Source organism: Harpia harpyja, chromosome 22, assembly GCF_026419915.1.
Source record: "Harpia harpyja isolate bHarHar1 chromosome 22, bHarHar1 primary haplotype, whole genome shotgun sequence".
NCBI classification, from domain to species: domain Eukaryota; kingdom Metazoa; phylum Chordata; class Aves; order Accipitriformes; family Accipitridae; genus Harpia; species Harpia harpyja.
The window spans coordinates 20,717,664-20,937,783 of record NC_068961.1 but is presented as its reverse complement, the minus strand read 5'-3'; the positions used below and the strand labels follow the sequence as shown (position 1 = coordinate 20,937,783).

Here is a 220,120-nt window from a genome sequence, read left to right as displayed (position 1 = left end):
AGAGATTGTGAGTATAATAGCAGCCTGAGATTCATTCACAGTCGAATAAAGTTCATGACAGTAATTTAAGTATAGATTTGGAAAGCAATATTTGTAATATACTTGCTATAGAATATTCAGGTTAGTACACACACATGCATAAAGACACTAAGAGATACACATACACAAGTAAAAGAGGTATACATGTTAAAAATTCCCTTTGAGTTCAGTGACAATATTAATGTCAAATGCTTCAGCATCCTTCTCAATGGGCAAAGAGTGGAGCCTCAAGGAGCAGAGCATCAGCCCAGGTTGTGTCGGCTTTCAGCAATGGACCTCTGGTCTTGGCAAACAGAAAAGTTTGCGAGCTCTGAGAGGCATCCCACTCAGAGGGAGATGCTGGTCACAGCCTGCTGTGGTCCGGGAGAGCTCAAAGGGTCTCACTTAGTACTGCTCTTTATAGATTTGGGAGATGATTTGCTTTAGTCATCAGCAAATTACTGGAATTCTAGCTGCCCTGGTACCACTTCACAAGTTACGATTCAGATAAGGAAGGCTCCAAGGCTGTCTGAGAGTGACTTAAGATTCAGATACAGGATGCTTCAAGGCTGCAAGGAGAGGACTGAGATATGTCCCAAGGTTGTCAGGAGAGAATTAATTATCTCTACTCCTGTCCCCCGCCTCCTCCAGGCAGCAGGAGTCCTTGGGACGGTCAGCGCAGATCCCTGTCTTGGCCATGCAAGAGCTCCTGGTACGGTCAAGGAACGCTTAACCACCCAACTCATTACACTTATGCTAAGGCCTAGTGAGACTTCCCGAGTTCGTGGATCAGCCCAGAGAGGGAATAAATGCACCACCACAAACAGTCAGAGACAGCAAAGGCAAAGGAGTACTTTTGCACATGGTGTATATTGAATTTGCAGAGCTCATTGGCAAAGCACGTTGTAGAAGTTGAAATTCTAAACAGGTTCAAAAATAATGAAACAAACTAACGGAGGGGATGCAGTCAAAGGCTATGGAGAGCTAGTGTGCAGATACGTGCTCTGGCTGGGGCAGTGAGCTGGGCAGGAGCCAGCAGCGAGCCCCAGCAGCAGAGATGGCCAGCAGCATCCAGGCCCTGCTTGGAGCAGGGGTGTGCGAGGGACCTCCTGAGGTCCCTTCCAACACGAACCACCCAGTGATCCCACCCTCTGATCCTAATTCCTTTAGGGAGAAATTGTCAGAGGGCAGAAAGCTCTATTAGGGAAAATATGATATTGGATAAGATTGTCCCTGAGTCAGACTCAATGCATCTATTCATTTTTTTCTGTACTCTTACAAAGAAATAAATGTAGGCATTAAAAAAAAGTAAATTTAATGAAAAATTGGATTCCGGAGCACAATTCCATAAGAAGCCCCGAAGCCTGAGAGTGACCTGAGCTTTATGACGAAACGAAACTGTAACTGCACTTGACTCACGGCTACACTACAGAGCTATTGCAAGGAAGAAAAAGTGGTTGAAGGCATCCACTCTCTTGTGCATTCTCAGCTGGTTCCTTTTGCAAGTTCCTATTACGCGGCCAGTCAATCACCTGCCCCTGGCTGCAGAGGTGTCAGTGAAAGCCCTCAGCACCCTGCACGGTCCTGAATGCACTCGGTGATGTGTGAGGCAGGAAAACACCAAGCTCTGACCTATGCTCGTAGGCTGAGTTCGTAGGGTTTGCAGCTGAGAAGACCTAGCACAGACATTTTCCAGAGTGACCTGAGCTACTGGATCTGTAGCGCAGCAAGCACAGATCTGGCAAGGCCATTTTTCAGCCTAGAACCATGTTTTGTTGCTGAGTGAATTCCCAAAAGAGGCTGCAAGTGGCAGCAAGAGCTGTTGGTCATGTTGAAGTCCCATGGTGACGTCTCATAAAGGTCCACGGCACCGGGAGCGGGCTGGTGGCTCCCAGCCCCGCGGCAGGCTGCAGCACACGTTCTGGTGCAGAGCAGTCGCTGTTTGGACTGCATCTGGGGAAGGCTGTGAGAGACATTCCCAACTCTTGATCATGGAGAAGCCTCTGTGGTGCTCAGCATCACCCCTCCTTTGATCTTCTTCTGGTATAAGAAGGACAAACCATCTCATCCATCAAGTACTAGCCAGAAGCTGGTGAACAGTGTTGTTTTGCTCATGTAATAGGGCTCCCTGAGATATTTCTGTTTTCATGAGCCATTTCAGGATGATGCATATTCAGTTTTACCCCAAGCTAGATTTTAGGCACAACTGGGCTTTCACATGCAGAGAAGAAAACCTTGGTGACGTTGCACCTGAAATCTAGACCTAGCACTGCCTTCAGTTATATCTTAGTCAATGCCTTGTTCCACTTTGTGTAAGAGCTGAGGAACAAGCTTAAAGCATCTTATTTTTCTATCCCTACATGGTGATGCCTGACTCCCTAGGGCAAAACATTACACTTTCAAGTTAATTGGTATAGATGTTTCCAAAGTTTGGTACCACAAATCAAGCAAGAAATTCATTTCAGAGCACGGGAGCCCCGTATTTTCTCTCCCTCTCAAGTCAATTCCAAATGCTCCGCTCTACAAGTTTCTCTTCTTTTCAATTACAGTTCTCCCATGGTAGTAAATAAATTTGTTTCAAGCACACACGTTTCTCTTCTTTTCAATTACAGTACCCTCTCAAGTAATTTAATTTCTTTCTAGTCTTCAATTCACATCCAACTTTCTCTCCAACAAATGTATATATCAGGTAGCAGAAATACATCCCAAGCTCTATCTTTATATTGAGGTTTTAGAAGGTGGGTTTTGTGTCCATTACCTCTGAATTGACTAAAACCTCTTTACAGGTTAAGCAAGAGGTACGCAGACCAAATAACACATGTGAAAGCTGCTCAAGTGGGCTTTTGTTTGGGCCATCTCCTTTAGTTCCAGCAGCTGCCCTAATCCAGCTGCAGGAGTGATGGGAGCGCCGAGTGTCTGAGCTCCAGCCCTATTTAGATAGAAATGTATTCATATTAATTTGCAGCAATAGCTGATGTGATAGTAAAACCCTATGAAGGCTCCATCATTAGCTGTTGCAAGCTGATATTCATCTCCCTCTTGTCTTCACAGAGTATTAGAAGACGTGCAAAAGGATGGGGCTTTAGATGCACGTGAGGGATGGATTCGGGGCTGAAGGAACTGGAGGTCAAGGACTGCCTCGGGGTTGAGGCTGGGACACTCTGTATAGCCTCTGGTTGCTCTAGGACCCACCAGAGGCGTATCAGGAAAGATACGCCTGGTGACCATTTGGATACCTTCCACATGTGCAATACTAAATATTCAAAAAGTGAAATGTGGGGAAAAATGCACAGAAATTTATTACAATAGGAGCTGACCTAACCTGCCCACATAACAATAAGGGCTTCAGACAGTGAGGCGATGCGTGGTCCTCACTCAGCATAGCAAAGAGATACATGGTTGGACTCTGGCAGATGTGTAAATTCAGCCAGTTGAGTTAGTAGCGGCTGAACAGGCAAAAATATTTCTCTGATGCTTTACTACAGCCACCTGTCAGAGGATGGGTAGAGCAGTCAGTAATCCATGAGATCCCCAAGGAGCTTTCTTCTGCCTTTGCTCCTTTAATCACGGCAGCGAGACAAGATGATTCAGCCTTTCACAAGAGCTGTATAAGGGTTATAAAAGTGAGAGAGGCTTCTTCAGCCAGCTGTCCGGAGCTGGTATGATCTGATCGCTACGGCTCGCACCCGGGGACCGAGTGCCGCGGTGTGTTGGCCGTTCCTGCCCAGCCCCGAGCCCCTGGCAGACCGCTGAGTGCGCAGGCTCTCTCCCCTCGCACGGCGCTAGGCAGATTGACTCCTGCGCCCGTGATGGAGAGCCGTTTCCCATTCCCGATGGCTGTGGGAAATATATGTTCACACTTGCTCTCATTTTGGACATTAAAATAGAAAGCACATTTCTATCTTCAGTCTTCTCAGCTAATTGCGGTTCGTTTCTCTCTGGATTTGGCTTTTATGTGCACCCCAACTGACACCCGCTGTTTTTATTTATTGAGTCTGTATTTGATGAGATTCTGCCTTTCTCTCTTTTTTTTCTTGCCATTTTACTGTAGTTGCAGTTCATTCAGTAGCTCCCTAATTCAATAGCTCTGTTCCGGGATCTGGCACAGTACTCGGTCTGTCTCTTTGCTGATACAATACTATCTCCTTCCTTACAAAGACTTGTTTTCCTAACATCCAAATTGTGGAGAGGGGCCCATATGTTCCCATAGTCCATGTGCTCTAAAGCATAGCGAATTACTATTTAGAAAAAGCACTCTGTAGTCCCCTGTGCCAGCCAAAACACACTCCTTGGCATGATGCCATTCCTATTTACCGTACAAAGTAGTCTCAGGGAGAAGGTTCTCAAGAGGACACCAGAGCTGATGTGCACAGTGGAAACGTAGGTGCAACCAGAGACCAACTCAACCAGTATGCTCAACATGTAGTATTCTGCAAGACAAAAACCTCCCACATTTTAAATGCTACACAAGGCACATGCTGAGCTCCCCTTCCCGCGATCTGTGATGATTAAAATCCTTCAAAGATTCCTAAGTGCACCAAAACCCACCTCTAGCCATTTGGAGCAGGCAAGGTGTTGTGTGGCAGTGCACAGACCTTTCTGCTCAAGGAAAGTGTTTGCGGGGGCCTCATTAAATGCCTTCCCCACTTTGTTTTTGTCATTTCCCATTTTTCTTGTGTCTCAAACATCCATTCTTGCAATCCTCTCCCAATTTACTCCCCTCACCATTTGAGGAGGCACTTCGATTTCACCAGCCCAGCTCCCTGGAAGCCTCAGTAGTGGAAATCACGGGAGTGACTGGAGCTCACTTCTGACCTGCTACAAAAAAATCCCACCTACTCTTTCCTAGCAGCCCCTGGCTTCTGCCGAGCCGGGAACTGTACCTTGTTAGCAGCCCGAGGAAGGGCTGGGGAGCATCGCCTGCTTGCCACAGGCAGCTGCGAAGAAGCAGCTGTGGGGCATCGTGCTGGGAAGAGCCGCACGGCTCTGCTCGCCTTCGGGCTCGGACACTGCGAAGGGACACGGGGACAAAGCAGCTGCTGAGAGGGGTCTTTTGATGTCTTAGCTGGCTGTCCTCTGTTTCAGTCCTGTTAACCCTTTTCGCGTGGGAAATTGGATACGGAGTCTGCTTCTCGCTCCGGAGTCTTCCTGCGGGGTTTAGGCTCCCACAAAGAAGTGAACGTCCAGCCCTCGCCGGGACTGCGACCTCCTTCCCATCAGCTGCCCTCCTGCGAGCCCTGCACCTCCATAGCTGCACAGTTTGGGTTTTATTTCCTAACTATAGTTTTTCTTTGTTGCTTTGGGGTGTTGGTTTTTTTCTGTTTGTTCCCCCCGCCCCGTTTTTTTTTGTTTTGTTTTGTTTCCATTTTTTTTTCCCCCCAGTGGATTTGGAATAATCTGCTTTGGTTTCTATCTCTCTCTTTGCCAGTGCCTCTTCACCTTCAGTTTTAGGGTATCACACATGCTCTGCATATCCTCACGGAGCAGCAGAATAGAGTCTGGAGGAGGGTGAGAGCAGAGCTGGACTCCTGGCTGCAGACAAGAAATACTGCAACGATGGATGAGGAACTGTACACATTTGTGTTGACTGGGAAGCTGGAGGGGGGTCTGAAAATGAGACTTGAGATAAAGGAAGGAGATTTTTCAGCCTGACATACAACAGAAGCAGGATGTGGAGGAAGGCTGTTCTTAAGTGTATAATAAATCAACCTTTTCTTGCAAATAAACACAACGGGACATAATCCACAACATTCATATTAATTGATATTTTCAAATATGTTTCTATGGAGAGCATGTGAAAGAGTAGGAGAAAAGACTACGTTGCAGTGTTGCTGCCGCTAGAAGTTGGAGCTGCTCCTGTGTGCTGTGGCTTTTGGTCCCATCGTACTGTGGAGTACGAGTCCCAGGTTACATTCTTAATTTATTAGTGTTGTTGCTGCTGTTGTCATTATTACTATCATTCCTGGAAGACCAGAATTTCACTGTGCTAGAGTCCATGTAAACACACAACTAAAAAAAAAAAATCAGTTTTTGTCCCAAGGTATACATAAACCCCATCTAGGACAAGAGATGACTGGCTGATACAGCCAGGTAGTACAAGAAATCAGGGGGCAATGCTGTCAACATGATAGGTTTTATATCAATCCACCAGTGGCCCAAAAGTAGGGAAAGGTGGGTTTTTTTAGGTTTTAAAGACAGTTTTTCAAGGGAGCATCTCAAGGAGCACAGTGAAGTGTATGAGTGGACCTGAAAGGAGAATTTCTCCAAGCATGGGAGCTTGCACAAGAAAAGCACGAAGATGTTTGCTTAAAAATACAGCAAGCGGGTGATGGAGCTGGCAGGGTGGCCCACGCAGAGCCAGCAAGGTCAGACTGTACTGAGTGACGGGTGGCAGGAGCTGGTAATGAAAGAAAGGCCTTGAAAATGATAGGAAATTGCATGTATTGGACACGTAGTGAAGGAGCCCAAGTTGGAGACAGGGAAAGGGGTGATACAATCAAACTGATAAGGTAGGAAATGGCCTTTCAGCAGCAATTCGTAGGGAGCGCAGCTGGCTTAGGTTTCATTTATCACCATCACTGATACCAAAGCGAGTGAAAAATAAGTGAATAATGAGGCAATGAGAGAACCTTTTGAGTCGCGCGGGTTGGTCGGAGCGGTGTTTCCAGAGGAGCGCATCCAGCTGTGTAACGCGGCGAGCATCCTCCTCGCGCTGCTGGCCGGGGCACACCGGGTAGGACGCGTACACGAACGAAGAGGTGGGCACGCAGGACCTTTTTGCTTTGGCAAAAAGGGAAACCAAACACCTGTATCAGGTAAAATGGGCACCGTGTGCCGTTTGCACCAGGTGCGGACTTTGGCCTTTTGAAAGCAAATGGCTGTGAATTACGTAACTCTGCTCTAATTCTGGAAAGGTTGTATCTTGCTGGTCATAGCAGACTTCGGTCTTTGCATTTGCCTTTTCCTTCCCGCCCCCCCTTGCTACTCCTTCTACTGCTCCCAGAAGTAATATGCCTGAAGATACAGGTTTAAGAGCATGTGCATAAACTGGTGTCAAGCATTGTCCTGGAATGCCTTTAAATTAAATACCATTTCTGGGAGCATTTCTCTTTATTCAAAAATAGTTTTGCTTTATGCATATTTCAGCCTTTGTGATTTTAAGTGGTTTTCCTGTCAGAACCAGGGTGATGATATAACGTGTCTGAATTTATCCAGTGTCTGGATAAATTGCTCAAATTCAGTATAAATGAATTTTGAGTCCAGCAAGTGAATTTACACAGCTTGGGAGCACATCTGTGCTGAAATCTTTCAGTGCTTTGCATAGTAAGGTCTCTACAGAAGACAGAGGACAGCTATAGGATGGCTCACTTTATTAATGATAATTGAAAAGCTCACTAACAATAATAAAATTGTTGGTGCCATCTGTGGCAGAGAGGTTACTACTTCGTTCTCAGGCTGAGTATTTTCATCACCTCATTTTGCTGCTTGGCCTGTGTTCCTTTTCTGGCTCCTGAAATCTCTGGATTTCTCATTGCTGGATCTCATCTCATCACTGGATTTTTGGATGTATCTTTCCTTGAGAATCTCTGTCTCGAAGAGCCGCCCGTACCGAGGATGGCACCTTTCTGCTCCTTCTGCCTCACTGCGTGGCTGGTTCCTTGGTCGTTTTCTGAACTTCTTTCAGGATGAGGCAATCATGTTTGTGTTTGTTGTCTTTAGTCTCGCATGACCCAGCTGTCCTGTGCAAGAGGTCACCTGCGCATATCTCAGCTCCTTCACTCTGCAAACTGAGTCCGAGGGATGATCTTATTCTCCTGCCTTTGGGTTCAGCAGGATTATTCCCTCAGCTGTTCTGCCTTTTACTATCGAGGTCACGGCAGGCTTAACCTCAGGCAGAGTGCTGAAGACCTAATAAACAGGGCTTATTATTTTGGGCTTGGTGCCACGCTAACCTGGTTAGAGAGCTTCCAGCCGGCGCTACGCCTGGCTGGGAGCTGTGCAGCGCTGGTCCGAGCGGCATATCAACACCTCGGGAACTACAACGCGCAGCCAACGTGCCCACCACGACCGCATCGTCCCCAGCCAGCGAGGCATGGCACCAGGGACTGGGAGAGCCTGCTGGTCCCGGGGCAGAGAGGGGTCTGCCAGGGGTGAGGGTCATTCTGCCACTGCCCCTTTCCTTGCATCCGATACTGAACAGCGCAGGAGGTGACCTCTCGTTCGAAACCAGTCTTTCAGAGCAAAACCCATCCTGCCCAGCGGTTTCCAGGAGCGTTTCTCAGCTCCTCGGTCCCGGCACGTGGCGCGGCGGTGTCCCGGCTGCCGCTGGCGGCGGGCAGTGCCCGGGCGCCCGTCGGTTCCCCGCGGCCCTCGCTGCCTGGGGAAGGCGGCACAGCGCCGGTGCGCGGGCTGGACCAGAGCCACAACGTGCTCCAGCAAGGCGCTCGCTAACAGACCGGGAAACCAGGACCGCAGGATGAAACAGAGAGCATGCGTTGAGCACGAAGTGAAAAGACCGACTCCTACCTAATGCTGGAGTAGCCGTCTTTGGCTGCAGGTATAGAGAATCAGGAGCAGTACCTGAAGCAACGTAAGAAGCTCCAGCAGGGCATGCTGCACACCCAAACGAGCACGGAGGTCGCCCGTCCTGCCCTGCCGCTGCGGCGATCGCGAGTAGGACTGTTCGACATATCGTTTTGACGGATCACCGCTATTAGTTTCCCTCAGCTCACATCCCAAAGGTTGTTTTCCAGCAAGGGTAACAAGATTTGTTTTCTTCCTAAAGTTCTGAAAATATTTAGCAGATAAAGCCCTTTATCAATGATTACACAAACTCCTCTACCCCATTCCTCCTGCAGACTGCGCGGCAGGTCTGGCATACTAAGTGTGCCCTGCTGACAGGCAGGTGTTGCCTGCATTAGGAAAAGGCAGCTTTGCAGACCCCTTGAAAATATTAAGGTGGGTGCTGCCACTGTAGTTCAGATCCTTGGTTTTTTTCTTATCAGCGTGGATGATGGCGATTCTTTAGCTCCAATACAGCAGCTGGAGTATTCCTGCCTCCCGTGAAACTGCCACCCACCAGAGGCCACAGGACAGCTACCCCTTTTGATGGACAGCACTGCTCAGGTCCACCACAAAAGAACTGTTACGCATCTGCCGTGGTTCAACCCCCCAGACAGCAGCTAAGCACCGCACAGCCGCTCGCTCACTCCTCCCCTTCCCCGGTGGGATGGGGAGGAGAATCGAAAACAAGTAAAACTCGTGGGATGAGATAAGAACAGTTTAAGAATTGAAACAAACAATAATAATAATAATAATGGTGATGATAATAATAATAATAATAATAGTAATGAAAAGGAAGATAACAAAAAGAGGGTGAAATATAACCCAAGAAAGACAAGTGATGCACAATGCAATTGCTCACCACTCACTGACCGATGCCCAGTTAGTTCCCGAGCAGCGATCCCCCCGCAGGCCCACCCCACCCCCAGTTTATATACTGGGCATGACATCACATGGTATGGAATAGCCCTTTGGCCAGTTTGGGTCAGCTGTCCTGGCTGTGTCCCCTCCAAACTCCCTGTGCCCCTCCAGCCTTGTTGCTGGCTGGGCAGGAGAAGCTGAAAAATCCTTGACTTGGTCTAAACCCTACTGAGCAACAACTGAAAACATCGGTGTGTTATCAACATTCTTCTCATACTGAACCCAAAACACAGCACTGTACCAGCTACTAGGAAGACAATTAACTCTACCTATATAAAAAAAATCCTGAAGGTTTTATACTTCCTAGAATTTACAGAATTTTCTGGTCGGACATCTGATTGTTGAGAGAGTTGCTTGATCCCAGGAGCTACCATTTAAGTAAGTGCTTCTCTGCATCATGCATATACTTTTTGCTTGGTTCTTCTTACATTGTGTACCTACCTGATTTTTATAACTTGTCTTTTTGGTACTGACATTTATAAAATATGCTGTATTATACAACGTGTCAAATATAGATTAAACTGAGATTCCAAGCTATGTGCCTAATGTTATTGAGACTTGATCTAACTCACAACACCTCTTAGAAACAGTGAGAATAAAACAAAAGCAAACAAACCCCAACTTCTCCTCCCCCAGACAAAACCTGGCAAAAACCGCAGACACTGTTAAGTTTGCGGTCGTCACAGGAAAGCATACGTGTCTTTGGTGAGATTGAGCTGCCAGCTAGCACGAACAAACAATGCTTGACCTTTCGGTAACATCAAGAGAAGAGCTCTATTAATACGTGGTGTTTCCTCTGTAGTAAGATTACATCCTGCCTTTGCAGGAAGAGAAACTCAGACTAACTTATTTTTCTTCTTTAACTTACAATGCTAGCCCGGCAAGAAGAAATATAATTAATACTATGCAGCCTGGTATCGTGTTCAGCTTTAGGTATTCGGACATTTTCCTTGTGGAACACTGCTCACATTAGCTATTGAGCCAGGGGACTTGTCTTCAGTGACAAACGCGTGTCTCCCCTGTTTGCATTTCAGCCAGTTGAGGCTGATTCCTACTGATTTGGAAACGGTTATCAAGTCCTATACGTGCAAGTCCTATACATTCTGAGTCACACAGAAGCAAAGAGAAGTTACTCATTAAAACTTGTGCTTTTTGGAGGGAAAGAGGATGCCTAACTTTTATTCTCATACCACAGGTAACATTCACTATGCTTTTTTGGGGGGGGGTACGATTTTGAGCGTGGCAAAGCTTTTAATTTGGATACATACTCCAAGCATATGGTACTGTTATGAACTATTGTAGTGTATTAAAAAAAAAAAAATTACAGCCAGATATGCTTTTAAAATAAACCATCTGCTTTAAACCAGAGTTCTTTTGATCCTTGCCTGTGAACAGCCAGTCACCACTTTGAGACAGGAAACTCCGGAACGGAAGGAGAGGTGTGAAATATCTGGGAGTCATTAAGCAGTGCAGCAGAAATGTAGTTACCAGTTGCCAGGAATAGTAAACCCTGCTTATGCAAGACTTTTTTTTTTTTTTTTTTTTTTTTCCTTTTCTTGGTTCAGCTGGCTCTCAAGGATTTCCCGCCCTGGGGCCCTGTCCCCCCCGGGGCAGTGGCAGCAGTGAAGCGGGGTGCTCCCCGGCTGCCCTCTCCCACCATCGCCTCTTTGCTGCACCAGCATTGCTGCAGCTCTCCGTGCCGCCCAGCACGGGAAGTTTCCTCTCTGCCCTTCCTCTCTTCCCAGTCCTGTAGGAAATCTGCAACACCGCTCCATCCCCAGCTCACCCGTCCCCGATCCGAGGCATCCCGGACTTCCTCCCCGGAGCATCGAGAAACTCATTTTAGCTGGAGCTTTACATAAGCCGTACTTGAGAGTTGGAGGCAAGTAACAAGAAAACGCACTTCTTAGAATGCCAGAGAAGGTGGGGGTTTTGTCACAAAGAACCCTAGAAAGCACAATTTAAAAAAAGAATTTCATCAGGGTAGTAACCACCCTGAAGAAAACCTCTCAGGATCTGGAGGTGCCAGTGGGACGCTGCGGCGTGTGTCACATCCAGTGGCACCAGTAAGGCAGGAGTGCTCCAGTCCCCTCACCCTCCGCTGCCAAAGCCCCACGTGCCCGGAGGTGCAGGGACATGCGGGACGTCCGCACGGAACGGCGAGGCAGGCAGTACTGCGCTGGTGAAAGGGTGCTTTCGGGGTTTGGGTTGGGTTTTTGGTTTTTGGGGGGTTTGGGGTTTGTTTGTTTTTGTTTGGGTTGGTTTGGTTTTGTCTGGTTTTGTTTGTTTGGCATTTTTGTGCCCCCCCCCCCCCCCCCGCCCTCCCCGCTGAAGCGTGTGGTTTTTCACTGGCTGGAAGAAACTGGCCGGACACAAAATAAGTGGAGAAGCGTGCATGGCCGTACTTCAGAAAATGTGCGTTACTGATAAAAGCTTGTACCGTAGGTTGGTTCTAGTGTACAGGACAGCAAGGATTCCTTTTTCATTCCAGGTTTGTTTCGTGCTCAGGACTGACTTTGACGTTTTGTGAGGCAGCTCTTTTGGATGTATTACATTTGTAACCGGAACGGCAGAAGCTCCTTAGTGATTCATAACTTGGCCATAAATATTAAGCTGGGGTTCAGTTTCAGACTGAAGAATGATGACAGTTTGTTGAAGAAGTTCAGTAAAATAGACTTACAGTCTTTTGCTAGCTTATGGAATGCGAGTCTGAACAAGGATCAGGATTTGATCACAGTCAGGTGCAAGACCAATGTTCAGCAAAGTTCACAGGGTCTGAAAGCATTTGCAATGGGTCTTGAAGCCAAGCAGCACCTCATCTTAATCCAATATATATCTCAAATGACAGCCTGCTTTCAAAACTGTTAGAAGTTTAGACTAATATTTTATCTGGAATCAGGATCAATTGTTAAAAATATTAAAGACCATAACCATGTGTGAAGTTGTGTAACACTTCCCTTTTCCCTCTTCCAACATTGCCAAACTTCAACTACTTGGTCAGAAATATTCCATATCAAAATACTGCCTGAATCTGTACTTATTTATATTTCTGCCAAAACTTTGCAGATGGTTTTGAAAAACAAAATAGGAAAGAAGCTACATTTGGGGGGAATTAGGGCAAAACCATCTACATAAGCCAGAAAGAAATCAACTGAAATTTCACACAAAATTGAGCCTCAGCCAAAGAGGTATCCAGGAGGGTGATGAGCAATAACCAGTTAGTGTATTCCATATAACATTCACGGTGGTGCTATTGAGTTAAATCTAGGCAGATGAAAAGTAAACTTTAGTTTTGGAGAACCACTCCTAGAACCACGATAATGGTAAGACAAAGCATCACTTAAAATAATGTTTGGTTGATAAAAGCCTTGAAAATTCTAGACTTGGACAAAAGGCCCGAGTACAAACAATACTACTGCCCTTGAGAACCAAAAAACTTGTGAGAATTTAACTCCAGGTGTTTAAAACCCAGCAATCTTTTCAGGAACGGCAGAGCACAGCATCATTAAAAAGGCTCGGTGCTGTTGTCTGTTTGCAGCATCTGAAACTCCCAAACTGAGGCCTGAAGAGGGCTTGTGAGCCCTGCCAGTCTTCTGAAACGACAGCAAACCCAGGAAAGTCCTCTGTATTTTAACAGCGAGGTATTCAAAAACAAGGCCTCTGTGTCATCAGTAGTTACGTACGGACAGGCACGGCTACACCTGGTAGAACTCATTCCACGCTTGACAGTTTGAGTTCTTCACATACTAACTCAGCACCTTCCCCACCAGAAGTGCGGTTGGATCTGTTAGGTTCATTACTTTTATAGTTTTATTGTCCACATGTATCTGAAATTACAATACAAACTGAAAACCAGGAAATTCCAATTAAACACAAGGAAACTGTCTTCCTGTGCGGGTGGTAGGGGTTCCTAACAGTACCATACACTTGGGTGTGTATCCACCAACCTCAACCACGCTGTGATTCTCTGACTCCCTATTTCATGTTCTGTTGAAGATTTATGGAATAATTTAAAAACAAGATTTTAGATGGCCTGTGCTGTAAGTACATGTATTGTCTCAAAAAGCACCTGTAAAAAGGAAGTCTCAGAATTCTTATAGAATAATTGTTTGATAATTCAAAAATTATCCATCTCGGCTCTTGGCTGAGACATACTCTGTCACAGACTTCTATCTTTTGCAACATCAGCCATAAAGCAAGCTACCCAGCAAACCCATGCAGCATGTCTACATTATATGGCCTTCACTGGTCTTCTACATTTAATTAGAACGTAATAATTAGCTTCCATGGGGCCAGACAACAGATACAGACCTTGAAATGTCCCTGTTACCATGTGGCTGAACACACACGCGTAGAAGTGCTTTTTAAAATACAGCAGTCAGTTGTCTCTTTGACTTTGAAACACAGTATCTTCCAAGGTATTTTTAGATGAAAAGATGTGAAAGCAAGTGAATGAAAACCAAAGGCACACAAATTTTAAAAACCTTGCCTTATGAACACAGTATAACTTTTGTCATGCTAAAATGATGTACCTAAAATTTTACCATCGGAACAGACACATGCAAACTCAGTTGTTACCCAAAGAAAATCCTTTAGGAATCAGTTTATAGCCATGTAGGTAAGATGGCAGTGCTTATTAGAGCTACGAGTTGCTTTATTTGAAGAAGCACAAGAAAGCATATGCAGCAAGCTCAGCAAATATGAAAAAGCTTCCCAAACCAAATGCTACAGCAAATTTAGGTTAATATCTCTTGCAAGTATGATGGCAATAGCACATGTGCCTCTGGGCACTACATCAGCAAATTAAATCGTCCAGGAACAGGGCCCAGATACAGCTGTTGGAGCACAAGCAAGTGGTTACGTGCATGCCAGGAACAGCTCGCCTCAGGTGAGATTCAGCTCTCATTAATGGTCTTCGTCTCCAGAAGGCACTGAGGAGTTTTGCTGGTCTGGCCAACTATTTGCAAAAGGACCGGTCAATTTTCCTATCAGTGCTACTCTCAATTTGAATACACTGCCTTCTGTAGTCTGCAGCATTTTGCCTAAAAATGTTTGAAGGAGACTATGATTTTCATGAAAATCAGACAGCCGGTATTTGAACCCATTTTTGGAGTTCAGGGCTGATACAACCTTCATACGCAGAATATCCAGTATGTGTTTCTGTAATTCAATCAAGGACAATTTATTGGACTGTTCCCATTTGCTTCCATATACTGACAAAATCAAGAAATGCCACAGTTGCACTGAGAAAGATTATGGAGAAATGTGATTTAAAAACTGTTAAAGACTTGCTCAAATTGCCAAAAAATAATAATAATGTCTAAACAAAATATTCAGATACAATGTAATATGTTTATTTTTTAAAATCCAATTTGTAAAGGTCCCTTTTTAAACAAAACAAGAACAAAAAAATCAACACAATTCAGAAGGCTTATCTCATTTACCATATTCTTCCCCACTCTTCACTTATCATAACACAAAGCAGCAACTTGTTAGTGCTCATATAGTGCACTTACATGAATTTTGATTTGTGTATTAAGCTTTAAATACAATGTATTTTCCGTGAGCATAGCCCAAAGAGTACACAACATTACATTTTCAAAGCATATGTTAAAAAAAAGGACAATAAATGTATATCCAAGACAGTCAAACTCAAATATTTTGACTTGGCAAATTCTATAACAATTAACAGCAATTTTAAAGTGTGTACAAAGCAGAACAGTGCCAACATGCCTCCGGTCTGTGAGCTATGGTAAAATATCAAGCGTACATATAAAGGAGAGAAGCCAAAGAAAACTGCCACAAATTCAGAGCTAACCTGAGGCACACCCCACCGCGACCAACAAAGGCAGCCCACTTTCCCACTCTATAATGCAAAGAGCTCAACAACAACGAAAAGCACTTCTACGCTACAGAAAGTGAAATGTAACTTCTTCCAATTTTGTCTCTGCATTTTTAAACAACTTGTTCGAAAAATTTAAAGATGAACATCTAGTTATACCAAACAAATGTACAAACTATAAAGTCAGAGAAGCTCCAGAAGATTGCCACTTTCAACCTTGCATAGTGATAGCTGGCATTGATATTGCTACCATAGCTTCAGCAGAAGATATGGAAAAGAAAAATCTTTACTTCTAAGTGATGCACATACGTAACATTTTCTTCACAAAATTCAGTTAAACATTGTTTTAATAAAAGGGAAAACAGCTCTAAAAAGGGAAAGATAGTGTTCACAAGCTTAGAAATAAAAAAATACAAAACCAGAACATTCCATAATAAAAAAAAGAAAATAATAAACATTCCATCATAACAGCACCTATTTTATCACTAAATAAGCCCCATACATGCAACAAACTACAACTATTGTATAAGGCTGTCAAATTAAAGGTTTACTTTTCATATAAACAAAGTGTAAAAATAGCAATAAGTTGCAATCTTCAAATTTAATGCTATGTGAGGATTTTGTCCCCCCAGTTTCATTTGGTAGCAATTTCAATATGTGTTTGATATAAAGGTCATTCATCTAGGAACCGTGATACAAATACATTGTGCCTAGGACAGTATTGTCGTATCTCTGTTCAACCTTGACAGAATTGGAATGCTCAACAACACTACTAAGTTCGGGGATGCTTTCAGCAGTATCCCCAAAACCATGATAGTGTCCATAGTGCAAAGTATCTCCAGGGTCTTCCACCCACGAGGGCCGGTTAGAAACACAGCTACTGGGGCTTCCGTTCAGATGTAGAGATCCACACATATCAGTGGCATTATTCATGGTTTTTTCTGGTTCCTCGGTGCCGTTGCTGGTATGAATTCGATGCCTGCTGGGAGAAGTTATTCCAGGAATGATTCCGTTAGGTGTTAATGTTAAACACTCCTCACGCCTGGCATCCATCCCACTGAGCTGTTGTGCGGCGCTGAAATCCAAATGTCCATTGATGGCACATCCATTTGTCAGTGCATTCAATATGGAGCTACTGCTATTCATATCTGCATTAAGAAATACACCTGTCACCAACAATTAAGAATAAATCGAAATACATCACAATGTCTCCACTATAACTCCACTTATTTAAAAAATGCTTCCGTACACAGCTTTGAAAATAAATCCACCCTTTCTTCATTTATAACAATATAGGTAGTTCAAAGTAATGAGAGCTGACCAGTAAGCTTGTAGCATGGATTCTTACGTTGAAAATGCAACTATCTATCTACAATCAATGTGTACATATGCCTATATTAATCTTTGTAAAGACAATGTGAACTTCTCAGAATTGTTTTCATTTAACTGTATGAAATAGTATAGCAGACAACATTCAGGGCAGTGTTTTGAAAGGTGGAATAAAAGGCATCTTTCCACCTTAACTGTAATGCCCTCTTGGGATGAAAGATTATGTACATGCAAGAACTGAGTATCTGGTGCGAGGGTCAAGGGTTGTTTTTTTTATTTTTCAGCTGTAATTTATCCGTGGCTCTTTTTTTTTTTTAGTGGTAACTCTCACAGTACAGTATACACTGAAATAGGTCAAATAAAGAAATGTTATGTTGGGGTGCTAATATAAAATGTTTCAAAGTTCCTTTATTCAGAAAGTACTTCCATTTATCTAGCAGCTTGCTAGATAACATACTAGGCAGGTTTGTATTTAATGGTAAGTTTATAATAACATCTGTACAATCCACATGCAAAATGCCATACAATAGCAACAGCAGAGTGCACAGAAGACTAAAAAACGTTAGTAGTAGGAAACAAAATTCTAAAGATGTGCATGCAAAAACCACTGACAACTGTTTTAAAGCAATTTATCCTTTGAATTTAGTAATTAGTACAGTAGTTTTTATTTCCATAAACAGATTTCATCAGTATGTCTGAAATGTAAGTTTTTGCAGTGGTACTCAAAGTACTAGCACAAAAAATGGGTGATACGTTCTGTTTTAAAAATGCCTACTGGTAAAGGACATCTAAAATTTACATCTATATTGGTAAAGATGAGCAAGGCAAACGTAGAAACTACAGACCTATATGGTGACATTTAAAGATTTTTACATTCTGTTATTATCCTTGGATACACGCACATATGTTTATGTATACATGAATGCATAAACCTATGTGCAAAATAGGATTGCATTTACTGCGTGTTTCCAGTTCAAGCCAGTAAGTCTGTTGGTAACTTCCCACATTTGTAAAACATTGGGTTCCTGTTTAAGTGACACATAATGAGTACCACTGTTTGACAAGGTAGAATCTAAAGTTTTGGTTCTCTATTAGTCCTTTGCATGGATATTATTTGAAATATGGATTACGATACTGATAGTTCACATACAGTAATACATAATGCCAAGAAATGTGTTCAATTTGTAACTCACTGGATGTACTAACTGGAGTTTCCTCTTTAGTCCCTATAAAATTAAAATAACCACATCAGCTGAACTCACTAACCACAAATTCTTATTGAAAGTGGAAAAAAACCCCCACCCAATCCCATCAAGACATCAAAGCTAATATTTCAGTGATGAAAACGCAGAGAAGGAATTTCATATAGTGTTTATTAACTGAAAAGTGCAAAATTGTAACTGTTTAAAAATAAATCCTTATAGGCTGGCTTTGCCAAATCAAATTTAATAGAAATGGCACTACTGTTAGTTAATATGCAAAAGTAGGTAATGAATAGTTCTAGTGATAATTATAGAATGTTATGATTTGTTAAAAATTAGCACCTATAGTAATAGAGCATATTTATGAAAGACAATCATTTTTCCATAAATAAGAACACTTAGTAATTATCACTGGAAAATATCATAGTCTACTTTTTAAGTACCGATTATATATATGTATATATATTTATTCCTAATATATTAAAATATCTATTAATTATCATTCCCTTTGGTGAATCTGATCTGTGGTACAAAGCATAAACATATTTATCGCAGAACAGATTAAAGTAAGAAGTTAATTTCTGAATGTAATAATAGTAACTCCATGCCTGTACCTATGAAGTGCATGGAAAAAGCTGACCCAAGACAGTTTTAATAGAAACTCTATACACATCCTGGGGTTACCAAAAGCATCTTGATTAACCAACCCTTAAAAAACTTAGAGCATTAATATACACTAATACTAGTAACATTTCGACTGTTTCATGAAGATTGGTACAAAACACAAAAACTGTTTTCCAAGGTATGTTAGTTCCAAATACTAGTTTAAGACCTGTGAAGTCCAGTCTTTTATTTACATAAAAAAACTCCATAGCAGGATCCTGCACTTATATCATTGTGTCTGAACAAATTCTGAACACATGGTATATGTCCAGACTATTCTTTATAGTATTTCTTGAACTATTTTGAATATAGCTTAGTTGTAACATATGCTATACTCAAAGCTATACAAGCACTTTGATATGTCTCCCTATCAAGTCTTCTTATTAGCAATTAAATCTATTTAATGGAAACGAAACCAATAATTTAAAGTATTTCTGAATTTCCTTTAACCTGAAATTACAGCAATTAAAAGCAAGGCACAACATAATACAAGCCTCAGGTTAAAAGTGAAACAGCCATTGTGGATTTCTGTTTATCTGAAATAATAATAAACTAATAATAAACCTTCTCTTTCACCATTACAATATATTGCATGAAACAGCTAATTTTAGATACCTGCTAAACCCCCAATATAATGGGTGTTACAGCAATACAATAGTTTTCAAGACTGTAGACAACAATGTGCAAAAATAAAGGACTAAGTTTATACTTAAATTAAAAATAAAATGCATATTGATTCTTGCAACGACAAGGAGTTTGCATTGCAGAAACAGTGTATATTTCAATTTCTTTTGGTCCAACAGAAGTACTCTCCTGTTGTTTCGTGTCTTCAACCATTTGAATGTTGTTGTAGTTAACAGGAAACTGTCCACTCCCACCTGATACAACAGCAAACTCTCTATCAACGTGCATATTGTCAGCATCGTCCTCAACTCCTCCATTCATCATTGGTATTAAGCCATCAAAGCTGTAAGCTGATAAAAAAAAAGTCATGTTTAGTCACTGGTGCACACTTGGAAACTCAGCTAAGAAACAGATGAATACTTTGATTATTAAAGCAAAAGCTTTTTACAAAGAAATGTAAATTTTTCATGTCTGAAAGCTTCTGACATGTTTGAGATTCCAAATGCAGAATAAGTAAATGCTAAGTACTTGCACATTCATTTTAAACCCTTAAAATGGAGAATTACCAGTGTACCTATCAGAGTTTGCACCTACACATCAGATCAGTCTGATATACTAATAAATTGAATAAAGAGCAATTTAATTTACTGATATTTAGGCTTTACAGCTAGTGTGCCCGACAGATAAAGCAGTCTGTACCTCACATTTGTCTGGTGCCAGTCTGGACTGCTTCCTCTTTCACTCCCAAGGGCCATCTCCCAGTAATCCACCCCCCACTCCTATCAGACTGCTCCAGGGATCCCTTCAAGAGCTGAACAAACAGCTCTGCTTTCCAAGAAAAGCTGGCAAGTGGTTAGACTGCTGTGGGAAACGCTTTAATTAGCAAGATGGGCTTGACTTCGCTACCTCTCGCACCTACCACCCAACGCACTGCTCCCAGTACTACCCCAGCAGACCCTGCACTGCTCTCACGCTCACATGAACGAACTTCTCTGTATACACTGCAGACGCTCTTAACAATATGTTGTAAAGGGCTACTTCAGTAGACTGCAAGTCAGCTCTCATTACCTTGGGCACAACAGAAATTTTTGTAAACTACTTGTTTTTAAAGACCCTTAAGCAACAGCTAAAGTGTTTCAGGGCCAGAAATCGCACAGGGCTTAAAGGAGCCCAGGGCCCTTGGATCAGCGGGCTTCAAATGACCCTCAACCAGGAAAGGCAAGGCATTTTTTCTGGTTACCTAGAGGAATAGGGAAGGGCACGCTGGCCAATTCAGGGGTACACCTGGCAATGCCCTCCGAACCCACCTCACAAAGAACACCTAAAAGCAGCCGTGCTGAGGCTCGTGACACCGACACAGTCAGTCACCGGCTGCGTACAGCAAGTCAGCACTGTGCGCAGCACGTACGGCACAGCGCACAAGCCAACCTGCCCAGGGCCACGAGCCGGGGGGCTGGGGCTAGGGCTGCTGCGAACACAGCCGCGTGAGCCCTTGGTCTGGCGTGCACCATCGTCATCGTAGTTGACCCTGTGCACTACCCTCCACCAACCAGCCTGGGAAGCAGGGTGAAACTTCTGGAATTGATTTCAGGAAAATGGACATAAAAGCCAGCTAACGTTTCCAAGTCAAAAGTCAAAACTATTTGGTGTACATTCTGAAAGTGGCCAATACTTTACTTTTGTTAAGTTCAGCTTCAGCCTTTGGAACTCTTTTGTATTACATCTGAAGAGAGTAATTGGTATGTATCACTCTGTATCAGTGTTGCTTAATTTTGAGGCAGGTTTTTTTTTTTATACTATGCACCGGACAGCAGATACATGTGTGTGTGTATAAACAAAATTACATGTAAGTAACCCCCACCTGCTGCCCAGTTTAGCCATTCCAGAACAAAAGGCAAAGCACAGCTTAAGTGTTTCTCTTCTTCCAACTCTACTGCTTACAGGTTCTTGTAAGGCCCATATACTGCGCCTGGTCACGAGTGGGTTTTTTCAAAGCACTGAGTGTTCTAATTTGCGATATGGCCATCAAAACCTGACTCTCCCCTGCAAATACAAATTGCCTGCACTCTCTCTGAACATCCGGAATCTCCTGCGCAAATAGTCTTTAAAGGACAACAGACCAGTGTGGTTTTGCTAAGTACAAAACTACTGCAAAATTGGGCTTGTTTTGTAAAACAGCTAGCTAAGCACAAAGACATACTGATGACTTGTCGTTACTCGGCTCTGTAGTCTACAAAGTGCCTCAAGAGCAGTGATTCATTCCCACTCCAACAGACTTTTTACATTGATATGATAAATATTACTGATGCTTGTATCTTTGAGGGCAGACACATCAGATTAGAAACTTCAGCTTCTACAGTTGGGATGCATCTCCTAATTACTCTAAAAACCTTCAAGCAAATACAGTAAAGCTTTTGGTTTTGTTTGCAAAGGTCTTAGAAAGCCATACTGGCAAAAATGCTCAAAAATTACCTACTCTGCTTCTCTAACATCTCTGTAATGGCTTAGGAGATCTTGTTCACTTAAACATACTGTCTACTTGTTTGCTTGCTCCAACTTATCCACTGGACAAACTGTTTTATGCTGAAAGGTAATGCACATACTGCTATTTCTTGACAACATATAGAATAAAAATAGCTAGCCCAGTGCCACTCCCACACATCATGGGGAAATGCTACCTATTGACTAGATTTTCTGAAACCAAAAGAGATTGCTGGTTATGAACATTCAGAAGGAACAGCTCTTGAAAACAGAAGATACGTATCTTTGGCTTCATGCAGCACCTCCTGGTCACAGAACATGAATGCATCGAAGACATTTTTCCATAGCCGTTACGGGCGTCTATACACTGCATAAGTTTTCCCATTCTATGTAGCTACTTAAGGACGTTACTCCTGAAAAGCAGTCTTGCATTTAATTGCATAGGCACTCTTCTCCATCATGAATTATTTATAGTTTAGACCAACCACACAAAGTAACACATTCCGTTTATGACTGGCTGTGGAGTAACCCATTGAGGCCTCTGATGCTGGTATGGATGAAATAGTGGCTGGACAGCAAGTACTAAAGCAAATACTACAGAGAGCCAATATTGATGTAATTTATGGTGTCCACGTCATATTTAGAAACATTGTTTTGGTCTCAAGTCCGCTCTTGTTACCTAGAATTAAGCACTGTTTGAGCCCATTTTATTTGGTTCACTGAAAGTCACGTTAGAACATAAACTTCAACTGAATAAAGTGTCTTCAGTGAAGACCTACAAAATCCCTTTCCTGATGCTAGACACAGGAAAAAGAAACAGTTTGTGTGCAGAATGCTGCATTCTTTTTAATAAGAATTTAATGGGATGTCCAACAGAAAGGAAGCAGAGGGTATTCTCTATTGTGTTATTCAAGGTGTTTGTAAGATGTAAAAAAAAAAAATTTCTTCATATAGCCACCAAAAAGTAGCTTTGAGGTTGTACTATTGCATCATTGCTGGCCGAGGAAGAAGTGGTATCCTCAATGCACAAAGCTGAATAGGAATCCTTAAGGTTCATTCTAGTCTTGCATCCTCCTGTAAGCTATCAGTTCCCCTTGGAACATGATCCTGGTAACTTAAGGTATGTTAACTTAATGTCACAGACATAATCCCTCTTGATTTGAGAAACCTTTTTGCATTAAATTTCCTTCATCCATCTCATCTAGCAAACAGTTTTTTAATTGGGAATTAATCCTGAGGTGGAAAATTACGATCAGAACACCCGGGCATCTGTGAATTAAAATTATTTGGCTCTCCTGAAGGAGAAGAAATTGAGGAAGGAGTAGAAGCTAATTTCAGCTCCTACTCCTCCACGTATTATTCTTGGCATCACGTAACTTTAGCACTATCTGGAAATAGAAATTGCTGAACACACCATGATGATAACAGGGTGAACTGGGATCCTGAGGCACAGAATAATTGTATTCATCTGCTTCTTGTATTAATAGCTAACTTAGATAAGTACGTGAGTTTGTCAATAATACTCAACATCCACTCTGAAAGGCTTTAAAATGTTTATTTTCCTTTCTCAGCAACAGTATCATCCCATCCCTTTTACCTCTCGGGTCTCACCTTCCGTTCTAGCCTTCTTTACTCCAGCAGACTCCGTATCTTCAAAGGATCTCTTTCGACTTGTCCCACCACTGAATGGATTGGGACCTGCATTCTGATGAACCCCATTTAAGGTGCCATTGCTATAGAAACGATTCAGGTGACAGTTCTGGAGGTTCAAGAGAAACTGGGCACATTCTTGGAAGCCCTGGGTATGTGCAAGGTCTGCTGCTGTCAGGCCACTGGCATTTCTCAAGCTGTACAATACAAAGAAACTGAATTACACTCATTCATCAAGCTAGCTTGCTGCTGCTGCTGCCCTTACTGACTATCTATCTGTTGGTGATGAGAGAAAACATACACTTAGCAAATTTCCATTAAGAAATTAGTTATCAATCTTAGTTTTATAACTAACTTAACTTTTCGCACATATATCTGGCTTCTAAGCAAAATTTGGGAGACAATACACTTTTAAATAAAATCAATATACTATGTGCCTTAAAAAAAACATCTTCCTATTTAAACTTCTCAAAATGCTTTATTCTAAAATAGTCTGAAGTATCTGATCTTTACATAAACTTCAGACTGATTTAAACCTTAAATTTTACCATCTTCTGCAGTTTATTCTGCAATCTATTGCTTTAACTTGAGCAAAAGATCAAATACTCAAAACAAACTTAACATGACTTGGCAATTGTCCATGGCATTCTGGTTTCTATGGTAACAACATCATCACTATTCTTCCTAACAATAAAATATATACATATAGAGAAAAAGATAGATAGATAGATAAAGATGCTATACTTAGTTATGCTTTGCTTATACTTTTTTTTCTGGTTTGTTTCTCATTTCAAAGTGTGTGACATCATAAGTGCTGGGACTTGCTTTGTTATTTGAACCTAGACCTTCCCATGCATGAGAGAATGGCACTGGATTTTGACTATTCTAATGCATCAAGGAGATTATAAATGAAATCAGGTAGAACATGTTGAGATGTAGAGGTTTAATTTGAGAGAGTGCTGTATCACATGCCTTTACACAAACATACAGTATGTCTGTGCTTAGAAATATAAGCTAACTTCATAAGGAAATGCATAGAAGTGGAGACAAGAGGGCCAGAAATGACAAAACTAGGTTGTGAAGCAAAAAATGCCAATAAATCTTTCCAAAGTTTTTTCCACCTTTCCAGACAGATCTAACTAATCAGAAAATTGAATTTTTGTTTCCTGGCTTCAATAGTTTAGAAAAGTCCATTACTTAAAAATCCAGAAACAGACCAGCCAACAGAGTAAGAATTCAGAAGATTAATAGACCTGATTCTGTTGAAACTCATACAAAGCAGAAAACAACTCACTCCAGCTCATGCAAAGAAAACAAAGAACAAAGTCCAGATTTGTTTCCTAGATCATTACAACTTATTTGCTATAAAAATGACACTTAAAAATCTTTAGAAACTATTACGGCAAGACTAATTCCATAAATGGATACTGCTGGATTACACAGAATTTGGAAGATTAAGTCAAAATACTACAGAATCAGAAAAAACATTACTCTGGATCAGGGTTAATTTCATTCCATACTACAATATTCTGAGTCACCGTTTACTTGGACTACTAGTAAAAATCCAGAGAACAGCAGCCAAGAGTGGCCTAGAAACTAAGACGTTAGAAGACTGAAAAACCTAGTTAGTCAAAAGAAATGAAACCTCAAGGTAGAGGTATTAGTTTTGAATACCTAAAAGATAGCTGCAAAGACAACAATCCATTCTGTGCATCCAGTGCAGGCAGCATATGAATGGGATTAATAGAAACAAAGGATATTTGAAGTTAGGCATTAGGAGAAATTTTCAGAGTATAAAGGTTGCTGAATCTCTAGAGTGTTCTCTTCCCAGCCCCTCACCCCATGCCCCGTTTCAAGAGCAGAGTATGATTTCAGAAGTGCTGCAAAATACAGTCAATCCTTTCCCATGCTGAACTAAATGGCCTGTTGAGGTCCCTGCTAACCAACATTCAATGTTCTTTTAGTAGTTCTAATTTACTTGTGTAGCATACAGATGTAACACAATGCAACTACAACTTAAGAAACACAGATTTCAACATATCCGTTTTGATCAGAAATAATAGCTCAGTTTTCTGAAATCTGTTTTAAATTTGTGAGCCCCAAAAGGACAGTAAAGGAAATCTAAACAAGAACAAATTAAAGTTACGCAAAGATAAAAATGACCAAAACAATATGGTGTTGAGCGACCACCTAATTTAATAAAACTTCAAGGAGTAAGCAATTCTATTACTTAGCAAAATGTTATTGAACAACTCTGCTTTGAAAAATGGACTGTAAGACAGACTACAGTTAAGTCACCATTTCCCAAAGGAATGTCAATGTAAGTTTCCAGAGGCATCTGGACAAGTACAAACTAAGATTCAAGTGTGTAACGCTTCGTGACCAAACTCTGGGAAAGAAAAGTTTCCCAGAAACAAAATAAATGAACTTTTAAGTTAGTGTTTGTCAGATTTTAAAGTGTAATGACCTTTGATATTTTTAGATCTGTCTCCTTCCCACCTCTTCCTGAACAGCTTACTCTTAACAGGTAGACAAAGAGGTACTTATTCTACAGGAGTATTTTGGAAGCACTGCATAGGTTTTCAAGGGACTCAAGCACATTGGATGTAACATTCTTGCTTCTGAGAGTTTAGAAGTGTCTCACTTAAAAATCTGAGTCTGAATTTAGCCTATTAATTCAAGAGAACTTCCTGTGTTCAGAAGTTAGTAATGAAAAAGAGAGAAAAAAAAAGTCCAATCAAATAAATGGAGATTACAGGATCTAGATGGCTCTAGAAACTGGTTGGCCAACTGCTACGAAAGAAAATACAACTGTTCTCTCTGCTCCCTCTCAGTGGGAATACTAATTTGAGTATCTCTTCCATATCCAGTTGTCAATTTCCATTAATTTAATCGAGGCTTGATTATTCTGGGACTTCCAAATCCTTTCAAGTTTCAGTTAAACTGGCTTGCATTCCAATATTAACGGGAAGGAGAAAAGGAGAAGTTGACAAAATTGGCAGAAACTCTTAAGTCTCACTTTCTCAAAAACAGGCTAGAATGATAAAAGAGACCTACTTCTTTAGCAGATTTTTCTAGCCTTCTCTACAAGGAAAAATCTGTCAGTGGGAACACAAAAAGGCAGCAAGAGGTAGCTGTGCTATACTAGCTCATCATAGCAAAATACAAGTAATTGAAGAAAAAAATGGTTAACTCAATTAGCCACATGCACAAAGTAGGAAAGAAAATGCTCTTAACAGGTGACTGGAATAGTTTTATGTATTTCCAAAATGTGTAGAAATACTGCCATCACTGTGAGGATTCTGAGTGCATAACAGAAAAATACAGTCTTATACAGTCCTCCTACAAACCCTGAAGTGGAATACTTGGATGAATTAAAAAGCTAGGACATCTACTAGACCATTCTTTAAAAGCGCCAATCTGGACTTGAGAGCGGAACTACCCTGTTACAGCAGTAGTTACAAGGAACTGGGAACACATGTATTACTAGATCTGCTGTGTATTGTCTATCTCAAATGCTGCCCATGTCTGAAAAATGAAGCAGCTACCTCAGCTTAGTCCATGAGCTAAGAGTATAAAAGCCATTACTGTAAACAGACTCCACTACAGGAATGAAAATAGAAATGGTTCAGTGCCCCAACTGCACATAAGAGGAGTTAAATCTCTTACGTGTCAGTCCTTGGTTATGAACTGCAATTATACATAAACTGATGTATCAAGTGAAAAGAAGGAGGAGTATAACTGAAGATCCATTTGGCTATTAAGTAGACTACACATGACACAGACTGCATGGTTAAAAAAAAAAATGAAGCAGGACACTCAGAGAGGTTATCCCTATATTTAAGCAAATTTTCAACTACTTCAGTTATTAGAGATGTCCCTTGAAAGGTACTTCTCTTCATTTCTCATAGCTGCTTAGATAAAGAAGGATTTGACTAGGTAAATGATACTGTAACTGAAAGTAACTTCAAGACCTGGGCTGTGAAAGAAAAGCCGTGAAAAAAACCATGCAAACCATTGGACAAACTGGACAGAAATACCTCAAAATTTCATGTCTCTTGAAAAAAATCTGCTTTTCCACCCATCCTCCATTTTTTAAAATAAGTTAAAAATCCCTTCAGTACTAGTTTTGATCTTTTATCTAAACACCTTGAAATAGTGGAAGCTCCAAAGAAGCTCAGAACACACTGTTTGATATTAAATCTTCAGGCAAGCTGTCCTTTTGTTACTGCTAATCACACAGCAAATATGACAGCTCTATTTCTGTAACTGCATTACTCAGAATTTAAAAATGAGTAAGGAAATTACCTGCAGGTTTTGTGTTGTGGGGGTTTTTTTTGTTTGTCTCTTTGGGGTTTGGGGTTTTTCCCCTCCCTGACAAAGATGCCAAACTTCAGGACAAGCTTTTGTTTCTTTTCAGGGTTTTTCTCTAAGCTAGGCTACCTAGCTGAAACAAGACTAGGCAAGTAACAAGCTACATAAACCGTATTTTTCAAAGATGACCTTATGAAGAAAGAAGCTACCTGTAAGGAAGGTGTGGAAGGATGGAAGAAAGTCATATTAAGTCATATTAAAGAAAAGAAAATCAGACTAAGCCTTGCAAAGTTACATGTACTTTATGATTAAGCGGTCTTTATTAAATAGTACTCTTTGACTTGGTGCAGTATTTTCTACAGGTTGGCCTAGTTACTGTCAAAACAAACAGCTGTGCTCCAAAAACTTAATTCCCTCTCTCTCCAGAAAAAAAAAAAAAAAAAAGAAAAAAAGGAAAAGAAAAAAAAAAAGAAAGAAGAAGTAAAAAAACCAAAGACATCTCTGAAGGAGGTCAGTCCAGCTACAGGGACAGGTGGAAAAACCAAAGAAAGAACATGGAAAACTAAAGCTCTGAAAATGTAATTCCCCTTTTAGCACCTACTCCAGACAGTAACATACATAAAGGCTTGAACTGACAAATGGGAGAAAAATTCCTTACTTAACATTACCCAGGACTAAATGCAGTTTTGCTAAGTGGTCAGAAAGTCAATTCACTCTACGCTTAGAAAACTGTGCATCATTCGCAAAGCAATTCAAGTACTTGAAGAATGAGTGAGTCCTGTTAAGATTCTTTCACTTGGCAGTATTTTTTTGCTTTATAGTTTATTATTTCCATGTAATTCTTGTTACTAGAAACAAATTAGTATCATGAAGCATGATATTATTTGCCCTCGGCTTTCTTGTAGGCTAAAATCCAGCAGCTGGGCATGATAAAGACATATTGTTTTCCTCAAAGTACAGAAGTATGAGATGCTAACTCCCAAGCAAAAGAAGAAAGCCAAATGTAATCAGAAAGATACATTTTCATATTATAAAGTTATTCTAAATAAAAAAAAACAAACATGAGAAAAGTTGAGGAAAGTCTGGATATGGATGAGTAGAAGTAGGTGATCTTGAAGTTCCTTGACAGATTACATTTAACACTTGAATTGTTCTGTAGTGACAGCTGTTTTATAAATAAACTCAAAACGTGTACTGTTATATTAATAGAGTTAAATCACTGACTTTTGTATATACATTTATTGACATATCTTCTACAGTGCTTAAAACACGGTCATAACACATTTTTCTTCTTCCATCAAGTGATGTCCACAGGCAGTCTTCAAAACTGACTGATCTTGGCATGAAGAGGACTTTTTTTTTTTTTTAAATCTGTTTTTCTCCCTTTGGTTGACATCATCAGAACTCCCATTTTAAAGGCCCAGTTCATCTGAGAGTCCTGGTATAGATTTAAAGCAGCTATAAAGAGGACACTGATGAAGCATATGTTTATACTTCCTTCTTCTGAAATGCTTTTTAAAATGCTGGCTATGAGTGTAATTAAATTGTTGTTCAAAAACAAGAGAGATAAATATGTTATCTGGCCAAACAGGATTGGTGTACAGAAACATGAAGTTAACTTTCAGTTTAGCTTTAGTTTAGGAGGATGTTTTTATTATTTCAGTCTAACCACAATTTGTTGTTTTGAGAAGTTCACTAAAGGAAGGAAACAACCCGAGGCAAGCTCTCAAAAAATATGCAAGATACTGCCACACTATGATTAGGTTACAGAAAGTAAAAAATAACAAAACAATACAAATAAAACAAAGCTTAGAATTGTTTAAATGTAACTACCTTGATGTAAGAAAGATTTACTTCAAGATAACTTACAAAATTTACTCTTAGAAGGATCTGTAGAAAGAAAAGAAAGACTTTTGCTTCTCACATTGAATTATAAATTATACTGAATTTACTTAGAACTTCATTCTAAGTTGTTTCAATAATTCATATTTTTATACTTATTGGAAGAAAAAAGCAAGTACATTTCGATGTGTCTTTTAAACATAGATATACAATTGAAATATACTATCTTCCACTTATAATGTCACATACCTTGAAAAACAAAACTCTTGCTACAAAAAGTTAACAGTAAATCTTTTTGAAAAAAACATTCATATATGTAAAAAAAATCCCCTAAATGTTTAATTTTAAATAGTGATTACATCACCTACAGCTTACTGTGTTTTTGTTAATGCCATGCGACAATCTAAGAAAATAAACCACAGTTTTCGTATATCAATGTAATATCTGTTAAAAAATACTGATCTCAACTTATCTATTGTTAGTTTACAAATAAAAATGTAGATAATTGTAAATTAGGGTAAGCAAAGCATGCAAATCTATAGATTCTATATCTGAATTCCTAGATTAGCATTAAAACCAATCACCGCAACAAATACCTCAACAGTATGCCTTGTGTGCAGAAAGGAAGCGATACTGAACATTCAATGCCACAACTGTAAGGTTTTCGGAGAAGCACCTGTGGCAGTTTCAGCAGTTTCTATATGGAATGCTCCCCCTTTCTAGGATTACTTGAAAAAATCAAGTCAATTCGAATTACGTAGCTGTAAAACATTGACATGTGTAGTTTTTACAGTTTCAGAATCTTCTGTTTGATTTAAACGGGCAATGGTGCATAAACAGGAAACTTATATCATAAGGGATCACATATTTGCAGGCAACATTAAGATTAAAAGTTACATTAACATACATAAAGTGCTGTAGCACATTATTCAATATGTAAGCCATTATCATGTGACCACCTTAACAACAAGATACTAAGCCTTTTATGCCTTTAAAGCATTATTACTCTCATCCTGAAACCAAATTGTCAGTTCTTCACTGCAATTTATATAGAATGGATTAAAATTACCGGTCAACTCATGGCTTCAATTACTTTAAATTTAGTAGGCTGTATCTCAAAAGAATTAGTAACTATTCCTATATAAAAATTAGCAGATACAAGGATTAAAACAAAACAAAAGAAGAAAGAGAAATAAAAGATCAGAACACTAAAACGCCCACAGTGAGAAAAAAAAACGTTTCCTATATAAACATCAGTATACTAGTCTAAAATTTCTAAAGCAAATTATTTAAAAATACTAAACTTTAAGTGTTTTAACCCTTTGGTGTCCAAATACAAAAGTTGTGAAATAGTTTCAACTTTTTTTTTTTCCAGATACCAAGAGAAAAATATTCTTAACTAAACAGACGTGTGTCACTGCTGAAGACAGCTATAAAAATTCATGCTAGAATTACATACTGGGCATCTACAAAAGCACAAGTTGGTGCCAAGTTTTTATTTCACAACAAAACATGTGGCAGCTGAAATTATTTTAGACTTTTAAAAACAATGGTAGAGTTTCTCAGAACATCCTCCAAAATCATAAGAAGGTGAATACACTGGAAAGAAGGAAGCTCTTTGTGAAGCTACTTTTTTCACATCAAGGTTCACTACAAATTATGCAGCTGTAATCAGCTCCTAGATACTTCAACTCACGACTGAGCAAATGCTGGCAGAAGAAAGAATTCATTAACCATACTAGGCAACATTTAGAATTACTACAAGCATCACCATCAGGCAGTGATTTATTCCTGTATCTGTATTCCAATTTATATGCTTTAAGACAGACCTCAAACAGTGGACTTCAACTTTTTTTCAGTCTCTCTTGTAAAAATTATTCACATTTCCAAGTTTGCCTGAACAATACAGGCCTATCTGACGTTGCCTGGTATCAGCAACCAACAGTATTTTAAAATTCATATTCAATTATGTACAAAGTGATTCCTAAACACAATTCACAAAAGGAACGTATGAAAGACTATGGTAACTTAAAACAACAGTCTGATTGCAATACAGCATAACAGAAGAGACCTTCCCTATTAAAGTAAAAATAAATATTTCCTAGATCACTAGCAAAAATGAATTCCAAATAAGCATCTTTTTAGTACTGCAGCCACTTTAAGTCCAAAGACAATACAAGAGTTACTTAGCCAGCCAACTTTATGGAAATTGGAACTATCATTGCTGCTGCTATCATCTTTCTAGAAACGGACCAGGAATTGCAGAAAGTTGCTTACAATGAGGAAAGCATTATGGAAGACTATTAAGGAAAGGTTCAATGCAAACTCTGACTTGAAAAGATAAACAGCCTTGCAATGCAGATTCTGCCAAGAAGCCTCTAGCAGCAAATAAGATCGCATTATTTCTCCTCAACATACCAACTGAAAAACGATGATAGCCTAGAAATAGAAAAATTAATAAAGCAAGCTTCTCTCAAATGTGCCAAACATAGAAGAAAGTTCAAGAGATTCAGTACAAAAAGCATGGACAGTAAGACCTCGGGAATAAAACTAAAGAAAAGATGTAAATGAATTTTGAAGTATTTTTGTGCCAAAAGGGGCAGGGAGGGGGAAGTCATGAAGAAAAGGACTAAAGGTATTAGATGGATTGATTATTTTCCCATAGCAGGCATGGAGAAGGAGACTATGAAACCACACAAAATTTTATTTTTTGTGACAAAAATAACTTGATGCTCTTACTCAAGCAGACAGAAGACCTTTCAGACCAAGAAACTGCTGAAATGCACAAAACCACTTCAAATAAGCTTCTCAAAATACTTCTTTCAACTTAGATTTTCCTCCATTTAAAAGAAAAAAAATTATCTACCATGTATGAGCAACATGAAGCAAAATACAAAGAAGAAAACAGAAGCTGAAACAGAAGTATAATGTTTTCCTGAAGTCATAGCTGCCAAAGCTCTTCCAGGGTTTGTTAAGCCTCCATGTAATGAAATACATCTTGTAACCTGTAGCACATGACACACATTAGAAAACTTTTCTGACCAATGTGAACGTGTTCTGGGCCATGCCACAACTGCTTAATGTTTTTTGTCCAAGTTCAAAGGTACTAGTTGAACTATGATCAACTTCACTGAGAAGACACAAACTAGAATAGCAAATGAAATCCAAATCAACACAGCAGAAGTTAGAGCAAATGCATTACAATTAACAATTCTCTCATCTCATATCCAGTCCAAAAGTATTAGCAGATCAAGCACAGCACCTGTACAGACCATCGCCACCATCAATGTCTAGATTAGCCATCAGAACTAATCAGGCTATTTTATTTGGGAATACACTGCACCCTTGTTTCTTTCGCTGTATCTAACTTGTGCTCTGGCCAAGTTCCACTTCATAACACTTTGGTTTCTCCACCTGACTTATCTGCAACAGGTTTCTGTTGCCAGTAATAGCTTATCTTACAGAAAAAAATAACCCGAAGGGAAGCTGCACAGTGGACATTAGCACAGTATCATATGTGAAGGCAGATCACTCCCAACAAAAAATCCTAACATTCCTGTCAGAAATCTGAGCTATCCTCATTTAAATAAGTCTTGGTAACACTTCAGTGTTCTTTATCCATCTCTTTTGGATTGAAGAAAAGCTGAGAAACCAGTGCTATAAATCACAAAGGCTCATCACTAATGAATAAGCTCCCCTATCAAGCTGACCCATACACTGTGAACTTCCTTTATGTTCCAGAAAGGTCACAAAATATCATTGCTTTAATGAAGGATTTAACTTTATTAAAAAAAAGTACAACCTCTCACATTCTTCTCTATTTCTGAACTGATGTCAAGTAACTATTGTTGTTATTCCATCCGCACTAAGAATAATCCACTCTCAAACTGAACAGGAACTCAGCTGTAAGCATTTGCTTCAGTTTCCTGCCATTATTTGTAACAGCTGTAACTGAAAACTACCCTTTTCCATCCTGATTTACTGTAAGACTGAGCCTCTCTCTTCCACTTTTTGATTTATCAGTTATCCATACATGTATGTTCTGCTTCACTATTTCCAAATCTTTTCCTTGAGACCAAATCCAAAGTACCGCCTTACTTCACGGTCACAACCTCCTATAAACCACGTTAAGTTCTTCTACAAGAATGGCAATCAAGCATGAAACCAAACATGGAAGAAATTAGCAAGCTTTTCTTTTAATTATTTTGCGGAGAATTAGTGTCACCACTGAAATGTACAAACCATTTTTGACTTTGCCTTTCCATAAGAATTTACATAAGGCAGGAAAGGAAGAATGAATTCCAATACCTGTAGCCTCCATACTGCAGAATGGTCACTACATGAATACTACAGTGACAGCCCTTAAAGTACTTGTTATACACAATGACAGAATGCTTGTTATATACAATGAAAGAAGAACAGCCACATTTTTTCCTCACCTATACTGCACAGTCTAATAACGCAACAACAGTAGTTAATCTGGCAGTGTAACTGGTATCTGGAGAGCAGACAATCAGGTTTGAAAAAAGAATCGTATACAAGTGGTCTGAGTTTGAAAAGTACCAAACAGATTATAGAAATACTAATATACTAACTAACAGATAAGAACCACTCTGTTGAAAAAGCACCTAAATCCTATTCTTAAACAAATAACCAGTAAGAACCTGAAGTATTATTTTCAGTGAAATTAATGACCGTAAGAAAGTAGGATGTTGATTCACCTAGATTGAATCAATGTAGCAGTTCAGCTTCTCAAGTAAAAAGGTGAAGTGCCATTACTATGTCACAAGTACATTAACACCAGAAATGGACTGCAGTTCAGTATTAAAAGTTTGGTAGTTAAGTTAGCTAGGTACGAAAAACAACCAAATGTTAAAAATCCACTAAGATTTTAAGAAATCAGGAAGAAATCCAGAAGCTAATGGAGAAGATATCTGAACCCTAAGACCCTTCAAGAGAACAGGCCATATAAGTTTCCCATCCAGACTGAAAAGAAACCAAGAGTTTACAACACAAAGGAATGGCTGATTTCTGCATTATCATCATGAAATCTACACATCACTCTTCTTCGGTCTCTTCACTAAAGGTGACTGAATTTCAGAAAGTCAAGATGTCTCAAAGGTATAAATGAGAAGAAAAAAGCTGAGAATCACAGGAGTGGTCATAATTAAAATGTGAAACACACTTCAAACAGAAATGTATTACAAGAATTTCACAAAGGGCTAATCCAGCAGCACTAACAAAATACACATTGGGCAGATTTCTGTTATGGAGGATGGAAAGGAGTTGTGAAGAAGAAATGAATGCTGCTTTTTTTTTTTTAAGCAACACAAAGCAGTTTGACACATGAATTTGCAAAGAATTAAAATTAAGCCACTGTTAAAGAATGAGAATAAAGTTTTTGCTGAAAAACTAAATACCAGAGATAGGACATTTCTGGCATTATAGAAGTGGAAGTGAAGGAGTGAATTTACACATTCAAATGAATGCAAGACAGCTTTAATGAGAAAGTGGCTGAAGTGTCTGCCTAAACTAGATCCACATCACGATATGAATCTGTCATCTGGTAGAAACAGAAGTACTGGTGTATTTATCCCAGCATGTCAGTTATTCTCCCCAAACCTGGAGACCAGAGCGTAAGAAACCAGAAAGGAAAGTTATCTCTTTGGGGTCTTGTAGCATCCCACCATGGTATACAAACCGATTTTTCCAAAACCTGCAAGACTTCTGGCAGGGAAATAAAAAGCTTTCCTATGCTACTATTCAAGCATCTTGATCAACAAAACTCTGAAGGAAGCAAGTACTTGTGTTCAACTGGACAGGTGCACACCAAGCCACATCCTGTCCCACAAGTTACACCTCTCTTTACTCCAAGATAATATAGTGTTTGAAACTTCTCTCCTAGCTGTTAATCAAGTCACTAAGGAATACACAACTGTTCACATGACAGCTGCAGAAGAATTTTTATTCAGAAATAAGTGGACACAATGCACAAGTGAACTGCATGAGAACAGACATGAAACAGAAGTGAGTTCAAATCAGTATAATTAACAGCTGCATCTGCTTATTATTTTTTTGATTCAACAGTGTCCTGTGTTTGTAACCGAATTTTATATTTTTATATATGCTGTGATGCAATCAATGTAACTATACTAATACCCAGCATTTAAAAAAAATAGTGTAAAAGAGCAAAACAAAACATGGCACCAAGAAGGCTTTTCCTCCATTAAGAGCTGTGGACACTTGTTTTGTCACCATGATAAATAATACACAATTAACCATACATAAATCGCATAATTATGCTTTTTAGTGAAAATCCAGCAGTTATTATGGATACTTTAAAAGGTACTATCCACATTAAAAAGTCAGTTACACAGCAAACCTTTTCACTCATATGAGGACATTGTGACCACCTGCTTCCCCCTCTTCAAGGGTCCATGAATACCATAGTTAGTGGAGCAACCATTTTTATGGCTGTAGGACATACTGTGCACAGAATATGCTTCAGCTAAAATGAGAAGGTAAATACCACAAAAAAATCAAAATATTTTCACTAGGGTACAATTATTATTTTTTAATATTATTAAAAATTTACACAGGAATAGAGACCCAAATTCTCTCTCATCAATTAGGAAAACAATGCAACAATTTCATGAAATTTAGAGACTGCAACATACTGTATTTCTCTGTAAAAGCAATACACTAACAAGCCTGAAATAAAGTAAACTACAACAATTCAAGTGAGGCAATTTTATTCAAACTAAAATTCTTCCTTTTATCCTTACTGGACTACTGTCAATATTCTTTGGCTTCCGATATAACCAAAGGAATGAATAAAGTAGAAATACAGTAAGCACTAATATCAAAGATTACACTAGTCCAAGTTACTTCATTTTAACAGCAGTATTTCAATAATCACTCATTAATAAAAATACATTTCTTGCAATATTACACTACTGATTACTAGTGTTCGTGTAATAATGAAATCTTAACATCCCTGTTCTACCTTCTGTAAAAAACTGGGATGGTGCAATACTTGATGTATACTATAAATATCAGGTATAAGCAGTATATTTGACTATTTGCAGCCACAAGGGATATTCTCTGCATCTTCACATAACTAGATTTTGATACCATAACTGCATGAAGAAATAAAGAAAAAAATTGGATTAGAAGGTCTAATCCCCATAAAAAGGCCATATTCACCATCAGTACAGATCAGCACTTTAGTTCTAGTTAGTGCTTAGTTCTATATTTAATAGAATTCTTGCCTTGGTCCTATATAGTCAATTATCATTTCAGTTAATATATACACATTAGAACACAAATATATGCATAAAATCCCTCTCCTTTTCTTCTGACTGAAGCCATAAAATAAAGGAGTCAAAACTTTCAGAGCATCTACATTTTCAAGATGTTACAAAAACCAGGAAATCAACATAACCATTAGAGATATGGGGCCAGTTTTCAAACCCAGATAACCCCAAATTAATCAACATCAAAAGCATATACATGGATTTGGCCTAACTTAACATACTGAGCCTCAAAACTAGATTCTATGGAAAAAAATCCTCACCTCAACCACTCAACAGCTAGCTCTCTCAGGTAACAGGGCCAAGTCCTGATCCTCTAAATGACTAAACATGGATTGCTCCACTAGCCTATTGCATTTGCATCCCTGATTTTACCATTTCCGGGATAGGATCTAATATTTAATTACCTACAGAACTTGTGACTAGTCTATCCTACTGAAACACAGATGGAATTCAAAGTTAGAAAACTGAGAATTCAAATTGTTTCCTGTTCACTAAAACTGCTATAAACCTACGCTACTTCTGCTGCAAATAGCTTTGGTCAAAGGCAGATATCACTCTCCAAGTTTTACAGAAATATTTTGCCTATGGCTTGCAGATACTATTTTTAAAAAGCAAAATTTTAGTTCTGCAAGTTAAAGTTGCAGCCACATCTCCAACCTCTACTACTCAGCTACTTATTTTGAAAGTCCTATGGATGTAACACGTCCTCTTCTTTCCATCAGACTCTTAACTCACTCATTTCACATTGTTTATGCAGTTCCACAACTTCTCTTTTGATTGGATACTTTATAAAAATCACAAGATTACATACTAATTGATGATGATAATTAAGGTTTGCTCAATTCCACAGTAAATTTAAATCCAAGTTTATCTTAATATATCTGAAAGTGAGTGTGAAATGGGAATTTATAAATTTAAGACTGATTTAATGAACTTGTCAATAACCAAGACAGCTGCGTAAGTTATTTCAGTGTCATTTTTCTATGAAGCAATCTCTTCATATAAAGCAATTTGTTCATTACTATTAACTTAAAAGGTACTACATTTCCTGAATACTCTATGATACCATAGAAAGATTTAGATTTTATGGTAGATTTATCGGGGCAGCATTACAAAAACAGTAAGATGGAAACCAAAGGGTAAAACAAGAAATTAACTACATGATTCTTATTTCACTTACAACTTAGAAGTTTCATATTGCAGGTTAAAATACAGTAACTAGTTACCATTTAAGATAAAATGGCTAGTTCTAATTAAAACAAATTGCTAAAGTATTTACATTATTATAAGCCATAGAGCTTATACTCAACATTTCTAGGTGAAAACTGCATCCATTTTGTCCATGCTGTAAGTTGCAAAAGTTTGTGAGATTTTCTGAATGTTTTTGCAGTACATAAACCTTTAAAGAAAAAAGTTAACAGGGCAAATACACAATATACTAACAAACAGTATTAAACTAACTGCGAAGAGTGTGTGAGATGCTATTTTGCACATAATGTTGCTTTTGCATTGTTTTCTATATTTATTCACCAGTGCAAGGTGTAAATCTCTTGTAAAATATAACTACACACTAGATAAAGTGTATGATTTGGGGTCATCTGACAGAAGTGTGATAAATATTTTAATATATCAGATATAAATGCAGTACTAATGTAGCACACTCGTATAACTTAAGTAAAATAAACTTTACTACTAGACATGCAAAACATCTTGGGCTTCATTACAGTCAAACATGTCTAGTTGTCTTTTAATCAGGTGTCTGCTGTTTTGACTTTTTTTTCTGACATTAGTATCTATGTTTACTGGTCTAAGTTAGTTAGCTAAACACACAACATTCAACAACAAAAAAAAAATACCTCACTTACTCTATTTGTGCACCATGAGCCACAAGGGCACTTATGGAATCCATACTACCAGACCTTGCTGCTTTATGAATAGGAGTTTCACCAACATAATCCTGTAAAGACAAACTACATTTTGTCAAGCATAATCTTTCTAAAAATTAAAATCTTATTCTTACAATACTTACTTTATTAAAGCAGATATATAAAAGCAGCATTTATTAGCTAGCAAATGCATCAGGTACTTTAAAGTTTGCAGTGGGCTGTCATGTACATTAGACATTTAGCAAGAAATAACGCTAAGGGCATCTAACTCAGAGGATAAGCCTTATCCAATAACAAGGCAATCAGCAGTCATATTCAGCAAAACTTGCTAAAAAACCCCACAACATACACCACCGTAACAAATTACTCTAACACCTTTATTTCCTAGCACTTTTGTTTCCCAGTATGTTGGGCTGAGCAAGCCATCTTGAATTCAGAAGCGGCATGGCCAAGTTTGTGGGACTATATTGCTTTCAGATCTTGCTGACACACTTAGGCAGTACTGTATTGCACCACAAATACTCACCAGGTGAGGAGTATGTATGCGTAAATCTACTGTAGTAGAAGTATGCCCAGAGTTCACAGGCCAGGCCAGATCTCTCCTGAGACATACACATTGACTCATGTCCTATACGCTTTTCTTTTCTATCTTTATCCATTTACATTCCATTATTGTTAACCAGCACAGCCAATCATTTAATCTTTTCGTATTATGTGCAAATGTACCGGGAGTTGTGTATTGCTTTTCAAGCAACTCCTCTCTACAAAATATCTTCACAGATAACAGAGAATCTACAGCAGTTTTACAAATGCAATTGGCAAGCAGCCGCTAAATTCCGTGCATTATGATCTACAGGCTGCAAATGAAATTCAGTACTTGCAATTAACCATCAGTATGAAGAACCACAGAGAAGGGTCTGTAATGAAACAGGGCCTTGAAGTAGCAAGAAAATGTTCAGTTACTGGTTTGTTATGTGATTTCATTACCACAGTCCTCAACACTTCCAATGGATACATAGCTTTTTTTTCTTTTTTTCCTTTATTTCCCATCCTCTTTCTTTCTCTCCAAATTTTTGACAGACTTCACTTGTCTGCTGGACTGATATTAAACATGTTCTAACTGTATGTACCTCATTTTTGCCTCCCCATTCCTTTTATTAAAATATCAACACTAGCTATTAAAAGTAACACAGCACCTTTACTGACTCGCCAGTCTTTGTACACAAGAGTCTTCACATCTAACTCTACAGTACTGGTTACACTTTAGCTCCAGTCGAAATGTGAATATATTCAGAATATGATCATAGTACCATCTCAATAGATAGAACGTAACAAGTGTTTTAAATTGTCTGCCAAGATTCTGAGAAATTAAATCACATCTTTTAGACCATGTAAATATGACTTGAAAATGAATTTTGGATTATGTGTTATATACTCTCAATTTTCTACTTGCCAATTTTATTTCATGGTAAAATATTTTTATAGCAAGTTACAAATTCCTTGAGGGTAAGCTAGTTTACCACTGCTTAAGACATATATTCAGCCAACAGCGAACCACCTAGCACCCCCAGCAGGGAACAATAATGTTACCAGACAAAGTTTACCTTCTTATAAACTAAGGAAAATTGCTGAGGCTGACAAAGTTTGGAGACAGAAAAGAGCAGGAAACTCCTCAGAGTCCTTAGTGATTAGAAAAGAGCCATACAACCCTTCTTCCAAAATGGCTGTCTGTAGCTGATGAATAGAAGACTGCCTTCCAATTAAGTTTATATAATTTCTCCTATTTATAACTTTTCTTGAAGTTACAGAAAGATAGAGATGTTTAACAGAGGACGTAATTTTATTAACTATCATAAATGGAAATTCATTTGGCACTAATTTATCCAGGAATATTTTCTTCATAGTGTAATACATCTTCCCATCATGGAAGCTGTCTTCGATTCACCATTTTGTTACAGTTTCCTTTCCCGCCCACCTTTTGTTAAAGAGGTAGAAGTGTAGAAGTGAATTGCCTCTTTTGTTCAGCATTAGTATTTACAACCCCAACCCTAACTTAAAAGACAATTATTCAATATAAAGTTCAGTTTAGGGAAAGTTAGCTCAGCTAGCCATGCATATGAGAGAGATATAAAAAAAAAATATCTACTAGCCCCATAAACCTAGCATGTTGCCCACAATTAAGATCTAGAGAACTGAATTATGAAGTATTGCTGTGGGGAAACACTAGAAGAATGAGAAAAGACATTTGCAAAAGGACTCATCACCACTGCATTAAAAGAATAAGCTAAGCTTATAGCAGCTAACAATCCTGTCACCAACAACCAGAAAAGGTTAGTATCTCAGAAGAGAATGTGTCTTGAGAAGGGCTTCTTTCAGTCACTGGCCCAGAAAACCATGTGTCTCTTCTCTAAAGCTAAGGAATTGAGAACATACTTAGAAAAACACAGAATATACAGATTTAGATTTTTATAGCATTCATTTTAATTACGGCACCTAAATTTCGGTCATTACTAATGTTATCTTCTTTTGAAGTTCTCCTATGCGACTGAATCTATTTGCACTGAAATAGTTTCCAAAACAGTCTCCTAGCTCTGCAAAGAAGAAATTCTCTCTGGGTTATAAGCTTGACTGAAAAGGGGAAAAAAAAAAAATTACCTCCCACTGAAAAATGGCTTTAAAAGTTTACTTAATTTTCAACACATCAAAAATCATGCATACAGAGGAAAATAAAGTACTCTATGAGCCTCAGAACAATTCTGCTTTGATTCAACAATTAGAATGGATAGCACCAAACAGAAAAAGCAATGTAACAGAGGTTTTTCGAAGAAACTTCCGAGAACAGTTCAGGGTCTAGATTGCTAGCACATTTTCATGCATAGGACACCTCTTCCCTATCTCTCTTTTGGCTATATGGAACAAAGTTATTTTATTTTGAGGGGCTCTACAAATTCCTAATTATCCTTAACAATACCTCATAATCCTTCTAATTGTCCACAGTTCCCATGCGTGCTTCAGTTTGATATAATCCCTTCCGTAAGAATATTCCAGGAAGGGAAACATCAATAACTTGTACTGGCCTTTCATATCTAGAGCAGAACTTTTCATGGTCCCATTTACCCTGCTGATATAACACTGCACCAACAGCCCCAACTTGGCTCACAATCCAGAAGTCACATTGTAAATAAATGAGCAGAAAGACCAATTAAGTTATATTAATTTAGCATTCAAGATAACACAAGTTTGTTTGCTTCGACTAAGTATTTTGTGTACAGTGCTCCTGAAAAAATGACAGAGAGAGTAATGAGGCATCATAGGCACATGTATTTTTGCAACTCATTGCCACTGTCAAACGCCGTCCTGCTTTCCCCTGGAGGAGCATGACTATCCTTTTGCAAAGACAAGGACAGTCTTCTCTAGCTTGGGGTCATGACTAGATTACCTTTGACTTCTGTGTCATTTTACTAAGTAAGTATCTAGCCTCCTTCCTTATTTTTTTTTTTTTTTTATGGGGCTAAAGAGTCTTTTGCTTTTTCGGCTTAAATTTTCCCTGTAAATCTCTCAGCTTGATTTATCAGTTTGCATTCCCTCACTATGCTGCTTAACCTCAAAAGACATTTCCTCTACTGATTAAGTATTTTTCTCAAACTCTCTGCCTATTCCCAGGCCTCTTTTAGATGTGGTTATTTTTTCAGTTCAGTCTAAAGCCATTTTTACTCTATTTTCCCCTCTTTCAGTCTTTGTGGGATCCAAATTTCTGTTGGCTTTAGGATCTTTCAGTTGAACTTAGAGCAAATTTCCCATTTTGTTCTCCAAGTTGCAAGTCCCTGGCTATGATTCAGTTAATTTCACTTACTGGTACCTTTATAGCCCTTTCATTAAAAAAAAAAAAAAAAAAAAAAAGAAAATTTACTTACCTGTAAATATTTATTTTTAAAACAAAAAGCCCCCATGCACATTTACACTGAAAGCTTTCAACTAAGTGTACTGGTTTTGACTGGGATAGAGCTAACTTTCTTCATAGCAGCTGGTTTGGTGCTATGTTTTGGATTTGTGACCAAAGCAGTGTTGATAATACACCAATGTTTTAGCTAGGAGTGGGGTGGGGGTGCACAAGAACCTAGGAGGTGACACAGCTAGGACCACTGACCCAAACTGACCAGAGGAATATCCCATACTGTATGACATCATGCTCAGCAAGAAAAGCTGCAGAGGGGGGCAGGTGTGTGGTTTGCCAGGGCTGTCATTGCTTGGGGACTGGCTAGGCACCCATCAGCTACTGGTGAGCAACTGGAGGATTTTTTGGTCATGGTGTGGGATTTTTAAAAATTTATCATCACTTGATTTTCTTGGTTTTGTTTTTCCTTGTTTCCTTTTTTACCTGTTAAACTGTCTTCATCTCAACCCATGAATTTTCTCACTTCTCCCTTCCAATTCTCTCCCTCAACCCACTGCGGGCAGGGGGGGAACGAGCAAGTGGCTGTGCAGTGCTTAGGTGCCTACTGGGTTTAAACCACAACACCGTGCAAGCACTTGTAAAATACTTCTATTATAGATACCTAAGACACAGAAGCACTATTTTACCTGACAAGAAATACAAACTAACACCATTCCTTAACTCAACTGACTGAGTTTCAAGTTCTATCAGTTGATCCCGTTTCCAAAAGCTGTACAGATTTCTTAGACACAGCACCCTACCCTTTCTGAAGCCAAGAAGTAAAAGCTGGAGAATGCCGAGTATTTTTCCTCTCATTGTTTGCTAAAAACACTTTGAATTCATGATGGTTTCTCCTGAATTTTGAGTACAGATGAGAAATGAGAATATTTTTATCTGGCTTTAGTCCAAACTGTTGTTTAAAATACAAAACTATAACATACTAGAGCAATGAGTGTTTTCTTCCTCCCCACCAAGGATATCACTGTGTTTACAGTTCTTGCTAGCATGGGTAGTCTAACCCTCCTAAATCTATCTGCCATCACTGCCACATGATGGTAACCAGCTGGATGAAAAGTTAGCATCACCTGTAAGGATGCAGTATTTCTTACCCCTTCTCTTTAAGACAGGCCACATAAAACTGGTATTTTTGGCCAATCAACACAGGCAACACACAACAGAAATGTTCAATAGGCTAAGGCTAGAGGGAAAGTATATTTAAATGAAGTAACAGGCTTTTTAATCAAAAGTACTCATGATTATCTGATCTTAATACATACAACAGCACAGAATGAATCTGTGTTGTGACAAGGATAAACATCAGAGAAAAAAAAAAATCTCAGGGGAAGTAGCAGTGTAATTGCTTTGCACTGTTACAGTGAACTAGAGCAGGCAGGAAGCCAAATGCAGGTCTTGAGTCACCTTATTAAGAAGTATTAGCAGGCACTGCCCACTGAAGAAAAAAAAAATAGTAGGACTGTCTCAAGTCCACTGCTGGGTAGAAACAGGCAGATCATTCCGTGGCACTTCAGCTTTCTCCTGTGAATTCTTACAGTGATCCTGGTGGGGAAGAACTGCCCACTGATCATAACGAGAGAGAGATGATTCTAGCCAGCACATACAGTTATATAAGAGGGCTGGGCATCACAGGATATACTCACAGAACTTATCTGGGGAGCAAGGTACAGTTGGGACAAGCAGTTCTAAGCATTTGTCCTTCATTGCTGCTGCCTGAGAAATGTCCTGAGCACCTGTCACCAGCACCAAGATACACATTTTCAAGTTTTCCTAAACTTCAGGGCAGGCAGCACGGGCTACAATACAATACCTCAGGGCAAGATATGAGAAAGCGTGCATGCAAATTCTACTGAGTACCGGAGGTTTACGTTAAGACTGAGAGACTCGAGTGGATTCCTTTTCAGAAGCTATCCTTTTCTTTTTCCAGAGGTGATGGGTTAGTCTGTAGCCAATGACCAGGAGTCAGTTTGGAAGGAAAGTTTTACTAGTTTAAAATATCAAGTATTCCCAGATCTTTCTCAGCATGTGTTTTGTATCCAGTGTCCATGGAACACTTGTCCTCACACAAGCATTAGCCAGTGACTATGTCTGTTTGAAGTACAGCATCAGTCAGCGAGCTGGAAGGAATAAACAAAATACACATCAGGAAATAGTGCTCCAAAAGCTCAAAAGTGTGGGTGGAAGCCCTAGATGATCACCTGAAAGTGCTTGGAAGTTAAATAAGGAACCAAGATCATTTATTAAGCAGTTCAAATCAAACAAGAATAGTAGAATTTGACTGCAATTCAATAAGCAGTTGGAAGGAACTGGGGAGAGCAAAGCATGCACTATGCTTTCCATAGCCGTGTATGAAACATTCCAAATATCCGTGGGATGAGTTTGCTGCTACAGGTATCACCAAGGTACACTGTCTAGCTTTCAGTGCACGTGCATGTGAAACCAGTGTGACTGACCATTTGCATCCTAACAAAGAACTTGGGACTTTTTTGTTTCTACTACCATTTTAATTAACCAGAGCTATCTTCTTACTTTATCATCTAACTGAATTTAAAATACCTCTTCTTATATGTTCAATTAATATTTTGTGGGGGCAAAAAAAAGTTATTACATACAAGTGTAACTTGAGCCTACCATTAACAACACACACTGCTTCCACAGTGTCAACTCTCAGTACCATCTATATTAGTGTCCTTTGCCTGTCAATACCTAAACCTGCCCTTAGAAGTCTGTAGGATACTATCACCACTATCTGAAAGCCTGAGAACCACAGTACTCTTCTTCCTGTGGAGGACCACAGATCTATTATTGGTATTTTCTCTGGTGACAGGCCATCAATTCATAAAGACTCCTGAGTCACTGGCTAGTCTTGGTCACTTCTTTAAGCTGCAATGCGTTTCCTGCCTACTTTTAACTGTGTATTATACTGCCTTCTGCTTTCCTTTACAGTCATCTGCATGTTGCCCTCAGCCCATGGAGAGATCTGTCTGCACTCTTCTCCTCTTCTTTTGGGGGCTAGCTGCTACTTTCTTCTTTGCTATAACCTCACTCACTAGATGTGATTTTTTTTTTTTCCCCCATCACGTTCCAGGACAGCAAGCTTGTTCTTCAACTCCATTTCAACCTCACTGGTCAGTTCTTCTCTTTATTCTCATAGCTGGAAACTTTCATTCTTCTCATTCATTCATTTTCATTCATTCTTCTCTTCTCACTTAGCAGATATTGTACATCTTTATTCTGTGCATGCCATGTTTCCTCTCTAATCACCATTTCTTTACATTCTTACCTGGTCTCCAGATGCATTTATAGTTCTTGGTATTTTCTCTTCTGAAGATTCTACCACTATGCAGCAATAACTTATTGCATAAGTTACTTTTGTCAGGTATCAAGGAGAAGATGCGATCTATAGCCTCTGCATCCAGTCACCTTCATTGTTTCTACAATTCTCCTGGTGTCTCACAGCTGTTCTCAATGCACCAGCCTTCTTTTCTGAAAACTCAACACAAACTTCCCCATTTCTTATTTTTGCATAGCTTAAAAAAAAACAACCAAACTCTAGAAATGCAAATGTTCAAGTTCTTCAGCAGACTTAGCTTAACTCTACTGCATATAAAACACAGTCTGGCCATTAAATATTTTAAGGGAAGTATGATGCAAGATTTAACAGACCAGACATTTTATAGATGCTGTGCTATACTACAGCTTTTAGTAAAGGCATATGCTGTAGTATTAATTACTCTCATAGAATGTTATAATAATTTTGAGTACTGTTATAAAGGCACACATTATGTATGCCCAGCATACATAATAGATCCATTCAGTACTGCAAACATTTTCTCCAAAAGCATGATAGTTTTAAGCACTCAATTCTGTTACTGTACCAGACTACAACAGTCCTTTACAGGAATTTTGCTATATTAATGCACTCTCTGCTACCAAATAAATCATTATCCATACTCACAGTAAAATTAATGGAAATTTATTAAAAAATAATAATAAAAAACCCCACCCGTTCATTCTTTGTTAGTAAAGTACATGTTTCTGATCTATTTGCAGGAAGTTACTAGAAAAGCTTTGGAAACAATCTTAGAAGGAAAAAAGTATGAAACCAGATGCACCTTAAAATAAACCATGGCAGACCTTACTAGCTAGATGTATGACTAAGTCATGAAGTACCACACAGGTCTCATGGTTCTGTAGGTAATGGTGAATTTTTCAATTCTTAGCATATTTAATAAGTAGTGTGTTCCTCGCTAGTCTTTTTTCTTTCCCCTAAAGAGGCATTACAATATCAGAGTATTTGCTAATGCTGCCAACACCAGAGCAGCATACTATTTTGTTCAATAAGTAGCAAGACATCAATTCCTAAAATAAATGTTCTCCAAACCTTTAGTGGCTTAAAGGACAGTTATTAGTCCTATCTCTAATGAAAAAGGTCTATAACTGATAATTAAGTCACTTGACTTCAGCTGATATTAAAAATGTATCTGTATCTGAATGTAAGGATCATACGTGTAGCAAAAAGGGACCAAGACACTCCTTCCAGAACTATATGCAGACATGGAATACACGTGAACCCATACCTGTTTGTTTATGTTGGCCCCCACTTGAATCAACCAATTCAGGCACTGTGGATGTCCTCCAAAAGCAGCAATGTGGGCTGGTGTTTGAGCAAAACGTGTTGTACTGGCATTTACAGAAGCTCCAGCTCTTACTAACTGCATTAGGCACTCCAGCTTTAAAGACATGAGGAAATAAAACAAAAAGTGTTACACATACGTGCTATAACAATTAGCACATGAGAAATAAATAAATACATAAAACCTAGAAAAGATAAACTTACTAGTGAGACTACATGGATGCAAAACAAGAGAGAATACAAACATTAGGATTTCCCCCCTCCTCCTTATACTCTTCCCTCCCTTGGCCATAGGCCATACCTGAAAAATACTTAATTCTTACCGCCAAAACTGAATTCCAACATTTATTTTTGGGATGGGGAAAAGAGGGCATAAATACCTCAGATCTGACTACAAGAGCTATTTGGTTCACTTTTGTAAAGGAGGGGGGGAAAGGAAAAAAGAGTTCTGATCCAGCAAAGCTGCAAACATGATACTAAACAGACATTATTAGACAATGTTTGCCAAAAGAAGAGTGGTGTTAGGGGATACATAGATGTACTCTCAGGAGAGTTGAGAGGAAGGTAAACCAGAAAAACACAAGAAATATTTAAAATTTCTTTAATGTCTTCCTAGAGTGACAGAAGCAGATTACTAATGAAAACTAATACTGTTAATACTCTGCTAAATCTATAAAAGAAATAAATTCTTTCCACCATTTTCTTGTTATTACAGCTGAAGAGCTGTTAAAAACAAAATAGGTTGCATGTTTGTGGCAATGCCAAAAAAAGAAAAGCTCTCTTTGTTTTAAAATATTGCTGTATTTTGTCATGCTATATTCTGACTTTTCTTTTCCCATCATACTAACCAGAAGTGTCAGATATCCAGCTACTATTTTTAAATGTTCATAACATCACATTTGTAGAAGCTAGGCAAACCACAGCCACGATGACCTCAACTTTCAAAAATAGTAAAAAAAAAAGCTCCTTTCCTGTCCCACAGTAACATTCTCTTTTTGCTGATAGGAAAAGGAATGCACTATGCTAAAATAAACAGTTTAGTCTAGGCTTCCATTTATTGTGGTTAGAAAACAAACACCACTGTGCACACATGCAACAGCAAAACAAAAAACCACCACACTGACTCAGGGCATTGGTTCATATGAAACAAAACTACGGGTCAGTCTCTCGCAGTTAAAGAAAATGTTTGTTAGCCATGGATAACAGCTATGGAATAGTCTGTTCATAAAGGAGCAGTTAAAAAGCATCAGAAACTCAGCTGGCAGCTTGGTTCAGATAGAAGCATAAACATCACGATTCCAACATTCTTCTCTACTGCTGTATGTCAGTCTCTCTTTTTCTCTTTTTTTTTTTTTAATCTGCAAATTCCTGATCTTGATGAATTACATACATGAGATCAAAGTACCAACCACTGTAGCAAAGTATTTTATTAGTTTTGCAAGTGTATTGTGAACTTCAATTGCTTCCTCCCCCCACGTAGTTCAAACACACACATATGAACCCTATCCTTTAGGATATACAAAAGTACTTTTTTGGACTGTAATGGACTTTGACACTAGACATAGATGTACCGTTAACTCACTAATTACATGAAGTAAACACGCAAGGATGAGGGTAACTGAAATACTGCAGAATTAATGAATCTAGCTCCATAAACCTCAACATTACCAAAGACAAAGTACCTTTTCAAAAGCAAACAAGTACTTTTACTGCAAGAAAATGTACATCAAAACACTAGTGTAAGAAAACTTGCAATTCTAATGCCAGACTACCCAAACACATTTTGTACTTGCTCACCTTAGACTTTCCTTGGTGTTCGCATGCTAATGCCCCTAATATTGCTCTTAACCCTTAATAATTATTAATAATTGTAACACTGTAATTATTAATAAACCATGTGATGGAAAAAAAAAATTCAGCTACACCAAGAGGTTCCTGTTCCTCTACTAAAACTGCAAACAAAAATAAAGTTCAGCCAGTTTTTAAAACAATAGACTTTTAACAGAATTAATTTGAAAACACTTTCAGACAAGCATTATAACTTCAGGAAAGAATAATGTTTCCTGCACAGAAACTGGGCTGAAAGAATTTCTATAATTAGACAGGTATTATAGCCCATCAATTCAAAGGGGAAAAACATTGCAACTGGTTCACCAGTGTCATCTTGCACTGTTTAAATCTGCCTTACAAGACAGCTACATGTCATGATTACCTATACAACTTCATGTTTAAATCATCTTTTTTTCTTGTGTGCCACTCCCCCCCCCCCCATCTCTTACAGGTTTTTAACAATGTAGATAACATTTCATCCCATTAAAAACTGAAGTATAGGTCTTCTGCGTGACGGCTGTCAGAAAAACCTGCTTCTTCCAACATTATGAAGGAATGAGGTAAATTACTTCTGTGGAGAGGAAAAGTCAACATAACAAAAACCACTATCTCACTTGATTATTTATGCTTGAGATCAGGACACACAAGTCCACTTTCATTAAATAACCTTTTAGAAGATTTTTCCACTGTATTGTTGTATTTAAAGCAGAGGTTACACTGATTTAATGAAGACAGGGCTCCATATAGGCCACAATGCTGGCAAAATACCAATGAAGAGACAGGCATTTTTATCTGTACTACTTTTGTTCCAAAAGAAACAGAATGTACTTACTACTATTTTGCTTCCTATAATGTAAACAGTCAAATGGCAAAAAAAAAAGTAGAAGAGTACAAGCAAATAGATGTGGTCGGAGAAAATAAAAATACACGTGCAAGTTGTTAAAAAGAAAAATGAAATTAAGGTTAGCGTAAGACAAAGTGAATTAACAATGGTTTTTATGCAAGCCCTTCATTTTCTACCTCTCTGCTAGCTTTTTAGATTGTTAACAATTTTATATTCTGACCCACCTTCTCAGAAATCTACAGAATGCCAGAGTAATTTAGGGCACTATATAATTAACTCCAATTGGAATACAGCAACTCTAACGGGAATTAATTTACCTCTCAGGATATGAGCACTTCTCCTGAAAATGCAAACTCCACCACAGATACTCAACACAGCAAGCAAATTTGGACTTGCTATCTCTAAAAGGATGTCCATGCTGTCATTAAAACTCCAGATATTACAGCCAGAAACATTGGTTGTAATACCTATCACTTTCAATTGACTTTGCTGGTATTTTATTTACTGCTTGCAAGCTGTACAAGTATGGTTCAGAGTAAGCTATTCAAAAATACTGCATTTTCATTTTTAGTCTTAAGATACTCTGTTTTTATTGGTACTAATATTACATCAGTATTCCCCCCCCCCCCAAAAGCTATCTTTCCTCTTTCACATATTCATTTCTAACAGAACTTGACTACTGCTGCTGCTACCTCCTTACTGCAGCACATCTACAACTGCATGCAAGAATGTAGTCCTATATAGCTTTATTCCAAAATGATTTTGTACTGTCCTTTGATACAATAAGGGCCTTCTTCTATGTTCAAATTGTGCAACAGGTAAAGAAACATCTCTATGCTGCTGAAGTTGACCAGCCCTAGACTGATGCTGTGTGTGCATGCACATGCGTGTGTACGTGTATGAATTGTTTTAGATTTCACTGCTTACAACGAGTTGTTCCACAAGGACTTCTTCCAGAAAGGAACTAATCATTTTTGTCATTTCAACCTCCTACAGAGCTGCAGTTAGAACCAATACACGTCTGGTGGACCATGCTGCTAAATGGCTCTATATCAGGACAGCCATGAAGTTCTGTCACCATTTAATTTCTTTCAAGAAAAGAAAAAAAACCGAGTGAAAATCCCACAAAATCTAGAAAAACAAAGAAGTGAAGAGGAAAAGAATCTTGTTCAGTAACTACTAATGAACATTTCAGAAATTAATGTTTTAGAACTCTGATACTTTGAGAAATATAGCTCTCCATTTGAAGTTTTGATGAATCTGAATTTGGCAAAAAAAATAAGTAAGAACCTAAGACATGCATATGAATGTCCACTAAGAGCAGCTATTGTTTCACTCCTGGCAACCATCTATTAACTGGTGAAAGTACCTGCCACAGAAACAGAAAGTCAGTCGAGTTTGGGATCCAGTTACATTAGTGTAACTTTTTCAAGTGTGTTGTATAGTTTCTGTGTCAGAGAAAGGAACGCTACCTAACAAGACTATAAAACATGCAGATAACTTCCATAAGTTGAAACTGCCTACACCTTGTCACAAGGTTTCTAATAAAGTACATACACGCAAAGTTGTATAAAACCCATTTATAACCTATGTCATCTTTGCAAGTCTCATTTCACAGATCTTCCCCCCTTTATATGCAGCAACAAAAACACGTATCAGATTTTGCTGATACCTAAGAACGAAGGTGGCAAATAGAAACACAGTATCTTGCAGACTGACTTGTTCCCTTTGTTAGCTGTTTCTGCAAGAGTCTCTCGAATAGAACATACACACAAAGTCACATAACCTAGCATGGTTAGTAGAAAGCTGAAGATGCTTAAAGGAAAAAACAAAACACCACACACTTCCAAGACAAAAGCAAGATTGCCACAAGCACATACCAAAGATAAATTCTTATGAGATGGATAAAGGAAATGGAAGACTGTAATGCCAAATTAGTGTCTTCGCATTTTCTCTGTGTATTTCATGATAAAATTTAAGGCACTACACTTGTAGGAGTGTAGAAGATTATTAGCTTCTTTCTGAATGAAGAAAAGGCTGCTTTAGGTTTTGTTTTGGTGGGGTTTTTTTAGGGACTACTTTGCTATGTTTCTAAAATGCTTCTCAAGCACTGCAGATAACATATATAAACCATCTCTTAATGTACTTTCATAAGCCATGACAACTGCTTAAGTACATTCTTTTTCCTTCTCCAGCACACAGTCAATAAACAAATAGAAACATATTGGAAACGGGAAGGAGAACAAGAACAAAAGCCCCTCAAGATCCAAACCCAGACAAATCAATGAGGGAAAAAAAAAAAACAAACCCCAACCCTCTAGGCTGGAATTCTGCACAGGCTGGAACACTCACCACGTTAGAAACGGGGGAGGCCTACATAAAATCAAGAAATTAAGATACGACTCATCTTAAGACTTGAAGTTAGCGCAGCTACTTCTTATGTTTTGATCTTTCCTGCATTACAACGCAATGTCAACGCAGATAATCCCGCGCGTGTATAAACCACCATTGATTTTCCACGCTTTAGGCGCCAGAGGGGTTGCTTTACAACCGCAACCACCTCCTTCCCGAACTCCTCACGGGTCGGCAGTCATAACACAAGGCACCACAACGAAACAGCCTCCGGGCGCCGAGTCCGACGTGACCAGGCTCTGCAGACCCACGCAGGACCGTGCCTAGGCTCTGCAGACAAAAGCACGCAGCCTGACCGGAGGGCGGGTTACCGGGGGGAAAAGGGCTCGCCGCCTCGGTCCTCCGGCCGGCGCCGGCCTGGGAGGAGCCCCGGGTGCCTCCTCCGCCCCCTCAGCTGCCGCCGCCCTGTGCCGGTGACCCGGGCGCCTTTTGAAAGGCCCGGCTGTGAGACCGAGGGGCCGCCTCAGTCAGCCCGCTTGACGGGAAGGCAGCGAAAAAAAAAAAAAAACAAAACCCAAAAACCCAAGGGACCGCTCCCAGCGGGGAGGGGGATGAACGACTGGGTAGGGAGGACGGGCGGCAGGTGCCACCCGCCCCGTGATGCCTCCCACCGCCGCCCCGGCGAGAGGAAGGAGGCCGAGCGCCGCGGCTCTGCCCTCCCGCCCCGTCCCCTGAGGAGCGGCGGGCGGCGGGAACGGCGCGGCGGGCGCCTGCCGGCAGAGCGCGCGCAAGGGGCAAAGATGGCGCCGCGTTGCGCTCCAGCGGGACTCGCGCCCTCCTTCCCCTTCTTCACCGCCCGCCCCCCCCCACACACACAACCCTCCCCGCCACCGGCTCCCGCTCCGCCGGGCCGGGCCCCACCTTGCCGAAGTGCGCGGCCCAGTGGATGGGCGTCCAACCGTAGAAGGAATCCTCGGCCGCCAAGTCGGAGCGGGGCGAGCTCTGGAGCAGCGCGCACAAGGCGGGCAGGTCCCCATCGCGACAGGCGCGGTGCAGGGGGAAGCGGAGGGTCAGCAGCTCCTCGCTGGAGAAACCCGCCTCGGGGCCGGCTCCCAGCGACATGGCGAGGAGGGCAGGGGGGGATAGAGCGGGGAGGGGGAAGAGGAGGAGGAGGAAGAGGAGGGGAGGAAAGGGGGGGAAGAGAAGAAGCAGGCGGGCAGGGCGCGCTGCCCAGGCTGGAAGCGGCGGCGGCGACTGCGGCTGCCGCGGGCTGCCCGAGCACAAAGGAAGCGGGGCGGGGCGGGGCGCGCCTTTGCTCCGCCCCTCAAGGGCGGGGACGGGAATGGGGCGGGGGGAGAAGCGTCGGCGGAGCGGGCGCGGCGGGAAGCGCGCGGCCGCGCCCCCCCCCCCCTTCGCCGCCGTCCGTTTTTGCCGTTGCCTGAGGCGGGAGAGCCGTTCCCGCCGTTCCCGCCGTTCCCGCCGCCGCCGCCTGAGGAGGCTGGTTTGGCAGGGCGGCCTCTTTCAGCCCGGCGCGCCCGTAGAGAGGGACGGCACCTCTGGGCCGGCCGGGGAACGGTCGGTGTGTTTCGGTTTCTCTCGCCGCGCAGGTGAAACTGCCGGTGGAGGGGGCTCTGCCGCGGGGCACGGAGCGTTCCCCAGCCTCTGCTGGGGACGGAGGGGGGAGTCGGTGTCCCTCGGGGGTGCGCTGTGGAGAGGGGCTGTGGGCTCCCCAGAGCCGGGGCTGCTGCGCGGGTAGTTGGGAGACGAGGGCGGTTTGTGGGGGTGAGAGCAGGCGCGGAAGCAGCTCTGATGGTCCCAAGCCCTCCCTCATCAAGGCCTCTTCCAGTCAGCAAGTAATCTTCCTTACCGGAGCAGACCCCCCCCCTCAACTCGAAGGGACCGGTGGTGTGTGTAGTACCTCTCCTTGCCTGGGGCCCTGGCCTGGAATCCGGAAAGGCGTTGTGGTGTTCGCGTACACCGTGGAAGTGCCTTCGAGCTAACTTCAGCACTCGGAGATGGCTGTGGGTTTGTGCTGCATAATGGCTTGCAAACCAAAGGATAACCACGTTCGTGTCTGATTAAAATGATAATGCCACATGTTTAATTGCAGTTAGAAACCGGTCCGTGAGTAATGACTCCACAGAAACTTTAGGAAACTCTTGCTGGTTATCCCTAATTATTTTCTGTCAAAAGCATTTGTGAACTACTTTTCTGATAGCAGTAAAATTAAATTGATGCTAATGTGTTTGCGTAGATCTAAGTGCATTCATTTGCCCCCCAAAATCGAGGGCTGTTCCTTTTTCGGTATACGCTATTAAGCGATGCAAGCCAGGAATTATGTTGGGCATAATTAGTCCATAACGCTGTCCATAACGCAGAAGGTACAAAGTAATTTCTGTTAAAAGCACTAAGAGGCCTAGGCAGTTCAAAGGCTTTTCTTCAACATCAGGTTAAATTGATCATTAAGGTATCTTGAAATACCTTTTAGTTAATATAGGAGTTCTGATTTCTCAGTATGTTGGGTTTTTTTCTTACGGAAGCAAAATACAGTAATTAGTAAAGATAAAGCATTTGTAACTTTTTTTGGATTGGATTTTGTGCCTGAGAAATGTGTGTTTTGTATTGTGGGTAGAAACTAGTATCTGAAATAATTTATTTTGTTTAAATTGATGTTTTAATTACTTTTCTGATTGAACTAATAGTTAAATGTATAAAGATGATAGTTTTGTTTGTTTTGGGTTGTTTGTTTGTTTTTTAAAGTAGCTTTTTTTTATTCTTTGGGGGGGGGATGACACTCTGAACTCGGGCTAACGTATCAATGTTTTCAGCTTTTGCTGAAATTGTCCCTGATCATGGTTTTATATACTACTTGCAGCAAGTATGTATTTTGGTTCATAGGCGTTCCTCACATTTGGCTTCTTTGGATTTTGGCATAGCTAAAACTGTGTATGTACGATATCCAATCCTCAGAGATAAGATTGCAACACAAAGAAAAACACCTACCTGCAAGCAGAAGGAACTGCACCCTGGAATACGGCCCATCATAAAACGCCCTCTTGACAAATGCTTCCCACAGCAAATAGTCTTTTTGTGCATATGTAAAATCTTAGAAAAGGAATTAGAAATATGGCGTATGGGATAGTTTTTTAGTCTTCAGAGAGGTGATTATGGAATTCATTCGCTGTGGAAAGGTGCTGATACTGAGTGGGTGCTTGTTTGGATGTGGGTGCTGCTCTCATGCAGAGAAGGTGCTTTCCAGAATGCTGTTGCAACAGCAAACGGGAGATTTGGCTTAAGATTTTCCTTAAAATATCACAGTGATGGCCTGAGCTAGAAACATTGGATTTAGACTGTAAAAATAATAGCAAAACAGAACACCTTTCTTGTGTTCTCAAAGTTTTGTTTTGATCTGGGCAGTTAAGTAATAACATTGGGTTTTTTATATGCAAAATGGGAATAATAAAATCATGCCTTACCACTCAGGTGGCAAGAAGCTCAATTAATCAAAGTGCTTTGAGGTCAAAGTATAACACTATGATACAAATATACAGATGAGGAATTTCAACACTAGGAGTTACTGCAACTAATATTTGTATCCTCTAGGTATTATTTTATCTTCACCGAAATAAAGTAATACTTGGGTTTCTACAGGGCTGCCAAGTTATAGATCTCAGAGTAATGTGTAAAGGAAGATGAATTACAAATAAGCCCTTTTATAGATGGTGACACTGAAGCACGGGAAAGCTAAATGCTTTGGCCAGGGGAGGGAGTACTTTCAGCTACAGCAACTTTCAGTTCAGTACTTTATTCTTTGCCTTACAAAAACGTTCATCTTATGTTGGATCTGGCCTTTGTTTTCACAAGCTCTAGAAGTTTATCATCCTATAGGCACTTCTGTTTCTGGGTTATGTGGATTTTTTTTCCCCATATATAGCTAGGCAGTTGCTATCACTTTACATCAATATGCCTCGTTTTGGGATTAAATAATGAAGGTCCCATATGATAGAACAGTTGAAAGAAAAAAGGAAAAAAAAAAAACCCAGAACAAACAAAAAAAAACCCAAACCGCATTTTATGTTATAAAAATGGTCATTACCAGAATGCCTGGTATTAAGGAATACAGTTTCTTAGGCTGGAAACAGGCAAACTGTTTCTTATGGTGGTGTGCATAAGCATTGACGTAGTCGCTCACATATTGTTTACAACTGTCATAAAAAGTAGTAAATATCAAAAACATGGGTTATAGTGAAGATGAACAAGAATTAAATATTCCTGAACTTGAGAAGATTCATATTCAGATTTGCCTGTGTTTTTTATCTCTTACTGAGATACAGAAACTGCCATACCAAGTAAAGGCAGTAGTCTCTCTCGTTTCTTCATAGACACCGCCTTCATTTACCTTCTAGCACTCCCTGCAAGATAGACAAGTGCTGTTATTCCTTTTAGAAAAGGGGAAGCAGAATGCAGAGAAGGGAAGAGGCTTTAACAATGCCGTGCAGGAATTCTACATGTGGAACTGAACCCTGGTATCTTAAGTTTCGTGACTAGATTCCTCGTTACGAGGTCAACCTTTTTTATTTCCTTGCTGGTGATCTACACCAAAAGTTCCAAAATAGGCAAGCACAGTGGTCTCCATATGAGACTGATTCCATCATCAGTCTGTAGCTGGCATATGACTTGGAGAGTCACATCAGTGTCTCTCTAGTTTTTAAAATTGTGACTCATTATCCAGATAAATATAAAAATATGTATGTTTTAATATTCTGCTTTTCCATTTACTTCCTTAATATATTTGGGCAATGGGCTGTATAGCTTCATCAATTTTAACAGAAATTAAATTTTAATTTAAAATGTTTTCTTTAACTGCTGTCATGTGAAACTGGGGACATGGGAGTTCTGGTTTTAACTTTTTTTAACATTTCATTACAATTGCATTATAATTCATTCTTTTGTACTTCTCTATCATTATCGTGGTTAGCTTCTATACAGAACAATACAAATCTTAAAGATATTTTCAACAGTGTTTCTGCCCAAAAGATCAGATACTTATAATATAAATCTGTTATGTGGTTCTGACTTCTTTCTAGATGATAGGTTTGTTTTCCCTGACAAACATAGTGGCTGTTATGGTCTGTCTGCACATAGTGTAAGTCAGGAAATTAACAGTCATGGGTTAAACTGTAATTTACAACCTTTTATGAAAAAAAGGAAGCAGTAAGGTGTAACATCTCAGGTTCTTTGCATTTTCTGGTTTGTATGAAGACAGATTTTATCATTTCATACGTTTTATAAACTGAAAATCTTTAATGGAATGCAATAAATAGTATGCTTACAGTATTGTTTACACAAAAAATGTATTCCTGATTTTTTTATGACTCAGAAAAGTTCACCTACTGAATATAATAGCCCATATTTTTGTATATTTGAAAAAAATAGTTATTTGCAGGCCTATTTGCATTAATTTCATCCTCAGTTCTATTCCTGGTCTTTTAAGGGAAGTGAGAGGCTTTGTTTCTGTTTCTGTCAGATCAAGGAGGTAGACTTCATGTTTTGTTGGGGCTTTAAACAGAACTAAACTTCCCCCAAGAAAGAAACAGAAAAAGACACAGAAGAGTTTATAGGCAAAGCGGGGTGGAAGAAGAGATTGGTTTTATTTTAGCTAAGTTTGCTTTTATGTTCTCTTTTTGCTAAAGGCTGAAAAAGAAAATGATCTGTAAATGAGGACTTCTTGAATATTCAGTAGAGTCTAACAAGTATAAATTTAGAAAGTAAATACATTATTTTAAAATTGTGTTTTGTGAAAAAGAATTTGCTGGCTTACATAACTGTAATGTACTCAGCTTCTTCTCTTTGCCACTCTGGTACAAATAAATTATATTTGCCCATTTTTTCTTTCAGACAGGTTGAATATGGAGCATTTTATAATAACTTGTACAGAACAAAGTCAGGTTTGGGGGTTTTTTTTGTGAAAAAAATGCTGTAGAGTTTCATCAAATACATAATTCATTCAAATCCTTCCATTCTTGCTGTAGCAAGCTTGCATTGGTTAACACTTAGGGCTTTATGTAGTTGTCCACACATACATGTCTAATGCCGTTTGAGATGCCCAAGAGTATTCTTCTTCCCTTTTGCCAGCTGCTGCTGCAGAAGGGTATCGGTTTACGCAGGTCCTGCACCGTGCCTGCACAGGGCCAACGGGTATCTTGGGAGTCCAAAGGCTTCTTAGCCTGCATTGGGCATCTATGTTCTGACACATGAATCTTACATAAATGTAATTTGCATTGATGTGCCCAGTCAGATAAGGAGTTCCTCACATTTTGTCTGGTTCTGAATCCCTGAAAACCTCCTGTCTTTGGAGGAGGTTGTCACAGAATTGCCGGCTGCCTCCTGTATTATGTCTGAATCTAGTTCTGGGTCTCTAGGGTGTTATACTAGCTATTTGTGTCTCATTTTGTTTTCCTGCCTAGAATCTTTGAGGGGGATTTTGCAAAAGGACAAACTTATTCAAACATTATTCATCTTTTTTTCTTTTTCCCTGAAACTCTCAGTGAACTGTGATGAAAATATAACATTTTTTAGATGCCATGAATTTATTTTAGCAATGGTGGGAACTTTCCATCATTTGCCTAGTCTAAATAGACACTGACTCATCATTTTCAGGGACTAGTTCAAAGATTAGGTGTACTTCCTATTTTTGGTTAAATTAAATCACAACTGAGTGGTGTACCACTTGAAGTATGCTGCTCTTATCTGGATTTTTTGCTATATTCACCTTTCTTCAGTGAATACCAAGTGTGTTGTGATCACTCCTAAAGCAGAATAGGAAATAAACATTATTCTTTCAGATGGAAGTTACTGGGAGAAACAGCTGAAATGTTTTGTAAAAATTAATTTAATAAACTTGAAAGCATTAGTGCTCAAGTGCTAAAACTAAGTTTGCGTAGTATGCTGAGGCCTCTGAAGGCACAAAGATCAGAAAATTAATAGCAGCAGTAGCTGCTAACATGGAAAAAAAAGCCATGAGTGGAAAAACAGTAAACTGAAAGTCCTTTATCCTCTTTTCCAGTCCTCAGTTCTCAGAGTTTTGTCTGGCAAGGAAAGCAGGGAATCTGTCTGACTTTCAAATAATTACTGATGTATTACTCCATTGCAGGCTAGTAGCAAAGCGCAGCTGCGCCCTGTAGCCAGAGCCAACTTCTCCCTTCCCCTTCCCCCATTTCTGACTGCCTTCCCTGGAGAAAGCTATCTCACTATTAAATAAACTAGGGTTGGGTTGCAAGACAAACCAAGATTTCACTAGAAAAATATTTACTCATGCATAAGGAAGCCCTTTTTAAAAACTTCACTGCTTAGGAAACGATGCGATTTTGTGGGTAATAAATAAAAACAGATTTGTTACACTACACTTGTAAAGCTGCCATCTCTTATGAGCCTGGGAAGAGTGACCTTATTCATCATAAGGCTTTGTCAGTTCTGCCTCCGTGCAACCATTCTCTTCTTGATACATGTGAGTCATCTGGGCCATGCTTAACAGAGAGGTCTACTGCCTGAAGAGTAAGGGAGTTAATTATAGTTGTTGGCTTTTTGACAAACTACCCTTCTTTTTCCCACATTCCTTACCAGTTTTAACTGAAAATTAACATTACTTGAGAGGCAAAATACCAGCATTGTGGTAAAAAACAGTTCTGTAAGAAATCAATACCAAACCATTTCCATTTTCCATTTATATTGAGCCTGAACCACAGCAATAAAAAGGTCCTTCAATGTCCTCATCTTCAAATTGTGTTCTGACTGTAAAAAAACAAAAAGAAAAGTAGGAGTTCTCGGCAGAGTTGCAGGACTGCCAGAAGTTCATGATATCTCCACTTTGCTTTACATTTAAGATGAATGTAAATCTGACTTCCTGACTACTTGCATTCAGCAAATAACTTTTATCTGAAAAATCGCACGAATGTGCGGAGGAGTCTTGCTCAAGTTCGTGTTTAAATAATTCACATGGTGACTCCTCGAATTCCTCCTGATATTTCATTAGAGATGCTGTCTCCCTCCACTGTCATGCAGTGGTAAGTAGTTGCCGTGCTGTAGACCGCTGTTCAGCGATGGGGGAAGTGACACGTTCATGTCATTTGTGTTGTGCTCTGAGGTATTTTGAGATGTAAGGAATGCAAAGGATGCCATGAAAATGTCAGCGCGCTCGCACCCAGAGGAAGTCTACCATGGGGCACTGCGCATTGCGACTGGGAATTCATGGCTGCTGGTGTGGAATCTACGTTAACTGAGCATAACAAACCTTCCACACCAAACCAGACTTTATTATGTTAAGAACTGGATTACCCAGAATTACTCTGGACTATTTTGTTTTGCGCTTGAATGGAAGCTTGAAGCAGTACATTTATGTAATATTTATTCAAATGTTAAATGAAACAACAACCAAACCCGTAGCTTGATTGCATCTACATGGATGTGGAGTTAATGAATCGTAATAATTTTACAGTTCAATAATCTGGAAATCTTTCCATGGAAAAATATTTAATAAAGGGGAAAATGCTATATCCTCTTACAAAGAGAACAAACAAAAATCTTGAGAAAGGTGAAGAGTGTGACGTGTCTGTGTCTGAGCCTGGCAAGTGTTCTTGAAACCTGCACCCTGTTCAGTGAGATTAGATGCTTGTATTTGAAGGGGTTCAGTCCTTATTCGTTTAAGAAAGAGCATGCTCTTCCCCAAACCGTGATTTAATAAAGCAATTGTAGCACCATCTTTCTGTCAAAGAGGATGGTGCCTGGTGTTTCAGTTGTTTGTGAAAGGGAGTGAAAAGACTAAGCAGCCTCCGTTATCAGAATTAGGTTTCTATTTTAGCTAGCATCATATGAAAGGAGCCATCTTGTGGTTGTCTCTTTTGCAAATAAAATGTTGCTGTAACATTACCTTGAAAAGCTGAAGTTAAAGACACGTCTATACTTCTGTAATAATTTTTCTTCTACTTTAGAAATGTTACCTTTTGTGTAAAACTTGACCTTATACAGGTTTTCACTCAGAGAAATTTTTTCATTCTATCAGATTTCTGATTCTACCAAATCTTCAGAATTAAAATACCACATCTGTCTATTCATACAGGATTAAACTTGATATGTTCAGTCTGTGTCCCCTACTAGTCAGTCCACCCCAATATTTGCTAGTCCTCTGAGTTCTTGCTCAGAACTCTCATCTGCACCTAACTTTTGCTTTAAACTGCAATCAGCAGCATATCCTCTGAAGTGTGACTCTTAGTAGAACTGCTTTCTAAATGAATGCTAAGTGATTTTTTGTTTTTATAATTTTCATTAAAATGTGATCCCTGGGGACTGTGTGCATTCCAGGCACAGAACTGAAGCATCCCCATCCTTTGCTCCTGGAAGTTCAAACTTGACTTGGAGAGACAACTTTTACATGATACATCAGTCTGATTTCTTCATCTCCTTGCTGATACACAATGGTACTTACCAGTTTTAGAGTTTGTTTAATCCACAAAATCCTGAGGAGGTGTCAGCAAATTTATTTTACATAGATTAGCTCACTGATGCTTGTATAAATTTAATTAAGTATATGTAAAAAAAATAACCTTGTTAAACCAAAAGTTATGTACAAACACAAGCCTTCGTCATAATTTGTAAACTTCTTTTTCCTTAATAATACTGAATAAGGTTATGTATGATTCAACTTGGATAGCCATCTATCTACTGCAGTTGTTAATAACTAAATGTAACATCAAGGCCAAGGATCGCCATCATTTGCTGAAATTATAGAAAAATGTTACAAATTTGATTTGATTGCTGTTTGTCTAGAATATTGATTGAAGACAAAAATGTATGAAACCAATACTTTCTGGTAAATTCGTTCACATATTACAACTAACAGAGAAGCAAAGTCTTAATTTAGAATGTGCCATTTGAGGTTTATTGTATTCCTTGGAGTCAAAGAAAAGACTGTTCTAGGAAAATGCAAATCTGGAATTGGGGTTTGAAGTGAGACTAATACTTATTCCTGCTAGAATAGGAGGCAGACTTTGAGAAAAGGAGAGACAGGATTAGTAATTCTTTTTACTGCAGCTGTTTTAGGAAGACAGTGTAAAAATTTATTTTGGGAAAGTATTTGAGCCATTGGACTAAAATTAGACTTGATAGAATTTTCAATCAGAGAATGCCAATTAACTGGGGGAAAATCCAGCTTTTTGACTGAAAATGGGTGTGTGGGTTCATTCAGAATACGCTTTCTTTGCTTTAAAACTGGAATGGAATTTTTGGATGAAAATCTGATTTCTTTAAAATTATTAAAATAGTTCAAGACATCAAATTCAAAATGAAATGTTTTTAAATTGTTAATTAAGATGCTTAAGTTGCTTTTCATTTTTTAAGCTTTTACTGATATTTTTACTTTTTCCCCCCAATTAAAGAGAAGACTTTAAAAAATTAAATTTTTCTTGAGATGGAAAAATTATTTCCAGTTCCACTCTAAGTAAGATCAAAAAATCAGATGGCATCTCACTATTTGAGAAGATTACTTCATTGAACAAAGCACCATGGTTGTAGAGAACATAAGTAGGGAAATCAAAGGTATCATACCATGTAAGATTTTGACATATAATCTTTCCGTAAGATTGTGTTTGAACTGATGTAAGCAACAATAATTCTCAGGCATAATCATAGATCTTTACTTTCTATTTTAAGTACTGTTCTCTATTTTGTGTCTAGTAAAGGAGAGACAGTCTCTGTAATGAAAGAAATAGGAGAGGATTCTTCCTTAGGAGATCAGTTAAAAGCAAGTGAATGAAAATGTCTTCCCTCCAAAACTGGTGCTAGTATGACAGTGACGATTATTCTGAGCACTGGAATAAGAGAGAAAAAATATATATATGGGATTATTTGCAACACCAATAATCTGCTGCTATATAGGAAAGTAAGTCTTTAAATGTACAGGATTCTGAAAGATAATGGATTAAATATAACAAAATAATAGCAGTTGCATAGTTAACCTGCCTCATTTCCTTACCTGTTAGGATGCAAAAAGTCTCCTTTAAAACACTGAGTCTCTGTGCATCTCTGAAGACAACCACCCCAGTTACCAAGAACCACAACCTGACCTCTGTCTCTACATATTTGAGTGGGACTTGAAGCAAAAGCTTATTTTTTATACGTTTCCGCAAAAACATGGATTTACTTTGGTGAAACTGAAATCAGACATAGATCCCAGACTGATGTAATTGTGGATTTTTTTGATGTTAAGAAGTGTAGAAGTCAAGAATTTTGGCAGTTGTAGTATATTCTGAGGAGAAAATACATGTGTCATGGTTTAGCCCCAGCCAGCAGCTAAGCACCACACAGCTGCTCACTCACGTGCCCCCCACCCAGTGGGATGGGGGAGAGAATCAGAAGGAAAAAGGTAAAACTTGTGGGTTGAGAGAAGAACAGTTTAATAGAACAGAAAGGAAGAAAATAATAATGATAATAATAACAATAATAAAATGACAATACTAATAAAAGGATTGGAATATACAAAACAAGTGATGCACAATGCAATTGCTCACCACTCACTGACCGATGCCCAGTTAGTTCCTGAGCAGTGATCCCTCTCCAGACCAACTCCCCCCAGTTTATATACTGGGCATGACGTCACATGGTATGGAATACCCCTTTGGCCAGTTTGGGTCAGCTGTCCTGGCTGTGTCCCCTCCCAACTCCCTGTGCCCCTCCAGCCTTGTTGCTGGCTGGGCAGGAGAAGCTGAAAAATCCTTGACTTGGTCTAAACCCTACTGAGCAACAACTGAAAACATCAGTGTGTTATCAACATTCTTCTCATACTGAACCCAAAACACAGCACTGTACCAGCTACTAGGAAGAAAATTAACTCTATCCCAGCCGACACTAGGACAATATGCATTCTAAGAAATGTGGAATGTAATGAAGTTAAAAGGGGGTCAAACGTGAGGATGTACTGCTTGGAAGAGTACATTTTTAAAGTATTACATTCCCTCTAATGTCTAAACTCTACGAAAACTGCTGAAAAGTACCACTGTATCTTCACTTAACAGAACTGAACTGAGTTTATTAGAATTACCTGGATTCAGCTTCCAGAAATTTCTTGTTGCTAGGTGAATTTGTAGTCATAGATACATTTTTTTACCTAGGTCAGCACTTCCATATTAATAAACAAGAAGTAGGGTAAGATTTTCCCTGGGTATAAATCACTGCCACCCACTGTTTATGGAAGCTTATGGCAGATCAGCCTTAAAGGCACCTTTGTACTTCATATAGATTTTTTTTGTTCCTATTAACTAGGATTACACTGAGTTTGCAATCAGAAATTGTTTTATTCAAAACAGTAAGGAAAGCATTTTTAAACTGAATTATGAAATAGTTAAATGGCAGAATCTGGAAGAGAATGTTGTAATGCCATCATCTGGAAATTCATCCAAACAAGAAACTTTTTGTCTCCCTGCTTCTTTTTCCACTTTGGCATATTGAATGAATGTCTAATTTGCTTGATTGAAACCTTTTGCTTCAATAGTAAACTACTCGTTTGCTAAAAATAAAATCCTTTTGGTACAGAGAGACTTTTCATACATCTATGCAGGAATAGCTCCATTTGTACCCTGAAAAGCTTTCAGATGTCATATGCATGGTACTGAATATAAAGTGTGAGAGTCTGGTATAATCAGTGGTATTTCCTCTGAATTCACCTCCAGCTGAGTGTTGTCTCTTTTTATCTTTTACTTTGGTATTATAACAAGTTGTCCTGGTTAATTAGCTTGGTAATTTTACTAGATAAGTCTGTGCCAGTGATAACTAGTTGGCTGGACTGAAGAAATGGTTACAGCCCAAATTCAGCTATGTAGTCTGTTACTGTGAAGACCTTGCCTTATGTGCAACTTCAGTACATTTTCCTCTGTCTGCTAGGCATATTAGAATACTTTCTGAAATAACACAGTTCTGAGCAGAACATACTGAAAGTAAACGCCTGCCTGAAAGCAAAAACTTTAGGCAGTGCAAACTAGCATGTTAACCTGGAAGCATCTCCAGTAGTTTTTATTCTAGCAGATGCTCTCACTCCAGCTGTAGTAGCAACATCGTTGTATCAAAATCTAGTATCCTAACATGCAGTATTCTTTTTATTGACCAGACTTTCTCTGACAGATACATGGACATTTTTTAGGGAGAAAAGAAGATGTGTTTTATTTAGTTTTGGTGCTGCCATTATGAAGAAGTTTGTGAAGTTAGACCTAGGAAGCTTTATGGAGCATCTTACAAGGAAGCTTAAACCACGGCCATTATTTATATCAACATAAAGTAATTGTGTAACCCCAAAGGAATGGCAATGTGTTATTTTAAGCAATCAGACAGGACATGAGAGACTGTCTGATATCACATGTTGGCACGCAAGTTAATGCTGAAATCTTTAGCCATGCCAGGTTTTAAAATGACGGATAGTACCGTGTCTACAATGTGTTATCTTTTTTGAAACACACGTAATTTTCTCCCTGCGTGGGGAATAATTGTCTGCTTATCACAGTAATGAAATGGATGACCAAACTTGCAAATCAGCCTTGACTTGGAAGCATTTGAGAAGCTGAGGAATATCCAAGTAGTTAGGATACCAGCCTGCATTATGGTAGAACAGGTTTGGTTCATCCGCTGTTACAGATTTCTTATGTTATCCTGGGTAAGACACACTGGTCTGGATCCACAAAGGCTTCTTGCTCTTATTGATAGCAGCTGAAACCCACTTCAAATAGCAGTTACTTTCTTAAAAACTTTTGTGGGTCTGCACCTATGTCCATATTTGTTGGGAAAATAAAGTCTAGGAGAACTGCTGAGGCTAAGTATAATTTATGTGAAGTGCTCAACTACTACAAAAGCTGGGGGCATAGAAATACATCAACAAAAGCTTACAAGTTTCTCTAATATATCAACCATGAAAAATCTTTGATACTAAAGCTCTAATACATTCATATCATAAGGCATATTAGCAGTGCAAAAAAAGAACAAACAAACAAGAGTACAAGCTATAAATCTGTTGTATGTTTGGGAAATGCTTGGGGTTTTTTCTCAATGAAATGCTAGGAAAATAAAGCCCTGTGTGTGGATAAGAGCCATTTGGCTCAAATAACCCCAAAATTTGGTGCTATAAGCAAATTGGTATTGAAAGAATTCCAGGCAGTTGTGATACATACAGTTATACAAAACAATAGTTCTTTGCTCTCCACAAGTGTAACATTATGTGAAATTTTGGCAATATGAAGTAACATTTATTAACATGTTTTCTTAGCTTAATGCAATTTATGATTTGTATTCAAGTTTCGGAAATCATAACCTAAACAATTACTTGTTCACCTGTAGGTTAGAATCAAGCAGGAATATTTTTCACTTTTAAAAATCAAATTTCTGATTATTCTTTTTAAGTGTGACCTTGAACTTGTGGATTCCTGCTCTCTCGCCAGGTGAGAGCTATTTTCCAAAGGAAAACCAGCACTGTCACGTTTTTTCCTCTTCTAAAAGTATTTCTGCTGCCTTTTGAAGGGAACAATGTAGGTGAGTAATTACTAGCACTCACCTCACTGTAGCTCAGATTAAGGCCCATCAATTTCAGAGGTTCGTATGGCGTAAGATGTATGGGACACTCTTTCCTCCAGCATCACTACTGGCTAGTTCAGGCAGTCCAAATTCAGCATACTGTCTGTTTTGAATTCCAGTCTAAACAGACTTACGCTGTGTCACTCTTCTGGTCTACATGCAGCTTGCTCTTGTCCAGCTGCCACTACCACGGATCAGGTGGATCCATATCCACTCCTGGGGGAGGGCAAGGAGAAAATTTGCTGGTTTAAACTGCTCACTCTGACTTGGGTTTCCCTTCCACTCCAAGCTGCACTATATAGGAGCTAAGGCACCTGTTTGGGTTTAAAAACATCCAAGGTTAGATGTTGTAGTGCTCCACCTAAATCAGTTTGTAGAACTAGCATATAAGGTTTTTGAAGGTACCAGACTGAGGAATCAAGTTCATCCCTTTTATAACAACAGAAATGGCAAAGACAGCAGCAGGAATACAGTGTTGAGAATCACTGCCCTGCCAGCCTGTCTCAGCCTTGACCAAAGACTAAAATCTTTATAGTTCATTGTCAATGTCTGTTCAACCTTCAGTTTTCACTAAAAATCCTAGGGAGAAAAAGGATGCATGCTGCTGTTGATGTTTTTAAAGATCCTAGACTAAATATGTTGAGGTGTGTGACCTCAGAAGTTAAAGTTAATGCCTGTACCATGCATATTTGGAACCTTATCTGGGAACCTGCATGCTTTCCAAAATGTGTAGGGCTTGGGATGAAAAGAGAGTATATTTAAACTTTTCAGTTTGGGGAGAAGGCTTAACTAAAACAGGAATATGAATTCAGAAATTCACTGGGGAATTGTAAGGATAATCAGGGACCAGGGCTATAGTGAATTTAGGAGCAGAGCTTCAGAAGGGAGATGTAGCTAGCAGACAGTTTGGGAATGGGAACAGTGCTAGAGTCTCAAATGAATGGGGTGTCTCCTGGAAATGAGAATCGGGAAGGAAAAGGCTAATGATTGAGCCTAACTTTATGTTTCTCACCTCTAGCCACCTATTTGGACTGTTCTGACCAAATGCTGAAGAGCTCTGCCAGGGCAGGTCTTGTGTAATAAGTTCCATTATTCAAGTTTAATTCAGCAGTTTAGATTTGGGACATACTTAGCTATTTCCTAGAACTGTTAGCTCAGTTTTATTCAGGATTTCCATGGTTTTACTGCCAGGCAGTTTAACTGAGAGTAACTCAGTTTTCCCCTGTGTCTTATATTATGGGAAAGAACCCATAACTGTTAAGAGTTTGTATGATGCTTTATGATTTTTTCTTGCAATACCAATGTCATTCTTGCACAATATATGTGTTAGTGTTACCTAGACTTTACAGTTACTATTAGACAGATGACATACTGCTGGAAATGTAAATGGGAAACCCTATCGCTCAGAACTACGTATTTATAAGAACAGTATGTCAAGAATAGGAGCAGAGAGGGTGCTGACTCACAAGCGGTGATGCTCAGCTAGTGATGGCTGTGACACTTCCTGCTCCCAGCTGTCCTTTCCATCCCATGACATGCAGTTTTCCACCCTTGTGCAGAGATGGCTCAGCTGCTCATGTACCAGCTGCTGAACTTCTATAATTTGCAGCCAAGCATATTACAGTAACCCCAAATAATTTTTGGCTTACCAAAAAACATTGTTCCGCCAACTGTAGAACTTCAGCAGTGGTTCTCCAACCGAGACATGGTTGCAACAGAACGAAAAATCTCTGGGGAAAGGGAGGCAGGACTTTTATCAATGGCCCAAGAAAGTCAAGATGTTGGATGGGAAAAAAGTTATATTGTATTCTGTGCTGAGAAGCTCAGGAGCATTTCCAGGCTCTTTGGTGTGAGTACATGCTCTAGCCTTAACCCAGCTACAGATTCAGATGAAACACACATCCAGGACAAGTCACCTCTGATCATGAATCAGAACTCTTAAAGTGGGAGTCAGCTCCAGATTCAGAGCTAAGTTTAGATGTCTACAGTGTAGATTTCTACATGTGAGGTAGGTGCTTAATGCACAAAAGATTCAGCGAATACAGTCAATGGTGCTTTGAGACCAATTTTGAATCTTGTTGGATTATATCCTCTCCTTTCATTGACCGTTCCAGGAATAACAGTCAATGAATCATACTCATCTCTATTTCTGTAAGTACTAATGACTCCTCAATGGTCTCTGCCTCCTTCTTACTTTGTTGTTGTTTCTCTTTCCTATTTGTTGGTATACTTAAGTCTATTTGGGACGTAACTGTCAGAGACTTCGTGTTCTCTTGCAGGAATCTCATGAATGTTAGTGGATTAAATAGTTTTTGCTCTACGTTATCGACTCAACTTCTAGATGTGCTGGTTTAGCTCAACACGCTAAGGCTACGAGCAGAAGACAGGCAACCTGCATCATTTGGTGTCCCTCCTCCCACACACAAACTGTAAAGTGTCTCACTGAATCAATAAGATTTTTTTAAGAGTACATAATGGCTTGCTCTTTTTTCTATCCTTCATCCACGTGAAAAGGCATTATCTTATTAATCATTCAGTTGTGCCTTTCCCTCCAGTGTTCTCTTTAAGACCCCAGCTGTTGTCTTGGGCTAAGTTATAGTGAGTCCTTTGTGGTTCATTTTATCCCTTGGTGACTTCATCTGCCATGAGATTGCCTGTATAGCCAGAGCACCTACAATTTTCTTCCAATATTCCTGTCATTTTAATACTAAAAGAATTCTCTGTAGGTCTGTGAAATGTACCCTTATTCTGACCATCATTACGTTTCCCTTCCCTTCCAATACTTTCCGGGGTTTTTCATTAGTTTGTCTTTTAAACGCTGCTCTTAAGAAGTGTGCCTGAGATTAAACAGAAACATTGTTCAGAGAAAAAAGGGCTTCTGGTGAAACAGATGTCACTTGCAGGACTATATATCCCCTTCCTTTGGCAACTGACACAGATTCTGGCTAACTTATCAGTGGGCATCCTGCCCTCTCAACAGATGGTCAGAAGTGTGGAGAGCCAAAAGCCCATCTATGGACGCGGAATATATTGAAGAGTGTATGTCTAGACACAAATGTTGAACGAGCTTTTTAGGCTGAACTTCTGTGCCTGCAGTCAATCTAGAGGAGAGGACAGCTTTTTAATAAAGGAACATTCTGCGTCAACATATGGCTGCTTTGGTGTTTAGAGCGGCTGATAGTTATGGGAGGGTTGGGGAGAGGGAGATCATGAAGTAATCAGCATATTAGAAGAGTCACTCAATTTTTAGGTTTCTTTCTATTGGGAGTATCTAGTAGGAGACCAAAACGCCATTCCTCTGATTGAGCTGAGTTCCACAAAATTACTTCAGGAAGTTGGAGAAATCTGCAGTACAATTGCTCAGATAAACTTATGTAGTCTTAGAACAGAATTTCACATGTGTTTTAGTAGAAAATTGAACTTACTTTCTTATGGCTTTGTCATATTTGCCGACAACTGTAAGAATCAGAGATGTTTTTATTGTCTCAAAACCATCTCACAAAATACGTAAGTTATCACACGGATGAGTGAGGACAGTTTGTGTGGCTTCCTACAGCCATGCTTAGGAACCTGACTAGTTCTTAGTAGGTTTTTAGGGGAAAGGCAGCGACCTATATGCTACTGTAGTTGGGCAAGGAAATGTGTATTGCAACAAGGATATATATATAATTAGGTCAAGACTTTTGCCCTACATTTTCCTACAGCTAGAAATGCTTGCTAATATACAGTCTGTATTTTACACATGATCTGCCATTGCTCATCTCTGTTGAACTCTTACCCATCTGAACTTATGAATCAAGCAGGTTTAAATCAGTTGCCTGGCATGTTAGATAAAGGCGTAGCAAACTGTGATAAACACAAGAAATTTAGTGGATAATATTAAGTAATTGATGGAGATTTATATGAGTCAAGGCAACTCAGCTGCAGAATTTGTATGGTTTTTGCATGAGTGTAAGGAAGGAGTTGACTTCAGCTTTGAAGGAAAACAGAGGCAGGGATTAATGAACTGAGAGAAGGATGGAGTATTTTCGTGTGAGATGAGAAGCTGGAGGAACTGGCTTGTTGGTTGCCGTGCCCCCGAGAAGAATGTTACAGGTGCAGAGGCACCAGTCAGTCTTCGCTCCGCGTCGTCGGTGTGTTCAGACAGCTGCTGAAGATCGCCTTTTTTGCAGCAGAAGGGAAAGTTCATCTTTAGGTAGTTCATGCTCTGGCAGAAACACTACCAAATGCAACAATAATTTAGTAGTGTATGCACTAAAACTGTTAGGGTGTTTCACTTACAAGTCATAATAAACAGCTACCAGGTAATAATTATTTTCATTCACTACCAAGACTATTTTGGTGACCGAGGGCTGACAAGTCATATATCACATTGTCATTCACCTATACTTTTTGGATCCAATTCCATCCTGCTTCACACTGATTCCTCCCTATGCTTTTCACTATAATTCCTGAGTATTTTAAGTCGTGGCATTTTTTTAGAGCAACCAAAATCATATGCCCTGGGTTTTTTTGTAACTTGATTCTCTATGGATGTGTTATTTGACTGCATACACGTGTTTCTACAGTTGATGATGATTATAAGGTCAATCATTGAGTGAGCTCGCTAGCTGTGTGCATTCAGTAGCACTCCTCATTAGCTGGTTCATAAAAGCACAGTTTTTTCAGTTCTTTGTACCTTGTACTGATGTGAAGTGCCCCATGAACTCAATACCAGCTTTCTGGTATTTACCAGCCTGTTTTCTATTGTCTTTTAGCCCAGCTAAAAATTACTTTGACTAAATACTAGCTGACGCACAGTCTCATGAGCAACAGGAGATTTGCTTATTAATAGTATTTTATTTAAATAATGACATTCGCAACGGTGTTGAATTATGGTGCTTGCTTCAGAAGTGTTTTCAGGCTCCTTGTCTTTCTAATATTTAAAGCACATGCCGCGGGTGTAAGGAAGGGGAGGACATAGCCTAACTTGCTGGGTAGAAAAGTAAGTCTTTGTGTTAGGACTGTGAAAAAGGCCTAATCAGGGACCTAATCAAGAGACTGCAGAAGCTAAAGGCTCTCCAAGATCGACATGCCTGGTATGGGGCTATTGTGTACTGTTTTAGAGCTGAGGCATTGTGTTTGCTATTCAGATGGAGCCCTGCACGGGGTATGAATGGGAAAATGGAAGCCAATGCCAGTTCCTGTTAATTTTTTTCTGTACGAGAGTCTGTTAGCGATTTGCCACGCACCCTGGAGTCCTGCGGTCACGTGGGCTTCTTTCCTGCCCGTGTCTCTGCCACGGTATTTTCGCCATCTCTTGTTCATCATTCTCGCCTGGCCCCTCGGCCGCACCTGTGTGCTTTTGAATGGCTTTTTGCATCTGGAACAGAGTTTGTCAGACTCTGGGCAGTAGTTTTTCTCCCTCGGGAAACCTGTGTTTCCATACTGCGTGAAGAAACCTGGCTGCATTCCAGCCTGCTTGAAATCGCGGCTTTGCACAGTGAAGTGTGTACACACGAATACCAAAGTGAGTGCTTAAGTAAATCTCCAGAACAAATCTATGGGAATGTTACCTGGGTGAGGGCTGGGTGACCTATGATTGGGGAGTTATATTTCACAATTCAACCATTATCTGCTGCCAGATCTGAATCTATCTGGTTTTTAAGGGGTGGTTGTGTTTTTACTCTTTCGTGTTATGCAAGAAAGGAAGAGTTTTCATCCTCATTAACTGACCTAAGTTAAATACTACCTTCATTAATAGGTAAATCCATAGGTTTAAGTTACAGAAAAATTAATCTAATAGCTATTTGTACTATTGCCAGGTCATTAGAAGGAATCTCACTGCATTGATTTTGGGAAGTTACAGCACACACATCACCAGCGGCAGATGCAGGTGCATGCTGAGAAGTCAGACATACATCTACCGCCTCTGGGAGTGTTTTAGACACTGGGCTATAGACCAAGCTGAGGGCAAAACTATTCATCATTCTTGCTGAAGCTTAGCCACTGTGTGACATGGGAAGCTTGTGGAGAATCTGAAGTGCTATACCTTCAACTTGGGGCCAGCAGAAAGAATGACCATTTTTAAAATGTGTGGGTTCAGATTTATATGAATTCTGCATAGAAAATAAACCAGCCATCTTTGAATACGTAAGAGCAGTATGCACAGGACCCTGCCTGTTTTCCTCACTTAGACGCTTCTAGCTTATCGAATTATCATATAGTCATTCAGGTAGCAAATGCATCACATCAATGAACAAGTATTAGTTGAATATACTTATGCATGTTACCATGGTTAATTCTACATACTTACCGCAGAACTGCTGGGTAAATTAGGAGATTATTGGCATGGTTAATTTGTATCCCACATCTAATGCATAATAATACAGAATTTTGCTTTCTTATTTGTAAATGGAACAGTTGGGACTCAGGGTGGACTTGAGAGAGCCAACAGGCCCTGGCTGTCTCATGTCAGTTTGGTCTCGAGTTAATGCTGAGGTTAGAAGATGCAGGGTTGCTAACCTTCTATTCTATTGCAATGTGTGGCGTTTTCCGTAAAGCTTCAACCTGCTGTTGGACTTCAGCAAAGCATTCAACACTGTTTCCCTTAGCCTTCTCCTGCACAAAGTGGCAAGATACAGATTGGATGGGTGCTCTGTGAGGTGGGTAGGAAATTGGCTTACAGGTCATACTCAGAGGGTGGTGATCAATGGTTTTTACTCAGGCTGGCAGCCTGTCACAGGTGGGGTCCCCCAGGGATTGATACGGGGCCCCACGCTGTCCAACATCTTCATAAATGATCTGGATGACGGGGCTGACAGCACCCTCACCAGATTTGCTGATGACACCAAACGGGGCGGTGAGGTGGACACGTCGGAAGGGAGAGCCATCTTACAGAGAGATCTGGGCAGGCTGGGAGAGTGGGCCAGCGAGAACAGTTTGAAGTTTAACGAAGAAAAGTGCAAAGTCCTGCACCGGGGACAGAATAACCCAAGAGCCCAGTACAGGATTGGATCTGTGTGGCTGGGGAGCAGCCTTGCTGAGAGGGACCTGGGGTGCTGGACATGAGTCCGCACCGCGCTGCTGCGGCAACCAAGGCAAATGGGATCCTGGGCTGCATCCGCAGGGGCATAACTAGCAGAGATAGAGACGGGACCATCCCACTCTACTGACCGCTTGTCCAGCCACACCTGGAGTACCGTGTCCAGTTCTGGTCCCCACAGCTCAAGAAAGACACGGACAGACTGGAGAGGGTCCAAAGGAGGACCACAAAGACGACCAAAGGGCTGGAGAACCTGCTCAGTGAGGAAAGACTGAAGGAGTTAGGTCTCTTCTCCATGGGGAAGAGAAGGCTCGGGGACACCTCAGCACAGTATTCCAGCTGCCACTTAAAGGGTGGCTGCAAAGAGGACAGAGATTCTCCCTTCACAAGTTGCCGTGTGGAGAGGACAACGGGCAACGGCTACAAGTCACACTGGGAAAGTTTTCATCTTGATAGAAGAAATAAATTTTTTTACAGTGAGAACAATCATTCACTGGAACAACCTCCCCAGGGACGTGGTAGAGTCCCCATCACTGGAGGCTTTCAAGATGACATTGGACAGGGTGCTAGATAATCTCATCAAGGCACCCTTTCCTCACGAAAGGTTGGGACAGATGATTTTTCAAGGTGCCTTCCAACCTGGGCTGTTCTGTGATTCTATGATTGCTTAAAAACCTGTTTTCTTTTGAATAAAAGTAAAGTCTTTAGCCCTAGATATTGGTGGGAAGTGCCTGGAAATGTTAAAAAGAATGTGGGATGAGCCTTGGAGGGCAAATAAAAGTTGCTGAGAATGAATTATTGGAAAGCTAATCCAAAACTTTTTGCAAGCCATTCCGCTTTATGTTTGAGGAACCAGTTCAGAACTTGTAAAGGCGTAGAGTGTTCAAAATCATAAAAAGTCTCTTTTTGCTCCAATTGGTTGTTATTAATGCTCATTGGGAGGATAACTGAATGGGTACACTAAATGCCCAGCTGAGCTACCCCCTAAATTTTGGCATTTAAGTTGCTTGGCACCACAAGAAATTTTTCTAATCTTTTCAGAAATGCTTATGCATTTCCAGGCCTTCTGCTGTCAGTTTGGTTCTTTTCTCCTCTATTACATTTCTAATATTCTACTGTATTGCTAATCGTGTGATTTTGGGAATTTTTTTTAAAACTCCACATTTCTCTGATGGCCTCAACTTCTGAATTTTAGCTTTATAAATGCATCTCAGCCTTCATTGGAAATAACGTATCTACACATTTCAGTTTCTAAGGAAACACTTGAAAATATGACTGGAGCACACTCTAGAGGCTCAAAATCTCAACGGCAGATAAATAACTCCAAATTTATTCATATTTCAAATCTCATGATTTTAAAGCCAATCTCATGATTTTTTTAAGTGTTTCCTTTCTGATGAAGATTTGAATATTTGTGAATAACATGGATTTTCTTATCTGCCATTCCTACAGAGAACTATCTTTTATTACTCTTAATCTGCTGACAGGGAGCTGGGTTTTATCCTGCTAAGTCTTAAATCTAGGTCAAAGATGGATGAAACTCTGCCAGTTCATAGAGATGCTGATATTATTTCTGGAGTGTTTTGCAAACTAGCAAAATTTATCTTGGTAGGTTTTGTAAAAGGATTGTGTCCTGAAAAGGACAAATGCTGCACTTCATAAATTTGTTTGGAGCACCAAGACACACGTATACGTAAATTAAAAAAATCTAAACAGGTCTGTGGATGTCATAAGGTTGTATAAAATATAGTGTGCCACTTAAAAGGGTCACTACCCTATACAGGGGCTCTGTGCTCGTGTCATGTCGTGTCATATGACTGGGAAACTTGCATGGAGAAGAGGAAGGGCAAACTTGATAAAAATCCTGATTTATCTGTTGCTTTGAATCATCCAAGTTTGACCATGTGTCTGTCCATCTCCACTTTGCAGATATTTTTTATCTGTATAATATTTCCAATAAAATGTGAAGCCCTTGAAGTGTAGCAAAAGGATTACTGCATTTTTTTGGACTGCTGACACTTTAGGATCACGTTTAGTAATGGGTTCACATTACTCTCTTGAAGGATGGTGCAGATAGGGCTAGATGTCCAACTGAGTGACCTAGACAGCTGAATGTTGTCACTGTATCTGAGCAGCAATTTGTAAAACCATTCATGCTTTTTCTAAGCTGCCAAATAGGCAGTTATCAACACTGTCAAATCTTTGTTATTATTTTCAGCTATTTATTAAACATACAAGTTGCCTGCTTGGGCTTTGTTGATCATGTATTATTTTATGCTGACACTCTAGAGCCTCGAAGATGAATCAAACTCAGGCATGCCTGTCTGGGTGTGGAGTAATCACAAGACCTTTCTTTTTTTAAACTGCAGTTGCTGTCTGTGTTGCCACTTCTCTGGCTGGTCACCGCTTCGCTGCACAGAAAATCTGCCCTCCAGTCCCATCCCACATTGGCTACGCTGCCTGTTTGAAGACTTTGGGGCAGAATTAGGGATACCCGGTAGCAGCCCCCTGCCCCAGGTACAGCTTCCAGGGAGGTGCAGCCCGTCTGCAGAGTTGCTGGCCTGGCGCGAAGCTGCTTGGCACGCTCTTGCTATCGGGACCCGGCGTGTGCTCAAGACCTGGAGATGTGGCCAAGGCAGCCGAGGGATGTGCTGATTCACTGTGTCCGTGCTGGGGCAGGGATTTCCAACCCATAAACTGTGAGCTAACATTTACATTCGGAACAGGTGGGGGTTTTTTTCTTCTTTAGCTGGTCGAGAGCCTTTACGTTTTGGAAATTGTTTGAATGGCTGTTTAGGCCTGCGAACTGCTGTGATTGTAGTTACCAATCCCTGGCAGAAACCACACAGCTGGAAGTCGGGGATAAAAGGACAGAAAAAATTCGAGGATAAGAAATACCAAACTGGAGCAAAACCAGAAGCATTTACTCCCCTTACACAAGGTACAGCTGAGGATGTGCCTGAGCCACTACATCATAATAAAACCTCTGTTAATTACTAGGGGAAGGAAAGGCCATGGCAACAAAAACCAGTGGGAACAAAAAGCCTGAGTTTCTCTTCCAAAGAAATGTTCCATGTATCTCTAGGGTAAACTGGACAATGCATCCATGTAGATTTCTCTTCCCTAAAAGGTATGGACCACTACATAAAAGTAAAACTTTTGATTGAAAAATGCCCCTGGATTCTGGCTTGAAAGTTGAGAAAGCCAAATCATTTTCATTTTAAAAAACAAGGAAAAATTTAAAAACTTTTAGTATTGTTTGTAAAAAAGGAGATTTCAAGGGAAATTTGTACTGGGTCAATGTCACACTTTCCCATCAGAAGATAGTTTTACCGGTATTACTGGTTAGATCTCAAGAGCAAACCGACTACCAAGTTTTACTCCCAACCAAAACATCCAATTTCTAGTAAACATCTTTTTAAAAAGTGGCCAAGGTGTTCATTGGCATTTGATCCTTGCCAGTGTTCCGTATCCCTTAAAATCCTGAGCTTGGCCAAACTCTGGTTACAGAAATGGTTTTGGCAGTACTGACTACTGATTCGTGCATGTAGTGAAAGCCCTCTGGGAAGAAAAACGTATGTTTTAGCAGTAACTACCAGTAATGACAAAAGAAAAAGAGGAAAAAAACCACAGGGGATAAGTGAAGTAAATAAGAAAGTGAGAGAGAGCATCAAGCAAGAGAGAAGGAAATAACATGCCCCGTGACTGGAGTCAAGGAAGGAAAGATCATACTCGGGGGTTTCATCCCGAGCCTTGGGGTTTGATCCTGAGCCTTCTCTGCATTTACTGATTTTGGTGCCTAGCACTGATGCTGGGTAAGACACCTAAGATGGTTTATATATACCACGTTACCTTCCAACTAAATAGAAGTAATTAATAGCTATACATAAGACAGGATATTCTTAGGGAAGGCATCATTCGTATTTGCTTCTTTCAGATAGTTTGCTACAACTCTGTTGCTTTTATATTTTCAAAAATTGTTGCTGGTTGTGCAAATGCAAATAAAGGCATGGAGTAATTTCTGCTTGCGCTATAGCCTTTATGTGTGCAAACAGTACTGCCATATGTATAGCTCAAGGCTAGGGAAAAGTCAACGTGAAATGGGCTTGTTTCATATCTGGAATATTTTAAATAATACTTGTTCAAATACCCCTGACTGTAAGTCTTGAGAAAGATTACTCATTACAAAACTAACAGGTTTATTTAATTGTTAGTTAAGTTTGAATATTTTTTAAGAGCTTTATACAAACATTTTTTTATTTCTTTCTATTTATTTACTCCAGGTGAGCCTTCAAATATACTTGTTTTTAACTGCTTGCACAGGTGTGTTTGTCCATTGCTAATATTCAGAAGGACAATCACACTACCACAGAATTAAGAAAATCATGCGGTGGCTATCTAGTTTTGAGCTACTGTTACACACATGTACGTGCAAAATCAGTCCATGTGGACTGATAAAAATCATGCTGCCTGAACAAAACTTGTATGTACACAGGGGTCTGAACTCTGCAGTTAAAGCTGGGGAGAGCCCTTCACCGCCGGGAACGTGACAGGGAGCAGAAGCCGCTTCTGGCAAAGACACATAATGAAGTTAACTCCCATTCATCCAGCTCATCTCCCGGCTAAGGGGAGGAACGGTAAAAGTCATTATTAAGAGACAGAGCTAAGAACATCAGTGAGCTCAGCGTACCATGCTTTTCAGCTTTTGTGATTTTATTAGATATATGGGTGAAGTCACCTCTTGAAATAGCTGAGAGGAAGAGAAAGAAGAAAAGCTGTTGGTTGCCTAACATCATGCGGCTAAAGAAATCAGGGACCCTCTCTTGCTAACACCCAGAGATTCATTTTGGGCTGCTGTTTTCTGTATCTTGAAGGGTATGCTAACAAATTGGGATTCTTCTGTTGTGTTTTGTTGCCCTGAAAATTCTTGAAGAGTAAATCAGAGCCATTCTTGTGAATGCAACCTTTCATCTTGGAAAATCGTAAGCAATTGCTGTAAGACTGTTTCAGTCTTTCTAGTCTTGGGTGACCAAAGAGAAATCCTGTTTTATGCCTGCACTTTAAGACCAGAAGTGAGAGTGATGGTTATTTAGTCTGACATTCTCCATAATACAAGTCACATCTTAAGTCATAGTCATGGAGGCTCCATTTGATAACTGGCTGCTGTCTCATCTGCTTATTTAGTACTGAGTAATAAAATAGCTTGAGCTTATTCCTATATAGCTTTTTTAATGTCGAGATGATTACTCTGAATTTCTGTTAGCAAATACCATCGCAAGAAAAGGTTAGCTATTTTTCTTTAAAACTCATTGATTACTGATCTTTCATTTACAGCTGTAATTCTAGTTCGGATTGTATTTTAGACTCTGATTTAGACTTAGTGGTATTTTTTTATTCCTATGTTTGACATATAGAAGCTTCTGTATGAAATCATTGGGCTTGAAAGGACATCAAAGTTCATCTAGTGCATCTTCCTGTTGCCAGGCAGGAACATGTGTAGATATATCACTTCTGACAGATACTTGTCTCATGTTTTCTTAAAGGTTGCTAACAATGCTAAGGTTACAGCATGTCCCCAGAAAAGCTGTACAGACATTTCCCAGTGTCCGATCTGAATTTGCCTTGCTGCAGTTTAAACCAGTTCTTTCTCATTTCATGCACCACAGACCTGGAAAACATGTTATTTCCATATGGTTTGCAATAGCCTTTCTGTGTATTTGAAGATTTGCTCCATCTTTTCGCACAGGTCATATATATTGTGTACTGTGCTGTTGTTTCTACCTTGCATTCTCACTTTCCCCTTGCTATTATTGGTAGCTTCATTAGCACATGTACCTGTTGTTATTCTCATCGTTCCTTCATTTTTGCTTCAAGTACTTAAAGTTAGAATCTTCACAGTGAATAACTTCTTGATAGTGAATCATCAAAACTCACTTTTATATTTTAGCTGGATTATTTTATTCATACTGGTAAAGACACAAGATTTCTAAAGTCAGTACATCAAGAATTTTTGCTAAGTCATTGGAATTTAAATACTTTATTTCAGTATTTTTTTTAATACTGATTTCCATTTTCACCTCTCCAGTATAAAAATGCTCTCTAGCTGAAAAGCAGGTAGGTATCCCTCGCGTTTGCCTCCAGTTTTGGGATGTCAGACCAGACGATTTTGTGCAGGTGCCATTCCTTCCAGGGAAACAGCTTTGGGCAGCAGGGCTGTATATCTTGTCCCTCAGAAAGACTGAGCTTCAAGTTAGCTAGACGGCCGGTGCTAGCGGCTGGCGGAGAGTTTGGCTGGTCTGCCCCTAGAAGGTAGTCGTGCTCTTGTCATGCAACGGTGCTCTCCTTCCATGCTCAGCTTCCAACGGTGAAACCTCTGCACTCCCTGCAAGGCGGACCTGGATCAGTTCACCTCACACAATCCCAGAGCAGAATCACGGAATAACTTGGGCCAGAAGGGACCTCTGGAGGTCTTTCACCCAGCCCCCTGCTCAAACCAAGGCTTACGCAGGGCTTTCTCTAGTTAGGTTTTGAATAACTACAAGCGTCTGGTCTGGTCTCCTCTACGTGAGATATGCGGAGCCAGCTCTTTCCCAGATTTCTCAGCCTCTGCTTTTGTGTCATGGCCTTCGTTCAGCCCCTGGCCCGTCTTTGTGGCCCTGCGCTGGACTGGCTCCAGGCTGTCAGCGAGTCTCTAGTGCTGGGCAGCCTGGGATGGGATGAGCCATGCCAGACGTAGCCCCTCAAGTAGGAAGAACGAACTTACAAGAAAGAGAGGAAAAATCACTTGCCTTGGCTGGCTGGCTATGCTCTGACATCGAGTACGCGAGGCAGCAGGGCGTTAATGTAGCTGAAAGTTTCTGTATGGGTTTAAAAGTTTTATTCTTTTTTTCCCTTTTGCTTCAGGCTGCTTATAGTTTTCTTCAGAACGAGTAGTATTTTTGCTTAGTAACTTTGCATGTAACTTTTCTGTAGAGTTCAGCATCAATCTGAATGTCTCTCTCAAACAGTCTTTTTCACTCCTTTGTGCTACCAGTGCCACACTCTCCCTGCATCTTTAAACAGATCACGGTAACTAATGACCATGCTGGACATCGATCCATTTGCAGGCTTGCATCGTCTAAAGCCTTTAAAGGAATAGCTTTATGCAGATCTCATTTTCTTCTAGAATATGTTTCAATATTATTACCTGAATATTCCAATTATTTGTAGCATTCCTGCTGCCAGTGGATTAATACCTCCCTGCCTGAGTAGAAAGCTGAGGCTTAATCACGCTGTGGTCGGCAAATTCATCTATATTTTGGGAGCTCAACTGGCTGTTATGGAGGGGGCAGTTTCCGTTTCATCTGAGCACATCCTGTGCTAGTGAAAGACCTCAATCATGAACATATGTTACAGGAAATACAGTTGTAGCACATAGGGGTTTTTTAATTTATTCTTAGACTTATGACTAAAGGGCAGTGTCAAAGTTCATGGTCTAAAGAGAGTATTTCTTGACAGTCATCTTATTTTTGGGTCCTTTAACTTGAAACAAGATTTTTCTTGGCTTGAAGTGGTGATCAAAATACATACAGCTGTGATTTACAGTAAGCAATTAAATGCCTTTGTTGAAGCTAAATTTGCTTATGTGAGATACTAGTGTTTACAAACTTAGTAAAAGGACAATATTTGACTAAAAAAAGTGGAACTCTTTCAAAGTTTGTTGGCTCGGTTTTTGTGAGTTTTTCTTTTCCTTTTGGAAGAGGAAGCTAAATTATATCCAGCTTTGCAGTCCTGCAGGCATGATGAGTCATCATTTCTCTTTCTCATTTCATTAGGTTATTTTGCTGCACATTATATATACATATAGTTCAGATAGAACAATACTGTTTAATAAATACTAAAATGTACTTTAAAATAAAGCAGATAATCTGTCTTGTGCTTTGCAAGTCAAAAGGTACAAACAGAGTCTTAAATAAAAATGTCTTGGGCTCAAATTTTGGTCTCCTTATTGTATGGAATAGTAGCTGCTCCTCAAACAGTCCTGCTGTGTCTTTTTGAGGAGTAAAGCACTTTTCCATGTGAATAAGACCATCCAACTCTGTCACCCAATATTTAATGATGTTTCATTACTACTACAGAAGATCTGCTCTTATAGTTGTTCAGGGAAAGATCTCAGTGTATTTATCAGTGACTGAATAAAAATTGTGGGGTCACTCTGTAGCTGCTCTTGTTTAAGTCAAACGCATTGTGGATGGTTTTTGTGTAATGCTTAAATAAGTATATGGTATCGGACTACTTGGTTCGTAATTCTTACCAGTTGGAGTCTTCAAAAGCTTAAGCCTTTGAAGAAACTCGGATACTAGCTGAAGGAGCATAGATAAAGAACTCAAGTAATTGCAGAATTCATTACTTTATTATTTTTGCTGCTTATTTTTTATGTATGCAAAATTTTTGGCTCTGGTCCAAACACAATGTTGCATTTATTAAATTAATAATTTGTTGCAACTTCTGTATAAAGACCAACCTTTATTTACATCAATATTCAAAATCCAGAGAGATTCAGAAAAATTTTCCCTGAGCAGGAATTGTTTCCTAATGCATTAAAATCAAGAGGAGAGAGTGAGGAAGGAAAATCCCAATAAAGTTCCCCTTGGAGTTCTCTCCATCAACTTTTAATCTGGAAAAAAAATGAAACTGGTATTCAACAGCATGAGGTCAGGAGCCTGGAAAACATACAGTCTTCCTGTACCAGTGTTTCTCTCATCATTTTGCGCTTCCTCCGTGCCCAGCTGAGTCCCTGGATCCAGTCTGTACATGGCAGGAAAGTGCAATGGTGTATGATGGTGTGTGGTCAGTCTTCTACAGCCACAGAGAGAACATCCCTCTGGGAAAGAAGCTAAGTGCAGATTCTGAGGGCTGCTCTCTTACTGGAGCTGGTCAATTGTCCAGTTTCACTTTTAGAGAAATATCAACAGTAATGGTGTCTCTGACTTTTCACTGGCCCTTTCAAAACATTATGAATGGCAGGAAACAGCAATGTCTGCCTTTTCTCTTCAAATATTTCATGTCGTTATGGAAGATGTTCAAAAGACTTGTTTGTATGTGGGCTTGAGCAGAGGGAGTGCAGCCGTACAGGCATGACAGTGGCTGATTGCATTTTTCTCCCAGCTGGTTTAGAGAACAACCCAAGCTTGAGGTTAACTTCTGAACAGCTTTAGTACCAAGAACAACAAGTTGAAACTGGCACAGGGGAGCCCATTTGTGAAAGATCTGCCTTCTGGTGGCTCAGCCTCATCTGTGCCATATCGGTTGAGTTGTCTGAGCTTGAAATCAAAGACGGAGTAGTCCTGCTGAAAGTCTGTGTCCTGTGTCTGTACTCATTCTATACAGATTTCTATGATCAACTCCACAGCCTGAGAAACTGCTCCCAAGAAAATTCGGTGTTACCCTTTAAATGTTATTCAGCTACAAGTTTGATAGAAGGGTTTGTTCTTGTCAGCAGAAGTTGCAGGCAGAAGTTGCCACAGGTGAAATTCATCTGCTTCAATGATGTCTTTTGAATATAAGATAATATGAGATTTCATACTTTATGTTTAAAATAGTACTTTTCCTTTGTTTTGTACTGAAATTTAGGATAGGAAGAAGAGCCAGAAGTGGGCTTTGAATTTTTTCATCACTCCTTTCTCATGTAAAACTCGTAGTTACTTTGTGAGAATTTCCTTGAGCATGAACTTTGGTGTTTGACTTCTGTATCAACTAATTAAATAATCCTATTTTCAAGAAGCACTTGACCAGTAGACACAAATGTATGTACTGGAATGGAATGATGTTAAACTAATCATTACTGGTCCAGACAGTCCTGTGAGTTTGAATGGGACAAAACAATGAGAAAACAATGTGGGTTTGAATCGCAAGGGCTACACTCAATTCCAGACTTTCTGTTTTTTGACCACCACCCCACTATTTTTTTTTTTTTTGCATGCTTTGTCTCATTTCCCAGTATATATTTGGAAGGTTAAATAGCTAGATCAAGTTACTTTGGTGGTGCTATTTCTTCCCACTGGCATCACGCCGTGACATTCAATCCACAGCAGCACAGCCAAGCATTTGAGGGTCTCTGTGTACATCAGTTATGCTAAACGTCAATGTGGGAGGCTCATCTTTAGGTCTGACCCCACCCATATGATTAAATTTAAAGATGATGTCAATACTGTTGTGGGTTACACATCACTACAAATTGGTTACAAAACATATCTGAATGTTAAACTACCTCGGATTGCCTCAGTTGGTGTGATTAGACACCGAATGTAATTTACATGTTGAGCAGTGGAAAAACTCTTCCTTGTACTAACAAGGATATGTTAAACAATGTCTCCAGCCAGTTTCCTTCCCTTAACGTCCTTTGCTTCTTAAGTTATTGTTTAATACACTTCCTAATCCTAAATTAGTGCAGGTAGTACTGATTTAGTACTATTTGGCATTGATGTAGCGATTGCACGTGTTTTTTTTATGACCGACATACATAATAAGAAGCTTTTCATTTCTGAACTGAACAATTATAGACTTGTTTTGCTGTTGAACTGAATATGCAAATAATTATGAGGAAAATAGGCAATGCTCCCAGGAAAGCCTCTGGTTTCCAAGTCTAGTCCAATTAGTAAAGAAGGAAGCTTTCTTACACAGCTTTTATCACGGTCTGTTTCACTGATCAGATGGAGATTATTAATAGAGATGGGACTGAACACTCTCCAGATTGAAAAGTAACTAGGTATAGAGTCAATCCATTATATCAATTACCGATTAATGTAATACAGGCTTATAAATATCATCACATCAAGTCATCACATGCAACATGCTGAAAATACATAAACATCTGCAGTGCTTTGAAGGTGCCCTAGATAATCCAAGGTAAACACTGAGAAACTTATTTTACTTAATTTAAAAGGAGATTTTATCTTACCTACGCAATGTCTTTCCTTTTTGTAGCTATATCTGATAAGGAGCTGGAATACACCTTCTGGAAACTGGCTGAAAGATGCGGCAGCAACGACTGCAGAGCTGTCTTCAAAATGTACTTTACATGAGTGCAGGAACTCTCCATCGGGAGCATAGCGAACATGGCCAAAGAAAAAGGAGACAAAACTTTCAGACAGTCTTCAGCCCAGGGTTCTTACAATGTTTTATAGTCCAGTTCCTGTGATTAAAAGCAGGAACATCCCATTACTTTGTTGGAAACACGAGGTTTAATACAAGGCCACTGTGTAATGAAAGCCTGACACTCTCCTTACAAGGGGCAATAACTGCAGTGGGATTACGCCTGAAATATGCCGGGAGAATATGGCATGGGAGAATATGACATATGGCATATGAAGGCAGACCTTATAGACGGTTTGTTTGCCAAATGATGATGTCAGCTAAGCTTGAGAACTCTGTGAAATCCAGCGTGTCAGTGACTCCCTTATTTCTCCTTTCTAATCAGCTCTGGTGTGACTCTGTGTGTGCACCTCAGCTTTCATGAAGTTGTAGATCTTCAGCATTCAAGGCCTCTGGAAGACCTTTTTTGTTAAGCTGCTTGTCAAATGACTACTAATTTATCAGAGCATACTTTGTAGTTTTATTTGGCCAAAATTAAAAGCACTGAAAGTGATGATCGCTGCAAACAGGACTATAAAAGCCAAGGAAAAACACATGAGCCTGTGGTTCTTAAACACTGGGACCTTAAAGAGAAAAAAGCAGAGGGCTGAGCCAAATAATTGCTACCGTAATCCGTCTCTGTTGGTTGGCTGCAGTTTTCATCAGCAAAAAAAGAGAGCAGCCAGAGGTGCATGGAGATTCCGGGGCAAAGTACAAGATTTCAGCTGGTGCCATCTCTGTGTGTCCTCCCTGATGGGGCAGGGAGCAGCTTCCCCAGCTGGCCCTCTGCCCTCCTCTTGGTACCCAGTAACAGCACCCGGGCAAACCCTTCTGTCTAGGGAGGTAAAGCTCCCATAAGCTAGGTAAGCCTTCAGCAGGGCTTGTGCCGGAAGAGTTTATTTAGTATTTGGTTTCTTTCAAAGGGAGCGCTAGGAGAACATCTTGGTGCTGACTGGGAGTGTCAGAAGTAAATCTGAAGTGAACCGGTGATGCTACAAAGGTCTACAACTTGAATGGATATAATATAAATAGGGGATCATGAGCACTGGACAGGTGCAGATGCTAACAGTAAGGCAGATGGTGACATTTATTCACTGTAACATTTATTGACTGTAACGTTTATTGACGGATCATTAAAAGGCTCCTATCGCCTTGGCACTTCAGTACCTACTGCATAGGAAACAGACAGAGTCAACAAATTGTACTGTAGGGCTAAAAATAAAAGCTCCATCAACTCATGTGGTCTGCTGCAAAAATAGTCCAGAGAGCACTTGAGAGCTTGACGGAGCCGACAGACATTACGCTGAGCTTTGCTGCGCGCCGGGCTGGGGCTCCGGCCGGCTGCCAAAGGGAGCAAGTTCCCGAAACCCTCCCCTGAGCATGCCCTGCTGTCAGTACCAGCGAGTGCAACCCCCGCACCCCAAAAATAGCGAGGGTGACCCAGCAGATGGTAACACTTGCTGTGCCATGGGGAGGTGGCGATTCCCCGTGTGAATGGGGACTGATCCAGTTTTACGGTTTTATCAAACATACCTGGTACGTTGACCACTCGTACAACGCTGAATAAGAATCCTCCTGCAAATGTCACCATCTAACCAATCCTATCAAATTACCTGTTCGGTCCTCTTCCTCTTTACCTGAGCAACGTGCGGAAATGTTGTCACAAATATGCTGATGGGAGAGTTCTACATTTCGTTGCTCCTGCTGAATGCATTGACCAAGAGCCTCTAGCATCTCTGTGTTCTCCTCCTCTCTGTCATCCCATGTGCTGCCCTTCCACCCTCCGGTACTTCAGAAACAGCTTGAAAACTGTCTGTCTACTGCCAAGGACTTTGGAGTAAAAAGTGGAGGACAGGCTATTCACACCAGTAGCAGGACGCTACTTCACCCTGGTAATGGCTGCATGTTTAAAAACAAAAGAGGCATAGATCTGTAGCAAACTTTTATAGGATTGAAAAATATGAATAGAAAAGGACTCTACAAAATACATCCAAGGGCCGCTATGTGTAGCTTCCAACCCAATGGGCCTATATCTCAGAGAAGAGGATTTTCTTCCATTAACCTAGTTTACTAAGTGAATTTTCCATGCGGCAATGAACGAGTGTCATTAGCATTCACTCCGAGTGAGGGAATGGCTTTGACTGTGGTTCTGCTTGTTTGACTTCTCTCACTAAACCTTATCCATCATGATGAATGCTTGGCCCACTTTGATTCTGGTAGGCATAACGCAAATTCTGCTGAGGAATGGAGCCTGGGCGAAGTCCAGTCCCTTGCCACTGCAGTCAAGTCATACAATCGCTTTAACCCACTCATTATACTCCCCTCTAAAATCAGTCGGCTTATTTGCCCCACTATTTCTTATCAGCAGTGAAGATTGTTATGGCTAGAAGAATCAAATATCTTGTTCTCATTTCCAGCGTAAATTTATTCAGGACCTGTTTATATCCATTTGTTTCTGTGCTAGCATTGTCCTTCAGCTTAAATAGCTTCTTGCCTCTCTATCTGTGATATTTAACCACCAATGTATTTATAGACAGCCCTCCTGTACCCTTTCTCAGGCTTTGTTTCGCCAAGGCAAACAAGCCAAGCTCCCATAAGATCACTGTCAGTCTTCTAATGGCTCTGTTTCAGTGTGATTTAATTTTTCCGGAACATGAGTGTCCCAGTCTCTGTGCTATACTCCAAATGAGGTTTTACTAATGACTCTGTAACACTCTGCCCCAAATTCTTCATCAGATACATCCTAGAATCCAATTTGCCCTTTTTATGGATGGTCATGTCGGTCCTCTGTAATCAGAGCTCTTTGCAAAAGTTTTAGAGCTCGCTGTTTAAAAAATGTCACAGATTCATCAACTTCAAGGGAGCTGTGATGGCTTCCACCAGCTGGGGTTCTGCATCTGATATTTCAGCTTGCAGGACACAGCTTTCTCTGCGGCTGGCCCGAAACGGTGGGGCTCGCTGCCAACTCCCCTCCCCCAAGACCTTCCCCAGGGCAACCACTGATTTGCTTCCGCCCGGCCTGCAATGTAAAAAAAAGCGCTTACTCCATCTCATGCTAACAAAATACGGGGCAAAATCTGGCAAATACTGTTCATTCGGCATGCACGTGTTAAAAAAAACCCTGAAAATCTCAGCTCCTTTTTTTTTTGTTTGTTTATATTCAAAACATTTTCAATCATTTTAGCCATTCTGATTTCTAGCCATTCAATTCTTGTCCTTCGTTTCTTTCTCAGTCCTCATTAAGTGTGAATAAAACTTTCAGAATGGCAATTAAAATAGATTTCTTTCCGTGGAGAGAGCCTATGTGTGACTGCACTGCTGCCTATTGTCCTTCTTCATTGCTTCCTTTCTCAGGTCTATCCTTCGTCTTCTATCATCAGTGATTTAGACTAAGCCCTTCGTGGCAAGGACCTTCATTTTGTATTCGCCTCTGCCTAAAGCAGAGACACTTATTATTGGTTTTTGAATATATAAAGAATGTAGCGGATCAATGCTATTATCCTGAACTGCACTTAGAAGACAAAGGCAGCGTAGCTGTTGAATTGATGCTCTGGGGAGGACGGAAGCAGAGCCACATTTTGGGCTATCGCAGACTTGCCAGAGGACTCTGCGGATATTTCCATCTAAAGATCATAACCAGGGTAAAAGCTCCAAAAGCACCAATGACTGCCATAAAGCTTATAACACAGAGAATTGTCTTACCTGCCCCATCAAATGAAGCAGACGTTAACAACAATTTTGACTACTAAGATAGCTAAGGCTCTGGCAGCAGCCTGGACCCTGAGCTCAATCAGAGCATGGTGTCAATAGCCTACACTGACCTAAAATAAAGACATGGTGGCAGTATTTCTGCTTTTGAATAGACCCTAAAGGCGCTTGCCCAGGAAATAGCAGAGCAGGTGGGCTAGAGGCTTGAGAGATTTGAAATCCACGTCCAGGGGAAACAAAGCAGGGAGCTGAGCTCTGGGGCATCTCTCTCCCAGCTAAAAGCCCTAACCGTGCTCAGCATCCCTCTTTTCCCTCAGACCGTGCGACAGGGGCCTGCAGCCCCCATGAAAGAAAGAAGTTTAGAAGCACCTTTTCCTTTGCTCTTTTTTCTTTCTGGGAAGAGGTGCTTGGACATTTCTGCATCCAGCACATTGCGTACTGTGAAGCCTGTTGAGAGGCCCAAGTCTGCCTGGCTGCCCCGGAGCTGAGCACTGCAGCCCCCAGCACCACGCTGCTGTTGCCCTGTGTCAGCCACCTGCTCGGAGGGTCCCAGAGTTGGGTTTCTGCACTTTAGCTGCACTCTGTACGGTACTCATTCATTTATGCTTCTTCACTTATGCCTGGCAGGCTTCTCAGGACCAGAAATTTTGCATATGCCAATTAAAATACTTTGCAGCTTGGAAGATAATGAAATAATTGGTCCTCCGCTGGGTTTTCTTCTCCATTGTCACCTGTGCGAGTACCACGCAGCTCATGGATCTGCCTTCCCGAGTTCACCAACACCGTCTTTGGCGTATCGATTTTAACTGACACCTTCAGCTGACAGGTAGTCATTCCACAGCAAAGAGAGCTGGCGATGCTGAACTTGTGATACCTGGTTTCGGTAACTGCAAAAGACTCACTCCCCTACAAGCCTCGAGATACTTTTGAGAAGTAGGTTTAACTAGACATGGAAATATATCTCTGAGTTTAATACAGAAGTGTTGCTTTGTTGGGGTGAGGTTTTTACTCAGAGGGATGGAAACCTCCCTAGGCTAAAATGACAGAGAGAATTACGTATAGCACGGGAATCCCAGCACAGTGATTGATCCAGTATGACTCCTGTATAGCTAATTACAGACTGTCAAGGCAATTTCTGTTCAAGCTGGACCGATATTTAATTAGTCTCCTCCCCACTGCAATCCTGACCTTGGTTTGGCACGGGGAAAGCAGGGAGTCGTGTATCCGGCCAAAGCATCTCATTGCTGCTCCGGGGGCAGGCAGACGAGGTATTAACAGCTGGAAATGAAAAACGGCAAATGAGAGTCCACAACGAAGCAGCAGCTTTCTTTACCTGCTATTTCCTTCCTCTCCCGCTCTCCCTCCTCTAAAACCTGTTGCTCAGGCTAGACGACTAAATAAAACCCGCACAAGTACAATTGCCTTTTGGTGACTTCCAGTTAATTTGTAGTGCAGAACAGAGGAGGTGTCTCCGCTGGTAACTTTTTGGTGAAAGTGAGAACTGGCAATTTATTCCTGCTGCTTTGTCTTTCAACCAGTTGCTAATCCATGGCAGAAATTTACCTTCTGCCTCGCGCCTACCTGGTTTCCTTAGTAACTCCTCGTAAGAATATGACAAAAGCTTGGAAAAGGCCAAATAAATTGTCAACTGCTTAATCTTTATTTAGGGAAAATGATGTGCTGTTATATCTACTAGATCTCTGCCAAAGCTGGCCGACGTATTTCATAGAGTAATTCTTTCTCTCTTGTTCAAAAAAGGGCCCAGATATTATTAAACCAAAAAAAATTGTCAAAATATAAAAATCTCTTTGCTTGCGTAACAAGATTTAAGACCTGGAAGTTACCTGAACCTACATACGTGCTCCGTATCTATCCTTTATTTATGAGTGTCAGTACCAAGATGACTTTTTCAGCTTTGCATACATTTAAAATGTTTTGCAGAAAAAGGTGGTTAAAATCATGCCTCTCGATGACTTCAGAAAGAGGTTAGATTGCCTAAACATTATCGAAATGGGTGCTTAAATAAAGATATCATCACTTTATGATTTAGAAGCAAAAGTGGGACCAAAGTCAAGACAGAAGAGAATCAGAACAGCTTTAATTGTGAAGCAGAGGAGGAGTGAAGGTTGGCAGTAATTATACGTTTCCTTGTTTGTGTCACTTCAAACCCCCCACCATGGCACGGGTTCCACTTGCCGGGTGGTGCAGATGCAAAACATCTGTCCGTCCCACACGCTTGCAGTACAGACAGACAGGACTGGGGGCACGCAGGAGGAAAGGGTCAAACAAGGGAGCAGTGCAGAGGGTTTGGGAGGTTTGCAGGGGAAAGCCTGACAAGGAAGGAAGCCAGGAAGGGATTGGCATGCTCCTAAATCTTTCGGGCACTTCCACTTTTTTCCTCTGAAGATTTGGAAATGGTTCCCCCGCCTGTGGCAAGCTTCTTTCAAAGGTCTCCAGGTAGGCCATCCGCACAGCAAAATCCCGATGGCAAAAATCAGCCACGGTTGTCTTCCTCATAGCGAACCAGCTGTCGGGTGGGAAGCTGTTGCTCAAAACACATGGAAGTGGTGAGAGACAAAGTTCCAATGGTTGATGCTAACAAATTTTGGAAGAGGCATCACACCTCAGGTGTCAGAGTTTAAGAAAACCTGTTTCTATTACAGATCAGAAGGATTCTGAACGTTGGAGTTGGACGCTCTCCTCTCAAACCCAAAGGCGTTCCTCAGGAGCGCATGGGCTGGCCCGCGGTCCGGCGGGGGGGAACTCAGGACCAGGAGAAGAACCCACCAGAGCTGCTGCTCGGGCTGCGGTGCCGGCGGACGCGGTGAGCCGGGCTGGGAGCAGAACCACGGAGGCGAGTTCAGGGGTTGGCAACGTCCCCTCGGACACCGCCTTGGCGGCAGAGGGGCCCCGCCAGGTCTGAAGGAAATACGGTGATGGCGGTAGGGTCCTGGCTGAGCCGGCTGTGAGGAATGGGCTCGGCCGTGAGGCAACAGGCCCGGCCGTGAGGGATGGGCCCGGCCGTGAGGAACCGGGCCCGGTTGTGAGGGACCGGGCCCGGCCGTGAGGAACCGGGCCCGGCCGTGAGGGATGGGCCCGGCCGTGAGGAACCGGGCCCGGTTGTGAGGGACCGGGCCCGGCCGTGAGGAACCGGGCCCGGCCGTGAGGGACGGGCCTTGCCAGAGTGACAAGCAGAGGGCCGCGTCCGCCGCCCTGCTCCTCCGGGGTCATCCCTCCCAGCCCTCCGAGGCACCGACACCGCCTTCCCCCCTCACAGCCGCGGCCCGCCGGGGCGGGAGCCGACGCCGGGAGGGAGCCGCGCCGGGGATGGCCGGCGGCGAGCCGCGGGCGCGGTGGCGAGGAAGGAGCGGGCCGGGGCTTCCCCAGCGGGGCTTCCTCGCCCACGGGAAGGCAAAACCCGCGCGGAGGGCGGGAATCAGTGGGGCCGGGCGCCGGAGGTGAACGGAGTGACACGCGTAGCCTCGCACTGGCGGCCCGCGGGGGGCCGGTTCCTCCCGCCGCGGGGGAAGGCCGCCGCTGCCCGCCCCGCTGCGCGCCCGCGGAGGCGCCGTCCGCCCGCGAGGGGGCACCCTCCGCCCGCCCCTCCGGCGCGGAGCGGCGCGGGGGGCTCTCCGCGGGCGCGCTGCCGCCAGTGATGTCATGGGGCGGCGGCGGCGGCGGGGGGGGGGGGGGCGTGTGTGAGTGTGTGTGAGTGTGAGTGAGTGGGGGGGGGGGGCGGGGAGCAGGCGGCACTGCAGCTGCATGTGTCTGTGGCGGCGGCGGCGGCGGGGCCGGGGCGTCGTCATCTGCATTCACATGGGGGCGGCGCCGGCCTCCGCCTGAAACCCCCGCCCCGGGGAGACACAAAACCCACGCGAGGCGCGGGGTGCCGCGACCCCCGCCCCGCCGCCGCTGCCGCCGCCATGAATTCGGCGGAGCAGACCGTTACGTGGCTGATCGCCCTGGGCGTGCTGGAGTCGCCCAAAAAGACCATCTCCGACCCCGAGGGCTTCCTCCAGTCCTCCCTGAAGGACGGGGTGGTTCTCTGCCGCCTGCTCGACCGCCTGCTCCCGGGCACCATAGACAAAGTAAGTGCCCGGTCCCCCCCCACCAGCACCCCCCCTCCTCCCGGCCCCGCCGCCCTTTGTGCAGCCGGGCCCGCCGCCCCCGGACCCGGCCTCGCCCGCCGCCGGGCCCCCCCCGGGCCGCCTCCGCCTGGGCGGGAGGGATGGGGGGGTCGTGTCGTGTGTGTCCCCCCCCCTCACACACACACGCACCCCGGGCCCGAGGTTGGGGGGTGGGGGTGGTCGGGGTGCGCCCAGGGAGGTGGGGGGGGCAGCCTGGCTGAAGAGGGCTTCTCCCTTGAGGGCCACGGTTTTCCAAGTGTTTTCCGTAAAAAAACGCTTCGCTCTCCACGTCGGAGTCCTGGCTGTGCATGGGAGAAGCATTTTTTTGAGGGGGGGGAGTTACGGATCTTTTCTGGCGTGCCACGAACCGGCTGCAAACTTGTCTACGCAACTGCTGGAACAGTCGTTGCCTCACCTCGCTCGGGAGGTGATTCAGCTCATCCCTGCCAGCCCCTGAAGGACATCTTAGTGTTTGATGCTTCGTTTTCCTGAAGGCTGTTTTAGTGTTATTTGGGTCTTCTGCTGCTTGGTAGCCTGTGGAAAAACATCTCGTTCTTTTCGGGGTGAAAAAACGCGTCGCAGCTCTCTCCTGCGTTGCGTTTGAAGAAAATGTACGCTGTCAGGTAACTTTTATGTGTTATGTGTGCGTACGTAATTCCCGTCGTAGCTCAACTAGAGGGGAGGGGTTTTATTTTTGGTACTGTGCCCCGAGACTTGGGACAATGCAGTTGTCTCACCTGGCGTTCCACAGCGTAGCGACCCGCGTGTTGGCAAAACTTCCCTTAGGAACCGATACAAGGTAGTGAGGAGAAGATTGATGAAGGTCATCAGCTATGCTGTTGGGAAAACTTGCATTTTTCACCTTTTGCAGTTGGCGGACCACTCCATGCATTGGAGCCTGCTGACAATGGGCTGCTTCTTACCTTTCGTGGCTCTTCTTCAAGTAGTCCGCCGACCCACAAAGTTGAAAACCAGTGCTTTGAGCTCGGTAGGGCACTGGACTGGGCTGTCTGTCTCCCTTTGGTTCTTCAGTCTGCCGCCAACTGGGGTTGTTACTGGTTTGTGTTGTACTGTAGTGTGGAGGTGCTGGCTCTGGACTGGAGTCCCACTCTGCTGGCTGTAGTAGGTTGTTCTTGCCCCCCTAAAGTCACAAGCAAATTAGGAGGCGGCATGGGGATACGGAAACCCTGCAGGAGCCCGCGGTGCTACCGACGGGCAATGGAAGCAATGAGAGCGAGGGCAGCGTGTTGGCGGCGGTGTGAGCCTGGCTACCTCGGGGTCCACCACGGTGACCGGCGGAGCTAGCTGGGACAGCCGAAGCCACCGCTTTCCCAAAAGTGGCTGTTTGTGTGATAGAGCCGAAGAGGACGTGTCTCCCCTCCTGAGGCTCTGCGGCTTTGCGGCCGTGGTACGCGAGGTGCGAGTGAGGTGCGAGCTGCTGTCCGGTACGCTGGGCTGTAAACTGCAGCTCGGGAGCCGAGGTGACACGTGTGATGTGGGGCCGAGGGCAGGGACCCCCTTGGTGTGGGGATCCCCCCGCCTGGCCGCCCACCCGCTCGGGCAGGCTCTGCCCGTGCCTCCTCACCCCCAGGTTCTCTTGTCTGGTGGCACCAAGTCCGAGGAGGGTCTGGGCAGCCCGTCCGGCCGTGTCGCTCAAGGCGTTCTCTGAGAGCATCTCTCCAAAATCCTGTGGCTTTGGGTCCTGAGCTTCGGGGCAGAAAAAAGTTTTCCCCCTTGTGCAGATGTCAAGCCTAGTAAAATGGGGTCCTGAACTCAATTTGGGAAATGGGTGCTACTGAACAGTGAAATAAATAAAAGAGCACAACAGGAATAAGTGTTAGAACAGTGTTTCCCAACTTAATGTGTTTTTCCATGTATGGTATAACTAGGGACAGCTCTGTTAGTGTGAATGAGAGGCTCTCTTCTCTCTTCATGTCAGAGGAGCGAACACCTCTGATGCTCGGGCAGGGGGTCCCTCCACGGCACCCACACCCAGAGGAGGGTTTGCAGGGGGGCACAGCTCCCCACAGCCTACCCTGCCACCGGCCTGGCCTGCCAGGGGCCGTCGGGGGCTTCTCATGGACCTCGTGGCGTGGGGTCTGCGGTGGGTGGTGCACGGGCTGGGACGGGAGCCAGGGCAGGAGGAATGCTGGCGCGTCGCAGCCTCCCACCTCCCCGAGCTCGCCCCGCGTCGAGCAGGGCGCTGGGACGGGCGGCTGCCGGAGGTGCCTGCCGACCTAGTGTGTCTCCTCCGGCTTTGGCTTAGTTAAAGTCTGGCTGGGGAGAAATCATCCTTTTTTAATTTTTTTTTTTTTTAGGTGCTTTTTATTTTTTTTGCGAGGGGAACTGTACTTATTTTTGTGGGCCCTTCACGTTGCGCTTTCTAATTCATAGGTGCGTCTGAGAGACTCATGAACTCATTTTCCCATCCAGCTTTGTGAATATTCTTTTTCTGTAGACTCAGAGTATATACCATATACTTCTTTCATGCTCTCAGCTGCTGTTATAAGTCTGAACTATTTCCGTGATACTTACTTTTTTTTTTTGTTTGCTAATAAAAAAAATATAAAATTTACATCCTTCCCTGTATTATGTTATTTTTTCAATGTCTTTTTTGCTGCTACTGTTCATTAGGTATTTTTTTTTTTTATATTGAGTGCATTTTAAATATGAGCTCTTTCATTCCTTATTTGTCCTGAAAGCCCCCGGTTCAAACTGGACATTTTTGAAGTCTAAAAGATAAAAGGTTTGTCCCACAGATGTAGACTCATTCAGTTCTTAAAATCACTTGAGATCATAACTTTCTGTAAATATCTGACATCAGCAGACACTTTGCAGACTCACAGAGCTTGTTTTTCTGTAAATACAAAGTAGTAACTAAAACCAAAGAGAACATTAAAAAAAAAAAAGTTATAAATAAGAAGGAATGTTTATCAGTTGGGTTTTTTTTAAGACTTTTCTAGAAAATGCTATAAATGCATTTCTTTCAAAAACTGTTTAGAAAGAGGATTCAATATGTGCAGGAATGCAATAATACATTTTTTGATATTTTGTGCTTTTTTAAAGCCTCCGGGTACCCTGAGAGTAATTAGTAGAAGATTTTTAATAAATAAAGGTTGTGTGACCATAAAAGGAATAAAGCGCTTGAAGGTCAAAGAACAGATTTTTCTCAAGTCGATAAAACAAATTAGTGGGTTTCAAGGCTAGTTAGTATGTTCTTCCTCTAGATTGCTGTGTATTTGTATACCATCCTCGCACAGAATAATGTAGAGAGCTTCTTGTCAGGAAGTTTTGGCTACATTTGTTTACGTTACAGTCATCTTCTATCTTGAACAACAGCTAAGGACAGATATTAAATTCACCAGATCCCAAGAACTCTTGAATGAAAATACTTTGGAAAGCAATGTTACTACAGACTGCTTCTTTCATGTTGGGGCTCCCATTTAACATCGTTGCGATTCCTTTGCATTTTGAGAGAGACCATGACAGGGTAAAACAAAATAGTTGGGTTAGGCAGTGTGATGGTACTGCTCAATAACCTTATCCCGAACACAGAAAAGGAACAAAAGGGAGACCAGTTACTTGAAAAAAAACCCCAAACCACAAAACGAACAAAAACCACAACAGCTTCGCCCACCCTGACCAAACCCAGCCATGTCTTAGTTTTTTAAAGCGCAGAGATGCGTGCTGAAACACAGTGGTCAGTTGATCTGCTCTAAAAGGTAGGGAATTGCTGAATTCAAGTCCTTTGAATGAAAAGCCGTGGTTTCAAGTTACAGGATTTCAACCCTGCACTGTAAAATTGAGTTACTTTGATGGCAGGGGAGAGGATCCCCGTGGAAGCATTGCAGTGCAGTCGTCTGCCGCTTAGATGCTTTTCCTCGCAGAGACTGTCTTCCAAACAGATTCCTCCATCGCAGACCACTTTGACCCACTTTTGACGTTGTAAACAGAGATCAGAACTGGAGCGGGAATTTTCCTTGTCGTATGAGGCTTCGCGCTCCATTAAGTTTTGTTTGTACTTTCATTTTTGGTCAGCTGTTGGACAGAAAGCATCATTTGGAGGACAGCTTTGTTCCGTTCGGGGAAAATGGGGAAGACTCATGGGGGGATGCCGTGCAGCAGCCATTTGGCACCTCGTGGACCCCCCCCTGCTCCTGCTAGGGGCTCCTGGAGGGGATGAGAGCAGCTGGTTCAGCGCTTTGAAGCCAGGGGATGGGGAAGCGTGCCGGGTCTCGCACGCCTTGGCCCCCCCTCCGTCAAACAGACCATCCCCAGCCCTTGCGCCGAGCGTAGAATTAAACAACCCCAAAGCTGCTCGTGTGGGAGGCAGATCCAAAACACAGCCGCTTCCTTTCGCCGCTCCCCCACGGCCGAGGGGCGAGAGGAGCGGTGCGGGGCTGGCCCCGGGAAAATAAATACAGCGCTCTCTTGCTGGCTGAGACTTGGTGTGTGGCTGGAAGAAAACTTCGTTCTCCCTGTGGAGGATTGGGCACCGGCGTCGATATTAATTTGGTTGTTAATTGGGATAGTATCAGGACTGATGGCAGCAAAGATTAGGATCTTTTTATAAATACCTCGTGTATTAGTATGATTCTCTTTTTAACGACGGAGGTCTTTGACTAGATGAGGTGTTCTGAATTGTGATTTAGGAAGAAATTAACTCTTGGCGACTCACAAGGCAAATGAATTGCTGTGTATGAACGCAAGCACTGAAAGAGGGTCGGAGTCCCCAAAAGGAGGGTTTGGGCTGCCCCGTGCGGCAGCTGTCTCGCCAGCCTTGTCCTCCCGATGGGTGTGTGCACCTATGGCTCCGGCAAAGGGAGATGTATGTTCACTTATCTCTGATTTCACACGGATGTATTGGGGCCAAGTACTTCTGCCCTGTTGTGACAAGGTGTGACCTGAATGTGGTATTTCAAGCATTGCAAAGGAAGAAGAAAGGGAAGTTGTTTGGGAGCCAGGTTAATAACAAGTGGTGGTTTTTATAGCCCAGTACCTTTGCGGAGGGTGCAACGCCGGCTGTGAGCTGACTGTGGAGCCCAGGCAGAGCTCAGGAACTGAGGTGAGCATCCCACCAGTGGTGCAGAGGTTACTACTCCTAAGGTAGCAGTTGCCAGCTGCTGGTTGCCCCCAAGCAATCTGAATTTGGGAAATTTTTCTGGCAGGTTGGCTCTGCCCTGGCAGCCCCGGTGAGGCTATTGGGGTCTGCCTGGCTGAACTGAAGGACTGTCCTGCTTTCTCTCACTGAAATCTGTTGGGAAGGTATTGCAGACGCTGGTATCGCAGCAGCAGCAGAAGGTCATCGTAGGACTAGACCTGGGAGGCAGGAAGCCAAATCTGCATTTTAATGTGCATATGCGCTTTCCCCCCGGCAACAGTCCTTACGTAGAGCCTCCCAAGGAGATTATTGTGCTTCTGGCAAGAATAATCCGTGGCAGGCAGCTGTGCCTGCCGTGGCTGCGTGCTTGGGGAGCACCGGCGTGCTTGCGGATGCTGTTGCTCCAGGGTGGAAGCACTGCGAGGGCAAGCAAAGCGCAGGGGGAAAGCTATCCCAAGAGAAGTTGTAAGAGTGCCTTTTTCCTGAATACATGCTGTTCTCATACGTGTTACTGTGAGCTTCTTAGGGGATCGTTCAGCCCTGTTACGGAGTTGTCATTTACCACGTTACTCCTGTTGCTTTGCGAGAGCAGGCGTGCACGGATGCACCGAAGGAGGATGCCCTTGCATTTCCCATCTATGCACTGGCTCTGTAATTCTGGTGACTGGGATGTTATCCAGAGAAACACAGTCTGCCTGTGTGCGCTGAGGAAGCAGAGGACGTGCATCTGTGTTTGCTGTCTTTTTCCTCGAAAATCAGACCCTTTTAATGCATAAGGATCTAGACTGAATTAAATAAGGGCATGCCAGACCCTGAGAAGAGGGGGCGATTAAGGAAACTGTTGGGGACTAAATTGTTTTTGTGAGTAAATACAGAAAGATAATGTAGTTTTGCTGGTTTTACTCTCGTTAATGTCCTTTCCACAGTTTCTTGATGCATTCTTTCTATGTCTGTGCATAATATGGACAACAGACAAGGCAATTCCTTAGCCCTCAGGTGCCCTACTGCTACCCAGGCCATCCACTGAACACTGCGTCTCTGTGGGGAAGAGGAAGAGCTGGGGAGATGCCACCAGCATGCTCCCTCTGGTTACTGCTGCATGCTAGTGGCCAAGGGCACCATGTCGTTCAGCTGAAAATGTTTAAGATTGTAATTCAAGCCTTAGAAAAACTGGAAGTCTGGCTTTGAAATTGAAGTTGACAAATTATATATGTATGTAAATGTATTTCTACATATATATACACACATATAGGTACTTAAAATCCGGCTTTGAACCGCTGAAGGGAATTCAATATACATCCTTCTTAAATAACAGTTTTATTTAGTTGTTACTCAGTGGCTGTGATTTGAAGAGCTGGAACCTTAAAACATTTCAAGCATGACGGGGTTTGCAAAAATACTGTGAGCTGGCAGCACGGAAGCGGCGTCAGTCTTACACCTTGGCTGGCTGAGCTTTACTCCCTGATCCTCAGGCAGTGTGACACTCCCGCGCTCTCCCCGACTTCTCTGTGTGGAGCAAAGCCACCTTCTCTCCGCATCTCTCGGTACGACGTGGTTGCTGCCATCACCCGCCACTGGCACCACGGAGTCGAGGAGGGGTGGCCGGCCTCGTCTGCAAGAAGTTCCTGTCGTGCCGCTTCTCGCCATGGACCTTTGGCACCTGGTGGGCAGAGTCCCCTCTTGGCCCGTGAAATGCTGCTGGGGTCTAAGAGCATTTCGTTCAGGTCTCCATTTTCCTGCTCTGCAGTGAGCACCGTTGGATGATGCTGGCAGCTTGCCCAGGAGAGGGTCTCCACTGCAGGGCTTTGGTGGTCCTATGGAATATTTGCACACAGAGAAAGGGGGGAAAAAGCAGTAAAAATCATACACACGCACCCCTGCCGGTGCAGCTGTGCCGACAGAGAAGTGCTTTTGTTGGCTTCGTTAATGTCATTGGGGGAAGCGGTACCGTTAGACTGGCAGAGGAATTCCCTCTCTGGCATATGTTACATCCACACCAAGGAGCGATGCCAGCATATCTAGCAGCAGAGCTCTCCCAGTGTAAACAAACCCTGAGTGATTGGACTCCTGAAGCCTGAGCTTGTGCTGCACCAAAACAGCGACGCTGCGTGGGAGATGCTGCAGGGTTTATCTGAGAAGGGGTGCAAAATCCCTACCCGCCAGCCTCCCTTTGCAGGGGAACCTCTTTAGGTAGGTTCTTGCCAAGCCCTGCCCGAGCGCTGCCCACACCTGGAGCAGCACTTCATCGGGCTTTTTCCACTCGCTGAGTTCAGGGAAACACACGTCTTCCTGCAGGCACCTAATGCTGGCACTTCTGGAGCTCCGCAGCGTGAGGCTGATGATACTGCACAGGGTTGGTGACAGTTGCACGCTAGCCAATTTCCTCTTTTTCTTTAAAACAGCAAGAAAATAAGCAGAACCACAGGAATTAGGAGTATTAGGTCTCAGCATTTAGGAAACACTGGAAAGATTACTCCTGCAGCTGCAACTAGACCCTCTTACGTGTATACATAAAATTTTTCAGGCACGCTCCCATGCATGTGTTCCGGTAAGACTCCTGCCTGATTCAGTTCACAAGCTGGCCTGCAAGTGGATCGTAATTGCAGTTGCAAAGGCAGCTGTCAGTCTTGTATTTGCTAAGTTTTACGCGCTTGGCATTCTCAGTTTCTTAATGGTGTCTTATTGTAGTTTTTTGTGTGAAATATAAAAATATAATGGAAACTTCAGAAAACAAAAATACCATCTGGAATATGCCGGCACCCTTAACTTAGCTGTGTTTGTAACTTAAGGCTTGGTCAAATACCCGCCTCCTGGGAGTCAGTTCATAGACTTTGATGGGAATTTGATCAGGGTCCAAGGGAACTGACAAAAGTACAGTACTTCCACTGCAAAGAACATACTGTTTTCCCGAACGTTGTTTAATACAGTTGCAAATCTGAAAGGACGAGCTCAAACAGCTATATCAGTTTTACGGTATCATTTTCGCAGGGCAGATTATAGAAAAAAAGTAGCTCTGGTTGTTGTGTAAGAATCAAAGAGCCAGTTTATCAAGGCTGGCATTTTAACCAAACTGTAAATTTCCTTTGCAAACTTGGCTGAACTTAGTTTTTGAGGGCTATTCCCAATAAGGGACTGAAGCGGCTAAAGCAGAACATTGGTGTGTTTGAATGTAGGTCACTGTTAATGAAGGCTGGTCAAGCAGACGAGCATTTCTGAACATGTGCAGGGGAAGGACTCAAAGAGCTGAAGGAGTTTTCAGTCAACCAAAATGCTCCTGGTTCCAGGTGCCATAGCAGGGTGGGAGTTGAGGGAGCATGGAGCTGTGGCTGATGAGTTGGTATGGCTCATTGGACAGTAAAGGAAGGGTGCTGGGATAAGGTTGTATGGTGGAAGAGTAAGGCGAAATGTGGGATTGGAGTTGGTGTTTTGGAAGGTGGTGGTGTGTGGTCTGTGGTGGGACAGATGGAAGGATGGAGCACAGGGACTGGCGTGGTGATGGTGTAGGATGTGTGGCAGAGGAGTGTCAGATGTGGGGTTAGCTGTGGTGATGGCTATGGACCAAGGCAGTGGGACCTAAGAGCTGCTGCTGCGGCTGTCACTAATAGTGGTGTCCAAGGGCAAGAGGCTTGGGAACCTCCATCCTAAATTATTTCATAAAAAGTGGGCACCTGTCCCTTCTCAGAGAGGATGCACTGTTGAGTTCTTCCAAAGGACACTCAAAGGACTCTTGTAAGTCCAGGAGATGACTGGAGTTTGGGCCGCTAAGCATATGAAGGCTCCCTGTGTTAAAGTCCCGGATGGGGTCAAGAACATAGGTGCACTCTTGCTTTTGCCTTCTGCTGTGTCTTAGCTCTTTATTAACTTCAAGGCCGGGTAACCTTCTCGGCATGTAAGAACTTTGGGGCATATTTTAAGGCACCTGCCTTCCCCTTTGTGCTGTGTGCAGAGCCTAGGTGAATTCTTGCGTGAACCCTGGAAATTTAAAATTTGGGCACCTTAGTGCATGGCTTGTAGGAGCTTCAGTCTTTTACTGGATCTAGCTCTTATGATCTATGCTGACTGACTGCTGCTGCGTTTTCAGAGGTGGGTTTCCTCATGCCAAAATACAGGTGTCTAGCACACGGTAACTGCTGCATGGATTATTATTGAAAAGTTTGTGGGCAGCAGGTTTTCTAAGTTGGGAAAAGTCAGTACTAAAGAGCTACAGTACCGCAGAAGCAGTATCGTGTTAAGATCTGGTGCTCTATCAAGACACCTAATTTTAAAAGAAAAACTGCGCCTTGCTGAGAATGCTGATCTGTGGTTTTAGTTTAATTATAGCATCCTGCTAATGTCACCTAACGCCACCAGCAAGACGTGCGATCCATGAAGTGGTTGGGCTCAACTGCGGAGTGCTCCTCACTTAGAGATGTGGAAGATGCAACCCTTTAAAACCCAGCTGTGACTCCTGCTGTCCTGGGAGGAGCGTGGGGCTCCATCCGCAGTCCTCTGAGGCCAGCTCTGTTCACCGACTACGGAGGGAGCGCCATACCTGCCATCGGTCCCTAGTAATGGATGCTTCCTCAAGAAGCCACTCGTTCTTTTCCATCCCTGCTGGGGGCAATTTGTGAGGGCGGGTGCTCTGGGGCAGAGGACGGAGCAGGAAACCCGAACGCCCCAAGGGATGGACCCTGCTGGGCATGGGAGCAGGAACGGACAGGAGGTAGCACGGCTGGGAGCGGTGGGGAGGGAAGGAACCTGCAGGAGTTGCTGGACAGTGAATCAGCCTGCAGCTTCACAGCCCAGGTTAGTGTGAGAGTGGCCTGGTTTCCTCATCATCATTTTTTTAAATCTCATTTTTATCCGTGAATGCCAGCCCTGGTGACAAAGCCCAGCCTGCGGCACTTGCACAGAAGATGTTCGCCTCTGTGCCCCATTGGAAGACCAGTTGCCCTTGATGTTGTGCCTTAGCCACTGAAAGGGGCTGGACACAAAACACGGCTGCTGTGGGACCGAATGTGATCCACAGGACCCTTTCATGAGCTTTGTTGCGTGGTTCATTTATAGTGTTTTTACAGATTAGGTTGCGGTAATGCTCTGTATGTACAAGGTGTTCTGAAACCTGGAGAGAAATCAGTTTCCTGCTGCAAGGCAGATACGGTGTAAAAGGCTCCAGGCGGGATGAACAGGGTGCAGGAAAAATGGTCCGGCACATTGTGACAGAGGACAGCACCCTCATCCACCCTGTCCCTACAACACCTCCTTTTGGGATTGCATTCTTCTGTGATGCTCTTCACAGTGCAGGGCTGCCTCTTCACGGGGTTTTCCCCTAGTACCCCTGCTTGAGGGCCAAGTCTTCAAACTTCAGACTCAGGCAGTCGTACTCCTGAACAGGACATTTTTAAGTGTCTGCTGGACGTGCCTACTAGTTTGCAGCTACCTGTTATGTTCTCTGTTAGTTTCTGCTTTCTCCTAACTGAGATAATCTTACATAGTAAACCATGTTGTACATATTTTATGTCATGCTAGGTAAATGATTGATTTTTTTTTTTTCTATTTACATGTAGTAACTCTGCTGTCATTCAATCTCTTCCTATTGCCCTCATGGCAGATTGCAGTTTATGTTTGAAGACCTCATACACCTCTCTTCTTTGACTCATTTTGTCAACTTGTTTGTTAGATAAATGCAAGTATACAGCTAGTTTTCCATACATGTAGCTCAAGATGTCTCCTACTTCTTATTAATTTCTCGTGTTTACTTATTGCCATCAAAGGACTTTGTTTTTCCTTTTAAACTCAGTATTTCATACATTCCTTGCTTATTTTCTTTATATACTTTCCCTGTTCAAATGAACTAATGGTAGCCTTTTTCATTTTTTCTAAGACCACCCCTGTCATACCTTTCCTTGATACTGCCCGTCTCTACAATGCCCTTTTTAATGCATTTGTCATTGATGATTAAAATGATAGATTTAAACTGATCAAAAGGGATGTAACATTTAGCTAGGTACCATCTGTTTGTATTGCACGTTGTTCTCCATCTTTTCTGGATGGCGGAAGATGTGCTCCGCTCCTTGATAGCTGCAGTGTATCACATAAGTGTCCTCACTGAACTATCCGTGATTTCCAGAACTACTCCCTGAGAGATTAAATCTTAATGAGAACCTGTCCTTGAACCACGAAGAAGTGGTTTAAACTGTTGCTGCTCTGTGTATTGCCTTCCACTTGTCTCTTTGGATTCCACTGTGGAGCCCCAGTCCCTAATTAAGAATCTGTCAGGTCCCGCTGGAATTCCTGTCTTTTCTAATTACTATTAGTCTTTTTTATTTGTATTACTAGAGCACATAGAGGTTCCAGTTGGACACTGAGGCGTCTTTGTACTGGGACTTGTATAGACATATAAGAAGACAGCCCCTATTAATGAACTAAGGGTGTTGGTCTGTGAAAGCAAGAGGATGAAGCAAATACTGGAGAGGAAAATATGTAACCTCTTTATTTCCTTGGCTTTATGTGCATGCAATCTACTTTTTATTAAGCTAAGTAATTTTGGAGTATGACTCTAATTTTATTTTATTTTGTTTATTCTTTCTCTCTGAGTGTATTTGCCATCTTTCAGGCAGACTAGAACTTACCTGCCTGTGGTCTGCTTGCAGTTATGTTCTGTTACGTTTTGAATAGTCTGCGAGGCTATAAATGTGATCTGTGAGAGAGAGGTCACCCTCCTGACCTGCCTATAACTATATGTGAAGGATGTCATATACCGTAAGTGTGATTTTTAACACGGACTTGGCCCACATAATTGCACTTTGAGATTCTGTCAGAGGGGCTGAGTTTGTTGCTCAGATCCCTCACCGCGTTTCTCAGCCATCTGTAGGAGAAGGTTGCCAGAATCACATTAAGATTTCCCAGGTAAATAACTTAACGGGTTTGCTTCTTTTCATGGGATCATTAACACTTTAAATTTGTAGCGGGATACAAATGCTAAGGTATTTTTAGATTCGTTACCCATACGCTTCTCTCTCCTCTTGGATAAAAATGCCGCTGTAGCCACAGAGCTGAGAAAATGTAGCCTGCTTCTCGCATCACCCCTGAAGTCTTTCCCCTTGTTTTGTGAGAGAAGAAATGGCATTTCTAAACATTTACTGTAACTTACTTCATTCTTTTGAAGGAAGATGATTTTTAACATGCATTAGAGTACTGGTAGGGCTGAAGTCTCGCAGACGTGTATTTGGCATTATTTTAAACTTCCAGACCTGACAGAGGACAATTTGCAGGGTTTGGGTTTTCTTTGCTCGTTGTTTATTTAATCTTTAATTGGAAGTTTTTGCCCTCCTCTAATCAGATGTCCCTCCTTATCCCTTCACCACCCCCACCCCCCCTTTTTTGGCCTATTTCCAGGTATTGTGCAGTCTTTTATAAATTATGTGCAGTCTCTTATGAGGTGGTAGTACATATATCTGGCTTTCTTACAATTACAGAGCTCTGCGCTTAACATGTTGGGGACTTTGGGAATAATGTGTTAATGTGGATTATGTTATGAGACAAGACATTTGTTTCTTTTAAGAGAAATCTAGGTTTACTCTGATTTCTTCTTAGAGGTTATTGTTTGGAGAGTAGAAGTAATTTTAAGGTTTCTCAGAATGAAAGGAGGCCTTGATGAATGAAGTATAAGCAGCCAAGAAAATGGTGGGTGCAAAATAAGAGATGAGGAAGTATGACCTATAAAGGGAGATAAAACCCAGTTATTATGCAAATAGTTTAAGAAAAAAAAGAGTTATAAATTGCAACTATATAATTGTTAGGAACATGGAGGAGACTAACAGGATTCTCAGGAACCTATTCCAACAAGGGATGTTGGCATGATTGACTAAGGTTGAGATTTCTTACTAGAATTAAGAAATAAAGTAATAGAGTAATCAAAAAGTATAACAAGCAAGAGGGATGAAGCTCATGACGTTTCCAAGAGGGTTCTCTCACCACTTACATCCTTTCTAAACTTACTGAACTTATCTGTCGGGCTGTTGTACTCCCATGGGACTTCTTTGGCTTTCCCTTTACATTTTAGTGTAGTAAAAGGGTTATTCTTAACCCACAGCAGTTTATCATAGTACCCAACAATTTGAGGAGTTTGATGTGTGTGTGCTTGCTTAAGGAAAGGAAAATTATTCAACTCGTATCGCTACCAAATTCCTTGTATTACAAAATAGTGGCTTTCATTTAAAACTCATCTGAATTTTGTGTTTAGGAAATGATAGTGACTTGTGTTTTAAGTTTCTTCGTACCAGGTTCACCCTGTCGTGCTGTTGCATTTGTTAATTTTTGTGGCATCACGGGGTCAGAGATATCTTTGATACCGTATAAATGTATGGGAAGGCACTGCCTTGGTTTCAGGTTGGTGCAATGTTTGGAGTCAACCTTACGCCAAGTTCCCAGTGCTATGGAGGTGGATTATGCTTGTGAGTTTATGTAGCCTTGACGTACGGGTGCAGTTAACAAATCTTCCTTCCGAGTGTAATGCATAATCGAAGGACACGCCGCCCGCTGCACGTTGCCTCCTTAGCTTCCAGCGACTTGCAGTGCACGTCTGTGCTAGGCTTTCCCCTTCCAACGGAACGAGGTGTCCAGGGCTGCAGGTCTGCTTACCTCTCTCAGTTTGGGCAACGCTTTGTTTGCTAAACTACTTCATAGAAATCAATGAATTTATTGTGAAATGATGCTTACGTGCACGCAGAATTTGAGTTGAGCTGTGGTAGGTTAAGCTACGTCCCCGAAGCCCATGGGGCTGGCTGCTTTTCCGTGGAAGGTCTACGCTTGGCTTTCAGGGTAGAGGTTGAACCGAAGGCAGCACGAAGGCGGCTGCGGAGAGGACACGGCTGCGTTGCCAAAGGCTCTTTTCTCTTAAGTTCGGTCAAGGTTTTCCTCTTTGTGAAGTTGCTTTTCTTCTGGCGCAGGAAGAAGTTTAATAAACTGCAGGTAAACAGAGCTCGTTAACATCGGCCCCTGGAATTGGTCGATCATTAACTCCGGGTACTGCTCTTTTCCCACTGAGGTGTTTGGGGCATTTCTGATACAATTCCCCGTTAGAAAACCGATAGTTAAGGGCGAACCGAAGTCACAACACCGGGTGGGGGGGGGGGGGCACCGGCAGCCTGCAACAACCGACACGACCCACCCGCGACGTGGGCGCTTTACCCCGTGCGCGATCGTTTCTCGCTGCGGCCCGGGGCGGGAGGGGCTGTGTCCCGGCTGCCCCTCAGCCCCGGGCCCGCAAAAAAAATTAATAAAAGGCTAAGGCGGGGAGGCCTGGGGGCGCTCCCAGCCGGGCTCCCGGCCTTCCCTCCGCCGGCCGGGCCTGCGGCCGCAGCCGGGGCGGGGCGGGGCGGGGGAGGGCCGGGCCGGGCCGCGCCTCCTTCCCTCCCTCCTTCCCTCCCTCTTTCCGTCCCTCCTTCCCTCTTTCCGTCCCTCCTTCCCTCCCTCCTTCCTTCCCTTCTTCCTTCCCCTCGCCGCCCGGGGCCGCGCCCGGCCGGGGCACCCCTGCCCGCCGCCCCCTGCCCTCGCACGCCATTTCCTGTCCTCCGTGTTTACTTCCCGGTTCAACCCCTTCAGTGGGAGCGATCGGCGCCGCCGCCGCCGCCTGCGGAGGGAGCGGGAGGTGAGGGGAGCCGGGGGGACGCCGCGCCGGGCCGGTCCCCGCGCTGAGCCGTCCGCCTCTTCTCTTGCAGGTGTACCCGGAGCCGCGGACGGAGGGCGAGTGCCTGAGCAACATCCGCGAGTTCCTGCGGGGCTGCGGTGCCTCCCTCCGCCTGGAGGTGAGTCGGGGCGGGGGCGGGCAGCGCCGGGCGGGGGGGTGCCCGGCTCCATCCCCGCGGGTCGAGGAGGAGGAGGAGGAGGGGGTGTGGGTCTGGGGGGGTTTCTCTGCCCGCCCGGCGCCGCGGGAGGCGGCCCTGCCCTCCCTTTGTGCCCGGGGAGGCGGGGGCGGCTGACAAGATGGTGGCGGCGGCCGCCCCTCCCCTGGCTGCGGGCCCGGGGCGGGGGGGAAACCGCCCGGGGCTGCGCTCGGCGGCCTCTGTCCCCCTGACCGCCGGGGTCTCGGTGGCGGCTCCGCCGCGGCGGGATGGCTTGGCTGGCCGACTGACCGGGAGGGTGGAACGTTTCACGGGGATTCGTTCCCCCCCGCCCCCGGTACCGCGGGGAAGGGGCTCGCTCCTCCTTACCGAGGGCTGGGGAAGGGTGACCCCCCCCCCCCCCCCCGGCTCTGTCCGTGCGAAGCCGGGGGGCGGGGGGTTTGTCCGGCTTCGTTGCGGATAAAACCTTTGCTTTTCTGTTCAAGTGGGTTCTTGGTGATAAGTGTATAAACGGCATCCGATTTATTTGTGAAGCTGCTTCTCGTGTGCCGGAGTTGGCTTACGGAAATTAAGTTGATAACGGCCAAATGAAACACTAATTAAAGAAAATGGTAGGTGCTGTTCCTTCCGTTTAAATTTACGTTACGTAAAAGCCCAGCAAACTGCCATCTTCTCCAAACGTGCGTTTGCAGGGTTGCAAATTAGGTAGTCATATATTACCAGTATATTTAGCTATAGCGAGTACATGCTGCCATCGAGTTTACTTGATGTGTGTGCGTGGGAAGGAACTGATGCGATTAAAAACAGGTTGCAACTTCTGTGCATTGGAAAGTGAGAGGTATCACAATTCCAGTTCTTAGAGGCATTTTTTGCATGGAAGAAATGGTTTCTAGTGCTTTTTTTGGGGTGGAAGAAATGGTTTCTAGTGCTTTTTTTTGGGTGGAAAAAATGGCTTCTCAGGCTTCTGAACTTAAATTAGCAAAGTGTTGCCTTATTTAGTTCTCGGGCTCTTGGAGTACCTCTGGTCCTGCCTGTGATTTTGCCAGGCAGTAACAGAATATCATTAAAAAGACCCTGATTGTTTTATTGAGGCCTCTAAACCATGAAGTATCGTTAGTGAAATTAATGATACTTACAGGACTTGCATTTAATCTTAGGTTCCATCGTGGGGAAAGATGGAAATTACGACAGCTTTTAGCGCCGTTCCTTGTGAAATAAGACCTTACACTCTTACCTGCCTTTCTCTTCCCCTCACCAAATAAATAGAGAATCTTCTAGGATTTGTTGGGAGAGAAAAACCAAATTAAGTTCTAAAATGTTCAGAAACCAGGTTCTGGGGTGAACTTTGCATTCTCTCAAGCATTCTGTTTTGCCTTAAAGCAGCTGTCTCTCCATTAGTCTTTTCTAGGGCTACATTAAGTTTTTCATGTTTTGAACATTCATGTGTGAGAGCCGATTGAAAAGTCAACTAGTAGACATGCATGAGCTAGGGAGAGTTGGGGAGGCAGGCACTCCAAATCTCACTTCAGGAATAAATTGAGTATTGCGAATGTTAAAGCAAAAGGGGGAAAAAATACCATTAATATCCCTCTGCCTCCCTTACTCACTTCCTACCACAGGTCTGTCACTAAGCTTGAGGTTTTTTTCAATTGTGACAGGCTGGAAATAGTCACAGTGTTGCAGTTTGGTCTCTTTTGTAGTTGCAGAAAGCTTTTGTCAGCTCTTTTCCTCAGAGTGACAAGAAAGTGAAGAAATATGATTAAAAGAAAAAAGAGAATTTTGGTCTTACTCTGAGCCTGAGTATCTTTGGACATAGTCAGATTGTTAACCTGGCCTCAGGGGCTTCTCAGCGAGATTGCCGGAAACTCCTTTCTTACGTGGAGGTAGCTGGCTGCAGTAGCTTCCAGCTCGGCATGTTGGAACAGGAATTACTCCCAAGCTACCAGAAGAGTTGAGAGGCTGGCAGGAAGGAGCACAAATGCTTGGGCTTATGGAGCCTGTTGTGTGTGTATTTACGGCTTGTACGTTGGCCGTTCCCTGTTGTTTTCTCATTAATTTTTCCAACCCCCTAGCTGTGGCCAAAGATGAGAGGAATGGCAACCCGGATTCAACCAGTGAGTAGCTGGCAGGGGCCTCTCGGCCGTCCACTAATCCTGGGCTCTTTCTCCTGTCTCCTTGAACAAGGTGTGAGTCAGCCCTTGTGGATCTCTGCCTTCCTCGCTGTGGGAACTGGGGAGATGCCATAGCTCCTCTGTGCAGGCAGCGTCTATGTAATGCTTCCTTAGTTGCGATCAGCTTTAAAGATTGCGTTGAGCGAAGAGTGTGAAGAGCGTCTCTGGAAGTGGTGAAGGGGATATTTTCGGAGAGGGCAGATTAGCTAATAAAGAGTTAATGGTGAGTATAAATATTTGACAAAGTGGTGGATGTGTATGTGATACCTTAAATAGTAGAAACATCTGGATGATACAGGTATCGGAGGAAGCTCTAGAGTGGTGTGGGGAGATGTGACCTTGTTCTGTGCACTAATGCGGTGCTTTTCCTAGCAAGTATTCTGCAATGTGGAGTTCTGCATGGCTCTGCAAAGGGTGCAGTTGAGCCTGATGTTGAACCTGAGTTATATGTAGTTGGATCAGGTGATTTCTCTGTCTGTAATTTTGTGAGTGTGGTAAAAACACAGTACTGGTTTGCTTAGCCTAGGTTCGGCATTACACAAGCACTTTTTGCTCCCAGATCTGAACTCATCTTGGAAGTAGTAGAATTGTATTTTAACAAAACCATGTCAGAGCTCCTTGCCTTGCTCTAGAGCTCTGTACAGTTCCAGCTTTGGAGACTTCGTTATGGAACGTTTGAGGACTTGATAAACTGCTGTGGTTAATGGAAAGTTGCACAGCAATAGATGGCTTCTTTGGGACGCTCTCCTCCGTGGTGTCCTTTTATTAGAGGACATGATGGCTATTGCTTTCCTACCCTAAAAATAAGGGGTGGAGGTGAGAACTTTGTTGGTCTGGAAACGTTCTGGTGTCTGAAAGCTGTCATTCTTATCTTCTTCCTCTTACTGCCCAGTAATTTGGGGCTATTAGAAAGATAATAGGATATTCAGAAAGGATATTTCAAATTCTAATGAGAAAGATTGCTATTCCTCAAAGGAAACCAGTGGCTCCCTTCCCACACCCCTCAGTGGTTTTTGATGTTTAAGTGTTCCAGAGCAAAAAGTGTACTTAATCTGGAGCTTGCAGCAATCCTTTGTAAAATGAAATCTGGGTTGGTGAAGCAGAGCAAGTTTCAAGAAATAACCAGAAGAATGTTCTGCAAGTATTGTTTTTTAAATTATTTTTTTAATACAGGTTTTTTGTATGCAGATACAAAGAGCTGAGACGTATTAATGAATTTGCAACTCCATATCGTTTTTCCCTTCTGGGAACTCTTAGTGTTTGCTTAGAATAATTCTAGTGTCGAGTAGTTTATTCTACTTTGAAGCTTCACTGCCTATGATGAATGTCTGCGTAGATGGAAGGGACTGTAGAATAGCTGCCTACATTGTCGCTTCACAACTTACTCTGTGCTTTTTGCTTAGGCAGAGCATATTTACTATATACTGCTCATGCCATTTTTGCTTTAAAAGCTATTTTCCCCCACAGTTTTGTCTTTCGGTAGGAAGACATTTAGCTGTACTTCTTTCTGAGAAGTATGACCTGGTTTTCGAAGCAGGGTCCTAGACAGTTGTTGTACGTGATGGACTCTGTTCTAGAAGAATATGGGTGGATATGTATAGTTGAGATGGAACTCACTGCAGGTATACAGTACCTTCCACAGAAGTCTGGTGAAAAAGACAAAAATGAAAAGGTGATGGTCACAGAGCATTTGTTCCTGTCTGAGCCCTAATAAGTTTTGCCGTAATGATTACCTTGTACCTGTGTCGTGTTACTCCAGTTTTGTTCTCTTTCAAAGTAGTTTCAGCTTCCTGAATATAATGCAGTCTTTCCTCTTTCTTTGACCAGAGCTGCTTGACAGCTTGCAGGGCCAAAAAAAGGCCCTGGAGAAATCACTGTATAGTTCAACAGCAGAGAAGATTGTTTGGGGAGCAGTTGAATGTGGAATAATAAGCAAAAACAGGTTAATAGAAAACCATGTTAGTGTCTGTTGTTTAAAGGGCAGAGTGCTTGATACATCCTGTGAACAATACCAAGCTCTATGTGATCAAATTCCATGAGTAGTGTCTTGCAGCATTTTTTTGCTGGCTTTCATCACATAAAAGATCAATGCCTGCTTATCTGCAAGTATCTAATGTTAACAGGTTTCTTGAGCTCAAAAATGTTTCGTATTTCTGACTTCTATACTGATGTGAAAGATGGCAGCTGGCTAATGGAAGAAGATAGACAAGCCATGGATCTGAGAACCTTCTCTGTACCTGCCAAGAGACCTGCTTGCCTGTGGGATTCAGGATGGTCATTTTATTACAGACACAGCAATGCTGAAACCAGGATTTTATTTCTACAGTAAACTAACCAAAGAAGAAATAAAGCAAACCTGGCAGTCTTATGCAATCTAAGAAGATCCTGTGTTTTGTTTATTATTAAATCTCTCTTGTACAAGAAGGATTTGCCCTTAAGATTCAGAACACTGCATGCAAATTTGGGAAATATAATTCATAGCTCTTGAGATTTAATCAAGATATACAAATGTCCATAAATGTCTATAATACAGCTCTAGCCTTGAGGAAAAGTTTGTAAGGGGTGCCAGTGTCATTCTGTTTGACCAGCTTATCTTTTGGGAGCAAGCCTGCATGTCTGTCGTCTTCCCTCACACCCACCCCTACCATAGCAGTTCATCTATTAGGTGATGCTCCTCTGAGCCTTGCATACTTCTTTAGATCATTATGGCTACAATCCTACTACCATTGTGGCCTTGGAAAGGTATTCTGCAAGTTGGCCTTCGAAGACCTATTCGTATAAGGAACGCACAGAGCTAAGCTGCTAGCATGGATGGACTTAGGTGACATCTGTTAGTGAATTAGGAATGAGTAGGATTCTAGTACTGAAGAGCTTTAGGCCAATCTTATGATGATACAGAAATTCAATCACCCAGCTACTCCTTTCAGCCCTTGTTCAGACTGTAATCTTTATTTTGTCAAGAACAATATTTTCTTTAGATTTGCTCTTGGCTTTATTCCAGCAGAATGCCTTTCTAACCCAGAAGGTGTGTTGCCGAATGCTGTGGCCGAAGGCCTTCGTGATTTTTTTGTGATAAACGTTTCCCAGAATTGTTATGTTTTAAAGTTACCATTCTTTGCTTACAGACCACACGTTGGAAAGTTTTATTTGGAGGCTGAGATCTTACGGGTAGATTTTTCAAAAGGAAAAAGCTGTACAAAGAGGTTGCATCTTTTGTTAAAGATATGGCTACTGTATTTCTTTCCCCCACCCCTGATTTCTAATTGTTCGCAAAACTACTCTAACAGATCTATACTAGATAATATTTACAGTAAAGTGTGGTGTGTCACTGCAACTTGCCTTGTACATACTGACCTCTAAGAAATGACTGTGTCGTGTCCGTTCCCCCCCCGCCCCGATTTCTGTCCTTTTTGTCATGTGTTAATATGACAGTTCTGAAAATCATTGTTTCATGCAGTTTGTTCTCGGGTCTTGTCTTTTTGGTCTGTTTTGCCCATCACATATAACAGAGAAGTACAGCCTGACTTGCATGATTAGAAGGCCATGTTAGCACATCTTGGAACCTTTCTAAGACAGGAAGATGCTGTTACTTGACTATTTATGTTACTTTTATAGAATGGCTACTTTTTATGATACGAAGGATTCTTATGATGCACAAAGTAGTAGTCTAGGACTGTGATGATGTTTTGTGTGTTTACCAGTTTTTTGTATTTGAAGCCTTTGAATACTACTTTAAGGGTGTCTTACAAATAGAATGGTGGAAAAATAGTCTTTTTTTTTTTTTTTTTTTGTAAGGTCAAACCAGTTCCTCATCTCGTATACCATTCGTGCATGGTGTCATGGTAGCTGAGGAGGTGACAGAGAGGCAGGAACGTATGGGGTTGGACAGGGAGGAATGGTAGTATCGGAAGCTGTTACAGTTTTATCCGGTAAAACATGGTCTAAAACACGAATGTGCATGGTAGCATTTCAGATCCTCACACTGTTCCCTGCTCACTTAAACCTTCCTTCTCTTCCCATGAGAATTTATTTCTTGTGGTTCTGCCAAGCTTGTTGCATCACCAGTTGTGGTATTGTGCTATCGCTTCTGGACTAAAGCAACTCCAGTGGCTTTCATTAAATAGGAAGAGTGCTTCTCTTTGTTGGGGTAAGTGTTCAAAAGCACCTGATACTGAAAAATTTTAAGATGACTTTAAAAAAAGAACCCTAGCAAATAACAAAAGTAGATTAAAAGCATGTGCCTTTGTAAGAAGTACTGTAACAAACATGGTTGGGGAATGTGCTGGTAGTTTTTTGGCTACGTAAGGGATATATTCAATACTTCTCAAGTAAAAAATTTTTCAGAAATTTTGAATTTGAACCATAAGTATTTTCATTCCTGCCAATTCTTTTGTATTGCACGCTGGCATGATACTTTGAACGCAAAATATATAAGTGAGTGTGCGTGTACAGAGTCTGTCTGGCATGATGGATCTGACACGGGCACAGATCTGTTTGTCTTCACTGCATGGACCATACATGAGGGTGAGTCTGGCATGTCAAAATACATCCAAAACGTTTCAGTCATGTTTTGGAGGTCAGTACGTACAAGGCAACTTTCAGTGACACACTGCACTTTGCTGTAAATATTATCTAGTATAGATCTGTTCAGAGTAGTTTTGCGAACAAGTCGCTCTGTGGTTTGGGAGAGGCTTCTGTAACTGCTTCATTTGTGGCGTTCATTTGGATCTTAAGAATAAAATGAACCTTCATCTAGCAATTAAAATATATTGCACTATTAATCTAGAATTCACATAAGATTTCAGCATTGTACTCTTATGCTCAAATATAGCAAGCTGTTTTCACAGAAGGGTTTCAGTGCCTCTTCGATAGAAGAGGAGTTAATCATGTGAGGGAAAGCCTGGAAACTAGGAAAATTTGGAGGAAAGGGTGGGTAGAGAGGGCTGGAGGGGAGGAGGCTTTTGGGCAGAGCTTCGAGTCCCTGAGGGGAAAAAAGGGAGAAGAGGCTGCTTGCTGACTTACGCTGTTCTCCTGACTTGTCAAAGGAGTTCTTGCTCTCTAATTTCTTTACCCCTCTCCTGCCCTCCAGCTCTTTGGTGTGAAGCGCAGTGAGGAAGGGCTCATCTGCTGGCTTTCTGAAGGGCGAGAGCTGCTGGAGGAGGGACTTCTGATTAGCCTGGAGGAAGGAGCAAGCTGTGCAGGGGTGGTGGGGATGCCAGGTGTGAAGACGGTTCTTGGGAGGAGAGCAGGTGAGCTGCCCCATCCTTCCCAGCAAGAGAGCGACAGCAGGTACAGCAGGTTGGGTGGTGAGAGGGGGGAACGGAGATGGCATCGGCACGGTGTCGCACCTGCTGTTAGCGAGCGCGGAGCAGTGAAGCGTGTTTCAGGAGACTGGTCTGTGTACACGTCAGGGCCTGCCTGCCCGTTTCCTTCGCAGAGGATGGCTATGGTCTTGTTAGCTGCTGTTGTGGTTTTTATGAATGACTTGTGAAGTTGGGCTTCAGAAGTCTCGGGCTCCCTCCCCACACACATTTCTCTTGAATAGTTTTGAAGACACGTAAGAGATTCTTTAGCTGGCAAACATACTGAAAATAGAAATGTAGATAAAGCTTGCCCTCTACAACTGGGCTTGTGTACATTGAACATAGTTCCCTTGTTATTAGGTGTCAGCTGAATTTCCCAAGCCTGTGTGTGACAGAGGGAGAACAAAAGATTTACCTCTATACAGAATGTGTTACCTCTATACAGAATGTGGTATTCTGTGTGAAGAAAACTTGAGTACCTGCAGATCTAATGATGCAGCATTGTATGTTTTTAACACAGGCTTTTGGACTAATAAGGTCCTCATAGCCGAAGTGCCTCCTGCAATATAGGAGATGGCAGTGCTCGGCCTCCGCAGGAACTTGGAAAACTTTCTCCTCTTGTGACAATGACTATGTTGGATCCCTTTGGCAAGGGAGGAATTCTAGCAGAACGGTTGCTTTTAAGATTACCTGAGATGAGGACTACGCAGAAGAGAGTCCAAGTCCGTAAAACAGTCTGCTGCTTTTGTTTACAGTGACCTCAGCAGAATCTTCTCTTGATTTTTACTTGGGACTTAAGAGTCAACATAAATCACTTCAATTGTGTGAAAATGATGCAATGTCAAATCTAGGTCTTCTGTGACTTGCTCTGATTTCTTAAATGCTTCCAGCTTTGCAACTGTTCCTGACTTCTGCTCGCATGTAAATATCTTGGCAGGTGTGGGAAAGGTGATACGCACTCTGCTGTGGAGAGGAGGTTTCACAGGCTTGATTTTGCAAGATTGTGTTGATGAGAGAAGTGCCTTGCTCACTTCCTCTAATTGAAAGGAAAAGGCATATTAGAATATGGTGATTTTTCCTTTTCCTTAAGGGGAGTTAATCTTATCTTACTATGTTCAGCTGAATATCCAGATAGCTCTAGCTCTCACATGTTTCAGCTTGCACCCTCTGTTTTGCTGTAGTTAACTGTGTTTAGATGTTTCATCAGGTGCTGGGCTGGTCCTGTCAATATTATTGAGAGCTGGAGTCTGCCTGTGCGGGAAGCATCATGGCTTTTTGACACGACTAGCTTTTTCCAGGTCTTTACGTTTTTCAGGAAATACTGAAAAATCCTAGGTAACAGAAAACTGTAGTGCTGACAACCTCAGGCTCCTGTTGCTGAAAATAAGCTGTCCTCAGCTGCGTTGCCTCCGTCCATCGCCCACCTGTCTGGCGAAGCCAGCGGGGTCCAGCTGGTGGGTTGACTGGAGGGCAGGTGGGAAGGGGACCTCAGCTGCGTGGGCAGACGGTGTGGTGTTTCAGTAGGTGGCAGTCCTCCTCTGAGTCAGTCCAGGGCCAGCCGTGGGAGGCAGGGAGAGAGGGAAAAAGAGGCAGCAAAGTCTTTCCCTCAGTGCCATCTTGTGGGCCAAGCGCAGATACGCGGGCCCGAGCGCTGGTGGCTGGGGAAGAAGAGGGGGGTCCCCCTGCTCTGGTGCGGGGTGGTCCGCCGGCCTGCTGTGCCGAGGTGGCTCTGCCCCGCTTCGCCTTTGGGGCCAGCGGGGAGGGCGTGAGGGGCTCTCCGAGTACCCCGTGCTTCCTCAAGGGATGGGGCTAGAGGCTCGTATTTAGCAGATGAAATCCCGGCTGATCCTTCTCCCCCCCTAAACTTCAGCTGAAGTCAGAAGACTCCTTCCAGTTTTTTGACTGTCGCGTATTTTGCGCAGCGTAGAGCGTTGCTCTGTTTCATCACCCGGTTGGCTGTGCTTCTTTGAGTGAAGTGTTTAGAAACTATTAAGTAGCGGTTGCTTTTGAATCTGATTTAGAAACAAAACATTAAAACTGAGCCAAGCCCCTGCTGCAATACAAACCCTCGATGCTACTTGCTTCACCAGCCCTATGAAGGGTAGAGTGTAGTAGTGCAACTACCCTAGGTGGTGAAATAATAAAGGAAAAAAATAGAGGGGGGGAAAAAACCCCAACAACAAATATGTGCCATTACTAGCTGGTGTACTTCCTGTTTGTGAAGGACACCTTCACAGATCCTCTCCTGGTAGTGCTGAGTGATTTTTAATATATATTTATATTTGTAAAATTTTTATTCCCGTGCCCCCCACTGTCTTATTTTCTACCCTCTACCCCTGACTTGTTTTCCTTAAGGAGGAGGGCATGCGAGTGGTTATCAGAGAGGAATAGTGGTGGTTAGTGAGAATGTGGTGATGACATGCTTAATAGTTTTTTCCAGATATATACTTGTTAAATATCTTGTGAAATTCCCGCCTGATCAAGTCTTCTCCCTGTGATGTCCACTCTTGCTTCACAAGAACCCCTAGGCTGTTTTGCATGTTGATTTTAGGGGATTATTAGCTGGAAGTGCCAGCAAAAGCAGTAGCTCTTGTCCTCTGAGGCTGGTAGTGCTGAAGAACAAACAATTGCCCTAGCTTTAATTAAATTATCCCTCCCTTTTTTCCCCATTTCTCCAAAAAAGGGCCTTAACTGGTTTGATTCCTTCATGCAGATCACTCAGCAGATGAATGGAAGGTGGGTGTGCGAGGAGCATTTTTCTTTTAATGGCATTTGCAGCATTGGAACAAATAAATAGTCCTCAATTTTTAGGGTGACTTAAGTGTGCTGAGATTTGTCTGAATAGGACTCTGGTCTCTGTGCTGAAAGCTGTAACACTCCTTTTTCCTTTTTTTGTGGTTTTTTTGGGTTTTGGTTGGTTGTTTTTTTTTGCATCAAGTTCCCCTCTGAAAAATCTTAAGAACGGGGACTCTGGGTGTCCCAGGGCAGGGTTTGAGTGCTGGTTAAAATGCTTTCCCCTCGCCCACCTGCCTGGCAGCGACTGAGCGTGGTGGAGCAGAGCTTCCAGGGGTGCTGAGTGGCTTCACACGTAGCTGTGCACTAGGCAGCTTCCTCTGAAGCCAGGAAAATAGAAGTTGAATTGAAATAGTACAAAAATATTTGATGGTGGGATTATTGGTGGTTCAGCATAACGGTAACCAGTGGTGAATTTACGTGTAACAAAGGGAGCCACTTTAATTGGTCGCTGCTGCCGAAAGAGGTCTGCTCCCCCCTTTGCTCCCCCCTGCCCTCCCTGCCATGGCCATTTCATCTTGTGCTGGTTCTCAAGTGTGCCAGCTAGCTGAGTAAATGCACAAAAATCCAAACTGTTCCCTCCCTACCCTCCCTCTCTCTCAAAAAAACCCCCAAAACCCAACCAAAAAAAACCCAACAAGAAGGAAGAGGGAAGGGAGGAAAACCCACTCCACCTTCAACAACAGAAAATTGTGCTTCCCCCCAGCCCACTGCTGATGGGATGGTGATCCAGGTTGCCTCAGTGCAGGGTCGGAGTGCTGGGATTCGTGCAAGGGAGGAGTTAGGAGCACCTCTTAGAGCAGGACTGTGTATTTTAGCAGATACCTGGATGGAATTTGAAATCCTGCTCTAATTTTCAAACAGAAGAAATTATTTTTGAGAATCCTATTGATGGGCAGTTGCTCAAGCGTCTGTCTGTGTAAGGGGTTGGTTTGGTTGGTCAGGGAGCAGGAGGCAGTGTTAGGCTGTGCAGGACCCTGGTTAGATCAGTGGGAGCTGCCGTGGAAACACTCCTAGCCAGGCATGCACCAAGTCAATGCTCACTGCCAGGGTTGTAAGGAAAGTCAAACATGTACTGCCCAAGTATTATTTTTACTTCATCTAGATAAGTTTATGCTGTGTTTCATGTTTATTTCTAATGAAATATGAGCAGAAACACCGCTTGCTTTATTTTTAGATGAATTGCCAAGCTCCCAGTTAACTGTTTGTTGCTTCCCTGCCAGTCTCTGGTGGGTTAGATTTTTTTTTTTTTTCCAGTGTAACTGACCCCCTGAACTGGATCAGAGTGGATCACTTGAGTGACTGTGGCACTAAGGACACAGGGGAGAAGGGAGGGGACTGGGACCTCCTCTTTTGGCAGCAGCAACCCAACCTAAAATAAATAGACCTTTACTTACTTTTCAGCTGGATCAGTCTATTCTTCAAATATTTTGAGTTCATTCAGTCAGGACAAAGCAAAGAGACTGGGAGAGGGGGTGGAATTTATCACACCCCTCACCTCCCCACTTGTTCACTTAATGAACAAAAATGAGGTTTAAGAAAAAGACAGTTCCTAATTCTGATCTCTGTTAGCAGAAAGTGCCTAGAAGCAGTTTGTTTTAAATCAGCAGGCGCAAATACTTCTTCCTATTTGTTAAATTAACTGGTTTTCCATGCAAAACATGTTGAAGCATTTTTTCTTGCATGTTTTCTTTGTGTGTTTATTAGCTACATAGAGTACCTTCAAAATTAGTGAAGTATACTTCAACTGATTACCATGTTTTGTCTAAAAGCAGCCTCAGTGCAGAAATTATGACATAGTTCATAATTTTCTGTCACTTGATCAAATTCTTTGTTCTCATGTATGTTAAAGCATTTAAGTATGCGGAGATAGGGTAGTCTCCCACTTTTTCTTCCTAAAGATTGATATCCAGTGTCTAGGAAAGTGCTTGAATTACAAATATGGAACAGGATGTTAATGTATACTAATCTAATCATTATTTGAGTAGGCCATTTAAATCCATGCACTCCACAGGTCTGTGAGCAGCATAAAGTAAATTACAAGAAAATGCATTTTCACACCCTTTGCCTTAGGCTAGTTCTTCACCCTGGTGTCACATGAACATTTTGCAAAAGATAACTTCCATGTATAAATACAGCTAAAGTATTTTCTGTACTTGGCAGTTAAACTGAAAGAGCAATTCTTCATTGTTAAGATACAAAGTTGTTGTAATTGGCTGACTTTGATATTGTAAACTGCTGATAGTTAAATTGACCGCATCTAGGTATTATTTATGGCCTAAGTTAATTAGTTGGCTTGGAGGGCTCTGCAGTTTTGAAGATGCCTGTCAGCTTGTTGATTTCTTTCCTGCCTGTACTTGCTTATTAAGATGGCTTATCTCTTAATTTTTGTTAATATTCCTTGTAGAAGTATCTCATTTTCAAATGTCTGTATATAACTCAAAATTAAGTGAATGATTGTAATTTTATTTATAGCTGCTGTCGGCAAATGCGGAAGAAAATGTAGATGTGCTTTTAGAGCAGTCCAAAAATCTCGGATCTCAGGGAAGTACTCTTTGAGGTAGAAATGACAGAATATTGTAGCTTAAAATGCTGCAGTTTGTTTTTCCTAGTTGACATATTCAAGAATGTGTAATTTGGGCTTGTTTTGCCCAGGTGTAAATAAACCATTTTTTCTGTTAGTTTAGCTGATAAGTAGGTAAGTGGGGTACTTATCTTTTGTATTGTAAAAGCATTTCAGGACCAGAACAACTGTAGACGAACTTTTGCGCACCACACTTGCCTCAAATCTGTTTTTGTTGTGGATGCTACTAAGGCTTTGACCAAAGAAAAATTGTTATGCTGAAACCAAAAAGTTCTATTGGGCCCCCTCTGTATGCGTATTGTGATAACAGGTAGTTGTTTGGTTTTCTGTAGGAACCTTGCCTCTTTTCAGCTGGAAGGCTCTTCAGTGCTCTTCCTTTGTTCATTGGATGGTCTCAGACTTTTACTGGGTATGTTTTAAGTCTTCGTTCGGAGGCAGAATTAGTAGCTTCTGCATGGATATTCTGTGGTGCTTTCCACAATAGTGTCAGATACTTACAACCTTTTTTTGGTTTGGTTTGTAAGACTGTTTATGAAGGAGTGGTATTATCCTGATTTCACAGTGCTTGAGCTGCAGGCTAAAGCATCTGTAGTTTGACACAGCTCCGGTGGACCTCAGTTGCAGCTGTGAGTGCTAAAGATGCTGCGGAGCGGACTGAAGCCAGGCTGTGGTCCTGGGGTAGCTTAAACCCATTGCAGCAGTGCAGCAGCAGCGTCTCATGCTATTGCTCGCGTACTTCTTGCCCTTCCCTCTTCTCTAGCATGGCTGCTTGGCAGACCCCGAGGTGAGGTGGTACAGGGAGATGGGCTGGTAGAAGTAACCCTACTAACCTGCTCTCTTTCCCTCTGAATCAGTTCACTGTGGGGATCAGGGGGAGCTGGGGCTAGCACAAAGTGGGGGGATATTTGCAGTGCTGCCTCAAATTCATTTAAACTCTTATTTAACTCAAAGCCTTGGCTTCTGGGCAGCTGAGGAGACAAGCAACAGATAACTCAAATGAAATGAGATTACTTTTTTTGTAGTGATGCAGCAATGTTGTGGCCGATAGAGGGAATTAATTTCTCTGATGTAGCTGTCACCTGGCTTCACCGTGAGACACACAGTTTGCTGGCTTCTTACCATGCCTTCTGATTTCTGCAGTAAATGGCATGGGCATCTAAAGGAGTAGGTTTTGTGAGCTTCTGGCTCAGTGGCAATACTAGTTTAGCACTGCCCACCACCTCACCAGCCTCCTTGTTTTGCAAACTCAATTCATTTTGGAGATAAGTTGCAAACCAGGACCCATTTTCTGAAGTTGCTTTTTTTCCAGGTAGGTGAAGTGATTTGCCTGAGTAATGTACAGAGTGTGGTGGGTAGGATGATGTCCTATATGGGAGAGATTTGGGGCCTGGGAAAATGCCCTTACAGGCAAATCCTTTTTTAAGGCTTCCTGATTCATCCTTTGACCAGCCTTGCCCGAAGTACTGAATGGGGACAGAGATGTTGAGGGAAATGGTAATAGTTGATTATTGTACATTGAATATGCAGATCATCTTTAGGCGATCCTAGATTTAAAGAAGTGGGGGGGGAAGCTCCCTGTGGGAGCAGAACTGCCATCTCTCCTGCTCAGCCTCTGCGCCTGAACTGTCAGTGTATCTGCTAGCGGCAGTAAGCCATGTTTCTTCTTTATGCTGAGCCGGGAAGAGATGGGCACGTTCTCAATTGCTGCATTTTCTGAGTATTTGTTGATAGCAGAGGGATGACATAACTTGGCTTCTACACCAAACTCTTGACAACTGTTTTTGTTGCTCCTCTCCCATTCTCCCTTTCTTGTTGGCTTTGTTTTCCCACTTGGGTTTTGAGTCCCGATCTTCCTTTCTGCATGTTCTCAAGTGATTTGCCTTGCTGTTTCCTCTCTCCTGTCATTCCTAGCCTAGCATCAGCTGACTAGCCCTGATTTCTGAGGTCTCTAAGACAAATAAGTCAGTGCAATTTCTGCTCAAAGAGAAAGGTGTTTTTCTGTCTGTTTCTGCTACTTAACTGTAGACCAGCTCTGGTGCTGGTGAGGCTTCTGAAGTGGCAGAGACCTACCTGAGCAAAAAAATGGATTGCCTTAGTCTTTAGCAGATTCAGTTTGTTACAGTGAAGGTGGTGATGGGCTCAAAAACTGTTGGGCAAGGGAGAGTGCAACACTGAGCTGAGAGTGTGGTTAAGGAGGATTGGGATTTCCAAGGGCTGCAGTTCTCTGTGACACTATCCTTCCCTTGCTTTCAGTTCTGTCTTCTAGACCCCAGCTAAAGTTAGTTATGGAGGCTTCCTTTTACAGTCAACAACAGAAGCCTCTCCAGAGGATGACCTGTGGTGGATGGGATGCATGGCCCTCTGGGGATACAAAAGGAGACAGTGGTTTCCTAAAATAAGGTGAAACTTAGCCTTGACGGTGTCATTCTTCCACCCCCAGCTCCTCGGTTCTGGATCTAGCTTTTGTTTCACGGCATTTGAATTGGGCAGTTGCTTTCTCTTGGAGGTTCCCTCTTTTGGTGTTAGCATCCAAACTGTGTTGAGACCTCCAGGAAAGTGTTCTGCTCTATGCTTTGCAAGTGGACTCCTCTGTGAATCTGTGACATGCTCTCTCTGTCCTAAGCATGTGTATAGACTAGTTTAAAGAAGAAATGAACAAAACAAAGCCAAAGGGTCTTAAGCTGGTCAAAATTGGGTGTTTTTTTTTTTTTTCTAGGGGACAATTTCTGGTACATTTTGGAAGGAAATTTGATAGTGTAGAGCGCCTTTAGAAATTCTGCTCCAAAGCAAAGGGAACTAATTGTTTCAAGGTTTGGATTTCCCAAACTTGAGTTCTGGCAAACATTGTTTTCTTGGTGTCATTTCTGGTAACAACAGGATAAGGAAGTTGTGTACAAAATATTGATAATGATAAAGTGAGGCATGAGGCACACGCACAACATGAAAAATACTAGTCCAAATGTTTGAAGTTTAGGAAAGCTTAAGAAAAAATAAAAGATCTGATAATGGAAAGTGTTAGCATTGACAGGACTACCAGGTCCTGATCCTGCAGACTGCTGATCTGTAGTAAAGCCTGTCAGACATCTACTGGTGTCTCTTGAAGAGACTTGAACTGTTGGGGTGATGTTGTACTGCAGTGCTCAGCCCTTCAAATAGGGTCTTGGTGATCTTGTTTTGCTACTGAGAGTCCTGAAGCTGGATTGAATTCCACCTAATTGCTGCCTGTAATTGCTCTGAAGTCTGAGTCTGTTCTTGGTAGTAGTTAAGGCAGGTCTCATCAAGGAGTGTCCTCACTGCCTACTGAATACTGTAGTTTCATTAGATAAACTACCCAAGTGAAATAATTATATTTTCATGGCAGTGTCTACCCTCAGGTAACTGTGGCGATGCTTGAAATGAGGTACGTTGAGGCTTGTTTGAAATAATCCTGATTTTAATATTAAGACAACTTTTTCATCATTGTATGTTTCTTTTGCTTCTGTAGAATATGGAGGCTTTGTAGTCCTGAAGAGGAAGCCTCAGGTGCCCTTCCCCCGAGTTAATGAAGGACATGAAATTCCCCTCACAATAGGAAACTCTCTCTTCCTTTGTTTTCCTGCCTTTTTAAAACAGTCTCTCCAAGGGAATTTATGCAAGCAGACGCAGCCTGCCTTTTGAGGCAGTGAGCTGTGGCTTGTTTGACAGTCAGAGAACTTCTTGCTCGAGCAGCTTGTAGAGAGCACAGCTGCTCTCCTGCTCTCTTGGCTTGAAAGAGATTTGGATAGAATACCTTGGCCCATAGTTGGGGTGGCAGGGTGGCACTGGGAAGGAGACAATCTTGTGTTGGAAGCCACAATGGCTTCACATAGGACTGTGTAGGTTAAATTGTTCAGAAAGTACTAGGATCATGGAGTTCAGGGTGGTGAGCTGCCATGAAGCAGAACTTGCATTGCTTTGGTATGATCAAGGTGTTACGTTATGGCTTTATTTGAAGCATGTCGTAGTAACTTCATTTTAAAAGATGATGTGAAGTTAGAGATAATGGTATGAATGTCTGTCTGGAAGGAGCTGCTTTTAGAGCTGGTAAAAGGTATTGTGGAAGCTACTGCTGCATGGTTTAAGAGCAATCTTCATAGCTGGATTTATTGTCTGCGTACCCTAAAACTAATTAGGTCGCAGGGCACGAAATACAAGGAGTATGTACTGTACATGTATTGCTTTTTCAGGTGTGTGTTATTGGGCAACATGCCAAGCTTTGTACAAAATAAGGCAGGCTATTCTAGAAGCCTTGCAAAGGCTTGTGTAAAACAAATTTGGCTTGACAGACTGAATGTACAAAATAAGTATATTCAGTCCGTTGTTAAAAACAAATGAGGAGTGCTGTTTAATAGTTATTTTATGGGCCAGATGTGTCTAAAAACTGTGTGTTTGCTTTCAGAGCTATTGTTATTTCTCAGAGGTTAAAAATTTTATTCACTTGGAATTTTTTGCTAGGAGCTGTGACCTGTTGGAAAACTCCAATGTTGTCCTAACTTGTTTGTTAGCATTGCATTATGTTTCTTGCAATGTATCTGAAAGGGTTTCTCACCTCTAGAAGAACTTCAATTTCTTTTTTTTTTTTTTTTTTTGAACACCAGTCACCTTTATGTTGTCTTCCATAAAGATAACATGCTTGTGGCACCAGCCCTTTGACAGAATGTTGCTGGAGACTTTTAAGCAATTCCTCTTCGTTGGAACCACATCTTTTGTTTTCTAAATGCTTCTGGAGCATCCTATTGGAAAGTCTTGCTTACCTTTTCAACCTGCTTCTAGAACGGCACATTTTACTCCATTATATTTTCTTTTAATTTCACTTCCTTCCTGCTTGCAGCATCTGGTATCACTTGTTTTTCATATGAGAGGAAACAGCGGGACTTTGGAAAGCAGTCAGAGTTTGCAAACGTGTGTTGATTGGTAAAGAGGAAGATACACCTTCCAGGAGAGATTTGGATCAGCCAGAGATGCATAAGATACAGTACAGAAAATAAGCGTTACCATCACTGTTCCAGCTACAGGGAACAAACCCGGTATTGCTCGTGGAAGCTCTTGTGCTCCTGAACAGGTATCGATAGCTTTTTAGCTATGGTATTCCCTAAGAACAAAGTCTTGCTGTAATTGCTTTCTGCGTCACGTTGCTCTGCATTGTTGCAGTCCTAATCTGGGTTAAAAACTGCGGCAGTTGACCCCTGCTCCAAGAGCAATCCCACAGTGCAGGAACAGCTCGAGTGGCAGCCTGGTGGCTTCAGAGCGCTTTCACTGTTTCCTATTCACATGCAAGGGAGAAGCCCTTGCTTTATTTGATCAGTTTAAGGCACTATCTGCACTAGGTTTTTGAATGGGTGGTACAGCAGGGTACCTGGTAACCTCTTATCTTTAGGTCATAGGCTGTATTTTTGGGTGTGGTTAGACACACAGGAAAGCTCTCGCCTCTTTTGCAGCTCAGTTGGGTATAAGTAGCCGTTATGTGCCTTTGCTTTAAGAAGCAAGGGAAATGAGAGGGCATCGCCTCGAGCATTGCTTGATGTGATGCCTGCTTTTGCCATGTGCAGAGCACCTTGGTGGGTGTTTTGGTGTGTATTGAACTCCTCTGAGGTTGGATCGCTGCCCTAGTTACTGCTTTTAATGCCTGACCTCATATTTTTCTATTTCTTTTATTCAGTTGGGAACTTTACGCTGCATTGGCATTTTCTATGTTAATATAGCAGTATATTTTGCAGACTTTACCTCCTGTAGAAGTTAGTTTCCAGTGCAGTATGACTCTGGTAATAACAGGATATCTACTCTGATCTCACAGCTAAAAGGTTGAGGTCTTCAGACTGGTGTCAGTCACAGTGACCTCAGCAGGAGTTTCACATGTGGTTTTGGGGGGGGGTGTTGTAATGGAGATCACAGTCTGAAAAGGGTTTATACGTGCTCTGACAGGCTCGTTCTGAGACTGGCGCTGAATGCCAGAGTGTTGTAGCTGTTTATGCCTTTACAGTGATGTCTATGATGAATTGTGTTTCTGAGGATGCTGTAGCACCGTGTGATTTGGTTGGTATCTTTCTCCTTTAAAGTGTTATGTAAGTGACAGTTTCAGTTTTAAGTGCTTCCCTGTAGGGGTTTCAGTTACGCTTGAAACTTCATCCTTAACTCTGCATACTTAACTTTGATGTGTCTGAGAAAATCATGAGCCTCCAGCAGAAGTCTCATTAGTATCAACTGTGAAGATGGGTCAGTATAATAATCCATAACTTGTTCTTCTAGACTGAGGCTGATTTTTGTGGTATTTAAATAGCAAAGATTAAATGGGGGTGGGGGGAACCCATGTGTTAATATACCACATGAAATTTTTATAGCAAAATGTTATTGCTGTTCTGTGCCATAACTTTAACATACTGGTATAGTGATATATGGAGCTGTTTCTTCTTGCTTGTCTCCTTGCTGTTATTTAAACCTAGACATAATTACTAGCTAATTTTGAAGTGGTGCAAAGTTCATGTCAGTGTTAAGTGGTGCATTTGGTGATATTCGCATTACAGTGTTTGCATCTTTTAATGGTGAATACAGTTTGTTGCCCATCTTCTGCTGTAGCTGTGGGCTGCCCTTGCGAAGGGAAATCCTGATAGTCCACAGTCTTAGACAGAGTTCTGCCACTTCCCCGGTGTCAGACATACAGACTGTGCAGTTGCAGAGTGAGTTGTTTCAGTGAGCTGATATTAGGGAAAACTAAGGTTGATTAGCTTTCTGTAGCTGAACTGACTCACCCCTTGATTACCCTGTAGCCAGATCCCACACTGGGGAGGTGTATGGGGTACATCTGTGGGAGGCATTGCGTCAGCATTGCCTCTCTGGGTAACAGGGTGCAGTTGCAATGACTGAGGTAAACTGTTTTCTTAAATTTCTGGCAGGTAATTTCTGTCATGATAGTATTTCTGTATCTTCCAATATGACTATTCAATTGCTTAACTCGGCTTTTAAATCCTGTATTAGTTGTAAAACGAAGTCTGGTGCATGGTTTTGAGAATTTGGGGAATAAAGGCTAATTATTGTTGCTCAAGCAGTGTTTTACCGAGGGGCTTTCTGTAGTGACTAAGTTAGCATAACAAACTTTTTTTGCTTAACTTGGCTTTGGAGGTTAAAAATGCAGGACTAGTTTTATGGTCTTTAATGACCTAAGGATGACTATACAAGTTCAGATGAAAGGTCTGTTTACTTTGTTACCCTGTGAGATAAGGGTCTGTAATAGATGCCTGGGAGAAAAGGTGTTAAAAAAAAAAAAAAAGGTGAAAATACAGCATGACACCTTCTGTTATATCTTCCCAGCTTCTGATGGTCCATAGCTGAGGAGCTTCTTGAGGACTTGGGGATGGTATCTGTATCGCTGTGTATTTAACAGCTCAATGGACCCCCTTCTATGGCTTTTTTTTTTTTTTTAAATAGCTTTCCAAAGCTATTTTGAGCTTTTTTTACCTTCACAGCATCCTGTGGCAATAAGTTCCAGAGTTAAATTATGCATTTTATAAAAACTTCCTTTTGTTTGTTCAGCTGCTGCAGCTGGTGGCAATGGGTGACTTTGTTCTTATGTTATGGATCTTCTCTGTGCTATACATGACTTCATAGAGGACTAGTGTACTTTGCTACATCCCATATTCTCTTTCCAAGGTGAACACTTTCAGTTTATTTAGTCTTTTCCTTTTATGAAATCCGTTGCATTAATTTAGTTGGTTTAAACAGCATACATCTCTGTACCCTTTGTTGTTTTATGGTATCATGGTGGACCAGAGCTGTATTGAAGTTACAGAGATACTATGGAAATAATAAAAGCCATATGTTTGTTGCCTCTGTCTTTTCTAATTTTCCAGTATTGTTTCTCTTGGACTTCACAACTTGGCTGATCCTTGATCTGAAGTTGTTAGCTGACTGTCATCTTTTACTTGTCAGTGGGAGTAGGTAATTTAGAACTAATTTTTGTGCAAGTATAATGACGAGGTTTGGTTTTTTTATTATTTTGACTGAGGGTAGTTTTTGCATTTGTTAGGCCTGGATTTCATCTGCCACTTTTAACATTTGGTCATCCCCAAGCTGGTATGGTAGCTGTTTGCTAAGAGTTCAAGTTTTGACTACCTTGAGTAATTTTGTATCCTTAACAAAGTTCATTCTTCATGCCTTTTGTGAAACCACATGTACGTTGTATGGAGTAGTGTGGGCCCTAAGTCAGATCCCTATGGGACACTTCTGGTACTCCCTTCACAGTGAAAACCAATCGTTTGTATACAGCTATTGTTTCTTACTTCTTGAGCACTTCTGAATCTTCAAGAGGAGTCTCCTAGCTCGTATTACTTTTGTTTAAAACAAAACCAACCCTTGATAGGTGTCTTTTCAAAGGATATTTAGATATGGTGCGTTAACTGGACTACCCTACGTTTATGACTAATTGCTTCAAGGATCATAGATGCATTTTGGAAAGATTACTTCCTTCTGCCAAAGCAATGTTAATTATTTCTATTTCCACATTTATGCAAACCCCACCAATTCTGTTCTTTATTACAGATTTTATCAATTTACCACGCTTAGGCATTGCTTTACTGGTCTGTGATTCTCTGGATCTCTTCCCTTCTTTCCTTCCTTGATTTTTAAAGGCTTAGTTCGTGTTTGCTGCCTTCCATTCCTCCGCTACTGAGTCCAGTGTTGCACACTATAGTTAAAATTTCAGTTTAGTATCAGAATTCTTCAAACTGACAGGTATCATGTAGTCCTGGCAAATCACAAAGGTATTGTGCTTGGTTGCTCTCTCTGACTATTCTGTGAGTTGTAGCATTGAGATGAATTATATTTATAGCAATGCCCAGGAGAAATGCTGTATTTAAAGGAAATGAAATAGCCTGCCATTTCAAGACTTAACAGAAGTTGTTACAAGAGCAGGAAGGAATGGAGTCCATGTGAGTTGCAGATAAATGTATTGACTCCTCTGTTGACAGAAGAGATGAGTATCTGAGGTTGATAGGGTCTCAGTAATGGGTGGCATGGAGAAGGTGGGAAGGTTGTTTTCTGTTTCTCTTCGCGCAGAAGCTAAGGGCTACTCAGAAAAAGCAAGCAATTGGCAAGATCATATATGAAAGGAAGTGATTCTTCACAGTGTAACTGAGATATGCAAATAATTTCTGTGGGTTTTTATAGAAGTTGAAATTATGTGGATTACAGAAGTGACTAGAGAAGTCTAAAAAAATCCATTTAAGGCTTTTAAATGCAGGTAGTCCCTGAGACACAAACTGTTGGAAGAATGTCTTGGTTAAGTATTACTATGTAATATTTGCCTTTCTATATTCTTCCTTATTGGCAACTCTTAGATGCAGGTTTTGGGCCTGGGTGGGCTGTGATCGAATTTTCTTAAGCGCTTGTCCTGATTCCACAGATGGCATCCCTGGATGCTGCTTGGAGGAGTGTATGGCTCTTTGCGAGAAATTCTTATTGTCAGGAGGAGCAGCTTTAACTCCTGGGTTCCACTGCATGAGCAGCAGTTACATTAGCAAAAGATCTCACACTGAAACAATCTTTGCCAGTCACTGAACTGTTATAACTCGTAAAAGCACACGGTAGCATACCCGAGCCTTCGTCAGAAGGTCCCAAGCTCTGGTGCCTGCAGACAGACACATTCCTGACCTTACAGGGCATCACCTACCACAGGCATGGACTCCTTGGCATTGGCTGGCCGTATGGAGGTGCTAGGAATAGGATATCTCTGTATGGGTACCATTGATCAGGTGGTGGCTGAAGCTTGCTCTATTCAATGTCTGCTGTGGAAACCCAGGACCTGCCTTCTGGATCAGGGTGCCAGATCAAGGCCCAGACAGTGCTGGTGAGGTAGGATGTGTTGCAAGTGAGAGGCTGGATTTAGGACTCTGTGTCGGGAAGGTTGGAATGTGAGCGGTTGTGTTTTGGAGAGAGCATTGAAGTCAGGGCATTGCAATGGGGAAGGTGATGGCATGAGGCTAGAAGAATCCTGGACCACGGAGATGAGAATGTTTAGGAGAAAAGGAGGAGTTGAGATAAACTGTTGGGCCTGGCTGCTCATAGTAACACCTCTAGCTGCCCTTGCCAGCTTGGCTACCCAAGCCCATCATATGGCCTATCAGCTGATGAATGAGAACTATAAAATTCTTGCAATAGCTAGTTTCTTGGAAAACTTATCTTTATTTCTTTCAGATTGTGTCCCCAGGCATTACTATGAATAAGCAGAATTGGTGTGGATTTCATTTTTGTTGTTGCTTGTAACCTGCTAGAGCCCATCTTTTATTAATATTTGGAATGTGGAAATTTTAATAGGTATTCCCATAAACTGTAAGTTTTAATTTCTTACAGAAACTTATTACTGAACATCAGCACGATACTGGATGATTGGGGTGGGGGTGGATTGCAGCTAAGTTGTGGGTTTTGGTTGTGGGTTTGTTTTTTTGGTGGTTTTTTTTTTTTCCTTTTTCTTTTCCCTATTAGAAAATACCTGAACAACTGTGGCGTTTCCCAGCACCTCACGTGAATCTTTTTCTCTTGACAGACAGGGTGTTTCTTTCCCACACATTGGCTCAGGTGCTGATCTCGTCCAGTACTGAGCTGGTTTAGCTCCTGAAACTTGCAGCAAATTTCCTGCTTCTTGCTGGATTAATTTTCTGCCAGTTCAGCTGCTGGAACTGAATTGCTGTGGGGGTTTAATGACCCCCTGAGTGAAAGAAGTGTGAGGTGGTGTGGGGGAAGGGAGTGTGGGAGATTTCCCTCCTGAAAGCTTGCCTTGATTTGTGGGCTTGTGAATCCTGAGCAGCAAGGTTTACCTAGACCTGTGCTGCGTGTCGTGCCCCTCGGTGTCTGCCTCCCCCTTCGTAGGGATGACTCGGCTGCTGGCCTGGCAGCTGCTGAATGCCCTTAAGTTACAGGCTGTTGCATTAAATTGGCTTCAGTTTTCTGTCTTCCTCGCCTGAAGATGCTGGGACCTCTGGCTGCCCGGCTGCTCTCAGGCAGCTCCGCCAGCCCCACAACAGGAGTGGTGGGTCACGGAGCAGGCGGTGGTGAGGCTGGTCCCTGCTTCCTGGATCAAGTCCTGTGCCTGCCCTTCCAAAATGGGTTTTATAAATGGTGGAGGATCCTGGATCACATTACTGCAGGTGCCTGGGAGAGAGGGAGAGGTCCAGTCCTACGCTCCTTTTTTAACAGTATTTGTACTGGCTGAAGTCAAAATGGTAAGCTATGAATCAAAAAGGGTTTGCTTGGGAGGAGCTGTAGCTCAGCGGGGCGTGCATGCAGTTTTGTGCTCTTCAGTGAATTTTTAAAATGGAAGTGTTGGAATGAATTCACTCTGATCTAACTGAAACCTGAAATCTTGGTTTTGGGGGGCTTGTTAATTTCTGCTAACTATTTTGCAATTACTTTTTTCCCATTGGTGATTCGAAATGAAAGCTTCAACAGGCTATATGGAAATTCAGTAAGCCTTTATTCTTAATTTTTGGCACTTTGCACAGTACATTCAGGAAGCAGTTGAGATTTCTGATTAAATCCCTTCTTACCAGAAGGGTGTAACACTCCTTTTTTTTTTTTTTTTTTCTTTCTTGCATTTCTAATTTTCTTTTTCCCTTTCCCACTTTTTTTGCATTAGTCTGATCATGCTTAGTCAAATTCTGACCCATGCCAGAAATCTCAAAATATCAATTCCCCTTCAGTCTTTCTCTTCCAGCTACTAATACATATTTAATGCCACAAGCATTTTCCTGTTTCTTCTGTTAATAAGTTTATTTTAAAAAGTGTGTGTGCAGACAACAAAATGAGACTCCTAAGGGTGCTGATAAGCAGTAGGTGAAATAGTGTTTGAGGTCAGTGGGGCTGTTTTTGTGGCTCGTGCTTTGTCTGTAGTTGGTTCTCCATTGATGCTGAATTTGTGCATCATCTGATTACTTGGCTGTATGCATTTGTTCCAGATGAAACGTGAGCATGTGATAGCGTTTAAGTTGTGGTTAGAGCACGTGGTAGTGTAGTAAAACAGCCAGCAGGCTATTTTAAGAGGGCAGATAACCTCATGTAGTACAAAATCTTTTGCAGTAAGACAACTCCTTCCCGCCCCCAGCTCTTACTCTCTGGCATGCGCTGGGTGTGTCTCTGTCTATGAACACTGCTGTTTTAAAACAAAAAATCTGTCTCCGCGATCTTACTACGTGTCTGTGATACTTCGATTTTATGGTAGTGACTTAAACTGGTATTTAGCCACTATTTTCCCTGTTTTGCAAATGGAGAGCTGGGTTGCAGGTAACACTACCTATGTTGGATGCAGAGAAGTTGGTTTTTCTACCTTTTTTTTTTTTCTTTTTTCCATTATATAAATTAAGCTTTTTTGCTTCATTATATAGGCCTCTTCTCACTCCATACAGCATGGCTTTTGAAACTAAGCTGATACTTCAGGAATTAGTTGAGAAATGTTGGCAGAACATGTATCTAGACAGAAGGCATCTGAAATAGTTATGGCAAGTCATCCTTCTTGTGTTTTTAGGTAAGAGTATGGAAATGTTCACAGTTCAGCTGATGTGTACTTCTCTATTTTAGAAAATAAATCTAAAATTCAAGTACTCCAAAAGCAGGCATCTCCCTTCTTAATGTTTGAAACCTAGCTGCAAGTTTCCTGGATGTATCGACTCCCTCTTCCTTAGGAACTGGTTTATTCTGAGCCTTACAAAATTCAGCGTGTCACTGCTGAGTTCAGCCATTGGCAAACAGCAGTTTGAAAAACATTACACAGAGATGACTTGGTTCTGAATGTTTGTGTTCAAGATCTGCTTTCAGGCCCTGGCCAGGCCACTTGGGCAGCCTGTTTTGGTAGTCTTAAGCGACTGTCATTGTTGCTGTCCTGTCGTTTTGATTTCTTCTGTGACTGAGTGATCTTCTTGAGGCCAGTCTTCGTTTTCAGCGCTCTCGATAATTTCAGTTAGCAGTTGGTCTGGTGTTTGTGCAGAGCCATTTTTTGCGTTGTTCTTTCATTAAGGCTTTTTCTGAACTTGTTTCTTTATAACTTATTATTGCAGAAAAAAGAAAAGTCAGGAAGAAACTGTAGATGTGTGAAAATGATGGAGCCATAATGTATGTTTATACTTTAAGATGGGAAACAGTTTGCGGATTCCATTACAATAGCTTTGCTCGCAAGTACAACGTTTATCTATAAATTATGGAGGAGGAGGTGGATATCTGCCTGTGGACTTTACCTAGTAGTTCAGGGCAAGATAGCCATCCTCCCAACTGGAACTCAAGAAGGCTTGTGTTCTCCCTGCTGTTCCGTTGTGGCGGTGTTGAATGGGGTTGGTGGAAGGACAGGTGCCCAAGAGGGTCTGAAGTAGCAGAAGCTGTGGGATGAAGGAGTGGCTTCCCAAAACTGTGATCTACTACTGTGACTTAAAAAAAAAGAAAAAAAAAGTGTGGCCACTCAAGTGACCAACCACTCCCATGACTTGCAGTTGTTCACATCTAATGGGGACTGTAGTCTTGCAAATGTGACCAGTTGATACTCTTACAGACATCACATGAATTTGGAAGACCAAAATCTGCCTTTTTTGTGTGTGTGTGTAATTGCAAGTTATTGACAAACTAATTCAAACTAATTGCCGGCATCTGTCTCATAGAAAGGCCTAAAAACTGACTTCACAGGCTTTCTCCTGCTACATTGATCTTTAATGTAAACTATTCATACAAGAAGAAACTGGTTTCATTAAGTGTAAGCGTCTGCTCTCAGAGTCAGAGGCACAATCCTGGAGTTGGTGTTAGCATTGTTCTTGGAGGGGGGAAAGCGGGACCTAGAAGCTGCTTTCCTTCTCTGCAGTCTATTTCTTTTGGGAAAATCTCCTGTTAGTTCTGTGGGTTTTGCTGTTTTTTGCTTTTGTTTCTGAAATTTGGGCCAGCCTTTTTATTAGCGGTGGCACTGTATCCAATCCCCATGGCAGTTTTGGCTTCTAGTCCACTCACGCCCTTTAGTGCTGAGTAAGTTTGTCATCTGTGGTGTCCAAAAGAAATGCTATGAAAGCAGGAGCCTTCTTTTTAGCAAAAGGTTACTGACAAATCACAATTTTTCTGAATATCTATGCTGATAAGCACTGCAGAAGTATATGTGTTTTTTCATTGCAGGGTCAGATGACACCGTCACTTTCAGGAAGAAAAAATACTGTGACATTCTTGAGACACTTCTTGCTGGTTTCTTGTGAGGCAGTTCTGTCAGTGCAGAGGCTTGAGCTTTGACCTCTGGAGCATTGCTAGGGTACACGGCTGGCTTAGTGGAGCACAGAAGATTAAGTAGAACCCATCAGCAAATTTAGGAAATTAATGTAACTTGTAGTTAACTGAGCACCTAGTCATCGTCCTCTGAATGTATCATTGTTATTCTGTACAGCGGGCCTTCATCTAAGCAGGTGGACATTGTCCTTCAAGCCAAGTAAAGTGTTTGGGTATAGTTTTTTTACTTGTCATTCAGTTGCCTTTGGTTCTTTCATTCTTCGGAATTGCGCCATTGGGAGAAGGATAAGGTGGAGTTTTCAGCTCTTACTTTTAGAGAGAAAAGCTAGTTCAGTAGGATATCCTTCACCTTTCTCTTGTGGTTTTCCCCAGAACATATGACTATTTAACCATGTCCTTGTTTATCAGATGCACTGTCAGTCTGTGATGGCTTGTGCACTTATTAGCCCAAAATTCATTTTTACCATTTTTATCACTGAGCGCTTACTCTGCTTCATAGTAGAGCTGTCTGTATTTGTTTCCAAGCGTGTACTTTGTGGTTTTTTTCCTCAGTCCTCTGTGTCTTCTTACTTACACATAGTATTACCCGTGCATTTTGGCTGTGTTGTTTTCCCACAGCTGTGTTTCCTGATTTATTTTGGGAGAGTAGTTTACATAGGTCTTGTCTGTGTATATCAGAAAGAGAGGTGACTTTTACTGGGCTGAATCTTCCTTGGGGTACGTTTGTGGCCAAGTTTCCCTGTTGAGGTGCCTCTCTTCATTGGCACCCAAAGGTCCTTATGCAATTGCTTTCTTTCAGCTAAGCAAGTAGGTGCACCCTTTGCGTGAGCAAGTACCGAGGCATCTCAACTTCAGTGTACCGATTAAATTTTATCATGAGTAATTTCATTGCAACAACTTTTATTTTTGCCTGTAGTTCCAGGACTGTGAGCTTCCTTAAGCTTTAGTGCTCAATCATGTATTAATACTGTATGCCACTGAATGTCTCTTTCGCTGGCAGCTGAGATTATCACTGTGTGGTATCATCTGTAAGGTTCAAAACCTACAAAGCAATTTGAAAGTGATTTAGGATGAAGGTGTGATAGATGTAGTTCTTGTTTTGCTGAGCAGGTAGAAATTTGGACCAGGCTGATGTTTTCTTACATGCTTATACAAACGTAGGCAGTGCTAACCTGTTCTTTAAATTACATCTTGGTGTGCTACTACTAGAAGTTTATGGTTAAAAGTGCCAAATTCTATGACTTTCTTACTAAAAAATTCATTTGAGGATACTAACTTGCTGTGTCAGATTCTAAACACAGACAGATGTGGAAAGCTTCAGAAATTGTACAGTCCATCTCCAAAAAAGCACTTCGTGTTTCTTTGTGTAGATTTTTTTTTTTGGTGCCATTTTTGCTGGGGTTGGTGAAAAATAAGTTCTATATGTTTAGTTTTGGCAATGTTTAGATGTTTACTTTGAAGCAGTGGCTTAGGTAAAATGTTATGTAGCATTTTAAATTAATGATCTGCAGAATCATTAATGCTTTGATGCAGTTGGTTTGGGCAAAAAATTCTTGGAGCTGGAAAGGTTTAGTACATCTTAAGGGACTCTAAAACAAGTTTGGTTTTTTTTGTTTAACCTTTGTCCTCTTTGTGTTGTATATTTGAATACATGCATATGCACACAGATGTGCACACAGACACTACAAACTTCCATGTACATTTTTATTGCTGGTTTTGCCTGATTTTGTAGATAACAAGTTAGGCCTTAAAAGTATTACTAGTTGTAGGAATTAAAGCTTTCTAGGTGATGTGGTGGTTTTAGTACAACTAAGTTTTTACTTTTGAGGAACAGGTTTATATGAGCAGTAAAACTTATTCCAGATCTCCTCTTAAGTTTTGTATATTCTTTTCCACTGAGTTTTAATTTCTCTTGTGAACTGTTACCAAATCACACAGAAATCCTGCACTGCGGGTCTGTTCTCCCAGTTATTTTCAAACTTTTCCTCTTGTCATACTCTTAATTTTTGAAACAGAACTTATTCTTTTTTTTTTTAGCTCTCCCTTGTGCTGTGCATTACTACATTTGGGCAACAGTATGCTTCATAGAGATTTCCAGAAGACTTGTAATCATCTCTTCTTCTCCCCCCCTTCCCTTCCTCTCTCAGTTGTCATAGTTCCCTGCTTTTCTTATCTCTCCTTTTACTGCCGCAGCTTTCAGATGATAATGCATGGCTCGAGGAACAGCTGCTGCATAATAGCTGAATGAGACTCAGCACCACTTCCAGCTGACCTAATGTGAGAATAAAGGAAGAAATTTGTGCTTTGCACATAGGCTTACCTACAGGATCTTTTGTCCAGCTTGGGAATATTAGGTGTCATCACGGGAAGGGGGAGCCTGGATGGCCTCCATGGCTTCCCCTTGCCAGCTGCTCCAGGGGTAGAAATACACCAGGGGCGGTGGCACAACAAAGCAAGGTGTTGGAGATCTTAGTGTTTTTCAGGAAGGTCACCTGTTTCTGACCACGAGTTGCCTTTTTTTCCTACCACTTGTTCATTCATGCTCCGGTGGCCAAAACCGCCGCAGCCTGTGCACTAGGAGCAGGTGGAGCGACGCGGTGTCCGCGGTCGTGCTGTGCTTTGCCACGCTGCCCTGCTCGTTTCCCTTCCTTTCCTCCGGCCGAGCGAGCCAATGTTCGCGTAATCTTTTGCGCCGGGGGCCCGAGGCCACCAAACGGAGCTGGAAAGTGTCCTGCCAGTTTGGTACACACAGCCTAGGGGTTACAGCTTATTTTGGGGCCGGCTGGCGAGGTTAGCAGCGGCAGCCCTATCTGTGCTGCACAGATGTCTGGGCTGCTCGTAAGTCAGCTCCTCAGCTGCTGCAGTTTATGGTGCAGTGCTGTAAAGAAAGCTGTCATCTATTTTTGTCAGACAGATGCTTAAAATGTTGACGTTAACTGGGAATACTGTACCTGTGTATATTCAAGGCACTAATCTAGCAAGGATATACTTATTAAGAAAAACCTTTCTATTTTATGCTTAACCAGTATAGGAACTTTTCTTACTATGACTGTTAGATACAGCCTTACTGATGCTCTGGTGGTTTAAGGATACAAGCAAGTTAAGATTGGTAGAAGACACACTTGAGGAAAAAGCATGTGTTTGGAAGCTTGGCTGAACCACCCCAGATTTTTTTCCTGTCTCCAGTTGTAGACCTTGCCTTAACAGGAGAAGTACCTTAATTTAAAAATATTTCCTCTGTAACTGGCTTCTGACTTAATGGGCTAGAAGGGGGGAATAAAATAGTGTAAAGGGTACCTGAGGGCTTGAAACTGACTGAGCTGAAGAAAAGAATGCTGCTGCAGGCTTACTGTATACTTTAGTCTGCTCTCATCAGGTATATTCTCAACCTTATTTTCTAACTTACTTTTTCTTTCACTAATTCCTCAATTAATGTTTTTCCAATTTCAGTAGGTACTGATGCTGCAGGGATATGAAGGACGAGCATTGTTATGTTAGTTTTATTTCCTTATTGCTATTAGATCATAAACACCATTTGAATGGAAGTCTCTATTCACTGAGGGTTAGTGGTTGAGATGACTTAAAATTACCTGAGTTTATTACCATGGCCATTTTGCATGTGATGGAGTTCAAACAGATGGATGCAGAGGTCAGTCTTACTTTAAAATGTGAGGATGGATTTGGTAGTTGAACAACCGGCATGTGGATGAAATGGATCTCTAAGGCATTTAGTTTTGTGTTTAAGAAATGTCAGTGATGGAAAAATCAATATGGCTCACGTGAAATGAATTTAAAAACTGGCTTATTAATAGGCTTTAATACAATTACAAATGTAGAATGGCCATCCAATGTACACCTTGCTATAGGGGATTTGCTGCCATTGGTACTCAACCATGTTATTTAACATTTCATTAATGACCTGGAAGTAGTCATAAAATTGTTATTAATAAGTCTGCAGCCAATTGAAATCCTAGGGGCAAAAAATGCAGGCATAGTTATGGAAAGCCAGGCTTGTATATTTGGAATTGGTGGGCGGTGTGGAAATGGAAGCCAGAATCTGTGGGTCAAGGTAGGCAATCAGCAGGCTTTGGCCGTCAGTGTCCTGTGACCGAAAGGGCCAGCATGTTCTTAAGAGTATGCGTAGTGTCACGTAAGATCACGCAAGACCCCTTGTTATTAGGCAGTTTGATCTGGTCTGCTTCTAGAGTACAGTATCTGCCTGGGATATTGATGTGTCAAATGTTGAAATCCAGGAGAGAACAGAAGAATGTGAGAAAGATGTTAAAAACCAGGAAAACAGGCAGATAATAACAGGCATACAGGGATGAGTCTGCTAAGCTTGAAGTTTATTGGTTCCCAGCTAACTATTTATAAATTGCAAAGTGTTTCTAGTGTAAGGCTCCTAATACAGTCCTGGTCTGTCTTTATTTAATAGGTGTGCTTCGTGTTAATGCTTATATAAGGCATATCTGCATGTGGTCAATTCTATGGAATTTAAAAACGAAGGTATGTTATTTAAATAGTTTGTTCAAAAGATTTTGCTTGGCTGGGTCCTCATCCAGTGTGACTTATGACTGTTTTATACCTGCATCCTGACTATTGTTTTATCTGTCTTGGTGGAAGATAAGGATTGGATGAACAAGGGGGTAAATGTCATCACAGGAGGGGTCTCTGCAGAGTTAAAGATGTTGTTTGCCTGGAAAGCAAGGGCATATTGGCAATATTTTTCCATAAAGCCTTATTTAATGTCTATATATGCCTGTTGCATAATGTTTAAAAGACAAATCTCAGTATCTCCAAGGTAATACCTTTCTAAGTGTTTGCATTTTTAGGCTTTGAAGAGCTGTAAGCATGTGCAAGTTTGAATTCACGTGCTTCTGACATGATTTGAAAAGTGGGTTATGCTAGAAGGTAATTTAGCATGCAGACCTTGTTATTTGGTGATAGTTTGCAATGTAAAAATAACTTTGCTTGATACTTGGATCTCAAAATTCAGCTTTGATTCTTGCAGATGCAGAATTGAGGGTGTTGTATGGGGGGGATGTTTGTCATCCAGTGACACTGAATAGGGAAGTCACTGAATGACTTTCTCGCATCAAGGTATCATGCTTTAAAGAGTCAGTTCTCACAGCTGATCTGTCCGTAAATACCAGAATGAAGATTGTAGTCCACATGCAGGTCGGACTTCTCTTGAAAACCTGGAGCAGACTGTTTTCTCTGGCAATCCTATGGAAGATCCTCTTAAAGCATTTTGATGCTTTTACTCATGTCAGAGTTTTCAAATATGTTGTGAAATGAGCAAACCTCCACTAAGATAGAAGGGTGTGAGCATTTGGTGGGGTTTTTTGTTGTGTGGGTTTGGGGGGTTTTTTGTTCTAGTTTAGTTTTTTGAAACAATGTTTTTATAATCAAGTAGTTGAGTTCATAACGAATGAGCCTCAAAACTTTAGAGCACCTAAGCTTTTTTCCTCACTTTTTATCTCTCTAGGTTAGTTTATTCTTAAACATTTGTTATGTTAGAAGACAAATCTCTCTGGAGGGTGTCATGTCCCCCTCCCCCTTCATCAAATGCTACTATTGAACATGCCGGCCGTGAGCGTGCTGAGGGTGGCTTCCGTCAGAATTGCTTTATGCAAAATCGTGAGGAAGCAAATGTTTCTCGCATCCTCCCATTGTGTTGTTTCCTGTGAAGTAGCAGACTGGATGCGTGTCCTGGATACAGGCTTTTTTTATGGCACTATACGTGTTGCGACCATCCAATCAAATCGTTCTTGGTATCCCCTATAGTCTCCGCATAGCAGGAAACGAGGCTTCATCGCATCCTGTTGTTCTCCAGTTAGCCTGACTTTGGAGAGCTCTTGGCTCTATCAGAATCCAGAATGAAGGTGAGCTTAAAATGGATTTAGGATCTTTTTTCTTTTTTTTTTTTTTTTTAAGTTTTTGTAAGTTTAAGCTATAGTTTATAACCTTTTTCTTAAACATTCTTTTTTCTTTAATAGCTCGCTCTCTCACCTGTAGTACCTTTCTGATCCAGTACTGGTATCCACACAAGCATATGTGTCTCATGTATTTCCTTTTTTTAGGATCGGGACCATCGTTTTGTGATTCGGTTTGTACTTTTAGTTTGCTTGTTTAAAAACTACCACAACACACATGTAGCTAGCAATGAAAATTTTACACTCCTGATGGTTTCTTGTTCCATAACAGCTTGAATTTTTTTCCCCAATTTGAGCAGTGGTTAGGCTGATCTCCAGTCTGGTTTTGCGTTTAAGGCAGGTTTTATATATTCTGCTACCACCTTATTGGTGTCGTTTCTCATCTCTATTTATAATAAATTATGCTATTAGTAAAACTTAACATACCTTTTATTCTTTTTGTAAAATCAGATTATTTCTTATTTGCATAATGCCTTTTTTGTGTATATAGTCTTTAAATACTTCCTCATCTTTCAGGAAAAACCCTACAAAATTCACATCTAGGCAATTTCCTGATCCCTCTCCTTACTCCTTACAGCTTCAAATAAATAAGAGTAGTCTTTAAATTATCTGTAGCCCAGTGAAACTCGATGAAATACTTGACTTATTTTATGTGAGTGGTAACTGCTTGGTGTATATTAGTGTTTGCCTCTGCTTGATTCTGCATCTGCTTTGTGGCATTGCTCTTCTGAGCTGTATATACACTACCTGAGCTTGAGAGATGTCGGCAACTGAACAGCCGAGGTAGAACTGCTGCTCGCTGGGACCAGAGATGATCCTCAGTCTGAGGGGCAAAAATGTGCATGTTAAAATATGCAAGTACCTTAAATACTGTAAATGCTTTAGGAGATTTTTTTCCTTGCTGAATAATACTGTCATTAAATGTTTTCTAAATGTGCTCTACCTTTGTCAGTATATCACATAACCAGTCACAACTGATCTGGCAGCCCCTTCTGTGGTTACTTTAGATAGCTTTCATGAAAATTTTCACTTCTCTTGGGTTCAGCTAGCCTTCCTTTGTCCCTTTCTCTCTTCTCCCCTGGGAATATGGGTTTTTCCTCTCCTGCCTCTGAAGGCTGCTTTCTGAGGTCCAGACTTTCTGATAGTGCCTGTGGGATGGGTCTGTTATCAGGAAAATAAACAGGTTTTTGTTGACTTTTTAGATGAAAACTGCTACTACTCTGTGGGAAACTAAGTCTCTTTCTGTTTCTTAAATCAGTTGGAACAACTGTGATAGCTGTCTTTTATTGTCCTCTTTCTAGTCTTGTACAAGGGAGTACTGTGACTGCTTTTGACCTATGCGGAATCTATTGTGAGCGCTATTTTCATGAGACTTTGGATGAGTGTTTCCATTACCTCAGGCAAATATTATGGGTCTCTCTCTCTCTCTTTTTTTTTTTTTTTTTTTTTAATCTCCTCTTTCCCCCCTGAAAATCCAGATGTTTAATATCATCACCCAGTGCTTGAAAGTTGCTGGAGTGTTTTCTACAAGATAGTTTGAGGTTTGGATCTCTTTCCCACAGTTAAAAAATAAAAATAAAATAACCCTCAGCTTTCATCCCTCCCCTTTCCAAACCTCATTTTCCATCTAACCTATCCAGAAACTTCACTCTTTGTAAAATTCATTAATTTTCAGGAGTGCTGCTTTCCTGTGTGTCTTGTAGAATAAAGAGATAGCATGTACATTGTTGTGCTTCTTTAAAGTACTTGTAGTAATTTTAAAAGTACTTTATAAATAATAAGGTACAGTGCCTGTGAGCTGCTACAGAAAAAGAAGAGTATGCCAAGAGTAATGGTACCCAGTAACTTCTTTGGCCAAAATGTCTGAGGAAAGCTTCTCTCTTCTGATAATTATGTTTTATTCAACTTCCCTGTAATTTAAATGACACTTGGTATTTTTAGCTTATGTTCTTCAGTTTTTCCCAAATGCAGCTGTTCCTATATTCTCTTTCTATTTAAAAATGAATTGATTTTTTTTTTTAATTAAAAAAAAAAAAGGTGGGGTGGGGGAACCCCCAGAGTTTTACTGGTCCATAACAGCCACTGAAAGACTGATACCTTTATCAGGCAATAGCTTCTACAGTCATGGTTTGCACAGTAGCATAGAAATGCTTAGTTTAAAGGCTTGTTTCTACGACTTACTGCTTGTTCTTTTGTTTTCAGACTTTTGATGCAAATGACCTGTATCAGGGACAGAATTTCAGCAAAGTTCTCAGCTCTCTCGTGGCTTTAAATAAGGTGACTGCAGGTGAGTAGACTCTGCTCTGTCTTGGTGCTTGCTTACAATTACCTTCAACTCGCATCAGTGTATATTTATACCTGTTCCTATGCTCATGATAAAATGAAGATGCACAGTGTTTTAGAAGAGTTTTTGTGGCAGTTCATGTTGTTAAGACTTTGGCAGTGGCCTCTCTGGGTTCTCTAGTCTCCTCTTCTGTAGAAGGAAGCTTTGCAGTAGAGCTAAAACTGAGCCTTTTAGCTGGCAAGAATTCTTAGAAAAGAGCCTGGGGTTTTTTGGTTGTTTTTTTGGTTTGGGTTTTTTTTTCTCCCCCGTTTGAAATACTAAAGTTGACTTTTGCTTCACTCTGTCATTCCCATGTTTGAACAATTTTGTCAAAGTTTTTTGTCGTTCCCTCCCCACTCTCCATTCCCCAGCACCATCCTTTCTTGACAATAACAAAAGGATAGCCAACGTCTTCGATACCTGAAGCCACACATGTTTCATTTAGGTAGCAGCTAGAAGTCTCAAACCACCCACCTCAAGTTCTTTAGTGGGAGGGAGAGAGCTGTAGAAATAGCACACAGGTGATAGGTGTCCGTGCTTCATTGTAGGGTGAGACTGTGCTAAACGATGCCAAGTGGACCCAAGGACAATGAAAAAATGTTAACATTGGTGGCCCTTTTTGGCTTCTTTCTGCTCCATGCTGGGGCTTTACACTGTCAGCAGCAAGTTCCAGTAATGGCCATCAGGTTAGAGTCTGGTGAGAGAAAGAACGTATTTAAAAATGAACCATACTTGTCAGTTTTTATGTGAGGAGGAAGAGGAAGCTGATAGAAAAGTCAGTGGTGGATCAGTGTTCTTTCGTTTAATAGCAATATGGTAAGTATCTTGTCACTTCTATAACACTCCTCTGGTCCATTACAACAGAGGGGGGGTTTTTGTGGCTTTTTTTTTTCTTGTATCAGAAAACACCCCGTAGGAGTGAGTTTTACAACCAAATTCTTAGTTCTAATGAATGGGCATGGAGTTATACCATTGACTTCTTTGAAGCTACTTAGACCAGTTGAAGATACTGCTTTTCATCTTAACTGCAAGTGCAAATGTAGACCATTTCAGTACATCTTTAAAGCTGCTGTACACAGACCATAGCTGTATTGAAAGCAGAGAAAAAGTGCAGCTGTTTGGTCCAGACATCGATAGATTAATACCCACATAAAAAAGCCACAATTGCAGCTGGCTTAGAAAGGACCCAGGCTGATCCCTTTCTTTGGGGGGTGGTAGTGGTATGGAAACCAAAAATCAAACCCACGTGCAAACTGTGGTGTTGCCTCATTCCTAGGAGCAAGCAGAGCTGCATAAGTCTTCCTGACCAACTGTTCTTCCAATGTTCTTGAATTGGGTGACTGTGTAGAAGGCGTTGTAGACTCTATCTCCCTACTCTAGTATTGGAAGATGGCTTTCAGATCCCCATCTGGGTCTGCAAGAATTTCAGGTATACACAGGTTCTTCCAAGATGGGCTTTTCTGCAATGGAAGGAGTGTGAGTAATGAGCATGAAGACTGATGAAAGGCTGCTATGGATATACGCTCCATTAAATTCTTAATTTCAGGAGGGGTGGGATCAAGTTGCTGTTTGTAGACAGATGAGGGGAGAGGAACTGGTATAGGGAAGTTGAGGTGGTGGTAGAGAAGAAGAAAGGGTGTTACAAACCCTGGAAATCTTTGGATGGATGGAAAAGTGAAGCTTCAGAGAAAATTACCAAATTAATATTTGTCAAACGTGCATTCTGTTGCCACTCAAGATTCTTGAGTTTTTAGCAGCAGGGTTGAATTTTTCCTGACAATTATCCCATTGAGAAATTCATTGAACATGTTTATTTGGTATTGTAATGGAAACTTTAATGGATACATGGTGTCTGCAAGCCTTTTAAATATATCAAAAGTTCAAATTGATTTAAAAGTATTCACATATTATTGGTAAAAATACTTGCAATTTGCATGTGGTTTGTTTGTAATAATTTTCCTTCTTTTCAGCTCAAACACATGCAGTTTCTAATTCGAGCCTCAAAAGGTGCTCTTGTGTTGGTGTATTAGCTCTGCTGTTGTACGATAGAAAATTTCAGGAATCAGGCCACACTTAAACAAATTCTAGGTAGTGTGTTTTAGGGTTGCCCAGAGGCTGGAACACGGTGCCATAAGTCAACCTGATCCTGTTTTCCTGGGTGAACTGTGTCAAGGTATAATGCTGGATTTGGTGGCGTGTCTGTTCTTCTACTTGACTGCAGTTAGGAAACATAGCAAATTGGACATGGAGATGTTTCAGGTTAATTTTAATCCTTAAATTCTATTAGTTACTGATGGTTATGGCAACTTCAAAGTTTTGGGGAGCATTAGAGTTAGCCATGAAGTTATGATTTACAAATGAGGCCCATGATATAGTACCATTTCTCTCCTGGCAGTCTGTGAAAACAAAGACTCATGTCCTTTCTCTAATGGACTATAATCATCAGTGTTTATATTAATACAGTGGCCTTTAAATGTGTTTAGGAAAGCAGTTTCACAAAGGTGACATCTTTTATGACTTCAATGTGTAATGATACTGTCCGTACAAAATATGCAACTTAGTGCAATATTAGAACTATTCATATTGTTTGGCTAGGGAGTGTATATTTATAGGTTGGGTTTTTTTGAAGGATAATGATTTTCAAAGGATAACAATGACTCACTTAAAAAGATGCACCTGAGGAGGGTGTTTTCCGCTCAGTCACTGCGGACTTGGAGCATCCTTTGTCAACACTTTTGTGCTTGCTGTCAATCTCAAACCCTTTCCCTCCTCCTGCATCTTGGCTGCTGTTGGATGCTGAAGTTGAAAGGCTTTCCAGTTATGATGAATCGAGTTGTCCATTCAGGTTTGACGTGGAACGGCAGATATGCCTTGTTCACCAGTCTCCTCATGGAACTGAGCCTGTACGTGTCATTTCCCTTGGACCAAAAATAACTTGGATTTGCATAGTCATGGCCTGCATTAGTCTGGAAGTAGCTAATAGGAGACTGTAGTTGTATGCATGTATCCCTGATATGGAGGTCAAGGGTTGGAAGCAAAGCAAACTACTAGGAAAGAGAGTAACAGAGGCATAAAACCCAGGAGAGCAGTTGGGAGGCTTGCGTAGTCTAGTGAAAAGACCGAAGTTTGGGACACAAAATACCGCATTGCTTTCAGGGCTCCTTGAAGCTCAAACGCTCACCGAATGGTTTCCTTGTACGTGGGAAGACATGAGGAAAAGGAATGAGTTGCCGTACTCGTGCGAGGGAGCAACATTTGCCTGCTGTGCCATGTCCCCTGCACAAGGGCCCTGGGAGCGTGCCCCTCCTGGGGGTCCGGCTGCGAGGACCGGGGAGCTGGCGCAGCCAGGAGCAACCCCGTCCCGCTGTAACGCTGCGGGGAGGCTGCGGCCAGCACTGACCCCGGCCCTTGGGAGCCGCTTTCGGTGCAGCCGGGCCCCTGCCTGGCCGTGGCCTGCTAATCCCCATGAGGACACCCCGCGTCCCGTCCGCAGGGAGGTGTCCGGGGCTGGGGCGGTGGGATGAGCCCTGCCCTGCCGCTCCCTGGATGCTCCCTAGCCCGCAGGGACCCCAGCGGCACCCTGACGGCCGCCCTTGGGATGAAGAGCTCAAACGGGTGTGCTTCTTGGAGTAGAGACATATGAAAGAGGGGAGAGGTTTTGGGAGGGTGGTGGTTTGTTTTTTTTTTTGAACAAGCAGCTTTCTTCCTTTCTACTCCTCCTATCCCTCCCCCTCCCTCCAAAGAAGAAGAAATAGCTTAGTTGGCAAAAAAGGGATGAGACAAAGGAACGCAGGAAAAAAGACAGTGGAAGGAATGTTTTAATTGAGAAGGAGATGGTGGAGGGAAGAGCTAAGAAACAGATGTGGCTGGCTTTACTTCAAGCAAGTTCTATGCATTCGAAATTCTTGGCCACTAGCTAAAATGATGCTGGTTAATTACCTTTAAATAGACTGGTAGTGAGTAGGAATGGAGAAATACTACCCTAACCCTCCTCTTCCTAAACAGCTCAAACTGTTTTCCTGTCTGTGTGGAGAAGAAACTGCCAGTGTCTCAGGATTTCAGATTATTTATTGCTATAATTTTTTTTTTAATGTTTAATTAAGCAACTGCAGATACATCGAATCTGCTTTAAGCATGTGAGTTTTACAGAGGTAAGCAGAAGTTATATGCAGATTTCTCAAATTCTAATATATACTTTTTTCCCCCCCCTCCTATAGACATAGGGCTGGGCAGTGACTCTGTATGCGCACGTCCCTCATCTCATCGGATAAAATCTTTTGATTCTCTGGGATCCCAGTCTTTACACAGTAGAACTTCAAAACTCTTTCAGGGACAGTATCGGAGTTTGGTAAGTTCTAGAAGAAATGAAACATGCTGTGGTGTGATTTTTTTTTTTTTAACGTATTTTTTTTCTTTTGACGAGATTTATAAGTAAACAATAGTGTAGCAAAGTAACTGCTCTTTTTCACCTCTGTATTTGAAGCCTGTGACATTCTATTTTTGCAGCTTATCTTACGATGCTCCAAAATACATGCAGCTTTCTGTGAACTTCTAAGTATTTTTTTCCTCACTTACCACTCCATGTTGTCTGCATACGCAGTATGTTCCTGGGTTTATTTAATTCTATTAGGTATAAGGACTTGCTTTTCCAAAGGCAAAAATCTCATTTTCTCCATGTCTTGAGTTTAGGGACAATGATTGAAAGATACTCAAACCTCAGCAAAGGTGGTACTTTTAATGTTGGCAGTATTGGTAGTTATTCCTGTTTTCTGTTATGTTTCAAGGTGAATCCTTCAACTAGCCTTCAGGTAACTGAGTGGTATGGGCAGTTATTTTACAGTACAACCCAAATCAGGATGGAGTACTGTATTGAAACTAACTGTGATGAAAGGTGCTTTTGGTGACTAAAAGGTTTGCAAGGAGGGTTCAGATCCCTGCTGTAAACTGCTTTTTCCATGCTTGAAGGAGGCTGTTTTGAACTATGTGATGATTGCTATGTAAAACTTGAAACAGTGCTCTGCTTAAGCTTTCTTAGGTGTGGTTTGATGTGTTTTCTCTGGTAGCAGAGCCTGTGCAAGTTCTTGCCCTAGGCCACTAATTCCAGCTCCCACTCTGCTGTTCACAACCCACTCAGTTTTGCTGATGCAACTGTTTGTGGGACTAGCTGCTAGCTGGATCACTGAAGTAATCAGAGTTTTAAGTATTTCTCACTTCAGTGATCTGAGCAGCTCTGCAGAAAGCTGCAAAGGGGCAGAGAAGTACAAGAAGCAGAGAAAGAGAGCTAGTGGCCAAACCTGGGAAGTTTTTAGTTTAGTTTTACTGCTGTAGATGATCAGTTTGGAACTGTTCTCACCAAATTTGTACTCGGTTTCCTCTACTCAAGAGACATCCTGGCAGAGTAAAGGGACTGTAGTTGATGTCAGTTTGCAATGTCGCTGTTTATTTTGTGGCTTTTTACCATTTAGTAAGGCAAAACTTTTGTTGAGCAGTCATAGCAGATGAAAGCACATGATGTACAAGCAGAGGACTAAGGCAGAGGCACTTGTTGGAAAATGTGCCGATCTAATTGTCAAACAGTGTGACTTACAGTATCTTGGGGCTTTCTGCATGTTTTCAAAGTTGCATTTGCCCTCATTTTCCTACAGTTTCTCAGCCACTAAAAGTCTGATTATCAAATTCACAATAACATGATTGCTGTGGATACGAATTAAGCTGACGTGTTACAGGATCCTAGTGACATTATGCAGTATATCTTTTAATCATCTCAACTATATAGACAACATGTAGGTGAAATTCTGCTACCTGGATAGTTGACTAGGATTGCTTACACAGTCATTTCCTTACTAAGTTACTTTTAGTTATACAGGTATTGATCCGTACTTATGATAGAGACAGACATGATTTATAGTCCTCTCAGTTCCAGTGCAATGGATTGTATTTGGATTATTTAAAGCTGTCCAAGCATCTAGCTTTTTTTAGCATAAAAGTTTGTCCTAACACTCATGAAATGCTTGAATGGTGCAGATAGTCAAAACTGACATCCAAGAACAAAATGCTGAATTTGAACATCACTAATTTGAAAGACTTCTTAGAAGTAGCTACTAACATTTAGGTGTTATGATAGAGCGATAGATAATCTGCCTTCACATCTGTGGTAGGGGATGAGCGCATATATATATATATATGTGTGTGTATATATATGTGTGTGTGCATATATATATATGGGCAGCTGCAAGTCTGACATGCTGCAGACTTGCAGCTTTGCTAATCTTGAGGCAAATGATTTGTGAGTACTTATTCAAGGTAAATTGCATAACTGTTTTGTAGGTTTTGTGGAAGAACACTGTACTTCTCCATTGGCAGGTCATGGAGACTTGCACATTCAGGTGTGGAACCTTCCAACCTGATCTGTTACGGGGTGGTGGTGGTGGGCGAAGCTGCGAACTCTATTTATATCCAGAATTACATTAAACCCAACTCAGTTTTGCCCTCCTCCCAGCCCAGAAGGTTTTAGAAAAAAACCTCCCTAATGTAAAGCTGTTGTTTCTTTGTAGTTGCCAAAGGCAGTTTCAATTTATACTATATATAGAAGATAGAATTTGATTTCCTGGGGAAATAAGAATTACTTTTATTTTAGCTCTGTTACCACCTTCTGATTTGAAGGGTCTGTGATAAGACGATATAGTCCCTGGACTGATACAAATTCATAGATTAAAAGTGTCAGAAATATTGGAAATGGCAAATCCTACCTTACAAATGCTTAGAGTAAAAACGTGTGGGGAGTGTTGTGTGTGGAGAGGCCATTTCCATTTTATGGATACTTCTGTTTTGTTCATGGAATAATTGTTTAAATCTCTAACGTGATCTTTTTGTTGTTTGTATTCTCACTTACTAGGACATGACAGATAACAGCAACCATCAGTTGGTGGTGAGAGCAAAATTTAATTTTCAACAGACAAATGAAGATGAACTTTCTTTTTCAAAAGGAGATATTATTCATGTTACAAGAGTGGAAGAAGGAGGCTGGTGGGAAGGAACTCTAAATGGCAAAACAGGGTGGTTTCCAAGTAACTACGTACGAGAAATAAAATCAAATGGTGAGTTTTGAAGGAGAGCATATTTGCACAAATTCTTGCTTTGGGTGGAGGTTGATAGTTGGTTGATTCATTAAAAATTGTAATGCTTTTTGTTTGACTGTATTTACTGAACTTCATTCACAGCAATCATTAATGTTCAGGAACTCATACTCCCCCACCCTGGCTCTCTATACAGAGTGCTGTAGCACTTTTGAATTAATAGTAAGCGTGCAGAAAAATCCCCCATTCTGTTTGCTTGTCTGTCTGTCTCTGTCACAGTTAGGCAGCTCTGAATTCCTAGAATGCTGGATTTTGGCTCTGATGCTGACATACTTTGAGTTGGTGCTTTGGGTTTAAATAGTGAGAGATTTCCTGCAAATCTCTTTTAAAAACAACAAAACTAAAAACCAAACCAAAACAAATCCCCCCAAACCAACCAAAAACTACACAAAAAAAAAAATCTCTAAACATGTCCGATTACTTAGAAACAAAGAACCACAGGAAAAATCACTAATTCTACCGAAATCTACTAAAAGTTAGAGACAGTTTTTGAAAGATAATGTGTTTGTGATTTTTCTTTTTCTTATTTCTTCATGTGCCTTCAACTTTTCTTTATAGAAGCTTTACTCTTCCGCTGAAGTTTTATTTTGAACTTCATACAGTGAACATGCCTTCTGTAAATGTCATCTTCATGACTGAATATCAGAACTAACACTGCTTTGTAATCCACTAGGACCTTGACATGGGTGACATCGTCTGCCCCCCCCCCTTTTTGGGTCTCTTTCCAGTCTATACTTACTTTCAGAGATCAGGGATAAACCCGGTAGGATAAAACTACCTAGGGACTTTCTGAGAGGCTTTAGAACTCTTTCCCTTGTCACAGCTCCAGTGAAAACACACATCTTTGGGCCATGCTAAAATAATTGAAATCATTGGCATGACCTTTTTTTTTTTTTTTTTTTTTTTAGGCAGCCATAAAAATGTGTTACTGCAAAGTGAAGTTGTGAGGGTAAAACTCCATTTTTAAACTTAATCTTTCTCCTCCAGTTGCATCCTCTTATTTTCTTCCTTTATTGGCTATCTACAGTCTGTTTTTGCAGAATGCTAAGAGTCTTAGATCTGTAACTTAGTTGTCATTTTTAACTAGATCCCCTTAGGCATAGTCACGATGTGAGACTTAGCTTTAATGTTCTTCAGAGATCTCTCAGATGTGGCTTATCCCGAAAAACAATTCCTGAAGCCTGTTTTTTTTCTTGTTTGTAGTGTTGTAGCAGTCTCTTTCAGCCATGATGACTCTTGTCCCATCGTTATTCATTTAAAACATTGCTGCAGAGGTCTTTTTTGGATTTCATCAGTTTTGATCTCTTCTGACTCCTGAGAGTGGAACCTGGGTCAGCAGTTAGGCTCCAGAATGGAAGTAGCTTTTAACAGTCAACATATGAGAACCAAAAGTTGCCAGCAACCAAAATTGGGGTTGTTCTTGTTTTTTTTAAGAATACTTCACTTGGGTAAAGTAACTCTCCTAAATAGGAAAGCCAACAAGCTGTGGGGCTGAGGTTAGTACCAAGTGCGGTTTGATTCTTGCCAGTTCTTGCAACCCTGTCCGATTCCTGGGGGGGCTGATGTGAACTGCTTCCAGTCCCTGGTTTAACTTTCACTTCTCACCATCAGAAAAGTTTTCTGCTAAACTCTTCTTTTCCCTCTGCTGTATAGGCATGTTTCCTGTGCTACAAGGGCTTGCTCCTTCTGGCTTCTGTGAGACTTCTTGCATTCTTGGAGTGTGCTCTCATACGCTCACTTGCTTCTATGGAAGGGAATATGTGCCCGTGCTTTTCTTTCTCTGGAAGTTGAGTTCATTACTTTGTTTTCTGTGCATTTACTGATGATTGCAAAGTTAAAATGACTGATCTGTAGCTCTCTAGCTTTCTCTATTCTCCTCCCCTGTAAAGACAATTACTATCTTTGGCCTTTTCCAGTACTTTATGGAACTTCACTTGTCCTCTGCGGTTTCAAACATGGATATAGCTAGTTCTCTTACTGCCAAATCAGCACAGCAGGTACTGTTTAATTTATCAAAGTACTAGTTTTAACCTGGTTTTATGCCTTTGTAGGTATGTGTTCGAATTGTCTGAAGCTGACCTTTTTATAATGAGGATGGGGGGGTGGTAGAAGGAAGCATGACATACTGAAAGCTTCTTGATGCCGGTTAATAACTCTTCTTCTTTATTGAGTTGCAAATCAGCTTTCCCCCTTGATGTTATATATGCTATGGAATGTTTTGTTGCTACTACTCCTATGTCCATGTTTTATTTCAACTGGTGACCTGACTTCTTCTGGTTACTTTTGTTTCTTTTTGTGTGTTTGAGGTCACTGTAGTATTTGTGATATTTGATCATGTCAATTTGCATCTACTTTTCCTGTTCTTCCTTTGAGACACTCCTAATTTTTAAAGGACTTGTCATTCTTGTGAGCCATTTCCCCTTACATTGTTGCTAGTGGGAATCCTTTTTTTATCCGTATTTTTAAGTTTACTGAATTTTTCTTACTTGAAGTTCATTGTTCTCGTTTTGCTGCTTCCCCCACCCCCCCGCCCCCGCTTTCCCCTCTTCTTGGTTGTTTCCATGAAATTGCTATTATCAACTGATTTCTGCTTTGTGGTGTTCTTGAAGGTGCTAAAGAGAGGACTTTTCCGTAATTCTCCTCCCTTCTGCATCAAAGTGTGTTGCCACTGTGTCCTGAGGTTGGACTTCCTTTGTTTCTGGTGTCCTTATTGAAACAAGAATGTAGTGCTGTTTACCACAAAGCTCTGAAGTTACATGAATGGCTCTGTTGGGTGTTCATGAGAAGTTTCATCTAGGTTAGATGTATGGGTTGACAGTCTCTATTGCACTCCTGTGCCCCTGCTCTTTTTTGCTAGTCTTCATTAGACTGGTTGATGTTTCTTGAGTTGATAGTCTTTTACTGTGCATTTTTCTTGACTTCCTGGCAACTATATATACCTCACTTGAAGATTTTCCTGATACAGAAATATTTTAAGTGCCTTCATGCTTTAAGCATGAGGATGAAACACAAAAGTGCTTTTTTTCCCCTGATGTATTTTAAAATGAGTTAGTAGAACTTGCTGTCTTGCAAGCTCAAATTCAAAATGTGTTTTCTGTCAGCATTACAATGAATTGATTTAAAAAAGATCAGGATAGGGTTGTTGAAATACTTGCGCTTGATTAGGGTCTCTTTATGAACAAAATGTTCATCCTGGACATCTAATCAGTTTTCAAAATATTCTGTAAAATGTTCTGGCATCAATAGTATGACTCCACCCTTCTTTCTTCTCTCAAACCTGGCTGAAAACATTGCAACTAGTTAGAAATTCTGTACAGGCAACACTGTTCGTTATAATTTTTGATGGTGCATTATTTGGAGAGCTCCTGGGAAATAGTGGGTTTGATTAAATAAATCCCTTCAGTCTGCTGGAACCTGACTTCGGCAAACTGGGTAACAGAAGAAAGGAAAGAAGTTCCTTATGCATGTGTGGTTTTGTTTTAATTCCCACAAAATTCATGGGCATTAGATGTTTAGATAAATGGATTTTTGTTCTAAATTAAAATCCTCTAATGTCAGATAACTGTATATTTGTAGTCTTAGCTTGTACGGTTGCTCCGAAGTTAGATATTCAAGGAAAGGAAGGAAGAGCTGCTTAGTGATGGGAACTGCCTTTACCCACATTGCTTTCTTAAAGATTTTAGGAGAAAAGTAAACTATGTTACATATATTCGTATCACATAACATGCTCTGCTTGTATCTTAGAGTAGCTAAAACATCACAAAGCTGTGCCCATGTTTACTACGCTGTAACTTGTTTGCGTAGCTGTGCCAGAATGATTAGTGTTAGCACAGAATGCTAATACATGAATGAGGTGAGCTGTGAATGGTTGTAGGACAGATACTGGGATTATTGAGCAAACCACAGCATTTAGTTTTCTTAGGTTGGACAATGACTGTTTTTCGGGAAATAAATTTGGTTGAGATGGAAAATGGTTTCTATTTTGCTTTTGAGTGTGTGTTTATTCTTTCCTCCCCCACCCCCCTGACCCAAGGGGAAAAGGAGGATTTGTTTGAAATTTTGGTACTTATGATCAAAGCTATAAATAGAATTTAAAAATGAAGTAGTAGTTTCTTTTCAGGTATGCGCCTACACTGTAAGGATCAAAAAGATGGTCCATTTCTCTCTCCTTCCCTCCTTGTGCACATGTTTTCATTTCCCTTTTTAAACCCTGTAACATCTTGCCTTTTTTTAATGTTCTTTGATCACTAGTCAGGAAGTACTTTGAAATGAGAGGACTTTATTTTTATCCTGCCGTACTGTTACACATGACAGAGGGTAAAAGATTTATACTGTGTAAGCTTGTTAGATATTTGACAGTGTGGCCTTATTGAGGTTTGGGGTTTTTTTTTCTTACATAAAACGGAGCAGGGAGGGGTGAAGGTGTAGGTGGAGTCTTGTCTCTAACACTGCTGCTTCTGTCTCACACAGTAGAGAGATCTGAAGACAGTTTTGCGAGTTCTCTTGCAGTGAAAAGAATAGCGGTTAGCTGGAATGGGATGCGCTTGCTTAGCTACTGTAAGATGTTGATCAGATTTTTTTAAAAAATCACATGGTCACTTGCTGGGTTTTATCAAAACGTAATCCATTTAAATGGCATGAGATTAGCAGAAGGGAATATAGCTTTGAAACATTACATTTGATACGTCACAAACTTTTTTCTAATTCTTCACAGAAATTAATGTGTCATTACTGTCCTAGCCTCTTTTCTGTTGCTTTCTTGACCGTTAGGTTAGTATCAGGCCCAGTGCAAATTACAGTGTTAGTGGTTCTCCTGGTTGGATGTTTAAAAAAAAAAAAAAAAAAAAAAAAAATCAGTGTGGGAAAAGCCCAGAGTGTAGTGAAAGAGTTCTGTTGTTGTTCCCATCCTGTGGTGCATGAGGGAAGGACACTTGTAGCTTTGCAAAAAAAAAAAAGAAGAAAAAGAAAAAAGAAAAAAAAAAAAGAAAAACCCATCAAGAATACTAGTTTTCCTCTCCCCAACCACATATGCTTGGAGGAGTATTTTGTTCTCTTGTCAAGTGTTATTCTACAGGCATGAATAGAATAGAGGTTGGGGCCAGTGAGTACTACTAGGTAAGAGGCGCTGGTAGTGTCCACATTGCAGGGTGGAGCATGTTGCAGCGATGCCTGAGCCAGCTTGGAAACTGGGAACGAATTTAGGTCTGCCCTCGTGGTGTTGGACTTGAACTGATTAGTCTAGAGAGACAGAGCTTGCTTGTAGCACTTCACTGATAGGGACCACACAGCTTTTGGTGTCTCAGTTGGCACAACTTTCCTCCTATATTGTAGGATGAAATAGCCCAAAATCGGATCTTTGCATCTAGGTTACTCACCATAGCCAAGTAATGGCAGAAACACACAGTGATGTTTGTGCAGCAGTAGGGTTGAAATGCTTTAGTAAAGTATGTCCTGAAGGACTGCTTTGTGGAGTAGTGTGAAGTGGACTGTTAAATGAAAATGAGTATGACATAAACTGGAGCCATGGCAGAAGAGAGATAGGAGAGAATATGAGAATGACAAGTAATTTGAAGGCAAGTAAAAGAAATACTTACATGTAAATGAAAATAGAATGAAACAAACCATTGGGAAAGATTGGGTAAATTGTCTTTTTACAGTCACTTAGGTAGATGTTTGTAAAGGATAAGATAAGTTCATTTCAGAGAGTTCATGGCATCTTATGTACTACTTAGGGAAAGGTTAAAGAAGCAGCTGCTCTAAGTTGTTTTTGTTCTACTGAGAATAATTATTTGCTGGAAGAATAATGTTAAGCCTGTGCCAACCTCACTTTCCACCCAAAGATGATCTGTTAAGTGAATTCTATCTGGTTTTATCACTAGCCACTAGCTACTTCAAAGCATTATCAAGTGTAGCTGAGTGCAGTTGAATGTAATGCTTTAATCAGGAAAGAAACTGATAGTGGTAACTTACCTCTTGGTTTCAGTCATCAGCTAGATAGGGTCTCTTGCAGTACTTGAGCAGATGCGTGTTTGCTTTGGATTTGATTGTATGCTGTGCATGTTTTTGTTGTGTTTTCAGTGTTAGTGTAATGGATTCACATTGTGAGTGGGAGAAAAGTACAGAGAAGGGAAGAATCTTCTATATGGGAAAACTTGGTGTCTGGCTCAGGTCGCTCCCTTCCAGTGCTTTGAGAAGGAGCTTATATGTTGGAGTGGGCAAGGTGCCAGGGTTTTGGTAATGTTTCAGAAACCTATGGACTTCATAGACCCATGGACCTATAAAACCTGTATGTGTTCCCAGTATGCTGAATGGATGTGACACCTGCTTGAAATGTTTAATGAAGTATGCTATATGTTTGCAAAAGTACTCTAATGTTCTGTCATGAAGGACGATAAGTAACGCTTACCTTTGTTTATGCTAAGAAAGTTATTTCTTATGTGCAAGATCAGGATTTTCTTCTGTGTAATGCATTGTGCAATAAACTCATTGCAATGAGACTGTTTCTTATTCCTCCTTATGAAGCAAGGCAGTGCTTGGAGGCAGAATACCAGACGTGATAGACAGCTGGACTGATTCGCTCTGTCTAATTCTGTGTTTCTACAATAGAAATGGCCTTTGTATTTTAAAAGCTGACTGTTGATTATGGCTGTTCAGGCAAAATGATCTAAATGTGTGATTCTTTTTTGTGTCCTCTTTTTAAATCTGAATTTGATCATGTCTCTCTGATGGATAACTGAATCAACTGAACAGTTGGGGATACAAATGACTCCATGTATTTCAGCAAAAAATCTCCCACTTTCTTCAGCAGCTTAGAAGAAGAAAAAGTTAGGGCAAGAGATGTATTTTTACACACTTTAAGATAACAAAGTAGCTGGAAGAAGAGCCAGATTTCTATGACCAGCCAACTTTCTCCAGATTAACAAGGGTCAGACTTCTGTATTATGATAAAATTCAGTGACAAGCATTTACCTTTTTCCTTAAAAAACTCTGGCTTCTCCTTTCATGCTTTTTTGGCACATGATTAAAAAACCTTTAGGTATTTAGTAAACCTGAAAGTCACTGTAAATTGTAGGGTAAGTCAGGAGCTTCCACAGAGAATGAAAGCAAACTACCAAGTTTGTGTAAACTACATCATTTTCATCACTCAGTACAAAGAAACAAATTGTAATTGTCTCGTAAATGTGTAGCATTATATACGAATATATAAATGAGTAGCTATGCATATGACATGGCTTTAGGTGCTTCTTTCACACTGAGTGTTTGATGACAAATCTGCTTGGGTTTATGGTTTTGTTCTAAGGGGACGGGAGGAGTCCTGTCACTTGGAATTACTTGGCTGTACAGCAAAGCACGTACATACTGCAGGGCTGTTGGCTGAGAGCATCGCAGTTCCCAGCTGAAGAACTGCTCGGGCTAACGGTTTTTGTGCTGTCTGTCGGCTTATAGCTGACTTGGGGTGGGGGGTGGGGAGATATTAACCAAAAGGATTTTTACTGTTATCTCTGAACATGGTAAGGAGAAACATTTTTGCCCATGTTTGGCAGTTTTAAGACCGTATTTTATTTTTAGAGTAGCTTCTTTGAGGGGAGTTGCAGTGCAATACAGAGAAAATCCCCTTAAAGATAATACTACTTGTGTGCTCTCGGGGCTTGCTCCTTACGGGCTGTTAGCTAAAGCCTCGGGTCCTGCCGGTCGCTCCTGGCACTGGAGATGAAAAGGTGGCCGGCATCTGTAGTCCGCAACATCCGTGGGGCTGCAGTGGGCAGCCTGAAGAAGCAGATTACCCAGGACCCAGTCCAGCACGGGCTGTTCTGCTTATGGTGGTGTTTCCCTGGTCAGCCGTGGTGTCCGTGGGAATTTCCCATAGCTGGCCCTCCCCTTGGCTGACTGGGCTTCTCCTGGAAAGGCAGGCCTGTATTTGAGACTTGCATAATTTATTCTTAGTGGCCTGAGGTATCAGGTAAACTAGAGTTGAATTATTCATATATCTTTATTAAAATGTGTTTGAAACGGGAGCTTGCTTTTAAAATAAAAGTAAAACTTTCAATAGGTATGTTTTGATGATACCATGCTTTTTTGGGTTGGTTTGGTGGAGGTTTTTTTGTTGGTGGTTTGTTTTTTTTTTTTTCTTACAATTTGCCACTTTATTGTTTGGATACAAATTACTCGAATGCTTATTCGAAATTTGCATACTAGACAAGGCTGCTTATTTAAAAAACCAAACCAAACCACCATAATGTTCTGATAAATGCAGTCTCACAAGTTTTTTCAGTTGGTTGTGTATAAAGTCAGGTGTGAGAGATCAAAAAGAGATGCTGTAAATCTTACTTGCTGTTTCTCCAGCATGCAGCATGATGGTTTTCATTGTGTCTCCCCTCATCTTTGTTCCTCTGGGTCTGATTTAGAGGAATGGTAGAGGTGGGAGGGAAGGCTTTAGGAGTGTGTTTTCTGTGCCTCTGCAATCTGGGAGTCAGCACTTGGATAACTCTCGGGACTGTTGTTTTGGTCTTGCAGATTTATGTTGTCCTTCCATGAAGAGCGTGCATTACTGAGGGGTCCGCTCACTATGGGATTATAGGAAGGATTGCATTTATTGTTGTGATGGACTCTGTTCTCAAGTGCATAAGCATTTTTATTTTTTCCTTCATTAACAGTAAAAGATAATTTATTTTAAAAAGATGATTTTCTGTGATAGGCATCTGGTAAGTCACTCCGCTACTTACATAGCGTTTTGATTCTCTGTTTCAACCAGACTGAGTGTAATGTCCCACCTCTGGTACGTTCAGCCTTTGACTGGTGACTTGCTTTTACCAAGTTCAATAAATTGATATTAAAACTTAATACTACTTCTGTTTGAAAGTGTGTGTAGTGTTTAGAAATGCCTGTTAGTTGTTTTTTTTTGTTTGTTTGTTTGTTTTAATTGGGGTTTGTGATAATGTTTTGTTTTTAAAAAACAATTTTGGAAAAGCTAATTTTATTAACTGACTTTCTGGTTCCAGGAAAAAAAATGGGAGTTTTTCTACTTGCCTTCATTAAGGCTACAGTTTTATTCATTGTGAACATGTGAACCGTTTTGATTCTTTACCAATAATTTCAAGCACAAGTATGTATGTTTCTCAGTGAAGCACTATTTTGACTGTACTTATAAATATTTTAAAGCGGTTTGTTTGACCTCTAGTGTTGAGCTATGAAATTGCATGCCATTGACCCCAAAATATCTTACGTTACAGAAAAACCCGTCTCCCCCAAATCAGGTACGTTGAAGAGTCCACCTAAAGGCTTTGATACGTCTGCAATTAACAAAAGCTATTACAATGTGGTAAGTAATCCTTTTTCCTCTATGTGAGCTGTTACATACCGTAGAACACCATTTAACTAAATGCTCTTATCTGCACAAAAAAATTTGGCAGTCTTGTCAGAGCCTTAGTGCCAAAACTAGATAGGGGTTTTAGTGAATTCTCATATAAACAAGATCATTACTAGTTTAATAGAATATCACACATACGGATTCTTAAGCATGATGCAAAATTATAGTCTAAAGTAAGTGAATAATAGGCATTTATGTAATAAATTATGCTCGTTTTTATTTGCTTTGCTAGTTGTTAATTGCCCTTTTCTCCCCATCCCCCAAATATGCAATCAGTCTTCCCCTATCTCTATGAATTAATTAAATTCTGCTGTGTTAAAATGATTAAGAATATTTTTGTCTTTTTTGGTGAACAAGAGATTGAACATTTTGAAAGAATTTGCCTCTGTATTTATGCTTATAAATCAACTCAGTTACTAACTTTGGGAGCCTCTCCCTTACAATGATTGATGGATTTCACAGCAAAAGCAGTATAGCCAGAGCCAGCCTTTAGCGCACCCCCAGGAATTCTTAACCTAGTACTCAGACCTCTTTAGTAGATGCATGTAAGAAACATACCAAACTCTGTCTTTAAATGTGGTGTTGTAACCATTTTGAGAATCCTTTATTTACTAATAGGAGATACATCGGGAAGCAAAAAGCATCTTACTGTTTTTGTTAACCACTGCTCCCTGCTGGTCTAAAAGCAAAACACAGGGTTTCTTTCCCTTTTCTTTGAAGCAGCTGTCACCTGGTTTTCATTTTATTTGTCGGTTTTTAGCAGGGATCATAAAGCATCATTTTATGCTTTCATCTTTTGCGGTTGTGGCATGAATTGACACCAACCACCTGGAGGAACAGAGCAGTTTTGCATATAGTCCCCTAAATAAAAACAATGAAGCAACCTCCAGCTCCTGCCTCTGGCTTGCGTGGTGCCTGTCAGTAGCTGTAATTCCATGGTAAAGGGAGGGCTGCAATTCTTTGGCCATTGTATCCCACGCCTCCTAGTCACAGTGGAAAGTACCTGTGCAGGCACACCTTCCTTTAAACTGCAGGAAGTAATGATCTTACTGTGGTACCTCCAGCAACAAAATATCAGATAGTTTTCGTGGGTTGTTTTTGTTTTTCACTGTATCTCTTTATAGTAATTTTTTTCAAAGTTGCTGTAGTGTGTTCTAGCAAATATGTCTTCTCAACAGTTGTTTGCATGTTAAAACCTGTGTTTTTCAATACAAGTAAACTGAAGTGAATGCAGCAAAGAGAGGATTTAGTTCCTTCACTAGGCAGAAGACTGCTCTTAAGTTTAATCTATATCTGTGTTGAATTTTTAATCAAAATAAATTGGCAGCTCTCTTGAACATCAGTCCTTTAGATTTGGGTTGGTTTGGGTTTTGTTTGGTTTGGTTTTTTTTTAATCAGTAGTAAATACATGCCTCATATTTAATCTTATATTATTATTTCCCTAATAGATCTTAATATGATGAAAAGTAAGAGTTGCAGCTGTTTAATTTGGACTTAACTAAAACTTTAGTGTGTCCAAAATTAATTGAATCTTGTGGTTGCATATTTTACTTTGTAAGAGTAATGCAGACCATTTTGGGGGGCAACAGTGTACTTCAGAGTGAAAATAATATGAAATAAATGTTTGATGTTGCCTAAAACCATAGTTAAGTTATAAAAGGCCATACAGTTTGGAAATAGCACCTTTGGCTTGTGTGTTTTTTATAATTGTTCCCTGGATAACCTATTGACATAATCATGGAGACTCAAGCTAATACATACTTTGGAAGACAAGATAGCCATAGTTGGCTTTTAAAGTAGTTTAAGTGAAAAAAAAAAAAGTGAAACTGGTGACCATCATACCTACTCTTGGAATTAGGTTTTTTTCCATCTTGCTTAGGTGCAACTTTCTTGGTGCACTAAACTGATGTAATAAGATTCCCAGTGTTTTCGCTGCTAGCTGTTTATTAATAAACTTGATAATATATTACATTGGGGGGGGTATTGGAAATGACCAACTTGTAATAATATATATATTTATATAGTAAATTAAAGCACTGGCCCTAGAGTGCTGTTCTTAATTCTGTCTGCAGTGATTTGGATAATTGTTTTGTTTTCATGTTTTTCCACAGTGTGGCAAATACCTCTACTTTTTTTTTTTTTTTAAGCTGCTCATTTTATTCTTTTTGTTTAAAGAATGAGAGGCTGTGCTGTAGGGTGCACTTTGTTTCAGAGAAGTAAGACTTTACTGCTGTGCTTAAAACCTAAATTAGACTAGCTGGCATCTGGATTTTCTTGAAAACCACTAAGTGCTTCTGATAGCAATATAACTGTAAAATAATTATTTTTAATAATTATTAAATATGTAATGATTTTTACATGTATATAAGACAAACAGCAAACCCATTCACTGAAGTGAAAGCAGTTTAACCTGCGAGTTGAATTTTTGTTCTGTCTTGATACGTAAGCTGCAGACATGGGACTTCCCTGTGCTAGAAGTCTTACCATCAGTCTGCGCTGACAGCAAAATTGAGCCCATACTAAGGTAAAAACAGAACAGCTCCAAATAAAGCTTTGGCAACTGGTCGCTAAAAGGATGTAGCATGAGTTAAAGAGTAAGCATCAAAATCTGTGTTAAAGGCTCTCTTGACAACCAAGCATGATTTGAGGCTGGCGCTCTGGGACTGCTTGCTATTTTTATGTTGTGGCTATCTTCCACCATACGGGTATGTGCTGAGGCCCTGTAAGCCTCATGATTATTTATTGCTGTTTTTCCTAGGGAAGGATTTGTGCAGGTGCAGGCAGCACCTGTGGGTACATTCGTGGGACTGAGGACAAAAATCAAAGGGCAGTTCAGAGGAAGTTCAGAAAGTGGTAGGAGAGGCTCTGCTAATCTCCCTTTCTGGGAGAAGGGCTGGGATAGGCTAAGGGAAGGGTGCTTCATGTAAAGAGGAGACTGCTTTCACTGCTTTCCTCTGTTCTTCACTCCCTTGTAAATGTGTTCTTTATTTTTACGGATTCACAGAGCTCCATCTGAAGTTCATAACACAAGTCACATACCTTCTAGTCTCAGTGTGCTTTATTAGCTGCACCTTGCACTAGGTGTTGCTGAGAAGACAGAGCACATTTGGTTTATGCTTACGTTTTGCCTGGCTCGGGAATGCAGGTTAGTAGAGAATGACTAGTGCTACAAGGTCTTGTCCTCCATAAAATGGTGCAAGTCTACAGCAGTGTGTAATGTGAACCAGACTCGTGATCAAGCACAAAGCGTTTTTCATGTAGAAGTAATTTAGTAACCTGTTACTGAAAAAGTGGGCATATTATTGCAGGTTGTTCCCTGAAGACAGAGCAGGCGTAACTTTTGAGTTTTATTTTTACTTGAAATCCCCTGAGAATTTAATACTTTGTGTCCAAAATAAAATTAGGTTATCTCCACTGACAGGACAACTTCCTTGAGATTAAGCAGCTGTTCTAAAAGCAGGTAAAGAAATGAGCAAATTTCTCCATAGTATGAGTATTTGGATGACCTCATTTTTCATTTAAGTGTTTGAGAAGTGATGGAAAATAAGCACTCCTTTTGAGGCCACACTTTTGAAGTTGGGTCAAGAGTTTGTGTTTACTGTAGTTCATAAAAGTTTTTGAGGACCCTTGAGAATATGGTATACTTGTGTAGTGCTTTACATTGCCCCTCTCAAGGGCCTGTTTTAAGGGGTTCGTCTCTCAGATTCTCCTGATCCAGGAAAATTAGACATTGATCACCGTTTTGCTGAAGTACGTGATACTTCAGCTGAGTGCCACACTACTGCCATAAAATGGGACTGTGCTACAGGATCATGCCCAAGCATAGCTGTGAAATCTGCCTTTTCTCCCTCTGATTTAGAAGGTTATCAGCTTCATGTACGTCATTTTAAATCCATTTTTGGGTGGTAGTTTTTGCCTTAGGGACATGGCTGGGGTTTTCTGTGACAGAATTGTTAACCATGCTTGAATTTTCCATGCCGTGTGATTGAGAGAGCTTGTGCTGTATGAGCTCAGTTGTCTGTGCCTGCCATTCATCAGTGTTACGGATTGCAAAAGCTGCCACTTCAATGCTGCTCTTTTGGTACCCGGTCTTATCTGTGCAAATGTTGTGGTGGAGTTGTGGAAACAAGGTCTTCGAGGTCTCATGGGGTCTTGCAGCAGCCAGAACGCGCAGAAAGCAGGAAAGGGAAGAAAGGTGATTATTAGAGCATGCGGGCGAGATGTGGATGTGAGAAATATAAGGGTGCTCTGGTGCCAAAAAACTGAGTTGCAATACTGACTGCTTATCTCTTCAAAGCACAGTCCAAGCATTTAATCCTCATAGCTTCTCGGTGAGGTAGGTAAGTCAAGCTGGAAGGATGCGAGATTTCACATAACTGATGTTTTAGAGCTATGTAAGCAAGATTATTCTTTTTAAAAGATAATAAACATAAAAGAATGTTATATGCAGTAGAAACTGTACTTGTAAAAAAAAAAAGGAAATAGATTTAATGTGTTTTGGGAAGTGTTTAAAGCTGTGTATATCTAAAGTATTGTGTAACACTGAACTACTGCAATAACATAATGCAGTGTAAGTGTGTTTAGTACTTTGCATAGGTTTTGTAGCATAGTTTTATTTACAGTTGCATTTTATTTTCTTTTTTTCCAGTAATTTATCAGGTTGCTAATTCTAGTTTTTAAGCTTTCCTATTTTTTTTTCTCCTTTCAGTCTTTTTCCTCCAATCCTATATTCTCCATATTGCAAAGAAAATCCTCAAATAAAAATCCAAATGAGCACAGGAAAATAATGGAGTTGTGTCCAACATGAAAGTAGTTTTATTTCAAGCTTTTCAGACAGCTCTTTATAGAAAAGAATGGAAATACTCTTTGAGAAAGTGGAGCAGTGGTGCAGCTTTTCAAGATCTCTAGTGATTTTGTTGATTTTTATCTTTTAGTGCTGTTCAGTGCTTCATCAGGACATCGTGTTTTTGTCCTTGGCTTTCAGTCTCCTTTTCCCTACTAATGGCTGTGTAATGACTTTGGGCTGGGAGATTTTTGTAGGAAAAGCCATATTGGAAAAGATTGGTCTTGCATTTAGTTTTGAACGTCATGGATGCCAAGTACTTTTATATTTTCATTTTAACAATTGACTTTGTTTTATATATGTGTAAGAGAATATGGGGTTTAATTAGTGCTATGATCAATGGAAATTTTTTTCTTTTTTTTTTTCCCTGTTCTAAGTGGTTGAGAAAACCTTAGCTTTTTTAAAATGTGTGCCCATATTGTACTTTATGCTGTAGTTTCCTAGTTAGTAGCCATAACTTTCCCTGTGACATTCTTCTGTCATAGTGTTTAGCAGAGAATGGAGACATTTTAATCTTCAGTTCAGGATTCAGATTTCCAACAAAAGAATGAACTCAAAAGTGGTCTCTCTCCCTCTCTCCACATGAATAGAAGCATTCAAGGAATAAGCAGAATCAATGACACCAATGAAAGGAACAGTGAATTCTTCATTGACATACTGAACTATTTAAAGTTATTTCATCAGGTTTGCATTTAGGAATGAATGGCTTTTTTTATTTCCTAAGAAAGAGTATTGACTACAACAGTGAATAATGCACTCAATTACAGTCATTACTATAAATGCTGAAATGAGATATTACTGTAGGCTTGACAAATATGGCATGTAGCAAAATGAGAAGGTTTGTGGTGTGGCTTATGACCAGTGAATAGCAAAAAGTTTTCAAAGCTCTGCTGTGTTCATTGAACTACATTTAATTCTGATAATTCTCTTACTAAATCATTAACTTTTTTGGAGGCAAAAAGTAATTCGCTGGCTAGAATCACAGTAGAACTTGATGGGAATATATTGGAGGATATCCTAAAGCAGTGTCCCGGGAGATGGCCCAGTAAAATGTTTTCTTGTACATATTTGGGGGCATTCCAGTTGTTTGATTTATATTCAGCCAAAAGACAAGTGTGTGCTGCATTTCATAAACTCTTGGCTTTGCATCAGAATCTGTTGTAATTTTCTCATGGTAGTGTATATTATTGCACTCCCAGTGGAAGGTTAGGCAGCCTCATTTACAAATAATGCAATAATGCTAATCATATTGCTAAGTAAAGTTGGCAATTACTTGATGTTTATAAATTGTTAATATTCAGACCTTCTAGATAGAACAGCACATCTGAATTAAGTAAACGCTAGCAAAATTAGTTGTAACGTGTTGTAATGGAGACTGAGAAAACGTCACTAATTGTTCATTTCTCTTACAAATTCTATTGTGCTTTACCAACCTCCAATGATCTTTGGCTGTTCTGAAGTACATAGGAAGAATAATTACCCCTAGCTTTGGAAAAACACTGTATAGCTCTCAAATTTTACAGTAAAAGTTTTAAGTGTAGTGAAATTCCTGTTAGCTTACAAAAACAGTGGTATATGGCTAAAGGATGGCTCATAGTGTGTGGGTGTGGTGTTTTTTTTCCTGTGAATTTCATAGATTTATAGTATTCAATGCTTTCTTGCTGATATTTTTCATGTAGGAACACTGATTTTAGTTTTCCTAGTGCTAAGTAAATTTTAGTACAGTTTAAAAGTGGTATTTATTTGAAGATTTTGAAGTATCTCTTGAAAAATACCAATTAGCAACTGTCATTTATTGCAGGTGCTACAAAATATATTAGAAACAGAAAATGAATATGCTAAGGAGCTACAAACAATGCTTTCAAACTACCTGCGACCATTACAAGCCAGTGAAAAGTATGTGAGTTTGTTTTTGTTGTTGGGTGTGTGGGGTTTTTTTTGGTTTGTTTTTTGTTTTTTTTAAATCAAGCTTGAGATCTCTTGTGTATTGGGGATGGTTTACATGGTCAAAATTTCAATGTCAATATGCATTTTCTTGTGTGGACTGTGAGATTTTTGGGGCAGGGCTTGCTTTTATTCAGTTTGCTTGCTGACTAAAACAGCCTGGTCCTTGATCTAACAACCAGTAAAGATTTTGTTTTAAGGCTGTAGGTTTTATTAAAGCACAATTAGTCAATAACTGCAAACGTAAACACCCTTTATTTACTTTGGCTCCAGGTTAAACTCGGCAAATACTTCATACTTAATGGGAAACCTGGAAGAAATAAGTTCTTTCCAGCAAATGCTTGTACAGTCTTTAGAAGAATGCACCAAGTAAGTACTATGCATACTAGATACTGTGAAATTCTAACAAGCAAATATTTTTTATTATTCTACTTGCGTGTGTTGTTTGACATTTTTGTTCCTCTCACTTGAAGCATAGTTGCTACAGCAGTACAGTAATGTTTGGATAATGCATTGATTGCTTGTGCAGATAGATATTGGCCCTAGGAGGCAATTGCAGAGGTAGGAATTTTAATGTAGTTTGAAAACAATTTATGAATTTCCATGATGCAGTTGCATACCAGTGGGGAAGTGGTAGAGGAAGTGGTGTGTTTTGTTTTGGAGGCATTAATTTTAAGTCTCTTCTTAAAGTAAGAGAAATAATGAAGGGAGCTTACATTGTGATGGAACAGTGGAGGGGGGGGTAAGTGACTTGGATGAAGGACACTGTATGAGAATGCTTGTGCTTAGTATTCTTCTGTCCTGAACAATGGTGGTCATCAAAATGTGCTGGGAGAGGCACGCAGGGCAGGCAGAAAGAACAATCTGAATTTAAAAAAATAGCCTTAATGCCTGTACTGTACCACATAGGAAGCGTAAAGCCCAGAAGGAAGGGGATGAAGATACCTGTCTTCCTTCCATAGGTTAGGCTGAAGTGGTAGCTGGATATTTTTCAGCTTGTACCTCAGCACTTGGGGGTGTAAGGAAGAAGGTGACCATATCACGTTTAAATTGTCCTAACGATTTTCTAGTGTTGAAACTCCACTGAAAGCGTAGTTCCTGTTCGTAACCTCAGTTGTGCCCTCTTCCTTGTCTGTGTTCTGGTTTTGTCTGACTACATGGTTTTGTCTGACCACTTGCTAATCCAAATTTGCTTGTTTTCTGCCAAGTTAGTAATTTGAATTGGTACTGAGGGCTTAGGCAAGTTTCAGTCTGCTGGGAGTACTTGGCTGTGAGAAGGAATGAATGTCTTGGGTGGAGGAGAAAATACCTCTTTTTGGCAGCAGTGATCTTCAGATCAGCTCAGTGTGTCTTGTTTTGACCTCTCCCTCCTCTCTTCCTCTGAGCTGCTGCATGTGAAGAAGAAGCTTTGTCGTGACAAAGTATAAGCTGCATCTCCACTAGGCAGTAACATATGTCTGGGTCTGTTGCTGACTTTGGATCCCACGTCTTCCTACCACCTGGCTTCTCTCCCTCTCTTCTGCCTCTAGATGACTTAGGGGAGAATGGAAAGGAGGATGGTGTAGTTCAGGTGACTATTCAGCAGTTGAATGGAAACATTCTTGAAGTGGCTTTTCTTCCATGCTGTGTTTGAGAGGAAGGATATTCTTTCTGGCAAGTTAGACTTGATTAGTTAAGTGTCTAAATCCCTGAGAATGACCCTTTGTCCCCATACTTAAATGTTTTCTTTCTTTTCTTGTCACTGCGCTTTGTTGTCTCATTCTTTTGTTATCATGATTTTGTTTCTGTGAATCAGAAGTTAGGGAAATGAAGTACCTGGCATGAACAGGCTGTCATCTTTTAAAACGTTTGATTAAGGTGGTCTTAAAAACAAGAGTGGAAGAGCATATGCCTTTAAACAAATATTAATGCTAGCTTTATTTTGACTTGGTGTGTGTGTTAATGTGATATCATAATGTAGCTTCAAGCTCAGAAAGCTTATTTAGAACTCCTTCCTTGATTTAAACTCTATTAGAGCACCTTCTCACAATGTCCTTTATTTCTTCTTTCTGCTAAGTGAAACGTTGCTGTGTAATAAATTAGGAACATAATGGATGCTAGTAGGTGGGCAGAGGAAGCGATGCCCCAGGGTTACTGAAGGGTTACTGCAAATGTTTTGTGTTACTTTCATTTCATAAATATGGTGGTCATGCCAAGTTGTATTTTCAGTTTAATTTTCATCATAACATATCGACTTGAGCGTCCAGCTTCCTCCTGTTTTGAATCTAATCCATCATAATTCCCATCCTGTAGAAGAATGCTTGCCCTGCTGCCTTGCTTTTTGTCATTTTGCCATGTTTTTTTGGCTGGTGAACCTGTTCTGTAAACTCAGAGTAGCTCCCGGGCTGAAAATAGATTTATCATTTTATTTTATTTTTGGCAGAGAGCTTATAGTTCCATCATTCAGGCACTTCATATTGCAGCATCCGGTGTGGTGTTTTTTCTAACGTGACATGTCAGAATGACCAAATGCCGACGTCCTGCCAGTTGTAGTGCTGCCAGCCTACCTTGCTTGACAAATTCCTGTTCTTGGGCGTAAGAGTTGACTGTTTTTTGAATTCCACACCCCTCTCGAGTCAGTTTGTCGTCTGAGTTTTCTTTTAACAAATCCTGGCACGTATTTCAGTGGCAGAAACTTTCTGCTGCTTTTCTTCTTGCCTGCACCACTTTGGCTTGTTTAATCGTCATGTTGTTAAACGTTGGATGCTGGTTTTTTTCAGAACACATAATGCTGTAGTGGGTGCTTTGTGTGTGTTGGGGGGAGTAGTTGTTTGGATGTGGTTTGATTTCAGTTGTGTGCCACCGTCCCACCCTGCCCCTAGCCTTGAAGCTCTCCTGGTGCATTGCTGAAGGTTTTTCCTCGTCGAACTTGTCCAGGTTGGCCTCTCTTGCAGTATCACTGGGCTCCTGTGGGCTGCTCCATCTGTCACAGGCCTGGGAACACTGCTTGTCTGCCCGCCTGGATGCTGGGCTCCATCGGACAGATTCGTTGGGGGTTACTTCTACCTTCGTGACTTCTCTTCTTCATTTACCAAACAAAAGTGGCGTATGAAACGAGTCTTAACTAGCACCGAGTGAGAATCTTCTGGCTGATCTGCTTCAAAAGTGCTTTTTTTTTGACCGATAGCTTCAAGTGCACTTTGTTTTGCTGCCAGAGCCTTCAGTTGCAAAAGGGCAGATTTCTGACAGTAAAACAGAGCAAGAGCACTCCGTGCTCCCGTCTCTTGAACACCCGAAGTAGTCCAGTGCTCTAGGTCTCTTTCCAGATCTGTGTGTGATCCAATGCCAAAGATCAGTTCTGCAGTGGTTCACACAGCAGAGGGGTCTCTGAATGAACAAAGTCAGTGTCCATCAGGTGATCTCTGGGCTGATCTAAATGATCTCTAGATGAGGTATTGCTCTTTGGGTATTTTTGTAGCAGGAGATGGAACAGATGTCTCCTGCTCCAAAAAAAAATGTCTTCCATTCACCTGGGAATAGAAGCTGTCAGTCTATGGCTGTACTTCTCAGTACGGGGAGGGGGGACATGACACACAGGCTGGCTGGTGACACCAGCCTGCATGGACTGCTGAGGTATAATCCCCTCTGTAGCAAGTTGAAGGCGCTGGATGTCTTTTAGGTAGTATCACTGACTTACCTCCCTGCCCCGTAACAGCCATAGCTGGGTTTTGTCTTCTCTTTCCCTCACGTCCCTGCTCTTGCAGTCACAGTAACTGTGGTGTTTTTCTTTATCTTGTTCTGTGTTTGGAGTGCAAGCAGACACTTCATGTTCTGGGATGATCCTGGAATGGAATGGGAATTTAAAAAAAAAAAAAAAAAAAGCCAGGAGGGAGGCCAGGGTGTGAAAGGGAGAGTGCTTAAATGTAATCCAAAACCCAAAACTAGAGTGTTTCAGATTTGGTTTTGGAGTGTAGATATAAATTGAGTCTGTTAAAGGTTTATCCCAGTATTGTCCCTTGCTTTTGGTTATTGTGATTATCAACAGAAATAAGGCTATCAACATTAAGTTAATTTGAATACAGTGTCTTCAGGTTGCCTGAAACAAACATGCATATTAACTGATGTCTGAGAGGTAAGGCAAATAGACAAATAGTGAAAGGTGTGGTTGGGAAGGAAGCATTGAAAATTACTGATGGATTGTGAATAAGTTGCATAGTGTCTCCATTTTTGCAAACAGTAGCTCAGAAAGTTGCGAAGCGTCCCCCTTATTTCAGTAACCTTGTTAACTGTGAAGCCTCGGGAGATAACATCTAATCTTGTGTTTCTTCACAAGCTGCATCCCTTGGAGTCATTAATCACAATTATCCCTTAATAATTTTTGCAGACCTTCACTTGCACTGGGTATTCTTTGCTATCAGCTTTTAAGTTCAAGACATTCTCTGTACTAATCTGCAAACATAGCAAACTTATCATTGATGCTCTGGTTCCTTCAAGAGGCCTGCGAGAGGGGCAGGAAATTCTGCTGTTTGTCTTTCTGTGGGAGGAGAGGGGGAAGAGCAGAAAATGCCACCCAGATAATTGAAAGTTTCCAGTTTGTAGCAGGTTCTGCAGGTGTGTGTCCCTATATATAGGGACATAGATTGCTGCAGGACACTCTTATGGTAACCACACAGTTCAGTGAAATTTGGGGATATCTGATCTTTTCTTTACAAAAAGAAAACATACAGTGCTGATTACATTTTGTTACCTACTTTTCTTTTAAAATTGCCTGTTAGTCTGTGTTTAAATTTGTTTGAATTCATCACAGTTTCCACAGCCTTTCCCAGAACGTTGTAATATCCCCTGACACCAAAACTAAGGCAGATTTCTTCTGAACAGGCAGGACATAATTAGATATTCTGTAATGTCACTCTTTTTCTGTTGGCTGCCAGTCTAGCTTTAGTCCAGTTCTGATTGCTGGTTTTTATCAGAATCTTAAAGTAAACACGATTGAGCAACAAGGTATTTTCTTCGTTTCTTTTCTCAAATTACCATGCAGCGGGAACCCGTTTTAAGTCTGGAGAAACAGTACGGATAGCTGTTGGATGTAACTCCAACAAGCAGATAATCTGTTAGGTAGTTTAGATGTAGTCATATGATGATGCCTTTAGCATGTGTGCAGCAGCAAAGGCTTTGTTATGGTTCTCTTAATTCTGTAAACAAAACATATCTTTGGCCTTTTCATAACTGAAGTTATTAACATTTTTATATATGTAAAAATAGTTATATGTGATTCCTTTTTAATTAAAGTACCAAATATGAGAAGAATATTGGGATGACAACTTCAGAATAAATTGTAAAATAACTATGCTCTTTATTGAACACATTAATTACAAAAAGGTTTATACGATGAGGTGATAGGCATTAAATTGTTGTTTTTTTCAGCAGTTAAAGGAGATACAGATAACTTACTAATTGTTCCTCTAAAAATAGTAGAACACTTGCAACTAATGCATGGATTAGAAAAGTCACAGGGGGATGAGTTGCCACCCCCTCATAAAATCTGTTAATTATCCTAGTTCAACAAAGAATGTGCAGTATAAAGTTGCAATGCATGTGCAATATGTAAAAGGGAATAATGTCAGTCTTTCATTCTGCTAAAAGGACAGCAGACTGAGAAGACACAGATGTCTGCTTGGTGCGAGCAGCCATATTTCACTTCCCCGCCTGGCGCTACAGTATGAAAAGGGAATTTAACCATTTTCAGCAACTGTTTATTGGGGCCTCTTACTATTTAATCCTGAGTTATATGCCTTGAGTATGTCTTCAGAGTTTGAGACTTTTGCTGCATCTATGACTCGAAGAATGTATTATTAGCTCATGCTTAGATGTATTAAAGGGAGCCAGCTGCTGAGCAGGAAATGCTGCTTGGAAGGCTCCAAGAATAGCATTCCCTCCGTGTGCTGGGGAATGCCCCTGGTTTTCCCCTGAATACCTGCAAAAGCAGCCACTCTATTGATTTCAGAATTTAAACTTTTCTTGAAAGAGAAATAAAGATGCAGACAATAAAATATGGGCCCTAGCCTTTAATGTAAGGAGCGCTGGTAATGTGGTCAGAGTGTATCTGGCATGATGTGCTAGCTGGGGGTTCAGCTGTCGTGTTCCAGGTGTTTATAATGAAAGCTGCTTTCAAATAAGGAAGCGTGTTTCCCTGCCTCGCGTTTTGATCACTTGTCCAGTCAATTTTGACTTCATACGGGGTAGGTCTTCCCACACCATACGGAGGGACTGAACAGCTTAGTAGGAGACAGACTTATTGTTCTGAAATTTGGGGGAATATTTATTGGGATCATATTGGGATGAACTTTAACTACTATGAACAAACCCAAGGAGTGGGAGAAGAGGACTGTGCTTGAGCAGGATGGGAACATCCCCTGCCTGGAAGAGTGGCTGTCCTGGAAAGCTGAACAGTTCTTCTCTTTACTGGAGTTCACTGGAGCATCTCTCACTTTTTCAGAGGGAATATGCTAAATATTGATGTTTATAGAGACTTTATGCACATGTTCAGGACAATTACAGAAAATCTTGACTTTTTAAAAAAAATATGTATTTTTAAATAAAAACAATATTCTTCCAGAGAGAATTGTTGGAACTAATTTTAGCATGAAACCCTTCGACTGTGCTTAATGGTATGTCTGTTGAGTACTTACTGAGGACTCGTCTAGCTTTAGAGCAGTGTAGAATACTAGTTTTAAGAGTACTTAAATGGGTGATAACAGTAGCAACAAAATCCACTGTTTGTTTCATCTTGTAAACAGGCTGAAGCAAAGACTTGGCGTATTTATATCAGCAGATGCAATCTTTATGCAAGGAGAGGAAACGTATGGAGAAATTAAACATTTCATCTCTTTGCACATGTTGTACTATGGGGTTAGGCAAGGTATCAGGGACAAGCTTGTCGTCTAGGACTGATGGAAACTTAGTGTCCCATCTTCTGGTTAACTTCAGTGTGGGTTATACAGTTGGCTATTGCTCATAAAACCTACTGCTGAAGAGGCTTAGTCCTTCAAGTGGGAGTTGCTCTGTAGTAAATAATAGGGTTTCATCCCTTCTGACACCCTTACGATATTGTTCACTTGTTCGTCCAATTTATTCTTTCTCACATAGGAAGCAATCTAGCATGGATATTTTTGAGTGGTTCTGAGAATGGTGATATGGTAGCAGTAAGGAAGCATGGCTGGTTAGAGTATATGCTGCTTCCCATCAGTTTGTGTTTAACTTGAAAATTATTTTAGATTTTTAAAAAGTATGTAAGTGTGCATCTGAAGTATGCAGCTTAAGGAGATACTAAGAATAAGACTGGAAGAGTTGCATTTTTCTTTTTCTTTTTTTCCCCTGCTTATACAGATGCAAAATCAGAAGTCAGACTTTTACTTTCTGCTGATCCTACCAGTTCTACGCTGGTGCCACACAGCCAGTTTCAGATACTTATACTCCAGTTATTTTCTTACTGCAATTTGAGATGACAGTTTCTGCTAAAAACTTCTGAAAAATACACTATGTATATTCATATTACCTTTTTTTCATATCCTGTCATCCCTTATTTATGTGGATAAATATGTTTTTATTCCTCTGACAAATCTGATCAAAACTGATTAGGTTCACCAAGACTGTGTGAAAGTAAGCTTTCTTCTAAATACTGTTCCTCTTTGCTGACTCATCTTTTTTTGCCAAAGTCACTGAGGCTGCTGTTATTTAAGCACCATTTTATGCTAGACAAAATAAGCTGTTCTGAACAGAATTGTGAAATTTTCCTTCACTGCTTAGCAAATGTGGTACATTTGAGCATGAAAGATGAAGGAAGTATGAGTTACAGAAAGTATTTCTGTACTGATGGTGGTAAAGCAGCACTCTTGCCCTGGTTACAAGCCAACATAAAAGTGCTTTATGGTCCTTAAAAAGCAAGATGAGTGACAATTGTGTAAAAACAGCCTCTTACTGCACTGTAACTGGCTTCTATTTGTGCTATCAGAGCTTATTACGGTACTTAAGTCTTTTAATGAATATTTTAAGCCTATCATCTCTGCTGGTGTAGGGTAGAGGGAAAGAATCCTGCTGCTACTCCATCCATTTTTTTGTCTAAGTGCTGAAATACTGCTTTTAAGATTTGGCATGGCATATATAAGTGGATAGTAAACTGTTCTAACAGATAGGTATATCTTGACTGAAAAATCAAACTCCTAAAGAAGGTGCTAATTACCACTAATGCTTGAAAAAATTTTGCTGAATGACCATCTTACAGGTATGTAGCATATTCTGCCTGTACTGTAGTGGCATAATCAGGCCTGACAGTTACAGGGTTGAAGCTGTAAAGAAGGAAGAGAAGGGTGTTGGTTGCTGGTCAGTGACCATAGAAATTGATCTGTTGATTTTGTTAAAAAAAAACAAAACACCCCCCCCCCCCCCCCAACAACAACAAAACAAAAACAAACACCACCACCCCCCCCCCAGGTATACACTGCTTTTCCAGGCTTTAATTTATTTCTGTGTCTGGCTGGTATTACAGTAATTTCATCTTTATTACTCTGGTTTTAGGTTGCCTGAAGCTCAGCAGAGGGTTGGAGGATGTTTTCTAAATCTGATGCCACAAATGAAAAGCTTATACCTTGCATACTGTGCCAACCATCCATCAGCAGTAAATGTTCTCACAGAACACAGGTATGTTTGCTTTGTGGTCTTTTAAGCCTGATACAAAAAAAGTGCATAAAATATACTTGTGTTGTAAAGCTGTGCTGTCTCTTTTGACACACATTTGGTATGGTAGAGCTTGTTTAAGGAAAAATAAAACTAGTATATTTTTTTAAAATAAGACCCAAAAACCTCACAACGCAAAGCTGTTCCATGTCATTAGGACCAGCTTGTCATTTTAGCCAGTGTCTTATCAACTATTTGAGAGAATCTTCTCATTTAAAGAATGCATGCTGGACTCTGAATATGTAAACCAAACTGTACTGATTGTCATCTTTTATTTAAAAATGTCGAGATCAAAACAAGTTTGTGAAATTATGGCATAATTGACATGATTACCAATAGGCTTTTTAGACAGTTGGCAAATTGTAACTTAGCCCTGTAAAAGCCTGTACGTTTGTACGTACTTAACTTTATAATGGTATATCCTTAGTTTTACTTTTGCGTAATATGAAGGGAGTGTGAAAGTTGAGAAAGTTTAGAAAATTAGTATTTCCTGGGTGTAGAAGTAGGATGCTGAGTTAACATGATGTTGATCAGCTTTGGGACAGACCTTGAATTTGCATAGAAGATGCCCTGTATCACCTTGAGGGAAGAGTGTTGAGGCCAGAATTTGGTAAAAGAAGTCTGCTTTCACAAACTTTGCTATGTATTCCTCTCATGAGCATGTGCTGAAGCAGCTGTTACTTTGGGGCTATTTATGTTTGCTTGTGGTGCAGGATAGAACTATGATCTTCTCTTGAAGGTTAGACATAGGACAAATTCTAGCAGGATATCTGTTCTTTTTGCTTTACCCCCCCCCCCCCCCCCAGCCCCCCCCCAACACCCCCCTTTTTTTTTTTGGTCTTCTTGTGATGGACCAAAGTAATTTTGAATGTTCTTAAACACTTCCTAAACAAAGAGGAGAATAATTGATTGTTTACTATAATGTTAGCTTCTTCCAAGAACTCGCATTTTGTTTTAATAGCAACACTATGTGGCATATTTGTGAGCTTTACTTATAATATTATAAATAAAAACACCTTGTAGCTATCAAATACTATGAACTATTGCTTATGTTAGTAAGACATGTAACTATGTTCCAACCCTAGTTTGAAAAATCAAGCTGTAAATTCTCATTGCAATATAGGCAGAAATAAGGTAGTTTTTTGTCAGAAGCAACGGCAAATTAAAATTCAGCTAGACAAAATACATTTAAAACCCCCTGATGAAACCCCTTAGTGTTTGTTTTCTTTCAAGTGGCCTACTTCTAGTACCACTTTCTGTAAATGGTAAATACTCTTAGGCTTAGATTTTTTTGTTTGCTCGCGCCTTTATGCTCTTTCCATACAGAGATCTGGGATTTAATCTATAGATGGAGGGTGGCAAGTGTTGCAAAGTGATCATCTACATTTCTTAAGATTTGGAGACATTTATAAAGGATTATCCTAACTTTCAGAACTCTTGGAAAACACAGGGAATAGCCACGTCTGAGAAACAGTGATAGAAATGTGAGGGAGGAAAGCTGTTCTGCAAATGGAGAAAAGAAGCATTTCTTCTCCGTGTTGCTTTGCACATCAGTTGTCTTAGGAAAAAAATCAGCTTCTGGTCTGTAAAGTCGGCTTGATCTCAAGTCCTGGTGGAGTCAATGTAGGTGTCATAAAGTAGTTAAGTTGGATGTGGAGTAGGTTCAAAGCAATTGTATTGTTTGTGAGAGCTCAAGGGGAGAGAATTGTGATAAACAGCTTTCTGTTTAATGCTATTGTGTTGCCAGGCATGAGTCAACAGAATTGAATTCTGGTTTTTTTTAATTACCCCTATTTTATTATTCTAAGCCCATCATTTTTGTGGAACATTGCTGTAGGTAGTAAGTGGCTTGACTAAAAATTCTGCTTGAGATGGCTGCCATGAAGAAATCAGAAGGTGCTTTAAGCAGGTCTGAACCTTTTCCTTTCAGAATGCCGGGAAGCTTTTAATTACATTGTTTTAAAGGTAGAGGAAGAGAGAGGAATAACAAACTGACTGAAGGCATGAAGAAAAGGAAAATACTCAGAACTGTCTGCTTGTCTATTTAGCTGAGATGTTTTTAGTGTGTAAAAGCATCCCTCATAAACCTTAATGTAAAAATTACTGTGAGGTTTGTGGATAGTCATCATTGTAATAATAATGAAACTACTACACTGCAGTTAATACTAGATAATATTGAACTGGAATTTTTCAGAGATGTCAAAAGCCAAGGTTTAAGACTTCTAAAAAATAGTGATGATTTTGTTGGCTGGTTTTGTGGTATAGTTTTACCAGAGGGTCCAAAAGCATTATATGTGTTTTAATACCAGCAAAAATACGGCAGAGAAATGGATGTTTGCTGAATTCTTGGATTTGAGTATCATGTTTGTAACAGCTGTGCTATTCAGTAGCATTTTAGAGAGAGGAAAAAGTAACAGTCTGGAGGGGTTTGATTTGGAACACAAATTCTTACTGTCTACAGTAGATTATTTCTGGCCATGAACTCTGTGCACTTTATAAACTGAACATATATGCATTAACTGTGCTTCTGAAAGCCTTTCTACAAAAAAACATAGCAGATAATTCGAAGTCAGATTCTTATATCGCAAAACTAGTATTTTCTACAGTTTATTAAGCTCACTTGCTTTTTGGTGGGAACCATACCAACAAAAAAGAAACAAAAAATCTCCTAGATAATTGTTCTAGGTGAAACTTCAGAAACTTTACCTCTCTTTTTGGTTTTTGTTTGATAAAATATACTAGTTTTATTATTGTATTTTTACTGTCACTGACTAAAACCAACTTACAGGAAATTGGCTATAATTTTGAAGCATTAACCGTATGGTTTCTATAACCAGTTGGATCACTGTAACATCAAAATTATAAGCAGTCATCTGCTTTGATGGAATATTACACGAGTTTTTTATATGTAATTTTCTGAGGTATCGAGCATGCTCTTTGAGGAGTGTTGTAATATCTATTAATATGCCTTTGACACCTGGTAAAGACTGTGTGTGTATGCATATGTGTATATACAAAACCTGATGACATTAACTTAGAATTGTTTCGGACTTCTAATCAAAAGCTTCTTTTTTTGAATAGCATTTTCATGAAGTTGATTCTAAATAGCAGTAGTTAGGATGGGGCTGGAGATTTAAAAGCGGCATTCAGTTGGAATGTGACTGGGTTTTTTTCTTTTTTTTTTCTTTTTTTTTTTTAAATGCTATTCAGTATGAATGCCAGCCTGTGTTTCCTCTTTCCCTTCCTTGCCATTTGCTTCTTGATCATACGTAGCAGCAACATGGGGGCTTTCATTCAATTGGTACAAATAAGGGGGGGTGCGCGTATATATGTTCATATATGTCTGTGTTTATATAAACACACAGTTGGAGGTGAAGGGGGTTAATTATATTACTTAATGAATAAGAGATTTTTTCACGTTCAAATCTTCAAAGTTGCAAACATAGTTCATTTCCTTAAGTTAATAGTTAGTAGTCAAACTATTGAAATTAGTATCGTTAGAGACCTGAGTGTATGTGAATATGAAGAAATGGGAAAAAACCTAATACAGCCCGTAACAGGAGTTCGGGTTCCAGAGCTGCATGTTTCTGAGGATGTATTTGTCTCTGATAATCACGACAACAACAACAAAAATCTTACTATTAAGTTTGGGAACAGATTCTCTTCTTGGTTCCAGATGTGACAGTGTAAGTTTTATCCAGGTGTTAGAGTTGGTACTCAACATAATTTCTCCAATTTTATAGAGTCCTGAAATTTGGTAGGTACTTTCTGTCTCAGGAATTGTTTCAGAACTGTTAAATATTTTTTTTTCCACAATTAAAATTATTTCTGTTTAATGAATGAAGAATTTTGAAGAATTAAGTCATTTTTCATTAGGTCTGTCATCGTGTCTTGTAATTGTGTCTTAAGCCACTGGCTAAAGCCGAAGAGGTGGAGTTTGCTGGGTACAGTTGGGTGATGGCTCTGGCAGAACTCAGTGTTTTGCATGTTTCCACCACTGCCTCTTACCTTGTTCCCCTTGTTCCCTTCTCTCATGTTGGCTATAGTGCCACTGTTCACGATTTCTATTTTATTTACTTTATTCCATAACAGTCATACCTTTTTGGCTCCATTATATGAGGTTTGTTTCTAATATCCCATAGTTTTGCTTGAGGATCCCAGTTCAAGGCCAAGGCTAGGTGATTCAATACTATAATATGGTATTATTTTAGGAGAGAATTTTGCTAGCTGGTGAGAGCAGTACGGCCTCGGGAGCATAGTGTTTAGTCAAAGTAGCATTGATCGCTCTGTGTGCTTCTTATTGTAGACATATGCTTGCCTTCCAGTAAGAGAAGAAACAGGATGAGCAACCTAAGGCATGAAAGAATGAATTTCCCTCAAATTAAAAACCCCAGTTGAATGCAAAATACAGAAATGGGTAATTGCAGTGGAGTAAGGAGTCCCAGGAACATCAGATGTTCCCTACCTGGGGAAGATCACAAGCCACAAAGTTCAGTGTAAGGAGAAACTGAAGCAAAGAAGAAGAGGAGGCAGAAGCTAGGACTGGGAGTTTATGTGGACTGTATCCAAAATGGCAAGAGGAAAGATGTTCGAGTATAGAACTCACTGAAGGGTGGATAACATAATTAAAAAAAAAAAGTCTTAACAGGCCCCACTGATCAGTGGACATAAAAGTCTTCTGAAGAAATAGAGAGTGCAGACCCAATGTAATCAGCATTAAGTACGTAATTGGGGGGGGGGAGGTTTTTAAGCTTTTTTACTTTGTTTAAACAACACCATGTTTATTTTAAAATGAAATGGACGAAAAATGTTTCCAAAAGAAAATTTAATTTGATTAAAAGGCAGCCAAAAATTAGTAATATACACCTGCTTTATTTATTTTGCCAAGTGGCAAGTGTCGAGCCAGTTCTCAGCTGGAAGAAAGCTATTCACAAATCTTTGCTTGTTCAAACATTAATTTTGCTAGATTCTTTTCTTCTCTTAGATAACATCCCAAGCATATTCTACACTTGCATCACAGACCTAGCAGTCTGGATAAAATTTGTGGAGCTGAAACATCACAATTACTCAGAGTAACTGGAGCATGGAATACAGATCAGCTTGAGTCAGAAAACTCTTTGTGCCTCCCCCACTTTGGTGCATCCCTGAGCCTGCAAGTGTGCAGGCTGATGTCATATGCCAAGCAACAGTCCCTGGGAGAGGAGCTTGACTGGGAAGTTTAGCACTAGGAAATTAAAAGCTGCGGTTGAGAGGTTGCTGAGGCAAGCTGTGCCACAACGCTCTCAAAATGCGGTGCCTGTGTGCAGTCCTCAGACCCGTCAGCAGTGATAGCTCATGTTCCATCTATTACAAACAGAGACCTACTTCAGAAGTGTAAGTTGTGATTTTAAACATATATGTTTTAGTTCCTGGGCGTGCTTTCCTCAAGTTTAAATGGCTGCTTTTGGGTTGGGTGGTTTTTTTTGTTGGGTTTTTTTTTCCCTTCTGTTAATATAGGCACATCTGAACTTGTTTTCTTCCCTCCCGCCAGTCTGATTTGCAACTTTTGAGGCATCTGTACTAAGAAAGATTTGAGCATATTAATAGGGCTTAAAGACATTTTTCATGGTGACCTTTAAAATATCTCAAGCTGTGAACTAACTCTAGTCTGGAGTGAAGAGAACTCTTCAGCTCGAAATTTCAGGATAAATGAAGCACAGCACTTTCATATGCTTCTCTGCATTCTGTTCTGTAAAACAACGCAAGTAGTGAATTCTAATCTCAGCTGCCTCTTTCTGAAAAGATACTTATTTAGGCAGTTGTGACTAAGTTGATGATTTCACCATTCAAAAGTTTTTTCCTGTTCAGCTAAATGATACCTTTTTTAAAAACGTACTGCTTAGCTGTGGGCCAGAGTTTTATTTAGCATATATTGCCTAAGAGAGTGTGGTGCTTGCAGGCATCATTTGCAATTGTGACATGAAAGAGCCATTGTCTTTGGCAAAGCAGCTGCGCTCTTCAGCTAATGACACTGACTTTCAAGCAGCTATTAATTAAAAGACAGTTGTGAACTGCTGTCGTATTCAAACAGTATTTTAATCCACCCATATTTTATTAAAAGTAAACCTTTCAGTTATGTTCTGTATCGCATTTGTCCTTTGTGAATAAATGAAGAACGCTCACTTTAAGCTTTGAGCTAAAGCAATGTCTGTTTTGCCAAATATTTTATGTCCGCGAAGCTGCAGAGGTAGCAGGTTGGTTTAGCATGAGTAGACTGCTAACGGGGTCTGCGTGATGGAACTGCTCAGACAAAATTTTGGGTACTATTGTATTAAAAGAGTGTGTGTGTGTCTGTGTGTTCACACTAGAGTTTGAACAAGCTGGCATGTCAAAACTTGTCAGAGGGAAGCACAGAAGTGTATGAAAGAAAACATTGTCCTCTTGGGAATGTTGGGAGGAAAATGACGTCATTCAGTTTTAATTACACCTATTAACACTGCTTTGTGTAAAAGGCTTCCTGATGATGCCATTGCTAAGCGTGTTTTTCAGGACTTTGCGTACATTTCAAGTGAGCTGAGGTTTAAACTTGCTTAGTAGGTTCCTACACTGTGATTAAGGAAGAGGGAGGTGATAAACAACGGAGTATCTTGTGTGGAAGAGCAGTGAATGGTCTGGAAACTGCTGCAACATTGCGTAACCGCAGAGTGTGGTTAGTCAAAGGCGTTGCAGAGTAGACAGTGAGAACAAGATAGTGTCAGGGTTTTATTTCAGCTTTCCCAGTAGTCGATTTTAATTCAGGCTACAGCGAGTTTTTTCCTGTTTTCTCACACATTTATTTCATAATGCCGAAGTCGGGAAGAAATGGAACAGTGATAATGAAAATTAGAAATGCGAATGTGGGTGAAATGGTAACCAATGTTCCTCCTACTGTAGAGGCATTAAATGGGGAAAAAAAGGGGGGGGGGGCACAAGCATTGTGTTGGTGGATAGCTCAGCAAATACCATTTATATAATGCATTTGTATGCACCCAGCAGCATGGAGATGGCCGAAGTAAATAGGAATAGGATTTTTTTTTCCTCTTTGCAATCTGAAGGCAAAAATTAGTGCTCTTCAGAACAACGTTAAATTGAATGGTGTGTGGTATTTGTGATTGGCACGTCCTGTAGAACATACTGCTATGCTGGGGGGGGGGGAAGAGAAGCTGCATAGATACGCGTACGAATTGTGCTGCTTGACATGGGGAAGAGTAACAGATAATGTGAAAGGGAATAAATAGTTGATAAAGTTAGACAGCAGGGGTTGTGTGTCTGGCCAAAGCAAACAAAATGCAAAGAATGAGTTTAAATGGTTACTTCCTGTTGGTTCTTGTAGCAAATGTCTTTCATTTAAAATAAAATAGATGAAGATACTTATCAAGTACCATATGTAATCTAGCTTTATGATGGTGACATGGGTGGGGGTGCTTACAGGGAGAATTAATGGATAAAACAAAAAAAAAAGCAGTGTTGTGCAGATGATTAGTGTCATATACACAGTAAATTGAAATATAAAACCACTGAGTGCCTTCTGACAGAAGGGCTTTCACAGGTGAGCTTTGGTAAAGCTTCCTGTGGAAACTGGGCGCCGTACCTTCATTTGCCTGCCTCATCACCTTGCTGGAAATAGGTCCCTACTTTTTAGCTGAGTCAGGAGGAGAGGACGTGCCACCACACCAGAGCCATGCAGCTTAATGTTTCGTTTCAGTGAATTAGCCCGAATCCTGGATGAACAAGCAGCTGGTAACACTGTAAAACCGAATCATGAGTCAAAATCCTTAGTCTTGTTTAGGGTGCCACCAGAATCAGCTGGCAAGTTCTGAAGTTGGTGTGATTTTTATGCTGAGTAAGGGCTGTGACTAAGAAAACGTAAGGCAAAGTAGGTTTTCAGGCTCTAGGTATACAGAGTTGGCCAGCTTTACTTCTTCAATCTAAAGTTAAGCTAGAAAAGTACTCAGGTTTAGCTGTGTTGCATTAATGTAATTTTTCATGCAAGGTACTGTAGGAGGTTTTTTCATTGGGTTTTAATTTTGGCTAAAACCTGAGTGTGTCATGAGCTGATTTTAGGAAGCCTGGAGTTGCTGATACGCGTTGCTTGAGAGGGATGAAGGAAGGTCTGCCTGGTGGAGCTGTGGACGTTCTCAAGTGTGCCCAGCCCTTCTCTTTGCATCTTTAAAACGCGAGGTCGGCCGGTGTTGGGAAATCCCTTCACGGGCTTTCTCCACTCTGCAGTTGAGTACAGCAGAAACTGCACAAATACATGCACCGAGGAGTGCCTGGGCCTAGTTAAAATGGGGATGGAGTGCTCTAAAAGAGGTGGCGTAAGGTTATGTTGGACCTGACAGTTCAGAAAGGGTACTGGATGTATTTAAGCAAGGTAGTGTAAGTAAATGCCAATTAATTAATTTGAGGACAAGTGAACATTGGAGTAAACTGTATGGAAAAGTACCTTCTGTTCTGTAAACTTTAGCAGCTGGGAGGAGAGAGATCGGGGTGGGATGGTGGGTAAAGCACTTACATTGGGGTGGGAAGGTTGCGGTTCACGTTCTTGTTCTGTTCTCTTATCTGTTGGGACAGATGACATCAGTAAAGTGTCACTTGTTCTGAAATGGAAAGGAGTGTGCGTGTGTCTTGGGGGAGGTAGGGAGGCCTGTTTTGTCGGAATCTATGTAATGCTTTTATATAGCATGACTCGCTGATAATTGAGCATGTGTATTATGGCAGTGTCCTAGCAGCGTCTGTTTCCTAGGGAAACTGAGCAGGTCAGGATTAGCTTTCTGCATGGAAACGCTGTGCCCTAGGTTTGGAGATCCTTGCCCTTCCCTTTTTGTTAATGTGGCCATAATGTACAAGTGTTCCTCCTTTATTGCTGTTGTTTGACACTGGTTTTATACTTTCTGAAAGTACTGAATCTGGTAGCTGGCTAAGGCTTCCTTTGAAAAATGAGACTATGCCAATAACCAGGGAGGGGAAAAAATTTTTAAGTAGTAATTCTGACTTATGGGGGCGTAATGCTATTAATCAGTAGAAAGATAATCTTAGAGTAGAATTTACTCGACTGTCACATGAGAATAGTGGGGTTTTGTTGTGGTTTTTTTTTGAGAACTAGTTAATTTATTATAACAAGGGCTGAAAACATGAGCAACCCTATCTGCAGACGTTTGGAATGACACAGCTTGAGTACAAGAAGATGTTAATCTTTTTACTAAGCGGCTTTCTGAATTTCCTTTATTTAGATTTTGTCTTTAGAATCCTGTGTTCTTCTGCAACTTGTATTTTCTGAAGCCTGGAAGTCAGCCCAGGTGCTGCTGTATCTTCCTTTCCCCATGGAGAGAGCTCACTTTGTTCTTGGTCATTTAAACTCTTGAAAAGCTTGTCCTCCGCCATAGTCCTCTGAAACCTCTGCTTTATGAGGAAGCAGAATATGTAGCTATTTTAAGTCTCCTTGATAGCAAAGTAAGCTGAAATTCCCAGGATGCGCTGCTTTTTAAACTGAGTTAATGTAAAAAGTTGAGGGGCTGGGCCAGTTCTTGGAAATGACAAATATGAAAAAACATCTGGGTAGGGGAAGTAGCAGTTCGTGATACTTGGAGAGCATGGATTTCTTACAGCAGCTTTGCTGTCCAAACAAGTGTGTTGTGTGAGTACACCCTCAGTGAAACCCTAACTCGTTTGAGAATAGATTGCCCAGTAATTATTTCTGCTATGGTCTACCATTTGCATGGCTGTTGGTTAGTTGGTCATTCTGCAGTAACACCTTGGATGTGTGAGATGAGGTCATTAAACATTTAAGTGTGGGAGGAAAAAAGGTCCTGAAACATTCTGTGTCTTCCCCTTAGTGCCTGACACCTTAAAAATATCAATGCTTGATTAAACATGAACCCATTGACTCATTTATGCTTGTGTATTACCTGTGTAAATCACCTCTAAGGTCAGATGTCATTTTACTAGAATAAAGAGCTGAGTAATAAAATACAGCGCAAATGGCTTTATTCTGTAATCTTTGCTCAGATGGGGTGCTCTGAGCATCAGTTGCCTAGAACGGTGGGTTTGATCCTATGTCTGTTGTTCCTTGGATGGACCCCAAATCTGCAAATGTCTTTGTTCCTGTATTTTATTTAATGCAGAAACTGATTGCAGCACTTAAATTGTACTTGAGTTACTTTTTGATTTATTTGGCCTCTTGTTTTATTGGCAGAATTCATTGTGGATGAAAGACTGAAGTGAAGAACCCAATGTAATTTTAATTGCCTTGGTAATTTGATCTTAATTTGCTTAAATATCTTGTGTACACAGTGAGGAGCTAGGAGAATTCATGGAGATGAAAGGTGCCAACAGCCCTGGGATCCTTGTACTGACCACGGGCCTCAGCAAACCTTTTATGCGTCTGGATAAATACCCCACGTTACTCAAAGAACTTGAAAGGCACATGGAGGTATATCTTATCAGCATTTATGTTCCAGCTTAATGATGATTTGACAACAATTATTTTAAAGGTACATGTCAAACATGATGGGACCCAAAATTACATTTGTTTGCTCTTCCGTCAGCCTTCTAAAATATGAGCTGGAGTGGTTTAAATTTTAGTGCAGTAAAACTTCCTGTAAAAGCTAAACGTTTAAAGTAAAACTAGCCAGAGAAGCTAATCTTCACTGCTAGAACAGTCTTGCAGGGTCTTTGGTTGACTTGACCTTAAATGTGTCTCCTGCATACTGCTCGAGGCTACTTTATCTTGTAGAAGGAGTGCTGCTTCTCATCTTAGGACCTCAGCATGTCGAACACATCACTGAAGTAGTCCCTTTGACTTCACTGAACACTGTCCAAAACCGATCTTTCCAATATGGGAAGGTGTTTGAGGAGCTACTGTTTCCGCCTTTGCGTTTTATAGGTTAGACTTTTGGAGTGTGAAGGAGGGAGAGAAATAGAAAGTGTATGGGTCTTTGTCTTGTCACACAATTTAATTTGTCAGTCAGTGACAACGGAACATACTAGTCTGCAAGGAATCTGGTTTGTGACAAAGCTAACATGCCAAATAAAACTCTTTAAAATAAACACGTTCCTATTAGGATTTCAAAATCTCTTATCCACTAGGTCTTGTATAACTTCCTTGGCTCTATTTTAAGCATAAGTAGGAACGTTATACGTGCTTCTTCATTTTTACTAAAAGCAAGACCACCAGTGTTTGATATAAGAATAAGAAGGCTGTGAAAAGAGAGCAGATTGGTCTACAACTTCTATTTTACAGAATTACTTGTTTTTAGTTAAGCCTCTAAAAATTTTTTTGTTAAATTTTACTAGAACTGAAGTTTTTATGTGTGTTTTCTCCGTTGCTTTTAGGATTATCATCCGGATCGTCCAGATATTCAAAAATCCATGACTGCCTTCAAAAATCTTTCTGTAAGAGTGATAAAAAACAGATGATGTATTTTAAGTAGAATGTTTTCTAATTTTATCCCCCTCTATTGCTTTAAAAAAAAGTGAAGCTTTTTTGTAAATGTTTGTATAAGAAATCTTTGAAAGCCTGGAAATTGATGCTGTTTGTGGGGAGAGCTAGGGATGGTAATTTGCTGGGGAATTAGAGCAAATAGACTATTAATGTCAGAGCGACAGAAAGCATTCTGCATCTCTTGGTCTGCCCTCTTGCTCGTGCTTCGTCTCCCTTTTGCCTAGTGGTAGCATAACTAGTGTCCTGAAGAAGGGCTTCTTTGCAACAATTGAGTATATTTTCTGAGTTTTTTCTAAAGTGCATTCCTTCTAGGGGAATGGTGTTGGAGTTGGGGGAGAGAGGATGAAGGGGAAAGTGCTAGTGAAGTTCAGAAGATATGAAACTTCTAGGAATAATGGGAGCAGGAAGCCTAATTTGAACAGATGAGCTGTCTGTTACTGTCTTTAAAAAACCAAACACAAACCACACCTCAGCTGCAACAAGCATATGCTTAATGCAGTCTCAGTTACAATAAACTTAATGTTTTGTTCTCCCTGTTAGGAGTGTGTGCTGGTGGTACCCTGGCATTTTCTGGTTTTTATTTTTTAACGCAGAAATTAAGTGTTATCTGTGTTCAGAAGAGGTTTGGGGATTCTGTTCTGTTGGATGCTTTACAAACAAGAGGAAACAAATTTTGTTGAGAAAAATTCAAATGAATGGGAGTACAGCTAGTAGAGCAGGTTGAAGACATTTAATAAAAATAGGGACATAAGGTTATACACACTCATAGTTGGCACAATTGTTGTGACTCTTTTTACTAAAGAAATACGCTTTGTTGTGTAGTTGTGTATTTGTGGCAGCTGTGTTACTCTTTTCTGCTGAGCCTAGCTATTTTTGGTTGGAAGTACAAAAATTTGAAATGTAAAGAAAGGAGAAATTTGAGAAACAGAGCTATGACTATGAATTTGGAATGGTATTTGAAGTTAGTGTATTGAAAGGAAAAATAATAATATCGAAGTGCAAAACTAGTTTTATAAGAAATATTGGTATAGTCATCTAAATGAAAATGTTTCAAGTTAGGTGCTGTCTTCTGTGTACTACAAGCATGACAGTAAATATAACTGTAGTGGTATTTCTATCCTTAATCTGCTCCAAATTGATAGACTTGATAGAGATGGTATTTTTCTCTATGTTTGTTAGGCACAATGTCAAGAAGTACGGAAACGGAAAGAACTTGAACTACAAATACTGACAGAGGCTATCCGTTGTTGGGAGGGAGAGGATATTAAAACACTTGGCAATGTGATTTACATGTCCCAGGTCATGATTCAGTGTGCTGGAAGTGAGGTAATGTCCTTCTCATTTTTACTGTCAGTCTTTTTTTTCCATTTTGAATAAAATTAATTATAATAATTATGCAGCAGAAATAAACAATGCTTCAGAGATACTAACCTAGACTAAAATCTTTTTCTACTGATTTAAGGCTTTTATTACAAAACCTGAAATAAATGTCCTTGAAGATGGATGGTCTCATCTGTAAAATTTACTAAAACATAACCAAATATAGCAGTTATAAACATATGAAGATGACTTTGCAGGATTATTTTCAAAGTGCATAATTAAACAGGATTTTCCATGTGTAGTTATGTTACAGGATCATTTTGCATAGCAGTTATTACAGCTTGTTTTAAATAACAAAAACTTTCAAGTTTGGTATTGTATTGCATGCTGTCTGAGGCACACTTTTTCCTTGCTGTTTTGGGCACTTAGCTCCAGCAGTAAATTTTAAAATGCAAGCTTGAGAACTGAGTGGTTTTGGAGAAATAGGATAGGACAAGACATTAGAAAGTTGAAGGTGATGCTGGCGTGGTTTTTTAAAATGCAAACCAAACAAACAAAACACACAAAGAAAAGGTTGTCCTACCAGAAATAATGTTAAAATAATCTTAAAGTGCTAACAGAAAGGAAATGTTATACAGATTACTGACATGTTTTTACTGTAAGTTGTTCCCCTGTAAAATCAATGAAGCTTTGAACCTGGTGGGGCTTTTGAATTGCAACCTCATTCAGTCAGTTTCCTCCCTTAGAACAAAGGTGCCCATAAATATGAAAAAAGAGTAAAGTATTTATGCAACTGAATGTTTAAAAATTTGTTGCCTGAGGTTTTTCTCTCAGATATTTTGTTAGGTGTTAAAATAAATAAGATTCAGTAGTGCTGATAGTGCATCTTCTGCAGTCCCGTCTCTTCTTGTAGTCTTAAAACTAAACCAAAACACCACCCCACCCCCCACTCTCATCATGAGCTAAAATGTCAAATGTAATGACTTTCAGAAGTTTCTGCATAGCATTACAGTTTTTTGACTAGATATAGAACAGCTTCATTTGTGCAAAAGCAATTGGGTTTGGTTTTGTCTTATTTTAAAATGATATAGATATTTACAAATGTTTACTGAAAAACAGAAACATTAAAACTTGGTAAGGACTTGCATTGTTTTGCAAAGATGCTTGAAATTGAGATGTGGCTTTGTCAATGGATATATTTGTTTTGTCAGTAAAATTAAAACATTATACCTTAATGCTTCTCTATTTTGTTGTTTGTCTATAGCAGTAGATTGAGTAAACCTCCTCATTCCATAAAAATACCCCCAAAACAAAACCACAAAGGACAACTTCATAAGTGAAACCAGCAAATTAAAGCCAGAAAAAAGTAATGAGTGTTTTTGTTGCAAATATAAGTGTTACTACTTTTCTTTGATATTCTTTTTCTACTTTGGGGCATAATCCAACATCATTCAAAAATCCAGTCTCTCCAATTTGAGAGACCACAGTCTTGACATTACCGTAACAGCATCCATCTAAATTATATTAAGAAATATATCAAATGTATAATTCTGGTTTTGATGAAATCGGCAAAACATTTGTTACCATATTAAACAAGGTCAGTATTTCACCCAGACTGTAAAATTTCTGTTTTAAAATATTAGGCTGTAGTCTCCAGGAAGAAGCAGAGGCATGTGTTACTAGCACTTTTCAAACAGAAAATCAAATAATTCTGGCACTTCTTGGGGTTTGGGGAGGGAGTGGGGGTGTTAATTCTATGGAGAGTTAATTTTGCCAGGAGCAAATACTTGTGGAGTAATTATGGAGTTGTAACATTGATGGTCATTTTTAATAATATAAAACAGAAAAGGGGGGGGGGTGAGGGGCTTCTGATGTTGTATTTACTTTTTCATTTTCTTTTTTTGATAAGGAAAAGAATGAAAGGTATCTTCTTCTCTTCCCTAATATTTTGCTAATGTTGTCTGCCAGCCCAAGAATGAGTGGGTTTATCTATCAGGTAAGGTAGTACATGTACATATGTGTATAAATGTGTTGGGGTGTGGTTTTTTCCAACTGGTATTTCGTAGAAAATCTGGAAGGATTATTAAACTTTTACATTATAAAAATAAAAGGTAATTTCTACAATAGGAACTGGTGACGTGTTTTATAAAATTCTGGGCTAGAAGCGCAGGGTTTGATTTTTGCAGTTGTGGCTATCAGTAAAAGTTTTTTTACCTTGTTAGTAGTAGCTAATGAGAGGAAGTATCAGTAGGTTTTTAGATCTACATAGGAAAACAATGCTGTTGTACAGGTTGGTTAGTGCTCTTTGCTGGTCGAGTCTTGGCAAAATTACACAGCACTCTTAAGCTTTCATGGGTGTGATTTAGGCTGTTACCATCTGTTTCTTTAGGCGCATCTACAGTAGTGTTTTATCTTTGAATCAGCAGAGCACTTTTGAAATGAATCTTCTAGTTTTTTCTGTTTAATGATCTTTGAGTCACAGTGTAGAAGTCATTTTGGGGCTCAGAGACTAGATTCCCTCTGGATGAAGCTGAACTGGAAGGCATGCTCCAAAAGTGCACTTGATCTGCTCCAGCTACTGGAGCAGATGAAGTGCATGGACTGACATTTAGTCCCTGGCCCCAGCCTAGAGCTAGCCCACTGTACCACCACCCAAAATGCATACAATGTGGCCTTGAGGTCCTCAGCGCCGGTGTTTAACTTCACAAATCCTCTGCTCGCTGCTGGTAGACACAGTCTTTGAGCTCTCTACCAGGTTTCCTAGCTGAATACTCGTGCCTGTTTCCCCACTACAGAAATAGAACAACTCTGCTATAGTGCAGGAGGATCAGTGCCGATTGGGTTGGCTCCCCTGTAGCTCCAGGACACAGTGCTTTTGCAGAAGCACTTGCATTTTGGGTGTGTATTTCGAAAGACACCCGAGAAGTAAAGCTAAAGCAAATGCACAGTCCATGACTTCCTGAAATCTTTATAAAATGTTCTTCAAGTATTGCTACGTGGTTTCCAGTAGAAAACCAAAAGCAAGGGAAAAACTGCAACAAAGTTCTAAAAGGAGACAGATGTTTCACCTGCTGTAAGTACTTCTGTAAATCAGGCTCTGGAACAGTTTGTTCCTTGCTCCGGAGCAGTGATTGGCCTGCCGTGAAGGAATGCTGAAGCTTAGTCATTCGGGGTTCCTACATGATCAACCACAGCCAGTCTCAAACTGTGTGACTTTTTTTTTTTTTTTTAAATTTTTTTAATTAAGAGCAATTAAATTTGAAATTTCATGTTTGGATTCGTATCTTACCTGCCATGGCGGTAGCTGGATTTGTCTCAGACAGTGTTGCATTAGGTGGTTTAAGTGGACAATCAAGTTTCTGTTAGCTTTGTGCTGCTTTTAAGAATTTTTGGCAAGTGCTTTATCCCAACACTGATGGGAAAAGATACTAGAAAAGCCAAGTGAGCTCTGTATTCCAAGTGACACATCCAGAATTTCTGATGAAGGTAGATCTTCTGAACTGGTTACAAAGGCAGCTGACTGGAAGTTTAGTGTGTTAACAAACAAACAATATGAAATTAAACAATCTGTCAGGTTTTATTTGGCTCTCTTATTGTACATCACTTACATTTCTTCCTCCTCCCTCCCACCTTGTCCCCCAGGTGCACAGCATTGTTCAGTAAATAAGCAATTTTCTGTGCATTTGTCTTCAGCTGCTATTAAGTATGGCCACAGCACTTAGTGTTCACCATCCAACCCTCTGTTGAATGCAAAGCTCTTAATTTCCTCATAACCTCTCATGTGATTTTCCCAACACTGAGAACTTCTCAAATTTTAATGACTACATATTCACAGCAAGGTAAAATTATTTCATCACTGTTGGTGTCTGAGACAGTGGCTCAGAGCCATGTCTAGATTGCATAACGTAGGCCGCCTGAACTTTTCTTCTGAGGTTCTTGTCTCAGAACTGGGATGGATATGGACAGAAGATGATGCGGCTCCCTCAGTCATTCCCAGGGAAGTGATGCCACTGGAGGCAGCATCTTACTTTACACCCTCCCTGTATTACTGAATATTCCAGTTATCAGCAGGCTTCAGATTTTCTGGTTGATAGTGCTGATATCTGCCACGTGAGCTAATGGGGAGAACTTTAAGCAGTGGTAAACTGAAGCCACAAGGGGCACAGGCCATACTTCACAGGAGGGCTTCACAGTTGTGTGTTGAAAGAAGGGGAATGTAAACGATTCACAAGTTCAGTTCTGTTTTCTTTATGTTTTGCTGACTTTGTACTTTTTCTCTCCATGTGGTTCAGGTGATCTTTGTTCTCTGTCACCGGTCTTTTGCTTAGTGTACTCCCATATTCCCTTTCCACCTACATCAGCAGTTCTTGCACCTCTCTTTCCTTGCAGTTGTGTGCTGTGTTATTCATGAACCAACAAACACAGAAAAGCAGAAGAGAGAATTTTAGGCTGCATCATAGTGCACAATGCCACCATGTTTCCTTCAGAGGGGAAGCTGTTGCAAGAAAACTCTTCCTTTCCCTTTGGCATCTTGGGCTTGAGCATGCTTTGTGCATACAGAATATCCAGTGATTTTTAGTTTCCAAGCTTCTAAGAAACCTTTGTCCATTCTGCAGACATTAGGAAAGAAAGGGGGAAGAAAACAAAAGTTGTGGTTTTTTTTCTTTTCTCTCCATTGGAGCCAAAATTCCACAGTACATAGTATTTGTGCTTTTGCCAGCAAGTGCTGAATAGTGTTTCTGTGCAGGAGAATACAGAATCTGTCTTAAAGAACTTGTATTGAAGTTGCATTTTTGGTAGAGCATTTCATCCTGACAATATTCAGTCTTATTTATTCTTCTGTGTTTCTGAAGGGTCAAAAAGTTATCCTAAACTGACATTTTTTTTCCAGCTTGTCTGGGTTTCAAATGAGAGGTTATTTTCTGTAAAATTAATAAGTTCTTCTGAAACTTTACAAATGTAAAGGTGTGTTTGCTGCTTTTGGGTTTTTTTTTCCCAAATGTTTCTGTGAGTGAATTTAGTAGTGGGGTTTAGAGATGTAAATATTCAGTAAATAATTGATGCATGTTTAGTGAAGTCTTCCTTTCTAAATCTACTTGTACTACAAACCTTATTTTGAGAGCTAATCAAACAGTTTGCAGACAAATGTGCTTAAAGATGAGTCACCATTGCCTCTCATCATGTAATATGGATGACCCTGAAGGTCTTGGTTTCAAGAACCTGAGGCTATGATGAGTGACAACTATTACATTTGTATGGATATCATACCCTGCCTAGGTATCAGAGTCGTTGAAGTCACAGGTGTCATTTGCAGAAGTTGGGTATATCAAAAACTTCCATTACAAGGTGTTTGTATGGATTTTTAAAATGTTTTTAAACCCATCGGTGTGTATGTGTTTGTCAATTTACTGTGTATGTCTTTGTTCAGAGCTTGAAGTTTATATATTCTTTACTTGGTAATGTTTTCATGTGTTTTTGATTTAACTTCAGTGTTACTGGTTTTTGTTTTTTTTAGGGAAAACTGCCAATGACAGGAATGACTATCACAAAACTAGAAGACAGTGAAAACCATAAAAATGCATTTGAAATATCAGGTATTGACTATAAATATTTTTATTTACTGCTTACTCCAGGATATACTACTTCAAATGTCAGATGTTCTGTCTGAACAGAGGGAAAAACTTTTCCATTGCAAGGGTGACCAAGCACTGGCACAGGTTGCCTGGAGAGATCTCCATCCTTGGAGATACTCAAAAGCTCTCTGGCCACGGTCCTGGGCAGTCAGCTCTAGGTGTCTGTGCTTGAGGAATTCCAGAGACTCTGGAAGAGCTTTAACCAAGAACTTTCTTGTAGAAATGGTCCACCTCTTTCCTGAGACCTTTAGCATCTCTAATGCTAATGATGGTTGCCATTGTGCTTACTTTGGGTAATTTGTCTGTTAAGTCATTTGTTTCAGCATGTACCTTACATCCTTGGGCAATTTAAAGGACAGTGGGAGCAGGGTCCACACAGTGGAGCTTCTTACCTTCATTCATTTCCTGGATCAATTCTGCCTCTGAGCAGGTTGCATTTAAGTAAAGTAATTTTGACCCTCTCAAGTGGCAGGCAGTATCACACATCAATGCTAGGAGACAGAGGGAAAAAGCTGTTGATGGTGCTTGTTCTTCTGAGATAATAGCTATGAAGCTGACCTCGGATGAGGAATGTTGATGGGTTAAAATGGAATTAACTGCAGAAATAAAAGTAATCTTTGATTAAGATTGCTTTCCCAATTGACTTTTGCCTCAACTTTAATATTAGATTCAGACCAACTTTATGCCTTTTTCTGAGAGAGATCGGTGAACTGTGTTGTATAACTTTTCCTATATTGTAGCTTACAGACTCAAGAATGACATTTTAGACTATACACTACCTTTCCTGGGGAAGATGGAGAAGCATAGATGAGCCTGTCTCCTACATCACATCTATTTCTTGTCATTAAAGGTTGTGTGTAATTATTAGAGGTGGGGAAGAAGGTAGAACTCCTATGCCTGGCACAAGAACAAATTTAAGTGGAGGAAATGTCTGTTAAAACTGGAAAACTGAGATGCTGTTGTACTGAAAATAAAGGTTAAAACTTTTGCTTGGTACTCACGGGATACAATGTTTTAGGAAATGAGTGTCTTTATAATCAGTCAGACTGAGTAAGGTGTTCTTCTGTGGTTTCCTACATCTTATCTTTTCTGTCACCTAGGAACTATGATTGAAAGAATACTAGTGTCTTGTAACAACCAGCAAGATTTGCATGAATGGGTGGATCACCTGCAGAAGCAAACCAAAGTCACAACTGTTGGGAATCCCACCATTAAACCTCACTCTGTGCCATCTCACACGGTAAGAAAGAGCTTCTAGATTGAAGTGAATGAGCAGTGTATGCAGAATTAGGTTATCTGGCAAATATACCACCATGTAAAGCATTTTTTTAGCCATTAGTAACAAGAACTGAATGTTATGACTGTAGTTTAATGGGTCAAAAGATCATTCTGTTTTTCATTGTGTGAACAAAGAATAAAAAGCTTAGCTCTTGGTGTAATAGTTTAACAGGGTAAAAGAAAATTATCACTACTTTTTTTGTTTTGACCAAATAATACACCACCAAGTAATGCACCACCATCTTCTAAGTATCCTTAGAACAGTAGGTTTTAATTGGTGATGTACTTGACAGGCTGTGGAGAAATGATTTCCTTAAGTACTTTCTTTTGGGTTCTGCATTTGAGTTGTCAGATATGAATGGATCTAAATTTAGCTCCATCCTCAGTGGTGAGAGAAGTGGGAGCAGGGCTGCTCGTAGCTGTTCTTTCTTCAGTGCGTGCTCTGTCTGTGGTAGACAATAAAAATTTCTTCAGGCTCCATTTTTCCAAATAATAGTTTAGTGTAAAAATTTTCAAAGGCCAGCTGTAATAAACAGAAGGACTAGATAGCGAGTGAGATCATTTCACCAGTCCTTGATGATATTATGTCTTTATGACAATAACATACTTTCTTTCCCTTCCCATCACCTTTGCGTCTTTGACAGCTTCCTTCCCATCCAGTAACGCCCTCCAGCAAGCATTCGGACAGTAAGCCGATACCACTGACTCCTGCGTACCACACTCTTCCTCATCCGTCACATCATGGGACTCCGCATACCACGATAAACTGGGGACCTCTGGAACCTCCGAAAACCCCCAAGCCTTGGAGTCTGAGCTGCTTACGGCCCGCACCTCCGTTACGGCCTTCAGCAGCTCTTTGTTACAAAGAGGTGAGATGTGGCAGCCAAGAAATTTGACTGTGTAGCAGGCCTGCAACGGGAAGTTTAACTTTTTTTACGCGCTACCATTTTACAGTTTTGTGCGTGTTTTTATATAAAGAGGATTTAACAGCCAATGCTGAATCAATGGTAATGGACTAGTGAATGCTGTTTATTTCAAACAGGGATTTAGTCTTGCAGCTCAGAAGATACTAAGGCTTGTTGGGAGAGGCTTCCCCCGCTTCCTCCAAGTGCTTCCACTTATTTCCACTCTTTATCCAGTTAATAAATAAGACTGTTTCTTTTTTTAAATTTTTTTTTAAACCAGAAATTCATTATGTTGATCATTCAGGCTTATTGCAAAGTAAGTTATTTGCTAAGCATACTGCAAAGTATCTAGGATAAGGGGTCCTATGGTGCTTCAAAGTGCTGTATCAAATCATTCTAAACAGCTGTGGTGGTATAATTGCCTCTTGGTTCCTCAGTATTTGCCACTGTTACTAGGCAACAATAGCATATTAAAAAAATGCTAACTGTCAAAATATATGTAATGTTTTTGTACTTAAAAGAATCTGATGGCTAATGTTACTATTAGGAAAAAAAAAAGCTTAGATTTTAACATGCTGTTGTATTTTTTTAATTAGCATATGGTCTGAAACAGGAATCTGTTCCAAGAGAAATGACATGTGGTGTTTTTAACCACAAAAAGATGGTGGTGGTAGGTTAATTTGGCCCTGCCACTACATTTTGCACAGTTCTGTAAATAGTAAAGAAATATTAGATTTATGTTGGAAGTCTGTGTGTATGTAAGGAGGAGAATATTACATGCACTGTGGCTTGGTGATGCCTCCTGTTTCAGTGTCTTTGTCATACGTTCTCATGATACTAATTTAGTGTGAAGCAACAGGGCCCAGAAGGAATCATGCAGTTATGCCTAAGAATATTTTATTCTGCAAGCATGAGATGTTGACAGAAAAATTTTATTTTGCAGACATGTAACTTGCAGTTTCTTAGAAAGTGCAGCCTAAACACTGTGCCCCGGTGTGGCCTGGCTGTGGTTTTTTGTGGTGGCTGTGTGTCTGTGACTTCTTTTCTTTTCTTTTGTAAATCCCCTAAACAACAGGGAAAAAGTGATAGGTGATCAGCAATTGGAAGGTTAGTATTCAGGCTTAGTTGCTACAAGAGGTTCTTCTGTTTTGCTCTATTATATGCTCGTTTGTAATTTACGTTAAATTCCTTTCATGCTTTCATGTGTAGGGCACTGAATTCTCCCATGTGGTAAAATTTCAATCATCTTTACAGTGTTTAGCATACAATGATGTTCAAAACCTATCTTCATCTTCTTTGGTCTGTCTTGCTCATTCACCTTTTTACTTTCTTGTTCTATATTTTTATAGAGGATGTCTTGTATCCTTAAGGTAAGGGGTAGACCAGTATATTCCTTTTGTTCCTGTAACCTGGCATTGTTCCTGTAAATCAGCATGACCACGTTTTGAGCAGAAATGCTGTATTTGTTGCTGTATTTTTTTTTTTCGCTGTAGAGCTTTGTAAGAACAGACCTAAACATTTACAAATTCTGGCTTTGAAGAGTATACTACCTGCCAAACTTCCTTGTTAGGTCCTTTTTTATCTGCTTCTAAGTAGACGAGTGAAATGGGTTGTCTCTTCAAAAGTTAAGGAAAAAAACCTGTGTTAATGTATGCCTGCCTCTTCCCTTCGCTCTAGCTCCCAAACAGCCTGCATGCTTTTGCAGCAGCTTTTCTGTATATTTCTGTTAATAGAACAGATAAAATATCTGACTTTGTGTATAGTTGGAGGAAGGGTAGAGAGGAAGTCAGCCAGTTCAGGCAAATCGGATGTGCCAAAAAATATTAGTAAACTGAATTTTGGTGCTATTAAAAGATTTTTAGTTAGTAACTCCTGTATGCATCTTAGAAGTTAAACTTTTGAAATATTGTAGAGAAGCTCTACTCTTTTTATTTTTATTTTCCCTGCACAGGATCTCAGTAAGAGCCCTAAAACCATGAAAAAGCTGCTTCCCAAACGCAAGCCAGAACGGAAGCCATCAGATGAAGAGTTTGCACTGAGAAAAAGTAAGAGAGACTTGAACAAATGTCTGCATAATATAAAGGCTGGAATTAACATCAGTTTAAATTCTGTGAAAGTTAGGCGTACAGCGTAAGCAAGTCATCTGGCTTCCTCTCTCCTGTCAGGGGAGGGGGGGTGGGTATCTCCAGCGGATGGTTTGTTTTATTCATCTTAGGTGCCTATGTCTTGATGGCATTAGTTGCTTTCTAGAGCTTTACTATTGACTACAGTGGATGTATGCTCGGGATGGAAAGTGCCTCTTTCTATTTGTTTGCTACAGAGGGAAGTGAGCTTGACTATAGAGCCATGTAAAGTTCAGTAAGGTAAACCTGTCTTTTAATACTGTGAAGAACAATTTGAAGATACCGTCCCACTCTTGCAGAACACTTGGTAGCTATGTTCTTAAATTGATCCTGGTAGGAGCTTCTGCTGAGCTGTGTGTTGGAAAGCTGGGTATTGCTGCTGGTTCAAAGTCTAGTTGCTTAGAAAGGTCATTCTCTAAGATCCAACAGTCTGCTCTCATCTCCTAGAAATAAGGTCATTTACTAGTGTCTGTGTCTGAATGAATTGCAGGGCTTTAGAGCGCTTGAAGTCTGAAGAGCAGCGCTGAACTGAGAGGGACTGATGAATGTATAGAAAAACAGAAGGGTCAAAATCTGGATGTTGGGATAATTTGGGGTGGAGGGAACATTAATGTTATCAAGCAAACACAATATTCACTTAGTTGTCAGTGTCACTCTAATTCTTCCTTAGAAATTTGTGTGAATGAATAATCCAAGTAGTTGTATCAATAAAAGACAGGGTATTTAAGCTGAAGGCCATATTCTTTTACTGCAACTTTTGCTTCTCTGTGTCTGTCCTTTGCTCGTGAGCTTTTTAAGGCAGAGACTGTGCCTTGAGTGTTCCAATGCATGAAGTGTGTTACTGTGAACAATGTCTCTCCCTGGTTTATGTAGAGTTAGAGAGAAAAAGCTTTTCCTCAGGGTACTGTTGGTTTGTCTTAAGGTGGAGGTCCTTCTGAGTGTGCTGTGAATTTCATACTGCAAAGGTTAAGGTAGTGAATAGAATGATCCTGTGTTCTTGGATGTGCAAGTGGATGTTTAGTTCAGGATGTTTTAACGTTACAGGAAGGTAGCTGTTTAGGAAAAATTAAAGTACTGCAATACAGTATCATTTCAGATGTTGGAGGATGGAGGTTCAGTAGTTGTGCTGACAGTGGTAATACAGCTGTCAACTTGGAGATTTAGGAATTATTAAACACTTAGTGAGAGGAGATAGTTCTTTGGGGGGGAAGAAGGGGGTTTTTAGCTTGCAAATACATTGTTCTACTGATTAACACCTTCCGGTATTTTGTATGTAGGTGATAACTTTGAATAAAAGGGGTTTTTTGGTGGCTTTAAGTCAAAGAGTGTTACTTATAGAAATATTTACTGATTCTTGGTATTCATCTCCCCCCCCCCGCCCCCGCCGCCGCCTTGTGTCAGTACTTAGAAGCTTCTGTTACATGTTAGTGCTCCTTCAACCTTTTGCCACTTGTGGAGCTGTAAAGGTTTTCCACTGAGGAACTTCTGTTGAACTGAAAGCTTATTGATAGATAGGTTTGAGTTTTATTACTTATCTCCTCCGGAATCCCAGGGTTTTTGCGGGCTGTGTTTTGAGAACTGCTATGTTAAATTAGCATTATAACAGACAAACCAAAATAAGAAAGGTATTTCAACTGAGTACCCTCACAGTACTCATTTCAGAAGTGAAATATTTGTCTTGCTACTGTAGTAATATGTTGCTGCATTCTAACCACAGTGAAATCCAAAATGAAATTTTTCCTGCCTTGAAAGAGAAATAACCTGTACTTTGGAGTACCTGCGTCTCCTAAACTGTAGGGAAACTATATTGGGTCAAGATAATTTCTTCAACAGTTAGCTTGTCAGCTGATCCTGACAAATGTTTGGACAGTTGGCTTTGTTCTGGTGATAATACATCACAAAGACTTAACAGGATGCATTGACTGGCAGAGAATACTACTACATTTTGGTGTTGAAGGCAGTTCAGATTCACGCAGCAGAAAATCTTCAAGCCTATTTTTTTCAAGGAGGAAAACAGGAAAAATGCTTTTAAAACAACAAATCATCTTGCCCTACATATAGGCTCCTAGTTCCATCTAAGCTAATAGTAGAAGTACCTCCAGATTTCAGTTTGATTGGAATTTCACTCTGTTGCAAGTGAACAATTTGAAAGCATTTTTACTGAATTCCCCAAAGAGGAGATTTGCTGTGGAGCTCTACCTTTAGGAAAATTTTGCCATGTTAAGCTTGAATGGTTAGATTTTTTTCAGTAATTGTGTTTCTACTTTAAAGTCTGAGAAGTTTAATTACTCCACTTTTCACAGATACACTTACGTGATAGTGACATCTTTCCTGCTGCACACTGGACTGAAACTGTAGTGACGTATTTATTACGCTGTTAATTCTGAGTTTAATTTTCAATAGTGTGCTGTTGAAAGGGGTAAATCTGATACATATACAAAACCCCAAAGTTTTCAAGATTTCTTTTCTGTGAATTAATATTCTGTTCCTTGATTTCTTTCCTTAAATAATGAAATAATACATATATCATAACTGTATATACAGGTTTTTTCAGTTTAATGGCTGTTTGGTTTAGAACCAGAGTGATCACACTTCAGAACATGTTCTGTGCAACTTCAGAAGCTCAGAAAATTCCTTGAATGTGTGGGTAATTACTCTGACTTGGGTTTTTTTCCAAGCATTTCAAGATACTATTTTGTCTTAAACTGTTACTTTTGCTCATTGAAGTTTGATTTTTAAAATGGGATGATTAAGAGGATTTTAAAGGGTTGGTTAGGCTGAACTTTGGACTCAACTGAAATGTAGTGATTTAAAGAGGCTTTTCTGTATTAAGAAACATAACCATGTTTAAAATTCTATTTTTCCCATTGATTCTAGGTACAGCTGCTTTAGAAGAAGATGCTCAAATTCTTAAAGTCATTGAAGCATATTGCACAAGTGCCAAAACACGTCAAACACTAAATTCAAGTAAGTTAGAAAGTACTGAAATGGCTAAACCACAAATTAGATAGTTTGCGAAAAAGAGAGGTGTATGTTCTCAGGCCTTTGAAAGTAGCAAGCTGGACCTGGAAGAAATAATAACCTGTTTCTGGCTTAATATCAGTGCCGAGTGTTTAAGTATTGGATGCCAAGGACCATGGTTAAAGACTATAATTCTTTCAGTATTTAAAAAACACAAAACATAACAAAAAAACCCAAAAGCCAAAAGTGACTACTTGTCATGGTTTAAAATTGCACAAAATCTTCACCAATGAACGAGAGGTGTCTGAACTGAATGTGATAGTTAATCAGTATGCTTTTTGATAAATTTCAAGAAGCTGGTAAGTAGAGAGGAGGAATGAAGACGTAGTCATAATTTTGGAGGAGTGTATTTTTGTCTTGTTCTGTTCAACAAAGACTTCCACTATGGAAAAGTAACCTAGACCTATAAAAATTTCTTTTCTTTTACTGCCACTAGTTGTTTTTAGTGTTAATTACAAATTTTAATCCCATCTCATAATTTCAGGAGAAATTGTTCTCAGATCTGTGTGTTGCTTAAAGCCATTTTTAGTTTCTCAGATCAGTACCTAGATTATTGAAAACCTGTAACGTGCCTCTGGGGTCCTACTTCATTTAATCCAAATCAAGGTTGCCATGTGGAGTTCCTCTGTATTGTAAGTAAAACATTGCGCAAAGCAGGGGAGTCCACCAGCATGTGTTCCATTTACACAAGGAAGGAGAAAATGCTGTTGCGTTTGTTCCGATTGCACAGTTTTTGCACAGTTGAACACCGATTTCATTCGGGGATCCTTGGAACACAGTATAATGATCCTGAAGAACTTGGCTGGTTTTGGTGTTGTCAGGAACTAGAAGAGTGGACATTATAACTTACTCCTTGTCCACTAAAGCTGTTTAAATTTGTGGTATTAATCACTGTTAATACTGCCCACAGTGCTCTGTGCCTGTTTTGCTTCCAGGCAAAAGCACTTTATGCTGACAGTTGAGAAGTCTCAAAATGCAATTGCAAACTTAGTTCATGGATTTTCCTAATACGTGTTTGCTTACTGTTATCGCCTTGAAAAAAATCCAGGTACTTTGTATTCATATGTAATTTAAAATGGGAATATAGCCCTTGTATTAGACTGTAGAAACTTTTGAAGTAATAACAAAAACCTTCATTTCAATTTTTCTGTCTTGAACTGTAGGTCTCCAAGGTGATAAAATTAGCTACTATTACATAATTTTTTATTAATACTAATCTAATTTGTAGCCCTACAGTCATTACAGTAGTGTGTTTAATTGGATAAAAAGGAATGAATGTGTTCAAAATTCTGAAGATATACTGTTGTTCCAAACAAAATTAAATGAGATGATTGCCGTTTAAACGCTTTGACTGTGATCTGTTGATTATTTCCAAGGATAATGTGACAAGAAATGGTTGGGGAAACATTTGCACTTGCACAGTAGTGTGCAAGATATAAAATGTGTGTGCAGATACAAAATGGATATGATTTTTTTTTGCTTTTTTGCCTATTTTTTTCCTTTCTATGTATATTTAAGAAATATACATAGTGCTGTGAGTATCATTGCATACATCAGAAGTCAGCAGCTTTTTTTTGCTCTTAATTGCAGCAAGAAACATTTTTTTAATTGATTAAGCACATGGCTGCTTTGTTTGGAAAGAATAGTGTTGTCATCTAAGACTTTAGGTTTCAGAAGATCCATTTTTAGACTGGTAATGGGGGAAAAAAACAATCATGCTGGAATTGCTTCTGTGGGAGCAGTAGTCAGTGTAGAAGAATAGAATTAAAGAATTGCCTGTCATCCGTGAAGCACGCCCTTGTTTTACATACTCCTTTCTTACCTCCGTGTTAATATTCTGCCTGTCCCTCACAGCACTCATTTGGCAATGCTCCCACCTGCCCCACAGCCCAAAGCCCAAGGGGTGCTGCTTTTGGCAACGTCAGATCAGCAGACCTATGGCACCAGTGCAAACTGGTAGGGAGTGGCAGTAGAGGTAGCAGAGCAACTTTTTAAGTTGTTTGGGTGGGGAAGATGTGGGGTTTAATTTGGGGAGACAGATGCAAACAGAAGAACAGCGTTTCACTTTCTCCTGCTTCTTATATACCGAGTTTATTTTGCACTTTGCTCCAAATGGAGGCTTAAAATCTTTTGCAGTACCATGTGTATGGTGGCTCATAGCATGGCCACTTACATGGTTTCAGTCCTTGGATATTGCCAGGCCTTCAAAAATAAAGGGGGGTTGATCAACTACTCTAGTATTTAATTGGGAAGATAGATTCAGATAGAGGTGTGTAGGAAGAGGTGTTTGAGGGGTCGGAATGGACCAGGCTGTGTTGCTGTTAACCTCTTGGCCCTGTTTCTCTGTGAGTTAATTTACTACATGGTTAAACCAATAACAAGGGGTACAGGCACAGAAAAGCTGTACTTTGACAGCCCTCTTGAGTGGATGCAAGATGTTGCTGCTGATGTAGAAAGTCAGCAGCCCTGCTCTGCATGAGAACCTTTGCTTTTTCCCCTGCATTTTCCTCTTTACCGTGGTGACACAAGCGCTTCTGCGGCTGTGTTGTGAGCTGGTGGGGAAATAACCTGCTTGAAAAAGAATCTTTTGTAGGGTTAATTTTCATTTGAAACTGTTCCCTGATCTGGCTCACCAAGCAGCTGTACAAATGACTGTGTCATTGCAAGGGAGGGAAAGGATGGAGGTACAGATGTGTGATGGGGAACGGCCTGTTGCTTTTCAGATCAGCGCTGGATCGTGCTGGCTTATTGTGTTTATCGCTCTGTCCCCAGTCAAATCCCCTCAGGCCAGAACTGACTCCGTACTTCAAAAGAACCTAACTCCCTCTTCCAAAAAATATATTTTCAAACAAGGTTTTGGTTATTCAAAATTCTCAACTGAGGCTGCTTAGAAGCTTAAAAACCACTTCAAAAATTGTGTTGTAACAGTTCAAACATTATATGCTGAGTGTAACTTATACCTAAACCCCAAACAAATAGAAAAAACAAAGAAAAAAAAAAAAAGAAAAAAACTTTGGTGCCTTTTTAACAATATTTTCTCTTTTCCTTCTCTTCCCATCACCTTTTTGCTTTTATTTCATGTGTTTGGTTGTGGCTATTCCTTACGTTCTCCTCCTCATCCCACCTCTGCCTATCCACATCCACCATTTCATTTCACCTATACATCCTTAGCATGGCAAGGCACTGACCTGATGCATAATCACGTCTTGGCTGATGATGACCAATCAAGTCTAGACTCCTTGGGTCGTCGCAGTAGTCTTTCTCGTTTGGAGCCTTCAGACCTCTCAGAAGACTCTGACTATGACAGTATATGGACAGCCCATAGTTACAGAATGGGGTCTACATCTCGTAAGAGCTGTTGCTCATATATCTCTCACCAGAACTAATGCACTTCTGAGCTTTTTCTTAACAAATGCTTGTTGTATCACAGCCTGCTTTTCTTAGATGTTTTCTTGCTGTTCCTTGTCTCTTTAATGTGATATTTTAACAACTTCTGAGGGAGCTTCTGAAACTTCAGTTATACCTGGTGGAAGGCTCTATTGCCAGTTCAATACACGTACAAATAAGTAATTCTAAAAAGTGTATATCCTGTTAAGGATGATATTTCTTGAGGGTTTTTTTTAACTGACAGATGTTAATTTGTAGCTCTGAATGGTCTTTTTTTTTTTCTTTTGACTTGGTCAGTGTAGCAACAGGTCCTTTCTTTTTTTTTTTTTTTTTTTTTTTTTAAATTTATTTTGGATACAGCGTGTTTTTGTATTTTGAACTGAAACCATACTGGTTTGTGAGCCGAGTGCCAGCAATATGGAAATACCTTAGTGGTAGCGGTTGGATTTTCTACCTATTACAAACAAAATACAAAGCTGGTAGAGTAAGAAAAATGCAGCTTAAAAATAAGCAGAACAAGAGCTGTAAAATCATTCAGATACTCACATATCTGGCCTATTTGTTTGGAAGAGCATTTGCTAATCCATAAAAAATGCTGTTTTTATACTGCTGTCTTTCCCTCATTGCTTAAACGTTTATACGAAGGACCGCACTGCTCTCCCCCCACCCCAGTCTGGCAGTTGTCATGAAAACCCGGCAGTCCATGCTCATTACATGCAGTGTTTTGATAATCTCATGTTACCTATGGTCATACTGTCACTTTACTGTATGCAGTAGCATGGCAGAAAGCAGGGTCTAGATGTTTACTTGCCTGTTAAAATACACAGCTGTCAACTCTCAATTGACCATTCTTCTTGAAAAGACGAGATGAAAATGGTTCCCCTGATGGAGGCTCGCGTGTTCAGCATCTGAAACTCTAGGTACAACTGCGATCACATTGGCTTGTTTGACGTTCTGAATAATAGAATGCTTGGCTTTTGGGTTGTATTGTTTGGAGCATGTCCGTGACAGATTTTATTGTGTCTTGTAACTTCTTTCACGAGCAGGTTTGTTTTCAGCAGCAGCTCTTCAGTTACAGTCGTGTTGGCTTTTCAGAGAACTGTGACATGCTGTGCACAGCTGAAGGTCTCGAACCTGCACCTGGGGCACTGCTGGGGTGAAATGTGTGTGTTCTGTCTTGCGGATACCGTAATCAGCATCAAAACAAAAGTGACCTGTTTTCTACATCTTCCTTGGCGTTAGGGAAAAGCATGTGATGAAAGGACAGAAACAGTTCTTGTTTTCACCAGGGTCCCCAACAGCAATTCCCCTACCCCTTTTCAAGTAAGCATGTTATCCAGTGTTCAGGTATTACTCTATGAACAAGTTCAGAATAATCACGATGCAATAAACTGCCGCCTGGGAACTTGATCACACTCTTTAAAAGATAATCAACACCTTTCTGCAGGTTACATGATCAGAAAGTTAGTAATTGCTGATGTGCCTGATTCCAGAAGGCAGTCAGCGTGGAGAAGCTATTTCAAAGCAGTTCACGTTTGCAGATCTGCATTCAGTCTTGTTTGATCACCTCCTTTATCCTCTCTCATTGTTTTTGGCATTCAAAAATATGACTAACAAAAGCAGCAGTGCTTACCGAGGAGGGTTTTCAGGGGTACATTTTACTAGTCATATGTTAACGTAATGACCAGGAACTTGTGTACATTGAACTTTTTTCAAAATGGAGGAGCGTTGCTTAGAGAAATGCGACGAGTACGTGTGCTCCATACCATTCCACAGCGCATTTGTAACCCACTTCACTCCCCTCTTCCTTTCAGTCAGTTTTTGGTTTTTTTTAACATATATGGAAAGTATGGATTGTTTTCTTTCCTGTTTCTTAAGCTGTGGTGTTCTAGTTGAATAATGTTTTCTGCATTGGATAAACGGTAATTCCTTTATGTCTGTTTCATGTTATATAGTGTAAATATGAGTTTGTAATACAGTTGTTGCACTTGATCTCTCCTTATCACACAGAATGTTTTGTTACTCAGATCCGAAGATTTTATTGACTTTCTATGCACCAAAGCTTTGACAGTTTACCACCATTAATTATTGTAGCATTTAAGTCATTAACTGTTATCATAATTAGGATCTCTCATGTTCTGTAGCCTCATATTAATGTCACCGCACATTTAAAATCATTCCTTGTCTTCAGTGTTCCAGGCCATAAGCTATTGTGAACTTATCAGGAGTATTAATGCAAAATGCTTTTAAAAAAAAAAAAAAAAAAAAAAGGCAAATGTGGAAATGGTGGTATTCGGTCCAAAGGTTCAGTGTTTCTATTTTTGTGGAACTTTAGTCATGGTAATAATAGTACCTTATGTTTATGCAATTCTGTAAATTATATGTGTACAGTTACAAATACACTGGAAGGATGGAGAATCTGAATTGGAAGGTAGGTTCGAGCCATTGTCAGCCCCTCTTCACATGGCTTATGCAGTGTTTCCATAAATTAGTATTTGCCATAAATTGAAACCAACCAATATTAATTGGGTGTTTTGCATAATCTTGCCAAAACACAGTAATGTGTATATAGTGACGTAAAACATAGAAAAAATAATATATATTGTGCACTTCATTTGTGAATGGGAGAAGCCATCTTTAGTAGGTGACTGCCTTTTGAAAATACAAAATGGATGTATATCTGAATGTTGCATTGTACTGTACAGTATGCATATTGTTTGTGGTTACATATATCAATTAAGTGTTTTTGTTTTATATAAAAAGGACATCTGTTATGTACAGTTGAAATAAATTTTGCATTTGCTAGACTGTGACTTTAATATTTAATTATTACACAGGGGGAAAGGACAGCATAACTTGTAACTTAACTTCTTCTTCTCCCCCGCCTCCTTTCTCTCCCTCCTTCTTCCTGGAGGAATCAAATGCTGAAGTGAAAGAGCTTTTTTGACATAAGTGTGTAATCTTTGTTTGATGTAGTTGACAACTACAGGAAATTCAATGTAATGTGAAGTATGTATCCTTCTGTATCCTCTCTTTTTTAAAAATAACTATTCAGACATGTTGCCATCTATAGAATGTTATTCTGTTGCCTCCTTCTCCCCTGAATTGATTTTATTTTCTTCTTTTTCATTTTTTGGATTGGTGTATTCTCAGTAAAAGCACAGGCTGAATTATTGGAACAATCTAAAACCTACTTCTGCAGGTCCTGTTACCAGAGAGAAATTTTATGAATATGATACTGGTTTCTAGAACCTTACATATTTTCAAGATTTAATACTGCAACATCTTTCTCTTCAAAACAAGAGTTATCTTTAGTGCTTCTACTTAAAAGATGCTCATATTTGAGTGAATTAAAATAAAACAGTAACCTAATATACATACTAAAATGTTTACATCAGAATAAACGAAGTAATCTCCTACTTCTATTAAAAGGTCATAACATTTTGCTGCTATGATTGTAGTAACTCTAGTTTCAGCTCTGCAGCCCTCTGGTTGGAAGTTTTTGTATTGGTTAGTGAAATACACAGGAAGTTTAGTGGGATAGCTATTCCCAAATGTTGTCTTAGAAATATCCCGCTTCTTCAGATGGTGTATCTGTCTTTCAGACTCTTCATTCTGTTCTTATACGACTAACACTTACATATGGAGCTGTATGTGTTTCAGTCCACTTCAGTTATTTTCATTTTACTCATCAAAACATTTTGCTGTAAACTGCTTAGATCTGTTACCTGAGTCATGTGAGGTTTTTTTCCTATTTGTGTATCACTGTTAGTTAAAAAACAACAACAAATAACTTCATGCCAAAACCTTCTTTGTTACTCCCAAGAATTGCAAACAACAGTGTATTTTATACAGTGAAACTCAAGTTTGGCCTGATGTTTGGATTCTGACTTGTTGTTATCTGTACAAAGATATTAAAGGGTTCCCTTTTGACATCAGCAGATCTGTAGCATGAAGGATTTTTTTTCAATGCTTTAATCTCAATGCATTCAGAGTCTGAGGGCACCATTTTTAGGATTCTTCATATTAGAACCTCATCAAAGATTCATTGAGAAAGAGAAGGTTAATTTGGCAGGTCTGCTTATCCATTTTAACATCTTTTATATAACTAACACAATGAAACACTGAATGTTTTAAATAACAAGTAATTCTTATTTTTTGTCTACTGTTTGCTTGTCTAGGAAATATACACGTCTGTACATACTGGTGGCTAATGGTAGATCTAAACAGTTGTGTATGCACATATTTGTTTTTCAGTGGCAAGTCAGACTTCTGTCTTTGAAGTTCAAACAAATAATTTCAAAGAGCTTCTTAGGTTATGAAGAGAGCCTAGTAAAGTTGCTGAAAACCAGAACTGTATATTTGCAAGTACTGTTTCTAATTTTTTACCTTTATTGTGCCTTGTTCCCCTCCTTACCTCTCCTAATCACAATAAAGGTATGAAAAAGTGAAGAAAACAGCAATACTTAAAAGCTGTGCAACAGAGTCATGGCTGATAGCCTCAAATTATGCCATGCATTTCTTAAAATTAACCGCCATCGCCACATGTCTAACTTCCATAGCTTAAATTAGGACCCTCATAGTCGCTGGAAGAAGGCAAACTCTTTGTAGAGTATCACTGTAAAAGTACCTAGGTTGAGCCTTCTCCTCCACATGGCCAGCTGGAGGAAGGAGCCCTGGTCTTGATGGACTGGGGGGAGCTGGCTTTTAACTGAGGCCCTGAGGTTAGCTGCTTTAAGTAGGTGATGTGCATACCCACCTCTGTTTTACTGTTGCCTTAAATGGTTCCTGGCCAGACAAGGCCTTTGAACGTAGGCGGAGACTTAATACCTGGTTAAAGTGAAAAGGTATCTGAATTTCATCCCCCTTCTTCTCTTCCTTCCCTCCTGCCTGATGTGTTAAGATCCGTGCAAAACTTCTGGACTCTCTTCACATGTGTCTGCTAAATGATTCGGAACGAAGGACCAGACTGATTACCAGTACAGCTCCTTCTGAAGCCTGGTTTCTGTCAGGAACCAGCATGGTACCATATCAACTGGTTTTTAAGATGTCATGCTCCCTTTGGAGGAGAGTGAATAGAAGGCTGGGGTTGTGCGGTTATGCTTGCAAACAGATATCACTGAGAACCTCTGTGGCATTCAGTCTGGGCTCTAGTTTCTTCCCGTTTTGGTGTTAAGACTGTACTCCAGGGCTGGTTTCAGGCAGGTATAAAGTGAACTTCTGTCACAGTCTTTCAGCCACATAAATATCCAAACAGCTTTCAGCTTTCCTTTTTTTTTCCGGAAATGCTCAGAACTGCTTGCTGGTTTGGCTGATTATTAGGCTGGAAAGGGGATCAGACACTGAAAACTAAAAGCACGCGGCTGTTACCCACAGGCTTGTTCTTGTATCTCGGGTGTTGCACCACATTACATAGTGGGTATTGCTAAGGTCTCTACCCCTGGTCTGAATGCCACGTAGGCTGTGTTTATTATTTGCTTTACTCTGGAGGCTAAATTTGCTAAACCTACAATTTAGGGTATGGTATTGGGAAGAAGCATTGTAATTCTTTATTCTCCACTCTAGGGCTGGGAGGTATTGATACTGAATAGATAACCTTTATTTTCTTGCTGGAATTTAATTGATGGGAACTTAGTTGAATCTTGATCATAGCAGCCAGTTGTTTTGCCTTAAATATGCAACAGACTTCTAAACAGTGGGGTCATTCTTCCAAGACCCTGGATTTAGTTCCCCATTGAAAAGCTAACGGCATCTTACTCAGCCTTACTATTTGTTTGCTAATCTTGTAGTAATTGCCTGGGTTTGCCAAACATCTATTCTTCTCCCATCCACCTTGCTTCCCCCCATACCCTCAAAAAAAGGAAAAGAAAACCCTGTTTTGTAAAGCTTTGGGGGTAGTGTTCCATCTTTTTTAAACTAGTACTTTTGGTTGCATTGTCTCAAGGTGATTTAGGGCCAGAGTTATTTGAGGTCAATTTAAACATTGTCTTTTGGCCCATTGACTTGGAACGAGAGTGAGTAGTGTCTCATAATAAAATTCAGCATGAAACTTGGATGCTTAGGATTGATGAATGGCAGAAATGGCAAACTGAAGTAATTTTTGATTCTTCTGCACTACTTCATGAAAACATGGAATATGTCTCAAAGAAGTGCTTAGGATTTTCTAAGTTGCAGGAATTTCTTAGACTGCCCTTTTAGTACAACTTTGTGTGAACTACGCATTGTGCTATAATGCAGCCCTCTCTTCATGTCCTAAAGCTGTAGCTGTAAACTTTTCCAGAGAGAAATGGTCACATAGAGAATAGACATAAAGAACCTGCTGGAGGCACAAGGTGCAGTTTAGGGAACATTGCTGAGTGCCAGTAGTGAGGTGACTATGCTTGAAGTTCCTTCTAGATGTGTAATTGCCAGAAAATGCATCTTAAAAAGAAAAGCTTCTGGCATAAATGGTGCAGAAAAGCAAGATGGTGAAGTAGCTTCATTTTACCGTTAGAACTTGACACATCAAGTCTGATGTTACTGTGCACGTACTCATTTGATGACAGGGTCCTTTGTTGCAGGATAGATGTGCTGTGTGTTTGTACCTTTGATACTTAGCAAGTGCTCGTGGGGTTTAGGAAAAATTCCAAACCAAACAAAAAACCCTGCCAAAACTCACAAAAAGCAAACCAAGGTGAAGAAGAAAGTGGGGGTTTTTTGCATAAGTACAAATTGTAAGAGCAGCAAGGGTTCTGAGATACGAATTTAAAAGTTGCATGACCAACGGTATTGGAGCAATGAAGGCGAGAGTGAAACTTGTGATGTCCTGAATTCCACAGTAGTTAATGTTTTGTGGCACAGGAAGGTCAGTGTTCACAGCAACAGTTTTGCATCGTGTAAGTGTGTATGTGTACTATGTGGTCTCCTTGTGCGTATAATGTTGGTGAACATTTTGTTTTTAATGAAACTGCATTCTGTGTCTCAGTAGTATTAAGTGTTTACTGTGCTATGCTGTACATACATCAGGATATGCTGGTGTAGACATCTCTTTTACATGCATGTGTGTATATAACTGTACTGCTGGGACTTTTTTTTTTTAAAGCTGTCTACTCCACGCTGTTTCTGCTTTGCAAGGACCCGTGTTACTCTGACCAGGCAAAGACAATTGGATGCAGCTCTGTACAGAGATAAATACAACGCGCTGCTCCATCTGGTTGAAGGGAGTCACGGGTGAGAAACACGTGGCAGTTCTCTCCCTTTGGTCAGTGTCTCCGTCGACGTGTGCTGGGCTGAGGTGCTCCACATTGGTACAGAGACCCAAAATGTAGTGATCTGGTGGCAGCTGCTGCCAGCTAATTCCTAAAATAACATTTAGCTCGGTGTTCTCTGCTACGTCCTGGGCTAATAAAGCAGAGCAGTAAGCAATTAACTGAAATAAGCATAAGACAACTTTTTGCAATTAGAGACTGACAGTGCAAACTGGGAAATGTCCTTGAGCTCCATACAGAGTTTGGATGTGCTTGTTTTATGGGTTATTCCTTCCCTGGAAAATAAGTGGAAGGGCATTAACCCATAAAAGATTTCTTCACTCTGTTAGCTGAAGAACTTGCAGCTTTCAAGGACGAGATTCTGTTCTCAAATCTGCAGTTATCTTTATTCCATAAAATTTTAACCATCATGTACTGATACATTAGATCTTTACTGTCAGCTTAAGGAAACTGTTTTCTTCATTAAAGGACTCTTGTTATTGTTTGCTAAAGCAGTTTAAATAGCTTAACACGTACTGCTGAACTACGGTCCCTACAAACTCATTGTTCAGAACTCAAGACTGCAGGTGTGGTGTTAGGGAACTTAGTATTTTTCTATGAACTTGATTTCTTTCATTTATTTTCTGTGTTCAGATTATGTATTTTATCATGAACCATAAAAGAAAAGCACTGTTATCACAAAGCAGCTGTTCAGCAAGAGCTAACTAATTTCTCCTGACAGGCATGCACCCTGTAGTACCTAGTTATCAGTTCAAACTGTACTAGACTTAAAACATTCCTGGTTAATGAAAGTTCATTACAATGAATTGGTAGGCAAGTCTACCTTTTTTGTTAAAACTGATATCTTGGTTAAAATAGGCAAGAACTTTAATGCCTTATCTGCTGTGTTTGAATTCTGAACAAATGCTTAGACAGCAATTTATTTGCAGACCTTGTTTTAAAAAAAATGCCTGTAATTTGTTGCAGCCTAATGAAATAATGTTTCTAGAATACATACTTCATGTATGTATGAATGGATACACATCTCTGAGGTGTAGATTTTTCTATTCAGAGCTACTTTTTTAGAATCTATACGTATTATCAATTATAATAAATTATAAATTGTAATGATTGTGGAAGATGTTTTGAAGATGTTGGAATGTTTTGAGTTTCTATTGTCAAACCATTAAGTGCTTTTAAAAACATTTATTGAATACAAAGTATGTATTTCATTTGGTAGGAGTTTATTCTAGGACTAAAAGGCTATCTGTAAGTGTATGTGTGTGTATACACGTACACACACACACACCATTGTGTTGTTTATAGTGTTTCAGGGGAAAGGGATTTTAACTTTTTTTCTTCCATTGCTGTATTATTTGATACTATTATTCTGCTCCTTACCGATACAGTAATTGGTTTAGAGTGGAATTATTTCTTGAATTTATATCGGTGTGAGATCAGAATCTGTCCTTGAGGCTTAAATCACTGTTACTTAAACACATCTATCTCTTTCCAAGTCAGCTACAGTGAATTTGTATAGCTTTTACTGAGATAGTTGAATGGTGCACCGTTCAACGAATGGTGTAGCATCCCCGTCGATGACACAGGAGTTATGTCAGCAGCAGGATAGGAATGTCAGACAATTTTTTTGTTGTCGTAAGGCTGTGGTTTTGAATGTTAAAAATGTGTCAGTAACTTGTGTGTGTGGAGGGAAGGGGGAAATGGAAGCTGATATACCTTGGTCATGCAGGTGTGTCATGCAATGAATGAAATAATAATCTTTAAAATGCCCCAGCAATATTTTTGAGTTGCTCATTTTGTAATTTATTTTTACAACAGGTTCCCGTAAAGAATCAGCTCCTCAAGTCTTGCTTCCAGAAGAAGAAAAGATTATTGTAGAAGAAACTAAAAGTAATGGTCAGACTGTTATAGAAGAGAAGTAAGAGAACATTTAATGAATGATGGATTAAACCAGTAAACTTTGCACTCTTCCTCATCCTCCCATCTCCCATTATAGTAGTGTGTCTATGGTATATTTGTAGTAGGGAACAGAGCTGTTTGGAGTATGCTGCCAGTCCTTTAAGTGCAGTTGGCCTTCATTTAAATGCTTGTAGTCTCATTTCTTTGTATATGCTATGCAACTTCTTCCTTCCAGGCCAAGAAGTGATATGTTTCCCTTTTAAGTAATTTTTCCAAGTACTGTAGCATTTCAGTATTAAATTGGTGTAATCCTTCTAGTTAGTGTGTGGTGTCATTCTATTTTTTTGGTAAGGTGTATGTTGGAAATGAAATACAGTTCTGTTACAGAAAGCTGTAATACAGAAACCAGTATAGGTCCATATGTGCTTGAGAGGTGTATCCTGTTACAGAAGCTGGTAAGAGGTCCTTGCCTTACTGAATATAAATCGGGATAAGAGAAAATGTTTTCAATACAGTTTGAAATTAGCTGTTAGCTGTGGGTTTGGGGTTTTTTTAAATGCATTTCATTTAACAGTTTTGTCTAACAATAGATTTAGGCATGTATTTCTGAAAACCCTTGTAACAGATCATCTTTTTTTTTCATTTTAGAAGCCTTGTTGACACAGTATATGCATTAAAGGATGAAGTACAGGAGTTAAGACAGGTTGGTAACTTGCTACATTTATAGCGACATGGAAATGGAAAGATGGAAGGCTTATTATAAAAATAAATACGGCTTGTAAGTTGATTCACTTTGACAGGAATGAACGTGAATTTTGGACTAGATCCACTTTTAAAAGTAAAACATACTGATTTGACAAAAAGCACCTTCTCTGGTGGTTGTCATCAGCTCTTGGAGCACCAACCTTTGAGAATAGTGTTAAGTATCCTCTCTCTGAGGTGACTTACTAAGCTGTGTTTCATTTATTTTTGGATGTTACAACTTGTGAAATGTTGAAAGTGTTAAGCAAATGCGGTTTTGCTGTATCATCAGCAAAATAAGCTTATAGAGACTGTGAAATAGTATTTGCTCTAGAACATATAATTTTAGTAGTATAAATGTCTGGATCTGTTTAGGCCTTTATTAATGGTCTTTCAGTAACTTGAACACCTCTTAGGAATCAGTTCTTAAAACCTCTCGTTTCCAGAGACGAGAGTCCTTTTCAGTGTCTGTCATGTGGCCTTTTTTAAATGAGGGCTTCACGTTAGCTTAGGGTGCTGCTTTGTCCATGGGGGAACTGTGCAAGATCTCACCCGAGTTGCTGGTATGGAAGTTGCAGCTGATGTTTTAAGCTTGTTTTAAGTATCCAAAATGAGGTGTTTAAAAATGACTTTTTCTTGCCAGGACACAGCCTGTTTAAACCATGTTAATGATGCCGCACGTAGTCATTGCTCAGTGTGTAGGCGAAAAAGCATTGAATTATCCTCACTCTCCAATGTGTGAATTTGCTAACTGACCTTAACAGTTCTGACTCAAGAAGTTGGATTAAATCTCCTGTGTTAATGTAAAATGGATTTGTATTCAATTTACTTTAGGCTTTGGGCTATAAACATGAATCCGAATTCTTTGCCCATCTGTAAGCGTGCCCAGTATTTCTAAGGATGTCATGCATGTTCCTCGAAATAGGATAGCTGATGTGTTAAATACTTAAAGTCTGCTGTTTTCAATGTATAAAGCATATGTATCCCAGGTTTGATGCAAATTTGACAGTCTTTTGAAAAATACAAATCACGTAATACAAGCAGCAACAATAACCCACTAATATTCCTGTGGCCTGGCTGCTTTTGTACAAAGGATAAATATGCTGCCTTACTGAGGCCCCACAGATCTCTGTGTGACCCTAAACAAAAAGTCACAGTCTCCTGAACTTCCAAGCAACAGCTCTCTTTTCTGGTGCCTTGCCAAATAGATGGTCTCTTCAGAATCTCACATCTTCCAGGGCCAAGACCTCTGAAAGCCTGAGTTCATTTTCTTGTATATCAGGAATCTCAGCTTAGAAGCATTTCTTGGTCTGCTGCTGTGACGTTGCCAACTGAAGTGGCAGAAATGATCTCTGAGCCGGGAAGGTCCCGAGTGACCAAGGGCTTTATGGATAAAGGCTCTCTGGGAGTACCTAGTGCACTGGTGGGTGTAGGCACCGGACTGCCTTCTGGTGAGAATTGCCACGCGAGGTGGGATCCCTCCTGTAGCAACTTCCATAGGTTATTTATAGCTGTTGCTCCACAGGCACTACGTTTGAATAGTACAGTCCTGAATTGGCAGTAAATTAATAAAGAAATGAAAAGAAATTAAGTCTGTACCTACAAGAAAAGAATGAGATTTCTGAGTTTCTCAACAGACTTGAGGAGGGAATGGAGTTAATGAGGCAGCAGCTATTGATCCCATCCTGTTTCTACAAAGGTCTGTAGATGACAGCTGATGGGAGTCCAGTGGGACCCCTGGATTGCAGACCCGTGTTTGTTACACACCTGTAGACTGGTTGTCTTGGGGCCTTAACATAATGTTGTCTTATCTTCTGGTTGCTTCCCTGCTGTTGCTAGCATCACCTTGGCCTGTACAGGATTGAACAGTGTAAGCATTACCGTGGTTTGGTCAGTGACATCCTTACGGTCCTTTTGTTCGTGATATTTCAATACCGCCTGATGGCGCTAAATATTGACAACTGACTCACTCGTTAATACACATGCAGAGTGGTGGTCTTCCTTGAAATTCAGACTCCTCTTAGACTGTTGGTAGTCATCTGTCTGGTTTAAAATTTAGTCACAAAACATCTTCCAGAGAACATAATGGTTTTCAAGATACTCCTTTCAACTATCTACTTTCCTAATGAAGCAAGTTAATTTGCATTAAGTTTTAAGAAGCTTTTCTGAGATTGTGAAACTAGTTATAATCACAGGAGGAATCTTAGAGGGGATATTTACTCTACTTATTGCTCCATTTCCCTTCTCCATTAACAACAAATCTATTCTATTCTTCATTGATCAGATTTGAGCAGAAGAATTCAAGATTATTGGCCATCTGTTGCTAGCACTTGCATTATAAAGGACTCCTAAGTATAAATGGGAAATAGCTCAGTTTCCATTTGGTGGTTTTTGTTGCATTGTGTGAAGTAACTGTGTGTAACTTGTGAAATTTTAATAGAAGGCTTTGCTTTTGAACAGCTAATAGTCTTACTGAGAAGAGCCTTCAGAATTTGTAATTGACAATGTATGTGTGGTCAGAAAAGATCTGTTTAAAAAAAAAAACCAACTAATATTTCTGTCTCTATTAAACAGGATAATAAAAAGATGAAGAAATCATTAGAAGAAGAACAAAGAGCTCGCAAGGACTTGGAGAAGCTTGTTAGAAAAGTTCTAAAGAACATGAATGACCCATCTTGGGATGAAACCAACTTATAACTAATTTTTTTCTTTTCTTTTTTTTTTTTTTCCCCTTTTTCTTTCTGTTGAAAGACCAGTTGTAAAACTGAGCTGGGAAGCCTTCTGACATTAGTCAGTGTTGCATCAAGAGCACTACAAAACAGGATTTAACTGGATCTAGTGATTTCTTGCTCTGAACATATAGAACCAGTCAAGCCATTTACTGAAGCAATCTGTACTTTAAGTGTGGAGACAGTGGATCCTGAACTCTACTAAACTTAATTTGTTTGCATCTAAATTACCTCATTTTGCAGAAAGTGCAGCACCTGACTAAAAGTCCATGTTTTTCAGTGGCTTTTTAATTAAATATATATTTTTCTTGTAAATATCTGTAATTTTGAATGCATATGTGATTGATGTATCAGGGCTGATATGTTGTTTTTTTCTCTTGTTATTATAATGGTCACAAGTGTTAGAAATGACGGCAGTACTGTCTTACCTAAGAAAGGTCAGAGTTCTTTGTGGATAATTATGGATTTGTTCCAAATTACCTACTCATCACACATGCAAATTTGAAAACCTAATTTTCCTATTGACCACTGTATTTAAATCCTTCACTGTTATTTATGTCTGTGCATACATTTTTAAACAGTTTACAATTCTTTAAGAACAGTATTAAAATACAGAAGATTGTTTATTGACAGTAGAAACAATTTTTAACAAAACTAATGCCCGTGATTTACGTTCATGTACACTTGTTTGGCAGACTAATCTGTTGTGCTTTGGCCATCAAAAGACTGATGTACTTGCCTGCTTTTTATGACTGTGATTTTTAGGTGTTTATGTACTACATTTTCTATTGTTGTGCTTAAACATACAGCTGGCTGATAATTTAATAGATCATGCAGTTTGTTAAAGCAAAAAAATCAATCTAATCCAGAATTTTGTGAATAAATTGTTGCTATTTATATTTTATGGTCATAACAATTAAATTTTAGCTAACCTTTGTGCGTAAGACACATGGGCTAGGCCAAACTTCATTCAGAGCTTTGTTTTTATACCACTATGTAAGACTCTCTGTTTGGAATTCCCAGACTGTGGTAGCAGTCATTCATTTCCCACCCTGTCTACTCAGTGTGTTGCTGGTTTCTGTCCTACTAGGATTTAAGTGGAAACAAATCTGGAAATAAGATACTTTTTTTTAAATCATACTGTAATTCATAATTTGCACTGCTGACAGATTTAAAAATACGTAAATGAACATTTATTCCCTAGTCTGATAGGTGCAATTACTGCAATCTTTTCTCGTATTTAAAATAGGAGATGCTGCGTCACTGCAAATGGTGAGCTTCAGTTGGAGCACTTAAAATACTAATCCCATTAAAGTTCATTATAAGTGTTTCATTGATTCTGGCAAACTTTGGATTAAACTCCAGACGGTGCAATTTTCTGAGGGGTTTGTCTTCAGTTGACAGTCAGAAGTGCAGGTATAGCATGGACCCAAGTCGCACCTTTTGTCATCCTGATTTCCTAGTGCCCTTTAACTCCTGTTCAGTTTCATGCTCAGACTTGAGCAAATGTTTATATGAACTTTAATGAGTTGGAGCCAGGATGATTAGCGTAGTAAGAATTGTCATGCACACTTTGAATCTAATGAAGAAATCTGTTTTTAAAGCTATCCACTTTTCTCAGCCAAGAGCAGCTTTTTTTAAATAGGAAAGAAAAGTCAATGATTACATACTTGAGAAACAATTCTGTGGGAATGGATACTTAAGAATCTGAATAGACAATTAGTTGTCTGATGTAAGAAGCTTGAATATATTTGTAGGTATTTTAATTTGTGTTCCTACAATGTAAAAATGTCTTTCTTTATTCTAAAGGAGGAGACTGGATAAGAAAACTAAAAATGTCTACAGTATCAGAGTTACTTTTATGTGCAGAACTTTAAATTTATGATAATTCTTGATGCCAAAATATTTTCCTGTTGTTTGCAGTTGCACAAAAATGTGGACTGACATTTATATTTATCTTCTTATTTAGAAAGTACTCTTGCTAAAAGCTAAGTGATACTGAACCCTGAAAATTCATAGTATCTTGGCTAAATTTAGATTTGGGAATGCCAATATAATTAGAATTTTGCTAACATTTTTACCTTCTGACATTCAGGCTATTTTCGGAGTGAATTTTAATTTTTCAGTTGGGCATACGTGAAAGGACATTCCAGAGGAAGACGTATAAAAGGAAAACATTAACCTTAGCAGTATTTAGCAAATTTTAACTCAGGAACAACTTCCATCATAACAATTTGTTTTACATTATATTGTAAAGAGTGACATTGCTATGTAAATTTGCTGACTCTTCGTACCTGTGATTATTATCATTTCTGACAGTACCCCTATACTGACATCTAATGAACATGCCTTAAACACTGGGATTAAGCAGTTGTTAAATATGACTAGGACTTAGGGACTGATTTTATTCAAGGTGGATTGGGATGACTAATTTTTACAAAAAAAGAAAAAAAAAAAAGAAAAAAGAAAAGAAAATGGACAAAACCCCCACCTAATATTGTAGGTAGCCTTTGTCTCTAGTGCAGAGAGCGAGCTTCAGGCTTTTGGGAAGCTAGGAGTATCTGAACTTTTTTCTTTGACAATTTGTTATACTGTACATAGATTGTAAATTTCACCATGGACCTTCTGAATTGTTGGAAACTTTATATAAGCATGGATAAATGGGGCACTGTTTATTTAACCTATTAAAGGGTTATTTCTTTGCTCTCATCATTTAGGGATGAGGAGATGAAGCCATTTCTTATCCTATAGATGTGAAGCACTTTCAGTTCTGAACTGTCCAAAATGTAGCATAACATTTCTCTGTACTTACTGATGTATGTGTGTTTGTCTCGCCATGTCATGACACCTTAAAGATTGAACAACTGACCGCCTTTGTATAAACCTTCTTAATGCAAATCATTTAGGGATTTTAGAGTGTCTGTTTACGGTATCTGTGGAGAACTCAAGTTTAGTTTAGACGTCACAATAATATCCTGGTATCGACTACTAAAGTGTTTATGCTACATTGTTGTAATTAAACCATGATTTTTCCCCTACGCTATGAAGTGTTACATTTCATGTAGTATGTGGGCTGTGAGATTAAGAAGGAAAATTGCTTTAATTTTTTTTGCCTTTCATATAAATAACCTCTGCTATTTAATAGTTGATATACTACCTTGAAAGGGCTTTTTCATGGTCTTTTATAATAGGAAATTGATGCCTGGAAAACAAACAAAGCAAGGGTTGTTTAGAGGGGTGAGAAGGAGGATCT

General features: G+C 40.7%; 2 protein-coding genes and 1 long non-coding RNA gene across 10 annotated transcripts; 2 read left to right on the top strand and 1 right to left on the bottom strand.

Annotated features, from left to right (window-relative positions):
• Window positions 1-14,833: 14,833 nt before the first annotated feature.
• On the bottom strand, window positions 14,834-53,468 carry ANKRD10 (ankyrin repeat domain 10). Of its 4 annotated transcripts, none has more exons than XM_052774045.1 (7): window positions 53,183-53,468; window positions 47,180-47,332; window positions 38,630-38,721; window positions 23,254-23,489; window positions 19,416-19,511; window positions 17,866-17,898; window positions 14,834-16,509 (listed from the first exon to the last, which is right to left on the bottom strand). In XM_052774045.1, exons 1-7 carry the CDS (start codon window positions 53,381-53,383, stop codon window positions 16,025-16,027), a joined length of 1,296 nt encoding a protein of 431 aa, XP_052630005.1. In that variant the 5' UTR covers window positions 53,384-53,468; the 3' UTR covers window positions 14,834-16,024. The 4 variants fall into 4 exon arrangements, with proteins under 4 accessions (XP_052630005.1, XP_052630006.1, XP_052630007.1 ...); XM_052774046.1 differs by having other exon boundaries at window positions 14,834-16,491; window positions 53,183-53,467; XM_052774047.1 differs by lacking the exon at window positions 17,866-17,898 and having other exon boundaries at window positions 53,183-53,466.
• Window positions 53,469-76,217: 22,749 nt separating this feature from the next.
• Window positions 76,218-86,239, top strand: LOC128135311 (uncharacterized). The gene is made up of 2 exons (XR_008233043.1): window positions 76,218-76,406; window positions 84,855-86,239. It is a non-coding gene; the product is annotated as an uncharacterized LOC128135311 (long non-coding RNA).
• A 6,235-nt stretch (window positions 86,240-92,474) lies between these two features.
• On the top strand, window positions 92,475-219,905 carry ARHGEF7 (Rho guanine nucleotide exchange factor 7). Of its 5 annotated transcripts, none has more exons than XM_052773623.1 (22): window positions 92,475-92,797; window positions 107,639-107,725; window positions 143,001-143,085; window positions 147,339-147,469; window positions 150,017-150,218; window positions 159,488-159,576; window positions 166,269-166,363; window positions 166,685-166,780; window positions 174,965-175,087; window positions 185,435-185,573; window positions 186,476-186,535; window positions 187,764-187,910; window positions 189,814-189,900; window positions 193,420-193,498; window positions 194,638-194,777; window positions 195,460-195,684; window positions 197,672-197,765; window positions 200,721-200,810; window positions 204,036-204,212; window positions 213,317-213,416; window positions 214,046-214,100; window positions 216,713-219,905. In XM_052773623.1, the coding sequence occupies exons 1-22, from the start codon at window positions 92,633-92,635 to the stop codon at window positions 216,833-216,835; spliced, it is 2,589 nt and encodes an 862-aa protein (XP_052629583.1). In that variant the 5' UTR covers window positions 92,475-92,632; the 3' UTR covers window positions 216,836-219,905. The 5 variants fall into 5 exon arrangements, with proteins under 5 accessions (XP_052629583.1, XP_052629584.1, XP_052629587.1 ...); XM_052773627.1 differs by lacking the exon at window positions 92,475-92,797 and adding an exon at window positions 107,405-107,568; XM_052773624.1 differs by lacking the exon at window positions 204,036-204,212 and having other exon boundaries at window positions 92,476-92,797.
• The last annotated feature ends 215 nt before the right edge of the window (window positions 219,906-220,120 follow it).

Excerpts from the sequence above, each read along its gene's own strand:
- ANKRD10 (XM_052774045.1), bottom strand. The coding sequence starts at position 53,383 with ATGTCGCTGGGAGCCGGCCCCGAGGCGGGTTTCTCCAGCGAGGAGCTG. Across the intron at positions 19,512-23,253 it reads AAAGAAGGCTAGAACGGAAG|CTTACAGCTTTGATGGCTTA; the intron begins GTGAGACCCGAG and ends TTTTTTTATCAG. Across the intron at positions 17,899-19,415 it reads AGAGTTTGCTGTTGTATCAG|GGACTAAAGAGGAAACTCCA; the intron begins GTGGGAGTGGAC and ends TTAATTTTATAG.
- ARHGEF7 (XM_052773623.1), top strand. The coding sequence starts at position 92,633 with ATGAATTCGGCGGAGCAGACCGTTACGTGGCTGATCGCCCTGGGCGTG. Across the intron at positions 185,574-186,475 it reads AACTTGAAAGGCACATGGAG|GATTATCATCCGGATCGTCC; the intron begins GTATATCTTATC and ends CGTTGCTTTTAG. Across the intron at positions 204,213-213,316 it reads CAGAATGGGGTCTACATCTC|GTTCCCGTAAAGAATCAGCT; the intron begins GTAAGAGCTGTT and ends TTTTTACAACAG.